The 233976-nt window shown below is 26.4% G+C and overlaps 11 protein-coding genes across 18 annotated transcripts; 7 read left to right on the forward strand and 4 right to left on the reverse strand.

Annotated features, from left to right (window-relative positions):
* Window positions 1–15556: 15556 nt before the first annotated feature.
* On the forward strand, window positions 15557–59454 carry LOC129611258 (protocadherin-like wing polarity protein stan). The gene is made up of 9 exons (XM_055524318.1): window positions 15557–15867; window positions 39284–39931; window positions 39989–45771; window positions 45828–47111; window positions 47186–48344; window positions 50412–50966; window positions 51053–51162; window positions 51345–52725; window positions 58767–59454. Exons 2-9 carry the CDS (start codon window positions 39390–39392, stop codon window positions 58804–58806), a joined length of 10854 nt encoding a protein of 3617 aa, XP_055380293.1. The 5' UTR covers window positions 15557–15867; window positions 39284–39389; the 3' UTR covers window positions 58807–59454.
* A 9555-nt stretch (window positions 59455–69009) lies between these two features.
* Window positions 69010–71773, reverse strand: LOC129611075 (ATPase ASNA1 homolog). The gene is made up of 10 exons (XM_055524005.1): window positions 71364–71773; window positions 71259–71293; window positions 71091–71198; window positions 70911–71022; window positions 70764–70833; window positions 70623–70707; window positions 70461–70558; window positions 70091–70166; window positions 69851–70027; window positions 69010–69335 (listed from the first exon to the last, which is right to left on the reverse strand). The coding sequence occupies exons 1-10, from the start codon at window positions 71449–71451 to the stop codon at window positions 69186–69188; spliced, it is 999 nt and encodes a 332-aa protein (XP_055379980.1). The 5' UTR covers window positions 71452–71773; the 3' UTR covers window positions 69010–69185.
* A 1479-nt stretch (window positions 71774–73252) lies between these two features.
* Window positions 73253–75426, forward strand: LOC129611015 (RNA polymerase II-associated factor 1 homolog). Its single transcript, XM_055523918.1, has 3 exons — window positions 73253–73424; window positions 73477–73942; window positions 74004–75426. Exons 1-3 carry the CDS (start codon window positions 73357–73359, stop codon window positions 75327–75329), a joined length of 1860 nt encoding a protein of 619 aa, XP_055379893.1. The 5' UTR covers window positions 73253–73356; the 3' UTR covers window positions 75330–75426.
* Window positions 75427–77952: 2526 nt separating this feature from the next.
* LOC129610914 (uncharacterized aarF domain-containing protein kinase 5) lies at window positions 77953–81622 on the forward strand. The gene is made up of 13 exons (XM_055523729.1): window positions 77953–78159; window positions 79181–79219; window positions 79274–79314; window positions 79376–79554; window positions 79630–79773; window positions 79821–79865; window positions 79921–80058; window positions 80133–80240; window positions 80294–80459; window positions 80512–80682; window positions 80733–80910; window positions 80964–81125; window positions 81192–81622. Exons 1-13 carry the CDS (start codon window positions 78071–78073, stop codon window positions 81310–81312), a joined length of 1581 nt encoding a protein of 526 aa, XP_055379704.1. The 5' UTR covers window positions 77953–78070; the 3' UTR covers window positions 81313–81622.
* Window positions 81623–81765: 143 nt separating this feature from the next.
* LOC129610915 (UPF0545 protein C22orf39 homolog) lies at window positions 81766–83487 on the reverse strand. Of its 2 annotated transcripts, XM_055523731.1 has the most exons (3): window positions 82985–83487; window positions 82904–82930; window positions 81766–82228 (listed from the first exon to the last, which is right to left on the reverse strand). In XM_055523731.1, exons 1-3 carry the CDS (start codon window positions 83021–83023, stop codon window positions 81857–81859), a joined length of 438 nt encoding a protein of 145 aa, XP_055379706.1. In that variant the 5' UTR covers window positions 83024–83487; the 3' UTR covers window positions 81766–81856. The 2 variants fall into 2 exon arrangements, with proteins under 2 accessions (XP_055379706.1, XP_055379707.1); XM_055523732.1 differs by lacking the exons at window positions 82904–82930; window positions 82985–83487 and adding an exon at window positions 82439–82587.
* Window positions 83488–84517: 1030 nt separating this feature from the next.
* LOC129610805 (uncharacterized) lies at window positions 84518–89706 on the forward strand. 3 transcript variants are annotated; one of them, XM_055523532.1, is made up of 7 exons: window positions 84534–84671; window positions 84814–84839; window positions 84898–85068; window positions 85121–87468; window positions 87523–87657; window positions 87873–88682; window positions 88755–89706. In XM_055523532.1, exons 3-7 carry the CDS (start codon window positions 84933–84935, stop codon window positions 89355–89357), a joined length of 4032 nt encoding a protein of 1343 aa, XP_055379507.1. In that variant the 5' UTR covers window positions 84534–84671; window positions 84814–84839; window positions 84898–84932; the 3' UTR covers window positions 89358–89706. The 3 variants fall into 3 exon arrangements, with proteins under 3 accessions (XP_055379505.1, XP_055379507.1, XP_055379506.1); XM_055523530.1 differs by lacking the exon at window positions 84814–84839 and having other exon boundaries at window positions 84518–84671; XM_055523531.1 differs by having other exon boundaries at window positions 84814–85068.
* A 657-nt stretch (window positions 89707–90363) lies between these two features.
* Window positions 90364–94753, reverse strand: LOC129611002 (peptidyl-alpha-hydroxyglycine alpha-amidating lyase 2). The gene is made up of 9 exons (XM_055523899.1): window positions 94270–94753; window positions 93818–93981; window positions 93562–93760; window positions 92168–92281; window positions 91997–92084; window positions 91628–91727; window positions 91470–91561; window positions 91127–91394; window positions 90364–90810 (listed from the first exon to the last, which is right to left on the reverse strand). Exons 1-8 carry the CDS (start codon window positions 94417–94419, stop codon window positions 91192–91194), a joined length of 1110 nt encoding a protein of 369 aa, XP_055379874.1. The 5' UTR covers window positions 94420–94753; the 3' UTR covers window positions 90364–90810; window positions 91127–91191.
* A 4345-nt stretch (window positions 94754–99098) lies between these two features.
* On the forward strand, window positions 99099–100204 carry LOC129611198 (protein lethal(2)essential for life). Its single transcript, XM_055524190.1, has 3 exons — window positions 99099–99185; window positions 99420–99807; window positions 99877–100204. The coding sequence occupies exons 2-3, from the start codon at window positions 99420–99422 to the stop codon at window positions 100053–100055; spliced, it is 567 nt and encodes a 188-aa protein (XP_055380165.1). The 5' UTR covers window positions 99099–99185; the 3' UTR covers window positions 100056–100204.
* Window positions 100205–102987: 2783 nt separating this feature from the next.
* LOC129611181 (uncharacterized) lies at window positions 102988–104868 on the forward strand. Its single transcript, XM_055524175.1, has 5 exons — window positions 102988–103110; window positions 103230–103334; window positions 103416–103498; window positions 103586–103622; window positions 104389–104868. Exons 1-5 carry the CDS (start codon window positions 103102–103104, stop codon window positions 104440–104442), a joined length of 288 nt encoding a protein of 95 aa, XP_055380150.1. The 5' UTR covers window positions 102988–103101; the 3' UTR covers window positions 104443–104868.
* Window positions 104869–108235: 3367 nt separating this feature from the next.
* LOC129610793 (sulfotransferase 1B1-like) lies at window positions 108236–110414 on the forward strand. The gene is made up of 5 exons (XM_055523515.1): window positions 108236–108666; window positions 108726–108858; window positions 108950–109271; window positions 109327–109411; window positions 109490–110414. Exons 1-5 carry the CDS (start codon window positions 108317–108319, stop codon window positions 109599–109601), a joined length of 1002 nt encoding a protein of 333 aa, XP_055379490.1. The 5' UTR covers window positions 108236–108316; the 3' UTR covers window positions 109602–110414.
* A 1089-nt stretch (window positions 110415–111503) lies between these two features.
* On the reverse strand, window positions 111504–226415 carry LOC129610792 (high affinity cAMP-specific and IBMX-insensitive 3',5'-cyclic phosphodiesterase 8). Of its 5 annotated transcripts, XM_055523509.1 has the most exons (19): window positions 226318–226415; window positions 183608–184009; window positions 176439–176535; window positions 141450–141535; window positions 130061–130117; window positions 126624–126826; window positions 125684–125743; window positions 119305–119362; window positions 118951–119049; window positions 118771–118881; window positions 117313–117482; window positions 116444–116654; window positions 115327–115494; window positions 115173–115271; window positions 114862–115110; window positions 114577–114796; window positions 114343–114500; window positions 113045–113309; window positions 111504–112952 (listed from the first exon to the last, which is right to left on the reverse strand). In XM_055523509.1, the coding sequence occupies exons 2-19, from the start codon at window positions 183971–183973 to the stop codon at window positions 112810–112812; spliced, it is 2820 nt and encodes a 939-aa protein (XP_055379484.1). In that variant the 5' UTR covers window positions 183974–184009; window positions 226318–226415; the 3' UTR covers window positions 111504–112809. The 5 variants fall into 5 exon arrangements, with proteins under 5 accessions (XP_055379484.1, XP_055379486.1, XP_055379489.1 ...); XM_055523511.1 differs by lacking the exons at window positions 176439–176535; window positions 183608–184009; window positions 226318–226415 and adding exons at window positions 143000–143431; window positions 147839–148006; XM_055523514.1 differs by lacking the exons at window positions 176439–176535; window positions 183608–184009; window positions 226318–226415 and adding an exon at window positions 163637–163729.
* Between the last annotated feature and the right edge of the window lie 7561 nt (window positions 226416–233976).

Here is a 233976-nt window from a genome sequence, read left to right on the forward strand (position 1 = left end):
ATGAAAATTGGGCAATTCTGTGATAATTAATGATAAGTGTAATATGACTTTGTACTACTTCTCGCCTATTTTACAATTTAGTCTTATTGTATTTAAATGTCTAATATGAACTCAGTAGTCCTGAAATTCATCCTATTATTAAATGACCGTTGCCAGCGATAATAATAAAAAAAATACATAAAATCAAATATAAAAAATATAATAAAAATATTTAAAAACATAATTTGCTACGCAACCCAGTACGTATTTCCGTGAACAAATCCTTAGATTTCTTTATAACTTCCCGTTATCGCTTACTTTATTTTATAAAATTTTCAATATTTTTTTTACATAACTTGTTATTTTTTGTGATCTTTAATACTCGCATAATTTGCCAATAAGAATCTAAATTAGAAGTAGTTGAGCTACTTATTTCCCAAATTTGCTAACGAACATTGAAGTAAAAGCTTAGTAGTATTTTCTTCATATTAAGGAAAAATTGAAAATATTTTCAAAGTATTAAGAAAAAAGCTAACGTAAACAAAAAAAAACACTAAATATTTTACTTTTTTACCGACAATAAAAAAAATTCTATCGTTTTTGCGCTTTCCACTTTCATTTTTCTTTCTTTTTCATCCCCTTAATTGCTAACATGAAAAGAGTTGTCGTTTTATTTACCAAATAATAAAAGCTATACCAAATAATATGATAAACAACAACTTTATAAATCGTAAGAATCGTAAGAAGAAAAAAAGCGGAAAGGATAAAAAACAGGAAATTTTTATAAAAGGGAAATGGGAAAAATTAAAACAAAGAGTGAAAAAATTTCCCCCAATTTTTTTCCAAATCACTTTTAATTTCAAATACTTTTGTATTGCGAAAAAATTGTACTTTTATTAAATAAAGAGAAAGGAAACTAAAAAAAATGGTAGTTCTTTTTGTTAAATTTCTCTTTCGTTTTTATCCTCAAAAGCATATTAACTAATTGCTATTTAAAAGATCATAATTTACAGAGATTTGAATGAGCCTGTCATAAAGTACTTGATTATAAACGTTCGGACGGTAGGCATAGCTAGTCAATCTAAAACGATAAAATTAATTTCAACTATATATTTACTAGTAATTGTCATGATCTTCTTAATCCTTTCTAACTCAAAGTTTTCCTATTATTTTTATTAAAAATACCAAAATGTCTTCGATGCAACAGAACTTTCCAGATATTGACAATAATTATTATTAAGAAATACCAACAAAAAAAATGTTAAAAATTATAAATACCTTTTAGAAAAGTTTTGCGCACATAATGTTTCATCTTCTTAATTCCAAATGGCAGATAGCATATTTTGAAATACGCAAATTTCGTGAAGTTTTATTTTTTAATATGGAAGTAGTTTATTTTGTGCTTTAAATTAATTTAATAAAAAAAGTGTAAGTACTGCAATGTTCAATAAAAGTTTGTGATCTGGTCAGTAAATTTTAGCTCTAAATTCTAAGAGGAACTTAATTTGTACGTATGTGATTTAACGAGTTTGTATACAATGTAAATTGGAATACCTTCCATACAAAAGCGTATTTTAATCTTCCGCCTGTAAATTTCAATGTAAAATAATGGTAATTTTGACACTGATATAATAAAGAAGTGTATTTGAACCTCATAAAATAAATTTGTTGTAAATTTTTTAGTAATTATATCAATATAAAATCGAAAAAAAATTTAGCATGCTCGTTTGAAATTTTGAAATTTTTAATTTTCACATCCATTTTCAATTTATTTTTCTCTAATCATTTAATTCTTCACAATATAAAATCAAATATAACTCCAACTTAATTCATCCTATATGATGAATTAAGTTGGATAATACCTATCATGAAATTTAAATTGTTTTGAATCATGAAATTTGAATTGTCTTGAGTTTATGATGAAATTTGCGTTTCTAATTCACATTCCGTCAGAGTACTTTAAAAAACCTAGTTTTCAAACTTGAGCTGGTTTTTATTATTAGTACGAAATTTCGTTTTCTATTTTTAAGAGCTTGCGAATAATGTATATCAAGCCTTGCATGGCGACCAAGCGAGTGATTTGTAATCAAAATAATTAATTTTATCTAAAATAGCGATTTTGTAGTTCGAAAATTTTCTGGGCTACATCGCTTTGTTAAATCTCCTAACTTGTCTCATTTTCAATTTCATTGACCTCTCAATCATATGTGAGTCTAACTAGTTTACCTGCTCTGTGTTAAAAACTGCCCACTTTTTATATGTTCAAATAAACTTGTTTTACAATATGCCGATGGTTCCAGAATTTTGTAACTAAGCGTAATGAATATCAAAAAGAAGTGATGAATTATATAAACTCTAAAACGACATAATTTTAATATAAAAGAAAATCCATTGTATATCTTTAATATGTGAGATCATCTATCACCACAAAAGGAAAGAATTTATTTCGAATTGCCAAATAAATATATAAAAAATAAATTTCATTTAATTTTTATTAATTATTCATGATGGGCTTAAAAATTTAAACAAAAAATCTTAAATATGTAACGTGATCTTTTAAAATCGAACTCTAAATCGATTATTTAATATCTTAATTTTATGGTAATTTTATTAAACTTTTTTTAATACAAATTCTATAAATCTAAAAATATTTGAAAAAGTAAAAAAATTAAAACAAAAATCTATCTTTTCCATTTTGAATTTCTGTGTTATATTTTCCCACTCTATATTGAAAATACAGTTTATAAGGTGAAAAATATGGTAACCATAAATTATTTAAAAATGTTTAACATGAATTATAAAGTTTAGTGTCAAGCACAATTTCCAAAAGCGTGGTTTTATAACTAAAGTGGCTCTAAATGTCATTTGCTTTTAATCACTGCTACCTCATTTGTTTTCAAAGTGATTAAAATTTGGGTCTCAATAAAAATTTGATAAAACGGGAAATAATAGAGTTGGCCATGACATGTGATACCGGACAGACATGGAAAAAGTTTTATTTTAAATCGATTCAGAAGTCGACGCAGATCAAAAACATACGTTCGTACCTTCGTATGAGTATAAAAACTATTTGCCGAGAACAAATTTCTTCTTCACCGAAAAATTTGTTAAAATTACGAAAAATGGTAATTTAAAGCCATATGCAGCTCGAGAAAGTTACACAATGTCGTCTTTCATAAAACTGTTCTTAAAATTTATGTACACAAAAACAGATTTAAATTCTATAAAAGAATAATTTATATGGAATAATATGATTACTGATTCATAAAACTTAAAACAAATTGCAAAATTATACATAATCTTAGAAAAATCGATTGAACCTGGGTTCCATGTAGGTCTATAATACTATAATTTTAAAATCTAATAAAAACGCTAAAAATTTATATGGTATTTCATATTTAAATGAATTATAAAAGTCGTAAATTAAATAATATGTGTGGAGGTGACGCGAAATACTTCATTACATGGAGGTACACATATTTTTTTTTCAAAACTAAAATTCAAAACAATCTTTGTTTCATCCTAAAAAAAAGTCCGTTCTATTACGAAAATATTATTTTTTTCGCAGATGTGTTACTAAAATAAATCTGAAATAATCAGCACGTTACTAACCGAATAAAATTACTTTATATCAATTTATTAATTTGGGGAAAATTTCACAATGTGGTATCAAATTTCTACTCGATATGCTGTCAAAAATGTAGTTTTTGATTTTGTTAGAGATTTACACTCCAGAGAGGATAATATTTCATGAATACCTTATGACTATTTTCGTTAATAAAGAGAACTCAATTATTAAATTGCAAAAAAAATCATTTAATTATTTCCTTGAATAAGGCCGAAAATATAAAATTTGGCTCTAGAAAAGGAACTATTACCAAGCTGCGAAAAACTTCATTCTTACTTACAATATATATCAAATTTTATTGTACCGTTCAGATCATTTAAAAAAATACTATTGATTAGAAGGAAGAACCAAAGAATTCTTTTGCCCTGCCTGATTCCTCATAAAAAATTCTTGGAAACATTATGCAACCGTATCTGAAAAATAATAAATTAAAATGTTTTTTATACCCATACGAAAGTATATTCAAAGGGTATACTAAATTTACCTTATCGTTTTTAACGCTAAGAAATAATGGAATACTCAAACACTAATTGAGCTAAGTTTAGCAAATTTTCACAAATGATATATTATAGTAAATGCCAAAACCCTATTTAGGTTATGATTGTGGTACTGGTTCGGGTAGGTACCATACAACTTCCACATTTATTAGGCAATATCTCAGAAAATATAAAAGCTGTTGTATTGAAATTTCACGCAAAAGAATAAATTAGTAGGGCCAATGTGTTTGATAAAAGTCGTTGAAATTGTTTGGCTCCTTCTGAAAGCTGCCGCAAAACTTATTTGGCATTAATTTCTAATAATTAATAATAACAAAAGTTATTTGGCATTATCTCAGAAATTAATTGAATTATAATATAGAAATCTCGTGAAAACAAGTGTATTATTAGGACTGTTATGTGTGATAAAAATGGTTAAAATTTCTTGACGCGTTGTGGTAACTGCCGCACTACTTCAATAGTAGTTTGGCCATAACTTAGAAAATAATAATAAGTACTGAAGTTTTGTACACAAAAAGTACACAGTACTGAAATTTTGCGTAAAGTAATATGATATTATAGCAACTTCATAGTCAGCTATGGCATATTTACTTGCACATAGGATAACAAATTTGTACGGACATGAAAAGGTCATCTCTATTTTTTCTTGTTTTAATTTTATATTTGATTTTCGCTTGTTACTGAAACTGACAATTAAGTCTTCCACTGACATTTTGGAAAACAGACGAAACACATATTATGAAAAACAAATTTTTCTCACATGCAAATTAAATATGAACATTTTACTCATTCACTTTCTTTATATGTAATGAATACAGAAATGATGTATCAATTAGTTTTAGTTAGACCCTTCGTCTTGTATAACAGTTTAACTTTTTCCAAATTTGGTATTCTAGAGCTTCCAAAAACGTTCTACACACATCGCCTGATAGAAGAAAAATTATTATTGTATTAAGATTTATCATATTACAACCAAGTAAGAAATTGTAATCATTCAAGAAAATTATTAAGCGCTTTCGAACGTATTACAACTGTGCCATAAACTAATTGAAAACCATTGAAAAAAATTAAATTCTTTATTTCTAAAAATTTCACCGAAATAAAATTACACCTATTTAAAACTATAAATTCTATTAACGCATCCTCAAAAAAATTCAATTTTCAAAAGTTTGATTATTTCCCTATTGTGCGAAACAACCTTTCCTCTATAAAAAAAATTCATTCCAATTAATTTATTAAAAACTAATTATTATGACTATACCGTAATTTTCCATATTATCAGTTTTTTTTTCTATTTTAAAGCAGCATCACATCACATGTATTTTACTTGTTTTTTTTCCATACATATATTTTAAAAACAATCAGATAAAATTTAGTTGCTAATTTTACAACATCGTCTGTCCGTTCTCTTTTCGCTTTGTCTGACCATACCTATTAAGTAAATTGCATTTCAAAATGCAGCTGTCTTTCCGCTGCATTTGTTGTATTTTAAATATGTACATATAGTATAAAAATTTTGTTTCTAATCACCCACACTTTATTTTCGAACTTGTAATTTTTCGTCCAATCTTTTTTTTAGTACTTTTCTTTAAAAATGTGCTTTAAAAAAGATTTATGCATTTAATTTCTACTTTTTTTTTTTAAACTCAAGAAATTAATTTCTTGGATTCTTTGTTAAAAGAAACATAAAATTTTTTTCTCTTTCTTCTGATTACTTTGTATAGAAATAAATCGTTGTTCATCATATGGGTGTGCATATTTACATACACATATGAAAACGTATTTGTACATATGCATAAAAGAATTAATGAAATCAGGTGCTCAGATAAATTTGCTACTGGAAAAAAATAATTAAAGAAAAAAAATTCTAGTGATTCAGTACATTACCCTATAAACACATCAGAAGTTGAAAGTTCGTTACCCTTCTTTTTCTTTAACATTTCTTAGAACCAAAATTCATACATAAATATTGTATACCTTCCGACTGATGGGACACAACCGGATGAAATGTTAATTATGTGACAGTTTATGAGATTTATTTAAAATTTTTAAAAAATTTAAAACAAGTTCAAAGGAATACACCACAATAAATTTCTAAATTTTACTTATAATTACCTGTAAATTAACTCTACTCTTACCTACGTTTTGATACATCTCATAAATTCTCTTGCAAACTCATATTTTACTAATTTACATAGGTTAAGATAAGTTTTAATCATATTTTGAACGTATTATTAAAATATACTATGTATATACTTACATAATTCGTTGAAATTTCGATCAATTCCGATATTAAATGTACCGCGCGAGAATAAAAAAAATCTGATGTGGTCAGCACATAACCGACCGCATTGTGTATTGTCTAGTTAAATGAAAGTGTTACAGAATATTATAAAAATGTCTGTTAAATACTTCTTTCCAATTTTTAGGACATCAGTAAGTTTATAGTTAACATACCTAGAAAAATGTAAATTTGGCTCTTAGTAGAGTTTCGCTTTGTGCTACCCGAATTCCCTGAAATGCTCGCCAGTTAGTTTCGGTAACAACCAGAACTCAAATATCAAATTTCAAGAAATTCCATCACTTCGTTCCGTAGATATGGTGAAAAATGTAAAATCGACCCGCAGATCAGTTTTTGAGCCCTGATCTTTCCAAAAAATTTACATGTTCATTGTTTTAATACGAGGAATTCAAATATTAAAATTCAATGAAATCGGTTGATTATTTCTCTTTATATACACAAAAATTTATATTTGGCCCGTAGTAAACGTCTACTTGCCGATGCCTGATTTCTTCCAAAACATAGGAATTTTCGCGGACGGTCGAGCTGAGCTTATATAAAAAATTTCAAGTAAATCGGTTGAATATTTTCTTCAAAATGTTCAAATATGTAAAACAGGCCCGCTAAAAAGTCCAGTTCCCGAGGCCTGATATATACAAAAAGTTGATCAATCCGTGCCATGGTGGAAATAAACTAACATACTTATAAAATTTCATCAAAATCGGTTCAGCCGAACTTGAGATACACGCATGCACACACAGACCGACAGATTGCTAAAAATTGTTTATTTACACTTCCCTACTATTGACAAGTACGTTCCCACCGAAAACTCGATATGCAAAATTTGTTGCCATCACATAACCTACCTATTGTTTACACAATACCGGGTAAAAATGAACAAGAATAAAAAAAAAAAATTTAACTTTTTTTCGGTCATCAATTCAAAATCTTAGACCAATCTCATAAAAATCAAAATAGTAGACTTCGAGATCCTTACTATTCACATCTGAACTTTTTTATCATAGAACAAGTTTTAGTTCATGATGTTGTAAAAATTAACATAATCCAAAAATTTTATTCAAAATTGTATTCTTAAGAAATTGATTTCAAGACCTGACAAATTAATCCAACATTATTTTTAAAAATTGTCGCAGGCAATTATAATTATTTTACGTGAGAAGAATTTAATACAGAAAGTTAGAAAAATTTTTCATTAAATTTACGTTATCTAAACTTAATTTAAAGTATAATAAAATATATTTCATGTACAGTTGTAAAATATATGTATGTATATCTGTATATATTTGTTGTATATAATTGTATATTTTTTTAATCTTTTAAAACAGAATCCATTAGAATGATTAAAGTAACTAAAATTAATATGTATTCTCTCTTATAAGAGAACGGCATGACTTTAACCACACCGCATACAAATAATTTTATTTTAGTATTGTTTCGCTAAACAATTATTGTCAACTTTATACGAGTTTTATATAGTAAAAAATAATGAACTTAACAAACGCATATATATGTATGTATACGTATATATCCATACATACATTCGTAATGAATTCTATTAATATCAAATATTACTTTCATTCACTGGTTTTGTATTGCCTCTGGAAAACTCCTGCTTTTTGCTTTTCTCTGATAATTTTGTATTAATAAAACTTTTTCATTTTCTCAATTATCTTATTTTTATCTCATTGATGAGAATACAAAAGCGTTTAATTTTTTTTTGTTTTATTTGTTTAGATAGACATAAAGCGAATATATGTATATACCCATGTCTATACGAGCTGATATAAACATTGGAAATTTTTCCAAAAACTACAAACGATTATTTTATCATCGGGAAATGATGCTTGCTTATTCTGGTGGTTGATTTTAAAAATATACTCTATTTTTTTCTTCTTTGTCTTAACAATTAATAAAGAGAAAATGCATTTGAATTGCTTCTATCAAATTTATTGTACTAAGCATCTTATAACTAAGGTTTAGTTCTTCATTAAAATTAGTTTCATTTATTTATATTTTTTTTAATTTACATTATTTAGTTGCAAAGTTTAACATTCGAGATTCTGCAAACATATATGCGTTCTAACATACTCCGAAAGTGAATTACGTTGAGCACATGTTAGCAAAAATTTTGTAATAAAATCGATATTGAATATTTTACAAGTTTTGAATATCTTAGAAATATTTAAAAAAAACTTAAACTACGCACATTTGAAATTGACGTTACAGTACACACGCTACACGCTATCAAAATTTCGCAGAAATAAATATTATATTATGGCTAAAAAAGACAATCCTCTAAATTGTATAAATCATTATAGTAACTGCCATAAAAATTTGAAAGCTATTCGGTCGTTTTTTAGAAATTGGAAAATTATACACTATAGATAAAAGTCATTGAAGCTTCGCTATACTATTTTCGATAAAACTCATTGAGATTATATGGCTCTTTATAATAGTTACCATCCAATTTCAAAAGTCTTAACTCCTTTTAAAATTTTTTTTCTTCCTCAAACGACAATTCGAGTTACGACATAAATTTCTGGAACCAAAAATATCGTATCTCGAGGACTTAGCGTATTTAAATTCAGTTTGAAGCTCCTGATAAATTGCAATACATTTTGTATAACTAACCTTTTTCTGCATAACAATTTTTTTTTCGAAATTAGAAAAAAATTTTTCTATTTTAATTTGCTACATATGGTAAAGCACATAACTGAAATATTAATTTACATAAAATGATTTCAGTTTCTTTCTTTAAAATTTTAAATTAGACGACATACGGTAATTTTGTTCAAAATATTTTTAAATGCTTGGTTATTGCTGAAGAAAAAAAACATATGCTATTTTTCATTTCAATGGTTTTAAAATATTTTTCTTTTGTTTGCTTTATAACACCAATACTCAAAAACATTATAACCCTAAATATACATGCACATCTATATATTCATGTAAAAATACAAAGTATAATGTTACCACATCTACCACATTTTACTGCATCTACCATATAATTCCGTATCATGTATATGTAACATATGTCACCTGATTTTTCGACCAATCTTTTATGAATGTAACTTTGTGTATATCAATTTTGAAAAACTTTCAATTATTTACCTACATAATATTACAATCTGTGTATGTGCTACATTTATACCTATACAGAATATGTATACACATAATACACTACAAGCATCAATAGATTTTAGAAAAAAAACTAAAATACTATAATATTTGGGTTAAATATTTATTCCACAAAAATTTCCAACTGCAAGTCTTTAGAATATTAAAAATTCTAGGAAAAAAAAATTCAATTTAACTTTTGAACAAAAACTACTTAGAATTTGTTACAATAATTGAGGAAATAAATTTAAAACTTTTGCATCATAAAGATTTCTATACCGGTCTCTATTTTGGGAAAATAAAATCAACTAATTCAATTTTTTATTAAAAAAAATAATAGTTAGTTGATTGCCATAGGGTTAATTTGAAATTTTATAACTCTATTGAATAAATATAATTCTATTGAATCATTGGAATCAATGAAATTTTTTAAACAAAAAAAAACTTTTATTTTCTTAACTCTTTTATTATTTTATTTATACTAGCTTATTTTAGTATCGGATTACATTTATTCATCAATATTATTCAAATGTATAAAACAAAAACTTTTACCAAATCAAACTTTTTATCAGTTTTTAAAAAAAGTTTTGATAAAAGTTCTTATTAGTTTCACTCTGTCCGTTCGTCCGTCCGTTCGTGGACATGTTTACAAAACTTCTACACCCTTGAAAATAGAAAGTTAAATTTCATATGTACATAGATCTTAATTAGAAACTTATTTCCGTAGAAGAAAGTTTTTACCTTTATCCCCTTTAAAAGTTATAGCCCCCCTAAACACTAAAAGTGCCATCATTTTCATTTAGGTATTTTTTGTAACAAAACCACAGTCACTTTTTATATTCTCTAAACGCAGAGAAACTAGCTCTAAAGTAGTGGCTAGCTACCTCTTCAGCGACATAGCATATTTGAACTTTGTAAAACCAAAATGGTTTTTATTCAAATTTTTGATATCGTTTTTGGTTATTAAAGTCTGAAATTTTAGCAGCTTTTAGTGTATTTCTTTAAAAGAAAATTTTTTTCTGCACCGCTACTTGCTCTTAAATTTTTAAAATTTGAATTTTTGGTATCTTATATTTTAGAAACTGCAAGCTTTTCCTAATTTCTGTGAATGCACAAAGCTAACAGAAAATTCAATGCCGTAAAAAAATATAATTATTTACCTTAACTCATGCAATTGACCCTTAAATTCGAGAATTATGTTTATGTCTCTTTCAATTTTTTGTTTGCTTCATCCAATCTTGGAAATAATTTGGAATAATAATTAAAACTAGTATTTTCATTTGTTGAAGGGAAAAGTGTTAATTCATTATTTTAGCTTCCTTCTAACCCTGAAAAAAAGCAATAATCAATATATTATTAAAGAGCTAATTATTGCAGCTATCAGAAAAATTTATGCGAAAAATGAGAAACAATCGCAATATGTCAGTTTTTTGCTGAAACTGATTATTACAACCATGAAAATTCCATCAAAATATTATTCAGTTTTTCTGCTTAAATATCACCATAATTATTTTTTCTGATTAACTCATCAGATATTATTTTATGAAATACATATGAAACAAACTAACAACGTGCTGCTACTCAGGAATATTTTGCTTTATTTCGAATCAATTCTTCTTAGAAAATACTTAGAATAAAAAAAACTTCGAATAAGAATCAAAAGAAAAAAATTTGCATTTTGCACCAAAAATTTAATAATAAAAAATGTTAATTAAAAATTAAAAATTTGTAATTTGCTGTAATTAGCGCCTAAGAGAAGATTGTAAATATTCTTATTATTAGACAATAACTTTTCAATCAAACAAAAGCGTTCTCAAAATGAAATGTGCTACTGTACTAACCAATGGGTTGATCTGAATTTATTACAAAAAATTTAAAATTACAAATGTACTTGTTATTAAGAAATTAAATATTTAATTTAGTTTCTTACATCCTGGGAAATTTATTTATATTTTAAAATGAAATTACTTATATTTTGTATGTTTATTGGTTATACTCGTATAACAATATATACGAATGAAAATTTTGTAAAAACTTAAAAGAATGTTAATTGAAATCTATTTGAATACCTTTATCCCCTTTAAAAGTTATAGCCCCCCTAAACACTAAAATTTTTAATTTTTAATTAACATTTTTTATTATTAAATTTTTGGTGCAAAATGCAAAATTATTTTCAATAATACAACAAAAAAAATAATATATTTTTAATTTTTTAATGCATGTATTTCGGTTACTATTTTGTCACAACTAGTTATGTAAAAATTTGAATATTATTCTTCAAAATTGAAATAAAAATTTGCTTTATTTTCCAAAAAAGAGATCTAAAAAATTTTAGAATAGTAAAACAATTTTTTTTTTCGCGAAAACATACGTGTACATAAATATAATGATGAAAACAGTAAAAAGTTTTGATATTAATTTCATCATAACAATTACTTGTATTTTTTATAAAAGTCACCAGAAGTTGCTTTGCTTCAAATTAAAAGTCATTGAGAACTTGTTAACTAAAAATTCCTTAAAATAAATTTTTATTCGAATGCCACAGAACAAAAGTTTAAAAATTTCTTTATTTCTCATATTCCAGCAACAACCATATTATTAGAAATAGAATTCCACCATTTTGGAATACGTTAGTTGAAATTCAAATTGTTCTGAATTTGATCGTGTATAAAATTAATTTTTTTCATTTCACTTTGCAATTTGAATCATTTTTTGAATATTTACAAGTGATCCAGTTAACTATCCAAAAAAAGCTATTTCTCTCAAAATCTAATTAAGTTTGCACAAAAATAAAGTTAATCAAAATTCGTACATTGAGAAATTTTTTGAATTTGTTTTTTTAATAAAAAAGCAGGGCATTATGTTTCTCTTTACAATTATCAATTTTACAAATCATAACGATATTCCAAGGATTATTAACAAAAAATATTAAAGTAGAGCCATGTCCATTCAAAATTAATCTTGAATATTTAATGAGTGAGTTGTTCAATTTTTTCTTCCATAAAATAGCATAAAAATCATGAATTGACATTTAGAATATTCTTTAGAGTTACATCCATTATGCTGGGCGTAGGATGATTGAAGAACAAATTTTTCAAGGATAAATTTCAATTACAATTCTATAATTGAAATGTTAGAGCACTTTTACCAAAATTTTTGAGTTAAAATTTTTATTTAAAAATTCAATAAATTTCAAATAAAAACCCATGGTTTAACTGTTTAAAAAGCTTTAATAATAAAAATCATATTAACCACTGAGTAACGAATTTTATCAACATTAACATTATGAAAAAATCAATCAAAAAACGATATTTTTCTTGATAGTTTTGTGATCACACCCTAAATCTTACCTTGCGAAATATTATCAATTTATGTATGTATATGTAAAGCGAAAATTAAAAATCGTAAGTAGAAACAAAATATGTTTTGCACAACAAACAATTTTTACAGATTACACAAGAAACTGAATCTTGAATTTTTCAAAAATAATAAAAATTAATTATAGTTTAGACTAACAAAACTTTAAAATATCATTATTTACCCGTTGAAGGTTTTTTAATTGAAAAGGTTAAAGCTTATGTTGCTTGAGGGCAAAATACACAATGCCTATTCAATAATAATAGAATATAAAACTAAGTCAGTGTGACGATTATTGAATATGTCAGAAAAATTCGCAGAAAAAATCACCAACTTTGATCATTTTTTAATTTATGGGAAATTTGAAAGAAAATTGCAAGCACAAAACATTATTTTATTTCGCAAATGAATTTCCTAATTATGAAATTTGCCTTAAATACAAAAATTACATGTTAATTTAAAATTAGACCTTTCAACCAGTCATTTTGAGTGGTTATTCTAATAGTTTGCAGGAATTTTTATTTAAATTTTACAAAATATCGAACGGAAACACTATGAATTTTTTTAAATGGAAGTATTAAGCTGAAGTTACCGAAATTTTTTTTTCATAATTTGACAGACATAAACACATTTTTCTTTGATCGTTTACGCAGTCCCCCTGTAATTATCAAACGAATTACAAATTCAGTCAGTCTTAAGTTAGAACATAATTTACAGGAAAGCTCTAAAATTCGAAATTATAAAAGAAACATGAAATGTTTCTTAATTCTTTTGTGAACAAATTTTAATTTTAAACTTTTATCAGACATTTGAAATTTCCAGTTTTATTTAACATATATGATTAAGTGCAATTTCGTTTTTTCTGGAACATTGTAATATTCGATACGCTATATAAAATCTTAAAATAAAATCTTAATATAAAATTTGATATTGGCTATAGAAAAACTTGAGGTGAAAATTTTACACGTATGCCAAAGTAAAAGTAACTATCATATTTAATAAAAAAAATCTATTGAACTAGTTCACTATTAGTAGAATTACTAAGTTGTTGTAAATAAAATTTTTGCTATACTTAAACACTTTACTTATAATAAAGTTATAACACAAAAATTACGTATCATTTCCGTTACAAGCAAATCATAAGGTTAGCAATATTTAAAATATTAAACTTATTGTATATCCAAGCACTTATAATTGACTGTAAATTATAGGGCTTCTTAACATATATATTTCGCTCTAATTATGAAAGTTTAAAAAAATAATAACATCACAAAATCATTATGATTGAAAACAGCTTTACTTCATTTCACTATTATTAGGAATATCATTTCTCTCATATGACCTTCATAATTTAAATACACCTATGAATTCAATTCTTTTACTTAGAAAAAATAATTAAGATATGCAGAAATTAACAAAATTTATATATATAATTCATTATTTTGAAAAATCATGCGGAAATAAAACAAGTTTGAAGAAATCCAATGACGTTTGAAACTGTGCACTATTCTTACTATAATTACGTTGCATGTATAAAATCCGAATTCATTAGCTTAAAAACCATAAAAATTTCCTTTAAAAATTTTTATGATAAAAAAATGTAAAGCAACCTTTTCAATTTGTACTATAATTTCTCAGTCTTAAAAAATTTAATCTTGGTTGTATGAAGTTTTAACTAAGTTATGTCTTAAATTTTAGTATTCCATCAAGAACCAAAAAGTCATTACGCAAACAGATAACCTGCAACCTCTATCTTTTAATATCGCCGAAAACTTTTCTTTTATTTCAATTGGCCTAAAAAACAAATAGCAAACAACCATTGCATTTTTAATGGAAAGAAAGTTGCTGTAATTTTATCAGAGACAAACTGACATACCGTCGCTTCATCAGTATCGTCGTTGCCAAATTCACAAAAAACAGAAACAGTTTCAGAGTTTTTTCTGGCATCAGTATACGACCGTGGAAAGCGATTAAGGAAGACCATTTTGTAACAGAGTTTTTCGTTTAATTTTCTTTCCAATTCCTTCCATTTAATAGTCTTTCTCGGCTTGATTTTGGAATTTTATATGATACGACAGTATGACTTAGCATCGACGATACTTCATTTGGTACGACTTTATTTAATTTAATACTTGAACATTCCAAATATTCTCAATGAAATAAAATGACCAAGCTGAAAGATAATCCGTATGATGTTGGGAGGTTTTAATCAATACCGTAATAACTTTTTTTTTTAACTTAATTTCCATTAAAGAAACAAACAATGTTAAACAAATCACAACCAAGATTTTAATTTTAATGTACAAACATATTCGTGTATGTATTAATGTACACATAAACCACACACTTATAAAACCGGAATAAATTTCTAAAATTACTGTTTGTATTTTAGCATGAAATTCGATATGTTTTCAATAAAAATACCTATAATAAGAATTTCTCAAAGTTAAAAAGCAAAAAAAACTATAAAATAAAACAAAAATTTAAAAAAAAAATAAATCACTTTCTTTGATTTTGGGATCGAAAAATCAAAGAAAAGATACAATTTTTCATTTTTTGTGTTATACACTTAACATCCACACTTACATACATAAGACCTATGCATCTACAGGTACTATGAAATTGTAAATATTTTAAGCAACTCATCATCATTTCTTTCTTTCTCTTTTCAGATCATTCGAATCAGCCTTTAATTTCTGAAAGGAAATGAAATAAGAACGAAACTGGTACGAAAAGAAAAGAAAAAAAAACGCGCGTCATTGAATTTTTCTATTATTGGATGAGTAGTTTAAATCGGAGATGGTCAGCATTATATTGGATCTACATTAATATACGAACATACATATAAGAACAAAACAACTATAGTAAAATACATTGATAGCGATCTAGATCTATTTTGAGTCTCATATTTATTGTTATACTATTCCAATTCAACAATTTTACCATTCAAAATGGAATCGTGAGATTTGAAAAAGAATAAAAAAAAGGTAGGTTTTATTCATGATTAAAAAAAATTTTAGTAGTCATGTGTGCATACAAGAAGTAAGTAAGGTAAATTGTAAAAAATAACGGTACTGTTTGAATGTATAAATGTTTACTTAAGATTTTTTATGTGTTATTAATCAGAGATTATATTTAATTTTATGATAATCAGTACACGTTTTACTTATTTTGTGCACATATAGTGAATGACAAAATATTTAAAAATTGGTTACAATATTTGTAGATCAAATTGAAGCCCTACTTCAAGTTCAAATGACATTTTCTTATTGAATTTTTTTAGCCTGGGTTATGAACAGCTTGAATGCACTTACAGATAATTGCGCGCTACTCTTCATTATATAAACACGACTGAGCGAATTTGACTTTCAATTGAGCGAAAAACGTTTTTTTTTTAATTAAGAACGACCAAATATGAACTTTAAAGTATGTTGCCATTCGCAACACAAATCTTTACTAAATTATTTTCTTTAATAAATAAAATTTTGTACCAGTATTCGTTTATCTAACCGCTACTTTTCTAGCTTATGATAATTTGCGTGCTTTTAAAACTACATTGGCATTTCTTAATTCAAACTGTAAATTTATTCAAAACAAAAATTTCGAAATTGGCTACACTGCCAAAACTGTTTTTGTCCGTCAAAACAACAGTTTTCCTCAATATGGCGAGAGAAATGTTCGTAAATTTGTTTTAAAGATTAAAAAATAAAAGTTCCATTCGATTCAAAAAGTGCCAATAGTTTTTGTAGCAATTTAAAATTTAAAATTTCATGAATAATGAAAACTTATTCTAAAATTTTCAACATCTTTAAACTGTCTATTATATGCTATTTTTTAAATAACCAAACAACCAACAATAAAGAAAAAAAACTGCCCTTTTGCCTAATATTTCTGAAAATGCTGACAGTAAATTCTTGTTAAACTAGCATATTGTGTCGGAAATTACTACTTTTTCAAACACACTTTCATAACACCATCAGAAAACTGGCTTGCTTATTCCCGCAAACAAGCCAATTTAAACCGAATTAAAGCTACACAACTTAAGAATTACAAATTACACAGAAACGAATTAAACAAAATATGTAGAAACGTATACTCGTAAAATTTAATTTTTTCAGAAACTCCTAGTTTTTAAAATGATGTACATATACACAAAGAACAAAACACCTGTTGCATATTTAAAGTAAGATATAAAAAATTGATTGATTTGAAGCTCATACTATAACAAATTTTCTTCATGACGTCTTGTTTTCTGTTTCAATTTATATTGTGGTTGCTATTAATTTAAAATCATGTTTATTATATTTCAACTATTAACAAAATTGTTCCATTTCTTACCATACTTTCTTTCAATTCCTACACTATTTATTTTATTGAAAGCTGAAATTAGTTTGATTTTTTAAACTCATTTTTGTAGGTGTGTTCTTATTCCTATTCAACTTATATATTAGCCAGCAGGTGTTTTGATTGAAATTTTTAGAAAAAAGAAAAAAAAATTCATTTCTTTCAATACAAGAGGCGCTCCATTGTTATGAGGTTTTTAAGTTAAAAAAGAGAAAGAAAAAAATTTATTTTTGGTTTCGTTACAAACCGTGTTCCAAATTACATGCAATATAAAATAATGAAAATTAAAACACTTTATCGTGTTTAACTTTTATTTCTTTAATTTTTTAATTATATACATTTTTTGACAATTAAGAGTCACGATAATTCGAAGTAAGTTAACCAATTTTAAAAGGTTCTTTTGTTTAACCTAAGATATGAGATTTTTAAATTGCTTACAATATTTTTGTTATTCATAAAAATAATTATAAATTAGATATGCGCTTACATTGTGGATAAAATTAATAACAATGAAACAAGTGATAATGTAAAAGTAAAAAAAACTATAATGATTTTTCATTTCAAATTTTAGATTGCAGTTGATTTAAAATTTCTTTACATCGCCTATACAACAATAAAAGAAAGAAACAATTATATTAAATAAACACTCTTTTAAATCCAAAGACTTCAATAAAATAGGAATGACTTTATATTAAAAATTTTTTGAACCAAGCGATTAGTTTTCAATTTATTTTTTCGTTAAAATTTATTGGAATGTTCGATAGTTTCGTACCGAAATTATTCATGGAACAATTTTAACAGAAAAACAATTTCTTTTAAAATATTAAATTAATTATATGCTTGTTTTTTATGACAAAAACTCTTTCAATTTAACAAACATTACATTCAATAAAAATTTTATAAATGCGTTAACAGAATGCGTAAACAGAATATTCACTCTTATCCGCCCTTACGTTATATAATTAATTTTTTAGTACAATCTGTCTTTAGTATCCAAAATCAGAACTTGCAACGCCATACCGAAAATTATACAAAATCATTACGACGTACATATTTTTAAATAAAATACTGCTTTTTCGTACAAATTTTGATTTAAGTGTGTATAGATGTTATTTTTACCTTTATGTGATATATTTGAACATACATACTTAAATATTGTATATATTCAATTTCAATAAAATATTTTCCTATACAATATACCCTATATCTTATATAAAATCAAAATTCATACACATAAGTTCAATTTAAGTTTTCATGCAATGCATGAATTAATTCACATGATGTGCATACTCGCTTAATGTGTGTCTAGCGTTGTACATGCAAATTACGACAAAAAAATGTATAACAATATGTATTTTGCGAGCTGAGAACAAAACAAAAACATGATTGTGTACTTCATCTGTTTTCGTATTTTGTTATTTTTAAGTGAAAAAAAAAATTTCATTGCGTATCACATATTTTCCATGAATGTACAAAATTGAGTCGTAAACGACAAGCTCATTCGATATTCAAAATATTTCCCGATACTTTGAGAATAAATGAAAAACTGCAACTGAAAAATGCCACATCTGATTTTAAATGAAATGTGCGATACACAAACATGTTATAAAATAAGCGTTTTTACTCCCTTGCGTACAATAACTGCCATTTGATACTCAAATAATTTTAAAACTAATTCCAATGTGATTTTGGCTTCAAATATCTTAAATCATTACATAAACATTTTATAATGGAAAATACGATTAATGCAAAAACATATTATCCGTTCTCTACATTGATTTAAAAAAAAAAACGTTCAATTTTATTATTTTAATCAATTTAATTTTTTTGACAACCCCAGTATATTTTTAAACACTTTTGCAATAAGTTTTCTAAAAATTTTAACTAAATTTTGACAAAACTATATTTTATTGTGTGTAGAAAGAAAAGTGGAAATAATCGTAAAAGTTATTTTTCCTTTTTGTTATAATTTTTTTTTCCTTAATACCTGCATACATACACATTGTATTTCATTATGGGTTGGTAAAAAAACAGGAAACTCAGATAACTCATTCTATTATACTTGTAGTTACCAATTTATTTTTTTTATTTTTTATTATTCCGCCATCCTTTCAAAACTTTGGAAGGTATTATTCTCATCTCAAAATGTGAAATCTTTATATTAAAAGAGTCTATAAAAGTCTTAAAGTTTTCGAAATAAAACTTTTTACCCCAATTTTATTTTTTCAAAAAAAAAAAAGAATAAAAAACATTTTTTATGTGCAATGGAGGAAATTTTAACTTTTCTTTAGTATTTATTTTTGTCATTGATTTTCTACTTTTTTACATTTATTCAATTTATTCTGTACATCTACATGTTGTATGTGGAATAAAATTTGTAAGATGGATGCATGTTGTATGTGACAAGCATATTTGAATTTTAGGTATCGCGAATTTCATTGAAGTTTTATTTTTCAACTTAGTTTCATATTTAAGTTTGTGTTATACATGGAAAAGTTAACAAATTTCGGTAAATAATTTTTGAAATTTATTTAAGTTTTTATATTCTTAAAATTTTAACGAATTGGAAGACGTAGATACAAAACATAAAATTTACTCTATCACTGACACGTTTTTCTATATAGAATAATCAGAATATAAGGTTAACTGTTATATTTTTCCTAAAAAATAATACTAAGAAACTTTATGTCGAATTGATTATTTCCTTAATATAACGTGTATATGCAAATACAAAATGTGCTTAATAAATATGATAAAGTTGGGTCAAACCAATGGTTTGTATTGTAGCACTTTTCCCTTCAACAAGTGAAAATTCTGCTTTTAAATACAGTCTATGTATCCTATCACGCTATTAAAATTATTTTCATTCATATACAAAACTATTTCTAGGATTGCATATATTTAGAATCTACGGCAGGCTAGTCACCTACCTAGTTAAACTCTATGACGCTATGAAACTATTGCATGAGAAATCATGCACTAGCCCTATGCTCCTTCTAGGAGTGAACAAAGGAAACAAAAAAAAACAAAAAAAAAAAATATATTTAGAATGATGCATACATGTAGTCTTTGAAATTAAGCGAAAATTAATATAAAGAGGGGTTAACACAATGCTCGATTTTAAGGGTTAATTGTATGAGTAAAGAAAAATAATTATATTTTTTAATGCCATGGAATTTACCGTTAGCTTTTTGCGTTTATAGAAATTTGAAAAAGCTTGCGGTTTCGGAAATATAAGGTATCAAAAATTCAAATTTTACAAATTTCAAAAGGCGATAACTTGAGAGCGTGTGGAGATGGAAAAAAATTTTCTTTCAAAAAAATGAACAATTTGTTAATGTCTAAAAGCCGCTAAAATTTCAAGCTTCTACAGACTGGGGTCTAGAAGAAAAGCGGCATCAAATATTTGGAAAAAAAGGACTTTAGATAACGGTAAATTTGAACGGTCATTTTGTTTTTCTAAAGTTTTACTATAGTATACCGCGCTGGGGGAAGCAGGCCACTGCCTTCCCGCGTTTGCAAAATTTCGAAAATGCAAAACCCTTCAAAAAATTTTTTGGAAAAGTGCTAAAAAACCCTTATTTTTATCAAAAATGTAAATAAATTTTCAAGAATACATAAAACGTGATCACATTCTAACTTTTATAAAATGAAACAAGTGTACATATTTATGGTTTGCAAGTATATGCTGCTCGTATTGCTTTTTTGTCAAGTTCCATCACTTTTCATGCAGTTTCGCTTTTTTCGGGAACAGTGTATACTAGAATTTGATTTCATAGGATATTTGTTAGGAATTCATATATAGCTAAGGAAAAATGTATTGTGAGAAAAACAAAAATTACTAAAAATACATTGAGCTTTCATTCAGTTTGAAAAATCTTTAGAAAATGTGTAAAGTTTCATTTATAAAATTGCAGTCTTTTTTAATTAAAAATGAAAATTAAGGATTTAAATGAAAACTTTAATTAATTAAATTATGTTAAAAGTTTTTTATATTTTTCGATGCAAAACCACATTATTTATTTGTTTTTCCTTTTTTTTTAATTTTTAATTTAAAAAGTTTTTGCTGTAAATTTAATTAGAGTTTGACACATATAACGAAATCACAAATTTTCAACTGAAAATTTAAAACTAAAATAAAATAAATAAAATATGAAAATCTTTCTGTACTATGAAAATCTTTCTGTACTATGAAAATCTTTCTGGTATAATATTAAAGTTCAGCAGCAAAAAAAAAATAAATCGCGCAAAATTAATACTTAGGTTTTATTTATTTAATATAAAATTCAAATACTAACAAGTAAAAACGTTTCAGTCGGTATGAAACCGATTGAATTATACCCTGCACCTTTCATTGTTGTATAGCAATTACTTAAACCTGTGAAACCATTCTATAGCAACTTCACGGATATGTCTGATCTATAACTGAACACACAAGTTTCGTGAATCTGACTTTATTATTTTTCCAAATATTTAAAATAAGCTTTTGGGGCTGTATGGCAAGTACCCGAACCTGTCAAGCAATTCCACTAAAACTTCACAAATATATCTGATCTATAATCGGACACACAACTGCCAAGTTTCATGAATCTGACTTTATTATTTTTCCAAATATTTAAAATTAGCTTATGGAGTTGTATGGCAGGTACCCGAACCTGTCAAGCAATTCCACCAAAACTTCGGAAATATATTTGACCTTTAATTGGACACATGACTGCCAAGTTTCATGAATCTGACTTTATTATTTTGCCGAATATAAAAAATTTGCTGTTGGAGTTGTATGGCAGCCACCCGAACCGGTGCGGCTATCCCATTATAATTTTTAGAGCATTTGTAGAATATAATTGGACACATGTATACAAAATTTTATATTTGTACCTTTATTAGTTTTTGAAATAATTAAAATAAACTCTTGGAGTTGTATGGCAGCTACCCGAACCCGTTGTCCGAATTGGTCCAATAACAATAGGGTTGGTCCTTGGCACAAAAGAAGCAACTTGTGAAAGTTTGGTGTCGATTGCATTATTCGTTTTTGAGTTATCGTGCGATCGGACGGACGGACGGACATGTCTAAATCAACGCAGAATTTTACACTGAGCAAGAATATATATATATGTCCATACCGCAGATGACTCCTTCAAGTAGTTACAAACTCCATACCAAAGTTAATATACCCTTCACGAAGTGCAGGGTATAAAAATAATCTTGATATTTTTAAATCCCAGCGACCAAAATTTAACCCATTTTTGCAACTTTTGCTTGCAAAAGTATTGATTTTTAAATATAAAAGAAACTGTATTGCATTATATTGTTATACTAAAAATATTACAGAGAAATGATAAAATTTTAATAATTTTAATAAGTCGATCCGAACTCGTTCTTCCCCATACCGAAAATTATATAATTTATAAGAAAACTTTTAACTAAATTATAAAACTTGAAATTTTCACTTGAAATATTTTATCGTATTACGATAATTTCTTTACTATTTTGTAAATATTTTAGGATATGTTTAACAGATTAGTTAAAATTATAATATGTAAATGACAATCAAATGGCTAATATTAGATACTATATACAATACAATTGATTTTAACCCTCTAAACTACAATAAAACAATATAGGATTGCCATGATTACCATGATCTAAGCATTGAAATTAATTATTGCTATTATTATTATAACCACTTAACTAATTTCAAAGCAAATCTATTTTGTTTCAAATAAAATAAGAGAAAAATGGACCTTGTACAAATTACGGCTATAGTTATAATACACACATAACCTACATATTGTAAGGTAAAAAAATACTCTTCTTTTCCAAATTAATTACTTTTCAAATAGTCTTTACATACCTAAGTGAGTATAACAAGTTTTATTTTATATTTATACATACTTACTTCGAAAAAGAAACTTTCTTCAAAACCAAAGTCTATAAAACAATAAAATACAAATACACGGTATAGGCATAAATTTTTTATTTTCTCACGAAATCGTAACAAATTTTTATTATAACTTCAATTATAATTTATTTCTTTGCGTCATAATAAACAATAAAAGTATTGTTATACTTTTTTGATACTGAAAATAACTTGATTTATTTTGACATTGGATCGCATCTCACTTAACGGCATTTATGTATTCTACACCGTATTACCGTTTATTCGTAGTATATATGTTCAATTTCATAGTATTTGTGTATAGCTGAGATGAAAAAGTGCTTCGCATAGAAATGAAAAATTGTTTTATATCACGTAGTTAAGGCGCACATATAAAATGTCATTTTTCTTTTTAGCTATCATTTTTATTACCTTTAATTTTATTCAAAGCTCTTCTACAATTTTTCTTTTTTTCTTATTTGTTTTTTTAATTTTAAAGAATGTAGAAAACGCATATATAAAACAGTAATCCTCAAGGATATATCATGTAAGTAAGTTTTTATACATATAGATTTTTACAACTTGCATACTTACCAATCCATATTACGAGTATATTTAGAATTTGCTGGTAAAAGTTTTCTTTAAGAGTTATATTTTTCATGTCTTATTCGTGTAAGTTGTGCCTAAGTGGATGACAGTAAAATAAAAGAAAAAAATTTTTTATAGGCATAAGTTTGGATCTTCAGGCCGTAAATATGATTGAAAATTCACCTGAAATATACTGTTACAATATTTTGCAAAAAATATTTCTATTCAAAATTAAAATTAACGAAACTAAAAAAAAAATGAGTGTTAGAAAAGACTGTAAGAAACAATATTTATTCATATGAAATTGAATTCACTGAAAGTGTATTAATGACTCAACCATCCTCACTGATTATATCCTCACTGAAATTTTATTTTAATTGGACTTAGGTGCATATTTTAATTATTATAATTATAAAATTTTTTAATTTTTTTAATTTTTTGGTTCGCTTAAGGTGATTACTTGTGACTTCAATATATTTCATATTTCACAAAGCTGTAAATCTCCGGCAACGCCGGATCTACTGTATATACAAAGTAAACTTTTGCAAAAGGCGGTAGCATACAGGGTGCCATTGAAAAAATATAAAAATTTTTTTTTAGTTTTTTTTAATGTGTTTTCCAAAATTTCTGAAAGCCGTGTAGGACGCCAAACAAGACCGAACCGAGCCAGATCACAGGGATTCTTACGTTAAAATTTTAAAATTAACTATGACTACTTTTGTGCTGTTTTATTAATTCTCAGAAATTATCATTCTTGAACAAATTCGTTGCATTATGATATTTTAAAATATTTCATAGCACTTAAATGACCTTGGGTCATACACAAAAAATTAAAATATTTTGCAAGCAGATTTGTTCAAGTAAATCAGAATGTTCGGTTAAACTATCTAAATAATTTTGTAAAATTAAATTATGAAATCAAAAAATGTCAATTACAAATACAATAGCATTAAATTAGTTGAATGTCATCAACAAAACATAATTGTGAATTATTTAATTTTAATTTTTAGGTTAATTCCCAAAGGGCTCGAAAACTGAATAAATTATTTTTAAAATTTTCTATTTTGATAAAGTTCTAATTATCAATATTATTAAAAATTTTTTTATTTTATTTCATTTATAAAGTAATTTTTATTTAAACTTCCTCAAAAATTCAGGGGAATTTACTAAAATCCAAAACATCTTTATGTGTTATATAATTAGAATCATTGTTAATAAATTTGTAGCATAATTCTAGAATTTGGAATCATTACAATTAGAAAATACTTTTCAGAATTGTCTAATTTGAAACAAAAATAAATTCTTTAATTTGCTATTTCTTCAATTGAGTAAATTTTTTGTTTATTTATTACCAAAAAATTTTACAGCGACAATGTGATGTATAGAGATATAAAATAAACTGAAATATTTTATCAAGGTTCTGGTTTTCAGGTAGCTCGTGGTTGTCAAAACCTTGCAGTTCTGAATAAGTTTGAATACTTTTTTGATAGTTCTCATTTTACTTTTAATAGAGTTTTAATCTTTAGCTATGTCACGCTGGTTGGAACTTTAGAGTGCTTACTAATACTTTTTAATAATTTATTAGTGTTTTATAAAGGAATTTAAAAAGCTAACAATCGCAAACATACTCGTAATTCTAAAAAATACTATTACAATTATGGTCAATTTTTATTTTATTAATTTTCATCTTACTTTTTCGTGGTACGTACACAATTTTTAATAAACATTTTACAAATTTGAGCGAAATTTGGAAGTGTTAAATCTACTCAGTTTTCAAAGCTTACACATTTTTATCATCTCACCACCGACTTCATTCTATTTTTATAAATTTGTGTAAAATATTACGATTCATTCTTGATATGCAGTTGCAATCCCTCTTATATGTTGTCCTAAATTATTTGATACTCATCTAATTATCATTGAACTTAAATATTTAGATAACTTTCAAAAATTTTTTCCTTAAAGTCAGAGTTTTTTTAAGCAAGTTATTGTGTGTAAGATCACATATTATCTTAAATTTTTTTATTTGTGTTTTTTTTTTTTTAAATTAAATAATAAATAATTTCGCCGTTTTTATGACTATGGTCGTGAAAAATCTTATTTTTGCCTTTATTTATTAATTTTCTTCTTTCTTCCTTTTTTTATTATTCACCCATATTTTCTCTTCTTACGACATAATAAATGAAATCACTTCTATACGAAAAATACGAGATAAGTAATGTTACAAAAACATTTTTTTCATATACATACACTTGAAATGGAAATTAAAATTCAGGAAGATTTCCGGTTTTATCTTATTTTTTTTATATTTCCATTCCTTTTGTTTGTTGGTTTTCTTTTTATCAGATTTCCTTATAGTTTTTAATAATATCCTTTTACTGCCGCAATGAATTATCTTCATTCTGATATTTAACTTTAGTTAGAAGCTCACAAAATGTATGTTCATTCAAAATTTTAATATATACAAAAAACGTATGTGATGCCATCATACTTTTGTATATATGCATCTACATTTCATCCTTATTCATATGATATACAAAATATACGACATATTTAACTTATCATTTATTATAACCATAATATGAACAAAGTTCGTGTTGTATAATAAATTTTTGCTTGTATTTGTTGCAACCATTGAAGAGAGAAGAGATTTGTAATGACCACTTAAATACTCGTATGTTAAAAATATTTTTACATCAGACATTCAATTTTAATTGTATGATTTTCGCATTGATTTTTCTGTTCATCCGTCTTGACGTCATAAATACGTTATAAATTACCCACAATTAAATGAAACTGGTTGAATAATAGAACTTCGTAAATGGCATCGTTGTTAACTGCATATTGAATAAATCAAAATGTCAATATTTTAAAATTTTCAAAATAATTGTAAACCAATAATAAATAATCGATCTTCTTTAATTTATTTTTGCTAGACTGGAATTTTTGCAATCGCAAAAATGTATTACGAATGATAAAACTCACTTCATTCAATATTGTGCTAATAGCAGTAAATAATTCCAAATATTGCAAAATGAAGAATAAAGTCAAATAAAAGTTTATTAAAAAAGTCTATGAAATGCTGAATAATAAAAAAATAACGCATACTAAGGTAAAGATTTCTGATTTTGAAGACACAATCGAAAAATTTGAATTTTTTGTATGTTCATAAAAATCATGATCAAATAAAATCTTCTGTGTTTTTACTTCCATAATTATTAAAATACGAGTATTTGACACAAAATATCTTGTTTTGTACAAGAACTAGAAATGTACTTTTCAAAAATACTTTTCTTTATTTTAAACTTAATTCTTCTTCACAATTTTATTTACGAAACTTTTCCACAAAAAGATCATAGACACACTTAAAGGAACACGTTTTGTACGTGTACGCAAATATGTAACGAAGGTGATGAGTTCAAAATGTTTTGGATGCTAATATTTTTCAAATCTTATTACAGAAGTACACATTAAAAAAAAAAAACAAAAAAGCACAATAAATGAAGCAAAACAAAAGAATGGTAGTAAAATGCGGAAATTCTCCGTCACATTCACAGCGCGCCTTTCTTTTCTTCTTTTCAAATATTTTCATATTCAATTTTTTTTTACATCTTTTGTTTCCTACTTTTATTTTTGTATGTTCGCTGTCTTTCAATATGTGTTAAGATGTTACATCCTTATGAATATGAAGTACGCGAAAATCACTCTCTTTTTTTTTTAATATTCTGCTTAGAATCCATCATAATAAAAAAAAAACAAGAATAAAACAGAAAAAATAAAAAACTTGAAAACAAAAGAAAATGTGAAAATCAGCACTGTTATTGAAGTTATAGTTGAATAACCTTTGCTTTAATGTTAGTGAGCGAGCACGATTTCTCTTCTTTCCTTTTCTTTTATTAATACAATAAATCTACCAAAGTACTACTCTGTATTGAAGTAGTAGACATATACAGCTACATATGTAAGCATACATACCAATGTTTTCCCATAGAATATTAAATTTTTTAAGGATCTTCAGTTAGAGTGCGAAGAGACAATTTTTTTTTACTTTTTTTTCTTTACATATACAATGAAATTCTGTGATTTTTATTGCACCAAAGGACAACAAACTAATAAAAATATCCTGTTATATTATTATTGTTTAATATGTATGTATAAAAAAACAAAGAAAAACAATTCAACTACACATATTTCAGGTAATGATTACTTTGTGGTGCATTAAAAGATTTTTCAGACCATTAATACTTACTTAATTTACTACGTGATTTCTATTTAAGACTAACTTAATTATTATAGTATCCTAAAATTTGAAATCATATTTCTAAAAAACAAACTTTTGAATAGTAAGGTTTTTTAAAAATAATCTTAGATTTGGTAAGTATACGTGTATTAAAACTTTCATCTGAAATCTAATTTACTTTTGAAATTTCATAAATGGACTAAAATATGTAAACCACTCCAAAAAAGTTATTGTTGCAATTTTAATTTACATTAGAGTGATTTTCATTAAGTTATTTTTTTATCTAGAAATTTTTGAATTATTATCAATAAAATTTTCTAAAATTAGCCAATTATTTGAACCTGAGCTGCTTTGTAAATATTATTATATATAAATTATGTATTTCAATTATAGGAAGAAAAATTAAAAAAGTTCCCTAGACTTATGCAATCGTAACATAAGGGTTGCTTGCAGAACTTTGTATCTTCATATTAACTTTAATAAACCAACATTGCTATGCACTCCATGATCTCGCTTGAGTTTCCAAATTTTTGAATTTATGTTAAACTTTAAAATATTTTTGACATTTCTGTTCTGATTTCGTACTAAATTTATAGTCTTTGACAATGATGTTCGAGATTGGTTGAGTTTTTTTATTAGCAAATAAGCTTAATTTGCTGTTTCAATTTCGTTACTGCAGAGAAATTTTTTTTTATAAATATCACATTCGAACTTTTATTCGAATCGGAATGGAAATAAGCGTATTTTTTTTTGCAATTTTATTAAGCAATATAATAATTTTTTGCAAATTTATTAAGCTGTGACAAACTCCTTACTAACCAAAGTTAATTGTATATAATTTGTATATTCAATATACAGAAACTCAAAATTAGGAACCTAATAAAAAAACTATGATTTATTACAAAAAAAAAGGGAATTGAAATATGTACGGAACGCATAATATATGCAAATTATATTATTTAACTACAACATATAAATAGCGAACTTAAAAACGTTTCACGAAAAATGTTTTTACATTTTTAAGAATAAATAAATTCAAGAAATACCAATTAAAAATCACGGTTTTCTACAATGGAATACTCGTAATATGACACACATGAAATGAAAAAATATGGAACTCATATTTCCGCTTATGCCTAGGTTTAATATTCTCCCCAATTTATCACATATAAATACGTTATCATATTATTTGGCATGATTATAATTTTACTATACATGTAAAACAATCTTGTGCAAAAAAATATTCGCTAACAAATACTTAATAGTACTACAAAGGAGCCACCTGTTGAAAACAAAAATTGAAAATAATAAAACAAAAAAATTTCCATGTGTGTTTTTCAATACATTCATATTTTCATTAGCAAAAAATGAAAATATTGGTACGTGGAAAATTTTAAAACATTTTCTCAAAATAAATAACAAATAACGGTAAATTCACTCGTCCTTTCATATAAACGAAAAGACTATGTTCACTTGGGATTAATTTTATAAGAATAACAGAAGCATACAAAATATATGAATAAGAATTTAACCGTCTTGAATGGAAACAAACTTCCTCATTATTTGGAAGAGCGCTAAATTTATTTAATTTATATAATAAATATATGGCAGGTAGAATTGCAATCTGATCACACTAAAGATTCCAATTTCACATTTTTCAAACAAGAAAGTTTTTTGAAATTTTATATTTGAAATCTGTTAATAACGAAAATAAATAATAAACTTTTCAATAAAATCGGAAATTATGGCATTTAAATTTAAATATTTGAACTAGTAATTAATGTATACTAGTTGCAATATTTGCATATAATTCTCATATTTGTATAAAGTGTCTATATATTTATTGTATGCAATTAGTTCCTCGATTCAATCAAAAATAAAAACTAGCCAAAAAACAGGATTCGGTTCCGTTTCTTTAAAGTAAACAATTTTTAAATTTAATGAAATTTTTAAATTTTTGTAATAGTATCAAGCAGTTGTTTTTCTATCTATACGTACCTATCTTTTGAAATTTCGAAGAACCGGAAGATATCATAACCGGATATTATGATATCCTTATTATTACTATGTAGGGTGATTAGTAAAGAGTGCAATTTTATATATCATTGTTTAGTTTATCAAATATAGGTAAAATTTTTTTTAGGAACTAGCTGTCAAATCTCAATGGGTTCGAAGATACAGGGATTTTAACGAATTTATATAAATCAGCCTGTATAAGCTAAATATATATATATATATATATATATATATATATGTATATATATATATATATATATATATATATATATTGAACATTTACTTAAAATCCACAGGTACATAAATATTATAACATATGGAATTTCTCTTTAAGTATATGTCGAATTACTTTTACTAAAAGCATTTTTATAAAGTCTTGAAAAATTTAATTGACACAAAAAACATTTCAATAATTTTTAAATAGTATTTTCTTAATTTAATTGAATCTTTTCCAAAAAAAATTGTCGAATTTCTTTAATAATCTTATTTAATTAGACAACAAATTTTCAAATTCAGTGATGCTAAATTAAATTCTAATAACAATTATCTCATAATTATGTACTAATGAAGTAAAAAAAATACACAAAAACCTTTTAAAAATTAGATTTCGTGACGTTTTTACAAAAGATCTCTACAGAATTTGAATTTTTTTATTATTATTTTTCTAATTGAATTTACCCTTAATTTCTTTTATATAAAAATGTCCTTTCAATAAATTCACATATATGTACAAACATGTAGGATATGTACGAATATATTAATGTTCAAGGAGTCGCAGTTTAGCATTCCTACATAATCGAATGAACGTTTTCCTTTATACATTTATAAAAATAAAAATTACGTTGATCCTTTTTTTTCCATTTTATTTAAATATTTTTTTTCTCTTTGCACATCATTTCATTTTTTTACCCTTTTTTTGCCACTTTTTATAATTTCTTCTTTTATGTATAAAAATGTATTAGTTGTATTGAGAATACGAAAAGAATTTCTTTAAAAAAAAGCAATTTAATTTAATTTTCTTGAAATCTACTTTAACTTTTGAATTGAATGTTAAAATCCTTAAATTTAAACTAGATTATCTCTATTAGCTTTCAATACCAAAATTAACAAAAAAATAAAGAAAACAAAAATTCAAATGAGCAACAAATTTTGATATCCTTATTAAATTTAAAAATTTTATTTGCATTAATTTTCAAAACTTGACCTCCATTTATGACTTTAATATAATTTAATTAAGATTTGATGAGTGCATAATTACAATGTTTGACTTTTGAATATTCATCATTATAACTTGCAGCCTAATTACTCTTTACTTTTGCGTAAATTTGCTCAACATTTTATAAATTGAGTGTGAATCCATTCATTTTGTGTGTTTTTGCTCTGTGGACGTGATGTCTCGTACGTTTGATTTCTAATTAAATTAGTAGACTACTCAAACATATTAATATATTCAAATTTAAAAAAAAATCGGATGTGGTCAGCACATAATAGAATTTCGATTTGTGTTACCCGAATTCCCTGAAATTCTCGCCAGTTAGTTTCGGTAACAACCAGAACTCAAATCCGTCTATTGAAGCTTATATATAAAATTTCAAGTAAATTGGTTTAATATTTTCTTCAAAATGGTCAAAAATGTAAAACAGTCCCGCTAAAAAGTGCAGTTTCCGAGGCCTTATATATCCCAAAAGTCGATCAATCCGTGCCATGGTCGAAATAAACTTACATATAAATTTTCATCAAAATTGGTTCAGCCGAACTTGAGATACACGCATGCACACACAGACCGACAGACCGACGGCCCGACAGGTTGCTAAAAATAGTTGACTTACACTTCCCTACTATGGAGAAGTGCTTTCCCACCGAAAACTCGATATGCAAAATTTGTTGCCATCACATAACCTACCTATTGTTATAGATATTTTTACCGACCGTATACACAATACGGTCGGTAAAAATACCTATAACAAATCAAAATATTCCAAAGTGTCGATTGAAAGAGGCATTAAGTCGAAGATTATAATTAAAAAAATTTCTTATAATATAAGGAACTTAGAACTTTTGGATAAAAAAACAGTTTCGTTTTACAGTTCTGTAATTATGTACATATTTATTTTTAAACTTAGACCTTTAACCTTAGACCTTAGATCTTTTTAACTATTTTTGATTATTTTTCTTTTTTAGCACTTTCCAGAAAAATTTTGAAAAAAGTGCTTATTAGTGTCACTCTGTCCGTCCGTCTGTCTGTGTGTCTGTTTACAAAACTTCTACACCCTTGAAGATAGAAAGCTAAAATTTTATATGTACATAGATCTCTATTAAAAACTTATTTCCGTAGAAGAAAATTTTTCCTCTTACAAGTGCACTTTCATGTAACTGTACCTATGTAAAATTATGTAAACCTAAACTAATAAAGTTAAATTAAAGTTTTTATTAAAATAAATTAAACGAAATAGACAACATTTACGCTCTTCATGTCAAAAGTAGTACTATATGCACTAAAAATCGTTTATTTATAGAATTATTATTTATTTAAAATTTAAAACCTTTTCTTAGGAAATTATTTACAAAAGAAGTTTTAAGTATGTATAAACACCAAAATGCCACTCAAGTGGAAAAGTTCATTATTAAATCAAATTTGAAACAGAATAATCGCTGAATCTGAATGGTCGAATCCGTCATAACCAATTTTACATAAAAAATAAATTGTAACCAAACAACCCACTGCACTACATTAAAAAGTATCATACTAGCCCTGTATTATTTTTTTTAAATTTTGTGAAACATTAGTTTACACATACAAAAGTGTTAATAATGAAAAAAATGCTTAAAATACACAAAATTGCGTTTTTACATATTAAGGACTTAAAATTCTTCTTTTTTAAAAGTCATATTTAAAGGCGATATTATGTATACTCGTATAATTGCAGTTTCCCGTTTACTACAAAAGCTATAGAAATACAATTTCTATTCCAACATATTCCTTTTTGTTTTCAATTTAGAGAGACCACAATAGATGCACATGTTTATTATACTGCGAATAATTTGTACATTTCCTTGCCGTACTGAAATGCAAAATGGGTTATAATTTGTAATTGAGCACGTAACAATTACAAAAAGAACATCTTCATATAAAACTCATACTAAAAAATCATCCAAAAGTACCATTATATTTGCCATTCAATATCATTTAGTGTTAAGAGTTAAAAAAATCATACTAAAAAGAAGAAAACACAAAATTTCGATTATTATTTCCCACCAAGCTTCATGTGAAGTTAGTTTTCAAGCAAGAAACCTTAATATCGTGTTTCAATAAAATAAATTGAAAAAATTTCAATAAAAAATTAAGAGTTTCAATATTCTTTTTACAATATTATCAACTGAGTTTCACGCTTCAAATATTATCCCTTAGCTATATATGTACATATACGCATATAATTTAAAAAAAAATTATAAAAGGACTAACTATTTATTTTGCAACGATATCCACTTTTATACATTTACCATACACATGCAAAAAAATACACTATCCTACCACAAAAATAAACATTTTGTGAAACGTGTTTTTGTCTACCAATACGAGTATAATATTACATAACGATTGAATATGTAGTTGTTTTCACTACTCTCGATCCAAAAGAAATATAAAAAATTATTTGGCTTCCAAGAAAATTTATTGTAAATTTTCTTGTACAACAATGTTAAACCACAGCTAGGTTCTTATTGTTACGCTTTATTAAGTTTTTACGAGAAATATTCGTACGAGCACATATGAATGCGTGATCTGTTTACATTTGATTATACACAACAATTTATGTTTCAATATTTGCAAAATATTTATTTTATAAATTACTGTGGCAATATCGCAAATCGGCGTCAAACAATTCAACAAATTATTTCTATCTTTAAATATAAATTCTTCACATACTTTGCCATTAGTTTATAAAAGTGGAAGCTTAAATATATTAGAAGGTTAATAAAGCTGTATATATACATAAATTGCTTGATAAAAGCATACAAAATTCTTTTTTTAAATCGTTTCTTCATCCATAAAGTAAGGTTTGAACTTACCATAACGTACATTCATACAAGTTTTTTAATATTTATAATACTTCCATTTTTTAATACTTGCTTAACCATAAAATATCCTTGTTTAAGAGGATTAGATTCTGAGAACATCTTGAAGAGCTCTATAATACTTTTGCTTTTGTAGATTTTTAAAAACTGGTCCTGTTAACCTAGAAACAGTCATCTTCACATTCGATAATTGCCAGATGTAATTGAAAAATATCAAAAATAGCCCTTAAAGAAAGAAAATGAACAACATCTACAAAAATTTTAATTGTAAAGCTAATAAATTAACACAATTAAAACAATTTCTACTTAATAAAAATAAAAATGTTTAATTTTTAAAAAAACAATTAATTAACAAATTTTAATTGATATGTAATAGAGGAAAAATATTTTTATGCCACTTTCATTAAATCTGGTAAATTATCTGTTTAATTCGGGTGTTTATCATACTCATTTTACAAACACACATACAACTTAAAAGGGAACACTATACCTAGTGAAATTTTAAAAAATATAAAGGACTACCACATGAACCGAATTAGAGTTTTTCTTTAGTCCATCCTGTTATTCATAAATTTATTCTAATTTATTCGATTATCCAATTGAATGAATTTTTAATGTTTTGCCATAGAAAACATTAACAAAAATTGCTTAAATTGTGTTTTTAATTATTAGTCTTTTAAAGTGACCATGATAACAACGAGAGCTTGATACTATGTTGTTGTTATTTGTTTGCATTTAAAAAAAATCTGATGTGATCAACACATAACCCACCGCAATGTATATTGTTTAGATTAGTAAAAGTATTCCAGAAGATTATTAAAATGCGTTTTAAACACTTCTTTACAATTTTAAGAACACTAAAAAGCTTTTAGCTAACGGTCAGCACAAAACCGACCGCAATGTGTATTGTCTAGTTAAGTGAAAGTGTTACAGAATATTATAAAAATGTCTGTTAAATACTTCTTTCCAGAACTCAAATATCAAATTTCAAGAAATTCTATCAATTCGTTCCGTAGATATAGAGAAAAATGTAAAATCGGCACGCAAATCAGTGTTCGAGCCCTGATCGTTCCAAAAAATTTATATGTTCACTGTTTTAATACGAGGAATTCAAATATTAAATTTCAATGAAATCGGTTGATTATTTCTCTTTATAGACATATTCTATTCTCGTAGTAAACGTCCAGTTGCGCACTGTCGAACAAAGCTTATATATGAAATTTCAAGTAAATTGGTCGAATATTTTCTTCAAAATGGTCAAAAATGTAAAACAGGCCCGCTAAAAAGTGTAGTTCCCGAAGCCTGATAAATCCGTGCCATGGTCGAAGTAAACTTACATATAAAATTTCATCAAAATCGGTTCAGCCGAACTTGAGATACATACGTGCACACACAGACCGACAGACCGACAGGTTGCTAAAAATAGTTTACTTAGACTTCCCTACTATGGAGAAGTGCATTCCCACCGAAAATTCGATATACAACATTTGTTGTCATCACATAACCTACTTTTTGTTTACATAATACGGTCGGTAGTAAACCAAATTCATTGTTATATACCATATTTTACATTAAAATGTGTTCTCTTTTTATTATACTCCAAAGCGAGAAGAAATAGAGTTAACCGTGTCAGCTCTGTGATACCCGTACGAATTTGTTATCATATGTGCGAACAAATACGCCATACCTGACTAAGGAACAGACTATGACTTTAAGTAGCCGTATTACCATATTAATTTATGCAAAATTGAAGTTGTAATTGAATTAGAAAATATTGAAAACACAGTACTGAACTGTGTTTTCAATATTTTCTAAGAAATGGCCAAACTACTATTGAAATTATATGACTGCTGCCAGAAGGAACCAAGCAATTTAAACGACTTTAATCAAACACATTAGCCCTATTAATGCACTTGCTTGTGTGAACGTTCAATATCACTGCTTTTATAGCTTCTGAAATATAGTCAAATAAATTTTGAAATTTAATAGCAGTTACCAGAACCAGTACCCCGATCGTATCCAATTTAAATATGGTTCTGGCATTACAAACAAACGTTACAAACGGTAAAGCAAACTTAGAATACCCTTCGAACATACGTTCGTACGGGTATAAATATAATTATGACATTTAGCAGTTTTCTGCTGCAAATCAAAAATAAAACTACTTCTAAATGAAAAAGCGCGTATGAATATAGAATAACTTTTATTTTAATAAGAAAAAGCAAAACTTTTAAATAAATTTTTCAAAATTTAATAAAGGAAATAGTAATTAAATTTACATGGTCAATTAAAATACGAACTATATTACTTAACACTTACATGGCCTTCTAAATCGCTAATTGCTAAGCTAAAGCAAATATTGATAAAGATTTAAAAATGCCTTAAGTGATGTAATTCACCCAACCGTAATATTAATACTCGTACGTACGGTGCAAATGAATTAACAAAACGGAAAATGTAGATAATAACTAATATGCGGGTCAAAAATTATTACATTTTTTAAATTTTATTCTATAGAAAAGAAAATCTCATTTCAGTTTGAACCATTTTTAAAATATTATAGCAGAAATGCAGAAATAATAGGTTAATAAGGTATAACAGCGTTTTTTTAGTACTCTGTTAAACCTTAAACATTTGTAAATTGAACATTAAGGCAAAATTATGCTTTCAACATTCACATACAAATAGACCATGGCCTTCCGTCAAATTTATATAATATTACACCTAATTAAAAATAAAACTATTTCTGCAATAAAACATTTAAAAGAATAAAATAATAAAACACAATATTATATTCATATATTGTATTATGATATATACATATGTATTTATTTTAAATAATTACTTACATCTTTAATTAAACTTTCATTACTACTAATAAGAGTTTTGAGTACCTCAATATCAAATATTGCAGTTATGATTCTTTAACCAATTTCCGGCAAAAATAGAGAGGGTAGAATAGAATTCAATTTGAATTATTGTAATTAATTCTTTTTTATAATATTTAAATAATCACTTGTATTAAAAACAATAACAAAAATTACAATAATAATAAATATAGTTGGGTCAAACCAATGGTTTGTGTTGTAGCGCTTTTCCCTTCAACAAGTTAAAATACTACTTTTAAAAACAATCTATGTAACGTATACCTACTATACTATTAAAATTATTTTAATTTAATTACGAAACTATTTCTGGGATTCCAAATAGGAGGCAATCCTAGCATTAACATAATGCTCGATTTTTAGTGAAACTAATAAGCACATTAGACATAATGCTCGATTTTGAGTGAAACTAATAATCACTTTTTTCCAAAATTTTTTTGAAAAAGAAAAAATAACTTAATTTTTGCATAAAACTTTTTTGATATGACCTTAGTACATAAAGGTAAAATCCTACAATATTATGTAACCTTTTGCTACTCTTCCTTTGGTTATTCAGGAATTGATACACATATATATTAAGTTCAATATGATATATACAGCTATGGTCAAAATAATAGAAACACTTAATATAGGTTTTTAATTTATTTTATATCTTTTGTAAATTATATTCGAATTAAATGCCATCTTTTGCAAAATTATTTTGCTATATTATGTTCTATTGTGAATATATTTATTGTCACTAAAAAACTGTAATCTGCGGGAATTCAACATTTGAAAGTAAAAATACCGTATTTCGTCTGGTCAAAATAATAGAAACACCCGGCGAAGGTAGCTTTATTGATGAATAAAACTAATTCTTTTTAAATTGTTTGAGCAAATATTGAACAAAATTTAAATTTTAATAATCAAATAATTTAATTTTTTGAAAAACTGGAAAAATATTGCAGAATTATGGGTCGATCGAATCATTCTAGTGTTAAGGAAAAATAAATAATTAAAAACTTAAGAAACCAAGGAAAAAGTGTAACAGAAATTATCGAACGTAACAGAAATTATCGAATAAAAGTCCTGAAACACGAGGAAGAAAGCAATAAACAAGTGAAAAACTGACCAGAAAAATTGTAATGATATGTAAAAAAGACCCACTGAAATCTTCAAAAGCAATTTTAAAAGAATGTCAGGTTAATGTGAGTGGTAGAACCATACACAAAATATTGAACAAAAATAATTTATTTGGTCGCGAAGCTCGAAAAGTTTCCAGTCAGTAAAAACAATATTAAACATAGAAAAACTTTTGCTAAAACTCATTCGGAGCGCTGTGGGCCAGAGGGTGTAAAGAAGTGGCGCAATATCCTTTGTTCGTACGAAACAAAAATTAATTTATTTGGGCCAGATGTTCCTACCTTCGTTAGACGTCCACCAAATACTGAATTAAACCCCAGGTTCACGCTCAAAACCGTAAAACGTGGTGGCGGCAATATAATGATTTGGGATTGTTATGAACAAAAATATTAGGTGTTTCTATTATTTTGACCATAGCTGTATATATATAAATATATATATATATATATATATATATATATATATATATATATATATATATATATAGATATATATATATATATATACATAATTTTATTTATCTATCACATTATAATTAATATAATCCTAGAATGGCCCTAGTAACCTAGGGTACAAAGTTGTGTTCGGAAACTTTTTTGTCAATTTATAGAACTCTCCAAAAATATGCTGATGATTTGAGTCAGACTTACCGTTTTCAAGTAATAGTTGCCCAACAACAAAATTTTGAATTGAAAAACTGAAAATTTTTCAAAAAACGCTAATTATCTCAAAAAAGTACGGTAATTTTTTATTTTCTCGTTCCGCTACATCATCCTCTACAAGCTTGCTATAAATAACTTTTATATCACGCGTACCATTTTTTGCGCAAAGAAATAATTTATGTAAGTTCCATGTACTACGTTTCGTTCCTCTTTTTTCACTTCGCTTCGTCCCTTTATATAAGAAATAAAATTTGTGGTTTTGCAGTTATGAAACTTCAGTTTCCATTTTATTAATCCAAATTTTTGCGGGGGAATCTAGCAATCCACTAGCACAAATATGTTTTTTGTTGTTGGTTTTTGCCATTTATTTATTAAATTTTCAACTGTTCACATATGCAAATATGTTTGTTGGTTATATAATTATAATTATATAGTTTGTTATAAATATTTGTATATATACAATATGCTTGTTTTATAATTGTTTCTCTTACAAATTAAACTTTTAGCACATATGCATAAAAAATAATCCATTTTTTAATAATATGTGAAAAAAGCCAACAACTGATTTTTATTTTGTTAATTCATCTTTTACAGAAAATGGACGTCATCTGTCAAAGGAATATATAACCATAAATATTTTTTCATAAAACGTTGTACGATACTACGAAATTTAAAATTTAAAAAAAAAATAAAATAAAAAATGCCGCAACATAAAATACCAGTCATTTTGAAATTGCCAAAATTATGGAAATTATTTCTAACCACCGCGATACTATTACAATCATTAGTCAAATCATATTTATTGATAGTTAGTGAAACGGTGCCACCAGGAACAATAATTTTCAATGCTTCCGTATACAAATTAGGCTCAGAACGCCATTATAAGCTCAATACACACAAATCAGCACATTTTGTACACCACTTAATAGATGTCAATCCAAAGGATGGACAAATACGACTGAAAAAGCATCTACACTGTGATGGGATATTTTATCCAAATTTATTTACGTTTTACATCGATTCCATATCAACTCAGTTGAGAAGTATTGATTACTACAGTTTGCCATTAAGAATATTTGTTTCAGGAAAAGAATGCAATCATGACCATCGAGTTGAAATGTATGGACGTCTTTTTGAAGAAGAAGACACAGGTTATATGAGAAAACGCCGAGAAATCAGTTCAATTTCTTATGAAGATGATAATAGATTCTATGGTGAATACATAGGTAAAGACCATCATTTGTATTGGCATGAATTTCCAAATCTACTAAAAAACCATTTCAATTACACAAGTAAAAGACCATTTAAAGAAGGTGATATTATATTTGGTAGCCCAGAACTAAACGACGTACGTCATGAGATTTTAAGTAGAAAACGACGATCGAAAGGTTTTTTAAAAGACTTCGACAAAAGAGCACACCGCAGAATCGCTGATGCTAAACAATGGATTTCTGAAACCTATGCTTCTTATGCTATACACACAACAGATAAATGGAATCAAATATGTTTGAAGAAATCACAATTTGTAAATAATTTAAATGCCTTTTTGCCTAAAACAATTTGTCAAAATTGTAAAGTTAATTTTTTGGATGTAAACGACGAACGTTTTAAAATTGAAACTCAAAGTAGAGATTTGGTTGCAAGTAAAGATGTTTGTCTGCAAGAACCCATGTGGAAAGTTATTATCACATTTAATATTAGATGCAATAGAAATGACATCGTAGATTCAGACCATCGATTGAAAATTGTATATCATCACCAAGAATTCAACGATACTGATATAGCAAAACGTGTTAAACGAGAGCTTAGAAATCAAAGTCCTTATTTTGAACAAGCACTTTATGTAGCGTCAGTATTAGAAGAGCAACCAGCTGGTGCCATAGTTGCAACTGTACGTGCGAGAGATCCGGAAGATTCTCCAGTGGTGTATTCAATGGTGTCATTATTAGACTCTCGATCACAATCTCTATTTAAAGTTGATTCAAGATCAGGAATTATAACAACATCTGCTAGTCTAGATCGAGAACTGATGGATGTACACTACTTCCGCGTAGTTGCAACCGACGATAGTTTTCCACCAAGATCAGGTACAACAACATTACAAGTTAATGTTTTAGACTGTAATGATCACACGCCAACTTTTGAGGCGGAGCAATTTGAAGCCAGCATACGGGAGAGCGCAACTGTTGGATCCACTGTCATTACCTTAAGAGCTACTGATCAAGATATTGGTAAAAATGCTGAAATTGAATATGGAATTGAAAGTGTAACCGGTGGCGGCTTAACCACCCATGAACAAGATTCCCAGACATTTAGAATAGATGCGCGAACTGGAGTAATAGTAACAAGAAGCAATTTAGATAGAGAAGCTTCAGACGTCTACACAATTTTAGTAACTGCAACTGATATGGCAACTCCGCAAAGTGAAAGAAAATCAGCAACCGCTACTGTAGTAGTTAAAATATTGGATGACAACGACAATTACCCACAATTTTCTGAACGTACATATACTGTTCAAGTAAATGAAGATCAATGGTCTGACAATAAAGTAGTAGCTCATATTCACGCAACAGATGCCGATCAAGGAAATAACGCGGCTATTCGTTATGCGATCATAGGCGGAAATACTCAATCCCAGTTTTCTATTGATTCCATGAACGGAGATGTTACGCTTGTAAAGCCTCTAGATTATGAAAGTGTAAGAAGCTACCGCCTTGTAATTAGAGCGCAAGACGGTGGTAGTCCCTCCCGTAGTAATACAACACAGCTCTTAGTGAATGTTATAGATGCTAACGACAATGCACCCCGTTTTTACACCTCACAATTTCAAGAAGCCGTATTAGAAAGTGTGCCAGTTGGGTATAACATTATTCGAGTTCAAGCATACGATTCAGATGAAGGAGCAAATGCTGAAATTACCTACAGTATTTCGGAAAGAGATGATAGTTTTCCTCTAGCAGTAGATCCACGAACAGGATGGATCCAAACAACTAAGCAACTTGATCGAGAAGAACAATCAAGATATGGTTTCCAAGTTATAGCAGTGGATGGAGGTATTCCACCTAAATCGGCAAGTTCATCTGTTATTATAACTGTGCAAGATGTGAATGATAATGAACCTACTTTTAATCCGAAATATTATGAAACAATGGTTGGGGAGGATCAACCTCCTGGTACACCTGTTACAACTGTTACAGCAACTGATCCTGATGAAGATTCTCGACTGCATTACGAAATAAGCACCGGTAATACACGTGGGAGATTTGCTATTACATCGCAAAATGGAAAGGGTTTAATAACAGTCGCCCAACCTCTTGACTATAAGCAAGAGCGCAGGTTCATTTTAAAAGTAACAGCAACCGATTCTGGTGGTAAATCTGACACTGCAACAGTTAATATTAATGTTACTGATGCCAACAACTTTGCGCCCATTTTCGAAAATGCACCTTACAGTACGTCTGTTTTTGAAGATGCTTCAATAGGAACTACAGTATTAGTGGTTTCAGCAACCGACAGTGATGTGGGAATTAATGCGCAAATAACATATTCATTAAATGATGAAACTGTAAATGGCCTCGGTTCACATGATCCTTTCACCATTAATTCGCAAACAGGTGCTATAGTCACAAGTGCTCTTTTAGATCGAGAAACTATCAGTGGATATTTATTGACTGTAACTGCTAAAGATGGTGGACATCCCTCCTTAAGTGACACAACTGACGTTGAAATCAGTGTAACCGATGTAAATGATAACCCCCCATCATTTAAGGTACCTTTATATCAAGCCTCCATATCTGAAGATGCATTGATTGGTACCCCAGTTGTTCAAATATCTGCAACTGATCCTGATATGGGTCTTAATGGACGAGTAAAGTATTTATTTAGTGAAAAGGACATTGAAGATGGTTCATTCGTAGTAGATCCAACATCTGGAACAATTCGTACCAATAAGAACCTAGATAGAGAAAGTGTTGCAACGTATCACTTAACCGCAATTGCCGTTGACAAAGGCTCGCCACCGTTAAGTAGCACAGTTGAGGTTCAAATAAGGTTAGAGGATGTCAATGATTCACCTCCTACATTTGAATCAGATAAAATAGTGCTTTATGTTCCCGAAAATTCTCCAGTTGGATCTGTTGTCGGTGAAATACATGCTCATGATCCGGACGAAGGAGTTAATGCTATAGTACATTATTCAATCATTGGGGGCGACGATTCAAATTCGTTTTCATTAGTAACTCGACCAGGTTCAGAACGGGCGCAATTATTGACTATGACAGAATTAGATTATGAATCCTCCAGAAAAAAATTCGAACTAGTAATTAGAGCAGCTAGTCCTCCTTTACGAAATGATGTTCATGTTGAAATTATGGTCACTGATGTGAATGATAATGCACCCGTTTTAAAAGATTTCCAAGTAATTTTCAATAATTTTCGAGACCACTTTCCTAGTGGAGAAATAGGAAGAATTCCAGCTTTTGATGCTGATGTCACAGATAAATTAACATATCGAATTTTAAGCGGCAATAACGCAAATTTAATTAAATTAAATACTTCTAGTGGCGGATTGATATTAAGTCCGCAATTGAATACCAATGTGCCAAAATTCGCTGCAATGGAAGTTACAGTAACAGATGGAATAAATGAAGCAAAGGCCGTTATGCAATTAATAGTACGTTTGATAACAGAAGATATGTTGTTTAACTCAGTAACTGTTCGATTAAATGAAATGACGGAAGAAGCGTTTTTGTCCCCGTTATTGAATTTCTTTCTAGACGGGTTGGCAGCTATTATTCCTTGTCCTAAAGAAAACATTTTTATATTTTCAATTCAAGATGACACCGATGTAACAGCTAGAATATTAAATATTAGCTTTTCAGCACGAAGACCGGACATATCACACGAAGAATTTTACACTCCGCAGTATTTACAAGAAAAAGTTTATCTCAATCGCGCCATTCTAGCTAGGTTAGCTACTGTAGAAGTTCTACCATTTGACGATAATTTGTGTGTTCGTGAACCATGCTTGAACTTTGAGCAGTGTCTTACAGTTTTAAAATTCGGAAATGCTTCAGATTTCATTCATAGTGACACGGTACTCTTTCGTCCAATATATCCCGTCAATACATTTGCTTGTGAATGCCCGGAAGGTTTTACAGGTAGTAAAGAACACTATTTATGCGATACTGAAGTCGATTTATGCTATTCTAATCCATGTCAAAATAATGGTAAATGTCAACGTCGTGAAGGCGGATATAGTTGCATTTGTGGACCGGACTATACTGGAGCTAATTGTGAAACCGATATTCGAAAAATGAAACCATGTACACAGGAGTTATGCGAAGGTGGCTTACATTGTGTCCGTAACTTTCACACTAACATAAATCCGCCATCGTATACTGCGACATGTGAATTAAGAGCTAGATCTTTTTCTAGGAATTCATTTTTAACTTTCGAAAGTTTAAAGCAACGGCATCGTTTCCATATTGAATTGAAATTTGCAACGGTTCATGAAAATGGACTTCTTTTATATAATGGTAGATATAATGAATTACACGATTTTATAGCATTGGAAATTTTAGACGGCAACTTATCGTTTTCATTTTCATTGGGTGACTCAATTAAGTCTGTATCAATTATAAACAACAAAAAAATCTCGGACGGCCAATGGCATACAGCTGAAGTAATTTACTTAAATCGTTCAGTTACACTCGTATTAGATAGGTGTGATACTGCGGTTGCCTTATCTGGTAAAAATTTCGGAGATAAATGGCGTTGTGCTAACCACACCACTTTGGTTTTAGATAAAAAGTGTGCCTCATTAACCGAAACATGCCATCGCTTTTTAGATTTAACCGGTCCTCTACAAGTTGGTGGTTTGCCTAGAATATCAGCGAATTTTCCTGTGCAAACTCAAGATTATATGGGTTGTATTTCAGATTTAAAGATTGATAATCGTTATGTTGATTTAAATGCCTTTGTTGCTGATAATGGTACAATATCAGGGTGTCCGCAGAAATCATCTCAATGCAATTCAGAACCTTGTTTCAATGGAGGAATATGTAGAGAAGGTTGGAATACACATATATGTGAATGTCCAGAAGGATTTACTGGTAATGCTTGTCAAGAAAATGTTCCGCTACCATGGAGATTTTCAGGCGATGGTTTACTTAGCTTCAATCCACTACTACGTCCAATTCAGCTTCCATGGTTTACAGGTCTTTCCATACGTACTTGGCAAAAGAACGCGTTTTTATTACAGATACAAGTAGGTCAGAATAGTACAGTTGTTATTTGTTTGCGTCAGGGCATGTTATATTACATATATGACAACGAGCCAATATATTTAACTGGAACAAATTTAGCAAATGGCGAATGGCATCGAATTGAAATCAAATGGTTGGGGACGGAAATACAAATGTCTGTTGACTATGGTCAACGTAATGGCGTAGTACCAATGTTTCAAAAAATCCAAGGACTTTATGTTGGTAAAATAGTCATTGGAAGCCCAGATGGAGTAATGGGTGACATTCGAGAATTAGACAATTACGAAGGTTGCATACAAGATGTGAGAATCGGTGGAATTCAGTCTATTTTAAACAGACCTACAATTAGGGAAAATGTTGAAGATGGGTGCATGTCTCGTACTGAATGTCCTGAAACATGCCCATTGCAATCAACCTGTGTTACCGGATGGGATCAAGCACATTGTGAGTGTTTAAATGGTTTCGTGGGAGAAGAATGTGCACCTATTTGTACCGTGTCTCCTTGTGCTGCAGGACAATGTCGTGCAGATAATCTAGATAAAAGAGGGTATCGTTGCCAGTGCAACAGTACCACACAATCGGGAGAGTATTGTGAAATTAATCTTCAGCAACCATGTCCAGGAGGTTGGTGGGGAGAAAAAGTATGTGGACCATGCAAATGTAATTTAAAACAGGGATATCATCCGGATTGTAACAAGACCACAGGACAATGTTATTGCAAGGATAATCACTATCAACCAGTAAACGAAACTGCTTGCTTACCTTGCGACTGTTATTCAATTGGTTCTTACAGCGGAGGATGTGATAAACTAAGTGGTAGGTGTTAAGATGAAAAAGTTTAAAATCATTAAAATTAAAATACATTTTTTCAGGACAATGTGAATGTAGAGAAGGTGTTATCGGAAGACGTTGCGATTCTTGTTCAAACCCTTATGCTGAAGTTACGTTAACAGGTTGTGAAGTTGTTTATGATGCTTGTCCAAAATCATTTTCAGCAGGAATATGGTGGCCTCGAACAGATTTGGGTAAAATAGCTATCGAAAATTGTCCTTCGCCCGCTCAGGGGAAAGGTTCGCGACAATGTGATAGCAAATCAGGCAATTGGGGTGCAGCTGACATGTTTAATTGTACCTCTGAAGCATTCGTCGAATTACGCAAGCAGTTATCTCAATTAGAAAGAATGGAATTGGAACTAAATTCATTCATTTCCGTAAAAATGGCAGAAAATCTAGGTCAAGCTTGTACACTTGTTGGTGGAAAAAATTTAGACAAAAAAGATACAAGGGACAATGGCCGTAGATATAAAATGGAATCCTCATTTTTATTGAATGAAGGAAATAATATTTGGTCTGAAGAATTTGAAATTGCATATTTGTCAGACGAAATTAAATTTATTCACGATAAACTGTATGGAGCAGATCTATTAGTTACGGAGGGGCTTTTACATGAGTTAATAAACTATGAACTTATGCAGAACGGTTTGAATTTATCTCATAGTCAAGATAAATACTTTATCAAAAATTTAGTTGACAGTGCGGGAACTATATTAGATAAAAAGTATCGCCCGGAATGGAATCGGGTAATGCAATTAATAAGAAGAGGTCCAGATGATTTAATTGACGCTTTCAACAAATATATGATCACTTTAGCTCGTTCTCAGCATGATACATACACAAATCCTTTTGAAATAGTACACAACAATATGGTGTTGGGTCTAGATATTGTTACTGCTGAATCTTTATTTGGATATGAACCGGAGCAATTAAGCGAATACCATAAAGCTAAGTTCTTGAAGCCTAATCAGTTTACAACCGAAAAAGTAATTCTACCTGATACAAGCGGATTCTTACAACATTCTGCTAAACAAAAACCCGTAATTTCATTCCCGAAATATAATAATTATTTACTTGATAAAAAGAAATTTGATAAAACAAGCAAAGTACTTGTTCCATTAGACATGCTAGGTATAAGGCCTCCAGAAAAAAATACTGTCAGTCAAAGCGGCTCTAGTAATTATCGAGTAATTGTCAGTTACGCACAGTATAAAGACGTTGGGCAACTTTTTCCAGAAGCTTTTGATGACACAGTAACTCGACGCTGGGGAGTTGATATACAAATCGCTTCTCCAATATTATCACTCGCAATCTTAATCCCAGGTAAATTTAAATATTTAAAATGCCTTTACATATAATTCACAATATTTGTTTTTTTTTCTTTACTTTTACTATAGGTAGTGAAATTGAATCTTCTCAAGAAATATCTTCACCAATGAAAAAATATCCAAAGTACTCAACTGATAGCAGCGTTGAAACATTTAGCAATTCAAAAAATACAGAATCAAGAAACTCTGAGGAAAATCTGCATCATGAAGATATAAAAATTATGGCACACGACATTCAAGAAGAAAATAGTGAATTAGATGAAACCCCTGAAATAAAAGTCAGATTCAATGAGGAAGACGTTCAAATTGATGAAGATCGGGTAGAAATAGGCGGAAGTGTTGAACACGATGAGCCATCAATAGAAAATACAGATACCTCTGACGAAATAAAGAAAATTGACTCGTTAGTAATCAGAGAAAATGAATCTACATACTCTAATGAAAAACGTTTGGTCAAGCGTGAAATAAAAGATAACAACGGTTATACAGATTCGCAATATGAAAATATCAACGAAAAACGAATAATTTATAGATCGTTAGGGTCACCACATTTGTCTCAACCAATCCAGTTGCAAATGTGGCTCGATATCGATCCGTTCCGCTTTGGAGTGCGTTCAAATCCCCAATGCGTACGTTGGAACTCTTTCACAAATCAATGGACACGTTTAGGCTGTCAAACCGAAATACCGAATTATGATGAATATATATACGGCCAGCCTATCACAATCAACTGTTCTTGTACACATATTTCTAATTATGCTGTCCTGGTAGATGTTATTGATCCTGAGGACATTCCAGAACCCTCGTTATTAGTACAAATTACATCATATTCCGCGTTTATGATATCTTTACCTATGTTGGTATGCGTACTTATAGCTTTAGCATTGTTACGTGGTATGCAAACAAATTCTAATACTATACATCAAAACATTGTACTATGTGTTTTCTTTGCTGAATTACTTTTCTTCATTGGAATGCAATCAAGACGTAATCTTCTTGAAAATGAATTTCCTTGCAAATTAGTCGCAATTTGCTTACATTACTTTTGGTTAGGTATTTTTGCTTGGACAACAGTTGATTGCATTCACTTATACCGTATGTTAACTGAAATGCGGGATATAAATCACGGTCCTATGGGCTTTTATTTCGCAATGGGATATGGAGCTCCAGCTATTGTTGTTGGCTTATCTGTTGGCGTTCGAGCACATGAATATGGAAATAGTTTGTTGTAAGTATTATTCTTTTTTTACCATATACTGTATTAAGACATGGTTACAGAAATAATTCAATAGTGAAACGAACTATTGCTAGTTTGTTTAGAAATATATGTATTCTTTATTTACAAATTAAAATATTGGAACAAATATTTGCAGTTACGAATAGCAAAAACAAAAATTATCAAATACTCTACTAAAATATATAACAAAAATTCAATTTGAAAAATTTGAATAATAGCACAAAATAGGCATCCTTTTTCAAAATAAATTTTTCACAAAATAAGGATAAATTACTTTGCATATAAAACAATAAAAATACTTTGGAATTCAAAGCATCAAATCTTTCCACATATTTCAGCCACTTGTTAGAACTCTAAATCATAATAAATTATTTATATAAAGTCTATATGAAATTTTCGCATTACGACATTTTTTACCCAAAGGAGTCATTTAAGACAAGAAAAACAAAAAATAACTAATTATTTATGACTATTACGATTTTTTTTGTATTCCCCCACAATCAAGTAATGAAAGAAGTGAAACTACATAAATAAAAAAAAGATTCTACTACACATCTCTTCTTTGTTCCAAAACATAGGATACAGATTCCTCTTTTTAAATAAGTGCTGGTGTGCATTTGTACACAATTAATGTTAATATACTTAAAAGCCTTAGAAAACTCGGAAGTTTTTTTAAAAAACTTCAAAGAGTTTCAGTGAACTTTTTATGATTTATAAAATTGAAAAAATTAATAATAAAGCTTAAACTTGAGTTGTAACAAAAAAATTTTAAACAGAATGAAAACATAATTTGGTCAACAAGCATTCTATAATAGCAATGTTTTGGTACTTTTAGTCTACTTAACTCTTAAAGTTTCTTTAATTTATTTGAATATACAGGGTGATTCAGTAATCAGTGACATAACGTATACCTTAATTTAGAGCAACAAAAATGAGTAAAATTTTTGTTCAGAACTATACGAGTATGTCAAATCTAAACGGTTTCCGAGGTACAGGGATTTTAAAAAATTTTTATGAAATTCCTACTTGCCCAAGTTTTTATGCTTATAACTTCTCTTCCGAAAACGAAAGAACCTTCAAATAAACAGTTTTTGAAAGAGCTAGTATAGGGCTTGAATTTGTATCTACTTTCGGAATATCAGTCATTCGAACTTTAAAAAATCTAATTTTTTCTTTCTTTTATTTTTTTATTTTTCTCCAACCCGATAATTTCGTACGAAATTTTTTGAAACTTTGAAGCTTTTTTTTACAAAATTTTGACCTTTTCCCCCAACCTTTAATTTAAGTCATTAAATGTCACAAAATCTTGTATGATATAGCAGATAGAGGGAAAAAGCATTTCTAAGATTTTAACGGCCCTAATAAAATGTAAAAATTAAAAAAACCCTATTTTTGATGCCCTAAATAACGATATATGGTATGACACTGATTACTGAATCACCCTCCATAAACCAACTTAAATATTTTAATAGTTGTATGCATTTTATTTTATCTTGATTTTATATTGGCTTGAGCATTTACTAATCTTATTCATTCTAATTTTATTAAATAAGGCGGAAGGGCATAGAAAGGAAAGGTTTATTTTCCAATCACTTTTAATCCACTTACATTATATAAGTATTCATTATGCTCGAATACGCTTACTATTTCCCATATTGTGTATTATTCGACATACATAAGTTTTTCTTTTTTTTTGTTTTCCTTCTTCACTCCTAGGAGGAGCATATTACTAGTGCATGATATCATGCCCTAGTTTCACAGCGTCATAGAGTTAACTGGGTAGGTGAGTAGCCTGCCGTAGTTTTATTTATATTAAATATTTAAGTTTATTAATATTTACGGTTTATTTTTCTTAGTTTTTAATATCAAATATTTTAAATATTTGAAGAGGTTTGAACCCCAGACTCTTCGGTTAAAGGACCGGTGCCGTAACACTGCACCAATGGTCAAAATAAAATTAAGTTTTTTTTTTACATATACATAAATTAAATATAAAGATAACCTCTTGAAACTTTTACATTTTTCCTTTTTTAATTTTAACCTATTCTTTTTCCACAGTTGTTGGCTATCAGTTTATGAACCAGTTGTATGGTGGTTAGTTGGACCAATAGCTGGAATGTCAGTCATTAATCTATTAATTTTATTTGTGTCAGTAAAAGCAGCATTTACCTTAAAGGATCATGTCTTAGGTTTTGGCAATCTACGTACTTTATTATGGTTATCGGTTGTATCTCTACCATTGATGGGTGTAATGTGGGTATTAGCAGTTTTGGCAGCGTCTGATAACTCCCAATTTCTATGTATATTACTTTCATCCGTAGTATTACTACATGCTATATTTTGTTTGATTGGTTATTGTATAATAAACAAAAGAGTACGTGAGAATTTACATAGAACAATATTAAGATGCATGGGACGCAAAGTACCATTATTAGATTCTTCCTTAGCAGTTAGTAGCAGTTCTCACAACGTAAATGGCAGAAACGGCAATGGGAATATTAATGGAAGTAACTTTTTAGCATCAAATTACGACACAGCTAGAAGAAACATTGGTATAAGTGCATCTAGTACCACATCAAGAAGTACAGCCAAAACCAGTTCCAGTCCTTATAGGTAACATTATTATGAAACGACAAATGAAAATTCGTTCAGTATTATATTTATTAATATTTAAATTAATGAACTTCTATTTTTAGAAGCGACGGTCAGCTTAGACATACATCAACATCAACATCAAATTACAACTCTGGAAGTGAAGCTGCACATTATGGAATTAGGGGTTTCAGTGATAATAGAAAACAAAGTGGAGGTACGAAACAATTCAAAATCAAAATTTAACAAGTTGCGATCTTTAATGAGATACCAAATAATACTCTAAAAAAGTGTTTTAATTTTTCTAATAACAAATTTTTTTCTTGCCAATTTTCAATAAATATCCAAAAATTTGCAATAAGTATATGTACTTTAAAAAGTATTAATTTCAACTTACAGAAAAAAGGCGTCACAGAAAAGATTCAGATTCTGGATCTGAAACTGATGGCCGCAGCTTGGAATTAGCAAGTAGTCATTCAAGTGATGATGAAGAATCTCGTGTCGGTCGTAATAATAATAACAACAGTAACGCAAATAATACAAATACACATCGTAACACGAGTACTACGAATGCTCCCAACTATTTACCAAATATAACCGAACACGTACAAGCTACAACACCACCTGAATTAAACGTAGTTCAAAGTCCACAACTATTTCCATCAGTAAATAAACCAGTTTATGCACCACGTTGGTCAAGCCAATTACCAGAAGCCTATTTACCACAAAATATAGGAAGCGGTATTCAAACATCAAATAATCAACTAAACTCATCATCAGGAAATATTGGACGGTGGTCACAAGAAACAGGTTCTGACAACGAAATGCATTCACATAAGACTATTTCACCCAATCCACTACCAAATCCTGATTTAACGGATACATCATATTTACATCAACATCAAAATAAAATTAACATGCCACCTTCAATATTAGAAAATATTCAAAATATTCGTAATGATAATAATGGAAGTTGTTATGAATTAGAGCAAGATTTATATACAACAGACGCACATATTATTAGTAGGCGGAAAGACTATCAAGATAATTATGGACCACCGTATGAAGCAACAACATTAGGTCATTTACACCACACAACGTCAACAAATGCAACAAACACAAACATTTTAAATTCAAATACTTTGAGTGGATATAAGCCGCCTAGTCATTACGGAAGTGAAAAAGAATATATAACTAGTAACGTTAGTAATAATGGTAGTAATAAACAAGTTATTAATCATTTGAGAACATTTCATGCTGTTGACAATCCATATTTAAAAGACATTTATGATAAACAAAAGCCGGTAGAATATTTGGGAATCAAAAGTGAATCACCATATATATCTAAAGAGCGATTACATCAACAAGATATATATTCATCAAGAGAAGCACCATACTCAATAAAATCACCACCCCCTTTATATGGTGATTCAATTCATTCATTATTGAAAAATGATTTTCATCAAAACCAACAACAGCAGCAGCAACAACAAAGACATTTAGATTATCATTCAGACAGAATGTCGGAGGGATCAGATAAAAATGGTTATCATTTTCCATATACAGCTGAAGAAGATCATGTAACGATGGGTTCATTACAAAGAAATTTAAATAATCATCATCATAATAATAGTGTCGTTAATGATATAAACAATCCTGGTGTTACAACAAATGGTAGCAGAATGTCCTCCCGTCATGGATCAAGAGCATCGTCTCCACCTAGTATAAATACCACAATGCAACCGATGGCACCATTAACAAGTATAACTGATACTAGCGAGTAAGTTGTAAATTTTATAATTATTTAAGAAAGCATACAAGTCTATTAAATTTTTCAAAAATATTTCAATTTTTTAACATAATTCTTAGTTTTAAAATATTTAACACTTGTCTATATGTATAATTATATATTTTTATTCTATGAAATTTATTTAAATTAAACAAAAATAATTATTTTATATAAATATAATTTCAACATGTTAAAAAAATAAAAAATTAGGCGGTTTCGTGCTCTTTAATTATAATTTTTATGTGCTTAATTAACAAATTAACACATAAAAATTAGAAATATTGAAATGACCATAAATACAGCGGGAATGCCGGTAAATCAGTAAATAAAAGAAGAATAATAAAATCAATTAAAAATCACAAAATCAACTAATTTTATATTTTGTAAAAATTTACATTAAATTAAATAAAATTGATATAGTTTTTGTTTCTGTCTCTCATTATTTAAACATTAAAATATTGTTAAATATTAAAATATAATATAAGAACTCAACTTAAATAAATAATTCCGATAATTGCAGCATAAAAATATTGAGTCACTCTATGTTAATTTGTAAACATTAAATAAAAAGTACATTATTTTAGTTTGGTAAAAATTTATTATATAGTGATAGTGACTATATAACAAGAAATATGATATTTTCTTGCTATTGAAATCAAGGGAAATTCTTAATACATACATATACTGTCGAACACGTTCATTTGAATATGAATTTTTTGAGCATATATCCAAATAACTGTGTTCATTTGTACGTTACATGATGAAGTGTAGCAAGAATTGTTTTCAAGTTTTTTTTAAATAGTTAAAAAATTTTGCATTCACAAACTTCAATTATTAAAAACTGAACTTCTCTATTGAAAGCAATGAAGTAATTCAATATAATTTTTCAATATAAAATTTTTCCGTGAATCTTTGTATTAAATAATCATAAACATTATAATATATATACTGGTCCATATATAAAACAATATTTGCAGACCAATATTAAGCAAGTAATACAAAGAAAAATAGATATTTAATGATTAAAAATAATTATAGAATGTTTAATTAATAGATTATTAAATAATTTTTGTAACATATTGAGTTAATAATGACATTGAGCGCTATAAAATGTGTTACCACATCACGTGTTATATAAACCAATATCATTACAAATTTATTTAAGTTGAGCAAATTAAATTTTTATAAACTTAAGTGTAGTTTTTAAAAGAGCTAAATATTACATCAAATACGGTCGGAAATGTAACATTGACAGTATTCCGTATTGTAAAAAAATGCAATTTTTTACGATATATAAAGTTCTATATTATGTCATAAAAAAGTTTACCATATTATGTGTTCCGTATTGTAATGTTTTTTCAAAATGCAATGAAAAGCAAATCACAAATTCAAAAAATTCTAAATGATTTCTAAATATGAAGTTTTGGCAACAACATAAGTATTACCAGTACGGATCAGTTTTTATTCAAATTTATTGAAAATTAATCTTTGACTTTTTGCGATAAGTTTGGTGAAAAAAAAATTGACTATAAGCTTAAGATTTTAAAGAGGATTCAAAAAGAAATTTCAACCTCAAAAAAAAACGAAAATTTACATCCCGAAACTTTAAAAAAAATTTGATTTTTCTTTACAATGCAGTGTCATTGTATTTAATTTGGATTTAAACCATACCTGTCAAACATGCGGCCCAAGTAAGTAAAATTTGCGGTCCATTCGACAATTTTAAATTGTTAAGGTTTGCGACCCTAACTATATTTCTTTTCCACTGGTTTTTTCCTTTTTTCCATCGCATCAAATTTTTCAAATTCTTCCACCATCTTCATCCAAAATTAATTAAATAAAATGTATTTCATTAATAAAAATAAATAAAAGATATATTTTATAAATACACATGAATTAAATTCTACATAAGTCTTTTTATTACTTTTTTATTGATATTTTATTTCTTTATTTTTTCTAACTTTTTTGCGGCCCATAGTTCTTACCTAACTTAAAAATTGGCCTCAACATCCATTTAAGTTTGACAGGCCTGATTTAAACACAGTGTAAAGTTGGTATTAAAACTTTGTTTTTGACAACACGGAATACTGCTATTTTGTTTAAAATATTTTATATTTCTTGTGTTTCAATTTATTAGTTGCTTTTTTATTGTTTTGTTTTTCACATATTTATTAAACAATTAAAAAATATATAAACACATTAAAAATACATAATTATACTATATATTTTTAACAGATGGTCTTGGGATAGACTCAAAAAAATCTAATTTGAGTTTATTTTCTTTTCTAATTTTCTGTCTTACACCTCATAAATTAATAAAAAAAAACATTTATGGTTTAATGGAATAACTAACTCTTAAAAAACATACACAAAAAACAAAAAATCATACCAAAAATGCAAAATAAATGCAGATCGGAGGTAAATTGTAAAAAAAATTTCTATTAGTTGAAGTTTTTGATAACCGAGTGGAGCTTTTTGTTCAAAATAAAGAGTGGCTTCTTCGTCTTAATTCATTATTATTTAAGCTTTATTTTTTATTTTCAATATTTCACATTTGACTTCAATTGTTTTTTTTTTTCATTTCTTTTTATTCAGTCAGCACTATACTAACTACTATTTATAGAGTGTAATCCTTTCTGCACTATATTTTTCAAATTTTTGTTTATTATTTTTTTTTAAACACAATATACAAATTATGTTATAATGTTATTTATTTTTATACTAAAATAATTGAAAAGAAATTTTAATTTATTTTAAAAATATAAAAGCGTTTTCAAAATAAATTAATTATACTTAAATAAAAAATATATAAAAATAAATAAAAAATAATTAAGTATAATAGCACATTTTTTTATAAAAAAAGTAAAGTCAAATAATCAAAATCAATTTATTCATTACATTATGCAAGATTGCATTATGCATTTTACTAAGTATTTGGGGAAACGAAACGCTTACTTTTACTATACAAGTTGGTAAGAAAAAAAGTTACGATCAAATTACAATTTTCAAATAACAAATTACATTGACTGAAATTTGAGATTAGGAACATGAAAATCATTACTCTTTCTTTCATTATAATTATGAACAAACAATTTTTCACAATCTTTTGCCCAGTATTTGTAATAAAGTAATAAATAGACTGTTCAAAAACCAAAAAAAATTTTAAGAATTAATAAAAATAAGCAAGTAAAATGCATGTGATAACGTTGAAAAAAAAGTTTTATCAAATTTTTAATTCGGTAGACGGTAGTCATAGACATTGATTTCAATGATAAATAAATTTTTATTTTTTTTAATTATGTGTTACCTTTTATAACGGTTAACCTGTTTGTTCGAGCCTTTAAAACATGTACTTAAATACTTTATATATCTATTGAAATGAAAATAGCTACTCATAATTTATTTGACTTGTTAATTTAAAAAATTAATTTTTGAAAACGACTTAAAAAAATAATGTTTTTACATTATTTAAACTTCTTTGATTCTGGTTTTGTTTTATTAATTCGATTTTTATTTTAATTTTTTTGTTGAAATTCCTTCTTAAAATTTTAAAAAACGAAAAGTTATTCTACATTTAAGAAACAATATAACACTTATACAAATTAATAAAAAAACACACTTTTCAGTTTCCAATTATTTGGGTTCGCAGAAGAAGAAGAAGCTCTCCATGGGCTTTAACAATATGGTACAATGTTCATATAATTTTCTATTACATATAGTGACCGAAATGAAAAAAAAGTAGATTCGAACCCTAAATTCACAATTATTTATATAAAAATTATTGAATATTGAAAAAAAAATTATACTTCCTTTAAAATCGCATGTTATTTGAACTTTTTGAAAAAATTCCTTATTTAAATATTACTAAATCAATGTACAAAATCTGTAAAAAAAAATAATTGTATATTCGTATATATGTACATAATTCATAAGTTCAGGTGAAATGAAAAATTTCACTTCATTTAGGATTTACCCTAATTTTTACATTGCGTAGTTAAATTGAAAGTATATTTTGATTTATATTTGTCATAATGTACATACTATGTATAACCAATTCTTTTTATGAGATGAATGACATATATATGTAACTTAAATAACATTGAATTAGTGAATCCCTATTTTATTATGAGGAAAAAAATTTTTGTAAATAGAATCAAATTAATATTAGAATATTCTCCTGGTCTAACCAAAACTAACCAAAACTATGTTCACAGAATGTGTAAAGTATTCAAAACCAATTTGTCTACCCTTCTTCTAGTAAATTTTTCTTTCAAATTAATTATAATCGTTTTTTAATTTTTGTTTGTTTTTTTTCTGCAAAAAAATTTACTCTAAGTCTAAGTACACTTCACCAAGCATAAATACTAACACAATATAGGAATTTGAAAAGAGCTAAAAACATATACATACATATATACATATGCACACAGCCAATTGAAAATCCACATTCACTACACAAAAATTTTTTTTGCGAAAATTTGTCCTTTATTTATTATTGTGATTTTTTAAATAAAAAAGAATTAGAAAGTTTTTAGATAAGTTTTGAATTTTTCAATTAAATTTTAAGGAAACGTGCTTAAGTTTTTATGTGCTCTGACATTTAACTTCCCTGTTACATAAGAATTTTTTCTACTAAAACTTTATTTTAAATTAAATTTACTTAACTTTTATATTTAAGCATGAACTTATTTTATGTTTCAGTAAATTAACCATAGAATGCTATTTCGTTTTAATTTGTTTAAAATTTTAATATGTACCTACATATGTTTATGTAATTTATTTTGATTTAACTAACTTTTTTATTTAAATTAATTCATAAATTACAAATATGCATTTTGTTTAAACAACATGCGTATGTAGAACAATAATATTTAATTCTTATTTTGTATAATTAAATTTGTTATAAAAATTACCAAGTCACTAAATCAAACATCTATATAAACGCAGAAAAATAAAATTTCATTTTTTTATAGGGGCTTGTTCTGAGAATTAAGCGAATGTAAATAAAAAATAGAAAGAGAACGTTTTTGAAAAACAAACGCAAATTTTCTAGAGAAATACAATTATTCGTAATATTTTAAATTTTTTTTCTTAAAGATTGTAGATCTTTTGTAAAAATAAAAACGCTGAGAGGACGGAATGAACGGAGTGAACATTTTTTAGCACTTTTCCAAAAAAAATTGTAAAAAAGCTAATCATTAGCTTCATATTGTCCGTCCGTCTTTGTGTTTATTAACAAAACTTCTACACCCCTTTAAAATAGAAAGCTTAAGTTATACCCAAATAGACCTTTACCAAAAACTTATTTCTGTAAAAATCTTCGCCTTTCTACTCCCTCAAAAATTTTTAACTTCTGCAAACTCAGAAAAGTTTTCCCAGATGGCAACTTATAGTAGTCTGAAATTTAGTAACCACAGACACCAATTAATAAATTATTTCATTAGAAGAAAATTTTTTCCCTACCCTACACCTCTCTCTCTCTACCCCTCCCAACCCCCCTTCCCATCCCGTTATCACCACTCGAAATTTGTTAAATTTGAATTTAAAAAAAGACCACTAGTAAGATTCGAATTTGCTTTTAATTTACACAACTGCATTGTGTCTTTAAAATCTATAATTTACGATAGAATGTCACAATCACTTATTGACTTTCTTTCATAAATCCGCACTATCAATTAAACACAAATTTTTGTTTGTCAAGGTCGATTTCAAGATTCATGTTGTACCAAACTGTAATACAATTGAAGTAGGTTCGAATTTCCGCAATACAAAAAATGCCAAATAACAATTTTTATTATACAAAATTAAATATGTTTGTACATTATAATACAAAATGTTTTATTTTTATTTTAATATTAACCAAAATCATTTTTTTTTAATTTCTGAACTTAGTTGTATGAAATTATTTTCATTAAAAAACTTTCAATTTATCTAAGATATTAAAAAACTTAATGTAACAATTTTATTTTTAAAAACTTTAAAAACAAAAATTGTTTTTCCTCTTATTTATCACAATTTCAAAAATTTAACAGGAGGAGCATTGATATAGAAGACGATGAAACAACAGTATGATGAAAGTTGAAATCTATAGAATATTATTATTAAAATTTGGAAAAACGAAGAAGAAACCTTAATCAAATTAAATTAATTTGTAAACATACATAAATAAAACTACAAAAATAATTAAAAATTTATATTTAAAAATAACGATAAGAAAACGAAAAAATGTGTTTATGAGTGTTAACTGTGTGTAAAATAAAAAAAACTATTTATATATATATATATATAATAGGTGCTAAAGTAATATATTTGTAAATAAATATAAAATGAAAATTTAATTGTATGCATGTACATATAGCTATATTTAACGTATATACTATACTTAAAAAATTAATCTGATTATTTAAATTTAGTATAGGGCGATGCAAAAAAATTTTTATTTTTTGTTGATTTGGATAAACATATACATATACAAAAAGAATCCTTTCCGGTCTGCTTCGGGATTCCCACATGACTTTTTCGTTGCCACAATTGTTACTGTCAACAAGCAAATTTCTTTTTTATTCAAATACAATCTGGTTTAGATTTGACCAAAAATATTGGATTTGGCAATATCAAATAATTTTTAATCCAAATCACAAAAAGAATCAACAAGTTATTTTTACGGTCTGTTTTTTGCATATTTTTATGTGGCATTACATGTGTATACGTGCACATACATATAAAATCACATTAATAACGGCATTTTATATATTATCAGTGCATATTAAATACGCATAAAAAAAAAAATAATTGCCGACAATGTATTAAAAAGCAACAACGCAATGAAGGCAATTGAGAAGTTTCTTTTACGAAAGAGGCCATAAAATTTTGTTTATTACATTTTTTGTATTTTAGTATCAATCTTTTTTTTTCGTTTTATATACATAAACGTACATTTATTTTTCAATTAATTACAAACATAATGTGTAGCTAATATCTAAAATATTTTAAATGTTACATAAAACACGAAAGGCTGAAATGAGATTATACTCCCTTTACTCTTTTATCTGACTGGTAACCTTAATAGTGATATCCAGATATGTACGTGTATACTGAACTTAAAATAAAAAGAATGAATTGTATGTATAAGTTCGTGAATTGTACAAATTTTTAAGTCAAAATTGAAACTTTCATTTTCTATTTCTATATTTTCAATATAAAGAAAATTGAATTACAAGTGTGTATTTACATACAAGTGTGTAAAAATATATACAAGTGTGTATTTTTACTTTCCTTGATATTCTTTTAATTTTTACTTCTTCAAAATACCGTGGTCTAGATATCTACGTTTTTCACAAAAAAAAAAGTTATAAATGCAGTATTACTTAAAATTTTAAGCGCTTTCTAATGCAAGAAAAAAAAATAATTTTTCCAGTAGTTTTAAAAAAAATCTTTGAAGAACGTTATAACTAACCAATTGTTCCAAAAATTTTCCTGGCAAAATTAGATATCAAAAGTTATTCACTTCTCGAAATCATAAAATTTTCTAAAAAGACATTGAAATAAAGATAAGTCATGTTATACCCTAATGACAATGTATTCTAGTTCTTTAACTGTTTAATTTCTAGTTGGAAATGAAACATCTGCACATATTCATATCTACATCCTAAACTCTAGATGTATAAATTAATTTTTTGGTTTTAACAATTCTGTAAAATGTTCGAAATTAATACGCATCTCTGCGAAAATACACTAATCTAAAAAAAATCAATTTTAATATATTTATGAAACACTGTTTCCACTTAAGAAATCGAAGGTAATTCAAAACTCTAATCAATTCATATATAGGGGTGAATGTTCAACCTATACTTTGATATGTTTTGCAGCTGATAAATGAAATTTTGAACGGTATTTAGGAGTTAATATACATTTGTACGACAGCAATGCCATTAGTAAATTATACTATTAAATTATATTTAAAATCATAGCCACATATTTCTTAAATTTTTTTTACAAGTAAAAAATTAATAAAAGCATTTAGCTCCAAAATACAACTAAAAATAGATATTAATTTTATTTACTTAAGTTGCCATTTATATAAAAATCATATGTATATATATATATATATATATATATACAATAAAATATAAAATTGTTCAAATAAGTAATTATTAATTCATTATATTCAATAATGTAAAAATGTATGTAAAAAAAGAATATTTTTTAATAAAAACAAAAAATACAGAACTTTATAAATAAATTTATATTATAAAAAAAAAATAATATATTATATATAACTTTAGTAAAAAATAAGATTTGTTGCATCAAAATTGACTGAAAGTTAAACTTTAAAGTTAAAAAATATATTATACATTTATGTAGTGTACGAGTACATGAAATTACTTAGTAGTTTAGTAAAAAAATTAAATGAAAATATAACAACACTTAAAACATTTATTCAAAAATATTCTAAAACACTATATCGAAAATTCCGTACAGGTGTAAAAGTTCATAATTTAAATAGAATAAAGAAGCATGTTTAAAATAGGGAAAAAGATGATATTGTTACTGTTAAGATATTGTAAAATCAAACTGCATAATTTTTTTTATCATAAACACTTATATTTTTACATATATATTCGCAACATTATGTTTTACATAGGTTTACATTTATTCATAATACATATAGGTATACATACATAGCAGATTTGCCGAACCAGTAGATCGCAACACGATCTATAGCTAAAAACCTTATATATGTATGTAAAAAAAAGTTTTTTTTAATTTAATTTTCTAATAACACTTTTTGCAAATCGAAAAATAATTATTTAAATTTTTTTGCTAATATTGAATAAAAATGTTTGCTTGAGTCATAGTGATAAAATTTGAAATCACACTTCATTACGACTAGCAACTGAATTTTCTTTAGAAGATAATTCAAATGGCTGGTATTACACGTACAGTGATCACCACAGCTTTAAAATGAAGCACTATATAAAATTCGTTGTTGTTTCGTTGTACAACAAGGCATATAAAATCTGTTGTTGTCTCTTTGAGCGATTGCTTCTTATAAATCGCCTCAGTTAAAGCTACGGTGGACAATCTTGCGAATGTAATCGCTCACAATGCTATGTCAAATTTCAGTTTTTATTTGCTTCGAAATAAGTCACTGGGATTTGTACTTTTTCCAACAATGCCAAATAACTCATTAATTTGATATTTGCTAATTTTATGACATTTCATTTATTTAGTTTTTCTTTTATTTGAAATTGTTTATTACGCTTCTTTGGTTTCGTAGATATTTTTTTAATTTGAAAATTAAATAAAACATATGGAAGTTGATCTTTAGGAAGTTGGATTCAAAAAAATCGAGTTTTAAGTACAAAAAGATTTATCAGACCTTTGTTAAAGTTTTATATTTTCAAGATTTTATTTATATGTATATATTTTTGACTTCATATCGAAAGTCTTAGTGAAATCAAGTTGTATTTGAAATAACTTCACCAATTTTAATTTTCATTATATAATTATTACAGTAAATTCTATAAAATTTGTACAACTTCCAAAAATAAATATATAATGTACTTGTATATAAGCAGGTACATGTCTCCTGATTGCAAACAAAAATAAGTAAAAAATTAAATTAATTCAGTCTCTTTCGAAAATAAAATTATAAAGAAAATCTATAAAATATTTTCACAATTTTTAATAAACTGGACAATTTCCAGTCTCTCTTTAAATTCAATGTAGTTTTGAATTAAGGAAATTTTCAATAATTCAAACGTGCGTCGAAAGTCCCAAAATAAATTTCAAAAATCTTTTCACACATGCTTACAAATCTGCCGAATCTGAATATTTTACTTTTGCAGATTTGTAACATACTCGAGCATAATTCTTTAATATCCAACATTTTTCTATTATGCTCTCCTTTATAATTTATAATATTATATTATAATTATTATTTATAAAAAAAAAAATTGAATATTCCTTTAGAACTTTAAGCACAACTGTAATTTTCAATTTTATTTTTCTATTAATTCTTTTTGTACGGATTTTGCCTTTTAAGCTTATTTAAGATTTAATTTAGAGCTAAATTATCGAAAATTCTCTAATTCAAAGCGAATATATTAAGATCACGTGTTATATGATAAACATTTCCAACTAAACAATTTTTGCAATAATTGACATTTAAAAAATTTTTCTAGAATTTTCAATCAACCTTAACAAGACATAGAATTTTTTCAACAGAAACAGACAGCTTTATTGGAAAAAAAAAAATTTAAATATTCTAATTATTATTATTATTATTTTCTAATTTAAATTTTGAATACGCACTAAATGTACATTACCGAAATAAATAAAAATATAATTAGTGCCTAGGTACGAAAATTTAAAAATTTAGTTAAAATCATTTATAGTTGAAAAATCAACCATGTTTGTTTTAGGATTATTATTATAGTTTTAAACAATTTTTTTTATATATGTATGACAAAATATATAGTAATATAAGTATAATAGCAATGTACAATTTTCATTTATTACAAAAACAAACAAATATTATTCATTTTAAATGAATTTCAAATTCAATCATCAATATTATAATATGGAACATTATTTTTAAGATAAGATTAATTTAATAATTGACATACATACATAGATTATAAATTATATAAGGAGTGTTTCTTAAGATTAAATTTATATTATATTATAAAGAACTGTATATTTTTAAAACAAGATACTGAAACTGCATTTATTATATTTAACATAACAATTGCATTGATATATATATGACATAATATTTGTATATATATATATATTTACTCATTGATGCAAATATAAGAAGGCACATACACACAATATGTGCATACATTGCATTTATAAAGATAATAAGTTTTTTTATTTCACAACTATATCAGTACGAACTCGTACAAAATAATCGAAAAATATTATAAATAACTTCATTTTGATTGTTCTTTGTGTGAACTAATAAATTTGACCTGTACTGTAGCTTATGTTAATATTTCATTTTGTATATAAAGCAAAAACAAAATACATACTAACATTTATACTTTTATATTTGTTTGGGGCATTTTTATACTTTTATATTTATTATATTTTAAAGATAAAATCAAATATATAAAGTTATAAAATCTTAAATCTTGAGCCTTGAAATTAAATGGAACATGTATACATATATGTTCATATTCATGTAAACACTTATTGTCAGATTACACCTATATCCTGGTTGGTTTAAGCATATTTTGCAATTTAAAATAAAGATTAATTTTAAAATATCCATTTTTTTTGCCTTTTAATTTGTATTTACATCAAATTATTACATTAAGACATTCGTTCAATGTTTCAACAAATCAGCATTATACATTTACAGGAGTTATACATTTTTATAACTAATGACGTAATTAAATCAGAAAAATGTTCCAAATTGAACTTTAATCCCAGTATGTAGCAAAATTGTATTTTTTTAAATTTATATTAAATATATACAATTTCAAAGTTTTGAACTTGTTATGCCGGTCTAGCTATTTTATTCCAATAGACCTTAATATCCATTCAACTACAAAATACAGCAAAATAATTTATTATATTAAAATAAAATAAATTTTCAATAAACTGCTCTTAATAAGACCCTTTAACATTTAATTAATTTTAACTAAAGCTAAGTATTTAACTTAATATTGTGTAAAAAATTTTGATTATGTATTTAAATTAATGTACTATTTAATTTGCAATTTATTTGTAATTTAAAGCTGAATCTGAACTGCCAATAAATATTTTATAACAAAATTTGTACATGGAATTTTATAAAATGATATATTTTATACATTATAATAAATTAAATCAAAAATAAATTAATTAATTTAATTAGCTTTATATAATTTTTGTTTATATTTTTTAACTTACGTAAATTAAAAATTAAAACGAAATTTTATAATTTGGAATTTTGACGAAATTATTATGCACATGTAAAATTTTAATATACTAGCGTATATTGAAAAATTATTGTCGAACCCTAAAAACGCTATAATTAACAGTTCAATTTAATTTTTTTATTATTGAATACATATTCAATATAAAATATTTAACTTATTATACTACAAATAGCATAACGACATACTATAGATATGTATATGATATCATCGGTATTATGAAAGAGTCATGAAACTGCTTCTTTCTGTTTCGAAAAAAACGCATTTGAAAATATACACAATAATGTCAATTTGCGAGATACTTATAAAATCGAAAACGTTATTTTTCTGAAAATACTAACGTTCGAGTTACGTGGGTTTTTATAAAAATATTTTAGGAAATTGTGAATTTCAGTATTTATGATTCAAAACGCTCGCAGTTTCAAGACTCTTCCATAAAACCGACGATATGCCATAATAAAGTTCTTTGATTAGTGCAAAAACAGAACCAAAGTGGTGAGCATCAACGGCGGACGATTTCCGTTGTTAACACAGAACGATAGCAAAACGTCAAAAGTCAAAATCAACTAAATGTTAAAAATGTTGACATCAGTCAACAAAATCGGCAACGGTTAAGTACGAGTAGTAATTTAGGAAATTTACCATGTCGGTTGAATTCGCACCGGTAACTTTGTTTGAGTCGGAACAGTCCAATTTATATATGTATTAATACAATTATGAATTTCGAGATTTCACCGTAGAAAATCACTCTTGCTCTGTTTTCGACTTTACGAATGTGTCACAATGATCAAGTTTCTAAATACTAAACTTTTTCAAAAGCTTTAATACATGCTTTTCTTATTTAAAACTTATTCGAAGTCATCACGGGATACTACATCTTTAAAGCTTTCTAATGTGTGTGCATACAAAGATTTTAAATTATATCTTTTATATTATACATAATAAACATATACATAAGCGTGTATCAAATATTCTTAAAGTTCGAATGATTTAAAAAATTATAAAATAAATTGTGAACCCTTTTCAAATATAAAAATTAAATTTAACCACAATTAATTTAATATTTTAAACAATTTGCAATTTTTTTCCAATTGTACGCTTCCAAAAAATAATAATATGTTTGAAACTTTCGTTTTTGAAAAGGAAAGAAATACTTTTGAATAAATTGTGACTGTTAATTAAAGTTAAACGGTTAACTATGTAGGTATATATAATATCATTTTAAAATAACTGTTTAGAACTCTCTTTAAATTCATTTTCACATATAGAAATTTTACTAATTTAATTAAAATATTTTTGAAAATGTTCTTTCAATTGATCTTTTAAGTTAAAATTTTATGTCATTATTTTCATTGTTTAAGTTTAAATCATATTTCGAATCATGTGAATGATTTTTTCATACTCATGTAGTTTTATAAATTTATTTATAATTTTTAACAATGATTTTTTGTATATTATATATACGAGAAAACTTTTTTTTTGATAATAAAAAAAATGTATACATATAATTTATGAAAAATAAAAAAAAATAAAACAATTGCATAATAACCTAACGTAGTTTGATTTATCTTGTTCTTGAAAGAATTCTTGATGCAATCTATTATGAATAGTCAATACATTTCTTTTTAAAAAGTCTAGATTTTGGAAAACAACTTCAGCACCAAGGTGAAATTATGCTGCGAACTGAACAGGCTGTAAAAATATTCTTAATGTACAAATATTTTTTTATTTTTTTTTTTTTGTGTTAAAATTTTGAGTATTCCTTGTGACTCTCATTTTGGGCTTCTTCGGTACTGCATGATGTGCTGCAAGTTCTTCATTAGAACTTTTTACAATATTTGAAGTACTTCAAAGTTTGACGCTACCACTTTTTTGTGATGTCCAAGTATGTCAGAATGAAATTATGATTTGTGAATTATGATAATCCGACTAATGTCTTTATAACTAACAAGCAAAATACATACTTATGTATATTTATTTTAATAAGTAATTCCACTCTGCGTTTACATCACACTAATCATTCATCAATATTTGTATACAAAAAATTCCCTTAGCTAAAAGAGTCTTCTTATTTTCATTTTTATACACATACAAATTTTTGGATGAGAGAAAGGGTACGGAATAGATGTCTACGAAAACAAGTAAACAAAAAAATAGATTAAGGCGAAAAAAGTGAGTATTAAAATAGAAAAAAATATATAATTTACATATGTGTACATAATTTTACAAAAATAATAGAAAAAAATTTTAAAATTAAGAATTTTTTTATTTTTTTTCAATTTTTTTTTAAATTTAAAGCAAATATTTCTTATAAATATACACATATGTATATGCACACATATCGGTAATACGCATTTATTCAAACAATTTGGCGAATGGCTAGGCAAATCGAATATTTTAAATTATGATCGGCGAATGGTTTCATTCGCCCGATTCAACATGTTGCTACCGCAATACCGACAATCTACCGAAAATAATGATATATATGTACATTGCTTTAGCCTTTTTTGCAAAACCAATTGAATTTTCCTATATCTTCAGCACTTATAGGATTGTTGTCCGTTAATTTATTTAAATGCTTGAATCGTTTTTGGTTCGATTTTTTCACGCTTAAATTAATATTGAACAATCAATATTTTTTACAATAGTTTAGATTTTTCCACTATATCACTCTTGACATTACAAAAAATCGTGACCTGGACCCTGCTTTTTTTGTGAATGCATTTTTGCCGAAATGACATTTCTCAAGATTTTTTGTTTTTTTGGGAAAATGTTCTTTCAATTTGCTTTAATAATTCTATTAAATACTTTTATGTTATTAAATGTTTTAATAACACAATACTTTAAGAATGTAAGCACTAATAAAGGAGAAAGATATTGAACTTGACCTTTTTCTAATTAAAAATTTGAAAAAAAGTTGATCTTGTGGAACATTTATGATGTTAAAATGAGCCCTCTATAGATCCCATAAGAATACGTGTAAATTCGTCAGCTGTGAACTGTTATTCTCTCTTGGGATCCAGGTTTGTATTTTATTTCAGCCGTGATATCACTATAAATGCTATAATATCCAATAAAAAATAACACATGTATTATTTTGATCTTTGGTTTCATTCGCCAAAGCGTGTCACAGAATTTTCATTCGACTCATTTGACAGCTCATTCGCGATAAAATTTAGGAGAATTCGCTAATCATAATACCAAAAATTCATATTGGTCAAAAATTTCATTCACCTCGCCGATCATTATAATCACTTAAAAGATACAGAATTGTTTTAAATAATTGCAATTAGTTTTTAAGTTCAAAACATTTAGTTTTTGTTCATATTTATTTTAAAACTAGTTCAAGCAATTTATATTTGATTATTTATCTTTTATATCAAATTTATTTGTGCTCTTCTTTCATTTTTTATTAGCAGGTAAACAAGAGTGACCTATGTATTTATAAAATGTATTTGCCTATCTTAATACTTAACGCAAACGAACAAAATTTTAAATAAGTACCTGTCCATTTTACAATCAGAATATTTTAGTCATTTTCTAAGATCCCATTTATTTCAATATGTAAGAACGTTAAAGCTACTTTAATATAAAACATTTATAATATGCATCTATTAGGTACAATGTATATACTCATATGTACATACATACATATGTCATAGCACAATTTTTCTAAATTGGGATAGGCAGCAAACAAAATTAGTATAAAAAAAGCAATAAAATATATATGTATTTATATATATGTATGTACATATAACAAGTTTAAGGGCACGTACGCAGTAAATATTAGCTTACTCAACTTGAATTTAATAAAGCCCATTTACAACGCATTATAAACGGCCTTCCTGTTCTATTAGTAAGGATTAACTGGCTTTGGTAGCCTCTGTTTATAAAGTAAATCTCCCTGAGGTTGATTTGCTGAGAGTACCGGCGGAAAAGTTCTGTGCTTCTTTCCTTTTACACGATAATGATTTGCTAAGGTGTCGATGGCGTGTAATACAATAAATGATCTTCGTAGTAACTGCAGTAACCTTCGGCTAACTGCATTACTTAGCTTTAGGATTTAATTGCATAGCAGAATTTACTAAAAGCGGCCAGGATTTCACAGTACCACTAAAAGTATAGAAGCACAATTATTACGGATTAAGATCGTTACCAAAAAATTTGTTTTTGTTTAAGCATCCCCTCCCCACATTTTTAATTCTCATAAGTACATACATATTTCCATATTTTAACAATTTCAAAACAAATTTTATGTTGACATTAACATGAAGTACACAAATGATAAGGCATTTGAATTTTAGGATATATGTATAAAGAATTTTTTCAAAATATAAGATAGAGATATCTAGTTCATTTTGTAATAAACGATGAATAAATTTGATTTATTTATATAAAAGAAAACTGTTTTAAATTACTTTTCTTGCTTTAAATTATAATTTACAATAATTTATGAAATAAATTTATTTCATATACAATAATGCAAATAAGTTATCTTGAATCTAAAGCAACTGAAAGAAACTATTGATCTGGATTATAAGGCGTTATTAAATTCTCAGAAAACTTCTTCACGTTCTCAACACCACGTACTTCATTTTCCAAAAGTGGCAATTTTACAACATGAAAATCTTCATATAAATCAGCTATTTGATCTAAATATTTACCTTGAATCTGAAATTAAAAAAATTATAATCATATAAAATAAACCGCAAATTCTTTAACGTCAAAATTTTGTTTTCAGTCTGCAAACTGTCTGACGTATAAAACTTTTACGGACAGAAATGTAGTAAACTTTTTACCCGTAATTGACTTTGAATTTTGATCATCCGTAAACGTCAAAACAAAAAAAAAATTTTTTTTAGATTTAAAATAATTTTATACTTACATATTAAAAATTAAGAAAAAAAATATTTTTTATATTATTTTTAACGTAATGATAGTCACTCAATACATCTAATTTATTTACTGAATTACTACGTCAGACTGTCTGCATGTAAAAAAAAAAATCTGCAATTTTGACGCTTAATTGACTTTTTTTAAATGTTTAAGAATTTAAACTTTGACTGAAAGTAAAAACGCAGTAGAGTATTCGTAAACTCAGACAACTCAGATTTTGTAAAATTTGACGTTTAAGAATTTACCAAAACATAAATAATTACAATTTTCTTTAAAAAAAATATAAAAACCTTATATCTGGAAGCACACATTGAACATGGCTGTTGATTTTTGTGTTTAAAAAGCAATTGATTTACAATAATATTATGAGTGTCAATTCCACACTTTGTTAGTTCTTGGACTAATCTTTCAGTTTCATAGAGGGATAAAAATTCTGCAATGCAAACACAAATAAAAGTAGTCTGATCCTAAAATGGTGTAAAAACAAAAAAAACTTAAAAAAAATTTTAACAGAGCCATTTATGTTTTACGGGATTTGTGAACTGTTCATTGACTTGTCGAATAACTGCTAACATTTCATCTAATTTTGCCGTTAATGCATCCGCACTAAAATTATATAAAATATTGGGTATCAAAACTTTTTAAAACTTAGTATGTATTTTCTTTTACATCTAAATCAATTAACCATATGAAATAAGACTCATCATTTAAAGTGATGGAAAATTATTACGAAATTTGTGTGCTTAGAAATAGAGGGTAATGAAGTTTTAGATTAAGCGTGTAATACAAATCCCGCTGCTTTTGAACATATTTCCATAACTTCAAGTGATATGTCTTAGAGAATATGAATGTATACCAGTAAAAATATCGTTTATCATAACACTTTATTAACATATTTACCTAAAATCCTGCATTCCAAATAATGCTCCAAATTGACTTATAAAAGGACTAATCTTCATTTTTAACCGCAACAATTTTCCAAGACCTTTCTCAACTACCTGTATATAAAAAAAATTTTGTTCAAACAATCCTATCGAAAAAAATATTGAAATAAGTACGTACTTGTGGAAATGACAACAAACGTAAAGTATGACCAGTCGGAGCTGTATCGAAAACTACTACGGAAAAATTCATTGCTTTAACTAATCTAAAAAAATTTACAAAAATTAATTTAATGTTCAGTAATGCTATATTAAGAATTACTTCATTACTTCCGCGTAACTCATAGCCTCGTCAATACCAGGCAAAGCACCAACGATTTCACTAAGTACCCCTAAGGTTTGTTTAAATAACATTTTTGTTTATACTATTTCATTATTTTGCCTATACTTATTTTTGGATCTGAATTACCTTTACTTAATTTGAAAGCTTCACTTTCTCCTTCAAAATATTCTTCAGGCAGCTCACCTAAACCTGCATTTGGATCAACTTCCATAGCGAAAAGATTATCAACCCCATTCACCTATCAATAAATCAATTTAAACTAAAATTATAAGTTTTCGTTCATAATAATTCAATATAATTTATTACCTTTGTTGGAATTTTCGTGAATTTTTGATTAAATGCATCAGATATATTGTGAGCTGGGTCTGTTGATATTATTAAGACCGATTCGCGAACTTTAGCCAATTGAACTGCCTATAATTAAATTACGTATAAAACTTTTTTTCAACGTTTGTTAAAGAAATTCGTTTATACCAAACTGCATGAACAAGTAGTTTTACCAACCCCACCTTTGTAGATATAAAACAATTGCCGTCAAAAAAATAAAACAATATATTGAAATTTTATTGAAACTATTACCTTTCCCACCAACGAAAACCCACTTTAATGATTTTTGTTCTACTATGTTCTTTAAACTTGGATCCAGCGTTTCAAATTCTTCACCCATTTTTACCAGGAAATAATGATTTTGAACTCTGGCAAAGAAGTAATATTTTTAATACTATTTCTCTTTTCGAATTCAATTTTTATAAAATTGAATTCGTATTTTCCGGAGCACAAGTTTTTATTTACACCTAAATTTGGATCTTTAAATTTCCAAGCGTTATAAATTATGAATTATATGTTTTTATTTGTGAAAATTTTTGAACCATGGAGCAATGTTAATTATTAAAATAAATTCAGATACAATCTAGAAAATAATTTTCTTTATTTTGTTTATAACCAAAGTATTTTCCCTTTGAAAATGTCATATACATACGTCATTTAAAGGTTACGGTTTGCTGACTAACATTTTTTATTACATTTGACATTTTATATAGAGTTGTGTATTATTTGACGTTTTCTTTACAGCTAGTCGGAGGCTTTATAACCAGAATAGAGCGTCGAAGCCTGGCGCAATTGTTTAAATTCGGTGCGGTATATAGAAATTGTATAGCGCGGCATAATTTGGAATAAACGTTAAATAATGAAAATAATTTATTACCTCCAATACCGCAATCTTGATATTATAAATTCTAATATTGCAGTCGAGAATTAATTTTCCATATAAGTACTTTTTTTGTTCAAATGTTAATTTAATGCAATAAAAGCAATATGTCAATTTAATGTAATAAAAGACATTTCAAATATTACAATTAAATGCCAAAAGAACTGCAAAAACAACAATCCATCTATTTATTGTTAATCAAAAATAATATTTTCATCTACTAGAAAGAAGAAACGTAATTGCATAGATCACCTATACAATTACGTTTTGCATTTGTTTAAACTTATGTCATTGTTTAAATTTATGTCATTGTGATTTGTTCGTGCTGATCGGGAGTATTTTGAACATATAAATTGATCCAAAATAATAAAAACTTTTTTGAAAAACAGCAAACGGTTTTGTCAAAGTAAAAAAAATTAAGACCGCTTTTAAATCGTATTTAAATCCAAAATAAATCAAACGGCACATCAGAAAGAAGGATCAAAATACAATCTAGAAAGTATTTTTATTATTGGCATAGTTCATTAGTGTTTTGACCCTTGGTGCAGCAGAAACTTTGCAACTTTTTAATTAATTGATTTGAAAAAAATTAAAAAGTGTTTGGTGCTGTAGGGCCTTAGTTTGTTTAATTTGAAAATCCAAAAATAACAGTCAAAATATTATTGATAAAAGGTAAAAACACACTGACTGCTTTTTTGAAAGCACTTCAATATGCCTTCAGCTTCCAATTAGTTGCATCATTAATGAATAAAATTTAGTTCTAAAATATTTAATATCAGTTTATATTCCTAAATTTAATATTGTAAACCAAAATATAAAACACTTTAATTAACAGAATTATTTTCAATTTTAAACTATATTAACGTTATTTTTTTCTTTTCTTGTTTTCTCCTTATAAAAGAGTTCGTTCGTTATTATCATTATTACAAATTTAATTAATTTTCTTAAATTGAAACTTTTCTCGACTTATTAATTTTATTTTCAAGTTTTTTTCCACATATCAATACATTTTAAAATGAAATTGAAACTATGTTGAAGCGAAAGAAGGTTACAACGTGAGAAAAGTTGAAGAAGGGAAATGAGACTTTACACTTATATGAGAAGGAGGCTTCTCAAATTTCATTTATTATTATTAATTACAGGGTACGGAATTTATTCATACTTAATATTTGGTGTCTAGCATAGAAAATAAATTTAGTGTGGCAATGCTGATTCAGTGGTAGATTAGTATATGACTGCGTCAGATTACCATGGCTTTTAATGACATTTGGAAGCTGATATCACAATCAAAATTTTCTTCCATTATAAAATATAAATACAAAATAAGGACTTTCAACTTATACGAAGAAAGTAAATATACCAATAATGGCTCCAACCATTATAAATGGTGCTAATAATGCTGATAAAAGAGCACCGAAACCAGTGGAAAAGCGGTAAGGATAAGAAAATCAAAAATTTTACACAATATAACTATTTATATTTCAGTTCGGAACTCATATGCCGCGTTAAGTACAGTAACACATTACCAGATATACCGTTTGATTTGAAATTTTTAATGTATCCTTTTGAAAACGATCGCTTCATTCAATATAATCCAACCTCATTAGAACGAAATTATAAATATGAAGTCTTAACTGAACATGATTTGGGAGTCACTATTGATTTAATTAACCGTGATTTATATCAGGCAGATCCATATGCTCAACTTGACCCTGATGATGAAAAGTTATTAGAAGAAGATGTTCATACACCACAAGATTCAAATAGATCAAGGCAGCATTCGAGGAGCGTTTCTTGGTTAAGAAAATCTGAATATATTTCAACCGAACAAACAAGATTTCAACCTCAAAATTTGGAAACAATTGAAGCTAAAGTAGGTTATAACGTAAAGAAAAGTTTGAGAGAAGAGACTTTATACTTAGATCGTGATGCTCAAATTAAGGCTATAGAGGTAAATAAAAAAAATTTGGAAAAGTCATATTATACGCGTATAATTTTATACTTGTTTTCAGAAAACTTTTGAAGATTCTAAAAAAGACATAGTGAGACATTACAGCAAACCCAATGTGGTTCCAGTAGAAGTATTGCCTATTTATCCAGATTTTTCAAATTGGAAATATCCATGTGCCCAAGTTATATTTGACAGTGACCCCGCTCCAATTGGTAAAAATGTGCCAGCACAAATTGAAGAAATGTCACAAGCTATGATAAGAGGTGTCATGGACGAAAGTGGTGAACAATTTGTCGCCTATTTCTTACCAACGGAAGAAACTTTGGAAAAACGAAGAACTGATCTTATAAATCAAGTTCTGTACGAAGATGATGAAGAATATGAATACAAAATAGCACGAGAATATAATTGGAATGTTAAAAACAAGGCTTCTAAGGGTTACGAAGAAAATTACTTTTTTGTCGTTCGTCAAGACGGTGTATTTTACAACGAATTGGAGACTCGGGTGAGACTTAGTAAGCGCAGAGTTAAAGCAGGACAGCAGCCAAGTAATACTAAATTAGTAGTTAAACATCGTCCGCTGGATGCTAATGAACACAAAATGCAAAGATATAGAGAAAAGCAACTTGAGCCACCAGGAGAGGAAGATGAAGAAGAAGAAGACGAAGATATGGAAATTGACGAAGAACCACAAGAAATGCATGGAGATGAAGCAAATGTGGATACTGATGCAAAATTCGAAGATGAAAATCAAAATGAAAATAGCGACGAGCAAAGCGATAACGAAAATCAAAAACAAAGGGACAGAAAATCACGTTCACGTTCAAAACATTCTCGTAGATCCGAATCCAAAGCTCGTTCTTCAAGGAGTAGATCAGGTTCAGAATCTGATGCTTCTGGTTCTGTTTCGGATAAATCAAGATCAAGAAGTCGATCACATAACAAAAGTAGTCCACGGTCAAGGTCAGCATCGGGAGACTCGCATTCGTCACAATCAGCGGCCGAAAGCAAGTCTCCTAAAAGTAAAAATGGATCCCCGGCGAGAGTGTCGAAAAGCAAGTCCAGGTCAAAAAGCAGGGCATCTAGATCAAGATCTAGGTCTAGCTCTGCTTCATCTCGGTCTTCAGGTAGTGGCAGTCGAGATACAGATAAAAGCGGTACTAGTTCTAAGGCGTCCTCGAGAAGATCATCCAAAAGTGGTAGTGAGTCTCCAAAAAGTGGAAGTGATTCACCAAAATCTCGAAGTGGTTCATCAAGAAGCAGAAGCGGGTCTCCAAAAAGTGGCAGTGGATCCCCTGGAAGTTCACCAAAAAGTACAAGTAAATCACCTAGAAGCAGAAGCGGCTCACATGACAGCCAAAGCGGAAGTGGTTCAGATGATGAGTAATATCTGATATGAGTAACCATCAAATTAGTTTGAGATAATTGTAATGAATTCTTAAATATAGTGTCTAAAACAATAAATGTGTTTTTGCAACATAAAATAAAAACTCATTACTAGCATTTTGTAGAAATATTACGATCTTCCTTCTAATATATAAAATTGATATGTTTATACTATTGCTATGTATAAAACAGCAAGTAATAAATAAGTCACTCACTTATTTTAGTAAAACATTGACATTACAAAAAATCTAATGCCATATTTATCTATCAGGCCACCAAGCTCAGAGAGCAAATCAAAAATAAATTCCAAATTTATGTATATGGAATTTAAATGGAAGAGGTGTCGGAAATTATTTATGTGAAGGAAATTGATCAATATTTTTAGCTCTACTGATTCTACATATTTTTTTAAATTTCAAAAAAATCGGTTGGTAAATTCCATCTGAAAAATGCATTTAAAAAAATATTGCAATTTTTAGCCCAGGCAAGTTTCTTGTCTTCCAAATGGAAGGGTACTGAATTACAGAGTAAAGTTTATGATTTTGGGTGATTTTAATTTGCCTGGTCTTGAGTGGGTTTCCTCTGATGCTAATGAATTTTATGTGGCTTCTAATATCCCGTTGGGTTTTGAATCGGAGTTTCTCGACGATATTGGTTCGTGTGACTTGTGGCAAATTAGCGGTGTTCATAATTGGTTTGGTAGACAGCTGGATTTTGTTTTTTGTTATGATCCTGGTAGTTTTGCTGTGTCTTCTTGTGGCCAGTTTATTTGTCGTCCGGAAGATTACCTTCCGCCTGTCTCTATTATGTTTTTTGTCGGCCAGGTTTTGCCAGGTTTTTCTCAGCCTATAATGGCTTTAGGTCTCTTTGTAGTGATTTGTAAAGTACTTAGCTTAATGATGTTGGGCGTAGTATGTTTGGCGATCCGCGAAAGTTTTTTGATTTTATTGATTCTAAGAATAGGTCTGATGGTTATCCATCCTCGCTCAAATTTTCTGGTAGATCTTCTAGTGATCCTCTGGTTATTTCAAATTTGTTTGCCTGCCACTTTTCGAGTGTTTTTTCTCCAGTTGATGTTGTGGTTGGTCTATCTCCGGATTTTACTGCATTTGTGAATATTGTTGGTGCGCTGTTGATAATTTTGTTCTTGATAGTATTGTTCTAGGTCCTAATTGTGTTCTGCGAGCCATGGAGAGGATGGATGGTGGCTGACCTCCTAGTTCTGATGGGATTCCGTTCTGCTTTTCCTTAGGCTTGAAAGGAGTCGTACGTTGTTCCGCTTCATAAGAAAGGGTTCGTTCTTCGGTTAGTAATTATAGGCCTTTCTCTTTTCTTAGGTGGGTTTTTCTCTTCGCAGCTTGATGTGGGTCTACTCCTATTTGTCTTGCAGAATTTATCAGGTTTCTTTCCGTTCTGCTCTGTCTAATGTCTACTATGCCCGGTAGCGTATTCCGCAGGGTAGCTATTCGGGTCCCTTTTACTTTTTTAGTTGCGACTAAGGACGCTTTTAGTTCTGTTGTGGTTTCCGCGCTTTATAGTTTTGCAGATGGCTATGATTATTGCCTTGACGGGGTGGTATTGGGGAGGGTGAGCACAAATTTTTGCGTTTTGTTTTTAGGGGTTTGGGCTGGTCTGATCCTTTTAAGTTGCCGTCGTATGAGGCTATGTTGATCGATTTGCAATCCTTGAGGGCACGTAGGGTTGTCGCTGACATAGTGCTTATCCATCAGCTCGTATCAGGAACTATTGTGGCTCTTTCTTTGTTAGGGCAGGTTTCTATTAGGGATAACATAAGGAATCTTAGGTATGCAGAGTTGTACAATGTTCGCTGTCACTCTACACATTATGGTAGGAATGAACCGGTCACTAGAATGTCACGTTCTGTTAATTCTAATTCTTTGGTATTTGATTCTGCTATTAGTAAAGGTACCCTTAGATCTAGACTTTGGTCTAATTTAAATTTGTAGTAATATTTTCGTTTCATCTTGCTTTTGTCTTTCTCTCTCGTTTTTGTTTATCTATATTATCTACATATGTATGTATATTTACTATTATATTGCCTGGTGGTCGGTTTTTTTTTATTAATCGTTATGGGTTTTTGTTATTATTATTTTTAAGTTGTGCTCGTCATTTTAAGTTGTTTTACTTGCGCTTTTGTTCTTCCCTCTTTTTTCCTACATATTTTTGATATGTCAAGTTTCAAAATATGTAATTTAAATATATTTATTAATAGATATACTTAAACTACATTCCATTAGTTTTCGTTTGCATTTTCCTTCCAAATTCTTAAAATATTTGATTTTTATTTAGAAATAGATGGTAATAAGAGTTGTGTAGGCAAGAAAGAAACAAAATATTGTAAACGAACGAGTGTATCAAAAACATTGAACTGAAATAAAATTAAATGAAGCTATCAATAATGTAAAAGTCGCCGTGTAAACGCAGCACGTTTTAGAACCGCAATATGTCTCATAAAATAAAATATAAAAGAAAAATATGGTTATTTGCAGGAAATTTAGAAACATCGAAATATTCGATTATATGAATAGATAAAAAAAAAAATCTGAAAAATACCACATGGGAATGTAAACATGTGATTTGTTTTGACAGCTGAAGGTCATCATAATATTTTTACAATATTTAAAGCGGTTTATATATTTAAATTCTTCATTTAATAAACACAAGTAATTAAATAAATCATTCCTAATATCACAAATATTTGAATGTGGTTTTAATAAAACAATGTTGAGAAAATTTTTACCGAAAGGATTTCTTAGAAAATTTTCAACAGGTGTCATTGTTGTTGGTGGAGGTGTACTCGCATACGATGGGTAAGTTTTTTAGTTAATGATTAAGTGACGATTTCATTATTGTGTATTGATTAATATAACGTTCAAATTTGGTATGATGAATTATCTAATACCTGGATATTCTAAAACTATTTACCGTGGACACTTAATGTTATATTTGCAACCAATTGAACTAATGTTTTGTGTGGATTCTTTTCTGATAGGGCATAAGTTCCCATCTATATTTAAAATAAATAAATAAGTACGATTCCCCTCTGTTGGGTTAAATAGGAAATGATCCCCACTGTTTGGTTGAATAAGTACGATTCCCCACAATAGATTGAAAAATTTCGAAAAGATCCTTTTTTAAAAAAATTAAAACCAAGTTTAAATAGTTTTATTAAGATTAAATAATTCCGTAAGCGTAAACTTTGTCAAAATAACGTTAACTTAAATCACATTAACACGTTCGCGGACGCGAATGCTATAGCATTCATTTTCATAGTGATGCAAAATGACGTGAATGCTATAGCATTCAAATTTTTAAGCCAATTTTTCATTTAATTCATGTCACTAGTTGAAAAATTTTATCTATATCGTAGTGGATGTTATAATACATGTCTAATCAGATTTTAAATTTTACAACCAGTTTAAAAAATAATTGTCTGTATATTTTTGCAGCTGCCTAAAATTTTTAGCGTCCACGAGCGTGTTAACAAAAAATCAAGATTTCTTCAAACATGAAAATTTTAGTAGAACCTTCTTAAAATCCTCACAAGCACATATACATAGTTATAATTTAAGTTTTATTTTTCAAAGTAGAGGCTCTGATTTTAATTTGATTGAAATCTTGTTAAATGACATGTTTTGCATCGCTTAAGCTTTAACATAAAACTAATATTGTATAGTGTTAACAACACCAGGGGAGCATTTCATATATAATAATGGAAAGATTTTTTATGTTTGAGTTTTTAGCAAAATATTTGTACCACTATTAATTATATAAATAGGATCTTATCCACATAAATAAATTTACTAAAAGTAGACTATATATAAATTTCAGATATGCAAATCAATTCCTTTATACTGGCGCATCTGTAAGGTAGGTTACAGAAATATAAACTAAATAAAAAATAAATACGATAAATATTTGTAGATTTCTTAGGTCGTGCAAGGTAGCTCTTGCAATATCAAAAGGTATGGAAAATCATATAATTTTTGAAAAAATTATATTAAGCATTAATTTTTTTGTTTCTAGATTACTATTTAGCATTACATAAAGGGGACAAAGGTGATACGGAAGATTTCTTAAAAGAAGTTCATTTAAAGAGTGCTAATAGAATTTTGGAAGCTTGTTTAAATAACGGGGGTTTGTACATAAAAATAGGTCAAGGAGTTTCGGCAATAAATCACATTCTACCTATGGAGTACACAAAGGTGAAATATACTCTTCAATTAAGTGCTACATAAGAGCTACCAATTATTAAATTTTACTTTTCTTTTTATTTAAAGACATTAAGTAAATTACATGACAAGTGTCTACCCTCTAGCAAAGAAAACATTCAAAAAGTTTTTCTTAAAGACTTCGGAGACGTACCTGAAAACATTTTTGAAGAATTTGATTATAAACCCGTGGCTGCAGCTAGTCTTGCACAAGTAAATTATTTCCTTTTTTAAATATATTTTATGTAAAATATTTTTAGGTTTTTAAAGGTAAATTAAAGTCAGGGGAACAGGTTGCCGTTAAGGTAATGCTTATCTTTTCATGACAGATAGTCATAATAAAACTGGATTTTTAATTAGGTTCAGTACAACAATTTAGATAAGAGATTTCCAAGTGATGTCGGAACTTTAATTTTTCTTCAAAACGTCATTGAAGTATTTTTCAAAAATTATAATTTTGGTTGGATTTTAAAAGATTTAAGAGCCAATTTAGAGAAAGTTAGTAATATTTAACATGTAATTACCACAAAATTTTTATAAATTTAATAATTATAATTTCTTTTGTTTATTAGGAATTAGATTTTTGTAACGAAGGTGCTAACGCAGAACGTTGTTGGAAAGATTTAAGTCGTTTCAAAAACGTATATGTACCAAAAATTTTTTGGAGTTATACAAAAAAGGTCGGTAGCTTTTATTTTGTTCTTGTAGAAATTTAAATAAATTCTTTTTGTAGAGGGTTCTTACAATGGAGTGGATAGATGGCTTTAAAATAACTGATATAGCATCATTGAAAAAAAATAATATTGATCTTAAATATTTAGATAAAAAATTATTTCATATATTTTCTGAACAAATATTTAATTCAGGATTTGTGCACGCTGATCCCCATGCAGGGAACCGTAATATTTTCACTATATTCCAAAATTTTAATATCACATAGAAACTTTCCAGTTTTTATCCGATCTAAAAAGCCAGGAGATTTTGATCTTGTTATATTGGATCATGGTCTTTATGAATATTTACCAGAAAAATTTCGTAAATCATTGTGTCAATTTTGGGAAGCAGCCGTCTTAAGAGATGAAAACACAATGTCTCATTCCGCAAAAGAGCTTAATATAAAGTGTAAATTGATAATATTAGAATAATTGAGTTTTAAATAATTTTTTTTTAAGATTACAAAAACTTTGCTGAGGTTTTATTTCAAACACCATATGAAAACAAAGGCGCTAATATTAAAACTAAATTGACTGACGAAGATATAAAATATATGCAAGAAATTGCCAAAAATAATTTTGATAAAATTATGGAAACTTTAAAAGAAATGCCAAGGAACATGCTTTTTGTAGTCAGGTCTAATACTAAATTATAAATCGTTTTAAGTTTTTCATTATTTTTTTTTTTAGAAATTTAAATACTATACGAGCGATTAGTAGAGAGCACGGGGATCCGATAGACCGACCCAGAATAATGGCGCGATATGCTCAAAAATGCTTATGGAACAGATATTCACTTTTTGGTTTTTTTAAGTGGGTTTGTAGACGAGCAAAATTTGAGTTTCAGATAATGTGAGAATCAAAGAATTTTTTCACTGAAATTATTTTTTAAAATTTCATTTTAATTCTGAATTTTAGGAAAGATAATCTAAAATTGGCTGTGCATTTATTGTATTTAGATACTTTACATATGTTAGGAAGATCTACAAAAAATTCAAAGGAGATTTTGCAAATAGGAGAAAAATACAGACAAGTTTAAGCTGTTTTGTCTTTCAGCATGATTTTGGGGTTGAATTTTATAACTATAATTTAATTAAATTTAAGTCTAACTGAACCGAGAATATTTAAAACTAAAATTTGCGCATTGCTCGTTTCTATGTAATTTTTTTTCTGCTATACATATCCCTTTGTACTTTAAATGAAAAAATACCCAGAATAATATTGCTTATCTAAAACGACTTCAAGTGAATTATTGAAAAATTAAATACTCACGTTAGGTAAACAATTGGCAAAAAAACTAAATATGCGCTATGCAATATATGTTCATTTTAATTCCTGCAAAACAAATAATTTGTTTAAAAGAAGCGATTTCCTCTCAAATGCAGGAATTTGCTTGTGTTGAAATTATTACTTCCGTTATATTAAATTCAGCCCCTAAAAGAGGTATCTAGGCAAATAAAATTAATGGAATAATAAAATACACTTATCTGAATTATAACAAGCAATTTTTATATCTGAATTGTAATAAAAGATTTAACACATTTCTATTAGTTACATCTATTAGTAATCATTTCTTTTAGTAATCACATGATGTTACAAAAATAAGTGTTGTCTTCAATTTTTGGTATCTCCCCCTTTAATTCCTTTGATTTTAATTCCAAAAATGTATTTTCATTTTTCTTTTCCAACCACTCCGGCAACTTTTTATTCCAATCCTGTGGGGGAGACGTTCGCTTTTTCCAAATGTCATTTGCGTAATGTGACTGCAGTCTTACAGCTCTTCTTGCCGATTCACTTTCTGTTACAGCTTTTCCTGCTTGTATATCAGTACCGTCCGAGTTTTCATACTTTAGACAATTTTCGTAGTCTTTTTTCCATTGGGAACAGTCAATTGATTCCCCATGAATGAAATATTGATGAAATCGTCCTTTGATGCTTGTGCACTCTTCATATTCCTACAATATTCGAATATGTGTAATTATACAGACTAATTCATATATGTATGTATTATATTTATTGTTATGTAGATACGCGTACTGGTAAAAAATTAAATAAAAAATTTGATGCAAAATAAGTTATGAACTGGAGCCCTACTATTTAATTCGAATTTCGCGAAATGATTTCCGTATTTGGAAAAAATGGTAAGGTAGCACCAATCGACTTACATGAAACATCACTTTCATTATATATGTATATACACAGTAAGGTCCTTTAAAAGCGAAATACATCCTATACCAATGAAAGCTCTTATAAACGCAAATGTTTTTACAACTAAGTGTATTGTAAATAAAGCCAAATTGAATTGAAATGTCAAAATTGCAAATAATTTTTCATAATAAAAGGAATAAACTTTTGTCTAAATAAAGGAGCTTTACTTAATTTTGAAATAACACTAAATGATTACTTGGTCAATATATATTTATAACTCTGACCGAAATATTTTTGTTTACATCAAGGTACGTACATTATTCATAATGTGTATAATATATAATGTATAACATGTACATATATTAGATTATGTATATATTTTAATGAAACCTTTTAGTATGCGGTGAAATAATTACGCAACAAATTTTACATTTTTTGAATGATGTTTATTAAAAATAACAATGTTGCACTTACCTACGTACCTCTTTGTAAAGAAAACAAGGTCTGATCTGAAATATAATAATTAATAAGCTGGAAATGGAAGTGTTTAGGTTAATCCTTACCGACCATCCTTCTTGTTTACGAAATTCTTCAGGTTCCATTTATTACTAAATTATTTTTTAACATAAAATTTGATATTTTGAAATTAATAAATATCTCAAAAACAAATCAAAATTTCGAAAAAAAAATTAAGTCCCGAATGTGTTCTCAATTAATTAAAAATTTAGGTTAAAAATGTTCTGAGCAATTAAGGTATAATATATATATACTTGACAGCATATCTGTCAGCTGTGATGCAAATTGAGTATTGATTGATATTAAGTGGAAAAGTCAATATTGATAAAAATATCTTAATTTGGAAAAAGTTTATCTTGTGGGAGATTTATGATGTTAAAATGGGCCTTCTATACTCTATAGCTTTCACAAGAATACAAGAATAGCTTTCTTACGGTTAAAACAAGTAAGAATTTATCTGACAGATATAAATTAAAACAATTTTTGTGTAACAGAGCTGAACAGGAAAATTTAATTTGTTTATGTGTTTAAATAATTCCGTTATTATGAAATCACACATTTTTTCGTTTTAAATTGAAAACAAAACAAAAGTGATTTTCCGCGGCAGAATGTCAGAATTCATTTAGAATCGATCGATTTAAATAGGACTGTAAGGAGTTAAGGGAAATAGCAAAACTACGGCCACGAATTTCATCACTTTCGGTAAAATAGCCTAAATTTCTTTGGTACCACTGGCGGGTTTTTTTTTGACATTATCTGTTTCCACGGAAATGTGAATCTTTCCAAAAAGTGTTCGAATAATATTTTAGGAAACCCGATTTGAAATTTTAAAAATCCTATCAAAAGAATTTTAATAAAGATTTTTCTCTCAATTTAATGAATGTTAAACATCAAAGCTAAAGTAGAAGTAAGCGACAGGCATGCTACCAAAGTTTTCGAAGAAGTAGAAAAAAATTAAGAGCTTCGCATTGCAGAAAAATAAACGTATCCGGAAGTAACCAAGAGTTTAATGCAAGCATTTGACATTAAATGTAAAATACTAAATATAGTAAAGTAACATACTGAAAATAGAGTAATAACGTGGAAATCATGCGCCGTTGTCGTTCATCGCTTTGGTTAGGTTTTTACAATTAAAATAAAAAATCTTTTTATAACGAGCTTATTCATATTATTTTTATAATAATATATTTCTGTTTCAAATTTCTTTCATATGTTATAAATTTATTTTAAGAAATCTGTTTATTTTCTGTAGTCTCATTTGAAAGTTCATTTATTTTACTAAAATGGTGGATTGTCAAAACTACATGTGTTAATGAAAAATTAAAAATTTTTTGGATAAAGATTCTTCTTTAATTAAGAACATTACAGAGAGAAAAAAATAACATTTGCCAGTCTAACACCTAAATGTATGCCTTATCAATTATTTGTATTGAAATAACAACACAAGTGCGATTCAAAGCTTTCAATTTGTAGCAAAAGTTTATCATTGTTGCATTTCAAGAATCGCCAACTCACAAATCCCTATTTATTATTAAATTTACATTGACATTGACACTTCGAAACGATTATTTAAATTTTTGGATAGTGTTTTGGGGCCAAAAACGTTTTTTTTTTTCTAATACATTTATGTAGCAATAAAACTTAGACTAAAACGAAACAGCACAAAAAAAACTATAAGTTCAAATTCTGAATAAGTTTCGATGGACAGCAAAAAGAATAATAGTTCGGAGTCTGGTGAGTTTTAATACAAAACAATCACAACTAATTGAATAATTCATTGAAATTCGTTAAATGCAATTTAATAAACATCACTAACAAATTATACATATCCGAATTGCAAAGTAAGGGTTTTATACTTGAAAATTTTTTTACACAGCAAACAAACATTGAAGCAAAACACATGTAACTTAGCCTGCATCTTATAAGTGCCTTATAATAATATAAAATAAAATTTTTTGAGAGATCTCGATATATTTTGATTGTTCTGGTTCATGTATGGAAATAAAATCCGTAATGACAGACTGTGTTGATACAAAACTAAAAGTCAATGAACAAGGTAAGATCAAGGACCAAAGCGATTCTGAAGATATCAATCAGCAAAATATTCATAATAAGAGAAGTGAAAAATTAAGTAAGTTCGGTGAATTTTGTTTTTTTTTTTATTATGGATTTTTTTGTTTTAGATAAACCGTGTCGTGACGGATTTTGTTACTGCTTTACAAGCGATAGTGATCAACATGTGCACAAAAAAAAGTTACGGACGAAATCTCGGAAATATTGTGTAGATAGTTCCCAAAGTTCAAAGTGTTCTGAAGAAAATACTTCTCAAACTTCTGATTTTTCAGAGATGAATCAAAATGAATTTTCAGAGTATTTGTTATCAGATCAAAAAGCTCAAAAGAAATTCAAAGATCAACGCATAAAAAGAAAAAGTAATTATGAGTTACAAGCAAAAGCCACTCTTAACAAAAATGAAAATGCCCCTTTGATTCATATTGTTCAAGAAATTTATAGAGACAGGATTATATCGGAAGTGAAAGTTAATGAAAAAGTTTTTAATAGAAAAAAAAGTTTGAAGGATAAAAGTAGCAACAAAACAAAAATTGAATATATTACTGAAAAGCCTGTAGAAGAAATAAATTGTGATTTTGAGGATAAATATGAAAGTGAGGTACGCAATCAATATAATTTGGGAAATTATCTGAAAGAAATGTCAGAAGAAAAAAATCGATCTGGACAGTTCTTAAAACGTAGAGTTTCGGAAAATTTTCAAAACAGATCAACATATTGTAATGCGCCCCCAAAGAAACCACCCAGAAGATTTTCTGAAAATATAAATCCTTCAACAAGAACTTCAAAGGTAATAACAGATTTTAAAGAAGCGGAAATGATTTTAAATAACTTTTTAAGACAATATGGACGAAACTTTGAGATAGATGATAATTATGTCGATAAATTGATTCCGTCGTTTGATAAAACACAAAGAGATCCCAAGCATGGAATACCTGAAATTATATCTGATTGTTCGTCATTTGGTAGCGAATCTGAAACAGAAAGTGGTATAGAATCAAACATCGAGTGGATTCCCCAAACGGAAAATAAACTGCTCTGTGCCCAAAATGTTGCAAAAACAAGAACAAACGATTTGCTATTAAATTCTAAATCACCTGTTCAAATCGGTTGGGCTCTACCTCCCAAACAAGATATTGACACTGTTGATGGCTCTATTAAACCACAGCGCGAAGGAGACAATTTTCATAATTTTGCCGAAAACATGGAGTCAAAGAGCACTCCCGTTAAATCGGCGGAATTTGTTAATATTAATCATTCTGAAATAAACAAACAAGCGAATGAAACACCGAAAAAGTTAGATATATCAAGCAATTCAACTATAAAAGCCAAGGAAAGAACATGTGATTTTTTGAAAAATTCTGCAAATAAATTTGTAAATTTGGTTCATAAAATAAATAGCAAAGATAAATTTCGTAACAAACTATTTCAGAAAGATGCTTCATGTCAAACCTCCAACATAAGTTTGCATGATAATTCATCAAAAAATGATACTAATGACAATAAAACAAAACCCAATCTCTTTAATCACACTAATAAAAACACTTATTTAGGTGGATTTGACTTTAATAGAAAAATAACTTCACCAAAGTCCCATCGGCGGTTATCGTTTTCGCCAAAGAAAATTATGAAAAATTTTTCCCAAAAGTCTTCGAATAATATTTTAGAGAACCGCAAGGATTTGGAATTTTATAAATCTTATCAAAAGGATTATAATGAAGATTTTTCTCTCAATTTAATGAATGATATATTGCTAAACATTAAAGCTAAACTAGAAGCAAGCGACAGGCATGCTACCAAAGTTTTCGAAGAAGTAGAAAAAAATGAAAAATTAAGAGCTTTGCATTGCAAAAAAGTAAACGTATCTGGAAGTTCCCAAGAGTTTAATGCAAATAATTATGGAAAAATAACTTTAGAAAATGTTGAGGTTCATAATAGCTATGGATGCTCTAATAATTTAGACCATATTAAGGACATATATTCAGAAATTGAAGAAGAAAAAATAATTTTCAGTGGTAGCCCATCTGTTAGAAGTTTAGATGAAATTTCGCATTTTTACGTAAATAATGATCCCAATTCAGAATATGCTGAAGTCAAAAAAATAAAAGTAAAATCATGTAGAAGTTCTGATTTGGAAAACAATTATCCAATACTTTCACCGAAAGCAAGCATTCCAGAAAACAAGCTTACCTATGCGGATATTGAAATAAATCCGGATTATCTAAACAAAAGTTGTGATGTAGTCAAGTATGGCAAATGTAAATTGACACTAAAAGAAAATGAAAAGTGTTCTGAAGGCATGAATAACGCTGTCGACATGGAAGATATAAGCCAAATACCTGTCACTGAGCTGTGTGTACCAAAAACAAACAGCCCTGAATGCAGTTCAAATTTTTCAAGAAATGCTATAAATTCTGTAAGGATATTTGAAAGTAGCGTTGTAGAAAATCAAACGAGACCAGTAAATTTTTCTCACTAAGAATCATTTATTATTAATAAATTTAAATTTTTTTAGGTTAAAGAACTTGTAGATTATTTTGAACATTCTTTGTGTTGCAACGCCACATGCAATCCGAGCAAATTAGCTTCTTATGAATCTCCAAATGGCAGTACAAATTTCGAAACAGAAATATCAGATGCCTTTCAAGAGGTATAATTATAATTTTTTAGCTTATTTTTTTTATGTGGTCCAAACAAATTCAAAAATCTGACTTTGTTTTTTAAAATACCTGTGATGTAAATATAATTTTTTGATATTTACAACTTAATAAAAAAGAAATTTATTAAGTATACTATTTTTTTTTTGTATAAAAGCGAATATAAGCGTTTAATATTACAAATATTTGATTTTAAATTAATTTTTAGTTAGATTCAGTTGCCTGTACTTCAGAAAATATTTATTATGAGATTGTAGATCAAAAGGAAAAAGGTCAAAGTTGTCTTTTAGCAGAAGAGAAATCAAAGCGAGATTCTGAACTTGGAAAAAATAGTTCTTTTACAAGTGCATCATTTGACTATAGGATGAATAAGTCATTCGAAGGAAAAAAATACAGTATTTTAAAACGGAAATTCAGAAAATCTATTAGCAAGGGAAAGTCACTTTTTAAAAACAAATTTCAAAATTATTCCCCTAACGACACGGTAAATTCATACGACCCATGGGAACAGTCAAATTTAGGTATTACTAAATTGTTTGCTGAAGATGACGACGAATCTTTGCAAAAGCAATTGGAAAAAGCTGTTTTTATATGTAGAAAGATACCGTTGCTGCAAAACACCATTGAAGCAGTAGAAGCTGAACGGTTGCTTTTATATTCTGCCTTAAAAATTGAGAATCTGAAAAATGCCGTTTCTGATAAAACTGCCGTAAACGAAAAACCATCGACTGATTATGAATCTTGGATTTGTATTAAAGATTTTGAATTACCAATAAAAAGTGATATTGATTTTATTGATTTTTTTAACTTTTTTTATGTCGGTGTATTTTCGAACGGGCATAAAATTATATCAACGAATTACGCTGAGAAACGTGACAAATTGATAATTTTTCGAAATTGTGGTGTTAACTTTGAGAATATCAATTGCGATACAAAAATTGTATGTGACATATATGTTTTAAGGCTGAGAAAAGTTTTGAGCACAAAACTTACAAAGGAACAAGTCAAGGCAAAAATGGTAATAAGCGGCAATGATTCGCTCTAATATAAGCTTTTGAATACTACAGATTCTTATTTCTTATTTTATTAGGAGGAAATTAATGGCTTCTCCGATTCTGATGAGCAACTTTTATCACGTTTTAAATTCCAAGGATCATTTCATTTCTTCCCACATAATTTTACTCCATTAAAAGTTAAGTATTCCAATGACAAGGAACTGGAAAGTTTGAATAAATTTTGTTTACATTCAATAAGCACTGTGAATCTTCCAACAGAGACTGAGTCAGATCATTCCGTAATACTTAAATTCGTTAATGTTACTGCTGAACTGGAATTTTTTTTTAATAAATTTATACTTGAGGGGTTTCTAAATGTTCGTAGAATAACATCGGAGCACGATTGGAATAAATGCTGGTGTAAAGTAGATAATTTCAATTTTTTATATTGGGATTATCCTCAGGATTGTAATAATAAGCCACCTATGTTTATTTGTAATATGATCGAGTGTGTAAATGAAAAAATTGAAATTGCTTCCCAAGAAATATGCCCGAGACCGAAATCTTTTAGTATTAAATTAAAAAATGATTCTAATCTTACCAGAAATATTTATTTTTCAGCCGATAATCAAAATGATTTAAATTATTGGTTGAATGGCTTAAATAAAATTTTAACTTTTAAAAATAAATGGATGTAAAGTTTGAAAATTTAATTAATTATTATAGCAATATTTTTTATAATAAATTTATACCATCTAATTAATTAAAACTAACTACAATAATTTTAGGTGTAGTGTCATATGTTGAAGGAAGAGCCAATAATTTTAAAGTAAACAGAATCTCTTCATATTGTTATTGCTTTTAATGTTTATTTTGTGTTTAAACTATTTGAATTTAATTGTTCTTACTTTATTTTTTATTAAGATTTTCTTTAAGGCTCAAATTACTTCCTGATATATTTGATTTATTTTTTATTAAAGTAGATATTTTTATTAGATAGCTTAAACAATTTCCCAAAAATTCTTAGTTGTTACACTAGAAAATTGTATTAGAATTTAGAGTATTCGAGGTTATTCCAATATATTTAGTATAACAATATGTTAAAAATTTGTTAAAATTTAACAATAATGTTAAAATTAACTTGATATTTTTTGTTTGCATAAATAATAATACATAATAATAATTTGATTAATAAGGAATTTGGTTACTTGCGTGAGCTTTTGATAATTAGAATAAACAAATGTTTTGTTTCGTAGTATATTGGTATTATAATTTATAAATATAACACTTATATTTGAAAAGAAATCTGTTTGAATAAGCCAAATATCAACGCATTTGTAATCTCTTTTTTGTAATTTAAGTCTAGATCGAAAGAAATTTGTAATTATTTTTTAATATAGAAGTAATCCATTCCAATTTATGTTAACTATTGTGCAACTTGTAACCATGAATTATACAAACTTTTAGTTTAATGAGATATTTTTGAGTACAAAGAAATTCATTTTGTTTGGGAATAAAGTTACATGAACTTTAGTTTCTAAATAATTCAATTACAGCAATAATATCTTTTGAAATGTTTTGGAATATTTGGAATGTTTTTAAGTTTTATTTTTTTTTATTTAATTTTATTTCTCTAATAAAAAATTTTTTTACAAAAAAAAAAAGTAAATACCTGTTTTTTATTTAAAGTTAAAATCATATTTATTTTTACTTAAAATAATTTGCACTACAATTTAATATAATATATTTTGATATTTTAGTGATATTTTAATTGTTATTATTTATAACATTTTGTATTCCAATTAATACATTTATATAATGATAACATAAATTTCTTTATATAACTTTTCCATTCACAGAGATTATTATGCTGATGCATATTTGATTATTAACAATACCAATAAAATATTAAAACTAAAGCATAGATAAAATTAGAATAAAAAATAAAATTAATTTTCTATTTTAGTAAGAGTAAACGTCACACATTTCATTTTTTTTATTTAATATGTATATATATTAATTATATTATATTTGCCTACATTTCTTGCATCTACTGATTATAAATTTTTGTCTTTTTCCTTAAAGTCATGATACACTATAATGAAGTATGCAGTTGATCGGCTGGTACCAATTACACACTTTTTGTATTTACTAAAAGCAAAAAAGAAGTTAATAAAAGATCTGTATTTGAATATAATAATGAAACTGTTAAATGATCTCATTTGGTTGGGAAGCAAATTGGTTAAAATTTGTGATCCAGTGGTGTAGAAAATAGTATGTACATAATAGTTATACATACAATAATTCTTATACATACAATAGTATGTTATAAGTATAGTGCCAAATTATACATATATTATTTCATTTTGGGATTAATCCAGTTATAGATTTTTCAGTTCAGGATTAATTCAGTTGTAAAATCACGATTTTTTTAAGTTGATACAATTCAAATAAAGCTAAAACTTACATGTAAATAAGTTGACGGATGCTTGTATTAACATTTGAAAACATTTTTGATTTGTGTGTCAAATTTTAGACTAGAACATATTTCCAAACAGTATTTGGCCCAATCTCAGCAACATATAATGCTGACCCATTTTTACAGACGGTTATTGAATGAGGATTTGAAAATTCACCCCAATGGTCGATAACAGTCTCAGCTCTCGGATCTAAAGTAAAACCTCTAACTGGAAATATTGGTGATGTTGGTCCATTTATTGCATATACTATGTCACCTAATGTTACATAATCAAATTTATTTTTGTAAATGAAAGGAGTTAAAAAAAATTCAAAATATAATGGGTACTTACCATAAGCAGCTACATCAAAAACTCTTCCTAAATCTGGTTCCTGTATTGTTGCGGCAGGTTGTCCTTCTCCAAATGAAGATTTAAGACCAGCCCTTAAAATAAATTAGTTTTTTCATAAATTATATAGAATATAGAAAAGAATATATTAAATAACTTACTTTGGGCATACAACTCTCATATTCTCTCTATCAGCAATACATAATAAATCAAGATGTTCAAGTAGTGTAATCCCATGTGGTACTTGCAACGACATGAATTCTATTAAACAGTACAAAATTTGAAATATTACATTAATTTGTTATTTCATATTTTACATATAATTATATGTATGTTTTATGATTTTAAGGGAGAATATTTTAAGAAATATTTGGTATAGTTTTTACTAAATTAAATTTAATTTTTTCTGCTGTTAATTTTAAAAAAATTAGAACAATATTCAGAATGTATCTATTAATTTAAAATTATTAGTTGAATATTGATAGAAATCGTTTTTAAATCTGTAATGTATAAAGTTTAACCAATTTTACCTGGTGGTTGTGGAATTGTTCTTAATAACCGTCCAGCGGCATTGTACTTTAGAATTCTTTGATTGCAATAACCATCAGATACAAAAAACTGGAAAAAATATTTTAATTGTTTTGCTTTTAACAATACAATTCCTTATTTAAAAATGTGTTTTTAGTAATTCGTATATGTACCTCTCCCGTTGTAGCGACTGCAATGGCAGTTGGTTTACAAAAATGATGTGTGGAAGACCCAGGTTGAAATAATTTTCCTAAAGTTATTACTGGTGTTCTTTCAAATGCCTTAAACTAAAAGAAAATATTAATTTAATATATGCATGTATGTACAAATGTAAACATAAACTACATTATTTAAAGAACTTCCAATAAATATTTAATAATAATTAAGTACAGTGTACACGTACCATAATTGTTGAAATATAGAAAGTAGGATAATAAAGTTTATTCTTGTAAATATAACTAAACTACAATATTTTAAAACTATTTTTAAATAAGTACAGTCATATTTGTAGTTTTCAAATATATGCAAAGATGTCCACTAGTTGTTATATTTAAAATAAATCTAAAATTTTTTTGTCAAAAATTTTATATTTTTATTAAAGTATCGTATGTTTTTCAGTTTAGCTCGATCAAATAAGTCATTATCCGAGGATATTAACTAGAAGTTACTAAATTAATATTTAAACAAGAATATGTAGAGTTGACCGTGTCAAGTTTGTGATACCAAATAATAATGAATTATTTTAAGAGCTGTATTGTAATTGGCAGAAATTTACGTTATGCATGATCTTGCTTTTTAATATTATTAATGCTATTTTATTCATATATGACAGTTATCACATAAATTCATGTCATCTTCAAGATTTTTAGGGAAAATAATGGCTTTATTGCTATGCAGTTCATGCATTTCAGCACTGTAATTTTAGTATAATCTCCAGAATATTCGATCAAAAGACTATGAAAACTGCACCTACTCTTATTAAATATAACAGTCCCAATTACATGTTTGTTTCTGCGAAATTTCTATATTATAGCATCAATAATTTTTGAGAAATAGGCAAATAATTTTTGAAGTTGTATGGCAGCTACTTGAACCATTGTCTCAATCGCATCTAATTAAAAAAGGGTTCCGGAATTTTACTATTGTAAATCATTTGTAAATCTTTGATAACTTGGTTTAATCGACTCAGAGTTCGACACTGATGAAAAACATATATTTATTTCTGTATCTCAGACCGTTATTTCTTAGCGCTACAAACGGAAGGGCAAATTTATAATACTCTTCGAATATACATACGTTCGTACGGTTATGAAAAAATCAATAGTTACTCATGTTACTGAATCATACATAGCATGGTAGAATATCAATTCGTACACCCGTACGTATGCACATAAAGGCAAGAACACACTTTTTAAGCCTACAATAAATACGTATATACATTTATGTATATCGCACATCTAACATCAATTAACGATCTTGGAATTCACATTAGTCAATGTTTTGTAAAAAATAATACCTCTAAATAAAATAAATATTTAATAACATGTAATTATGAGTTCGTAATTACTTTAAAAATTTGATGCATTCCAACATCAGTTATCCAATAATTTCCGTGCATATCAATTGTCATACCATGTGGCATATAAAATAAATCTTTACCCCAACCATCTTCAATTATACCATTATGTGAATTCAATATATAAATTGTATTTTCTGATATTGGCCCTTCATCGATGTGTTGAAAGTGATTTGTACCATTAAAAGTTCTAAAAGAGAAAACAAAAAATAAAACATTTATTTTATATACACAAAAATATTATTACGTTTCATCCCATATGCGATTACCACGATGAAATATTACTGGATTTCCGGATGGATTGATTGACACAGCAACAACTTGTCCAAGTTCTAATTTATTCTGTGGCCAATTTTCAACTAATATCGGCGTTGGTATATTTAATGAATTCTCTTTACTACTATCTTGATACTAGTGTACAGATATATGCATATATATGTATGTATGTACATATTCAACACGTATTGTATTAATCGGTCGATATAATTAAACCCAACATAATGTATGTACATACAGGCACGAATTTATTACACACAGGCGAATGTACATATGTATTTATATAGGTTGTAGAATTAAAATTAGGATGTATACGTGATATGAAAATATTAAAAATTAAATTTATTATATAAGTTAATATTTTAAGCGTGAATAGAATTATTGCTAAGGGTTGGTTTAAACAAAATTTAATAATAAACTTACAGCAGAGTTCTCGTGCATTTTTCTTTTAATAAGTTTTCTTATATCATTATAGAACTGATCATTGAATGAATTCCGTATATTCAAATTTCCACAATTGATATATCCAATAAAAAAGGATAACATTAAAATGATTGATTTTATTGATGCCATGTTTCCTTTATAATGTTGAACAATATTGTAATTTTATAAATCAATTGTAGTTGATTATTTCAATTCAACCAACTTAAATAATATTAAGTTCTCTATAGTTTCCTTCTCTATTGAGTTTGTTAGGTATTTTGTAATTCTTTTATCTGAGTTTTTTTTTCGTCATAAACTCATGAAAGTTGTTAAAAAAATGATTTCTTCAATATATAAAATAAATTTTTTTCGAATATTTGATCATTTTTCTTCCACACTATTAATATGTTATGTGTATAAAAATTTAATGACGTTGAATGTTTTCGGTTTAAAAAATTACTTTTACACCACAAAAACTTTTTAAGGTTTTCGGAAAATACAATATGATAAAAAGATGTATTGATTATGCGCACTGTAGTCTTAAAATCGATTCTATTCTATGACAAAAAGCAGTCTAGGTCAACAATCTGTTTCATATATGTATGTATGTATGTACAATTTTAATCTATTCTTTTATTCGAAAAGTTAAATAAGTGTGTATGTTTTTTTTCTTATTGTTTTTCAACAAAAGCTCAACATATGTTTTAAACTTTTCAATAACAAATTTTTGATTCAAATGCAAAATAAGGTAATTTTGAGTCGAAAGGTTTTAAAATGTGTATAAAATAAGTCTGGTTTAAAAATTGTTTCCAGAAAAGCATATTCCTTTGCAACAATAAATTTAAATTGGCAATTAAATTGTGAACAAGAGCGTTTCAAGGTTACAACTTTGGTAGATGGGAAAATAATTTTTTAAATATGTACATCCGTCCTTCTGCGTTTAGAGTTATTAGTTTGTCAATTCAGAAAACTATTGCGGGTTTAGTATTTTGAATTATTTCTGTCTTTCTTGGTTTAGGAATGGTAACTTTATATGTATATACATGCATACATGAAATATCGCTTTTTTTTATAAATTTTTCGGAATTGTAATGAAAGATAAAGTGCTGCAGTGTACTCATTTATTTGAATTAATTTCTTGCATAAATACAGGGATAAAGCAAGAAATTAAAAAAAAATGTTAATCTAATAAATATATCAGCACAGATTCGGTAGAAAAACACATACATACATACATAATTAAAAATTTTAGTCATTTTTTCAATTAGATTTTTGCATTTTTCTCAAATTATCGACTGAACGTTCAAAATCAAAGTAAATTTATTTTATACACATTTTAGAAAAAAACGAGATACGCAATACGAAATGATTCTCCTCACTTGAAAATAACATCATACTAATACATGTTAGTTCTTAATAGCCAAGTCTTCTCACTTGGCGAGTAAAATAGCGAGATACACGATCAGACTCAACACGAATACGATATAAAAACCAAAACAAGAATGTAAATATATATACATACATAGGCGCATTTTAACTGTTGCTTTAACAGTGGTATAACGTTCATGAATGAATATTCAAAGACCCGGCCAAGTTAACTAGATATATCATTCTTATAAGTAACTTTTGGAAACGTTTATATATTCTTGAGATATTTAACGATATTTAATGAAATCTGTTTCAATATAAAATATTTGCGGCGTTGAATGCCTTTTCCACGATCTTCAATAATTTTTTCTTATTGCAGGCTATTTGCTGTCATCTGTAATTTCTGAAACCATTATTATGCTAACACACCGTGAAAATATACGCTAAAAATAATTTAGTATAAATTAAAACAATTTTTCTATTTATAGTGAAAATCCAAAATTTTTAAGCAAAAAAAAAATTTATTAAATTGTTTTTTTTTTCAAAGGTAAAATTTTATATGAAATTAAAAAACACATTACTGTAAAATTCGTCATTCCTCCGCACATACATATTGTACATAGCAACAGTCGGAGAATAATTTTTTGACTGCGCTTATAAATAATTTTTAATGTGTAAAAAGAAAGCTATATTTGAGTAAGTTGTAGCTAAATCTTTTGCTTTTCCAACATAAAAGGGTTTCACTACTTACTTTAAGAAAAGCATTAGATGTATGTATATGGATCACAAATTTCTATAGATTTCTGTTGAACCTTAAATTAATCTATAAGAAAAAAATTGGGAAGAATTAAATTGAAGGGCTTGTGTTCATATTTGTGCATTCATTCAGTGTCTCTATGTTCTATACTGTTCTATTCTGTTTTGAACTTCTAAAGCTATTTTCAACTCAATAAATCAAATGAACTTATAAATCTCTCTTTCAGTTTTCTATATTTTATTATGGTATCAATTTCTAATGATATAAATATGTAAATAAAAACCCTTTACAACAAAAATTTTTGTGTTTGTTTTATGTTGTCTGTGTTTTCACCGTCTCATGTGGCCGAATTGTAGTGTATTTTTGTTTTACGTCACTCAGTGGCACCGTATGATGTACACAAATAATTTTTCTTCTAAAAATAGACATTTTATTTTTTTCCCAAAATATTACTCTGGAATTTTTCTAAAATTTTTAAATATTTTCTTTAACATTAATTTTATTTACCATTTAAATATATTAAAACGTTACTTAGTTAATGAATGAAAATTTAATTGCATCATGAATCAGAGTTTTCGCTCATGAAAATTAAAAAACCATATTTCGATCAACACTGATTTATTTTAATATTGTTTTTTTTGTAACAAAATTATAACATTACTGGGACGACCACTGAGTTGGAAATTTTAAGAATGTAAATATACAGAAACTATTAATGCTCCTCTTAGTTGATTAGTGAAATGATTGCCCAAGTATAAACCAAATTTTTACAAAATTTTATAGTTTCACATGTCTAAATTATGAGTATGAATTTCTTTTGAGTTATACTATTGCAATACCAATAATTATTAATTCTCTTATGTTTTAAAACAGTACTAATTTGCATTGATGATTCGGAACAGAGCAGAAAAGCTTGAAATAAGGAGATATAAAAAGTTTTGCTTTACTCGTAGTAAAATGGAATTTTATAGAATTCATAAAAAATCGGCTTGAGTTGATTTGAATAGCTAATTCAACAGCCTGACAGGTGCACATAGCTTTCTAGATAAAAGAAGTAACTTACTCTTCCTTGTTTCTTTATTTCTGATAATAAAAAATTGGCTATTTGTTCTATTTTGCACATATTTATGTATTTATAACACATAATGTAATCAATATACTTCAACTAAGATACAAAATGTGACAGCACAATTACTAGTACTATGAATATGGTAAAGGAAAATCTACTATAGTAGTATGATATAGTATTTTTTTATGTTCGACAGAGAAATTCCAAGGAAGCCTTTGATAATTTTATTTATTTTCTTTATATTAACAGAAATTATAGTATTATTTCGTTAATATTTGATTTACTAGATTCCTAAACGTCACCTATATAAAATTAGTAATATTACGATTAGATTTGTCAAAAATCTTTCATAATATTAATGTAATATTACCATTATTATGGTCATAGAATCGCACGACTGTGATTCATAATGTAACATGACAAATTATATTCTTTTTTGTTCTAGACCATAACGCTAAAACTCACTTTAAGCGTAGGTGTCGCTTGTGAACACCATCCTAATATTGATAGAATACTTTAAAAGTACATTTTATATTATGTTTGAATATGAAATATTTTTTTTTGAGTGCTAGAATAAGAAAAAAATATTTCTGTCGTATCATCTACATATGCATATACACTATACATTCATGTATACATAATTTTGTAGTAGGTGAGTAGTCTACCCTAAATTTTTCTCCGGTGATCTCTTTGGTTATTAAAAAAATAGATCATGAATTTTCTAGATTTGTATATACTCATTCAACATATAAACAGTAACAATTTTTGTAATAATGAATTAAGAAATTTTTCTTCTTTGCGTTTGCATATGTATTAAATGAATCTGACTAAGCACTTTCGCATCATTATGAAGAACATAAATGATCAACAACACCAACATTATCATCAATTTCAGATTGTTGTAACTTAAAACGATCGCCGAACCGAATATTTTGGAAAAACAAAAATCTAGCATTAAAATTTTCCAATGCCTCAAGTAATTAATAAAATGTAAGAATATTATATTATATCGTTTTGATTATTGAAATTTTCCATTTGTGTACAAAATTAATACATAGTTTTTACAATATTTTCATATGATTTTTTTAAGTATTATACTACAGCAAGTTACATTAGGGTTTAGGCAGACAAGTAATTTTTCTTTTTGCAATTAATGCTTGTGTCAATTCAAATCGATTGCTTAAAATTGCAACTTATTATAAGAATTTGCATATTGTCTGATTGCTTAACTCTATACGATCATACCGTTGCATGTGTACGCACTTGAATGGAAACCTATGGAGTACAAAATAAGCAATCAAACACCTGTAAAATAAAAGTTGCACGTCTGTCTGCGCCTTTAAATTACAATTATTAAATTGTTTAAATGAAGTTTAATAGTTCTTAAGCAATTTCACACGATATACCTATTTAAAATGAATAAACGATGCCGGGAGCCGAGAACGGTTCATGAACTATATTTTATTGGTATCTGTTTTAATTAATGTTGAAAATCTAATTTTACTTAAAAGAATAATAATATTGAAAATTATTGTAGAGAAAAAATGATGCATATGAATATTTTTAGAAAATTTTTTTGAAATGAAAATTTCACATCAATGTATATAAAGGTAAAGAAAAGCGTTTTCCTTTATTCAGAAATTCTTTAGTCGTCTAAGGAAACAGTGATATTTGAAAAATTTCTTTTTAATAAACTTAATTTTATAAAGCAATAAAAAAGAGGTGCGAATTTTTGATTTTTTTTAATCTAATTTCAAAATTAAGTATAATTATTTAATTGTAAATTAATTAAAATTGAAATTATTTCTATTTTTGTTATTAAAATTATGAAATTTTTCTATATAATTAATTAAAATTTTAATTCGTGTTTTTCGATTTTAATAAATAATTTATTTTGTAAAATGTGAATAAAATAATTATTGCAATAATTATAAATTACATTTTATATATGTATAGATGGCTCGTGTACCTTTAATGTTCCGTGATTGGTGGGAAGATTTTGATATGCCAGTAAGAACATCAAGATTATTAGATCAGCATTTTGGTACTGGTTTAAGACGTGATGATTTACTATCATCGTTCTGGAATTCAACACCATCAATTTTACGTAGCGGTTATGTTAGACCATGGAGGAATACAACACTTATGAAACAAGATTCTGGATCAACATTAAATATTGATAAAGAAAAATTCCAAGTAATATTAGATGTACAACAATTCACACCAAATGAAATATCAGTAAAAACATCCGATAGATATGTTATTGTTGAGGGAAAACATGAAGAAAGACAGGATGAACATGGTTTTATTAGTAGACAATTTACAAGACGTTATATGTTGCCTGGTAAAATACCACCACATACATACATATTTCATTTTAAATAAATTTTAACGCTTTTATTTTTTATTTTAGCTGATATAAATCCAAATGATGTTACATCAACTCTTTCATCAGATGGAGTTTTAACAATTACCGCACCAATGAAATCATTACCACCACCAACTGGAGAACGTGTTGTACAAATTCAACAAACAGGTACAGCAGCAACTAAAGAAGAAAATAATGCCAAAGTTGACTGTGCCGCAAAGTAATTAATTCCTGTTTTTTAAATAATTTAAAAGTATAAGGAAAGTTTTTTTAATATTGTTATATTCGAATCAAAAATATTTATCTTAATTAATAAATGTATTATTTTTACATCTAATATTATTGTTTATGTAAAAATTAAAAATGGAACTGATGTAATTGTTGAATTTTCTTTTTTGTAATGGAAAATATTGTTTTTTATTTTTATTAATATGAAGTGATTTTTTTATATATTGTGCAACTAAATACAATAAATTTTTTTTTATTTATATTAAACAAAAAAATTGTGTTTTTACCACTTTATATGTTTTTACATACGAAAATTTGATGTTTTCAATTCTAAATATCTCGTGTTTAGGTGATCATAAGGAACTCTTGATGAAGAAATATTTGATAACATAGGGGTTGGCGATATAGTTTCCAGTATAGTAAATATTACAAATCTCTAAAATTAATTGTTTTCTACTTTTTATTTATGAAAAGCAACAGTTTTCTTAAAGCTTGCATACTTACATATTTTCGTGGAACCTTTAAATAAAATTCTAAATCTTAAAAAGCTAATTTTTAAATAAATTTTAAAATAATTACGTTATTGTATTCTACCGTTATACCGTAACAGTATACGGAAATTATAGTTATGCTTTCTTAATTAAGTTTTTATTAAATTTTCTAATTTTTACATCGATAAGGATTAAGATTAATAATGTGTTGTTAACCTACGTAACGAATTAAATAACAAAGAGTGTCTCCTCGTGGTTAATAAAGTCTCTTATGATTTTTGTGGACAATATGTGTAACTAACCATTGCTCCTCCGAAATTGAACGCCTTTATCTACATATTTTTTCAAAATATTTAAAAGATGGATAATTTAGATAGTATGTTCAATTTGCCAAGACATAGGTTTGTAATACCAGGAAAAAAATATTTGCAACCCTATAAGTTTATATAATATAAGAGTTCCGAGACTCTAAAATCACACGGTAGCGTTTTTAGAAATGGTGTTCTAAAGATTTTGGTTGCGGTAAAATTTTTCTGAGCTCATTTGTCTATAAGATTTCATTAGGACAGGTAGATAATAAATAACGAAAAAACATTAATAATATGTTTCATAGCTCACGAGAAAATAAGAAAAGTTTTTTTCAGATGAGGCCTTTTGTAAATGTACTTTGAACTTAAAATCGACTTTAAAATTTTAGAGTAAAATTAGAAACTTTTTTGCTTTGAAAATATAAATGTTTTAATGAGAGCAGTTCAATTGTTAGATTTTATAACATTTATAATGTTATTAATTTCTTATCTTGATACAAGCAATGCATGTTGATTATTCAGAGTGTTGCACCGCTCATTTGAGAACCGAGAGCTGCATGTACTTTTTAATGTAAATGTTTGTTTTTGCTACACGGAACTCGATTTTATACACGACATAGATCGACCTCGAATTAAATCTTGAACTCTTAGGACTTAAGTTTTTTAGCACTTTTCCAAAAAATTTTTGAAAAAAAGTGCTTATTAGTTTCACTCTGTCTGTCCGTCCGTCCGTGAACATGTTTACAAAACTTCTACACCCTTGAAGGTAGAAAGCTAAAATTTAATATGTACATAAATCTTTACTAGAGACTTATTTCCGTAGAAGAAAATTTTTACCTATTTCCCCCTCGAAGTTATACCCCCCAAAACTCTAAAAATGCAATTTTTTAACTATTTATTACAGTGAAACCATAAGCATTTTGGTTTTTGCAAACACAGAAAGGCAGTGGCTTACTTTCTCGTTTTTCTCCCAAACCCCAGGTTGTAAAAGTCTCAAATTTTAACGGCTTTCAGACACTGATAAATAGTTCATTTCGCTAGAAGAAAATTTTTTCCCACCTCCACGCCCTCTCAAGTTATTGTCTCTTGAAGTTTGTAAAATTTGCCTTATATTTCCGAAACCGCAAGCTTTTTCAAATTTCTATAAACAAAAAGCTAACGGTAAATTCCATGACATTAAAAATATAATTATTTTTCTTAACCCTTAAAATCGAGCATTATGTTAATCCCTCTTTAAACTAATTTTTGCTTTATTTCAAAGGCTGCATAAATCGTTCATCCTGAATATAAGAAAACCTAGAAATAGTTTCATTTATGAATTAAGATAATTTTAATAGTGTGGTAGCTAGGTATACAGTCTATGTATTTAAAAGCAGTATTTTCACTTGTTGAAGGGAAAAGTGCTACAATACAAACCATTGGTTTGACTCAATCTTATTTAATTTTGTTTTTTAATTAAAGAATTACAAAGTGGAACATTTATACATAAAATATAATTACCTTATCTAAAGTTAATTCCTGTACCTTATTTAGCATATACATACAAATGTTTTGTCAATAACTGCACTGCCTAATAATGGTGGAAGGATTTATGAACTATGTTTGTATAGATTTCGTAACAAACCGTTTAATGGAATAATTGAAAAAATTTTCTCTTTGTTTTGGTACTTTTTTATAATTTATCTAAATTTATTTTTGCAATTATGTTCCTGTATTTATACATATATACATATATGAATTTAATATAAGGCCTCTACAAGTTTATTTCTGAAAAAAAATTATATAAATTTTAATTTCATTTCATTTTTAATCCCAAAACGAGTTTGTTTACAAAAAAATTGTATTTTCTGTTTATTTGTGTATATTTAGCAACACAGTTCATATGTACTTTATAGTTTTGTCATAAGTCTATAGGTGTACATAAGTAGTTATTTTTATGTAGATTTTATATAAAAGCTTTTATAAATTTTTTTGGCCGGTATACAAGAAACTCTGCACATTTTATTTTTTCAGCAAAATATAATTTTATATAAATACCATATATGTATACATATACAATATATATACTTAAGATAAATAGATTTTCTACAGTTCTATACAATAATAACAACATTTCAATTGACGTCATATTTAAGAACATTCGGAATTTAATTCGAAAAGATGATGTATTAGAAATTTACACAAAACAGAAAGAAATTAATTTATATGTTTAATTTGAAAGAGAAATTTACTAAAAGAAAGCAATGAAGAAAGTAAATATAAAAGTCTTTCCATGTTCTTTTGAACAAATTATAAATAAAAATTAAATATGGAATTAAAAAATCTACAAAAAACAAAAACAAAAAAAATAATATTGGAAATTTTCTTCTAGATTTTCCTAACATTATTTACGTGTTCATTGATAATGGAGCCAGGAATTACAAGGATAGTAAAAAGAAGTTATTCAGATCAAAGTGTTAAAGGATATTTAACTGAGGTATGAATTAAATTTCTTTTTATATTAGAATTTTATTTTAAAATTTCAAATTTAATTTATGTACCCATTTTATTTGTGAAGAGAACTTGTTGGTGGAATGAAGTATGCAAAGAAGAATTTCAAAATATGTTCAAATGTAAATGTCCACAATGGTATTTTTGCAGGTTAGCACAACAATTGTTAACTTAATAATAATTTTTTTTACATATATGTTAAGAATATTGGAAAATTATTTTAATTTAAAATTTCAGATCACCGGGACGGTACTACAACGCTTATTGTTCAATGGTATGTCAATATTGAAATATACAAGTTTTATATTAGATATATTATGAATAAATTATAGGAGAGACTTATCATGTATAGTGTTATATTGCAAATGTATGATTTGAAGAAGTATAAAACTGATAATTACAAAATTAACTAAATATAAATATAAACTATAAATCGAAATTTCTACCATTATAGTGAACAGAATTAATATGAAAAATTTTTAATTTCCTTGGTTATTCCTTTGTACGAGTACGTTATTTTTCATTTAAAATGTGTAAAATTTTTCTATCTCTAAATCTAATCTAAATCTACTAAAGAAAATTTTAATTTTATTAAAACAATAATTTAAAATTAATTTTAACAGAATTAAATTCAAAATATTTTAATTTTTGAATTTTCTTTTATTTTAGCTCATATTTGAAATTTGTAGGGCATCCAAACCTTAGTCCTATTAGATTATTTAATATTTGTTTAGTTAAAGATAATAAATTTCAAATATTTTTTTCAACAATGTTATATTCAAAAACATTTCAACAACAAATTAAAATCTATCTTAACCTAATAATCTAATAATACCTTATTGGTCTTGTACACCAGTAATTTATTCATAATAGTTTTTATAACTTCGTAAATATTGAAATGGTGTTCCCAACTTGTTCCGTTTATTCTATTTGTAAATAAAGTATCGAAGTTTTCTCAATTTAAGTATTTATCTTTTTACCATTTTATATTTGTTTTTCAATTCAATTTACAATTTGCATTTCTTCTATGATATTGACAGACTAATACTGGATACATTTGGACTCAACCTCCTGCATGGGATTGGAATTCCTGAGAAGAGGCATCGTATAGTGTTCATTTTACATAAATTAAATATATAATTTTAAATTACTAACAAAAAATTACATGAATAAAGTATTCCTCTAACTTTTTGTTCCAATACTGTGAGTCATTATATTAATATTTATGCAAAATTATGTAATACAAAAACAAACCTAAATAATATGAGTTTTACATAATATGAAAATTTAAAGGCACATCAAAATGAAAAAATTATTAAAATTTAAATTACGAATTATTGAAAATTATAAAACAAACCAAAACAAAATACTATTTATACTATATAAGCGTACATACTTTTAAACGTTCAAATTATTAGTGCATATTGCATTTTTATTATATATATTAATTAATTTTTACATACTCTTATTAAAAAAGATATTTATATAAATAATGTATGTATTTTTCATTTGATTATAATTTTTTTTAAATTATTAATTATAATTTTGCTCTTAATTAAAATAAGTATCTTAAAATAATTATTGTATAACTTTTACTACAACTTAATATAAAGAAAGTTGTGAATTACTACAACTACAAAACTTTAAAATAATATTATAAATGTTTAAATACACACAATTTATTTATTTGATTATTTATTTGTTTTAATGACATTAAGATAAACTTGGAGAAAATATTTTGAGCCTGATTAAGAAAAGTATTTAAAAACGAGAAAAAAAATATAGTTGACCTTGTCAACTCTGTGATACCCGTACGAATTTGTTATCCTATGTGCAAATAAAGATGCCATAACTGACTATGCGACAGACGATAACTTTAAGTTGCCGTATTACCATATTAATGTATGCAAAATTTCAGTACTATGTGTTTTTCAAAATACTGCGTGTGCCAAACTACTATTTAAGTTGTATGGCAGGTACCAGAAGGAGCCAAGTAATTTCAACGATTCTTATCATACACATTGGCCCTTCTAATATATTTGTTTGTGTGAAATTTCAATACCACAACTTTTATAGTTTCTGAGATATAGCCAAATAAATTTTGAAGTTGTATGGCAGGTACCAGAAGGAGCCAAGCAATTTCAACGACTTTTATCAAACACATTGGCCCTACTGGTATATTTGTTTGTGTGAAATTTCAATACCATAGCTTATATAGTTTCTGAGATACAGCCAAATAACTCTTGAAGTTGTATGGCAGGTACCAGAAGGAGCCAAGTAATTTCAACGACTTTTATGAGACACATTGGCCCTACTAATATATTCGTTTGTGTGAAATTTCAATACCATAGCTTATATAGTTTCTGAGATATAGCAAAATAAATTTTTAAGTTGTATGGCAGCTACCCGAACCGGTGCCCCGATCATGTCCAATTTAAATAGGGTTCTGGCACTTACTTCAATAAATCATATGTGAAAATTTGGTGAACTTAGCTCCATTAGTTTTTGAGTTATCGTTGGGACGGACGGACGGACGGACGGACAGACAAAGCTAAATCAACTCAGAATTTGACGCTGATCAAAAACATACACTTGAGTCTATATCTAAGACCGTTATTTCTTAGCGTTACAAACGGTAAGGCAAATTTAGTATACCCTTCGAACATACGTTCGTACGGGTATAATAATCAATTGTTCTGGCCAATTACTTTTCTGGCTCCTCAAAAATTAATTGTTATTGAAAAACGTTGTGCTCATTATTAATTTTGTACCATAATAATTTTAAGCATTATATAACAAAATTTTAAAGGATATTTCGATGGGTACATAGAAATTCTTAAAAAAAAGCGCTAATAATATTTCAATAGGGCTCTAAACTAAAGATCAAAGATGATTTTTAGAAAATTGGAAAAATTCAAGATTTTTGACACAGCTGAAACACAGGTTGAAAACAGCCTCTTTTTGGGTAAGGTACAAACAATGCGCATAATATAGTATGAAAACCGTATTAGATAGTAACATTATGATTATGAATAAAAAATAAATTGAAGTTATTGTATATTACAAAAATTTATTAACAAAAGTTTCATATAACATCAATATACATACATATCAACTAATCATAATAAAAGTTATTAATAATATAGCTGGGCCTGAATAATTTTATCCGTTTTCAAAAATGTAGCTGGGTCTGTTGTTATTAAAATTTTATGTTCCAAAACTTTTAATTACATGAATGTAAAGATAAAACTGGTAAAAAAGCACGTATTGCCACATTAGAACAATAAAATTATTACCATTAGAGTAATGTTACTACAAATCAGATATTTTTAATTTAAGTGCTATTTTGAGGATTTTATCAGTACCACCGTAAGAATCGTGCGTGTGCAAGCAATAAAATAACTTCAAAATGTTTATATTCAATGGAAAAATCAATAGGATATAACAAGTGATTGGAATATGAAGAACATTAAAAACAGCTGCTGTTGAAAAAATATGATAATTCTAAATAAACAAACATTCCGTTTCGTTCCACCATTTTCATTCAAAACATGTGGAATGTAGAAGACAAAAAAAGCAATATTATTCGTTTTAATTATCGAAAATTTTCACTTTCATTTTTGTAAAGAAAAGCTTTTATACTAGATATTGTTCATGATTTTATTAAAGCATCAAGAATTTGTTAAAAAATTAAAGATTTTGAATTATCTACTTTTTTCATTCACAATTTTTTATCAATATCTTAAAAATTTATCAGTATAGAGAAAACATATTGTGAATAAAAAGCATCTCATACAAATTGTATGAAAATGTGTGACAATAGATGAAAGTTTGGTAATGTATATTTTACGGGTATTTTTGAAGATGCAGTTTTTAAAATACAGAGCTTTTAAATTTCAAGTTACGAATTTTAAAAAATTTGTGGGTTGAATAGTTTCATATAAAAAATTTTCAATCCAAAAAATTTCTTCCAAAAAATTTCAGCGATTGCATACATTTAGGATGAGCGCTGTATGCAATCTTGGAAATAAAACAAAAAAAGAATTTGAAGAGGCTTTAATATAAAGCTCAAATTCAAGGATTATTTGCGTGAGTTAAGAAAAATAATTATATTTTTTAATGGTATGACTAAACTTTCAGCATTTATAGAAATTTCCAAAAGTTTTCAGCTTCGATGCCAAAAATTATAAGATGCCAAAAATTAAAATTTTACAAATTTCGAGAGGCAATAACTTGAGATGGGGTAGTGGTGAAAAAAAATTTTTCTAACGAAACGAACTATTTATTAGTGTCTAAAAGCTGTTAAAATTTTAGACTCATTTAACCTGAGATCTAGAAGAAATTTGGAAAAACGAATTTTAGATAACGGTAAATTTTGTTTTGTTAAAGTTCACCCTCTATTTTTCGGCGTGTGCAAAATTTGAAAAATGCGTATTGTTTCGCTGCAATAAGTAGTCAAGAATGTATCCGTCCTCTAAAAGTGTGGGGGGGGGGGGGGGAGGCAAGTAAAACTGTTCTTCTACGAAAATATGTTTCCAGTAAAGGTCTATATACATATAAAATTTTAGTTTTCTATCTTCAAGGGTTTATTTTTTGAGTTTTGCATTTGTCTGCATTAAAAAAGTCGTAATATTAGGATTGCACTGTTTATGATGCATTATGAATTCATAATATATTATGCAGTATATATACACATATATGCATATGAGCATAGGGTGCATATGTATGCAAAAATTTTTATATTTTAATTACAATTGCAACTTTTTTTAGCATATTCTCTCTTTCTCTTTTTTTAGCATTGCTGCTTTTTAAATTTTGAATGCTATTTTCCTATTAAAAACTTTGCATTTTTTCTTATCTTTGAAATGCATTTAGTTGCATATGAACCGTTCGAATGCAAAACGCAATGTTGATTGATTGCGTGTTCTTTATGAAAGAAAAATTTTAAACCCAAGTAATTAATTGTAAATGGAAGTGTCAAAATATTTTTATATTGAGAAGGTTGAAAATAATTATGCCAAATCGTTGAAAGTTCCAGGTCGAGAAAATTATATTAAGTTGCGATTGAAGAATGTAAATGAAGGATTTCCAATAATAAATCATGATTTTATTACTAGAACATGTTTTATGCCTGAGGCGTATAAATTTATAGCTGATAAAGCATACGAAATCAAGATAAGAAAAGATGATGTTTGGGTAGTAACATATCCAAAGAGTGGAACAACTTGGATCCAGGAAATGCTTTGGTTAATAATACACAATTTTGATTATGAGCAAGCGTTAAACGTTGACTTAACAGAGAGATCACCATTTTTAGAGTAATGGATTTTTTAACTACATTTATTTGAATATAATTGAAATATACTTTTGTTAACAGAATTAGTGGTTTAGCAACAAATTTGGAAATAAATTCTGTTGGAATAGTTGAAGATTTAAAATCACCGCGCCTAATTAAATCTCACATGCCAGCATCATTTCTACCTAAGTCAATTTGGACAGTTAAACCTAAGGTATGCCTCTTTTGCAAAAAAAAATGTATAGGTTTAAATAAATTTAAAAGATTACAATTACATACATATGTATATTTCAAACCCTTCACAGTTAATTTATGTTTCAAGAAATCCTAAGGATGTATGCATTTCATATTATCATCATTGGAAAGGAATGATTAATTATAAAGGAAGTAAATCAAATTTTGTACGAGCTTTTATATCGGACAATATGAATTTCGGACCTTATTGGGATCATGTAGCAGAATTTATAAAATTGAAAGATCAAAAGAATATTTTATTTTTAACATTTGAAGAACTAAAAATAGATTTAGAAAGGGCTATTAAAAAATGTTGCACATTTCTTGAAAGATCTATTGATGATGAACAATTGGAAAAGCTTAAAACGCATTTGTCTTTTGAAAACATGAAAAGTTAGTAAAACATCAATTTATTTTAAACACAAAATTTTTATTTTTCCATTTGTAGAAAATCCACAAGTTAATCATTCTTCAGAGACAAGACTTTTTAAACAAGTTGCGGAAACTTGTCATCAAAATGAGACATCTTTTGAGTGCGTTAAGTTTACAAATAAAATTTTCGAAGCACTTTATAACTTACACATTGTATTTTAACATTATTTTCCTAACAGATTTTTACGTAAAGGACAAAGTGGTTTATATGAAGAGGAATTGGATACAGATCTATTAAAGGAATTTGAGTGCTGGATACAAAAAATGAAACGCAAACATAACTTAGAATAAATTTTGTTTCACTCCGTAAAAATAAGAATAATGAACAAACAGAAATTTAACATTGTGTAACGCATAGAAATATTTCAATATAATGTATACGTTACAATTTAGTGCAAATTATATGCTGCTTCTTTAGCACTTAATATACATGTGTATGTACTTATGTATAAATACAATTTTAATTTTAAATATTTTTGGGCCTTTACGAAGCTTTGCAACACGGTTTGCGTTCTGAAACTAAAAATTGCAGTTTTTCTAAACTAGAAGTGAGTCAAATTGTAGTGGAACGGAGTGTGCAGTAGAATTGGGTTTGTCTGAACAAAATCTAATGTGAGAGTATAAGCGAGTTTTCAGATTTGTAGACTGAAGTTTTTTAGGATTTTTATTTTGATCCTGTTCGACGTTTCTTTAGAAAATCTCTCAGCTTGGATTCGTATATGACCAAGAATGCATCATAAAACATTTTGTGAACTGCCAAAAAATATAAATTTTTTTACAATATAATAATTTTATTTCATAAATGTATATATTTTTGCTATGTTAATTTCCGGAACACATGTTAAATAGGTTTGAATTAAGTCATCATAAGTCATCTTTCATCATCTTACTTATGTATGTATTTATGTATTTTATTTGAATTTTTGGAACAAATAAATGACTGAAAATTTTTATGTAACAAAAATTCAAAACAAGAAAAGAATAACAGATAAATTAAATTTTTCCAATTGTTCAAAATCGTTTCTTGCTTTACTTTAAAGTACATATTACGAGCAAAATTAACTTTTTGTGATCCGAAATGTTTTAAACCAAAATCAAAAATGAAAACTCTTTTGCTTATATTACATTAAAAAGAATTGACGATAATCGTTTAATATTGTATCGGCTATTATTTCTTTTTGAGACATTTACGATGTCTCAAAAAGAATTTGGAAGTAATTCTCAAAGACGATTCGGAAAGTAAATATATCTGCATTTATAAGCTGTTTACGCAATTATGAACGCATCTTACTTTTAAAGTTCTTTGAAAGAAATAACTAAATACGTTATCTTCAATAATTAAACTTAATTATTTAGTAACATATTAGAAACTTTAATTATTTTAAAATACGTAATAAAATACGATTAAGGATGGGCATAATTAGATGGGTACATAACATATGGTATAAACAATATTGTGCATCAAAATTAATGCATTTATTGATTTTATAATATCTAAGATCACACATTATCTGCAGCTATTCTGGCATTCATCATTTATTTTTGCAATTTTAAGAAAAATTTAAAGACTTTCTAAAATGGCAAATAATAAAACAAGCGTTTATTTTTTTTTCATTCATTAATCAATGTATTTAATTTTAAATTGCTACACTAATAATTTTCTTTTCATTATTACACTAAGAAAAATGTATATTTTTTCCTTTAAATAAAGTTATTAATAATTACACAGAAAAAAGTCATTCTTAGTTTTTTCTTTTTTATTATTTTTTTCTTTAGTAGACAATATTTTAAAAATCTACTATTATTAATAAATTTTTGTTATGCAATTTTATATTTTTAATTAATTTGTTTTAGAAATGATTACAGTTAGAAAAGTATATGACCAGCATAACCAACATAATTTTAATGTGTGTATAATTATAACAAGAATTAGTTTTATCTATAATAAAAAAAAATATAATTGTTTTTTTCTCATAATTATATAATTTAATAGTTTCATGTTGCTATAAACTACAATACATTTACATACTATAATAATACATACTTATATTAAGAAAAATAGATATAACGAGCTTATATGTATATTACCTGTAAAAATATTTAAGATTTTTCTTTATTTGATAAAACACATACAGCATTTTTTACTTTTATTTGAATATTTACAAGTTTCAATATTTTTTTGTTTAATCGCAATTACATATTTATTTCATAAAGTTTTTTGAAACCTCACAGATAAAAAAGTGTTCATAAAAATTTTCTTAGGCTTTTATAATTTAGTTATCTAGAGAAATTTGTTTTTGTTAAGTACAATATACATACATACATTTATAATGAAATTTTTACTGGAGAAAAAATATACCAAAATCACTAAATTGAGCAGTATCGAATTCTATGAAAAATTGTTAAAACCCGATTCTTAATATTGCAACAGTGCTAATTAAGCACTATTCTTATTTATGATAAGAATGGAAAATTTTCAAGCTAGTTTTATCGGGCTCTTACAAAATGAAGATTTACTATAGTTTGCCATGAAGTTAATAGTTTAGTTTAACTAAAGGTAGTATTTGAAAATGATTTAAGTTTAAAATAGAGCTAAATGAAAAATGATATTTGTTGAATAAAGATTGCAACATTTCTGAAATGAGATGTAGTTAAAAATTCAAAGTTCAGAGCGTAAGATGAGTTACTAACATATTATTCATTACACCTATAGGAGCATATGTACAGTTATTGGTAAAATTTGAGGCTTTTTATTAAACTGAATTTGAGTTAATCTCAAATGAAAAAATTAAAAAAAAATATTGTTAATAAATTACTTAAAATACATTCTCTTTGAAATTTTTTTGAATACTATTCAATTTTGTTTGAATATTTATATTTTGATTAAAGTGTATATATAAAGTTTACAATAAATTATAAAATATACATGTAAGAACACATTCAAAGAAGCTTTACAACTCGGTTAATATGTTAACTAATTACTTGTTTCCAAAATTCCAGTTTAGTTAAAGATGAAAACTCTAGAGTTTAAAAAAATGGGTCTAAAGAAATAAAATTTAACGAATTTTTGATTTCAAATCCAAAAAAGTTTCCAACATGTAAGTATCAAAAGATGTTTAAAGACAATATTTAGTCGTGTAATGTAATGGAATTTTAAACTAAGTTTGAGTGATACTTAAAACTTAAATTTTCAACTAAGAATTGATATAAAGTAATAGATATGTACATACATAGGTATTAATCTTATAAGAAATCGATTTACACTTTTTGACATCGTATCAGATGACAATTTACACATTATTCTCTTACAACAAAATCGATTCTAAAAATTCCAATGGATTGCCAAAAAAAATCTTGAAATGTAAAAGCATGTTTTGCTTTGTATTGCAAATAATTATTTTTAAATATTTCTTTAACTAAAACAAAACCCTTGCACATTAAAGTTTTACGAAATTCATGGCTTTAGGAAGCCACTAAATAATCTCACAAAAGCCCAATGTTATTTATTTGACTTCTTTGCATTCAACGTTACTTGCATTGATTTAATATCAGCTAATGTATGAATTCCTTGTTCCTCGAATTTTTTCCATTGTGAGTAATTAAATTGCATATATGTTATTAATTGTGGCATGTCTATGAAACCTTAAAAAGAAAAGAAAAACATTTGCTTTATATAGTTGCGTATGTAATCAATTGTTGAAAAGCTAGTTTCGTTTGTATGATAAAAAGCTTACCATCCCAAGCATGCATCATGTCTTGTATAATAAATTCTATAAAACCTATTTGACTTTTTGGTATACTGCATGTAGCATGATCAAACATTGGCATTACAATTGGAAGTCCTTTCTCTTTTTCTTCATCTGTTTGTGTAAAGTATTCTTCAGCAATACGACGTGCCCATTCAACACAATATGAAAGTGGTCTAGATGGATTACTTACATCTGCTACCTTAATTAACATTCTACGAATTAGAATTTGGTTTTCATCGTCAGGTATAACCTTAAAAATAGAATAATAGAATTTAATTATATGCACTACGACAGTTTATTCAAATAGAGCGCAGAATGTGAAAGGGTGGTGTCATACCCAAAACCACTCATTGAAGCAAATAAAATTATTAAAAGGCATTTTTGAGTTGAAACATTTATAACAAAAAAAATTATGTAATAAAACAAAATGATGTATTTTTTATGCTTTACTTATTATAATTCAATATTTCGTAGTTTTAGTTGTTATATTTAAGTAATTTAAACTCTAATCCGAGTTTAGATTTTACTATTCAACAATTTTATTTATATTAACTGGTGGTATATTAAAAAAAATATTTGCTACGATTGTTAGTGTCAATTGCAATTTTGATGCAAATTGCTATTTGGATTAGGGTGGAAAATTGATTGTCATCAATATACTTTTGATTGAAAATCTTTGAAAAGGATTTTGCGTGTTTAACCCAAACAGTTTAGAACTACTCACCGAAACCGAAGGGGGTTTGTAAATTGCATAAGCAATCAACAATAAAAGGATTTTTTAAGCACACACTCACATATTTTTCAAATTGCTTTATGTTATTACGTACTGGGCAATTCTTCTCAAAGTGCAGTCAATTGCTTTTTGAATTCGTTTTGAAACTGTTTAAAACTCAAACATACTTAATTGAATTGCAACATTCAATTCAAATTAAGTTTCATAAAGATTGATATCTATAATGACGGCTTATTATATTCATAACAATCCATTAAATTTACGTTGATCTAAACTTTCTTATCAAGTCTGTTTATATCGAACACATAATATCGGTGGAAAACATCATTTAAGTCATTTTCCTAATAGTCAAATTAATTTTGCATTCTTTTTTTATTTTTTCAATTTTCGTTTTTGTAAGTAAAGAAAATTGAAAATATGGTGTAAAGCGGCACATTTCTACCTTTCATAGATATGCTATTAAAGAAATGCGATCAGATGCTTATTATCACAAATTATACTTGAATTTAAACAGTATGTTTTCAATTGTAATAACTTTCTTGTCACTTACATCACGATCAACATCCGCACCAAAAACGCTAACAAATTTTGCTAAATGTTCAAAATGTCGCGTCATTTCTGTTGCTAGAATCATATCAATTATTATACTTCTGGCATTTTTATATGTTTCCTTGTCCAAATTTCTAAATATATTTATTTTTTCATCAGCTAAAATCACCAATTTAAAAAAAAATTAATTAGTACCATTAATAAATTTAATATAAATAACAAATAATGAATTTACATAATGTTAATTTAAATGTAGTGGCAGCATGATGTGATTCTAATACAGTTAAATCATTGTACAATATTGCTAGTGGGCTATTTGAGTTGCATAAAAATGCTGATGAGCGTCCTGGATGATCAATATCATGAGTTGCAGCTGCAATCAATGCAGCCGCTTCGTCTAAACGATCTAATCCCATATCTTTTGCTCCTAATTGAGTGATAAATGCACCGGTTGCCTTATGAAAAAGTTAATTATAAATTGGGATTTTTATTTTTGCAGAAAACTAAAATTTTTGTATACCTGCATAACGTCTGCTGCATGTGTGCTATTGTGATATGAATTTTGTGTATGATAGTGAGCTTCTATAACAGCTAACCAACCTTTCGCTGTTATCTCATCAACATTAAAAGTACTAAATACATCAAATCGTCTAAACATTTCCATTCCTAAATATAAGAGTGGTCGTTTTTCAGAAATTTCTTCCAATTTGAAGATATCAAATTCCCAAACAAGAGATTCTTCTAATAGTTCCATGATTTGCGATGTTGCCTGAAAGTATGCAATCAGTATATTATTTTTTTTCAGTAATTGTAAAAGTTTATAAATAATACCTTCATTTTAGATGGTAATAAATTTGATGGTCTGCTTGTTGATACCCTAATAATTGAATCATTCGAACTTCTTCTAGATGAGTATAAATTTGTTGGTCCCTACAATTACGCTTAATTTTTTTTATTTTTTTTTGTTAAAATCAGGGACAATTACCGTTAATAAAGCTCCAATTAGATCGGTTGCAATAGGGTCTTCGGTTTTTATTTCCTTCATTTGTGGACTATAAAGGCCCTCTTTTTTTAAAAATTCAGAAACTTTATCGATCAGTCTTGCTTCTTCTGGTGAACAGTTTTCTTGTACTTGTGACAAAAGATTAACAACCTTTAAAAATAAGAAAAAAGTAATTATGACAATGATGTTTTTCAACAAATACTTATTGGAATTTTTTAAAGGCACTTCTTTCGTCAACTTTTAAGTTAATTACAATACACAATCTTATAATAATTGAATTGAATTGCAAAAATCCCTTGCAAAATTAAATGTTGACAAAATTTTATTTCGGGGGAAACTTACTAGTAATTTACGTTATTGTTTCTTTGGCTAGGAAAAATTTTTTTTCAGAAAATAATTTTTAAATTTAAATTAAAATAAATTTAAGCCATTTGCTTATATACCAATGACGATAAATAATAAAGTGCCTATAATAATAAAATATATAGAAGAGAGATTCGGAGATTCGGTAGTATTCTAGAAGCAGACTGATAGAATGTTTTCAGACGAACAAAAATTTTGGAATATACATTTTTCTTTTTTCATCCTTCGGATTCTATCATCGTCTTTTGAAAGTACAACTGCTTTACTTTTAGGCGTGTTGAACAGGTTATAAGGAAAACAAAAATTTTTAGATTTTGTCTTAAAAATATATAAGTATATAAATGTTTGATAGATTTCTAGATTCTGTAGATATTAAAAATATTTGTAGATTTCAATTCAATCGATTTTTTTTACTACCAAACTTCAAATATTAAAGCAGAAGTACATACTGACTATTCTACAATCCGCATCAGTGTTATTGAAATTATAATAACATTAATGCAGATATAAAGTTTTCTAAACTTTTTAAATAATTGAATTTACTTTTCGAAGATATTATGGTCTTTTTTATTATAATATTTATGGATAAATTGCGGAATAAGTAGAGCAAAAAGATAAATAAATATAAGATAAATCAAAATAAAATTAGTTTGAAAGGCATACGATTAGTGTACAACTGATTATACAAGAAAATTTATTAATATTTGTTAAATATTTAATAAAGATTTGAAATTACCTTTGTTATTGGTGCTTCTAATGGTAACGATGTTAATTTTGCAAGACTTGTTCTTCTTAAACCATCCGATGCTATGGAACGAACATCATAACTAGCACGACGTATTGAATGTAAAGAACCTCTTTGATTTTCTTTTGGCTGTGGTAATGTTGCTATAAAATCATTTTGCCCACCAGGAACATCAAAATTGAATACAAAATGTGTTGGAGTTCTATAATAATATGTTGACAAAATACAAAAAAATTAATTATGTGAAAAAAAAATTATAATTATAAGAATGTAATTTACATGATTGTATGAATTTGACCTTATCAAATATTTATAACAATATTTAAGCTCGTATGCGTATATGTTGTGTATATTGGTATGGGTATGTAAGCATGAAAATCTCATTGAATTCTATGCATTAATATATCTATATTGAGTTGTTTGTAAATATTTGTGTACAAAATAATTCATTTATACTAAATAAATATCTTAAATAATTTACTTATTATGTTAATGTGAAGAAAAAATTATCTAAATAGTTTAAACTAATATAACGTACAGTTCGAAATCGTCATGTAACCCACTACCACGCATGGATTTCTTAAATATTATTCCTTGAGTTAATTGTTAAAATGTAGTTGAAAAGTGGCTAAATCTTGATTTAGAATATTTTCAGGAACTTGTATAGTTGTAGAGACTAACTGTCTGAGAATATTTGTAGAAGGCAAGAAGGAAATATCTAAATAGCAAACCTTGTATAATTCGAATGTTATGCTTAATTCCTTTTAAATGTTTTATATTATGTATACTTAAATATATACATATATATGTATATATAAATATATAAATAAACTTACACAAAAAAAAAATTATATAATTACCTTCCAATACATGCTACAGGTACTACTCTTACATGCATAGGAATACCATCATGTCCTTTTCTTTTTACTGTTAAAATACCATCAAATTCCCGGATATGTTTACCTTGAGCATTTATTGAAGAAACATCCGATAGGAATATTTCAGATAAAGGTCGACTTATGATTTCATCCTGCAATATAAAATATAACACAAGTATAGATGTAATTGAAGAAAATAAAATAAGAGAATAAAATTTTTTTTTCGTTTTCCTTTAATAATTTTTGAAGTTTTTTTTTTAAATAACACGATCAATACACGGCATTCACATCCTGTAGAACCCATAAATAAACGTGTCTTTTTATATGTGATTTCAGTATATGTATATAACATTATTGCGATATTATTATATAATTAAACGATTAGAACATAGACAGAAATAACATTCATATATGCACATTATAAAATCAATGACAAGGTTGACAACCAAGAAAAAGGAGGAAGGATATACGAAACTGAGAGGGCAAAATTTATTAATTTTTTTTTGTATTTTTATTCTTCTTTTTGATTTCATACTAAATTTTGTTCCTTTTTCTGACTTTTATTGTAATGTTACATTAAATAATAAATATAATAAAATTTTTATTTACTGTGGAGAAAATGGTTAGGATATTTGTTTTTCAATAATGTCAACACATACACTTGTGTGTATTTAATGCTTCTGTACGTTGTGTACATACATATTACTTTCTTTGTATTGTAACCAAAAATCTATTGTAGAAGAAATGGTAAAAAAACCTTTCATTGTTTTTTTTTCGTTTGTGGAGAAAATGCGAAATTCAACAAGAAGAGTAAATAACATTTTTATTAAATAGCATATTAAATGTAATTTCTCTTTAAATATAAATTAAGAAATTTGGGTTCTTATAAGTATAAGGTTGTAAACAAAAAAAATAAATTTTTACAAAAGAATTAAAGCTCAAATTTTTTTTAACAGGCTGTAGCTCAAAACATGTGTAACCCCTCCCCCATTCAATTTTTGCTGGAAATTGGTCAAAGAATAATTTCTGAAATTATGCGAAATGCTCTGTATCTCGGTGAATCATTATTAAGCATTTTAGTGTACATAATTGTTCAAAGTTAAGAAAATGTGTAAGATCAAAAAATCTTGGAACTACGAAACAAGATACAGAAAAAGGTGTTAGGAAAATTTCACAAAATTTTTACTTGTCCATGTTATATGGTTAAAATTTCCGTGTGTAACAAGAATTGTTTAATGTAATTTTTCTTATTTGAGATTTAATTTGACGAACAAAATTTTAAGTGTATATTTTATTGCCATTTTTATATGGCAATGAGTATGAACTATGTTAAAATTCAATGCAGGAACTAATTTTCAAATAAGGTCTAATAAAAGTTTTCAAATTTATGAAGTTTACTTATTAAATACTAAAATTTGAATATATAAGAATTTTGTTTACCAATCGCATATTTAAAAGCCTCTCAGTTGATTTATTTGCATATTGTATACGTAATAAATCGTCTGTTATCAAAAGAACTTCTTTCAATCTATGTAGTGCTGTGTATAAAGTCTAAAAATTTTAAAAAGGAGAAAAATTGTTAAATTAAAATCGACAAGAAAAATTTAGTTTTGTAAATACCTGTTGTGTTGACATAACATTTTGCGGTCTTACTATGGAATGTAAAATTTGTTTTATTTCTGTTGAGCATATCACGACATTTGGACTTTCAGCAATGCACTGTTGATATGAAAAATAATTATTTATATAAATAATTTAGTTAAATATGATATTTTTAGCGAAATTAACAAAAACGAAACTTAGTGTTACCGTCAAACTTTTATTGAATTTATAGAATTAAAGTCTTAAGGTAATTTAAATTAGTTTTTAATGTTCTACAACAATATTCAATTCAATTTGTAGTAAATTATTATTCGGGTAAAAATTCAGCTTTTAGAAATATAATTTTCTCTCATAAAATATAAAATAAATTACCCTATTAACGCCAGCATCTAAAAGTGCAATCAAAGAAGTTTCATCTTTTTCGAAAAAACTGTAAAGAGATAAAAAAATTAAAATTTTTAAATCAGGTTAAACAAATTGTATTCGACATAATAAAACGGGTTTAGAATCAAACACTCCATATATGAAGAGCTTTGCACTGATTAAGTTGAAATGTAGTTAGGTATTTTAAATTTATATTCTTATTAACTGATATAGCTTAACTCAAATAGTTTAAGTAGTTTTTGTACAGCTTAACTCTCTATGTATTTCTTAACCGCCTCAATTAGATATTCTAATATTAATACATGTATGCTATTTGAAAGATTATGATATGTGATTTTAAATTGCCGTTTGGCAAATTTAGCCGTAGCCTGAATATGCTTATAAGCTTTATACAAGTTACAAATTACTTGATTTATATTTTAATTAAAATTGTAATCTACTCGCTTCGGTATTTCTTAAATAAATTTATATGTAAAATCGAAAAGAAAACTCAGAACATGAAAAAGGAATTTGTATGCTAATTAAGATTAATGAAAAAAATACTTGACAATAGGAATAATGTGTTAAAAATCAGGATGTGGGCGTGTTGTTTCTATGGTAAATACATAATAGAAATTTATTTTCACTCGCTTTAAAATTTTCTTAACTATAATAAGTAACGTCGATAATATTTTTTACATTTACCTGTAAATTATTTATTTCTATTGTATTTGACTACAGGTGAAAAAAATATTAGGCATTTTATATTGATTATTTTAAGCTCTGAATAAAAAAAATATGCACAATATTTTTCTTAGGTATCGAAAATCTGAATTTTTCTCAGATTCCAATAATCCTCTTAAATTTAAATATAATATACATATTAAAGTAAATTTAGAAAGTATTTATAGAAAGCTTTTTAATGTTTTTTAAATCAGGAATAAGCAACTTAAATTTAATGTAACTGTGATATATACATATGTATATGATAATAAGTCGCAACGTTTTCTGAGTTAATAATTTTTAAATCTTAAATTTGTACTTCGTGCGGTTTGAAGGTAGACACAGTAGGCATTGGGTTTTAATTGATTCCCTTCCATTTAAGAGTATATTACGCTTTAAACTGTGTAATAATTTGCTATTGGAGTAGTCTGAAAATGTAACGCTGTTTTGTATGAAAACTCAAACATTTAGCATTTAAATTATTTATTAGAAAATAATTTTTAGAAATGATGAGAAATGACTTTTATTTTTTATTTAAATATATAAAACTAGTTACCGGAATGAATGTGTGTAAATATTTTTCTTAACAAGTGATTTACATATAACGGTATAGTTGGAAGAGTTATTCTTCTATAGAAATGTAAATGAAATCTAAAATTTTAGTGTTATATGATACATAGAATCGCGAATGTATAAATAGCAGGATTAAGCTGTATAAAATGTAGCAAAGATTTGTTATGGTGTTATAGAAAACTTCCTCATGTCATAAGTATTGAAGTTTTATATAAAAAAGGTTACAATTATGTGATATTGGTGTTAGGTTAAAAGTAAAAGATCACTTTTATATTCTTTTAAAATGTTTCTTTAAACTTAACTTTAGCGACATACGTAAAAAACCAATTGAAATGCAACATACCGATTAAAAAAAAAATTAAAATTTAATTTTTATTCTATTTTGTTTCCATTATAAAATTTGAATAGGAATAAGAAATTTGTAATATGGCAACATTAAAAGAGTTGTCGAGTGCCAAACAATATCAGTTTAATTTTAAGGATACAATAAGTTTTGTATTCTTAGTTAAGGCATTTCAATTACTGGTTTATATCTCTGTAACTCCAAGTTATTAAGGAGTAGTTGGAAATAATTTCTAAACGGAGTGTTCTTCAATATAAAAATGTCGTTATAAAGAAGTTAAAAATAATTTATAAATTTGGTAATTGAAGACTTGACGATTATTTTTTATACAAAGTATAAATCAATTTAATCTGAATCTGAATAAATAAATAAATTTGGTAATTGAATACAAACGCGGGAAATCCTTGAGAATCTTACAGGCCAATTTCACTGTTACCAATGATGTCTAAGTTTTTTGAAAAGCTACTTTAGATTAAGGAGATTGAAGCCAATAATAGAAAATAGGGGCTTTATACAAAACCATCAATTTGGTTTTAGAAGAAACCATTCTACAATAGACCATGTTCATAGAATAACGAATATTATAGAAAAAAGTTTGGAAAATAAAGAAATCGCTCTTCTATATTTCTAGACGTAGCACAGGCATTCGACATGGTATGGTACAAAGGCCCTATATGTATTTAAATTAGGACAAATGATGCCATCGCCATTTGTAGGAATTTTGGAGTTTTACTTAGCTGATAGATTATTTAGAATTAAATAAGATGCTGAAAACTCCACGCTAAGAGAAAAAAGAGCAGGTGTGCCTCAAGCCAATATTGGGTCCAATATTGTACTTGCTTTACGCGAGTGATTTGCCGTATTGGCAGTATTTGATATTGCAGTATTGGCAGTAGGATCAAACATTGACGATTCCACAAAAAAATTACAGGAGGCAAGTAACAAAATAAGCCAGTGGACTACGGTTTTCAAAATGTAGTTGAATGAAGCAAAATCCGTTCTCATGAACTTCACCAATCGGAAAATAGTGAATCCATCACAAATTAACTTAAATGGAACGAAAGTAGGAATCCACAACTCAGAAAAATAATTGATAATAAGGTATTGATTCATAACCAAATCATTAAACCAATATTGGTATATGGCATTCAACTGTGGGGTTGTGCCAAGAAGACTCACATTAAGAAAACTCAAACCTTACAGAATAAAGTTATATGGGGTATGGTAAATGTGTCATGGTATGTACGTAACGGTGGCATCCACAGGGACCTAGGGGCTCCTTTGCGTGTAAATGAAATTAGAAGTTGGCTACAAAGCGTAGGGCTCGTCTAGAACAGAACGAAATATGGAAGCTCGGCTCTCGGCTGCTATACAATGGCGTTATGACGGAAAGACTTAAAAGAACAAGACCTTTGGATTTAACACTAAATACCAATTTCCTTATGGTAGGTATTTAATTCCTGTACGTAAAAAACGAAGTTAGCGCAGAATTAATAGTTGGCCTGTAGGACTAGTTTTATCCGTTCAGCGTTTAGGTGATTTTTTAGAGTAGGAGTCACCCAACTGTCGGAGGAAAAAGGCAGGTAGCGCCATCCTTCTTCGTCTTTCGAGATTTTTTCACCTTGTAAAAAAAAAATTAACAGATCTAACAGGATTGTTATTGGTTTGGTGGAAATTTTTACGAAAAGGCTAAAAGATTAAAATAAATGATATGTAAGAAGTTTTTCTAAATTTGGAATAATTTAGTTTCATATGATCAGAAAGTTTTTGGCAGAAATGAATTAGACCTAATTGATTTTAACACATGATGTCTTGCAAAACACATTATGTAGTTTTGTTTGTAAAAATGTAAAATACCCTGAAAAAAACATATTATATACAGGAAAGGTATACAACAACATATATCATTAGTTAGAGGATCGAATGGGTAAAACTTTTGTGTCAAATATCAAGATTTTCCGTGTTCCAGGGATTTTAACGAATTTTCACGAAATTTTTACTTAGCCAAGTTTTTTTGATTATTACGTCCATTCCGAAAAAGATAGGAACTTTAAACAAAAAGTTTCTAAAAGGCATAATAAAGGACTTCAAATAGACATGCTGTTGAAATAGACATGCAGTTAAAATAGACATGACACAGAATACCAAGCATTCGAACTTTAAGGAGAATCAAATTTTTCACTTGTTTTATTTATTAACCAGATAAATTCGTAAGAAATTTTTTGAAACCTAGAAATTTTTTTTATGGAATTTTGCCCAACTGCTTAAGCCTTTAATTTAAATACTCGATCATTCAAAATTTTGTTATGGTACAGAAGATATAGCATTAAAACCACTTTTATGTCAAAATTTTAAAGGCCCTATTTTTCACTATTTTTGATTTTTACTTATTTTAAACGCTGTGATTATCAACTATTATTAATTTTTGATGACAAAAGTCTTTCGAATAAACAGTTGACATTTTTATGAACCGTTATTTTAATAAAAAATCTGAATTTTAATGGTTTTATTGAGATGTAACAAATAATAACAAAATTGAAACGAAATTTTATAGAAACTTTTAATTTGAAAAACAAAAATCGATTTTAAAAAATTTTAAATTTTTGAAAAGAAAAACTAGAATTTTCATTTTGGAAAAACAAAAAAAAAATCTAGTAATCAAAAATGATTTTTCGAAACTTTTCTTGGTAAAAAAATTTATAGGTTTTTTATTTTTGCCAATTTTTATAAGAAATGGTACCTATATGGTTTGAAATTTTTAAATGCATTTTCCTCAGATTGGCTGCAATTTAAAAATTTTAAAAAAATATTTTCGAAATCTAGGCACCATTTGACATCTGAATTTACTGAAATTAACCAGCTGGAGCGAATTTTTAAACATTTGCCGTACAAATTTTGACATTTAGTCTAATAGAATTTTTTTTTTTCAATACGAAAATTTAATTTTTTTGAACAAAATGGAGTTTGTGAATGATATGGTATTAACATTATGAAGTTACTAAATAATTTATAAATAATTTAATGGGATGAATAAATTTTAAACAAATTTCTATAAAAACTAAACTGGCATACGTTTGATGCAACTAAAGAGGTGTTTCAGTAAAGCAATTATGTAATTTAAAATATGCGATTGAATAAAAATCAATTTAAAAGAGAAAAAACATTAATTTTTTCAGAAATAGGTGAATTTCATAAGAAAATTTGGTGTTCGTTTTGAGTAATTTGTAAAAGTTTTGGATAAGGAATTCGTATTTTTCAAAATTTACTTTATTTATTGTTAACGAAAATTATTAACGTCTGGTTTGATTTTAATTGAATTTGTGGCTTTTGTGCTATATCTTCTGTACAATTTTTTAATGTTTGAGGACTTAAATTAAAACTTAAGCTGCTGGGCAAAATTCTATAATAAAATTTTCAAGGTTTTAAAATATTTCTCACGAAAAATTGAAAAAATAAAACAAGGAAAAATTTGATTTTGTCTAAAGTTCGAATGATTTGTATTCCGAAGAAACATAAAATACAGAATCAAGCAAGATGTTTATTTTAAGCTCTTTATTAGACCCTTCAGAAACTGTTTGTTTGAAGTCCCCATTTTTGTCAGAACGGAAGTTATAATCAAAAAAAACTTGGATAAGTAAAAATTTCGTGAAAATTCGTTAAAATCCCTGGAACTCGGAAACCCTTGAGATTTGGCAACCAGTCGGGAACAAAAGTTTAACCCATTTTCGATCCTCTTACCAATGATATATGTTGTTGTATAACTTTCTGAATCACCCTGTATATATTTAAACAAAAAAAGTTGATATATTTGAACAAGAAAAGCCATAGGGAGCTGAAGTATTTCTTATACAATATGTATTATAATTGCACCATTATTACATGATTACAAGGTGAGTATTACATTGACATTGTAAGCTGTACAAAATACGTAAAAAAAAAACTGTTTTATTTAGCAACAGTGTGGATTATGTGGTATTATTGAGAGATTTTTCGTGATTTATTAGCGTATAAATAAATAATTTTCATTTTTCAGAAAAAAAATCCTTTAAAATTTTTATTTTCAATCAAACACTCTACTTTAAAAAAATGATGCGATAGTTATATATACCGTATGGTTATATGTTGCGGATGTTTTATGTTTTTACATATTCTTTTACTTTAAGTAAAAGTACGTTACATGAAAGGTTTAACATAGAGTGTGTTTTCATATTGAAATGAAAAATAATTTAATATGTGAATGTAATACACTTCATGTTATTTGTGGGTGCGTGACGATTCTGCTATATACTATCGCAATATACTTGCTTAATACGTAGTATTTCTTGTAATTATAATTTGATATTATCAAATTAAAATTTCCAATTATTTACTTGAATTTACTAAGAATTCGACACTCCGTAGATAATTTAATTATTTTAATACTTTTTAGGACTTCAAGTATTGAAAGATGTTTTTTTCCACAAACATTTATTATTGAGTTGTTTTAAGCTAGCGGGTTTAGATACACGAAGACCAAAAATGCAATCACTACTCGGATCACTTCTTATACCCGACTTTAAAGGTACTCGTATAATAAGTTACTTAAAAGTCTTTGTTAAGTTATTTACCAAAGAGATTTTATCATAGGGAATAGTTTTGGATATGCAAGATATTATTATTATTACTACTCGTACTACTATTAATTTTAAAATAATTAAAAAATTCTATCACTTAATTATTTTTGCTTGAAATTTACAAATTTTTACTTACCTCTTTCTCACAATAGCTATTATTGTCATAAATTGGTATCCATTTGTGTGTCGAACAGATCTGAAAACAAATTAATAGAGAGAACAAACAATTAATAGAGCGTTGTAACAAAATTTGTATGCTCTTCGTAAATTAGCGTGTGGCTAACTTTCGTAAATTATTGTATGGCTTTGTAATTTTGATTTAAAATTATAATTTAATGTGAACTTTTTAGCTATAATTTTTTATGTTTCATGTTGTATATGAGCTTTTCTTCATATGTAATATGTTATACAACAGAGGCTTCGGGCATGTAGAGGTGATTTTGGAAGGTTAAAGAAAGTTAGATTGAAAAAAATTCCGTTTGACAAAATATTCGTAACAGAAGCTGTTGCAACTAGAGCAATGTATTGTTCGCACCTAGTTATTTTAGTTGATACTCGTACGTACACCTACATAATGGTATATAATATCAATGGTGCACATTAGACTTGTGGTTTTTAAGAAGTAGTTGCTTAACAATAAAATTTTGGGTTAAAAAACTGATTTCTTTTTTAAAAATGAAATTATTTCAAAAACATGGCATTTTTTGATGCGGAATATAATCCTGTACATTTTAGTTATATATGACTTTCATATCCCACGCATCGATTGTCAGGTATATTTTCGATAAATGGACGATTTCTCTGAAATTTTTGCTTTTATAAAAGTTCGATTGAGCTTATACTATAAGAGAAATGGGAATCGAAAATTGAAATTTTGTAAAATTTTAATAATAATAGGTCATGAGGTAGTGAAGTTCCAAAAAAATTCATTCTTTAAGTTTTTGGTACATAAATAATACTAAAATATTTTATGGTTATTTAAATGATCACTATCAAATGAATCTTTAGAAAAAAAATTATTAAATCAAACGTTACTTTAACTCCTTCAATTTACTGCGGTTAATATCATAATTTACCTTATTATGTGTTCAGCATCTAAATGTTTAGGTGAACGTGCATCTACAATTAACAAATGATACGTTTCATTTGAGTTATTATTTTGTAATGTTTCTAATGTAGATTCTTTGGTTTTGACTACATTAACTTCTAATAATTGCCTATGACATGCAGCTGTAAATGCTTCACAAACATTGTCAATTTTGTGCCAGATGAGTAAGGCCTGAAAATAGTATAACGTTTAATATGGATTAAAACAGTTAAAAATATTTAAATATGTATGACTGCATTGGCAAATTTAATTTCAAATATACTTAAAAACTAATTGTTCTCCTCAGAATTATAAGTTTTTTAAACATGAACTTATATTTTTAGTAATTATATATACAGTCATAGCCACAATTATTTTCACAAGGCAAAATTTTTGTGAAATTAAAGTTCAAATTCACATAATTTCTACAATTATTAATATTTTAAGTCCATATTTATATTTTAAATTCATTAATGGTTTACATATCAATACATAAAAACAAAAAGCAAAACAAAAAAACACAACAAAAAATAAAAACAAAAATCTAATAGCCAAAATTATTTTCACATATCGCCAATGGCGCCACAATTATTTTCAGAGCTCTTCAAATAACTGTTACTGATTTGTTGTTGTAAATTTGAACACAATTCATCATAATAAATGAAAAAATATTAATTTGCAATCATTAGAGCTAAAGTTGCGTTCCAGTGAAGTGCATATAAATTTTCAAAATGCCTAAAAAAGCAGAATTAAAAATCGAAACGCGTGCTACAATAATTGCTGAGTTTAATTGCGGTGTTTCAGTTTCAGAAATAGCTAAAAAATATAATTGTGATCGGCGAACGGTTTATTACCTTGTAGACAAATATAAAAATCATCATAATTGTGAGAACCTACCAGGGAGAGGGAGAAAAAGAGTGACAAATAAAAAAGATGACACACTTATATGTCGGTCTTTTAAAATATATCCACGCCAAACTTTTAAATCAGCGTTGTCTAACTTCAACGACAACCGGGAAAATAAAGTAAGTATGACAACAGTTCGCAGGAGACTTAAGGAGAACGGATTTAAATCTTACGTCATTCGCAAGCAACCCTATATTACTCCTAAAAATCGGGAGGCTAGATTGCAATTTGCTTTAGAATATAAAGATAAGTCTTTAGAGTATTGGAAGCAAATATTATGGACCGATGAGACTACGATTTCATTAGACGGCACCTATGGGCGACATTATTATCATTCTGAGACAATACATAAAAAAAACTAGAGCAGTTACTGCCCCTACACGTCATTCTAATGGAGGAAAAATTATGATATGGGGATGTGTTTCATATTATGGTAAAGGACCCATTGTTTTATGCCCCAATAAAATGACTGCATCTAGTTATTTAGAAATTTTGAATAATGTTGCAATTGTTGCTGGCGATGTACTTATTGGTACTAATTTTATTTTGCAACAAGACAATGCGCCTATTCATACTGCCCACATGATTAAACAATTTTTGTCAGATATTGAACAAAATACTCTTAAATGGCCCCCGCAGAGTCCTGATTTAAATATAATTGAAAACATGTGGCACAACCTTAAATCACTGATTCCTGCTAGAATTGGGAAATGTCAGGACGAGGCTTGGCAGGACACTTTAAATGCTTGGGAATCGATTTCTTCTGAAATGGAGCGAGTACTTATAGAATCAATGCCGAGAAGACTCCAGGCGGTCATTGATGCTAAGGGAGGAAACACCAAATATTAGGTTAAAGTCTGATTATTCTTTTTTCAAAATAAAAAAAAAAAATAAAAATTTATTTCTAGGTTTTCAATCCTTTTGAAGCTTTGTGAAAATAATTTTGGCTATTAGACTTTTGTTTTTATTTTTTGTTGTGTTTTTTTGTTTTGCTTTTTGTTTTTATGTATTGATATGTAAACCATTAATGAATTTAAAAAGTAAATATGGACTTAAAATATTAATAATTGTAGAAGTTATATGAATTTACACTTTTATTTTACAAAAATTTTGCCTTGTGAAAATAATTGTGGCTATGACTGTATATATGTATGCATGTAATGTCTAATTTATTAATAAACATATTGAGTCTTTCAGGATTTAAGTCGGATTTTGTACTTAATTTAATTTTAAATACAAGTTTTAATATCCCAGTACTATGTTTTTCTTAAACTGAATCAAACAGCCTTCAAAGGCACAAAATTTCTTTATCTATACAGATCAATACCATTCTTGGAATTATTATCAGTTCCTATTTAATTGGATCTTGAGTTTTTCATTGCTTTGTATTTCTATTTTTAACAAAATTTTGTTTACGTTGGTTTTTTTATTTAATCTTTCATTTATATATTCTTCTGCGTCTATCATTTATCGCAGTTTCTTTAAATCCTAATCTATAAATTATATTTTGACAGTTCCTTAATTACATAGTAATGTTATTATTCTCTATTAAATATTAAATTAGTACTACAAATAATATGAATGGTTATTTACCTTCAATGGATAGAATTCGTATGACAGAGCACTCAAAAATTTAAATATTTCTATATATTTTCAATTTTATGAAGGAAAATGAATTTAATGTTCATAGAGATTAGTCTTTTTAATGCCGTCAAGTGAATATCTTAGAAATTGAAATACAAAAATATTATGAAAGTACATTGCACATATTTTGATGACAATTTAATAATAGAAAATAAGGGAATCTATCAAAGTGTTTGCTTAAATTTGGCACATTAGAGGCGATTATTCTTTAACTTTTAAAACGTTCCAGCATAAATATTTTTATTTGATGATATTGTACAAAAATGTATAATTTTCTAATTTCTGTTTAAATCTGCAAAGGTTAGGGACTTTTGGGAAGCTCTTGGATTCTAAGCCTTTTTTTTTAAAGTAGTTGTGATTTTTGTATAGAGTGAACTAAAACAAAACTAATTTTATATTGCGTGAGCGATTTTTAAATATATCAGAACAAAATAGAACTTGTTCGGACATAAGTTTAATCTGGAAATCTTTTCTGACATGTAAAGTCTACAAGCAATGATTTCCTAAATTTCATGTAAATGCCCAATATATTTTTATAGTCTATCTAAAATAACGCTATGTTGTTATGTATTATATAACTTCAGTAAGTGCCTCGATATATAATATAATTAGTTAAATTCTCTAGAAATTAAAAATTTATAACCAATTAAATTTTAATTGATTCATTTAAAAAAAACTTTTACGGAAATTTTTAAAACCCTTTTTTTCCTTAAAAAAAAATTTAAAAAAAAAATTTTCATTTTCCATTTAAGTTATAATGTATAACACTACTCGGTATTGATCATAAAAAATGTATTTATGTACACATGAATGAATAAATTTATTCGAATATCCTGAAAACTAAATTTATTTGAGTATTCTGTAAATTTAACTTACCTTTAATTGAGGATTCGGTGGTAGTACTGTAGGATATTTTAAATCCATCAGGGTCCGCTGAAAATGTTAAAATAATGTGAAAACAAAGAATTAATTTAAAATTCTTTTTAATGTACATAAATGTTATTTGATTTAAAATTATAAAATAAATGAATTTAATTCGCTTTTGTTGTTATTTCCAACAGGCAACATCAAAGTGAATCAAGAAGGAAACCAAGGAGAAAATAAAATAAAATGTTATATTTTATCCATTTCTAAATTTTCCGCTAAATACTCGTACAAGATTTTCCGCTAATTTTCAAAAAACCATCACATATTGGTAACGAAATTTGTTTTTGCGAATTGTTTCAATGTCTTATAATATGTACGATGATTTAAAAAAATTCAGATTTCACATAAATATGCGTTCATGCACGTACTGGAAAATGTACTTTTATTTTATTTAACCGAAATATAATGTACTTGTATACATAAAGAGTTAAAAGCAATAGATAGACCAAGTTAAAGTCCGAAATGGAAATACTGAAGAAATTCTGATGTACAAAATAACAAAAATTGGGTTTAAAGTTTGAAATGTTTAAGTTACATATTTAAGTTGGATGTAAAGTTTGTAAAGTTATGGTAGATTTATAGCATGTAGATTTAGAATTTGGCTCTACATGTACTATGAATAATTGACATCATTTTACTTGAAAATGATTTTGGTGGTGCGGCACAAATTTAAAAACTGATGGAAAGTTATTCATTTATTTTTTTTTTCTCTTTACACATAATGCACAATATAAAATTTCAAAAATTTTTTAGCATTATTTCATAACATTAACTTCTTCATTATTATTAATACTTGCATTAAACCAGTGGGTAAAGCAGTGCATAAAGCAGCATATTTACAAATAAGTGGATAAAGCAGCATATTTTTTCCAAACAAATTGAAGTGGTTTAAGAAAACTGTGTTTTATTTACATTATCTTCTTTACATTATCATACTTGAAAGAAAACTCAAGACTGGTTTAAAATAACGGTTAATTTCAACGCAAATTTTGTCTGAATAAGATTACTCTATCTCATTTCATCGTATACATTTGTGAAATAAGTCGCGTTTTTTTTTGTGTAAAATTCGAAATTTGGCTGATTTTTCAATGTTAAAATATTAAAAAATACATTTTTAAAACTTTTAGGGGCTATAATTTTTCAGGGCAGTGAACAAAACAAAAATTTCCCTCTAGAAAATCTCTTGCTAGTTTTATAATTAAAATAAAATAACAAATTTGAATCGTATACGGATTCTTCAAACAAAAAAGTCGAATGAAAGAAAGTTGAAACTAAAAAGCGGGTTTTTTTTCAATTTTGTTAAATGTGAAAAAAAAGAAAGCCTATTATGAATGTCGATATTTCTTCTAATATTAAATTTAATTTTTTGACATACTAGAATAAAAAGAAAGCGGGGCTTGTTTGAATCGATTCATTGATTGATTACAATTTTAAACAAGAGGACGGCGAATGTAATATAGTTTCAAAATATTAAAACTGTATTGCCTCATAAAAGTTTAATCTTTAACGTGCTATAGCGTTTACTCATACTTTCACACAAACTTTGAAGTATGCGATGTAAATAATACAACAAGTCGGTGTATTCAAATTTTAACATTTCCAATTGTTTTTGTTTTATCTGATTTTAAAAACAATGTACATTTTAAGTAGATTCGATTAGGGCAGTATCATAATAAAAAAGTAGTTATTCCCGATTAATTTTATCAATAATTTTCATGTTGTAAAAACTAACTTGTATAAGAGTCATAGGACCAATGTGTCATATATAAGAGAGAAATAAAAATAACATTAAGTAAATAAAACTGTTATCGCTTTTTATGTGATTAAATATGTTAATGCCTTTGTATTTATTATATGTTAGAAAATATTGCTACGTAGACGTAGATTAAAAAAAAATATATACTTATATTGTAAATATTTACAGTCATAATATTTCACATACACAAATTCTACGTGCTCTTGTAGTATTGTAAAATGTACATTTTATATACAGGGTGTTTCGTATAAGGTGGCAAATATCTTTCAGGGATGATTCTTTGATCAATTTCAAGCAAAAAATTGTATGGATAAGGAAGGGAGGCTGGTATGCTAGTTTTCGAACTACAGGCTGTTGAAAAAAAAGGTACCGGACTTTTCCTGCATATAAATAAATGCTCATAACTTGGGAACCATGCAATATAGAGTTATCATTCAAGATACATCTCGTCAAAATAAGAATTTTTTTTTTGCAAAACTCTCTAATTTTTTTTTTTTTTTTTGGTACGTAAGTAAACCGTGTTAAGTGTGCTCAAAAACATACGAAAAATGCATATTTCATACATTTCATAAAAATTTCAAATTATACATAGAGAACTAAAAAAATATTTGTGAATATTGTTTGTATAAAAACTGACGCTACATGAAAACTGAACTGCAAATTTTTGGTGGAAATTGATCAAATAATCATCCCGGAAATTATTTCCCATTTTATGCGAAACACCCTGCCTATATTATGATTATATTCATGATTATAGTCTAGAACAGCAATTTCATTGCTAATTTAATTTTGAGAGAAAAAATTGAGATTTTATGTAAAATATGAAAGTTATTTATTATATGGACCGAGCAAAACTTTGCCGTTTCAAACGTTCAAAAATATTAATATACATTTATGTTTTATACAAATATTAAAAAATGTAGACCACTGATTGATTTTAAAATTCTCTCTAACGATTTTTGTTTAAAACTTTTATTTTGCCCAAAGTTTCAGAGATCTAAATAAATGCCATTGTGTTCAAGACTGGAACAAAGAATTTGGCAAAAGAGCCCATAACTCCAATAAAATTTGATAAAGTTAGTGAAAGTTTTTATAAATCTGTCATACAACTTCAAATATGCTCAAGAAACTAAGTAGGAGAGGAAGCATCATTCCCAGTAATATTAAAATCGTGAAGAGATAATTTAATTGAAATTTATGAAGCACCAATATTAAATCTGATTGCAATTTTTTTTAATAGTAAAGTATACTTTTGCATAAAAAAACGGTTGCTGTATCGTTGGCGAACTTATAAATGTTCGCTGATGTTTAAAAAAATGAATCACGTAATAAAATGAAAAATATATTTAAAAACTGAGGTTGAGTTGGGAAAGAAAAAATTACTCTGACTTAGGAAACAATTAGGTTGGTAATTCGGAAGGGAAGAAATACAAAGGAATTGCACTCGAATTTCTTAATTGAAATTTGTTAATTTTTTAAAAAAAATTGATTACAAGTCTCATCCTGCTTAGTATGTATCCGATATATTACAAAACTTTAACATTCTTGTAAAACTTCTGGAATTAATTCAAAATTGTAACGGAAAAATAACTTAAGTTAGTATTGAAATTCTCTTTTTTTGTCTCGAATAGTGGAGTTAAGCAATTTTTTTTGTGTAATCTTATAGCAAAGCTCTCAACGTTTTAGTATTAATCTTTTTTGTTACAAAAAATATAATTGGAGTCGTAATTCTTGTAAGTTCTTCAAATGTTTCAATTATCCCATCACTTTGAAGGGAAGTCCAGGATTTGTGATTTATTCGCGAACGATATTTGAAAAATTAATTGCAATTGAGTTCGTTGCAGAAAATGATTATTGATTAAATTAAAAAGAAAGCTCATACATGCTATACTATTTTCAGATTGGGAAGCTGAAATGAACAATAGATTTAAATAAAGTTGGGTCAAACCAATGATTTGTATTGTAGCGACAAACATAACAAGGGAAAATACTACCACACTATTGAAATTATTTTTATTCATAAACGAAACTATTTCTAGGATTGCATATATTTCGGACGAACGATTTATGCAGTTTGAAATAAACTGCAATAAATCGTTTTACTGCAATAAATTGTTAAAAAATGGCATTTTTAGGGTTTTGTGGGGGGGGGGGGGGCGGTATAACTTCTAGAGGGGGAGGAGATAGGTAAAAATTTCTTCTACAGAAATAAGTTTCTAGTAAAGATCTATGTACACATAAAATTTGTGACGCTCTTAAAAGTAGCGTTTTCTCTTGCTGAGGGAAAAGTGGCATTTTACAAACGTTTATTTTGACCCAACTGTATTTATATTTCAGTTCTCCGACTTTTACATTACAAAAAATTTATGACACGGTTGATACACATGGTTGTATGTATCCTTTTCCACGTTTTTAAGAAATTATTATCCGAAACTTGTTGAAATATTATTGAAATTAAAAAGGAAATATCAAAATTGGAATATTTGAATATTCTGGCCATTAAACGAACATAGCTGGTAAACTAACAAATTGAAATTATTTGTTTTTTAAGTTTAATTATATCATTAGTGCATTATTCTCACGCACAGTAATCGAAGATTAATAGTTATCTCAAATCTGCTTTTCGCAAATTTTTAAGAAATGTTCTTCTTCACGTCAATTTGGATAAAGTTCACATTCCAAAAGTTTGTATATAACAATGTAAATTTTATTTTTGGTATACATAAATATAAGTTTTTTGAAAATGGTTTCTTTTAAATTAATAATAATAAGTGTCTGCAATTTTATATGATGACAATATTGAGAAATGATATTAATTTGTTTTATTGTTTTAGTTTAATGTTATACTTATGTAAATATATTTTTAGGGGGAATTGTACTACTTAAATAAAGTTGGGTCAAACCAATGGTTTGTATTGTAGCACTTTTCCCTTCAGCAAGTGAAAATTCTGCTTTTAAATACAGTCTATGTATACCTATCACACTATTATTATTTTCATTCATATACATATTTATATAGCTATTTCTAGGATTGCATATATTTAGGATGATGCATACATGCAGTCTTTGAAATAAAGTAAAAATTAATATAAAGAGGGGTTAACATAATGCTCGATTTTAGAGTTAATTGTGTGAGTTAAGAAAAATAATTATATTTTGTAATGTCATGGAATTTATCGTTAGCTTTTTGTGTTTGTGGAAATTTGAAAAAGCTTGCGGTTTCGGAAATATAAGGTATCAAAAATTCAAATTTTACAAATTTCAAGAGGCGATAACTTGAGTGGGGGTGGAGATGGAAAAAAATTTTCTTCTAACAAAATGAACTATTTGTTAATGTCTAAAAACCCCTAAAATTTCAAGCTTCTACAAGCTGGGGTTTAGAAGCAAAACGAGATCAAAAAATTGGAAAAAAAGGACTTTAGATAACGGTATATTTGAACGGCCATTTTGTTTTTCTAAAATTTAACTATAGTATATCGCGCCAGGGGAAGCAAGCTGCTGCCTTTATGCGTTTGCCAAATTCCAAAAATGCTTATGGTTTTATTGCAACAAATAGTTAAAAAAGGCCATTTTTAGGGTTTTGGGGGGGTATAACTTCTAAAGGGGGGGAGATAGGTAAAAATTTTGTTCTACGAAAATAAGTTTCTAGTAAAGATCTATGTACATACAAAATTTCAGCTTTCTATCTTCAAGGATGTAGAAGTTTTGTAAACAGACACACGGACAGACGGACGGACAGAGTGAAACTAATAAATACTTTTTTTCAAAAAATTTTTGGAAAAGTGCTAAAAAGCATATAATTAACCGACTCAATTTTTTTAACTACATTTAAATAGCAAACGTATTACACGTGTTACATTTCAAAGTTTTGAAATTTTCTTTGGTTGTATAAGCAAAACAAAGTTAATAAATAAATTAATTTTAAAGTACCCAATTTTCATGTTTTACGAAATTTTGATCCTCATTGTAATCACATCCATTTATGGAAATTCTTAATTTCTGCCCATATGGTATTCTCCGATCATATAAACTTGTGTTACGATTTTTATCGCAACATGATAAGGAGCGTACATATATTCCATTTTTATCACTACTTACTTTGGTACTTATATTAAACGATGAACTTTGTAATTTAGTTCCTTTCGCAGCTTTATTTATTTGTGCACTTGTTTCTGTTTTATTATTACATTGTTGTTGTTTTAAATTAAACTTTTTTAATTTGGAAATTTCTTCATCCGAAAAATTATTAAACTTTAAAACATTTACATCCAATTTATTAATAATATGTAAAATTTCTTTAGGTAACTTATCTAGTTTACAATTATCATTTGGTAATGGTGTTATAACATCACTTAATTCAGACTCTTCTTCAAAATTGTAATCACTTTTTTGCATATTATTATTAAGTTTTGATTGATTATCAATATTCCTATGATGTTTATTATCATTATTATTACTTATAATTATAACATTATCATTATTATCATTTTTATTATTTTGTGTACTTAAATTATTCGTAACTTTATTCGTTATTGGTAATTCATTATGATTTTCTAAAAATATGACATGATTTTTTTTTTTAAAATTAATTCTAGGCACTTTAACTTTTTTTTTCTTATCAATAAGTGATAAATTATTGGAATAATTAAAATTATTGGGATTATGCTTAGTATTAATATCATAATTTATATAAGTATAACCGTTGTAACTAGAAGAACTATTATTATCACTTTCAATATTAAAATTAGAATGGTTTAAACTATTTTCAAATAAAGAATGGTTGCCATTATGTAATTTACTTTCAACTGGTGAATTCCGATGATTTATAAGCGTTGGTTCACTGGCAAAATCTTTTGTGAGTCTTTTTGACTTTCTATCAATTTCTAAATCAGGTGTTAATTGAAAGCTAACCGTACTGCGATTACGAAATAATTTTTTAAATTTGCGAAAAACTGATTCATTATTTTTATCTTCCATAGTTTAATAATTTTTTGTTGCGATTTACTGACTAACGCAATGCCGTTTTATAAAAATTGTAAAACTTAATTTAAAATTCATTAGAAACAAATAACTTTTTCATTAACACTTTCCCGTGTTCTATATAATTTTTTATACATGTACTCGTAAATTTATTTTATTCTATTATTCACAAAATATTATAAATTTTATTTTCAATTCAGACTTTGAAACAGCAATCGAACATTTCCTTAGATTGGCAGTAAAGAGACTAATAAGCTTTTATTTTCCTTTCTAAAATACAAGTTGCCTTCATTTCTTTTGGCATTTATGCAATATTTTTACGCATTTTGATAAGATTACTATCGTTTTGAGTTGTACAATTGAAATATTATAGCCACTTACTTATTTTATTTCTTATCATGAAACAGTATAACATTTTTCTTACACTGGCTTTTAGATTAACGAAGTTTCCCAGAATTAGGTATATCAAAAACATATACACATATATTTGATGTAAACATACAAGTGTAAAAAGGAAATATAAAGTTGATAAGTTTATATAGGTGCAATTATTGCAATTCAAATAGTCAATAAAAATGATATGTTTATTTGACATGTAATTAAAATTAATAGCTTCACCAGATATTCTGTCAATTGCTTATATAATTATTTAATAAATAATATTTTAAAATAATGAGTACTGTCCGTGAAAAATGTTGTCGTTATTAACTAACAAGTAAATTTTTGATTATATTATTTGAATATTAGGTGTTTTTATTTAAGTTATGAAGCGTGAAGTGGTTTATAAATAAGAGAAAAAAATTATTTTAACTGGCATTCATATCTCAATTTGTTGTAGGTATTGAGTTATTTAATTATAGTTAGAATTGAGTTCAATTTTTCCCGCCATTTTAATAAAAATGATGCAGTCATGATGGAAAATTATTTTCTAGAAACTTTTGTACAAATTAATATGTTAGTCAGTATCTGCAAAAAACAAACATTATCTGATAGTCTAGAATTAGACTAGTCTAATTATTAGACTAGTCTAATGAATTATTTTTCAAAAATTTCTTCTAAGTTTTTATATACAGAGTGATTTAGTAACCAATGACATAAAGTATATCATCATTTAGAGGCATCAAAAATGAGTAAAATTTTTGTTCAGAATTAGATGTCAAACCTCAACGGTTTCCGAGATACAGGGATTTTAAATAATTTTCCCGAAATTTCTATCTGCCCAAGTTTTTTTGCTTGTAACTTCGTTTCCGAAAAAAATAGAATCTTCAAATAAATTTTACATTTTTGGACATATAAAGAGAAATAATCAATTGATTTCCTTGAAATTTGATATTGAAATTTGGAATATTAAAACAATGAGCCTATACATTTTTTTGAAAGATCAGGACTCGGAGCCAAACTGGGGGTCGATTTTACACTTTTTAAGATATATACAGAACTAGTTGCTGAAGCTTGTTGAACAGACGCAAAGATATTAAAAATTAAAATTGGTTTTAAAAATCTTTGACAGAATTAATTGAGATTGATGGTTGTTATCGGAACAAAACGAAGTTCTATTAAAACCTAAATTTATATATTTTTAGGTATGTTAACTAAGAGCTTCCTATCGTCCTTAAAATTTAAAAGAAGTGTTGAAAAGGCTAAACTTGGCAATACACTTTGCAGTTGGTTACGTGTTGATCGCATCAAATTTTTGTTTTAATTTAAAATTTTTCCTTTAGTTTTTTAATTTTTTGTTTTGAAAATAAAAATTATTAATTCATTCTGAAGGAATTCAGAGGGATTTTTAAGCAACGTAGTGCTCAACCTGGTTTTTATGCCACTTTAAAAAAAAAAGACAATTTGTTAACCTTGTTGATGTAGAACGGTGGTAAATGATATTTTTTACTCATATAATGACTAAAGAACTTCTATGTAAGGTGTTCCTTCAACAATTTAAAGTTAAACGTAAATCTAATTTAAAGTAAATCAGTTGTAATAAGTTACTCTCGCTAGCAGCCACCTTTGGTGACAGATTATTCTTTTAATATTGATGGTCTGAAAAAGGCAATTAGAAACTTAATGGTTTACCTCAACTCTAAATTATCATTTTTAAGCCATCACAATTATATTGTAATGGCCTAAGGTAAGGCAAGTTCTTGTTAGGTTCTATTGAGTGCCAAAGGTGTTTAATGAACCCTACACATCTCTTCACTCTCATCTTGTACGCCCATCTTGGAAACTTATCGCAGGATTGATCCTCAATGTACGACGTTCACAGAAAAAGGATGTTATTAAATCTCTTCACTCTCATCTTGTTCATCCATCTCGGAAACGTATCGCAGGATTGGTCCTCAATGTACGACGTTCACAGAAAAAGGATGCTATTAAAACTTTTTTTAAGATTCATGTTTCATTATCTTTCCTGGGAAAATCTCCTTATTTTGCTCCCTTATGGATTTAAATTAAAGTTCATTGACATGCCCACCTTGGAAAAAAACGGGAAATCCGCAATGCTACGTTTATTTTCAAAATTTTGAAATCGGAATTCATATCGTTGACCTTCTGGGAAAATTTATAGTTAACGCTATTGCGAGCCATAATTACGTTTACATTAAATAGTACCTTTAACAAAGAACTTATTATGACAGAATGTTAGGATTGGGAAATTATTTGTTTATGGGAATATTTCAGAGCATCATAAACCTTTTAATTTTTTTCTAGTTTAGGACTAAATTACAATTTGTTAGTAATAGTTAATTGTTAATTTTTAACCAGCAATAATAAATAACAAAAAAAAAGAAAAATAAAATTGAGTTTATTTTTTTTAAGGATTGATTTTGGGTTTTAAAAAGGCACTTTTATTTTCAATAAGTGAAAATATTGCTTTTAAAAACAATCTGCTACATTAAAAATTATTTTCATACATATACCAAAAAATTTAAAAGATTGCATACATTTAGGATAAGCAATGTATGCAATCGTTGTCATATAACAAAAAAAATTTAAAGAGATGTTAACATATTGTTATATTCAAAGGTCAATTGCGTGAGTCAAGAAAAGTAATTATATTTTTTGATGGTATGACATTTACTGTTAGCTTGCTGCATTTATTGAAATTTGAAAAAGCTTACACTTTCGGAAATATAAAGCGCTGGAAATTCAAATTTCAAAAATTCCAAGAGAATAATTTGAGGGGGTTGAGGTGAAAAAAATTTCTAATGAAATGAACTATTTATTAGTGTGTAAAAGCTTCTAAATTTTTAACACCACCTACAACCACCAACGGTCTAGAAGAAAAACGATATCGAAAATTTGAACAAAAAACGAATTTCAGATAGCGAGAAGTTGAATGGCTATTTTGTTTTTTAAAGTTTGAGTATAGTACGCCTCGGTAGAAAAAGCCAGCCACTAGTGTTTTGCGTTTGCATTATTTAAAAAAAGTTAAAATTAAAAATTTTCTTTAATGGAAATAAGTTTCTAGTAAAGATCTATGTACATATGAAATTTCATCTTCAAGTGTGTAGAAGTTTTGTAAACATTTCCACGTACAGACGGACAGACGAATAAAACTATTAGTGAAACTAATAAGTATTTTTTATCAAAAATTTTTTTATATACATGCTAAAAAGTATACATGTATATACCTAAAAGAAATAAATAAATACTTAATTAGTAATACGTAATTATAGGTTTTATTGTAAGTTTCCAAAAAAAAAGAAAAAAACCAAAAAAGAATGTTAATTTAAGATATTACAATGTTATATGTTTGAGTTAAACGTGAAGTAAATAAAAACAAACCAATGTCAGGTTGTTGAATTTAGTTTTAAAACTAACCGTTATCCTCGAATGGGTTTTCAATTTTTGACAATTTTGAAAAATCCAGTTAACTAAAACTAAATTTTAATAGTTAATAGATGTCGATAAATTTTTTTTGGATAGCATTGAATTACTTTGCTCGCCCTATTTCTCCGCTCCCTTTAAAACTTCTTCGAAATTTATGCAAATACGCGGCATAAAACTTAAAATTATGTACTTATATATAATTGAAAATTCTTAAAAAAATCAGTAACTGCTTGTTAATCAGTTACTGCTTATTCGAAAATCACACAGATTTTATCATCTGGGAATGTTATATACGAATAAGTTTCAGTATAATTTGTATGATTATACTGGAACACCTGACTTTCAAAATGTTTTATTAATATATTTTTTTATTTAAAAATCCTAAACCTGGATAATGAAGCGTCGAGAACCTTTCTTCAGGTCGCGAAAAAGTTTTATGAAAACTAAGACAATTCCAGAAAAGCCAAATCTTTTCATAAACCTTGTTCAAAAGAAGACTTTAGTTAACATGTTCATGAAGACTACAACTTCATGAAATTTAAAAAATTTCAGTATTTAGTTTTATAAATAAAAAATATATCTACATATCCAAAAAATATGTGCGTTTGCGAAAAACAATCCACACACATATTTACGAATTATGAAGCAAACCAGCAACTATGAATCAAAACCTTTTGAAAAAGAAAATGATTTACAATTTCTACAAATGGGAAAATTCTAAAAATCTAAATTTCTAATAGACCGACAGATTAAAAAAAAAGTGATCAAATAACTTACTTGATTTGCTGTTTCTTCATCTTCAGGAGTCAAAGTTAATGAGGATTTTCTTCTTCCGATCCTGCCGGATGAGCTTGATGTACCACCTGAAATTGAGAACACATTGAATGACGCATATATTTCTCTATATTCATTAAAGTTTGCTAATTTCTCTAAAATTATTTGGTGCTTGATTTTAGTTTCCACATACATTTTTTTTCCAAAAAAGTAACAAAAGATAAAAATGTGTAAGGCTAAATAGGACGAATAAAACTTCTTAATTTATAAAAAAAACCAACGAGCTAAGAGAAAATTAGTAAATGAAAATGAATTTTCAAAAAACGAAACGAGGTATTTATTTTATTTTTTTCCCACGAGTATTTCATAATGTTGACTATTCGATTCAAAATGCTTATTATTTTCAAATTTTAATATTCAACTATAACGATATATTCAACTACTGGTAACGCACATATTAGCTCCCTTTCCCTTGGATTTGTGGAAATGCATGTAAAAATATTATAAGCTGCAGCACATTAGTAAGGCTTTATTGCTAGGTTTTTGAACTAAAATTTTGTCCAATATAATTTAACTTTTTGTTTTCATCTGATTATTAATCCGAATTTCTTTGGATCAATTAAATTGCTTACACTAATACCGGACCAAGCAAAGTAGCTAAAATTTAATGTTGCAGTAAAAAATATGTAAGTAAAAAATAAACGTGCGTTTAAACATGTGTTTAGATGTACTAATTGTTGGTATTTGGGTAGGTGTGGACAAGGTTATTCATGCGTTGAGTGGTGCCAAATTTATTTTAATAATTAATAATAATGACATGTACAATTATATTGATCGTTAATTATTATCAAACTAAAAACAAATTTTACTTAATGGTATATAAAAAAGTAATAGAAATTTATTGCTGTAAAAAAAATCTGCGATTTAAAATTATGAACGATATATGTATAATATATAGGCATTTGAATTATAATTGCAAGCACTCAAGGCGTAATCTACATTTTTTATTATAAATTTTTAAAAATGTTTAAATAAATTTTTTTTAAAAGTAGTTCATTGCGGTTTAGTACATTACAAATTGAAAGTAAATTTATGAATATAATGTCTATGTTCTACGAATATTTTCAATAATTATTAATATTGTTTATGTTTATAATTTTTTCTATTACATACTTATACATATAAAATATACATACGTACATATATAAATTATAACTTTGTAATTACTATGCAAATATGTACTTTTTATTAAAAACAAAATCTTCAATGTTGAAAAAAATTATAACATTTTAAATTTAAATAAAAAAAGTGTTTGCAAGTATATGTACATATATACACATTATGTACATAATATGTAGTGAGAAAGTAAGTAAAAAGATAGTGATTAATTTTAAAAATAACAATGGTTAGGGTAAAAAAATGGCTACTTATGGCAAATTTTATAAATCTGTACATAATTATTAAAATACTCTTTTTAATTGTAATTAAACGCTTGCAGTAATTCAAGCAAAAATAGTGATAAAAAAATTATTAAAAAAATAAAAAGCGCATACCCAATAAATTGTTACCATCCTGTGCGATACTTTCAACTAACTGAATGTTATCATCATTATTTATAATTTGTGATGATTGTTCTAAATTTTCATTAAAATTATCACCTTTAACTATTATCATTATAAAAAAGATAATTATGATTTATTTAATTTTTTACTTTTATTACATTTATTGAAAATACTTATGTATGTATGTAAAATTATAAAATGAGAAAATTAATTTTGTTCAAAATTAAATGAATTCTTAGTTTTTCTGTTAAATTTTAATTTCAACATTGATTTCATCAGCTCTCATTTCACATTTTTATTTTTAAATGAACGTTTTCCTAATTTAAAAAAAAAATCACACACAAATTGTTTTTTTTTTTAATGAAAAGTAAAATTAAACTTTTTCACACTTTTGCTTTTTTTCCGTTTTTATAGTGTTGTTTTCTGTTGTAGTTACAAATATTATGATTAATAATTTTAATAGTTGAATGATTATTATTGGTTAGCTATGTATATAATGACGATAACGATATACAATGTTTGATGATTATTATTTATTATTGATAAATATTAATTATCACTTCAAATGTACCATATAGTATAAATAAATAAAGACACAGCACAGAAAAGTTAATTAGGAAAAACGAAAAATGATTTTTATTTTTTAATTTTTCATAACATTTAATTATAAAAATTTATTCTACAATAGTTGTTAAAAATAATGTACATGATATCTATGTGGGCTCGAAATTTTGTTATTCTATCAAGAATAAATTTTTTGTTATTACATATATAAAACAAAATATATACATAAAAAACTTAAAGAATAATAATGAAAACAAAAACAAAAATATTTGAATGATTCCCATGTCATTTGAATAGTATAAAATGTATAGCAGTTGCACATATCAATATGTATTGATTATTGTTCAATATTATAACGTTACAAAAGCAGTTTAAGTTACTTAATTTAAATTTTCGTAATTATCAAACGGTCCCTTACGTTATCTTTTTCGTCTTATTTTCGGAAAAATCTATCCTTAGACACCTATTCAATGGCATTTGTTTTCGAACAAAAAAAAGTGCTTGCTTTACATTAAGTGAATAAATTTGAAATATAGACTTTCTTTAGGAGGCTCAATAAATAAATCTAGATATCTTTAACAATGATCTAGTTCCAAGAAACTAAAAATTGTAAAGAATTTTCTAGTTTATTTTCTCAACGTTAAAGTAACTAATTATAAATGATTTACTTGTTGTTTTAAAAAAAAAAATAGTTGGTCCAGAGTTGAATCCTTTTTCCTTCAAATCGATTTCATTAAAAAGTTTACAAGTTTCTTTTAATAATAAACAAGGCTGAAGAATAAAATTTATTACTAATTTTTCTATATATATATAGCTAAAAATAAGGTTTGCCAGTTCCGATGTCCAAACTACCTTAAAAGTTGTTGATATTGTCGCACTTCCCGGCTTCATCCTATAAAACTTAATGGAAAGTTTTAAGTTTCCAGTGAAATCAGATGAATAAAGAGAAAAGGTAGGCCACCCAACATATGTGAGATTTTTATTAAAATTATATGTCACTTTTCATGAGAACTGCTTGAGTTCTGCAAAAATATTAGATTAAATAGACTCTGTGGTTCCTACCATCAAGGTTCACGTTGTATATATAAATTAAACAAAATTTAATAAGTAAGTTTATAACGCGGTTTCACTACTGCAATTTCAACAAGTCCTAAAGTATGCTCAAATAGTTTTTGAAGTTATCTGTCAAGTCAATTTTTTAGGATTCGAACATTTGGCATTATATACACTATAATTTATTTTGAAAATAGTAACGGTATATCTGTAAAAAAATAGATGTTGACTAAATATAAAATAAACAAAATAATTATTGCTGAATACTATGAAAGGGTTGTGTCTATATCTGTTTATATACATATGTAAATAAATATGTACATATGTATATACAGAAAATGAGCGAAATAATTGTAAATTTAGAACTTTCAATTAAGATAAGATAAAAATTTAATACAATATTTTTTTTTTTTACTTTTTTTTACTTTTCATACATTAATGTAAAATAAATTATTTTGTAAATATACCAATTTAATGTTTGTATGTGTGTGGTACATAAATGTTTGTTTATAACGCATAAAAGTTATTTGACGGAACAGTAAAACTGTTTCAATAAGCAGGGCAAAGTCATTGTTTTTTCTTCATCATGCGCTATTTGCTTAGAAGTATTTCAACACAATTATCACACTTCTAAAATATTTTAGAAAAATTTTGCCTTTTAGTCTCACTTTGTCTGTAGATTTGTCCGACTGTTTCTTTGTTTAGACAACTTTTTCTATATAAGATAAAATTAATGTGCAGAAAGTAATAATTATTGGAATACTGTAAAATTCTACAGTAATTATTTTTCTGGAATAAATTGTATGTGTATCACCACTTTATTCTCTAAATTATAGGATTACAAGTTCGTGAAAATAGAAAATTTTAATAAATTATTTTGTCAAAACTAAAGCAGTTTGTAAATTTCATAAACATGATAGGTAAAATGGTGGTTGCTTAAAATTCGCTTTTTTAAAATTTTTGATATCGTTTTTCTTCTGTCAAATTTTTGATATCGTTTACAAGCTGTAAGACTCAGAAATTGCTATAAAACAGATTTTTAGTTGCTAACAAACAGAAAAGTGTCCATCTCGACATAATCTTAACTTATCACAATTATGTTACCACCTCTTCAAATTTTTGTTTTTCTGTCTTCTCCTAAATGTATGCAATCGTTTGAAAAATTTTGGTATATGAGTGAATGTAACTTAAATAATTTATATAGTTTTTACAAGTAGTATTTTCGCTTTTAGTCAAGGTTTCCAGTTGTGCTAAAATTGGAGAACGCTCCCATGTTACGTCACAAAGAAAATTAATTTTCTTTAACAATTAAAAGTTAAAATTTCAAATTGTTTGGACTTTAAAGTCATATGTCAAGTTCTGAATAGATTATAACTATTGTAGATATTCTTAAGATCCTTGTTCTGAGGTTTCCAAATCATATTATATAACGCGCCTGTCTTACACAAGCATGGCGTTATACTTAAAATTTTAAAAAGTAAAAAAATCAGTCGAAATTGACTTCATGCCGCTGTAATCCAAACCTGTTGAGTTGTGAACATGGTCTGCCATGCAAAAGTTTTATCTACTCATGAGGGCCTGTACAATGGTATATAATGTATCAGGCATTTATGTGAATCCGCAATAGGTTTAAATTATATAATTGTACTAAATATCATCTTATAGTGAACCATAGCCAAGAAGTAGATATTTTTATTTGATACCAAGTACTATCAAAAATTAGTTTTACCCCAATTTTTGCACAGACAAATTCTTATGTATTGTTGCTAATATAATCAAGTTATAGTAAGTTGTAGAAATAAAAAAAAAATTAAATAATATCAAAATGCATTATAAAACTAATAAAAAAACAAAATCGCAAAAAAACAATAGAAAATTATTCTTTTTTGATTTCATTTTTTATTTTTTTGCATGAAATAATTACCCAAATAATTTTTGGTTATAATTTGAATTTCTGAATGAATTACTTTGTTTTTGTAATATTTTTTGTTTTTTTATTAATTTAACTTTGGGAAATTGGAGTTTGATGGTAGTTTTTCATTTTAACAAAATTCCAGCTGGGCTTTAAAAGCAATTACATATAAAAATTTGCCAATACACAAACAACTTTAGCAGTGACTGTATATATTTACACCTTTGCGTATGTAGACATCTTTGTTATGTAGTTATGTAGTTAAAAAGCTTTGCATGCTACAAAAAGCAAGATTTAATCTCAGTTACTGGAACGTAACTAAAAATAATTGTGTTTCATGACAAAGCAAAACCATTGTTTACGTTTATTGCCATTGGTAAAATTCATTGAAAAATAGTGTCTTTGGCTAATTTTTCTATTGTTGATAATTAAATTTTAACTTGTTATAAATTAATTTTTCAATTCTTTCTAATTCTAGCTATTTTAAATAAGGGTTTAGGATAATGAAAGGTATTTTACTTCCAAACTTTATCATGGTTTTAAGTAACTTAAAATTCGTTTCCGTATTTAATGCATGCCTTGTTATACCTTTAATGTAAACTTTTACACGGTAACTATTTTAATGTAAATCCAAAAATTTTTTGAAAATTTTTAATCCCTTAAATTAATTATTCACACAACACTGTTTATAATATAAAACTTTTTAATCAGATTGTTTTAAGTTGTAAAAAATGTCTGTAAAATATTAATAAATAAATAAATAATAATAATAATAACAATAATAATAAGTATATAAAATTAATGTGCCTGAAATCCATATGCAGTGTGTTGCTTATTTGTGTTATACATAGGTATAGCAATTTGGGTCTATACTAAGTGATCTGTTGTAATGTTGTTTAGATTAAAAGAACCTGAATCAACAAATCTGTGAATGATGCAATTAAAGTAGAATTATAATAGAAATATTTTTGTTTAATTTTTTCATAAAGAAAATCCATAAGTTATCAAATTTTTTTATAGAAATTAAAAAAAAACACCTCTTTTCAAAATATCAAATTATCTATTAAGCAATAACATTTAGTAATTTAATGTAGGTATCACATTTCAATTACTAGTATTCATACGATTTGTTTTCTTCAAATAAATCAACTTTGCTTATTTTTGTATATTGGAACACATATTTTTCACTGTATGTGATTTATAGATGTATGTATGTATGTATATGGAATGAATTTAAATAAAAAAAATATGAAAAACTGGTTTAGTTAACAGTATTAAAAAATGTTAAATAAATTACGTACATGTACCATGTAGGCACAAATATACATACATATGCACATTTTAAAGTTTTTATAAGTTTAAAGGTTTAAAATTAATAACAATTTTTAAATATTTTAAATGTTGAAAAAAAAAATCAACGACACATAATTAAAACAAACGCAAAATTAAATAAGAATCTTATTGGCGCGCGTTCCCGAACATTTATGAAACAACTTCGCTCAATAAAAGTTTTTGAAAATGAAAAATAACAAGTGAAAAAGCTTAAAAGCAATCACATACAACCATCAACAACAAAATGTCAATCATATTTTATTATTTATTTTTTTTGTTTAATTTTGTTTTTCACTATTAAGAAATTATAATTTGTTTTTAAAAGCGTTAATTTTTTTTTTAAATAAGAACCCTCTTGACTCCTATAGGATTTTGAGTGTTTCTACAACTATTTCAGTTAAGTAATTGATACATTGGAAGATTTCATAAATTATTTGCATAGGTAATACAAATTAAGAACATGGGCAAAAATATAAGGTTTCCTATTCTTGCGTTATGCATCTATATATGTACATAATATGATAACAAATACATATTCCATATTTGGGTTGAATCAATTTTTGACAAAATTTATATTTTTATGATTACGGAAAAATTTATGATTATAACAAAATGATACTTTCGTACGATCTTATTTTATTCTCAATCAACAACATTTACAACGTTATCGGTTGATTTAAATATACATATGTATGTATATATACTTGGTTTTTCATTTTACTTAAATTTATACTTAAATTTATGAAAGTTTTATCGATAGTCAATATCGTTACTTACGCAAACTTTTGTGATATGTAACGATTTTAATTTTTGACATGTTATTTTTCATATTTGCTGTTAGTAGAAAATTTCAAGACGGGTTATTCTCTATCCATAAAAACCTTAATAGGTTGATTGTGTCTTGATTTTCAGTCACTATTTCGTATTCACTTTCAAATCAGAATTGGGATTCTCATTTTTGGGAATGTCACTTCCAAAATTTATACTAATTTTTATATCTCTAAGAAAGTATGTTCAATTAGCATACTATAAATAAACTTGCCTTACCGTTTATAACATTAAGAAATAATGGTTTGTGTATGGTTTTGATCAGCATCGAAAAGTCTGATTCTGGTAGGCGTCATACGACTTTGGCTATATATATTAAAAACTGTTCAAACTACAATAATAAAATTTCAAAGTTTCGAAAATTTGCACAAGCAAATATATGCTTGATAAGAGCTTTTAAAATTTCTTCACTGCTTGTAACTGCCATACAGCTTAATAAGCTGTTTATTCATAGCTCAGAAACTATACAGTTGCAAAACTGAAATTTTGAACAGAACATTTGGTGATGCGGACATCATTTTCAGTAACACTCCTTTAGAGTGTATGGGTTTACCCTCCGACATTTAAAATCATTTATTCGTGCATGTATGACACGATCAACTGTATTTATTCTCGTTTCTATTGGATTTCATTTTTCCACAAATTGAATATTGCCTAATTTTGTACATATTTTGGAAAATCGAAAAAAAAAATCTTCTAACTTAAAAACTACATTACACGAATATATATATGGTTTTTTTTGAACCCAACTCCATTTCAAAACTCTCTGGTTTCTACAGCAGTTATAATTAAAACTTACGTTTCCGGATAGAAAAATGAATATTCTATAAAGTAAATAACCAGTTAATCAAATTTTTTGGTTATAATAAAGACAAGCAGAGAAATATTTAACTTTTTTTTTAAATGGACTTGGGTCACTTTTAAAATGAACCATCCATATAACTTCACACACTTTTTGCATTCTGGCGAGTCAAGAAACGAGATATAAGATCAGACCTTAATTTCTTTGTTTATTAATAATATAAGTAAAGTAGTAAAATTGCATTAATTAGTATTGCTTTAATAGTCAATGACACTGAAAACGTATCTACAGTTTAGGTGAACTAAATATATTCATAACACATTACAAACGGAAATCAAAATACAATTGTATAGTTTTTTCTCTATGTATAAGCAACTCACACACATATATAGATAACACACATAGAAATGCACTTGTGTACACTTAATACTATATAATACATACATATATATAAATATGTTTACCTACTATTTAATATTTTTTTTTTGGAAATTTTTTTATTCTTTTAGAAAATAAAGTTCCAAATTAATAATTTTTGATTTTATCTTGTTATAGTTTTTAATTTACTGGTGGATGTAGAACTTTGGTGCTTAACTCTTTTTAGAAACATGTTGGTGGAATAGCAAATTATAATATGCTGTTGTGGATGTATGCATATAGATATGTAGATATTATTGGACAAGTATACAAATTACAATATAAGATTTTAAATTTTCTATTATCGTTAATGTATGTATATATAAATGTATGTCGTCTATAATACTATGTTCATGTTATATTATTCTTACTACTATTATTTATAAGTGTTAAAATTATAATATACTTTTTGGTTTAACACTATGCTTGTTAATGTTAGAATATTTATGTACATATTCGGTTATTACGATTAAATATCATATGTACTTAGATGTATGTATAATTGTGGATATAGAACAATATAGATTCATGTTATTATCATTTATTAGTAAGAAAGTGAAGAAAAAACGAAAATGTAAACATATTTTAAACAGTATAAAAAGTTGGAATTGTTATGAAGTTTTGATTTTTTCCACCCGTCATTAAATATGGAGTAGAATTGAAATCAAATGCAATTAATATAGTTTTGCTCTGTCCATCCGTTCAATCGTTCGTCCACCTAGTCTTTCTTTTAAAATTTTTAAATTCCAAATATATTTCAGTAAATGTTTATAGATATATACAAAGTTGAAAGCTAAAACTAAAGCTGTCTTTTTCCTGAAAATTCATCTTTGCAAAAGTAATAGAACACAAGTCTAACGCAGTGCTTAACTTGTATTAAACTCGTTTTTTTAAGGTTGTGATGTCATTTTTTACATTGAAAGAAGCTGTAGAAGTTTAAAATTTTTAACTGTTTTTGGAAATTATCAAAATCAAATTTATTTTGAAGCAATATTATATTTTCCACTTAAAGGCAATTTTTTCGAAACTGCAAACTTTTTTAAATTGCTTTAACGTTACATGTTTTCCATTCAAAAAATTTAATAATTACAATATAATAAATTAATATAAAAATTATCTTGATTAGAGATCGTCGAATTCGCTACCCTTTGTTATGATATTAAATTTTATTTTTATCCTTAAAATATGCAACACTTATTTTTTTCATAATAAAATTTTGGCGTATCAGTGGAAATAATTTAAGTAAGCAGAATGTTGTTTATACCCGCACAAACGTATGTTCGACAGGCATACTAAATTTGCCTTACCGTTTATAACGCTATGAAATAATGGTCTGAGATATAGACTCAAGTGTATGTTTTTGATCAGCGCCGAATTTTGAGTCGATTTAGCTTTGTCTATCCATCCGTCTGTTCGTCCGTCCCAACGATAAGTCAAAAACTAATTGAGCTAAGTTCACCAAATTTTCACAAATGATTTATTACAGTAAATGCCAGAAGCCTATTTAAATTGGATATGATCGAGATACTGGTTCGTGTAGCTGCCATACAACTTCCAAATTTATTTGGCTATATTTCAGAAACTATAAAAACTGTGCTATGAAATTTCGCGCAAGCAAATATATTAGTAGGGCCAATGTGTTTGATAAAAGTCGTTGAAATTGCTTTGTCCTCCTGGTAGCTGCTATACAACTTCAAAAGCTTTTTAGCTATATCTCGGAAACTATATAAAAGCTGTGGTATTGAAATTTCACACAAGCAAATATATTGGTAGGGCCAATGTTTGATAAAAGTTGTTGAAATTGCTTGGCTCTTTCTGGTAGCCAAGCATTCTCTATACATTTTCAATAGTAGTTTGGCCATATCTCAGAAAATATTGAATACACAGTACTGAAATTTTGCATGCCATATTTACTCGCACATAGGATAACAAATAAGTACGGATATCACAGAGTTGTCCCGGTCAACTCTATTTTTTCTCGTTTTGGAAAAAGAACTTCAACTTGTTCAATGGAATCGGTCTAGTTTACATACTGTGATGTATATTTCTTAATTTTCTATCTTACTATAATCACAAACTGCAATTTCCATATTGTAAATAATTTATAAGATTTATCGCAAGATAATTAGTTTAGATATATGTACATAATATGTTTGTAGATGTCATAGATCTATATGTATGAATTCTTCTAAATCATTGTAAACGACTATTTGTTGTAGTAGACGAATTAGAAACAAATTACAAGTACATGCACTGACTTTAGAATCAAGACAGAAAAACTTTAATAAAACTAAGTTCTGCACTTTCATAGAACTTTTTGTAGCATTTTTTCAAAGTAAGGAAAAGGTTGCATTTGATTAATTCTTCGATATTTTTGTGAATAATTTTTAAAAATCATTCAAATAGTTCTTTTCCATTTCAGTTTAGTTTACAGAGAATCTTTTCGTTCCCAGTGAATTTTAACATGAACAACTTGTACGTTTCTTTTTATGAATTAACACATATTGTACATGTACCTTGTGCAGTACATGTTTGTGAGAAAATTTTTCGTTATTGTTTAAGATATTTTATTTAACAACAAAAACATTAAGAAAGAAGACAATGTAACAAACCCAATTTGGTATGAAAAAATTATTAGAAATGTGTGAAGTGAATTCTTAATAAAAGCAATATTATAATAAATTGAAAATTCGACTTTGCTAAAATAACTATAAAAAACAAAAAAAAAAAAAAAATTAAATTTAATTTTTACAACAGTTCTGGCATTGTATTTTATGGGTGACTTTCGAAATAATATTATTAATATCGTCTTTTGTATAAATTTTATGTTGATGGATTACTTTAATGAATGCCAAAACAAATTTATAAAATTAAATAGTTTGCTACTTAGAATTATTAATTAGGTTTGATTGTATTACAGTTGAGTCTGGATGAATTATATTAGTCATTTTAATTGTTTTTTTATCCCACTTTGCTCCTGGGAGGGGCGTAGGACTGGTTCATGATTATTGCACACGATAACTATGAACCAGTTTTTGACGTCGTTGAGTTTACTAGGTAGGTGAAGAACCTACCGCAGTTTTCTCTTTATATTAGATATTTAAGGTTATTGATATTTATTGTTTTATTTTGTTGATATAATTTTTTGATATTAGATGTTATTGCAATATGGTAATAAGTTAATATTAATTTTTTATTTTTTATATGTAATGTATAAATTTTATATGTAATTTTATATCTAATGTGTAGAGTTATATAATATTGAATATAATTTTTATAGTGACCTGAATGGGTTTTGAACCCGTGACCCTTCAGTTAAAGGACCAGTGCAATAACCACTGCATCATTGGTCAGGTAGTTATTTTAAAGAAGACACTAAAACAGCTCACTAAAATTCGCAAAATAATTTTCTAAAGAAGACACTTTAATCCTTTTATCCCATTATTTTTTATAACAGTGTTTAGAAGTATGACGCTTGTGAATATTTGGAAGAAGTTTATTTTATTAATCGTGTTCATAATACTGGTATAGAAGCAGACTTACACTGGGGATAGAAACTCGAGGGCAAAACAATATTTCGGTTTTTCGGAATTTCTCTTACACATGCTTAATTGTATAACTCAACCTGGCATGTGTTGTGCAATAATATTGCACATGTTATACAATAAGTATACATATGAGTATTTTGAGTAAACTACGCATTATATTATTTAAAACGTATAACATTTGTAAATTAAAGATTTACTTATAATAAATATAAAACTAATATAAATTGCAAATTTTTCAAGAATTTTTTGTGTTTTTAAAACACAATTTTAAGGATTTTTTTCAAAAGGTTGTACCTCGAAAACGAGTAAGTATATCTATCACGATGAAAGTAAAAATAAACAGGGATAAAATGTCACGCTTTAACTACAAATATATTAACATTAATTTCATTGCTCGCTAATGATATTGCTTTTTACTGACCACTTTGCATACAATAAGGGAGTTTATATGATCGCATCAAATTTCGGATGTCGAGTTTTCAGTGGAAATGCACTTCTTCATAGTAGGGAAGCGTAAATAAATTACTTTTAGAGAGATGTTGTTCTATCTGTCTGTACATTTGAAATTTGGCTGAACCAAATTTAATCAAATTTTGTGTGGGACTTTATTTCGGCTATGTCCCTTATCAACTATGTATGTTAATTCTCGATACCTGGACCTTTTTCCGGGGCGATTTTACATTTTGGCACATATAGAGAGCAATAGCCAACAAATTCCCTTGAAGTTTAGTATTTAAATTCGGGATGTTAAAACAATAAACCTACAAATTTTTTGGAAAGATCAGGGCTGGGAAGCTAAGCTGGGGCCCATTTTACATTTTTTATCGTATTTATGAAACTAATTGATGGAATTTCTTGAAATTGAGGTTTATTGAAATATTTGAATTCTGTTTGCTACCGAAAGTAACTGATGAACATCTCAGGAATTTGGTTGGCGCTAAGTAATTAATTCTCTAATATGAGCCAAATTTACGTTTTTCGAGGAATGTTAACTAAAGGCTTACTTGTGCCCTTAAAATTGTAAAGAAGTGTTTAAAACGCTTTTTCGTAATCTTCTACAACACTTTTACAAAACTAAACAATAACCATTGCGATCGGTAACCATATACTGATGTGCTAACCACATCAGATTTTTTTATGATTTTGAACGAGACCTCTGTTAGTAAAAACTTTTCAGATAAAAATTTTTGTAAAATTTTTGCAAGAAGTGTAATATTATTTTTTGTTTTAGAAAAATATTTGCTAATTAAATTTAAGCAAAAGTACATGTATGATCTATTATCATTTGATTTTGAAAGTATCACACCAGAATGCAGAACTCTGCAACTTCATTTATTCAGCGACAAAATTTTAAACTACTTAATAGAATAGATTGAAGAATGTAGAAGTAATTTAGTAATATATTAGTTTAAGAGTTGCACTGTTAATTTTGTACTTTTAATTATACTTAATTATAATTTAGAAATTTTAGAGCTCGTGATATCAACAAAAATTTTGAAATATGTACATTAAATTTTGGAATTTTAGAAAGGATTCAAAACAAATTTAATGTGGGTATGGAATTCACATAAAAATCTTAAATAACTATAAAAATAATCAAATCATAAATTTTTGAAGTATTAAGTATATACATATGTATGTACATGTTTTAAAAATATCACAAGAATAAGGTTATTAGATAAATTTTATTTATACTTTTTAAAATATTCAAGTCACTTATAAATTTTGACGCGCACATTTTGTTTTTCAATAAGTAAACGTCAAACAATAATATAGCATCACATATATATGTACATATATAGCTTTCAAAATGGTGATTATTATAACAATTAACTCAGAATTTTACAAAAACTCTGAAATTTTATTACAAATTGAAGTTAAAAAAATGTTGAAAAAGAAACTGTTTCTTCACAAAAATTGAAAAGAATTTTTCCAAAAATTCTTGAAATTTGAAAGTAAACAAAGTTTTAATATGAATCTAATACTGTAAATGGAACATCTGTTTGAATAATAACATATGAGCAGATGCTTCTATTAAAGTAAATTGAGTTTATTCATCAAAAATAATATATAGAAATGCCTATTTTTATTTTCGTTTTTGATAATTTTAATTCATCATTTAAAGAACAAATAAAAGACTTAAAATAAACCGAATTAAAGTCATTTTGTGCGAAATTTATTACTTCCTCCATTTTTTACATGAACTCTTTCAGTAATTAATTAATTTAAATTTGTCCATATAAATAATTTAGTTATTTTTAAGAAAATTTTTGTATCACATGATCAAAAAAAATTTAATTTGTAATGTACGGTGAATGAGCAAAACATTTTAAATATCTAGCTATACATATGTATGTAAAATATGAAAATTGAATGAATAATTACGCCAACTAATGGTTAAAAAAGCTTTGCTATGAAAGTAAAAAACAAAACAATTGAACAATTATTACTTTTAATTGAGGATTGTTTATCCTTGATTGAATTTTGGTCATGGGTGTTTGTTAAATTCTTACTTAAATTAAAGTATTATTAAACTTTAAACATTTTAAGCAAATGGCATCATAAATATAAATTAAAAATTATTGAATTTTGACTTTTGAAATTTAAAAATTTCAATTTATTTGTTTTTTTTTAACTCACGAAATTTTCGTAAATGGTTAATTATGCTTTAAATATTTAAAAAAAGTTTTCAATAGTTAATACCCACATACACATATTGTATAAGGTTATTTATTAGCTCAACATTTTAAAAACCGTAATTTTAATAAAGACACAGAAGCCCGCTGTAATTTAGAAATTAGTATAATATTTTAGTAAGTCCTAGTTTTTGAAATACAAAACAGAAATTCAGACTTCACGTTAAAACTTGAATAAATAATATAACGCCAATCCGTAAAAGGAAAAAGTGAACTTTTCAATATTATTCTATTTTCGATGGTGTTATTGTTTAATGTTCAAAGAAGTGAACTACAACAATTGTGATCTCTTAGATTTCCTGGCGCTATGCTATAAATATCTCGTGCCACATTAAAATTTGCCATCTCTCGAAAGTAAAAATTAAAACAATAAATTAAAAAATTTAGTAAACGTAATTAAACCAATTTTCATATACATAAATTCCAATTTAAAAACTCTTTACCTTACAACAAATAGAGCTTCACAAAGATTTCGGCAACTTTGTTCAATATATTTAAGATAAGATTTTGCTATAAAAATGTTATTATTTCCGACAAAAATTCATGTTTTTTTTTTCGATAAAATACATGATAAAATTTTTATTCAAGTGTAAATGTTTATTGTATGATATTTATATCTAATGGTTATTAAACAAACTTTATTCATTTCGATTACAATGGTAATTAAATCGAAAAGGTAAAATATTAAAAAATTTAACGGTATAGATTTAGTTTAAATTACAGTGATATGTACGCATTTTTAATAATCTAGATCTTGTGAACGATACGCTATAAAAGTGGTAAAAAGATATAAATACATGCACGCCGCATCATTGGAAAGTAAATTTACTAAGTAATGGACATGCTTGCCAGGTGTTGCGATTTATTGTCTTTCACATGTTTTTTATAGAAATTACGATATGGCTTAATTCTATATAAAAATTAGCAACAATATCACTTGTAGATTGTACAGCTTGGGTAATAGAGCAGCGCGACTAACATAAAAATTGTATAGTGCTACGAGTGTGGCACGCCCCTACAATACCTCTGAATCCATCCCTCTAATATATTCGAGTAACTTGAAAAGGCACAGCCTTCTTCTATCTTTTACGTTATAGTTTTATCTTTTTACTTCTCTATATGCACGTGTTTTTCAAATTAGCTTTTAAAGAGGAACATAAGTTTCACTTTGCTTAATGTTAACGCGTTTTGTTGACCCGACAAAAGTTTTAAAAAAAGTAATAATAAATTTATTAAAAATTATCATAAATTTATCATTTGATTTTGTAAGTCTCGCACCAAAATTCAGAGCTGAACTTGAAAAGTCTAAACTAATAAAATAAGAACGATACCAGTACAGAAACAATGTTTATGTATAGGCTTTAACTATTTGTGCACATAATAATTTAGGACTTTAGTCATAAAGAATGAGGGCTTTAAAGTTTGTTATTTCTAATTTGTATGATTTTCCAACGTAATTTACTTGGCAACACTGATTGTTGAACAAAAAAAAAATAAGAAAAACAATGTTAATGGGATATTATCGCCGTTGTGTAGACATTTTGATTATCAATATCGATCAACTAAAGTCAGTGAGTGTCTAAAGCAATCGGTTGGAAAAATATCAAATTCTGTTAATTTTTTTTATATTTACATTTTGTTTTATATTTTTGGATGATTTTGTTGTCGGAAAAAAATAAAAACCAAATTCTTCTTTTAATAAAAATTTCGATAATATGGTGTACTAATAAATACAGCATTATTTAAAAAAGTACAACAGCTGTTTAAAGGATTATTTGGTTATATTGTGGCAATCACAATAAGGGTAAAGACATGTGTATGGTACATATTAATCACATTTATAATTATGTCCCCAGTAAGCAAAATGGAAATCATCAATGGAAATTCCAGTTTATTTTAATTAATGATTCGAGTTTATGTTTTTGCTAATAATTATGCAAAGAACATCTTTGCAAGAGTAAAGTAATGAAAATTACAAATTCATAAGTTACAGGTTAAATTTGCCAAATACATACTTTGAGTCCCTAAATAAAATTTTTATTAATCATTTAATATAGCCTAATAGTAAAATGTAGTCTTCTCAAAATTTAATATTTGATCATGTATTACGTAACAGACAAAATTTAGAGCAGTTTTTTAAGTTATTATAGTTTATTGATAGTTTGATTTCATTAAAAGTTTGTTAAAAATGTCACTTAAGTTGGATTCGTGGCCAAACACTTTAGTCATTTATTTAAATCTAATAAAAACTTTCTTTTAATTTTAATTAATCTTTTCTTGAACAAGAGGCAAGGTTCATTCAGATTTTAAATTTTTAGAATAAATTTCTAGAATGAATTAAAAAAATTATTTTTTAAAAAAAAGATTTTATAATTAATATTTAATATGAAATTAATATCTAGATATCGTAAATACTTTTGAATTTATGAATATTTGTTTTTGTTTTTGTAGCTACGATTAAATAAACTTAAACGCAACTCTTCATTCATAAATCTGAGTTAAATTTTTATTTACGTTGATTAGGTTGCAATTATGTGAATGTAGAAAAATATGTAAGAAAGTATCTTTCAAAACATTGTTTACGGTGGGTACATAAGTAAATGTGCGTGCACTGAAAAATTTTTTTATCAAAATTAGATATTTTTTTAAAGAGAACAGACACAAACTATTTTTGAAATCACGACTACCATACTTTATAGCAAATTTTCACACAAATCTATTTCTTTATTTTTATTTGGAATTTATGTAATTCAAAACAGTTTTGGAAATATACTGTTTTTAAATTAGTAATGCTTTTGAGCCGCTTATGAAAACAAATTATCTATTTGGAATAAAAAAATTTTCTGAATGACATTTTCTAAAAGCAAAAAATTTAAAAAAAAAAATTCTTTCCTATTTAGCAATATTTTTGTTTGAATACCGATAAACTTGTGTCCGTCAAAACATTTTTTATTCAGCCACATTATATTTTTAAAAACAAGAAAGAGTTATTGCCAATAGAGCTATTTACATATCCTTATTACAACATTCATATATCAAAATTGGATTATCTACGAAATTGCTATGTAAAAATATTACGAGATATCAAATAGCAGAAATATGGTTTTCGAAATGGTTTAATACCACTTTAGATATGCGTTTTTTTCAGTGTATATTTTGAAATATATACTTAGTTACAAAAGCAAAAAAAGAGTTTTGCCTTAAACTAGAAAAAATATCAATTGTTTTTAAACCAATTATATTAATACTTATCCCAAAAACCAAAAGATTTTGGACAAGAACATTGGGGTTGAAACCATAAAACTAAATAGGACAGTTAATAACTTCAACCCTATTTGATAAAGAATACTCTTCGAACAAATTGGACTTATGCCATTGAGTCGTTATCGGGATAATATGCCTAGTCCATTTTAGCATGGAGTGACATGGTCGCCCCCTTTGTGTAAAGATATAGATTAGCATTTATAATAGCTTGATCCAATGTACTCAGCATTTTCAGGTCTTGCTTTATTACTAATTTTATTATATATAGTTGTCTATTAGAAATTGTAACATCGATTTTCTTAATGGCAAATAACCGACAAAAACAATTAATTTAAAAGAAAATATTATGGTAAGTAATGCTACTATTTTGCACGGAATTGTATAAGCATTTATTTCTGTTTAATAACTTGTGAGCCGGTGACAGCACGTTTAACCTACTTATAACAATATCGTTTTTTTTGAGAAATCGTATACAAGTATGCATGTACATGTATTAATATATGCTCAAACAAAGCTTTGATTTAAACCATATTTGGAATAAATAAAAAAGGCAAAGAAAAATTTAGTAAAGTGTTGTCGATCACCATCGTATACATACGTACATGTGTTCAGTCACTATATGTTTATTTATAAATGTATCATAGGTCAATTCAATGTTTGTTTGAAAAAAATAAAATAAAAGTCACTATAATATACCGGTTAGTAAACTTGAGTGGCTTATAAATTACAACATAGAATAAATGTGTATGAAAATTTTTTGCTTGTACAAATCAAAATTCAAAACAGTAGTTCTCAACTTTGTAAATTTGTGTTTTCTTTAAAATTACAAAATTATATTATTTTGTCTTATTTGAAGTTTAAAACGCTGCTTGAAACTTGTATTTATTCAAAATTTTGTTTCTTTAACTGTGTCTTCTTTAATTTCGTCATATACAAAGAATTAATAAATAATTTGTACATATTAAGTACTACGTTATAATTATGACATAAGATAATTAAAAAGCGAAAAACTTTAAATTGTTTAAAAGTATCTACCTCTTTTCTTATTGTCTGAACTTAAGAGGTGTTTTTATTACGACTATAGACAACGTGATATTCATACCTCTCTTTTCGTATTTCGAGCATAGGATATAAGCTTCTCGTAGGAATGCTATTGTACTCGTTCGAAAATAATTTAAATAATTTGAACGCTTTTTAAAAATTTTGCTTTCGAAACCAAGTGATAAATATTGTATAAACACGAAAATTTCTTATTAACAAATCATACCAATAATTATATTGATTTGCTGAATATGTCTTTCGGAACAGGTTTGCTGAAGATGTTTGCAGTTGGTTAGCGCAATTGTGATATAGCAATAATGTCGAATAGTCAGACCGCTATAAGATGCCCAGATTTGTAGATTCAATCGGTTAAATAAATTTAGTCAAATTAATTTGTACAAGGATATGAAATCAAATTGATGTGCTTACGAAACAATAAACAAAAAAATACTTGTAATTTACTATTCAAAGTACAACAATTTTTTGCTTCTTTGGATTTGTTACACAATAAAGCGAAAATTTTTTCAGAAATGTGTGGTTTAGCAAACTGCAAGACAACACGAATTCAAATGTATAGATGTATCGAAATTGTTGAAATATTACTAGCATCTCTAGTAAAGTAATCGTATTGGCGCTGCACACATACCGATCTTGATAAAATGTACTAGTAAAGTTTTATTTAAATTATTTGAAGTACCACTGTTTTAAGACACAAAGTGAAATAATTAGCATATTATATGCATATTTGCTGCATATAAGAAAAATTTAAATAGATTAAAAAAAAGAAGTATTTTTGAAAGTTGATTTACTTACTTACTTTAAATGAATATTAAAGACTAATAAAATTCTTGCCTTGTCTCTTTTGTACATTCATTTGGCTAGAGTTAATATACTTTAGTATTTAAATACTTTTCATAAAAATTTTTGATGTACTTTTATAGTACATAAAATTTTTGTTCAATCCTAAAACAGTTGAAGTGAAGTTTATAACTGAATCATCCACTAACATCTTATTAATGCCATCTGTTCTCATAATTATTTTAATTTTCGTCTTAGTGTTTTTTTTTTTAATACTTTGTATGTATGTGTGTGGATGTATCATATGAAAAATTTTTTTAAAAAAGCTGAATGAAAAAGAAAACAAATTTAGAAAGCAAACAATAAAAAAAGATTCAATAAAACGACCTCTTGATAATTTATTAAGGAGTGTTAAATACTGAATTATGTTTATTTAAATATTAATAACTATTATTAAATAACAGAGCACATAAGACACATACACATAAAATTATCATAAGAATTAATATTTTAACATAAAAAAGTATTAGACATATTTGATTTTACCTAGTTTAGAAAATCTTTTATAGAAAAGATTTATGTAGTCTGTTGATTTTTTATCCAGGTTTGCAATTTTCAAAAACAAAATTTTGTGAAATTTAGATTTCATAAATTATTTTAGTGACTATAAAGTGAAATGACTCGAAATTAAATCACGGTATTATTCATCATCTCAAAGTTTACAAGCATTGCTGAATTATGTTGTCCTAATTTTTTTGTGTCCGCATTTATGTGTATTTTTTAAGAGCAAAGAACTAAGTTTTTGCAATATTTTTAAGCTCAATCTGCTTTTTCTTTTTTAAATATTAAAGAATTATTTAATATATATAAGTACATAGTTAGTGTGATTTTTCCCCAAAGACCTTGACTTGAAATATTTGGCCCGTTTTACTTATTATTATTCTTGTAATTAATAAATTATTGTAATTATTTTCATAAGAAAATGTCTTTTTCTTCAAAAAGTCTATTAATCAATTTCCTGAAATATTTCGTGTTAAATATTATTATGAACAGCCAAGGAATATGATTTTAACATTCATTATTGCAGGTACATTTTAAGGGTTTCGCGTTAAAAATAAGGTTAATTAATTACAATTGTTTTCTGTTATAATTGAATTGTTTACCATATTTGTATTGTATTTTTGATCTTTTGTCATATTTATTATTAATTATTTTTAATCTTCATTTTATACTAAAATTCATGCTTGTATGAGAAAGGTTTAATATGCGTATTAAAAATATTTTTGTGAACATTAATTAAATTTATACAGTAACAGACAGTTCTAATTTAGATCAAAATATTTCATTGTTAGTTCTTTGACCTAAAAATCAAAAAAATTTTAACCAATAAATTACTTATATAGCGAATTTTCTTTTTTGAAAAATATACATATGTAAGTGCTAGCACTAAAACTTAGATTCTATTACTTTGCTCTATTGAAAGCGGATTGAGCACTTTATTTACGTTTTCCTAATCCTTAAGAATTTGTTATTTGTTATAAAAATACGTACATATATATATGTATGTATGTTGATTCCATACACGTATTCATGGAATTACAAAAATTTAATTGCAATTAAATAAATGCTTATTTACTTAAATTAAATTTTAATTACGAAAAAATTTTTAAATTTTTCTGCAAAACATTAAGTTATAGGTATGCTTTTGTAAATTGGATCATATTTATTTGCTAGAATAAATCTAGATCTTAATTATTGAATTGAAATATAAAAATTTAACATGAAAATTTAAGTTTAATAAATTACTTCATAAAATAGCATAAGCCATATATGTATATATATAAAAATATTAACATAAGTGTATGGATTGTTGTTCGTTTACTTAAAAAAAAACGTAAACATGTTTGATTTTAAATAAGCACATAATATTTCTACACAACAGGTTCTAAACGACAACCAAGTTATACTTTTGCGACTATTTAACGTATTGTTTTATGTACATGTATACATACATATGTACATCTAAATTTTTATTAAAAAAACTAAATTTGTTTTTAATTTTAGCAAAAGATTTTGCTTTTTAATAATATTAAGCGTATTAAGTTTATTATATATTAAAATATATATGTACATACATATGTGTATACATATATACATATATATATAAGTGTATTTAAATAGGCATTATATCTTTTTTGTTTTTCATTATTTTTAGTTTAAATTTTGTAATTTACTTTTTTTTATCTCTAATTCAAATACTATACTAGAATATTATGCACGTATGTACATATATTAAGTAAAAAAGAAATGGTTAAGTACGATCGCACTCTCTAAACTTATATACATTTATATAAACAATACTATTATACACACCAAAAATATTACATAAAAATGAAAAGAGTAAATAACTATTTTATTTTTAAATCTTCGTTATTTATTTTTCATTAAATCACATTAAACTTTAAAAATATGTACATCACTTGTCAACCACATTTGTTGGAATAATTTTTATTAAATATATACAGGTACATTTTTGTTTTCTTTTTTTTTTTCTGTTATACGTTTAATATAATTATTTTTTCAAGAATTTAATGAAATTTTTTTTTGTATTTCAATGATATCCAATTATGTATTTTGTAAATTTTTGCTCATTGATATGTATGTAACATTTTTTTATTTCATTCTTCATTTTTAGCACAAAATAAAATGTAGAAAAAATTCCTCGTTATCTTTTATAATTGTATGTACATAATGAGTTACCGCTGTGTTTTCGTTAATCTTTGTCGTATTTTGTTACGTATAGAGCATATACACCGAAAAATAAGAAATAAAAATAATAAAAGTTACTGTTGCCTAACTGTGTTCTGTTCAAAGATTCACACAAAATTAAAAGTAAAAAATCTTGTTTAGTGAATTGAAAGCCAAAAACAGAAAAACTTAATAAAAAAATAAAAATGATAAAAAGAGAAAAAATAACACAAATTTTTGTTTCTGTTGCGACGTAATGCTTTAGCTGTAAACATTAAGTTTATTGCAGAGCTGTAAAACAGTTTTTTGCTACTAACATTTTATTGCTTTTCTTTTTTATTTTATGTGCCATTTATTTATTGACGTTCTTAACTAAAGGTATACAGTATATGAATTTACAAGTACTTAAAGTTGGAAATTATGATTTTGAATTTAGTTAAACATTTCAAATTCATTTCGCTTGTTTCAAAATTAGCTTTTATCGACTTCTTGCTTATTAGCTTTTATCGAATTTAATTTAACAAAAGCTAAGAAATTAAAATTATTAAATATATGGTTGTTTTTCTTGTTTTTCAAATTGGACCGATTTCTTTATCTGTGGGACATATTGCAGGTCAATTATATCAAAATGATAAGCAAAAATATAAAGTTTCAATTTAAGTTTACAGAATATTGTTTTTGTACATATTCGCTAGTCGTACTTAACTTGAAAGGGGTGCAATTTTACATAATCTACATAATTTTACAATTTTATTATATTGTGACAAATCGCAACACTACAACGTAAGTGATTTACTTACAGGGTATACATATGTATGTATGTATGTAAATATATAAAAATAATCTTTATTCGATAAAGCATTGGGTGTTAAATATCTAGCGTTATTTCAATTCATTTACTTAATAATTCAGAAATCCGTAGCGATACGAAATAACCCAATGTTAGTGTTATTTTGTTAGAACCAGTACTAAAGCTGTGCAGTATATAAAATGCTTTTTCGCTATAAACCTGTTTTTCGATCAACAGTTCTCAGGTAAGTTATTCAGTCCTATTAAAGGTAGATTATTATTGAATTTATCTCTATTGACTCCTTCTGATGTAAGTTGTAGTGAGAAACGCGTAATATAATCGCGTAGAGTATTGTATAGCAATATTATTTCAAATAATGATACCGATTACATAATCAAGTTTATAAACTTTCAACTTTTTGATACTTAAAAAAATATTAAGCCAAATTTTTCTTTGCATATTTTTGTACAAATTTTAAAATCATTTATCATTTTCAAAATATAATTCAATTAAGAAAATAAATTCACTGTCCAATAAATTTATTAATAACAATAAAACTTTTAAAATTCTGGATGTCCGTTGAAACAAAACTTTTACCTACTATAAATAAAGTAAACAAAAGTTAGAATTTAAGATTTGAAAATACGTCTGCAAGTTTTTTAAAATAATTAGGGTTGACGTATAACTGTTTCAAATTGAGCGTTTTAAAAAGTTGTCAATATTTGAAGTACTTTTTTCATTTTTTATGTTTATTATCAAGTGAGTGCTGTCAAATTTAAAATATTGAGATGCAAATATGAAGTTTGAATAGCTGATAATAAAATGTTTGCAGATACTGTTCAAATTCAATAAGAACATAATGAAGAACATTTTGTCATTAAAGTCTTACCGCTAAGGGTGTTAGGTTAAACCACAAATGTAATCTTAGCAGCTTATCAAGTGTTTGTCAGATTTAGAATATTTTAGCTAGTAAATCACAAAATATTTCAAAGAATTAACGAATTTTATAGTCCCATGTATAAAACGAAACAAAAAAAAATCAACGACATGTTGAATTTATAAATTTTTATTTTGGCAATCTTATCGAACAAATTCAATTGAACTTGTTTTTGAATGGTATAAAGCTTTGCGGTCAACATATAGTTATTTTTAATAAAATATTGGGAAGCTTGATAGATAAATTCATGACATCTATTTCGAATATGCCAAATTAATTCCACTTTCTACGTTTATTTTATTTCTTGAAGAAACAAAGGGTTATCCTATATATGCTTTGAATAGATTCCATATCTGCTTTAAGTAGAGTTTCCACTTAAAGTATAATCTTTATTTTATACATTATATTATAAAATGTAGGAGGAAAATTGGACATGATGCTTATATTGCTTTACATATAAAAGATATTTAAAGCGTGTGGTGAAAGCGTTAATTTAATAAAATTATTGTTTTAAAGTAATTTAAATTTGGATAATAAGTTTCAAGGTTTCTAATAGCAAAAATTTTAGTTATAATATAAATTATTTTCAATTTATTCAAAACATTATAAACTGACGAACTTCTAATGCATTATCATAAATGAGTAAAAAAAATAAAATAATTATGTTCATTTTTATATGCTCCGTAGTAAAAACTAAATTTAATATTTTTTAAATTGTTAACCAAATTAACTTTTCTATGTCGCATTAAAGTTATAATGAGATAAGACCAAAAGGGACTGCCTAACTAAAAACTAAAAGATGAAGGAAACTCTAAAGAATAAGATCTTGAGGAACAAGATCTAATTAGTATTTTTAAAATATCGTTGTGTTTTGATCTGGAAATAGATAAGTTTTTAGCTGAAAAACATAATTCGAATAATGGAAAAACTTAATCTATGTTTGATATGCTGTATTGACACAGTACATTTTTCATACTTACATATATTGTTATTCGGATAAAAAATTAACCTTAGTTTAATAAAAGACAATCTCTTAAAATAACAATATTTAAAATACAACATTGTATAAGTATAGCTCTACTCAAGTTTTTATTAAATATTCGAAATATTCGAAAGTATTCGCAAATTATGAACGCGCTTACGTTAATCTTATTTATATGTGTAAAGGGTTACTTTTTTCATATTTCATTAACTAAAATCAACTTAACATTTAGTAAAATATTAGAATTAGGCTTATATTTCAAGAAATACTTAAAAAATACAAGAACTTTTTCTAAAATCAATAAATTTAATAAATTAAATAAGAACATATTTAAATTCATTCATTAATAGATACTTCGAATATCTCGGTACTTAACGTGTTAATAAGCTGGTACAGTAATTTTAACCATTAAAAAAATTAGTAAAGTTAAACTGGCAAATCAATTTTGCATATTTCTCTATTTTTTTCCATTCTTTTTAATATAAGTTTGCAACTCCTGTTTTAATAGTAATACTACAAAACTTTTAATTTTCTTTTAACTCTCTACATTATAATGTACATAGGTACAATTCAGAAATTGAAAATTTGTTTATTTTAGGTAGTTAAATAAAAAAAAAACTAAATAAATAGATGTTTTTTTTATAACTTCTATCATAAAATACAGAGTGCCTCTTCCCAGACCAATAAAGATAAAAATGAAAAAAAAAAGATATTACATAAAAGTGAGAATTTATAGCCGTTATTAAATATAGAAAAAATGCGAATATTCGCATAAAAAGTACAATAAATTAAATGAATTTATGAAATAATAATTGTGAACTTTCGAAAAGAAAATATTAATTATGGTTTTCTATTTAATTTTTAGCAGTTTTCCAAAAAAAAAAATGTAAAAAATTGTTTTTTATTTTCACTCTAACCGTCCGTTTCGTCTGTTCGTTTGTCTATTTAAAAACACGTTTTAAGATAGAAAACTGAAATTTAATATGCACATATGCACCTTTACTATAAACTTTTTCCTGTAGAATAAAAATTTTACCCATCTCCCTCCCCCTCCCTCCACCCATTAAAAGCAAAAGCCAAGCAATACAAATGCAATTTCCAGACAGTAAGTCATGGAAGTCAAAAACTTTAGCAGCTCTGATATACCAATAAATAATTTATTTCGTTAGAAGAAAATTCATTTCCTCCTTCCAAGTTATCTTGAAATTCATAAAATTTGAATTTTTAGGCGCGCCCTGTGTTTCCGAAACTGCAAGCTTATGTCATGCCATTAGTAAACATAATTATTTCTCTTAACTCACTTACTTATTTAGCTCACTTATTTAACTGTTCATTAACAATTCAACCATTATGTTAACGCTTCTTTCAGTTTGTTAATCCCAAATGTATGCAATATATGTGCTACTTAAAAAACCATCGGTTTAATCCAACTATTTGATTATTTTATTTAGAGGCAACTTTTACATTATATGATATACAGGGAATTGTAAATCAAGCTTGTCTTGATTACAACTTTTGTTTTAGATGATAAATATTATAATTTATCAATATAGAAAATTTGAAACTCATTAGAGTTAAATATGAACAAAAATTTTTTGTGCTAATCTAGCCTTTAAAAATCGTGAAAATACAAAGTTTTGACAAATTAGTGAGCCAAAAACTAAAGTAATTTAACCTTTCAATGGACGCTGAAATGTCAGGCGTTTTTCCTTCTTTCATAAAAAATATAAACTAAAGTATTTTATCTTTTACCTTAAAACGAGAACAAACTTTCTTCAAAAATTACTTTTAGTATGTTGTATTAATTTCCATTCTTTGAATTTTGACGTTTCCTCAAAAATAATTAAATCCGCATCACAAACTAGACTACTAGAATTCATTACAGTAAAGATATTTGTTTCGCTTTAAATCCTATTGATATTCGAATCCTTTCTGTTGGAGTGTAGTAGTAGAAAGACTAGATTTCTGTAGAAAGACTAAATTTGTGTTTTTAAATGTCCGTTTAAATGTCAACCGCATTTATTTACAATGCTATTGATAATCTAAATAAAATTTATTTTTCAACAACTTACATAAGTTTGAAAATTTTTCAATTTTTGGTTGCGCAGAATTCCACGGTGTTAGTTACGTAAAAGTTACTTTAAAAATTTGCTTTAAGTAAAGTTTTTTAATGATATTTTTAATTTAGCAGTATATTTCGCTAAAAAATAAATAATTTTTATTAATAAGTAAATGGTATTTTAACAAAATTAAAAAAAAAAACATTACAACTTTTTATTATACAAAATATTTATTAAATGAATTTAGATTAACACAAGAAATTCCCTTACTGAAAAAATTTCTCATAAACAGTGGAATTATGTTCATTTAAGTCATAATGTTTTCCAATATGAAATACGAAAAGTTTTATTCTCCACACGGATGCTGTTCGTCCATACCATTTATAACTTTTGTACAAGTAAAATCGTCTTAACGTAGGAGTCGTTTGTGTTACACTATATGTAAGCTTATTGTATTTACTAATAATGGTTTATCGACTTACAATGATATTCTTTTACAATTTAAAATATTTAGGCACTATAATCTATAGAAGTAAAGTAAATTCCTAAATTAATTTTAAAAAACAAGTTACAAGATAATTTTCGTAAAGAAATTGTCTATATCCTTTTTTAAAAAGATGATATTCTTAGTGTAACATATTCAAAATAATCACAAATAATCACATAGGTCATAGACATAAGTGATTTGAAAAAATCTTCGTAAAATATAGCACTTTCTGAACATGACACTTTCCTCCATCTCTCTTTATAAAACTACAATTTCAGAGGCCTTGATATTTTTTTTAAATTCAATATTTTTCTTTTCGAAATTTGATTCGTTCTGAATATTTTCAGAAAAGGGTACGGAAGAGACTTTACTACAAAGCTTCGATTTTTAATTGGTTTTTTGATTATGAAACAGTTAAGTACATTCACTAAAAATTAATACATGTTTTGTATAACATGTTACCCATGCTGCAATGGTCATGGCCACGGTACTTTTCCAAGTAAAGGTTAGTTAGCCGTTTCCCAAAAATTTCTATTTAAATGTTTATATAACTAGAATTTTCCAATAAAATTCATTTGTCTATAATGAGTGTGCATGAGTTTGTAGAAACACTTTAATTATTTGTAATGCATGGGTGAAATCGCTTTATAGTTATATGTTTTATATTATTGCGGTATTTTTTCAAAGAGAAGAAAAAAATATTTTATATAGTCGTACACACGTATGTGTAAATCGTTATCATATCAGTTTCGAAGCGTTTTCCTCAATTTATAGATTTATTAGGTTGACATAATTCACTCTTATCTAATTTTGTTTTATAAAACATGTTTATGAAGAACAAACGTGTTTTGATAAGATTATTCAGCAGAAGAACGTTGACTTCCTAATGAAACTTTTTCACTCAAACATGTACTTATAACAATTTTAGAATTTTTTATAATAACTTAAATATTATGAAGATTGACCATCATTATTTTAAAAACAAGTAATCCATTTAGATGAAGTTTTTATTTATATTTAAAAATATGGCAAGTAATAAAATGGCAAGCAATTCTAATTTCACTAATACTTTTGATGAGAACAAATACCTATATGTACGCAATATATAAAGAATATTATATTATTATTAACGGTAAACAGAAGTAGATACACTTGCTTTTTTCATCTATTGTTTCTTTTTCAAATCGGATATCCTCTTTGATCTAATGTATACGAAATAATATTTATATATGTTTAACGAAAAGGAATAAAAATAACGTCACTCGAAACAGTCAAGTGATTAAAATCTCGCATTCCAACTATTACATTTGTATGTATGTGTAGGATAAGATATGTAAATAGTAAATACTCAACTCTAATGTTATCAAAAAGTTTTGACGTCAAATAAAAAAGAAAAATTCAATTACATGTACTGTTGGAAGTTGAAATTTAAAAATAAAATATTCCAAAGCTTTTAAAAATTTTATTAAATATTTTTGAGAATTATATTACAGCCTGTATTTATGCAATTTATGGTTAACAAATTGTGTAGCTGATGCAATTTTTTTTGGGTTTTAATTTTGCATTAAACATATTATAAACACACGATATATTTGCCCTATGAGATATGTATGCATATATTTTTTTCTGATTAATACAAATTATCTAGTTGAATTACTGCCTTATAGAAAATATGAAGAAATTTGTTTTTGAATCGAAAACCAGATTGAAATTTTAAGAAAACAAAAATGAAATTTTAATTTGGTTTCGATTAAAATAACGAAAAGTAGTTTTTCAAGGAATTTTTGGCAAACTATTGTTCTCTGTATTTAAATTAAGGGCAAATATACAAAATATGACGAAGGCTATGACGAGTCCCCAAAGTACAATCCGAATCTCAGGACAAAACTCAAAAATACATTGATTTTAATTAATTCAAAATTTGGAATAACAAATCATTTGGAATTAATCTTTAAAAGCTACCAAAATAATAATGTTCAAATCATAAGTACGACTTCATATCATGAGAATGACCATATGTACAAATCAACAACTTCTACAATAATTTTCTTCTGTTTTCTAATTGGACGAAATTGTTTCTATTATAAGTTTTTACTTTTTTCAAGTTGGTGTTTCAATTTGAAAACACCAAATCAATTCCAAATACAAAATAATTTTAAAGAAATTAAAATAATTGAATGATTTGGAAAAAAATTTAGTGTATTAAAAGCTTTAAATTTAAATAATATCAATTTATTTGCAAAATTTTAGTTATTTTCAGAATTCAATTTAAACTCTTGAACGTAAATTTGATTTCAATTAATTTGATTGAATGTCAGAAAAGATGCCACTGAAATAGAAATATTGTTTTTAAAAATTATTTTAAAAAATTAGTGATTCAATAAATTATAAAAACAAATTCGAGGTAGTCAGCACATAATTATTGTTTAATTTAGTGAAATAGTGTTACAGAATATTATAAAATTTTTTTTTAAATATTTCTTTCAATTTTCAAGGACGCTAGTCAACATACATAGAAAAATATAAATTTGGCTTTTAGTATAATTTTATTTTTGGCTTTTAGTAAAAGTATTGCAGTTAATTTCGGTAACAACCAAAACTCAAATATTAAATTTCAAGATACTAATATTCAGATATATCAATTACTTTCTTAGGTATGATCAAAAATGTAAAATAGTTCGGTTTCCGAGCTCTGGTCTTTCCAAAAAATTAAACGTTCATTGTTTTAACATCCCGAATTTAAATAATTTAAAGGAAATTGGTTGATTATTTCTCCTTACATGAGTCAAAATACAAAATTGGTTCAGAAAAAGACCTTGTTCCCGACGCAAAAAATACCCCAATAGGTGATAAATCAACTAACATCGTTGAAAATCAAGTAACATAGCCAAAACAAACATCACATATAAAATTTCATGAAAATCGGTGTAGCCGTATTTGAGATACACGCGTGTACGCAAAGACAGATCATCAAACCGATATTTCTCTAAAAATAGTTTATTTACGTTTTCCAACCATGGAGAAGTGCATTCTCACCGAAACTGTACATCCAAAATTCGGTAATAACTTCGTGGCAAGTTGATTCAAGATAAGGTGAACTTTTTACATTAATTGTAACTTATTCGCCAAGTTATGCTTTTTACTAATTTCATTTGCGTTCGAAATTTCATCGCCTGATCGTCTATCCTGCTACTTTACTTGCTAAGTGAGAAGAAATAACTATCCTCTACTTGCATAATGTAATTTTCACATGAAAAGAATTATTCCGTATTGAGTCTCTCGTTTTTTTCTAAAATGTATGCAAAATTTATTCACTTTGTTTTTGTAGGTCAGATACTCAGTCGATAATTTGAGAAAAGATGCAAAAGTCCAATTGAAAAAATGAGTAATCTTATTTAAAAAATGAAAGTAATAAGTGGTAAAGTCTCTAAAAGTTGTAAAAGTTACATAGGAATTTTATTTTGAAGAAGTAATTAATAGGTTGCTATAAGATTTCCAGTGGTAAAATACTGTTGTGATCATTCTTGTCTTCAAAAATTACTAGCCCAACAGTTTTCTGTCCGAATGAAAAACTTTTTAGCTCTATATACAGTTGTATAAATAATATAAAATGCTTATTCTGGGCATTGAATTTTATTTCTATAAGTATTGTTCTTAATAGTTTTGTACAGTTCTAAGTAAACCTTATCAAGTTTAATAAATCTAACTAACGCTATACAATTAAATATAAAATTCAGTGTCAAATACAAACGCTTTTATTTTTTTATTATTTTATTTAAATAAAGGAGTACGAACTTAAACGAATCATAAGAGGAGATTTATTAGAGTTATATTATATCATTAGTGTCGAGCATAATGTGAAACATAATTTTGAATTTCTAAGTCCAATAATTAATTTAAAAGTCTCCATATTTATAATAAGTTTACAGTAATATTCATTGAAATTCAGGAATCATATCAATTTCTCTGGGGACGCCTTCTTACGTTTTCGTAATACGTAAATATATACAGGAAGTATGGAACGTATAGTCACTATTATATACTATGAAAAAAAATTGACAGAAAAAATAATAGCTTCATAAATTTTGTACACTGTAATATTTACAGTAAACCAAAATAAATATGACTACTTATGAATATTGTTAAAGATCAGAGTTTAAATAACAGTTAAAAAAGCGAATTCTCTTTACTATTATGATTTATTGTGATTATAGGATTATCGATTTATCTTTCTGATATTCAGAATTGAATCTTTATGGGCATTTGTTGGTTGTGTGACCCGCGCCCACTTTTTCCGTGAGAAGAAAGAGAGTATCATTTGTTGGTATAATGTAATTTTCAAGTGGGAAGAATTTTGTTGCTATTCCGCATCCCGTTTTTTCATAAATCTTTGCAAAATTTATTTTGCTTTTGAAGATGTCAAATTCAGTTGAGATCTGGAGAAAAAAATTATAAAATTTAAATAGAACAGAGAGTGTTAATATTAGAAAACGAAATATCCATTCCACAAAACGGGAATTCCAGTTTGAAAAAAAAGGAGACCGAAAATACGAGACACACCAGCAGGCTGTTTATTTAATCCATAAAGTATTGACTATGCTTTTTATAAAAAATGGCAATTAATTATAGTACATTGTATTTAAGTATTAAACATTCTCTATAAAAAAGTCTTTTATTTAGCCTCAGATTACAACACATTAAAATATTTAAAAGTCCTTTTAAAGCATTTGATTTCTTATTTAAAATAACGAATTTGTAATATAAAAATGAAATTCAATCACTCAAATAAATTTAATTCTTTATATAATAATGTCGAAATTTTATCCTTTTCATCTCATTAGCCATACATATTTCTTTTTCCTATAATTTTGGGTGTGAAAATTTATTTGAATTTGTAATAAAATAAGTTTCTTTCATTGAACGCCTTTTTAAGAAATATGAAGAGTTTTTTTCTTTGGTATGCACCAAACACAAAACTAGTAATAAGGCTACAAGTGAATAAAACGTTGATCAAGTTTTTGTACCAATCGCATTACATACAGGGAGGTATTGTAATGGAATCAAGTTTGTTGAATATGCGTCGAATTTTTAATGCACTTCTCCGTAATGTAGAAGTTTAAATAAATCACTTTTAGAATTTGAGAATAAAAGAATAATTTTTAAGTTTTAAGAATAACAATTTTTTCGAAAATGCCAGCTATCGGGAATTTATTGAATTTACATTATTTCACATAATAAGGAACTAATAAATTTCTCAAATATTATTATTTATATTTTATTTGTAAATTAATTGAAAAACATTTCAGGAAAAGCTAGTTATCTTCACAAAAACGATTTCCTAAAATTGGAAGTAAGTGCCAAAGCACATTTGAAATACGTTATTAAACTAGTAAAAACTGTTTTTATACCCTACACCTTCGTGAAGAAATCTTAACTTTACTTAGTATAAACTTTTGTTTTTATTAAAAAAAGCCCGTGTGTCCATTAGTCCTTCCGATCGCACGATAACTTAAAAACGAATAAAGCAAATACCACCAAAATTTCACAGGTTGTTTCTTTTCTTCCTATTGCAATTGGATCCCTTCAGACAATGGGATCGGGCAACTGCCACAAAATTCAAAGAGATTACTTTAAGATTACAATTGTATTTTACATATTTTCTAAAAATTATACTGGCATGGATGAAATGAATCGGGTAGCTGCTATGCAGCTCCAGAAGCTAATTTTATATATTCGGAAAAATAATAAAGTTAAATTCTTATCTTACATAAGTAGATAGATAAATAATTAAGTTGATATTGAACGAACGAAAGCTGATATATAGTGCGTTCAGAATTCCGAAAAAATTCGGATATGTCTTTAACTTTCTTTTTAAACAACGCGTATAAAAGTTTGGGATTAATTTAAAATGTAATCAATTTGAAAATGAAAATGCAGCTTCCTATTACATTTAAAGTAAGAAAGAATTTGGCAAAAAATTTTTACTGTTTTTTGTTTGAATAATGTTCGAAATTTCGTAATCTCATTCAAAATATTGAAATTCATAATTCGTAAAACGGCAGGGAATCATAAAAGTTTTTGTTTCCTTTATTTTTTTTCTTCTTTTTTCTTATTAAAATTAAAAAGTTCCTTTTACTTTTAAATTAGTTTCATTTTTTCTAATGAATTTTTGATTTTTATTTCAGAAAATTTAAGAAACCAAATCAGAAGGAAAAATGTCTTTGTATCAACAAGTAGTATCCTTGAAAATATATTTTCCCTTTTATTTTCTTAAAGAATCATAAATTATTTTAATATTTCAATTTGTTTTAGAATATATTAGTATTATTACCAAAAGGAAACTTTGGTTTTGTTTAATTAACATAATTTCTTATACATATATATATATATAAGTATATATCCTAAAAGGTAATGCACGTATACATTTTATATTTCAATTAGTTTTAAATTTAAGCTTAATGGCTGGTCGTTTCGTTGTACACACGCTCGTACAAGATTGAAAAGTTTTTCTTTTGAAGAATATTCAGCAATGTGGGAAACCAATTTAAAATCTGATTACACACATAAGGGTTGCATATTAAATTTCACATTCGTATTAAAATTAAACGACTTACTCTAAAAAAAAAACAAAATCAGTTTGACTTCAAACATTTCAAAAAATTTAATGTTTAAAATCGATGTTTGAGATTTTGTTGTAGAAGAAGATGAAGTGTCTTTAATATGATCTAGCGTTGAAATCTGACAATTTTTGAAGTTGACGACCGAATTTAATACCTTTTTTTGAAATATTGCTTTGAGCAAGCCCAAGTTGCAAAATTACGTTATTTTTTGGTACTTTAGCGTTAAATACGTAAATAAAACAGTTTCGGCAATAAAAGTTTAAACTAAACTTACTCTTTGAAGTTGGTTAGTAAATGATTTTATTTCATAAATTATACCGTCAAACGAATATTCAATTTTTTTACTCAATAATTTGTTTATCCTATTAAATCTCATATGAAATGATCTCATTTATTTTTTTTAATATACCTCCTATTTTATGTTATACGTATATTAGGTATGTAAAATTATACCAATAGGCATGTGTATATAAATGAATGTCTAATAATCAAATCACATCAGGTTTTACGTAGGTTATAAAAACGAAAATTACTTAGATATGTATACTTACTTCCTGTTGCTCGTCTAACGACCGTATGTACAACATTGAATCCTGGAAGATATCCAAATCCAGAAACCGTAACAATAGAATCTTTTTTGCAATATTTCTGAAATGACATAGAAAAAAAGAAAATTCAATGTTGAAGAAATAAAATTGCAAAATAACATATAGATTTTTTTTTGTAAATGGAACAGAAATCAAATGTATAGGTATGTAGATGTAAGGACAGGAGGAAATCAACCATCTATGAAAGATATATCAATAGAATGTTACAAAAGCTTTATTCAATCTATTGTGACATTACTTCATATACGCATCGTATAAGATTTCCAAATATAAAATGTTGTCATAGAAAAACACACAACAGTGGAATCGGATATCACTTGTGATTTTATTGAGTTTTGTGGGTAGTTATAAACACTCCATACATACGTAAGTGTTTATTATGCGTGTATGAGAGAAGATATATTTTGTTTAAGCATACGTATGTATGCATAAGCAATTACGGTATTTTAAAATATAGGATACTCACATTTCATTACAGTACTTTCAGTTTATTTAATGAGTTTTAAGTTTTTAATTTCTGGTTAAAAGGAAAATTAAAATTTTCAAAATTTAATTTTTGAAATTAAAAAGAATTATACTTAATAAATGAGACTTTCAAGTGATCTATGAACATGGAACCCAATATATGTAAAAGAATTAAAAGCATTCAATTTTATTATTTGTGTTAATAATTTATTTTCATTGTGTTTTTACGTAATAATGATATCTTTATCATATCTATTTGTATAGTGTCATAGTAGAAGGAAGTTGACAAAAGTATTTCCGAAATTTACTTATAAATTTTTCGAATGCTGCAGCTTAATATATGTGCGTTACGTTATGATGAAGTTTTCAATAATGATAAAATAAAGCTTTTTGGTGCCGAAAATTCGAATTTTACGAATATTAAGAGACGATAACATGAGAGTAGATCGAAGTAGAAAGAAATTTTCTTCTAGAAAAGTAAGCTGTTTATAAATATCTAAATTTAAATTTCGGTACTCTTACAACTTATAGTGCAAAATAAAAAAACGGTATGAAAAACTTGGAAAAACGGTTATTTTGGATAACAGTTAATTTTAACGGGCATTTTTTTTAAGGCTGAACTATGTTGCTTTAATAGGTTTAAGTTGCGTCTATCGAATTTAGAAAATATTAATGGTGGTTCAGCTCTGCATCTTAAAGGGTGTAGAAGTTCTGTAAATAAACGCACGGACAGACGGATGGACAGGCGAACGGAGTGAAACTAATAAGCACTTTTTTACTAAACTTTTTTGGAAAAGTACTAAAAATGTGTAGGTGTTTTTATTTAATTTAAAATATTCTCATAAAACATTTTTTCCCAAAATCCATTATAAAATTTAAATCTAAAATATTTAAACGCATTCTCTTGAATATAAAAAACAAGAAAAATCTAAGAAATCGAATTACATATAGTTGACTTAAGACTGATAAAAAGGAAAGAACTTAAAGGAAAATAAATATCCAAAACAAAAAAAAAAATCAGGAATAAAACGCAAATCAAAAAATGTCTAATTATTTCAAATTATAACGAAAAATAACCTGAAAAAAATAAAATTTTTTAAAATTTGTATAAAAATAATTCAACAGAACGGTCACATAATAGGATCAACTAATTAGTCCCCAAATATTCTTATACCATAGCGCATAAAAATTTTTTAAAAAATATTCTTAATTGCTTTGTAAATTCTAGATAGAACCTCTATGGATGTGTGCGGAGTAGTATATAAATACACCTTTTTTGTGCCCATAATGAAATTTAACAAGTAAAAACGTTTCAGTCGGTATCAACCGATTGAATTATACCCTGCACCTTTCGTTATTGTGTAGCAATTACTCGAACCTGTAAAATCATTCTATAGAAAATTCACGGATATGTCTGACCTATAATTGGACATCCGACTGCCAAGTTTCATGAATCTGACTTTATTATTTTTCCAAATATTTCAACTTAGCTTTTTGAGTTGCATGACAAGTACCTGAACCTGTCAAGCAATTCCACTAAAACTTCACAAATATATCTGATCTGATACTTGGACACACAACTGCCAAATTCATGAATCTGACTTTATTATTTTTCCAAATATTTAGAATAAGCTTTTGGACTTGTATGGGAGCTGCCCGAACCTGTCAAGCAATTCCATCAAAACTTCAGAAATATGTCTGACATATAATTGGACACACGACTGCCAAGTCTCTTGAATCTGACTTTATTATTTTTCCAAATATTTCAAATTAGCTTCTGGAGTTGTACGGCAGGTACCCGAACCTGTCAAGCAATTTCTCTAAAACTTCAGAAATATATTTGACCTACAATTGGACATATGACTGCCAAGTTTCATGAGTCTGACTTTATTATTTTGCCGAATATAAAAAATTTGCTGTTGGAGTTGTATGGCAGCCACCCGAACCTGTCAAGCAATTCCTCTAAAACTTTAGAAATATATCTGACCTATAACTCGACAAACAACTGCCAAGTTTCATGAAACTGACTTTATTATTTTTCCAAATATTTGAAATTAGCTTCTGGAGTTGTACGGCAGGTACCCGAACCTGTCAAGCAATTCCTCTAAAACTTCAGAAATATATTTGACCTATAATTGGACACATGACTGCCAAGTTTCATGAATCTGACGTTATTATTTTTCCGAATATAAAAAATTTGCTGTTGGAGTTGTATGGCAGCCACCCGAACCGGGGCAGCTATCCCATTATAATTTTTAGACCATATGTAGAATATAATTGGACACATGTATACATGTATTTTATATTTATAGCTTTATTAGTTTTTGAAATATTTAAAATAAACTCTTGGAGTTGTATGGCAGCTACCCGAACCCGTTGTCCGAATTAGTCCAATACGAGTAACAATAGGGTTCGTCCTTGGCACAAAAGAAAAAACTTGTGAAAGTTTGGTGTCGATTGGTGATTGATTGCATTGCGGACGGACGGACGGACGGACGGACATGTCTAAATCGACACAGAATTTTACGCTGAGCAAGAATATATATATATGTCCATACCGCAGATGACTCCTTCAAGTAGTTACAAACTCCATACCAAAGTTAATATACCCTTCACGAAGTGCAGGGTATAAAAAGTAATACGAGAATATTTGGTAAGATATTTAGTTATATATACTCGTATATATATATATATATATATATATATATATATATATATATATATATATTTTTTGTTTATAAATAAACGTTTCCAAAATATTGATAATTTAATTGAAAAATATTTTATTAACTACTTGCTAACGGATTTACATACATATTATGTGTATAAGTTCTATGTTTTATTTTATGGTTAACATCGAATTAAATTATGAATATTCGGTTGTCACTTATTTTTTATCATCTTTCATTTATAAAAACAATAATTTTGTATTATTTGTACTATTTTTTTTTATTTGTTAAAGATGACAGAGTAGCTATAATATCATATATTTTCCAGAGTATTTACATACGTGCATATACAAGTTGAATTAAAGGAAGTGGTATTGGAAACAAAAAGCAATGATATTACATTTTGCTTTTATCTCCAAACTTACACCCTAGAAGCCTTTTTTTTGCAATCAATGTGGTTTTCTATATGTACATTTTAATTATTTGAATTGGCATAAGTTTGAATTAAATTCTTAATATAAAATCGTGAAAATTATAAAATATGAAAAAATTATTAACTTGCGCGCATAAATTAAATCACAAATAATTTACTTCATGCATAACTGGCAAAAACAAGCAAACTAGATAACAAATTAAAAAAATTGATGGGATCAAACTCCGTTAATTAGTTCCATAGATATGCTAAAAATGTAAATTCGGCTTCTAGGCAGGTTTTTGCTTCCTGATATTCCCAAAAATTTTACAATTTCATTGTTTTAACACCCTGAATTCACATATTCAATTAAAAAAAAGTGCCTTTATTATATCTTCTTATATGTGCAAGAATGTGAATTTGGCCTGTACAGTACAGATCCAGTTCTAGAGACATGACAGATACCAAAAATTGAACAAACGGTCTCGATAAAAACTCAGAAATAAATTTTCGTAAAAATCGGTTCAGCTCCCCCCTGAGTACTGTTCTGCACAAAAAGACTGACTGACAGACACATAGCCAGACAAACAAAGAGACAGATAGACTGGCAGACATACAGACAGATAGACACATAGACAGACCAGCTATTTACGGTAAAAAAATAACTGAAAACTAAATGAAAAACAAATTAAATACAAGTCAATCGGGTTTTTCAATTCGACTACTTTTCTTACACTTTTTGCTCTTTAAAACAACGGCTTGAAAAAATAAAGACGAAAATTTAGCTCGAAAACGATATGTCATACATAAGAGTTCGCTTACCATATTTACACATAGTCCTTCTAGGTAAATTCCATGCAAGTATGAAAGTAAAAAAGGACGAATGTTAAAAAAACAATTTCACAAGAAAAGTTGAGCATTTCCTTTCTTTTTATTTTGAAAAAATAATTTTTTTTTTATTATTTTTATTTTAGAAACTCAATATTTTTGTGCGTGCAAAGAAAACTTGAAAATAATAAACTAAAATTTAAAAAAAACGTATCCAAAGTAGCACATTTCACTCGAAAAGTTAACAGTTGATTTTTATACATGAGTCACAAATTAGGAAAACTTTGCTGTAATTATCGAATTACAAACTATAAAAATTTCAAAAAGAAAAAAAATATGTTAAAAAATTTAAAACTTAAAGATAACAGTTGATTGAAATCACCATTTTGTCAAAGTAAAATTCACCTATATTATTTTGTAGAATAAAACACGTAAATCTCTTTCTGTTTAGGTTTATGTCAAGTTGTGTGCGATTGCCATTCAAAAAAAATTGTTAAAAAATGATCTTTTAATTTGTTTGAGCAATTTTATGCCCCAAAATATTTTATGTTTCCCAAAGATCTTTTTTTGTATAAAAATTCTGCTTTGTATCTTAAGGAGTGTAGACGTTTTGTAAAAACACGCTGCACAAGCCGGCTGCAAAGTAAAATAGAAAAATGCATTTGTCTCCAATTTTGTTGGAAATATGCTAAAAACAAGGCAAAAAATTAAAAAAAGTTTTAGCTTATGAGGTTTTTGTCCTTTAGGTGATTGTTTTTATTTAATTTTTATTAGTATGATTCATTTCTTAGTACCGTATTAAAAATTTCAATAAGAATTAAGTTTATTTAATATATAAATTGAAATAAATTTGAAAAAGTTGTCGAAAAGCAAAACACAAGTGTATGTTTCTTTAAAAAAAGGAAAAAACCTTAAATTATGAGTTTTGTAGCAGTGATTTCAATTTTGTAATTAATAAAACTGAGCTTTATGGATTGCGGTTTTTGAGTTTATACACGAATTAATTCGGCCATGACAGATGCATTATTCGAACCTTGATTATGTATGCTATAGGCTTCATGTGTATGCTAAATTTCTCTTAACTATATGAGTGATAAAATTTTGTCAGAAAGCATTTTAAAATTATTAGCATTTTTACTCATATCGAGAGATAGCAAGAGAAGTGACTTGATTTTTTTTGAAAAAATTTAATTTTGCCTACAAATTTATTTTTGATAAATATGAAATAACTCTCAAGAGTCTTCATAAGTCTTTATACTTAAAGAAGAAAAGTCGTTCACCAAGTTAGACATATTTTAATCGTATGGTATGATTACCATCTGCTTTATAATTTTATTCCTTAAGGGAAGATTTCAAATAAGAAAAAAAGAACAAGTCGGTTGGCATACAATTAAAAAAAACATTTGAGGATTTCTTTGAAAATAGAAAATTTCCCTTATTTGAAATTTTTGTTTAAGGGATTTATGATATTTTAAGGATTTTGGTTTTGCATTAGAAATTAGAAATAACTAAAAAATTAAATTAAATATTAGAAAAGCAAAATTTAAGTAAAAATTTTCTTTAATTTTGGTCATTCGGATTGTTTCGGTATCGCTGAGATTTTTATACCATATTCAAATATTCATTTTTTATTAAAATTTTTAAACGGAGCTAATAGCTGTAACTCAAATTATTATATTAAACTTATATGAAACTTCTGAAATGAGAGTAATGCAATTATTTTGTGTAATTTTTGCTTGCTTGTAATGTAAATGCCTGTTACTTGTGTTTATTGAAGACAAGAATGTGCATACATGTATACATTTTATTGTATATGGTATCTAATAAATTTGGTTTTTGCGACTATATGCATGTATAAAATAAAATAATAGGGTGGCTATCAAATTAAAGACTTGACTTCAACTTTACTTTTTTGAATTTTGGCTAACACTACTAAAATTAATTCTGGGTCAATCAAATCCAAGTGAACTCAATAAATTTTTCAAGAATAAATTTTTTATATGGTCTCAGAATGAAGAAACGAAGTTAATTTAAGAATTTCTTGAAAAAAAAAAAGTGGAAGACTGTGTTCCTTTTAGTTTTTTTACTCATTTACTTTTTTTTAAAATATTGACATTATTTTAGAAGTACCTTCAAATCAAAATGCTGCTTATCAAGGTACAAGATAAAAATAGATTTTGACTTTAGAGAATAATATTGTTTGCCGAAGTGCTTAATGAAAAGTAGAATACAAACTTGATACCAAAGAAAATGCATTCTGGAAGTCGCCTACATATGATTCCAGCTATTCACTTTTTAACTTTTAAACTGTTTGTAGAAATTTCGTTTACAATCCAGTCTCTTCGATTGAACCTTATGATAAGTATAAGTCAAACTATTTTTAACTTTTAACTTCTCAAGAATATGTGCTTATTTACGCGTACCTGCATTAAACATACTTTTTTTTAAGTAAAATAATTTCTAAAAATAAAAATTAGAAAATTTCAATTTTTTCCATTTTAAAGACATTTTTTCCGGAAATTGGTAATTCAATTGAATTAGAATGATGTGCTTTAAGTTAGTCTATGCGTGTCAACTTACACTCTTGATAATGAAAATTTCTCATTGTAATTATTTTATAAACAAATTAATAATACAATAAAAGATAGTCTAGCGTAAAAATATAAATTTTCTGAAAAATGGTTACAGAAAGTATAGTGCATACATAATATGCAGTATGTACATATGTGTATACTTACGTGTTCATCATTTTTCCCCGTTTGTGATGGATTCAGCAACGCTTGATTACATGTCATATTTATACTGGCCTCTTCATTTAAATCATTTTGTTCATTCAGTTTATTATCTTCAGCTCTTTTTAAATTTAAACAAAAGAAAAATCCATTATTTTTACGATTTGATAAATGACTATTCGAGCATCCCATTTTTGATATCAGAATTTTAATGATGATGTGAAGGATTTTTTTAGCTGTAGTTATAATCTTAGAACTAGGACAAATAACGTAATTATCGGTTTGATTTGAAATTTGATTTTTCCCAATAACGTTCGGTTCCAATGAAAACGATTTTCGATAATACAATGAAATTCTTATTAACAAATCCATTCAGTTTCATTTTTATATTTAATAAATACAGTAAACCTAAAAAAAAGAAAATGTGATTAAAAATTTTTTTTATAAAAACACAAATTGTTTTTTTTTATACTTTATTTTCCTCAAATTGTGTAAATAAAAATTTTACATTGTTTCAAAAGCAAAAGTTAATTAATAATGCAAAAAAAAAAATCAGACATGGATTAGAAACAAGTGGAAGCTTATTCCTAAGCATGTGGTAGAGTTTGACCACTAGAAAGGTTTATCATATAGCCAAGTGAAACTTGCAAGATATTGGTGCATTAAATGAATAATTTCAAATTGCTGCTTAACTGCTTTAATAAGGGAGCGAATTCGACTATAATATTATTTTTTGAGCTTATTCCTGAAAGTATGCAATCATTCATTTCATAATATAATTTTAGTTTACAAATAAAAACAAGTTAAGTTGAAAATAGTTTACTTGTTGAAGAGAAATGTGCTAGTTTAAAAGTTATTGGGATGGTCCGAATTTATTAATGATGTTATATTTATCACCACGTAAACAATATTGTCAAAGAATATTTGCCATTTTATTTAAATATAATACGATACCTTTCGTTGCACAATTTTTTTCTTAATTAATATTAAGATAGCAATTAAAGGTTGCCCTTGGACTTTGGGTGGAAAGCGAAGAACATAGTCAGACCTTATGTTGTGCATTTGCTTAAACAATTATAATGTGGATTTGCTATTACAAATTTTTCATGTAAAGGGTTCGACAGTCGGTCCCGAGGCTGTGGGGTCTACGCATATGGGTCCAAAACCGACGACTGGGTGGATATGCACGCCGACGGATGGGCCTAAACATTACAAGGGCGCTCGGACATTATCTATTAACATTTCAAGTTGAAACATATGCCGTTTTATTTTGTTCTCTGGAGCCTATCAGAAAAATCTCTGGAGAGCAGCATCTTCATTGTGTCGGACAATAGGGCCGTTCTTACGGCCTTCCATTCTAATGTAGTGCGTTTCAAACTGCTAAGAAATTGCGTTTTCATTGATATTCTGGCTAGTTATAAGATCGAAGGGGTGTGGTTACTCATTTTATTGAGTCGGAATTATGCTTTGGGATGCCAACCACAACAGTCCTGTGCTCCTTGATGGGCCATTTGAAGTAAATGTGAATTCAAGACAGAATATGAATTGATGTAAGAAGAGCCTAAGAGACTTGGTCCCCTACAGGAAAAAAAAAAGAATTAAACGTTCTCTAGATCGAACCACGAATTTTGAAAATTAGGCAATTAATTTTTAACACTTTTTTTTAAATGTATTTTTCGTGTACGAAATTAACTATTAATGGGATTTTTCTCTAATATAAGGTCTTATAAGGCTTTTAGATTATTGATTTAGATTTGACGGGCGGTTCAAGCTATGGTTCGAATCAGTACACAGTCTCGAATCTGAAAACCAGAGTTTAGATTATTACATATTTCAATTTCATATACGAATCATTTGTTGCATCCAACACAATTTTTAAGTACTCAATGTGTCTGCAACCACACTTTTTTGAATTTTAAATTTTATTCATAAATAATTTCTTTAAATTTTCATCCTGTTTCCATAAGAGGTTAAATTTAATAAAACGAATAGAATAAAGTTAAAAAAAAGAAGATGAGTTTTTTAACTTTTATGTTATAAAGTTTCAGCGTTTTTGATAATAATGAGGATAACTTTTCCTTTTTCAAAACGCGATCAACATATTTTTGTAATATCATAAATGTGTACATGTATTCAGTATTGTATATATGTATACAGTATTATCTTCATATCTAGTAAATTTATTGTACTTATATACATTTATATGTACAATATTTAAATAAACATTTGGCTTTCGTTGTGTATCATAAATTTATCCCACAGTTTATGATTTTTTTTTAAAATGAAGAAAATGGAATAGTAGTTATTGTATTGAAAATTTCTGATTTTATACCAGATGTGAACAAATAAGGAATGTTTTATTGTAAAGTTCAAATTTTTATAAAATTTATAGTAGTACTTTTTTATTTGCGTTTGCAAAATTCCAAATGGAATTACTCATTACTCTGCTGATAAGATTTTACTTTTTGCAATTTAAAGTTTCTTGAATCTACTAATTTCAAACTTAAATAGATCAACTATGTACGTAAATGAAAGGTTATTACACCACGTACTAGTTGTTTAAAATAATAAAATGAAATCAAATCTAAACCCACTCGGAATTAAGAACCAACAAAAAATTGGTATACTTCATAATTAAATTCTAAAAGTGTGGCGCATTTCTAAAACTAATACAAAAAAAAATTAATAAATTCAGTGTTGTTTTTAATAAATTTGCATAAAATTTATTAAGAATATTAATATTCCTATTATATTCCAAAAGTGAAATTTAAATCTTTCTACAATGTGATTGTCTAAATAATTTTGTTGTTATTGTTATAAAGAAAAACAATAACTTTCACAAGGATAAAGGAACAGAGAGAGAAAAAAAAAGAGTTGAATTTAAGTTCTTTTTCAGAACACCAAATACTTTTACAACATAATAAAAAAGAATAATTTTATTGTTTAAAATACAAGTAGACAAAGATATATTAGATTTTAAAAAGATTTTTAATGAAGAAATTTAATATTGAGTAGTCTGACTTTAAAGCACTCGAATAAAATTTCGTTGTATATAAAATCAAATTTATGCTGCAGTATGAAATATGGAAATTGTTTAATTAACGTGCAAAACAACCAAAATTTATTTACAAGCGAAATTGGTCGTATTGATGCTGATTGCGGCAAATCTCATGAAACGCATTCGAAATGTTCTCTGCTATTCTCATTTTTTATAAATATATAGGGTTTTGACAATTTCTTTGCATTTCAATTACAGTCAAATTAAAAACTGTAAACAAAGGATCCATACGTTATGGTGGGCCTAATTGTAGTTTTCATTATTGTGTATCAAACTTATTTAAGCGAGCTAAAAATTTCTGTGTGAAATTATTAGTGTATATCCTTTAAATTAGTAGTTTAAATTGCTACTAGTTCAAGTGTGTTTTTACAAATTGACTTTTCCTAATTCGATATAACAAAATCACTGGAGAAAATTGGAAATTTTAAAGAACTATAGAAATATTTTTTCCTATTTTGGCTAACACATATACAGAAATTTATGTATTACATTGTTTACATATGCTGGTAAATATGCAAACAAGGAACTCCTTTTGTTGAACCTTAAACAATGCATCAATAATAATGTGTCATATCACATGATTTTTATTTTATAACATAGAAATTTATTAACAAAGGCGTAACCAAACAAAATTATTAAAATGTTAAAGAGAATATAAAGAAAAGCATAAAGTCGTGAAAACGAAAAAGAGGTTATGAAAATAAAATCCTTTTTTATTGTTTGTATTTTCTTTAGAAAGATGTCAAAATAAAATGGAATTGTTTAATAAATTTGTAAGAGATAAGATTTAACAAAAAATTTTTACCAAGAGTCCTGAGTACTCATAATGACATGAGTGTATAGTCGTGGAATAAAAGTTTTCATAATTTGTTTTATAAAATTTTTGTTTTCAAAACTCCATAGAGTGAGGGGCTTTCTGTATATAAAAAATAATCGCATAATTTTGTACGGAATAAGAAATTATACGTAAAAGATCAACGGACTAATGTAAAAATAATTTAACAAAACATCATATTGCGTAGAGTACGTAAATGTTCTTTCATAGCAAGTATATTACAGCGGATTATATTATGATTGAGCACATTTGAATTAACTATTAATATTAAAGACTCAATTAAGACAGTGTTACGAAAAATGTTGCATAAAATTAAAATTCAAGATTATCGAACTTTTAATTTCTTTTGCGAAATGAACTAAACTTTTAATTTCTACAGATGTCTTTTGGAAAATTGAAAATATTTTTAAATCTTATTGGTCCATAGATCTGAAATTTTATGCTACTAAATTTTATTAAATTATTGTTTTTTTGCATTTCTCGCCTCCGCTGGTAGTTGGCCAATCACCATAATTTTATAAATTTTTTTAATTTTATTTTGTAGGAGAAAAAATAGGGTTAACCTAACGTATTTTTTTCAATTAACTTGGGGATATAATAAGGTTTTTGGTTCACAATTGTACCCGTACGAACGTATGTTCGAAGAGTCTACTAAATTTGCTTTACTGTTTGTAACGCTAAGAAATAATGGTCTGAGATATAGATCTGTGTCTTTTTGATCTGCGTCGAATCCTGAGTCGATTTAGCTTTGTCTGCCCGTCGTATGTCCCAACGATAACTCAAAAACTAATTGAGTTAAGTTCACCAAATTTTCACAAACGATTTATTGTAGTAAGTGCCAGAACCCTATTTAAATTGGACATGATCGGGTTTCCGGTTCGAGTAGCTGCCATGCAACTTCAAAATTTATTTGTCTATATCTTAGAAAATATTGAAAAGTAGTGAAATTTTGTATACAAAAAGTACACAAAACTGAAATTTTGAATAAATTAATATGGTAATATGGCAGCTTAATATCATAGTCTGTCCCAGAGTCATCTATGGGATGTTCACATTCGTACGGGTATCACAGAGTTGACACGCTCAACTCTATTTTTTCTCGTTTTATTTAAATCTTATTATTATAATCTTATTATTATTAACTTAGTATTAGGAAGACATTTTTCAAGTGGAGAAAAATATAAAAACTTTTTTTTAACGTATGTTTGTGTGTATATAAGGTAGACTGGGGCACATTTAAGCTCGAAGTACATTTGAACCCTGCTTTTTTGTTCAGTCAAGGAAATCGGAAAATTCCAGTAAAGAAAATTTAATTGTATAAGCTTGTTAAGAAAATGAAAACAAAATTTGTATTTTGTAGCTAAAATTTCTTAGTGATTTGTGTCTGCTGCTTTTCCAATAAAAAATTTTGGTAAATAAATTTTGTGATTTCTAATTAAAAACAGTAAAGTATTATAAAAGTGCCTTTACATTTTAAGAAGCTAAGTTAACACCTTCAACTGGTGTAATATTAGATTTGGTTTTGGATAAAAAAAAATATTGTTGCTATGTAAGAAAAAAGATTTTAGGGCTATGTACCCTTATTGATTCGAGAAGATCAGCCAAGATTTTTTTCTAAATGTTTGTCAAATGCACCCCAATTAAATGTTCCCTAAATGACTTCTCTATGCACCCCAATTGTTCCTTATGATTGCAATTGTTCAACTTTAATTTCCTTAGAAAAATGATATTCTACTTTAATTTTTTTAAACAGGACATACCGAAATCTCTTCTTTTTACATGAGCAAGAGACGTTTTGTGAGAAAAGCTCCAAAGAACTTGAAATTTGTCGAAGGTCGCAAAATGCATTAGCATGGAGTATGGAGGGAGCCTTTGCGAGACTACGGGTCCTTTAGTTAGCAAAAATTTAATTATGTGGCATATCGGAAAAAAGGTATTAAAGAGGTTTAGAAGTCTTTAGACTCCAAAAATCTCTGAGGGACCTTTAAAAAAAGTTATAGGAAGTAGTCATTTGAAGCAAGGACCATCTCTCAAGAGATTATATAAAACTTTGAAAAATGTTCTTTTAAAATATGTTTAACTATCGTCTGTCGCTCAAAGTTTCACAAAATCAAAGTTTTCAATCTAACGATTCACGATTTCTGATTAACAAATCCTCATATTATCCAGGTAAATAACCTGTAAGATATAGAAATTAGTTTCTTTAGTTAGTGCATTTTTTTGCAATCTCTATTTTCTCTTGATTGTTACGTTTGATAATTCTTTTTACAATTACATCATTCATCCATTCCTTCATGTTCAAACAGTAAAAACATTTTTCTATTTATTTAAGTTATTGTAAAATAAAGCAATGAACATGCTATGACCAGTCTGCAGGGAAATACAATTTTTTTTTATTGGAACTTAATTAATTAATTGAAGTAATTAAAAGGGTAACTAAGAATCCATCAAAAATAAATGCAAAATTCAACTTTCAGGCTCCATTCTTACATTGAGTTTTTTTCAGTTTCTTTTCCGCTTATCGTGATAACCTTAAGAATTCTTTATATTAGAAATGGAACAAAAATAAATCAGCTTTTCCATTTTTTATTTTGTAATTCATACACAAGGGAAAAGTTTTTTTGCTCAATGGTCAATAAAGATATTAAAGGTATCAACTAAAATACAATTTCCCCTAGAAAGCAGTTGGAAAATTATATTTGAAGAAAAAGGGTTAATGTAATTGAAAATAAAAAATCTTGATTCCAAATTATAAAGACATTTTTTTATGATTAACAAAAGTTGTAAAACTCTTTTTAAAAATGTTGTTGACTTTTTAGAATAGACAAATGTACGAACACGTAAATGTATGAATATGAATTTTTGAGTAGCTATATGCAGGGTGTTTCAGAAAGGTATACAACAACATATATCATTGGTTAGAAGATGGAAAATGGGTAAAACTTTTGTTTCCGATTTGTTACCAAATCTCAAGGGTTTCCGAGTTCCAGGGATTTTAACAAAGTTTCACGAAATTTTTACTTATCCAAGTTTTTTTGATTATAACTTTCGTTCCGAAAAAGATAGGAACTTTAAACAAACAGTTCGAGAAAGCCTTAGTAAAGGGCTTAAAATAGTCATGCTGTTTGATTTTGTATTTCGTGTACCTTAAAAATAACAAGCATTCGAACTTTCGGGAAAATCAAATTTTTCACTTGTTCAGTTTTTTTAACCAGATAATTTCGTAAGAAATTTTTTTAAACCTTGAAAGTTTTTTATGGAATTTAGCCCAGCTGCTTAAGCTTTAATTTAAGTAGTCGATCATTTCAAATTTTTTTATGGTACCGAAGATATAGCATAAAAACCACTTTTATGTCAATATTTTAAAGGCCCTATTTTTCACTATTTTTGATTTTTACTTATTTTAAACGCTGTGATTATCAACTATTATTAATTTTTGATGACAAAAGTCTTTCGAATAAACAGTTGACATTTTTATGAACCGTTATTTTAATAAAAAATCTGAATTTTAATGGCTTTATTGAGATGTAACAAATAATAACAAAATTGGAACGAAATTTTATAGAAACTTTTAATTTGAAAAACAAAAATCGATTTTAAAAAATTTTAAATTTTTGAAAAGAAAAACTAGAATTTTCATTTTGGAAAAACAAAAAAAAAATCTAGTAATCAAAAATGATTTTTCGAAACTTTTCTTGGTAAAAAAATTTATAGGTTTTTTATTTTTGCCAATTTTTATAAGAAATGGTACCTATATGGTTTGAAATTTTTAAATGTATTTTGCTCAGATTGGGTGCAATTTAAAAATTTAAAAAAAATATTTTCGGAATCTAGACACAATTTGGCATGTAAAGATATTAAAATTAACCAGCTAGAGTGAATTTTTAAAGAGTTGCCATACAAGTTATCACATTTATTTTAATGGAAAAATTTTTTTTGATAGGATTTAATTTTTTTATACAAAATGGAGTTTATAAATGACATGCTATTAACATTATGAAGTTACCAAATAATTAATAAATAATTCAATAGCTTTAATAAATTTTAAACAAATTTCTATAAAAACTAAATTGGCATACGGTTGATGCAACTAAAGAGGTGTTACAGTAAAGAAATTATGTAATTTAAATTATGCGATTGAATAGAAATCAAATTAAAAGAAGAAAAATATTAATTTTTTCTGAATTAGGTGAATTTCATAAGAAAATTTGAAGTTCCTTTTGAGAAATTTGTAAAATTTTTGGATAAGGAATTCGTATTTTTCGTTTGCTTCGTAGCTTTGAATAAAATTTTACCGATTATAACGTTTTCATCTCCACCAGCAATATGTTTAAACTCTTAAAACAAATCTTTAAACAAAGTTTTGAGGAATGAACTTAATAATAAAATGTTTCCATAAATTAAAAATTAACTTTTAAAAAACTTTAAAAGGATGCTAGTTATTAAAACTCTTACTAAATTTTAATTTTAATTTCTTGTATTTGATTAAAAGTTGCGAAATGTAATTGGAAATACAGTTGACCAAAAATGATAAAAGCTGTTCAAAGTTTATTCAAAATTATAAGATTTTGTATTTTAATCAGTTCCAATATGTCACTCAATAACATGATAGTATTTAAGCTTGTACTTAAAGGTCCGAATAATTAATTATAAGGAAAAATGGAGTTTTTCATATTATTGGTAAATAAAAGTGATCACTGATCACTGAAACTGTACCACAATACCATAAGAAATGTTGTGTTTTGTGCCCTTTGTCAAATGTAATTCTGATGTCCTTAAATTAAAATTTCGGAAATTAACTATTTTAATTGAATTTTTTGAGAAAAATTGAGTCTCAATTTCCTAGAAATAATGGTACAAATTTATAAATTGCACTAAATTAAGTTTTTTTCCAATTCAGTTTACAAATGCTTCAGTTTCAAATGCTTTTAATTATAGTTTTCAGTTTTGAACACCTGGTTTTCACTTAACCTAACCTTGAATTTGTTCCTTACTTGTTAGTTTTTATATTCATTAAATCTGTTATGTTTATTTGTTTTGCGTTTTTAGAAAAGTTTTTGTGTTTCTTTATAACTTTTTTTTTATTTACTAAATAGGGATAACATTTTTGATGATTAGTTGTCGGATTCTTAACCTTAATAATTTTAATTGCTAATTTTTTTCTCATTTTTTTATTTTTCTTGTGAATATTTTTATTTAACGTAATTTATTTTTTTCATTTTTTGCTTCATTACAATTTTTTTTTCATTTAAATAATAAAATTCTACCTTCTATGGTAATTTAATAAATTGTGTTTGAAATTATTAAGTTATGCTATAAAAGTTTTAAATTTATTATATAATTGTATAAGTAGGTAAATATGTTGTAATATTAATAATGTGAAAGTAAAATTTAAGAAGAATATTTTAAATTTTACTTTAAGACTAATTTTTTTCGAATTTTGACTTTACAAGATAAACCATTTTTTAATGCTAACTTTAGTATGTAAATGTAGGAATTGGTTCCAACATATACGAGTATTAGAGATTTCGTGTTGAAATCTCAAATCAATCGATATATTATATTTTGTATTAATTATTCGGTTTGGTTAAGGTTGTAATAAATTTTAATACCAAAGCACACTTCAAATTGCTTCATTTGGGGGTTGAAAGAAAGAACAAGAAGCAATTTTTTTAAATGCTATAAAAGGCTCAGTTCGTGTGACTTTCCATATAAGTATTTTGACTCAATTTTAATAAAATAACTAGAAATTTTTCTCTAAATATAAGCATTTTTTTACTTCATTTAGGAGCGTTAGGGTTTCCACTTGCCTTTTTTTTATTTTGGAGTCAAACTTCAGTTTAACTCAACTAAGTAGGGGAGTGATAAGCCTTCCGTAGTTTTTTGTTCATATTTAAATATTGAAAGTTATTGATATCTGTTATTTGTTATAAATTAAGTTACATAATGTTAAGCATAATTGTTACAGGTTAACTGATTATGGTTTGAACCCATGATCTTTTGATTGAAAGAACGGTACCATAATCATTGCACGATCGGTCACATAAAAGTATAACTAGAATACTCTACCAAAATTATTTACATTAAAAGCCGAAAATTACTATTTTTAATTTCTAAAAGTCCTTGTGTAATTTTTATGACTTTAGGAGAATTTGTTATTTTTTTGTTGTAACTGCATACGGTTGGTATTTAAAATATTTGTCGCAATTTGAAATAATTTCGTGAAATTTTCATATTTTTGCCGTAGAATCTTTTTGTCAAACTACATGTGATCAAAATTTTTACAAGTCTAGATCCGTTTACGTTTAATATTCTGTAAATGGGAAAAATATTTATAAGCTCGAAATAATGAAGAAATTTCCTACGACGTTTACATTTTACAATCTTTTCAATTTACATTTGTGCCTGGCCTATTTGAGAATTTAAACATTTTTAAAAAATTTGTACAAATATTCATAAATGCTAGAGCATTTTTACATTTTCAAAATTTTTATCTGCTCTTCCAATATAACTTCGAAATTATCCTAGTTAACTTCATATTCCGTTATTTTGTATTTATTATTAATTTGTTTTATGGAAATCAGTTGAAAATTTTTTTACTAAAATGCGTAATAATGGCATTGTAAAATTTGTATTGTACGGGCATGTAGTCGTAACTAAGTACATGTAATGTAAATTTACAAAAAAAAATTGAATGGAAGTAAGATCTGGTTTTGTTTGTGTTTTTTTGTAAATCAAAAATCAAAGTCGAAAGACAATTTTACAATGTTATTTATTAAAAAGAAAGCGTATGCAGATGTCGATGAAGCATGCAGATAAAAATACACGCAACAATAAATTTGACAAGTATGTTTTTCCAGATGTTGTAATGTTATTTTGGATTTTGTTAAATTAAATTTATTTTTGAAAACATCAAAATAATATTTAAATTACATGTATTGTGAATTTAAATGTTATAGAGTCGTTATCCTTTAACTAATGAGCTGTAATTTTCTTACATAGTGTTGTGATGGTAATTTTTACGCCTTTCCTAAAATTTTCCTTTTTAACCGAAACTGTTTTAGATGAAAGATATTTATATGAATGGGCATTTTAATTTATTTTCAAAAGTACCACAAAATTTAGAAACTAACATACAAAATTTTACAGAAAATTAAATGACCCTTTTTCTCAGTTAAATACTATATTTTGCAATTACAAATGAAATATTTTTAAGAAGTTGATAAACTAAAAAATACAAACAGTTTAAAATGAAAAACAAAATCCTTTAATACGAAAAAGATCCTTTATTTGTGATAATATTATGTAAGTAAGCACTTTATCAAAGCTTACATAAATGTCTTTTTCCAGTCATAGGAAACTTTTTTTTGATTGTAAAAATTCTTTGGAAAGTTACCAACTCAAAAAATAATCAATTCATTTTTTAAATTCGTCTTTAATATTTTAAACATCGAAATTGCCGAATTAGCGCAGTTAAGGTACATTCTTTTGGTTTGGTTACTTGCAATATAGACCAATGCATGTAGTGCTATTTTATTATATTGATTTGTCCGTCTACTACTTCCTAATATATGACCACCGAATTTTTGGCGATTGTGCATGAATATACGTACTTTTAATTGTGTAATTGTGTTTTGTCTAGAATCAAGTGCTGATAAGGGTATTAAAAAAATTTAAAAAATATGTTGAAAAAGTGTAAGAAATCTTTACAAGATATTGTCATGGACATGCCATTGAAATGCTTTCTGAAATTTTTACAAGAGTTATTTGACGACTGAAATAAGAAAATCGCGCTGAAGAAAATCTAAAGAAGAACTTTTAAAATTTTATCGTAATATATGATATTGCAAAATATTGTTGAAAACTTGTTTATTCTATATCAATTGACAAAGACCTAAATTAAATTAACTTTTTAAATTCTTAATATTCTTCTCTCTCTCTCTAATGTGCCTATTCGTTTCTGGATGTTAGCGGTCATATGTTGTTGGCGACTGCTGTTGTTGTTATATTCTTGCAACGATGTTATTATTCGATGTTATTACACGATTTGTCGCCACATGCATTAAGTCGCCTATGTTTGAAATGTCAGTCCAATTCCTGATGTTTCGCAACCATGATAACTGTTTTCTTCCAATACCTCTGTTTCCTTCAATTCTCCCTTGAACTTTCAGTTGTAGAAGCTCGTATTTTTCGCCACGCAATATATGTCCAAAAGACACCGTTTTCTTCTTTTTACATTTGATAATAGTTCTCGTTGAGTGTTGATGCGTTGCAGGACTTCAATGTTCGTAACACGATTCATTTTTTAACCACATTTCGAAAGCCTTCAATTTGTTCATTTGCGGGTCCTTCAACGTCCAGGACTCAACGCCATATAATAAAATAGATCAAATGCAACATTTCATGAAGCGTAAACGTAATTCTAGATTTAAATCTCTAAAGCGTAAAACCTTTTCGAACTTACAAAATGCACTTCTTGCAATCTCGATTCGGCACCGTATTTCTTGTTCATTTCATATTCTTATTTATATCTATTTAATATTTTATAAAATATAAAGCAATAGCAGTTGAACAAAATAATTATACGCGGATTTTGAAAAAACTAAAATGTGTAATTTATGTTTAAGCTGATTAAAGTTTGCGGTATGTCTAACTTTAAAATAAGTTACTAGATATACGATATATAAAAATGTATGTCTTTTTCATAAATGCATTAAAGACTTCGTGTGGCTACACAATGTTACGTATTACCATTTTACTTTCGCTAGAAAATTGGAGCCAGTAAAAGTTGTTTGCTTTCAGTTATTCAAGTTCTAAAATTTGATGTTTTCATTTTATTTCAATTTGATTACTTTTAATGTTTCAAAACTACCCCTGCACAACCGAATTTTCGCAAGTCATGAAAAATTTTTTTCTAAAAAGCTCAAAGCATTCCCCCTTAAGAACTTTAACACTATAGTTTTGCAACTTTAACCGTATATAATCACTATATATACAATTTAAAAAATGTTTGTGGATTCATCACAAAAAATTGTCTAAAAATTGCACTTTTAGGATTTCGAAAGGCCATAAAGTAGGAGGTAGGTAAAAATTTTAAGAATCATTTTAAAAAGTGATGTGGTTCTGTAAACAGATACGCGAACTACTGATTCAAACTAATAAGTGTTTCAAAATTTATTTAAAAGATTAATTTTTCTATATAAAAGAAGACAATTATTAATTGATTAAACAAAAATTTTATACAGACCAAAAATACTATAAAGACCTACTTAATATAAATGAAACGTTGAAGAAACAAAGTTTTATAATTAGTTTTTAGAAGTTTGAAAAGAAATACAAATCGAACAGAAATTATTACACAATGAATTTATTAAGAAAAATATTTATATAAAAATAATTGTACTAACATCAACATAGCATTTCACAGGTTGCCTCTTTTAAATATTTCAGACACGTAAAGTATACATACAAATTTCATTAAGAAGAAACGAAAGGATAATTATAAGAAATTTTTATTTAAAAGAAAAATTAGAATTACAATTACTGTATTTTTTTTTTAATTTGTGGAAATTACATCAGGTTTGTTAAAAAAAAAATTGTATAATTTTGTAGTTTTATTGTGCTACTTGTAGTTAGAAAATATTCGCTTAAGATTAAAGTATAATATGGGAATGTTGATTTAATTATATCTTCAGCAATACTTGATTGAAAATTATATTTAGCTAGATGAGAATATTTTCAGTAAGTTTTGATTTTACCTGCAAAAATCTTCATTTTACATAGAGTTATTACCATTATCATATTTTTTTAAACTCATATTACATAATCCTTAATAACTATATTCTTAATAATCTTGTTAACAGACATATTTTTTGGAAATTTTATCAGGCGCTCGCACATTTGCTTTAAAATCATAATTATTTTAATTTGTGATTCTGAAAGGTATACAACAACATATATCATTGGTTAGAGGATTGAAAATGGATAAAACTTTTGTTCCGCAATGGGTGCCAAATCTCAAGGGTTTCCGAGTTCCAATAATTTTAACGAATTTTTACGAAATTTTTACTTATCCAAGTTTTTTTTGATTATAACTTTTGTTCCGAAAAAGATAGGAACTTTAAACAAACAGTTCGAGAAAGGCTTAGTAAAGGGCTTAAAAAAGACATGCTGTTTGATTTTGTATTTTATTTACCTTCGGAATACCAAGCATGCGAACTTTAGGGAGAATCAAATTTTTCAGTTTTTTTTTTAACCATATAATTTCGTAAGAAATTTTTTTTATGGAATTTTGCCCAGCTGCTTAAATTTTGATTTAAGTACACGAACATTAAAAAACTTTTTATGCTACAGAAGATGTAGTACAAAAATCACTTCTATGTCAAGATTTTAAAGATCCTTTAAGGCAAAGATTTTAAGTATTGTAATTATCAACTATCATTAATTTTTGATGAGATGAGTACAAATATTTGATGAGATTGAGATGTAACAAATAATAACAAAGTTGGAACGAAATTTTATACACACTTTTTATTTGAAAACAAAAATTGATTTTAAAAAACTTGAAATTTTCGAAAAGAAAAACTAGAATTTTCATTTTGGAAAAACAAAAAAAGAATCTAGTAATCAAAAATGATTTTTCGAAACTTTTCTTGGTAAAAAAAATTTATAGGTTTTTAATTTTTGCCAATTTTTATAAGAAATGGTACTTATATGGTTTAAAATTTTTAAATGCATTTTTCTGAGATTGGGTGCAATTTAAAAATTTTAAAAAAATATTTTCGAAATCTAGGCACCATTTGACATCTGAATTTACTGAAATTAACCAGCTGGAGCGAATTTTTAAACATTTGCCGTACAAATTTTGACATTTAGTCTAATAGAAAATTTTTTTTTCAATACGAAAATTTAATTTTTTTGAACAAAATGGAGTTTGTGAATGATATGGTATTAACATTATGAAGTTACTAAATAATTTATAAATAATTTAATGGGATGAATAAATTTTAAACAAATTTCTACAAAAACTAAATTGGCATACGCTTGATGCAACTAAAGAGGTGTTCCAGTAATGCAATTATGTAATTTAAAATATGCGATTATATAGAAAATAGATTTAAAAGAGAAAAAACAATTATTTTTAGAAATAGGTGAATTTCATAAGAAAATTTGGTCTGGTTTGATTTTAATTGAATTTGTGGCTCATAATATTTGTGTGTTTTGTACTATATCTTCTGTACCACTAAAAAATTTTTAATGCTTGACGACTTAAATTAGAGCTTAAACTGCTTGAACTTAAAATTATCTAGTTAGAAAAAAAAATAATTTTTGAAGTTTTATGGTGGCTATTTTGCGAACTAACGCAACCACAATCCCATTTCAGTGGAATATTGGGCCTCTTATTGTACTCTTTTATGTAAAATTTGAATTTTGAATGCTCTATAGTTTCTGATGACCAAATTGATTTTTAAGCTCTATAGCAGCTATTTCGTGAGAGTCTAAAATATCGCAAATATGTTGATTTATATGTCCATTTTCCATTACCTAACTCATTTGTGGGAAATTTACAGTTTCAATATGATTCAGTTGTTATGAGAGTTGTATATGGTAGCTACTAGAACTTTTGTTTTGATAGAACCCAAATCAAATGGGGCTTTTAGGAGGTAGTGCGTGGTCGCGTATGGATAGATAACGTATGGTCGAATGACGCTTATGTATGAAATTTGAAGTAAATCTGTTGAATATTTTTTTCAAAATGAACGAAAATATAAAACAGGCCCGTTAAAAGGTCCATTTCCCGAACCCTGATATATCTCAAAAGTTGATCAATCCGTGCCATAGTCGAAATAAACTGATATATAAAAAATCATCAAAATCGGTTTAGCCGAACTTAGATACACGTTTCGCACACAGAGAGACAGACCAACAGACTGACCGACAGGAAACTAAAAATAGTTTATTTCCACTTCCCTACTTCAACATTCGATTTCCTACTTCAAAATTACGTTCCCACAAAAAACTCGATATGCAAAATTTGTTGCCAGCACATAACCTACCTATTGTATATAGCGGTCGGTAATAAAGGAGTTCTTATACTCTTACATTATTTGCAATAATTAGTACCTTCCATTTTATTTTACCAAATTTTTTAAAGTTTAACTAAACTAGGCAGTTGAATTTTTATACCATTTATTAAAAACTTGGGTAGAGCACAATTTATTTAATTATCACTAGCCCTCGACAATTAATAGCTTTATGAATTTTAAATTGTTTTTAAGGTACTCAAATAACTCATACCATTTATATGTTTTAAGTGTTCGACAGTTCATTTTTACGTAAACCATAAAAAAAAATCTGATGTGGTCAGCACATAACCGACCGCATTGCGTATTGTCTAGTTAAATGAAAGTGTTACAGAATATTATAAAAATGTCTGTTAAATACTTCTTTTCAATTTTTTGGACATTAGTAAGCTTATAGTTAACATACCTAGAGAAATGTAAATTTGGTTCTTAATAGAGTTTCTTAGTAGAGCTTTGTGCTACCCGAATTCCCTGAAATTCTCGCCAGTTAGTTTCGGTAACAACCAGAACCCAAATATCAAATTTCAAGAAATTCCATCAATTCGTTACGTAGATATGGTGAAAAATGTAAAATCGGCCCGCAAATCAGTTTTCGAGCCCTGATCTTTCCAAAAAATTTATATGTTCATTGCTCTAATATGAGGAATTCATGTATTAAATTTCAATGAAATCGGTTGATTATTTCTCTTTATATACACAAAAATGTATATTTGGCCCGTAGTAAACGTCTAGTTGCCGATGCCTGATTTCTTCCAAAACATAGCAATTTTCGCAGGCGATCGAGCAAAACTTATATATGAAATTTCAAGTAAATCGGTTGAATACTTTCTTCAAAATGTTCAAAAATGTAAAACAGGCCCGCTAAAAAGTGCAGTCCCACATAGATCCGTGCCATGGTGGAAATAAACTTACATATAAAATTTCATAAAAATCGGTTCAGTAGAACTTGAGATACACGCGTGCACACACAGACCGACAGACGGACAGACCGACAGACCGACAGACCGACAGGTTGCTAAAAATAGCTTATTTACACTTCCCTACTATGGAGAAGTGCATTCCCACCGAAAACTCGATATGCAAAATTTGTTGCCATCACATAACCTACCTATTGTTTACACAATACGGTCGGTAATAATATTTTTCTTATATTTTCTTCTTAAATTAGAATTGATGTTGTTGATTCGGAATAATGAGATCTAAATAAATAAAAAACAAAAGTAAAATAATTAAAGTTTCTTCTTTCCATAAAATAAAATAAGAAAAATACCAGCCAAAAGGAAAACAAGTTGCCATACACTTATATCTTGTTAAAAATAAAAAGAAAAACGAAAAAAAAAATAATTTTCCTCTAGGATTATTTTTTAGGCAACAGGTATATTTGTGTTATGGTTCACATCGTATGAGGCGAATATTTATTTCAATTTCCTTCAATATTCCTCAACTTGATACACTTTGTTTGAGTTTATTTGCAAAAATAAAACGCAACTTTAATGTTTTTTTAAATATGATAACAAGCAGATTTTTAATCGCTGGATAAATTCAACATCTCTTTGAATTTCACTTGATGATATTTTTTTGTTTCTGACATATTAAACTTTAATTTAAATATCTTTGCCACAGAGTTTTACATATATGAGCATAATAATCGCATATCCCATAAATAAAACTTTAATAATTTTGTACATTAAACGAAACATGTCGCAAGTAAGGTTGATTTTATATGATGCCTTTCAGCTGAATAATTTTTAAATTGTAATTACCTTAATTTTTTTTTTCGTAAAAATATTTTATGTGGGGATAAAAACAGATTTTAGTTTTTTTTTTTTTGACTGATATTTGATAAACCATGTATGTTGATCTTTCAATGGCATTTTTGTAAAATTTACGAAAAAATTAAATTTTAAAAGCCTAATGAAATTTAAGCGATTTTTAGTAAAATGATTTTAATTTGCAGTTTCACGTATCGAATTGAAAAAATTCCATACAAGATTGCTCCGTTTTAGACGAACCTTTATTGAAATTTTGATTTAAGAATGTATACGAGTAGAAACAGTGAATTGAATTATTTACCAAAAAGTGAGATAAGTTCCCAATTGCGAATATCGAAGTGTGTCAAATGCGCTAACGGAGATTTGGAGAAGTTACTTCTCCTTTATGTCGTTACCTGTTCAAGTAGTGTTGTCGTCATAATTATAAGTGTATTCCACTATTTCAATTCGATATTTTCATAATAAATTATTCCATACTTATTTTAGTCTAACTAATTCTTTGAATGTTATTTTAAAATGTATTGGACTAATGCTCGATTGATCTCTGTATTGGATCTATTTTCAAGAATATTTTCAAGGTTTCATTCAATTATTTTGTTTCAATCTATTTCAATAATTTTGTATTTTTATTGTTTTCAAATAAAAAATATTGAGAACAAAAGAATTTCAGTCATCTCAAATAATTTTTGATCATTTAAGTGCAAATAATGTGAATTAATTCGAAAATATTTCATTTCTTTTATTTTTGTAACTTAGGTTAAGGAATAGTGTTAGAAGAAGAAAACTCAATTCTATACATAATTTTTAAAAATATTATTTTTTGTCTAGATATAAAAATAAAAAAATAACAAATCATAAGAAAGGAAAAAATAATCCTTTTGGTTTTTCCCACCTTAAATTTTTGATATTTCAAAGTAGAATTCTCGAATTCTTTATTTTCTTGGTAAATAACCAATTTCAAAAAGAAAGATGAAACGGAAAGAAAATCAATCTAAAATATATGAGGGCATTGTAAATTTTCGGGTCGATCCCAAAAATAATTTTTCTTTAGGTATTAAAATCCATAAGATTTTATTTTTATTTTATAACTTTTTTTACAGGTTTTTAAAAATTCGATTTTCTTTAAAATTTTTTTTTTTTTATTCATTTTAAATTCATTTTACCAGTAAAATTCCAAACATAGAATTTTAATTCATTTAGTTGTGTGCTCTTGAAAACACCATTTTGTTTTTGTTTTAAGTATAAGTAGGCAAGAGCTGCCTATAAAATTTTTCAGTTGTTAACTTTATAAACGTACCTACACTCTTAGTACTACCGAAAAGCCTAAGAAAATTTAATCACTTAATAATAATTATGCATTTCATATGCTTACTCAAGTATATTAAGAACAAAAAAAAATTAAATATAAAAATGACCTGAAAAGTAATGCTTTAAAAAAGGACAATGGAAAGGATATATTGACGAAGATCCTCTTAATATGCTCGTACCAATTCTCATACCGCTTTGTGACTTTGTTTTTTGTAATAATATTCATTATACAATTAATTGGGTATGGATGGAAAAAAATGGAAACAATTAATGTCTAACTCCAAAACTTGTTCCGGTTTTCTCATTTTGCATGTTATTAAAACAAAATTAACTGGAAACACTGTTTTATAAAATTAAAACAGCATTGCTTCCACATACCTTCATTGCACGTCTTGTACCCGCTCAAGTTCTATTCATATTGTATTTCAATATTTCAAGGTTAAGCATTTCAAAGGACCAATTTTTATGAAAAAAGGGAACGAAAATCTTGATGGATTAACCTAATAAAAATTTTTATTATTTAAATAGCTTTAATAAATTGATGGTGCCTCTGTTTTTTATTTAAAATATATTTATTTCACATTTAGATTTTAGATGACATTGAAATTCATTAAATACGCGTGCCAAATAATTTTTCAATAAAAAAACTTTTAGAAGGGAAATGTTTTCAACTGATTTATTGAAATGAAAAATTTTGTAAATTTAAATCGCAAATGTTATGATTTGGTAAATTGAAAAGGTGCTAAGGTACTCAATACAATAAGACTCAGACAATTAAATTTTCTTTGGCTTAATTGTTAGTTGAACTTTTCTAAATTTAAAAAATTTAAAAGTAACAACATTGAATCAAATTCTGACAATGAAAAAATTGAAAAACATCCGGAATCGAAATTTTATGATATTTTAGGATATGAAATGTTTTAAAATAATTATTTTTTGTAATGAAACTGCTATCTAAACATTTTATTCAGCATCCAAGGTTATTATTGCTTTTAACAAATTAAATATTGTTTGAAGTCGACGAAGCTCCAAATTATTATGATTATGAGTAGGAGAATCAAGCAAATTCACTTAAATGTAAAACAATTTCCCTTTAATTCGTAAATTAAGACCTAACTTTTTCTAGTTACTTTCTCTTTTAACACTTGAGAAATTATTTTGCGTATGGAAATTTTCATTTTATTCAACTTTGTTCATTTTTTTTAACGAATTCCCCTCCTTTCTTTCAATGTTGTTAATTGTTAAAAAATATTCCTTTAGTAAGAAGTCATTAAAAAATTCCAAGTACAGATCAAATCAAAAACATTTCTAGTACAATTATTTCTCATTTTTAATCCTCGTTGATTTTGTTTCTACGAAGACATTTATTTTATATATGAAATTTGTTTTCTTTTGTGCTTGAAATATGCTTGTCGTGAACTTCAAATTCAATTACTAACTTGTTTTTATCTTCCATAACTCCTGACGATTGAATCTTTATCGGCTTAAAAATTTTTATCTGACATTTTTCGTTTTCAATTTCTTTTCAATTTTAAGGGTCTATAGTAATATACGTATGTATGAAAGTATGTACATATAGTATTCGTCTGCCACTTAAAATTAATAGAAACAAAAAAATGCAGAAAGGACAAGGATAATACGTTTTATATAATTTGTTTTCAATATTTTTGAGAAAATTTTTTAAAATATTAAAAACAAATTTAAATTTTATAAAGTAACAAAATTCAATTTATCAAACAAAGATAAAATGGAAAACGTAAAATATTTTTGCTCTCGTGTTTAGTTTCTACTCTTTTCCTTGTTCTATATTTTGTGATGCAACGAAAACTTTTTTTGTTTAAATTTATTATTAAATGGCTACTTTTTATTCAGTTTTTGTTTTAGAAATTTTTGTCTGAGATAAGCGTCGGGCATAATTTTTTTTATATTTCAGAAAAGAAATCAAAATCTCATTTAAGTTAAAATATTGTCAAAATTTCAGAAATTTTTATAATTCTTAACATCAAATTACTAGCTCTAGTAATATAATTCTTGTAAAATAATTCGAGTAATAGAAATGTGAAGTAGTAAACTGACTAAGAATAAAATATTTCCATGTAAATTTTTGTGACACATAGGAAGAACTCAGACACAAGTTTTATGAAATCCAGGGTCAATATTACAAATGATTTTGTAATTTTAATAAATTAATTGAATCGATATGAAAACTGCTAATCAGGCTTTGATCTGTACAATCTTTGTGTTTGTATTTTTAATAAAATCATATACTTTTGAATCTAAATTTGCAAATCACCATTGATTGCATATTATCGAAAAGAATTGAATAAATAAAATAAATTATTATTATATAGCCATTTCAAATCAGCAATAAATGTTAATTTTGGAATATTTTATTTAATTACGAAACACAATAAAATTTCTATTTAGCATGAATATGAAAAGTAAATACAATATTTTCTAATTGCCAAATTATTTCTTTAAAATAAATATGACGTCTAATTTAATGTCAACCATTTGTATATTAGTTTAAGCAGAAAATTATGAAATTTTAAGATTATATTATGTGTATAATGCGGAAAAATAAAGATCTTAATAATCATAATAATAAATTGTAAAATTTTTTCAAAGTTTTCTTTTTATGCTTCTCCTAAACGTATGCAATAAAATTATGAGCAACAATGTTTTTAGTAAAAATCTAACTCTGCAATAATATAAAAGTTAATCCATCCTAATCCTGCAACTGTAAAAGTTATGTGAAATGTTTGTTATTTGTCTCTTTCATGTTAAACCAGTAAACACTCAAAAGAACGGATATTCACTTTTAATATTACAAAATTCACTTTCGTTCTAGAAATTTCTCCTGCACCGTTATGTAAAAATTGCAGGTATTTGAGACTTTGAGGAATTGTATTGAGAAAAATTTGGAGATCGAACAAACATATTCCAAATCAAAGAGTAATTCCGAACAATCTATATACAGTTAATAATTTAATTTAAACTTTAAACTAAACGGAAAAAAACAACAAAAAAATTTCAAAATATTACATACAGTACAAGCTATGTTATTCCCGGCGGAAAAGTTATTGTTTAATGTTATGGTTTTCCTTAATAAGAAAGTATCTGTAAACATCAATAATTTTAAAAATTAAATTGTAATAATAATTTTTTTAAGAATTTTTATTTTTCACACCACAACATGGAATCGAATTTGAGTCCTTTTTGAATGTAAGGCCGATACTATATCTACTGCGCCATCGATATAATATCACAATAAAGCTTTCATTTACGTATTAAACTTCTTTAGTTTACAGTTTACACTTTTTAATTAACATATTAATTGAGAAATTTATACTGTAAACTGTAATAGTTAACCATCTAAATGTAAAAGAATAAATTATAACCGGCAAACTTTATAAAATTTTAAATGCGTATTATAAATTATTTTTGTAAACCATAAACTAATGAACACTAATTTTGATTGGGAATAGAAGTTTTAACTAAATAAACAAGTGAATAACTTCTAAATCTTAGAAAGTTTAAATTTTAAACTTTTAGACTTAAAAGCAGCGCTTAGTTTCCATTTCAATATTACTGTAAATTTATGGTATATAATAATATGTACCCATTGTTATAAATATCAAATATTATGGTTCAAAAACATGTTCCATGTAAACTGGACGTAGTCAGTATAAGTATTTGGAACAGCCTTGTTTAAAATGTTTGTAAATAAGACGATTTTAATTGAAATAACAAACAAAAATTCAAATTCCTTTTTGTTTAAAATATTTCATAAATTTAAAATTCCACCATCATTAATAAGTATTAGAATACAATAATATAATAAGTAACTTATTGTGTAATTTGGGAAGACTGATGAGTTATTTATGTTATTGCATACTCCAGATAAATTTACAAAAAATCATTTTTTTTTCTGTTTAAATATAAAATTTTCATGTTTATTTTAGACTTTTTAAATTTATTTTAAATTATTTAAAATATCTTATTTAATTATTTAAAATTATTTAAAGAATCTTATGTATTCTATTGTATAACAGCAACATTAATAGCAACGTACATACAAACACACAAACTTACAATGATGTGTATTCTATATATGTATTTATATTTTATTATTCTCGCTCCAGTTTTCTTTCCGTTTTATTGAACATATTTTGGTAGCACAATTTTTTTCTTTTTGAAATGTGTGTGTTAAAAATTTACATTATTTGCAAGTCGGTTACTGATGTCAAAATTTTACTTTTTTGTATATAACTTATTTTTCTAACTCGTTACACTCATGTTGTTTTTTGGGATGAATATGAAAAAATCTTGTTCGCTTTCGAAATATAACCCTGTTAAAAAGGAAAATATAAGAGTAAGTCTAAGAAATTTTAAAATGACTCTGCCGTTCAAAAAATGTAAAATTTATAATAAAAATTGTTTGATATGCTTAGGATCATATTATATTGAATACCTTATTTAAAGCTTTTGGTCTAAATAATCTAAATTCTAAAGGAGGTACAATCAACTGTCGTTGATGTAACGAAATTCTGAAAACAAATCACTATAATGTACGACCGTTTAGGAATGTAAGTATAACTTTACACTGAGGCTTGTAATTGAATTTAGATTTAAAGTATTATTTTTATACTATGAATCTCTAACAAGCTTTACAAGAGTACTCCAACGGAATCGGAATTTAAATTGAACTTCTATTAAAGAATTGATTACTTATCGGTTTAATTGTGCTATGAATTATTTTACGAAAGAAAAATCAAAAATTTTTCGATAATTATGCTACTTACATTATGTGCTTGAATACATTTACATAAACTTCGTCTATGTATATTAGTTACACAATAAAATAAACACAAGAATAATAATATTATATTAAACAAAATGAAAAGGAATTGAAGTTAAAATAATTGAAGGAAAAAGAAAATTGAAAAAAGTTTACATCATAATCAGCGTAAAAGGATTTACGATCAAAGTGTAAATATATGAAAAAAAATTTGAAAAGTAATTAAAAATCGTAAAAAAAAAGTTATAACTTATTTAAGCATATTTTTCATGTGTACATAAGTAAATATCAGAACACAAGCGTCAATTGCAACAACAACAAAAGAACATGAAAATTAAAAATCAGCCAAAGAAAAAATAAGAATAAAGAAAGCCTTAGCGTTTTTTATTTAAAAAAAAAATCAGGATCTTTGATGTGGGTTTTATTTGTTAACCTTAAATTTCTCTTTGTGTGCGTGCATTGTGGAAAATTTTGAAATTTAAAACTCTTAATTAAATCCATTATTTGTTAATTTGGTATATTTGAAGTGAGTCTCCTTTCCAGTATATTAAGTATTCCAAGTTCATTTCTTATTTATTTCTTACAAATCTTTAAAAAAATAAATATGTTTTAGCGCCATACCAGTATTAAAACTGTAATTAGATTTCATTGAATTATTTCAATACTGAACAGTTCAACATTGAACAGTTTAAAATAATTAATACTATTTTTGAGACGTACGGTGATTTATCTACCCATTCACCACCAAAAAGCTGAGTGATTTCGGAGATTGCCTTGAATTTCTAAACAATGTCCGGTCTTCCTTTTATAAAATACTTAACAATTTTCATACAGTATTTCAAAATTCAAAATGATTACAGAAACCTTTTTTCTCAAAAATATAGACAAACTAATGCATTAGATTTTTCTGTTCTTGTACTAAATAATTAACAGGTGTGCAATCAAAAGTTTTCTTATTAAATTCACCTAATTCAAACTACATGCTGTAACGTCAGTCAAATTTTTATTATAACAAATTTCCAGCTTTGTCGTTTAGTTTAAAGAAGTTTTAATTATCAATTGCATCAATACTTTTTTGTTAATGAGAAAATGTGGTTCCTTTGTGTTCTTTGAAGTAATTTTTTTAGTTTTTGAATTGGTTTTTTATTGCTTTTTTATCTTTTATTACAATTCCGGAAAAAAACACTACAAAGAACTTTTCATGACACTTTCTGTTTTTGTTTTGTATAACCTGTTGTAACTATGCAATTGTTTGATTTTTTTTTCAAAATTTTGTTTAATTAATAATTCATAAATTAAAAATTGCTCATGTAAAAGAATTTTTATTTGATTAAAATTCGAGTGATAGCTTCATGTTAAAATTAGCCACTTATACCGTTACATGCAAATTTTTAAAAACGAATAACGTTGCACGATCAAAATTGTAAATCCAGCTAGTTTTTTTTCAACGGTTTATGATTTAAACTAGTTATTTTTATATTTTGAAAGCGCGATAGAAGCCCTCAGAACTTTATTTGAACTGTCAAAAATAACAAAGAATCATATACTATCCAGACAAAGCTTTGGCCAAATAGCAATTTTTGTTTTCTTATGTTTAAACGGTAGTTTGGTCAAAAGTAATCATGAAATCAATATTTTATTTGATTTTCATCGTAATTGTACTGTGTGTCATATTAACCTCATTCTAACAAATAAAAGATGTCAATGTGTTGCAGAATTATATTAGCAACACTTCATTCTGTAACCTAACAGTGCAATTCAATTTCTGATTTTTCATATTTTATCCAGAATTATTCAAATGAAAATAAAAATATTTTACGATCAAAGGATTTCTGATACTCAATGAAATTCCTACATATAAATAACATTCTGACAGATGGAAATATTATTCACATATGAGCTAGTGGGCATATTGATATGTGGTTTATTTGTTATGAAAGTTTATTTCACTTCTCTCTCTCTAGAGAAATATGTTATATAACATTAAAATTCATGTTAAAACTGATATAGAGACGTATTCGTATATTCCCAAATATTTTTTTTTTGTCACATGCACCTATGGCTATGATTAATGCAAATATTATACATATACATATATATAAATACAAATACAAACTGCATTTTATTCATATTGATATTAAATTTTTTTTCTTTTAAAACCTTTGTAAAATCAATTTCAAAAGAACTACTTATATGTATTATGTAACTTTAATTTATATATTTGTGTATATATGTAGAGTAGCTCTGTTAATGGATGGTGCAAAAAGTATAATTTACAGTATAGTTTAAATGAACTTTCACATATTTTGTGTGGTTTTAGTGTTTGAGTTAATAAAAATTTAGTGATGTGTGACTTATTCCACTTCTTTTAAAGGATGACAATAAAATGTTTCTATGAAGTTGGTTTTCTTTTGTTTATATCTATGACCAATGCTATATGTATCTGAAAATGGTTGAAGAAAAGTTATGTTTTCAAAATGAGGCTAAAAGTAACGAATATGAACATAAAAATCATAACTTCTTTATTTCTAAATCCAGGGGCTATAACGCCACAGTTCCGCATTCAACCTGCATTGAATCAGTGCATAATTCAATACAAGTCATTATTCATTTATGTTATTGTTCTTGATATTGATCAGCAATATTCATGAATTACTATTGATTGGTAGACTGTATTTATTTGAGGATGATTGCAGTTTATTTTACCCCAGTAATGATGTTTATTTGGTGTAAAACAAAATTGAATGCGATCTGTGTATGCTCTCTGAATATTTTAGAATTAATAAAATTATTATGACTCCAAGTAAAACAGAAATAATTAATTTCAGAAAAGGTAATCGAAATAAAGTTTCATGGAAGGTGGTTCAGATACACTCGTTTTTGAGCTACAGCCTATTGAAAAAAAAGTTACCGGACTTTTCCTGCATATAAATAAATGCTCACAACTTCGGAACCATACAACATACTCCCCCTACCCATACAATTGTTTGCACGGAAATTGATCAAAGAATCATCTCTGAAATTATTTGCAACCTTATGCGAATCACGCTGTATTAGACTAACTTTTAAGAAATTTTATAATATGTAGTATGTTTAAATATCTTCCAGATTATTTTTATTAATATTCCTATATTACTAATTCAGACGCTGAAATTTTTTGAATTCAGCTTTATATAGGATAAAATTATTTTTATAATAAAATCTTGAAATAAAAAAAAAACTTAATTTTTATGATAAAACCACGAATAAATACTATTAAAAGTTATAAAGTTACCACTTGTTCTAGCACCTGTATCGCTTAATAATTATACAAAAGTCTGTAAGACAGACAAATGTATGTCATTCAGTATAGATGTAGTAGATGAATGAAGAAATTAGATTCTTTCTAAAAAGCCACCTGTCACCCATTGTCAATACAGGTGTTTTCTATCGCACTATGTTCACATAGTACAATCGAGTCTCGTATATAATGCATAATTAAAAAATAAATGTTTAAAAAAACTTTCCTTACGTTTAAATAACATTCGAACATATCAGTCTAATTAAATTTCCTTCCCTGGTAATAAAAAAACTAGACTAGCATATAATAATGTATAAATTATTTTCCTTACATCAAAAATAAAATTAAATCTTGTATGGAAGGGCAATTTCCTTGCTTAAATTAATTAACGCGAAATGACCAATAAGTATAAATAACAAAAACTTGGTCTTATTGATTCTTATATAGGAAAGAACAAACAAATTGGAAATTTTCACACTGAAACTGAAGTCGAAAAAACTTTTAATTGGCAATTTTCTTCTATCGACCAATAAAATATGTTGTGGTATATGTTATACATAATTCTTGTATTATGTTATGTATGATACAATAACATTTTGGATCTGGATTTTAATAAGAACTGTAAATTGCAATAAATTCACATGTCCACATATAAAATAGATGGAAAATTCTTTGACATATTCTTTGTTTTATTGTATAATTTATTTTGTGGCATAAATTTAGTACATAATTTTAGACGAAATGAATTTTTCAAGACAACACACAAAGGTGTATAACGTAAATATTGTTTTTATATTATGTTATCTGTTATATTGCAACATTTTGGATACGGCAATGTTAAAAACAGTTTTTCATCAGACAAAAAAGTACAAATGCTTAAAGTTTGCAACAGTTGTTTAAGCTCTCGGCCAGTGATTTGTTGGAGCTTTTTGGGGCTTCCTTCTTTTAGTCTTTGAAAACATTCCATTTAAAAAATATTCATGAGAGTTTCAAAGCGGTTAAAGCCGGAGGGATACGTTGCAGACCTATTATGTAACAATGGTAATATCAATAATTCAAATAAGACTTACAGCTTTCGAGTAAAAGCTGTTTAAATATGGAATTTGGAGTTATTTTGCGTTTAGGATTTTTTCAATTTTGATTTTATATTTAATTTGGTAAATAAAATTATACAAAATGCAGTACAACGGTTTTAGCACTAAATTTTTAATTTTTCAAAAAGTTATATTGCAGCATATCAATTTATAAATCAACAATAGGTTTGATTAGATTTTATGGTACGAGTTTTTAGTACAAGTCTTAGGTTTTATGCTATTAAGTATAATGAACCAAAGTCTATGAGCCACTGCAAAAACAACAAGTGATTCCAATATTTTACATAATATGCGTAAGTGTGCTTATTATTAAGAAGACAGCTTAAATTTATCTAGCTTAAGACAAGAAGAAAGAACAATTTTACACTTATTTAAATCAAGTATGTATATTAAATTCCGAAATTTGCGTAAAACTGAAATTTTATTTTATGAATTACAATTCGCCAAGAACAGCATTTTCAGCAATTCATATAATATTTGAATCTTATTATTGATCATTTAGGCACAAATATTTTTTTGCAAATTAAAAAAATTTTTTATTCATATTTGCCATAAAATATATAAAAAACATCAAATATGATACTTGATAATTATCTAACTTTAAATTTTTTTTTTAAAGAATTGTGCTTTGGTTGCACTAGACTAGATCTTTAATTTACGAAACAATTTTATCCGGGCCAGTATTGAGAAAAACAAATTAACGTATGAGTGCATTTGCACAATTTCAATATTACAGCATTTTAAATTTTGCGCAGCATTGATCTATATTGTAAATCACGAATTGATTGGTGTACATAAGATTTTTGAAAATATTGAAATTAAAAAGAAATGGAAAATGGCAGGATTATCCCCTAATTTTTTTTATATTTTAGAGTGTTTTATCTCCAGCATATTTTTTTTCTATTTTCCCAATCATGATTGTAAAATTGAATTTTTTTTACTTTGTATGCCCTGAGCGGCATTTATTATTTAAAATTTCTATGTATATTATTGTGAATAGTAGAATATAAATGTGTATGAAAGTGTTTTTTAATATTTAAATGCATTTATATCTATATACATATACACAGGTTGTGTGTAACTACATATTATGTATAATCTGGATTTCTTTTATTCATGAGAAGTTTATACCAGTACGAATGTATGTTCGAAGAGTATACTAAATTTGCCAGTCCGTTCGTCTGTCCGTTTGTCCCAATGATAACTCAAAAATTAATTGAGCTAAGTTCATAAAATTTTCCACATGATTTATTATAGCAAATGCCAGAACCCTATTTAAATTTCATATGATTGGGGTACTGGTTCGGGTAGCTGCCATACAAGTTCAAAATTTATTTGACTATATCTTCGAAACTGTAAAAGCTTTGGTATTGAAATTTCACTTTCTAAACTGTAAAAGCTTTGGTATTGAATTAGTAGTGCCAATATGTGTTTGGTAGAATTCGTTGAAATTGCTTGGTTCTTTCTGGTAGCTGCCATACAACTTCAATAGTATTTTTGCAATATCTTAGAAAATATTGAAAAAACAGTACTGAAATTTTGCATAAATTAATATGGCAATATGGCAACTTAAAATCATAGCCCCATAATCAGTAATAGCATATTTATTGGAATATAGGACAACAAATTCATACGGGTATCACAGAGTTGACAAGGTCAACTCTATTTTTTCTCGTTTTTATTTAAATTGTATTACATTATTATAACTTATAATATATTTGTATAATAAATTATATGTACATATTTTGTGATTTTTATGCGAAATTGCTTTTAACAAGAGTTATTATAATGGTGGCCTCTATTAAATCAGAAAATCGTAAATTTTATAATGGATTGAAATGCCAATAATTTAAAATAACTTATTTGATATCATCTTTGAGTCGCAAAAGGACTAGAGCAAATCGTCTGATGCAAAAAAAATTCTAATGATATCTTTTTTAAATTTTACGCCAATTGAAAATAATAACCTTATAAAATTGATAAAATAGAAAAATTATTAAAAAACATGCAAGAGCTCTTAAATAAACGTTTTTAGAGGAATGAAAAGAAAAACGGTGTACATATTGTATATTATTTCAATTGTATATATGTATGTACATGGTCTAATAAAAAAATTTTAAATTAAATTTTCACAAATTCAATTATTTATAAATTAATTTTATTGATGTGGTGAACATAGAATAAAACTATTTCAAAAGCTCCTTTTTCAAATACATAATATATGTAGAACTGGAAGTGTTTTTGACTAATGGTGACGAAGTGTGAAATGTTGATTTTAGCATCACTTTGATCCAAACTACAAGCATTTTCAAAATGCTTTTGGAAAGAGCAAACAACCATCTTAATATGATGGTTGTCTAATCTTATATTAACACAGTTAATTTTGGACATTTTTTTTGCCCCATACACTTTATTAATTTCTACGAAAAAGAAAAGAGTAACAGCAAAGTGACCTTCAAGAAATTGTCTTCATTTGACAAATGTGTCAATGATATCTTCTGATCGATGTGTAATAATATCACCAAATTATTTATTTTGTCACTATATATTAACGGTTTATTTTCATTTAAGTTGTCATCCTAAATGTTCTTAAAGTAAGACGACATCAAATGGGCTATAAAAAAGGTACATTATGAAATTAAATCAGAATCAGCAACAAACTTAGATTATATCTGGTAAACCCCCTGTGAACATTTTTTTGTCTTGTAAAAACTTAAGCTTCTATTCAATAGAACCAATATTATTATGCGAATGCTTTTATTGTGGGACTTACAAAAGTAATCCTTTTTTGAAAAGATTATTTTTTGAATTCATTTCACTTATTTACATATTATTATATTCAATGCACGTTTGTGTGTTGATATACAAAATAAAAAGCTTTTATTAAAATTTTTCCCTTGATTTTTCCTTATTCATTAACACGGGAACCGAATGTAGTTGGTAGGACATAAGAACCAAGTTACTTGACGATCGTACCAAGTGATCTTATTTATTCCTTGTATACAAATATAAAAACTATCGAAATATTTGTATATTGTTTACAGCACAGAAAAATTGAGCTGATCGTATCAACACTATGATACTCGTCCTTGAAACTTTTTTTCAGATTTTGCGGCAGTAACTAAGTTTGTTTGTCTTATTTTATAATATGTGCACATATCACTAAATTTTATATGCTAAATAACACTTAAAACGCAAACTAAATAAATAAACGTAAATGTTTCAAAATATGAGAAAAATATTTTTTGAAATTACATGGAAAGTATAATAAGAACTTTTACAACCACTATTAAATTTCATTGGTAAGGTCTACATTAATAAATACATTTATTCAAGGTTTACGCGCAGTATTCTTTTTGAATTGCGAGCTGTAAGGAAATTATTGCATTCGGACTACCTCTCTTCTTTGGTCTTGCGACAACTGCGTCGGGAGCTTTGTGATAGCATGTTGTGATTTTGTTTGTCTATCTTAGTTTTGTCACTGTAGCTAATGAACAGACGAACAGACAGACGTCAGTTACGAACAGACACGACTAAATCAGATATGGGTGTTTATATCGCCTATTTTTAAAATTTACACACGCCGTTATAAATTTTTTAGTACTTTTCGAATATCTTTTGTACAAATAAACAAGTGAAATTGTTGGAAATACGCCGCCGTTTAATTATTTTCCTACTTTTTATTTTCAGTCAAGATAACTAAGATTTAGTCAATATTTATGAAAAAATGAGCTCTAAAACAATAAGCAGTGATTACATAATATACTCGTATAAAACAAAAGTTAAATAATTATGTAGGTGTGTATATTGAAAAGTATTTTCAATATTGAAATCATATAGAGGAAAGACTATTTTAGTTGACATATTTTGAGATTTGGGATGTCATATAAAGTCAATGGATCATCCCTAACCCCTTTATTGAATTTGAATTTTATTCATGCTACATTGTTTTTTATATTTTCACATCGAAAAACCCAAATTTTTTTAAAATTTGTTTATTTCAAAAATAATTTTTGGAAAAAATTTTAATTTTATTTAAAATAAACTCAGATAGCCTCATGTGCACATTTTGTTTGCGTATACACAAAAATAATTTTTTCGCTCTTCATCACTGAGTATCCTCTCACCTGTACCGCTGGAAACGGCCTAACTGATTGATTTATATTATTTTGAAAATAAAATTTTGTTTTTATTAATAATTATATTTTTGTGTGTACGTGTATTTGAATTTCATTAAATTTTTTAACTTTTCAATTTATTTTCATTTAATTTTTGTGTATTTTAATTGAAAATAGCTATCATCAGATGGTCGACTTCCTATGGTATGAAAATAATGAATATATTTTCGTATAAAATTTTTCATTGCGAATAAACAACTCTGTTATTTTATGGGAAAACGAAGTGGAAGACGATAGGAAGTATAAATTTAAACATATTTTTACACCCTATAAACATAGTTTAAGTATAAATTGATTTTCCAATTTTTTGATTTGGAAAGACATGTATTCTGAGATTTCGTTTTAAAGAGAGTTTTAATTAAAAAAAATCTAATATAACGAAGAAAAACTTTCCTAGTTATTTATGAGTTTCATTTTAAAGGCAACCTGTACTGCATCCAGAACGTTATCAGCTCGTTATAAATACGATGCATTTATTTTTTTGAAGAAGCGTATTTCCGTTATTGAATATTATTCCGTTATTTCTGGCATATTTCTCCGATTAAAATTTATTGCAAAAGTCTTACTTTTAAAATTTCTGAATGTTTTGCTGATTATTCAGTTTTTTATTTCATATGCAAATTGCCATGATATTTTACGAAATATTTGAAAACAGTAAACTAAAAGTATTAAATTAATTTTTCTTTCAAAGGAAAATTTCTATTACATAGAGTACTTTGTATTTCTTTCAGTAATATATAACAAAGATGGAAGCATTCCTGATGATCCTATAAAGTATATTTCCTTGGAACCGAATAATTTTAAACTGATCCAAGCAAAAATTTATGGAATTGATTGATCAAATTTAAAGACAACACCCAACCATCTGCCCCCCCCCTCCCCCCCCCCCCCCCCCCTCACAACCGAATTTAATAGATCTTGTATTTGAAATATAAAATTTAGAAAATTTTTAATTACAAAATTTAAACTCCATTACAGTATTATAGGGTGTACAAAACCATAAAAAAACCATTAATTGGTTGAGCATTTGCACGCTTTTTTGTTTTGTGGTTAAAATTTAAATAGGAAACAATTAAATTCCAATTTGTTTTTCAAAGTAATGTGCTTATCATCAATATTAATAAGTATAACATATTGGAGTATTTGCAATTTAATCAAATCATGATACGCTCAAAATATAATTTTATTAAATACTTTTTAAATTCTCTTTCATTTGAAAAAATAAACGAATTCAAAATAGTTATCAAGTCAACGTCGCTTAGGAAAGTATTTTTAATTACATTAACAAGCCTTTCTCGCACATTCAACATTGGAATCATCTAAAATAAATAAATTGTACAGCATCCCCTCCACCCAAACATTTTATGTACATTTGTAAGTATGTATAATAACATGTTTGTAAAAAATTTTAAATAATATCGTTAAATCCATGTTATATGCTTGTTCATAAAAATTTGAGCAAGTACAAAGAAATGTTGGGGGCAAATTATTTCAATGTTAAGCTTACATTGAAAACACAATACTGCTTTAGGCAATTAAAAATTTATAAAATAAAAAGTAAAATTAAGTATATTAAGTTTGCACTCGTGTAATGTTTGTGCACAAAGTATTTTATTAAGTACACACATATATGTATGTATGTATGTATACAAAAATAAAATCATTCATAGAAAAAAAAATTTGACTAATCTAATATTTTTTATTTAGTATTTGCAATTTTAAAACAAAGTCTTATTGACCCACTAGTTTGAAAACAAGCACATTTAATTTTAATACGAAACACAATGAATTTTTGAAACTTTACGAGCTTATAGAATTCTTGCAAATAAAAGCGGATAGAAAGAAAAAGAACCTGGACCTTTTATTCAAATTGTTTTGTTGCATGATTCTAGGTAGAATGCAAATCTAGAAAATAGAAAAAATTTTACTAATGTTTAGCTTTGACAAAGATGCTTAAAGAGGTGTAAATTCGTTTTGTAAAAAAATTTTATTAGTTCGTAAAGAAAAAGCAAAAATTAGGCTTCTTTTTCTGTAAAAATTATGGCATAACTCTCTAATTTTGTTCGGTTCGGGTATTAGATTAGAATTAAGTTTGTTCTTAAGTCAGCACAAGTTTTGCTTCCCCTTTATGAACTAATATAACTTTTGCACAATATGGACTTATACCTCTTTGAACCTTTTCCACGGAATTTGGAGTTGAAATCGTAAATTTGCATTGTTATAAAAAGCGTGAGCGTAGATTAACGTGATTTACAATATTAACAGTCTTAACTTCATTGCATTCTGGCATTTTGGCATGTTGTTTTTGTGAAGCTTATGGATATTACTTGAAAATATTATTAATCAGGCCTTGAACTTACAGAAATAGTATCTACGTAGGTATATGCGAGTATATAGTTCCAATGTTGCAATTAAATGTACATTTAATATTATTTTCATTTTGGTTCCTTCACTCTAAGGTATATCATTTCATTTAATATATAATTTTTCATTGAATCTAACGTTTATAATTGAAACATTATTAAAATCTCACCATTTTAAAGTGAAAACTTGATAAAATTATCTATTTTGGTTCCATCATTTTGTGTTCATTAATTAGTTGATCAATTATTTTATAACCCAACATAAAAACGCCCAAATTTTATACATTTACTTCAAAAAAGGCAAAATATAAATAACATGGGTACAATTTTCAAAAATGGAATGTAAAAAAAATCTCTATAAATAAAATTATATGTACTTATATGTTAAAAGCCCTTTAACCTCAGAAAAATTAAAAATAGATCCGCCGATAATGTGAAATTTTATTGATTGTGAACCCACAATTAACCCTACTTTTATGGTCCTTTAATAAAATAAAAAACAATGTGTATACATAGCTAAAATTGGTGTACATATGTATATGGGTTTGAGTGTGAAAATATAATACACATCTAATTGATTCTTATAAAGGCTAATACACCAATTTACATATAATTAACACAAACGAAAATAAATGTTGTTAATGGACTATCAGTTTGCAATTAGGCAAAACAAATTTTTGTGGTAAGGTATCAACAATCAACATGGAAAAGGTGATAAATAAAAAAGGTTTTGGGCAGTCTATTGATATCCTTACTCACTTTTTCAAAAAGGCTTAATACTTAATGGCTTGAAACAAGTTAGTGTTCCCATTACACGTTCAAAAGCTTAAAATTTATATTTGGAAGTTAGCAATGCTAAATTTTTAGTAAATCTTACTCACAAGATTGCCGAAAAATTATTTTCATAGCAAATATTTTTTGTTCCATTATTAATTTTCGAAAAAGATGCGATTAACCACTACGATTATTACAAATAATAAACTGTATAAAAGCCAACTTAAATTCTTTCAAGAGACTGGTAAAAGTGAAATTATAACTAAAGAATAAAGCATTTTAAATAATAATTTTTGTACTGACGTAACACGCTTAATAAGTTCTTGGTGCATAAGTTGTTTTCAATATTTTGCTTTCAATATGAAAGGACAAAAAGTAATAAGTTCAACTTCATAAAGAGCACAACATGGTTTAATTAGTGCATTCTGTAACTCTTGACATTTGTTTATTGTTAAGCTTTTTACAAAATATCATCGGGAAAGGAACAAAATACAGTCTAACTATCTGTTAAAAAAATAAAATGCATACTCGTAGATAAAACAATTAAAATTTCCTGGATTTCAAGGATGCAATAAAGCTTTAAATTTATTCGTTTTTAATAAAATTAAAAAAAAATAAGTATTAAATAATATACTAATAATAGCATTCGATTATTCTTCTTTCCTAATAGACAGTCTAATATGCGTTTAGAACTATTACAATAATGATTTTTGAAAAAAAATTCAAAAACTATTCAATATTATAATTACTTGCAGATTTGTTGGACCCCACCCAATTAAAACTTTTAATTGGGAGCAAAATAGAAAAGGGTTTAATATTACTTTTAGCATAAGAATATTTGACATTTTACGAGTAGTGTCTAAATATTGTACGGAAATATTTTGTTTTTATAGTGTAGTTTATGGAACGTTTTCTGTAATTTTCTTCAATTAATATTAATTATAATTTTATGTAAGAAAAATGTAATCGAAAAGAAAAACAGAGATGCCTAAAAAAATTATTTTAGTAGCAGACAAAAAAACAATCCGGGGATCCTGACGTTCTTAAAAAGCTTTTTCACACTGCAATAAGTTGTCATTTGATTTCAGTACCAAAATCCTTACAAAAAAAATTACTACTGGAAAGGAAATTCATGCTTTCCAAATCCGGAAAATATGACTGCAACCATTCATAAATTGGCTCTCAATTGACTTTAGCATCTCTAATTATTTTCACCGAATACAGGCTTTCAAATATAATATGAAATTTCGATTTTTTTTACATTACCAAAAAATGCTTTTATTTTATAATGGCGGAAGAGTTTGTGTGAGGACTGTATTTAAAATGTGCCATCAACAGAAATAAAAAAAAAAAAACAAATTAGCTATATTAGAAAAACGTTTGTTAAAACTCTTTTTCAATTTTTACTAAATCGTTAAATTTTTACAATCAAAATTAAACCAAAAGAAAATTAGTTTAGAAAAATACCAGGGATTCGCTAACAAACACTCTTACAAATTCATTACTCTTGCAACTCAAAAAATTCTTTTTTTTTTTTATCAAATCTTTTACATAAATTTATATAAGGTTTTACAGTTAAGTGTGTATGTATACCTACTTATAGATTTTTTTTATAATTTCAGGAAAAAACTCTATTGAAGGTTACGTCAATCAATGTTAAAATAAAATGTATGATCCTAAAAATATGCAAAATTTTTAAAAGGAAAAGTTTAAAGAAATAAATAGCTAGCGAATTAAATTCGTTTCCTTTAAAGATAATTTTAAAATTTTAAAATTTTGACTAGCTAGTTATTAGTTAAAACATTTAATTAAATATTTAATGAAATATAAATTATTATCATTTATTGTTGATGGAATTACCCAAAATTGTTTCATGTGAAATAATAGATTGGAAATTATAGGAATTATAATATGAACGCTTTAATATCACACTTTCAAATACATAAATGAACCAAAAGAGGTTTATTGTCACCAAAAGTACAGTTTTTTGGAATTCTCAATGTGATGAAAATAGATTCGGGAAATTTTTTATGATTGTTTTAAACTTATACTTTTATATTCAAAAATATAATTGCGAAATATTAAATGACAAATACAAAATAGATAAAATATTTTCTCAAAACAAAAATCAATTAAAGATTAAAACAAAAGAAAAGTCCCAAAATATGCAAAAAAAGATGCGAAATTGTATCATGTAAGCAGTACATTTTTATAAGTATGTTGTGATGAAATGATGACATCATTAACTCCCATCATCCATAATAACTTGAATATCCAAATACAATTGACCATAAAATGATAGCCATTACAAAATTTTTCCTTTGTGTAATGTTGTAATTTAACTAATACATTTAGTAAATTAAATTCATAAAAGATTTTATCATGTACAACTGAATGTGGACAGAATTACAGACAAAAATTAATTATATTTAAATTGCTCTGTTGTATTACAGAAATAAGATTAATTAAATAATTAATAAATGTGCAGAGATGTATAAATGAAGAATAATTAATTTTCAGTTTATATGGAGTGTATATTTGGAGAATATAACTATGATGTGGGCAGATATTTTGTACCTTAATTAGGTACTGTATTCAATACTACTAATTTAATAACATTGTTGGCAATAATGTCGGATTTATATGACGATTATAATATGAAATTACTCAAAAGAAATCCTTAAAAAACGCGAATTTCGTTCCTGTTTCTTCTTCGAAACGTTTTTCGTTATTGTCCTAAAAAAAAACAAGTTTTTTTTTGCACAGCATTTTCTAAGAGAAATATGCAAGGTCAAGAGGAATAAATTAGAAAATATTACTTGCATTACAGGTAATCACCATAGAGAACATATTATATAGTTCCTGTTCATTACAGCCTTACTATTACAATAAAATGTACAATAATTTTTTACTTTGAAATTATAATTTGATCGTCTTAATAAGAATAAATTATATATATATATATATATATAAGACAGTTTTTTTTTAAAAAAGTATTTTTAGTTGTTTTGGAGAAAAGTGCTATATGACAAACCATTGGGTTGAGTCGCTGAATACCAAATCAAACAAATTTAAAATGATTATTAAAAATCAAAACAAAACCTTCAAAAATGCGAGTGGGTGTTAGTCGGAGATACTCTGGAAAAAATGAATCAATGGAGGAGTTAATCCATTTCCTTTAAATTTTTGCTTATGTTTCAGTTTATTGTACAATTTTTTTTTGCCTTTTTAAAACCTGTGGAGTTATGGAAAATTTCTAATTGTTTTTATTACTTTTTATTTTAAAAGACGTGCTTCAAAAAAACAAGCATTTCAACTTCAGTTTTGTGGAAATTTTTTTAAAATTAATGAGAAATTTGTAAAGGACCTCCTCAAATTAGCAAAGAAGGAACTTTATTTTGGTTTGTGAAAAATTAAACATCCGCCTATTTTAGGTTAACTTAATCTTAACTAAAAATTTTAAAAATGAAAATTTTATCTATTATAAAAGGAATACTATTTTAAGCTATTAATTGCAATCTTAACAATCTTTGACAAAAATTGCAAAGTTTGCGTCCAAAACTTTTATGCATAACAAGAATTTTTTATCTTTTTCTGCTGTACGTCAACCTTCTCGATTTATAAAAATTTGAAAATTTGAGAAAAAATTAAGACAAGGATCGAGAAAGACGCATGTCCAAAAATATTTTGAACAAATGTTATAGAGATTTGGTAGACCTTTTCAACGATTCCCAAGTTAGTAGTTCTAATCGTGCTGATTTTTAATGGTAAACAGAGAGGGACTTTTCTTATTAAAATATTACTGCCATATTGTAAAATTATTCCAATCTACAACAACATATTTTAATACATCAAATCCTTATTTTATTCTTAATTAATTTCAACATTGCATTGCGATTATAAACGGAAATATATCAATGATATTAAGAGAACAATGACTAATCCTAAGACTTTAAATATATTTTGACATCTTTCCAATTATATTTCCATTTTCCTATTTTATCGCCAACCGCCATCAAAGTCAAACTAATTATTAAATCAAACCCTTTCAAATTAATTGTTTTAAATAATTTGCAAATAATGGTATACATACACTATAATAACTATACACTAATAACTAGGGGTAGAAATCCCTTTGAGTAAATCTTTTGAGTTACGAATTGATGAATTTTCGATTTTAGTTTTTAAGTCATTCTAAATTAAATTGCATAACCGTAACACTAGTATAATTAAGTTGAGTTGCAACATAAATCTTTTGTAAGGAGCCAAAATATTAGATTTAATATAAGCCTAATAAAATTCGTATATGCTAGCATCTGTCAGTTTTGTTAAAAGCAAAATGGCGAAAACAATTTTTTCTTTGGAAAAGCAACATTTAACAGATTTTAATTTTGTTTAATATTTTGTAGCAAATTGTCAAATTTCGATGTAAATTCTAAGCTCAGTTAATTTTCTGTTCCGATTATTTGAAATGGCATTTATTGGTTTTTTGGTTTAGGTTTTAAAGGAGTGAAAAAATTATTTTCCATTATTTCATCTATTGCTTTAAAAACTGCTTTGTTGCTCAATATTACATTAATTTTGAGTTCAGTCACAGACTTAAAAACTTCTTTAAACCTTTTTGTAATATCTACTCGCTTGCTAGAAATTAATCTAATTAAAAAACATTTAATATTATTTGAATTTGGTTTCCCCGAGAATTTCTTCGATAAACTATATAAATTAAATATTTAATACAGAGAACAACAATAAAAACTACATACGAGTAGCAGAGACTAACTGTTTATGCTTATCTGAATTATATTATAATAATTAAATACATTTTTAATAAGTTCTCAAGGCTGCAGGTATTAAAAGATGAAGCTTAAAGTAAAATATTTGACAACGGTTTCAAAATTTCATAAATACTTGAGTGTATCTAATGCCAATGTTAAAATAAAATATCGTATTCCAAGATATTAATATTGTATTTATAATAATCTTTTTTGATGAAAAATAATGAACGCCTATTATTCGGTTCGAAAATTAAAAAAGCAACAAAAACAAAAGTAAACAATAAAAAATAAAAGAAGGGAGAATCTTTCAACCTTCCCTTTTAATTTTTTAACAATTTATTTTTCCCCTTAATCAATATCCTGTATCAACGAAATACAAAAAAATTAAATATATTTTCTTTTTAATCCTTAAAAGGACTTCATTTTGAAAACCCAATTTTATCTTTTTAATTATTCATTAAAGAATAGATAAAATTCCTGTTTTCTGAAAAATTTTATTAATTCTTAAATTTCAAATAAGAGAAATTTTATCGATATACTCGTATATATATATATTTTGGAATAAGTACATAATTATGCAAACGTAACCATAAACACAGTCAAATTCAAATAAATTTCTAATGATTTTCTCCTTTCATAAGTAAGTTCTGTTCAAGCTGTATTGCATATTAATGGTGGGTTATTATTTTGAACATAGTGCTTAACAAATTTCGTGTAGCCTAACTTAATATTTAAATTATTAGTAAGGATATTAGAATTATATGCTTATCTTTACTTAATCTCAGATCCCTAAATTTATTAATTATCTAAATATTACAAACGGATTGATAAATTTGTAAAATTCTTCGAAATTTATCCGCAAAAAAATTCAAAACTTCATTCAAAGTAAATAATGCTTAGTAAAAATTAACTAAGTTAGAAATAAGAAAATTAGTTGCATTTTTGATGTAAGCACATATAAATTTATTTGTAGAAAAGCAGAAAATTTATTTCGGATTCGTAACATAAAATGTTATCCTGTATAAGGATTTCAATTTCTTCCTAAATATGGATGAATTTCATTTTCAACAATTCTTTAATTTTAGAGCAGCAGAACAATTTACTCTTTTACAATCTTGTTTCTATTTTCATATCTTTAAACTTGAAGTTTTTACGATTTCTTTAGATAATTTTTTGGCACACATTAATTTACTTTCAAAACACATTAAAAACTGTATAAAAAATTTTAAGAAAAAATTTAGAAAAAATATTTCAGAAAAAAATCAAGAAGAACTTCACACATTGTGAAGAAACCTTACACGAATTGTTTTGAATTATTTCGTTAATTTAATTCGTAATTGTTAATTTTGCTATTACAAAACAAAGTGGAAGTCCAAATAGCTAGTTCATAAAACAAAGCAATAGTCTGTAAAGTAGCCCAATTAGCTTGAGAGAGTGAAAATGTTCTTAAGTTCTCTTTTATTGAAATTATTATCAATAATATACCAAAAGGATCCTATGCAATAAAATATTGTTGCATACGCTTGGGATAAGTCAAAAGAACCATTAGAGCTTTCTAATTATAATAGTTCTTTTAATTAGAAAATTAAAACAACCGTTAATATACTTAATGGTCGAATTCGACGTCTAATTGGCTGATTTGTGGAATAATTATAATTTTGGTGGCAATTTTGAGAGAAATTCAAAAAGGAAAATAAAATAAGACCATTTATCAATTACTACAAGCTGTTATCACCTTAGATTTCTCTAAATTACCATTATAATATTTAAAATTAAATAATGAAAATGATTTTAAGGTAACGGTTAATATCGACGGTAATATTTTTTTCTGCGCTATTTTGCAATAGAACAGAAAAATCGTAATTCTGTTGCCTGTTCAAAAAGATGTTAATATCAGATAATATACATATATTCGATATTAAGCGTATTTTTGTAGTTATGATACAATACATTTATCAAAAAATAGCATTTAGAAAAAGATAGCATAAATCTTTGAACGTCATTGTTTATAGAAGGGAATATAGTTAAATATTTTTTCTTAGAGAAATGAGCTTCTTATAATAATATCCATTTGTGCCTAAAAGACTCATGAATGGATAGACGAACACAAAGTGAAATTTATAAGCAGATTTTTTGTGCCAAAAAATGACGACATATAATGACTGCGATTGTGTTTTCTCATACGATTAGACTAATTTTATCAATATGTAATTTAAACAAAATAATGTTAGAAAATTTTACTTCTGCTTCGGAATCTGAACATTTTTATTCGATAAAATAATAAAATTCCTGGAAAATAACGCCTTCTAATGTATCTAATAAGAATTAAAGGAATAATATACAAATAATATTTTTATAGTCAAAAACAATATGTTGTAATAAAATTGCAACTTACCATTTATTATGAAATTATATAAAATACATACGTACACATTTATACACAGTAAGTAATTTTAATTAATTATTTCTTTCAGCATTTTTGTTCTATATTTATTTAATTTATTTCGTCTTTTTTTTTCTATTGAATTGTAATTTTGTTAATTAAATTTTAATGTAAATAAATAAATAGAAAATTTTAAATAGAAAATTTAGTATACATTTTATATGATATTCAATAATAGACTTGCATTTTAATAAAATAATTATATTCCATGTAATTTTATAGGTCGTCTATCAGTCTTGTTTGTTTTACATATATGTTTGTATAGTTGGTAATATTCACTTTTAATTAAATATTTTTTATAATTCAATTTTACTATTTTCAAGTTTAAATAAATTGAATTTAGAATATTTTGTTAATTATTATGTTTCATTACTATTATATATATAGAATGCACATACATCTATGGGACTTTATTAAAATTGATTGTAAACGATTGATTCTTGCGCACAATTATGTAATAATTTTTACCGGATTATTACAACTGAATAACACCAAAAATTTTTTTGAAAAATTCTTAAATTTCTGTTAAAAAAAGTTGATAAGCCTCGATTATAATAAATTGAAGGTTATTTCTGCTGGGTCATGTTAACCGATAAATATTTAAGTAAGCCATTCGTGTTTGATTCCTTTATTTTGGCACTTAGGATACCTACATTTATATTAATTTGCAATTACTTGATCTTGTTTTAAATATTACTTTTATTTCCAATAATATTTAAATTTTTTTTTCAATTTATTTATAAATTATTCACGTTCATCGTGTACACAAAACGATATGCAAATATGTAATAATGGCAAGAGAAAAAATTACAATAATAAAAACATATTATTGACGCGATAATTATGTAAAATAGAAGTTCATCGAAACCTTCAATAAATGAAATTTTTCATAAAAATTCTAAAAAGTTTTTTTTTTGTTTCTTGTTTGTTGAATTTCAATTAAATGATTCATTAAAATTATTAAATTGTTGTTGTTTCTTTAATGTACGTATTTTGATTTTGAAATTTTTTTTTGTAATTTTGGCGCACATACATACATGTGATTCAATGACACTTTTAATGAAATAATTTTTTAATATTCATTTGTAGTATAAAATTTTTAGTATTCTAGAATGATAAATAAAAAAAAAATAAGCAAAAAATGTTTTTATTAAAAATTTATTTTTAAAACATTAATTTTTATTGTTGTTGTTGTTGCATTTTGGTTCGTTTTCACTTTGGTGTATGCTTTATTTTAATTCATAGTGCAATGTTGTTTTGGGTGTATTAAAATGAATTTAATTATAGGTATGTATATTTAGATTTATTTTTTTTTTAATTTTTGAATATTTTATTTTATGTAATAAAAACAAAATTTTTAAGAAATTCAAAACAAATCAGATATCCAAAAACACGTAGTTCGATTGTGAGTAGTTGCAAGTATTGGCACTCAATGTATTCTTAAATTAGCCTTAACCCTTAACTGTTCCTCGATATAGTTCTTTCAACTACGTATAGAATTTGTGTTAGTGGAATGAAATAATTTCAAATTCAAATACAGTGCAAAAGGTATGAACGACAATCCATAAAAGCACACTTTTCATAAATTGAGTATAATTCAGACAGTGCTATTATTTTACTTTAATCCTGTATTAAGTCATTGGTTTCGCTACTCTACAGTATGAAATGTATGTTAATGAAATCAAGTAATTTCGTACATGTGACATATAAATGACAGTCCATGATTATAATTACAATTGACCAATTTAATGTACACCAAGTAAACATACGACATAAATTTTATTTTAGCCCTTATACAATACATACTTCCAATTATTTGTATTACTAACATATATTACTGGCATATAGTATTAGTATTAGCAATAATTAAGTGTCTTCTTAATATTGCAAGTGCAAGATTTGTATTTCGATTTGGTTAATTTCCTAAAAACTTATTTTTTAAAGTTCTTTTGAAGAAAGTTATAGACAAAATTTCTAAAATGTTAGAAATTGAAAGTTATACAATGATGAATTTCAATTTGTTGCCTAAGAGTGCTATACCTAAAACATTTAACGTTGTGGGAGTATAACCCTTAATATTTAGTTATTTAAAAAAAAACACAAGAAAAATCACAAGGAAAAAAAACAAAGCATAAACAAAAAAAAATGAAAAGTACAAAAAAATATTTCTAAATTTCTTCCTCTGAGGTTTTTAATATTTAATTTTATATTACACCCGTGTGCCAAATCATAATGTAATAAAATATTCAATTATAACTTTTAAAATTTACAACTTGAAGTATACAATGTTGAACAAAATTTTTTCGTATTTCTTTGTAAAGAAAAGTTTGTTTGCAATGTTGGCAAAATGATTTTTGCATACAATAACGACTAGTAACTTACTAGGCGACGACTAGTAATGTAAACTTTTTTAAGGCAAAATACCCATTTCAAGATGAATTCATTCCCATTTAATCTGACAATAATTAAGTTTTAAACAATATTTAATTTCCTTGACTATTAATTGATAGAAAAAAAACGCTTGATGTTTCACTGCCGCAGCATTATGCTCCAGTTGGAATAATGTGTGACATATTAAATTTTTTGTTTTCTTTTTGAGGAAATGGAGAAACGGACTGAATTAGGCGCACAACTAATCATGTGTTTTTTTCAACAAAAAAATTTGAAATTGAAATTACTACTCTTAAAACTTTTATTTATGATCGTATTTTCTAATAATAAGTCGTACCTCGATTCTTTTGCTTAAACATAGCCATATCAAGTTATGCTTAAATAACTCTACTCGCATGAACTCAATTTTTGATTACATACTCAAAATTATGAATAAGACTGACACAAGTGTAAAATATAAATATATATGGACATATATGAACTACATAGCTACCAATAGTTTTGTTAATGTTTCAGAAAAAATATTTTCAAAATCATTGCTTGTCGTATTTACATCGCTTTTCGTGTTTAAATAACATTACTTTGAAGTATAGAACTACTACTTTTTAATTAGCTGATAATTCGCACAATTATTAATAAAAAATTACTAGTTTTCGGATATTTTATAAATACAAGAGCATCTACCAAGTATTACAATTTACTTTGATCATATTACATCAAAAGGAGAAAGAAACGTGAATATTAAGGACAAAAGTTGTTTTATACAATCTAATTTTCTAAAATAATATAAAATCATCTTTAAACTCTCACTTTTCTTATTTGTCAGACACATAAAAACTATGAAGAATGAAACGAAATATTTTCCTTTGTAAAGCATTAAAATAAAAAATTCCATTTTGTTTTCCCTTGGACTCTGACCAAATACGATTTTGCTTCATAGAAATATGATTAATCAAATAACTTAAAGTTTTGTGAAATTGAAATTTATTTCATATTTTTAATTTCAACAAAATTCAAATTATTTTGAGCAAAATCTTTTAAATCAAAAATGGTTTTTGCCATTTTAAATGTAATAAAAATGTTTAATTTTTTGTTTGGATTTTTAATAAAATCAATAAAGTTTTTTTTTTTTTTGGTTTTTATTTTTATTAGATAAGAACTTTCGCTATCATGAAAATCAATTGTTATTTTAACAAATTTGAAAAACTAACGGTAGATTCTATTTTTTATAATAAATTTCATATATTTTGACTAAGTGTGTGTTTGTGTGTACCTTATCAAAAATATAATATAAATATTTGATAATTTCATGAAGAAAATAAGGTATAAATAAATAATTTCTCCTAAACTTATGCAATTTTTTCGATATTATATAAAATTTTACTGTATGTGTTTTATTTTACTGTAAATTTTACTGTACCGGATTTAAAAAAATCTACTTTATTTTACCAAGGTTTAAAATGTTGTTTAATTTCTTTGTTTAAATTACACAAAATTACTATTAATAAAATAATAATAAAATAAAATTTAAAAAATATCAAGTAAAATTTAAAGCATGCTTAATTAATAATAAAAAAATATCATGGCCAAATGGCAAAGTAATGTTTGATATAAAGCGCATATTGTGCATAAAGTAAATAAATTTTTGTAATATCTAATATTTTTTATTATTTTCTATTTTATCTCATTATTATCTATTAAAACAATATGCTATGCGACGCATGCCAAAAAGGTTCACTGGCCCTTTTTTTTTAAAGTTTAATATTGCATTTAAAATTTTTATTAAGTAAGTATAAGTACTTTAAAATTATTACTTAATAAGTATTCGCTTATATCGTTTTTTCTACTATAAATTCTATAAATGTTGGTAAGGGTAACTGAACATCTAAAAGTTGTGTTTTTATAATTTTTTATTACTTTTATTTTATAGTATCTATATAGAATATAAAAATTTTCCCAACTTTCAAATTGTATAAAACTTTGATTTTCTTAGACAGTTTTTTTTTTCATTTATTTATTTACTTATTTTTTTTTATTTTAAATATACATATAATATATACATATTTATAAATATATAGGTATGTATTCATTCACTCTGTACATGCACATCATATTCTGTGCTCGTATATATTATGTTTGTAGGTATATTAAATAATTTTTATTTAACTAATTTCTTGTTATTATTACCCCCCATTTTTTTTCTTTTTCTTATTTTATTATTATTATTTACTAAATTTATTAGCATAAAAAATGTAAAAAATGAGAAAAAAAATTATAAATAATAATAAATAATGTATTATTATTAAAGCGGAGCAAAGAATAAGAAGAACAAAAAATCAGTATTTATGAACATCGCCTCAAGAGTCAAGATTTGCTTTTTTTTTTGATTATTTTAAATAAAATAAATCGGCGAATTAAATTTAAATATAAGAAAAAAAAAAACTAAACCACGTTCAAGTACATTAAGGTGTACATACACATATGCACATACATATTGAAAAATTCAATGAATAAACCGCCTGTTGCTTATGCTTTCTAATAAATATACGTGAGTACAAAATAAATACCTACATGTTTGTATGTTTTGAATACTAAAAAGCATAAGATTTTGAATATTTTTTTTTTTCTTATTTTATATTTACATACATGTCTGTATATATCAATTACATTATGTATGTAATTTATGCAAAATAGATTAAAATTAATATTTTCAATTTGAAATTTTTACACAAACTTTTTTGATTTTTAAATTTTTAAACATACTGTAAAACTTTACTGTTCTTATTATTCTACTGTTATTATTATTTTGATTATTACATTTATGTTAACATATTTACTTATTTGTAAATTCAAATTTTTCTATTTTAGGTTAGTAACGCGAGTTACATTTATATTAAACTGCAATAATATTATAATCGGCCACTCTTATTAACATATTTTGCCTATTTTTTCATATAAAAAATATTATTTTATATTTTTCTTACTTTTTTACATGAAAAATTTGATTATAAATAATAATTGTATGTACATAATAATATTTATTTAGTTTCTTAAGAAAAAAATACAAATATGTTAATGACAACGGTACGAAATTGTTAAATTATTCCGCTAAAAATTCATATTTATGTATGTATGAATATATTTCACTTTTATTGTTTTGTTTTTTGTGTTCTTATATTTTTACAATTTTTATTCTTTTTGAACGCGAAAACAACCAACAGGTTTGTTGGTCCTCGTTGAACTGAGTACACACTTTGTAGTTATACATTGTGTAAAAAAAATAATACTACACATTCATGAATACATACATACATACATATAAATACATTTTCATCTACCCATCTAATACATAATAATATTATTTAGATTGAATTCTTCTCAGACGAAAAATTTCTTTTGAGGGTAAATTTATAATAATAAGTTTTGTGTATACATAAATGTATAATGTACATACATATATATAAGTATGTAGATATGTACATAGTAATAATATATATTGTGTACATAATCAGGGATGATATTCATGCTTAATGATAATGGGAGCAAATCGAATAAAAAATTTGTATAAAAAATAAAAATTGTGTTTAATTTTTTCTTGAAAGCTTTAATCGACGTAATCACATAGTATAACGTATTTATATACATACCCAATGCATATCAATATATTTGAAGAAAGAAAGCTTTTACTTTTTAGATAAGGGAAAAATTTCAACTTATAAGCGTTAAGTGCACAAATTGAATTTTTGCCTAATTAATATTTTGTTTCGATAAGTAATTGTAATTCAATTATTAAACACCCTCAAATATTTTTGCATGCTACTCTTTTTTTGTTATAATTATCACATGGTTGTGATATTTTTTCAGAGCATCTAGTAATAATATTGAAATAAATTTTATGGGAAACAAAAAATATTTATAGAGCATAATATCAGATTTGTTTGAAATCAAATCTGAATCAAATGCGCGTTTAATTTGCTATTTTCACATGCAGCCCATTACTTTCAATATTTTATGACAAATACTCACATAATTCTCTACAAAATATGCAGTCCCGTGGTTTATATAAAATAGAGCATTTACCTTTAAAACTTTAAGTCAGCTCTAATTTATTTACCTTTCGGTCTAAAAAATTTACTTAAAAGAAGAGTATTTTTATTAAAATGTTCATTCGTACAAATTTATGTACGAAATTTAATCTTTCTATTTTGAACATTGTAGATTGAACGTTGTTACAATAAATACTTAATTATCTTTATATTTCTTTAAATACCACTTTTTTGCCTTACTTTAATTTGAAAATTAAAAATTTGGATTTATGTCCTGTATTTAATTCTTTAAATCCAAAATCAAAAATAAAGTACGAAATAAAAAAATAATTATAGCAATCTCTTATTACATTAAAACTTTAAGTGTGACCGTTTTTTAATTAAAATATAAACAGTAACTAATAAATTTGTTATCATTTATAATTAAAAATTTACAAATTTGCACCTAAATAAAAGAGCCGCCCCTGGACACTTCATATTACCTTAAGCTTTTATGTGTATGTATGTCACTACGTGTTTAGAATTTACGATATACCAGTACGAAATTTATTAAAAAATATAATACATAATATATTTAGAAAAGAACGGCAAATTAAAAAAGAAAATATTCAATAATGTGAGAATTGTTTACGATATAATGAAATTACATACATACATAAATTCATATACACTTTATGTATTTGTACACTGATAGACGTGCGTTAATATCGTACTTATACATTATACGAGTATCTATTTATGTTAGTCATAGTATGTTTAAATGTTAATAATATCTACATACATATTGGGTATTCCAGAATTTCTGATAATTTGAGTATAAATGCAATCCGGCAGAGTGAAATATTTCCCAAAATAAATAACGTTAATTTTTTTTTTCTTAATAAAAATTACAAAGTTTTTAAAATGTTACCTTTGCGACGGTAATATTTGAAAATTTGAATTTTTTCTAAAATTCTTTTCTTTAATCGTTTCTGTGAAATATACGTTTGGGTTTGGCGTTGGAAAAAAGTCGGAAATTTTTTTAAAATATATTATTTCATTACAACGCTTAATACATGTCGAAAAATATGTGTAACTCAACTTCGAATTTGATCGTAAATTAATGAAGGATTTTTAAATTTTCTCTTCTATTTTAAAGAATTAATCTGGAAAATTAAAATGATTTTAATCGTGA

The sequence above is a fragment of the Condylostylus longicornis genome, unplaced genomic scaffold (assembly GCF_029603195.1).
Source record: "Condylostylus longicornis isolate FDR11 unplaced genomic scaffold, ASM2960319v2 ptg000048l, whole genome shotgun sequence".
In the NCBI taxonomy this organism is placed as follows: domain Eukaryota; kingdom Metazoa; phylum Arthropoda; class Insecta; order Diptera; family Dolichopodidae; genus Condylostylus; species Condylostylus longicornis.

Bases quoted from the DNA above. Each gene is read 5' to 3' on its own strand.
- LOC129610793 (XM_055523515.1), top strand. From the start codon at position 108,317: ATGGAAGTGTCAAAATATTTTTATATTGAGAAGGTTGAAAATAATTAT. The intron at 108,667-108,725 runs GTAATGGATTTT...TTTTGTTAACAG, and splicing joins GAGAGATCACCATTTTTAGA to AATTAGTGGTTTAGCAACAA. The intron at 109,412-109,489 runs GTGCGTTAAGTT...TTTTCCTAACAG, and splicing joins CAAAATGAGACATCTTTTGA to ATTTTTACGTAAAGGACAAA.
- LOC129611015 (XM_055523918.1), top strand. From the start codon at position 73,357: ATGGCTCCAACCATTATAAATGGTGCTAATAATGCTGATAAAAGAGCA. The intron at 73,425-73,476 runs GTAAGGATAAGA...TTTATATTTCAG, and splicing joins CCGAAACCAGTGGAAAAGCG to TTCGGAACTCATATGCCGCG. The intron at 73,943-74,003 runs GTAAATAAAAAA...ACTTGTTTTCAG, and splicing joins CTCAAATTAAGGCTATAGAG to AAAACTTTTGAAGATTCTAA.
- LOC129611181 (XM_055524175.1), top strand. The intron at 103,335-103,415 runs GTATGAATTAAA...TTATTTGTGAAG, and splicing joins TTAAAGGATATTTAACTGAG to AGAACTTGTTGGTGGAATGA. The intron at 103,623-104,388 runs GTATGTCAATAT...TGATATTGACAG, and splicing joins ACAACGCTTATTGTTCAATG to ACTAATACTGGATACATTTG.
- LOC129611258 (XM_055524318.1), top strand. From the start codon at position 39,390: ATGCCGCAACATAAAATACCAGTCATTTTGAAATTGCCAAAATTATGG. The intron at 47,112-47,185 runs GTAAATTTAAAT...CTTTTACTATAG, and splicing joins ACTCGCAATCTTAATCCCAG to GTAGTGAAATTGAATCTTCT. The intron at 48,345-50,411 runs GTAAGTATTATT...CTTTTTCCACAG, and splicing joins GAATATGGAAATAGTTTGTT to TTGTTGGCTATCAGTTTATG.
- LOC129611198 (XM_055524190.1), top strand. From the start codon at position 99,420: ATGGCTCGTGTACCTTTAATGTTCCGTGATTGGTGGGAAGATTTTGAT. The intron at 99,808-99,876 runs GTAAAATACCAC...TTTTTATTTTAG, and splicing joins AAGACGTTATATGTTGCCTG to CTGATATAAATCCAAATGAT.
- LOC129611075 (XM_055524005.1), bottom strand. From the start codon at position 71,451: ATGGGTGAAGAATTTGAAACGCTGGATCCAAGTTTAAAGAACATAGTA. The intron at 71,294-71,363 runs GTAATAGTTTCA...ATATCTACAAAG, and splicing joins GGTTTTCGTTGGTGGGAAAG to GTGGGGTTGGTAAAACTACT. The intron at 71,023-71,090 runs GTAATAAATTAT...ATTTATTGATAG, and splicing joins TCACGAAAATTCCAACAAAG to GTGAATGGGGTTGATAATCT.
- LOC129610914 (XM_055523729.1), top strand. From the start codon at position 78,071: ATGTTGAGAAAATTTTTACCGAAAGGATTTCTTAGAAAATTTTCAACA. The intron at 80,059-80,132 runs GTTAGTAATATT...TTTGTTTATTAG, and splicing joins TAAGAGCCAATTTAGAGAAA to GAATTAGATTTTTGTAACGA. The intron at 80,460-80,511 runs GTAATATTTTCA...GAAACTTTCCAG, and splicing joins TGATCCCCATGCAGGGAACC to TTTTTATCCGATCTAAAAAG.
- LOC129610792 (XM_055523509.1), bottom strand. From the start codon at position 183,973: ATGGATTTGTTAATAAGAATTTCATTGTATTATCGAAAATCGTTTTCA. The intron at 114,797-114,861 runs GTATACAAAAAT...CTTTTTCATAAG, and splicing joins ATGCAGCAGACGTTATGCAG to GCAACCGGTGCATTTATCAC. The intron at 112,953-113,044 runs GTAAGCTTTTTA...TTTCTTTTTAAG, and splicing joins CATGATGCATGCTTGGGATG to GTTTCATAGACATGCCACAA.
- LOC129610805 (XM_055523530.1), top strand. From the start codon at position 84,638: ATGGACAGCAAAAAGAATAATAGTTCGGAGTCTG. The intron at 87,658-87,872 runs GTATAATTATAA...ATTAATTTTTAG, and splicing joins TATCAGATGCCTTTCAAGAG to TTAGATTCAGTTGCCTGTAC. The intron at 88,683-88,754 runs GTAATAAGCGGC...TTATTTTATTAG, and splicing joins AACAAGTCAAGGCAAAAATG to GAGGAAATTAATGGCTTCTC.
- LOC129610915 (XM_055523731.1), bottom strand. From the start codon at position 83,023: ATGGAACCTGAAGAATTTCGTAAACAAGAAGGATGGTCG. The intron at 82,931-82,984 runs GTAAGGATTAAC...ATTATATTTCAG, and splicing joins GTAAACAAGAAGGATGGTCG to ATCAGACCTTGTTTTCTTTA. The intron at 82,229-82,903 runs GTACGTAGGTAA...CGAATATTGTAG, and splicing joins CTTGTTTTCTTTACAAAGAG to GAATATGAAGAGTGCACAAG.
- LOC129611002 (XM_055523899.1), bottom strand. From the start codon at position 94,419: ATGGCATCAATAAAATCAATCATTTTAATGTTATCCTTTTTTATTGGA. The intron at 93,761-93,817 runs GTAATAATATTT...TTTCTCTTTTAG, and splicing joins AATCGCATATGGGATGAAAC to AACTTTTAATGGTACAAATC. The intron at 92,085-92,167 runs GTACATATACGA...TATTTTTTCCAG, and splicing joins CAGTCGCTACAACGGGAGAG to TTTTTTGTATCTGATGGTTA.